General features: G+C 38.8%; 1 protein-coding gene across 5 annotated transcripts; it reads left to right on the forward strand.

The window, feature by feature from the left end:
- The first annotated feature begins 80,789 nt into the window (after positions 1 to 80,789).
- On the forward strand, positions 80,790 to 233,150 carry RAPGEF4 (Rap guanine nucleotide exchange factor 4). Of its 5 annotated transcripts, XM_074145736.1 has the most exons (31): positions 80,790 to 80,975; positions 92,083 to 92,225; positions 93,358 to 93,446; positions 102,664 to 102,810; positions 154,696 to 154,768; positions 155,836 to 155,900; positions 178,795 to 178,848; positions 179,149 to 179,255; positions 181,160 to 181,281; positions 182,735 to 182,918; positions 188,727 to 188,811; positions 191,742 to 191,802; positions 192,597 to 192,673; positions 193,785 to 193,931; positions 195,233 to 195,348; positions 198,646 to 198,734; positions 200,756 to 200,834; positions 204,250 to 204,400; positions 205,735 to 205,823; positions 206,290 to 206,320; positions 206,562 to 206,640; positions 208,501 to 208,647; positions 209,774 to 209,871; positions 212,916 to 213,041; positions 213,498 to 213,676; positions 218,614 to 218,704; positions 220,953 to 221,003; positions 221,641 to 221,728; positions 222,058 to 222,122; positions 230,297 to 230,351; positions 231,890 to 233,150. In XM_074145736.1, the coding sequence occupies exons 1-31, from the start codon at positions 80,911 to 80,913 to the stop codon at positions 232,015 to 232,017; spliced, it is 3,081 nt and encodes a 1,026-aa protein (XP_074001837.1). In that variant the 5' UTR covers positions 80,790 to 80,910; the 3' UTR covers positions 232,018 to 233,150. The 5 variants fall into 5 exon arrangements, with proteins under 5 accessions (XP_074001837.1, XP_074001838.1, XP_074001839.1 ...); XM_074145737.1 differs by lacking the exons at positions 80,790 to 80,975; positions 92,083 to 92,225; positions 93,358 to 93,446; ... (1 more) ...; positions 154,696 to 154,768; positions 155,836 to 155,900 and having other exon boundaries at positions 178,801 to 178,848; positions 209,807 to 209,871; positions 231,890 to 233,144; XM_074145738.1 differs by lacking the exons at positions 80,790 to 80,975; positions 92,083 to 92,225; positions 93,358 to 93,446; ... (2 more) ...; positions 155,836 to 155,900; positions 208,501 to 208,647 and having other exon boundaries at positions 178,801 to 178,848; positions 231,890 to 233,144.
- The last annotated feature ends 9,699 nt before the right edge of the window (positions 233,151 to 242,849 follow it).

Below are 242,849 nucleotides of genomic sequence, written 5' to 3' on the forward strand. Positions count from 1 at the left end.
AAAATAATTAGGAGAGCACTAAAGAGCACTGGGAGTTACCGATTACTTGGTATCTGCTGTTAGTAAATCGTGTAACAATTATTTATGTCTAAATATTTCACTCTGAAAAGAATTGTTTCACGGGCTTATGATTTAAATCAATGGTGGAATTTATGTGTTCCCAACTGGCTTTGGCTTCACTGGGAGTCACCGTGCCCAGAGTATTTCACAGCTTGATTCAAACTCTATGATAAAGTTTCAAATTAGCCTTAATCACAATTTTGCAATAAAAAGGAAATCTTATTATTGATACATATTTCTACGCTTTGTTTTTCTAATACAAAGCAGAGACAAAATTGTTGGGACTTTCTTCTGTGTTTTCAGACACCACAGGGACAATGGCATTTCACCGAGACCTGCCACTAACAGTTTTAGATACACTTGGAAACAACATTTTGAATAACATTTTAATATAGATAGTTTCATTGTAAGTGCAAGAAATGTTTTTTTTTTATATCTTTTGAGAATATGCAGGTCATGTCTAGAATAAGTAGCGGGGATCCTTCTGCATCTTCCCCAGATAGTCCTCTGTATAGCGTTTGTAGATTGGGTTGAAATCACAGGACTTAAACCACCACCTTTCAATAAACAGGCCTGCGAGAGAATACTAAGCCAGTGTTTCTTTCACAAACCAAAGGTAAATACAGGGTTGCTCAGCAGTTTGAACACTGTGGGCAAAGAACGTTCTGCTTGCTGCTCAGGGAGCCTGGCAGTACGTAGGCGACTGTTCAAAGAAGACAAAGGCAGAGCTCAGGAACAACATAATAACAAAGCCCAAAGCAGCTCGAGAGTGTGCCCAGGAAAGCCAGAGGCCTTTGTACTGGCTGCTGGCTAAAAGAGGCTGGAGCGGGAAGATGCTCTTGTGTTTTGAATTCTGCCATGCTTGAGAAAGCAGGAATTATAATTACAGATCTTGAAAACAGATTTAACTGCATCAAAGGACTCTTGTTTCATTATAATTTCCTATCATGAATAGGAAAAGATATAGGTTATTTTGGTTAGCCGTGCTACTTAGGAAGGACAGTATTTGTCAGGGTAGGTTGGTTTCTAGTGAGGAAAGACCCTGAATTATGTTCTAGGTGAATTGATGAAATTATAATAGATTTACTTACAGAAACAATGATTAAAACGGTCAAAAGAATTCAAGATAAATACCTCTGGAATTTGAGCAAGAACTCTGGGAAGGTGACATAGTTTATGATTTCATCATAGTGAATAACTGCAATAAAACCCGGGAAGAGTATCTTACACATTCAGTCTGTGGTGATTTCCTTGAAAGATTGTGAAACAACGGTGATTAAGCAAAAGGTTTGTACTGAGCAAGAAGCATCTACATTTTGTCATCTAAGCTTACTAAAAAAATATGAGTTTCAAAGGGGACCTTGGTAGCCTAAAATCTTCTTGGGGAACAAGGGAAGTAGTGTGGCAGTATATGAACTCATTAATCTAATGAAGACAGACAAAGACGAAAGTGTTTCCAAGAGAAAAATAAAATTGACGGCAATTCTAAAAGCCCAGTTGCTCAAACTACCACCCAGGTACAGTTTATTTCAGTACTCACTCTGATTACGGAGGCACATATGCGCAAAAGCAATCCATTTCAGTGGTCATCAGGGAGTGATTAAGCCTCTTCTGAACAGAACAATGTTCCTGTGACTACTCTTCTCTTGGCTTGAAATGCCTCTTCTGCTGCACAGACATGCCTGTGCTTATGGTTTGGGGGCAATGTTGACAGAGGAACAACAGACGTTCCCTATGAGTACATCAAGAGTGTCTAAACCAGAGCTGAGCAAAGAAAAAGACTCTCAGGAAGTCTGGATGAGAGTGATATTCTGTTATTGGTGTGAAATTTTCCTATAAGAAAGATCCAATAAATATGTAAATAGATGAGCTTAGATAAACTGTCATTTCTTAAATGGTTTATGTTCTTTCAGCTTGTAAGGACAGCCATCCTTTTAGATTTCGGTTGAATATGGCTAAAACGGGGCATGTATTTAATGGTCTGGGTTAATATTTATTGATACTGGTGGATTCAGTTGCTGCTATTCATTCAAGATACACGCAAGAAACCATTAAGTACATGTTCTACCCCAAACAAGCTTGAAACCAGTATCATCACTCCATTCATACGCTTTGATCAACTCACAGAAATTTTGGTCTTTAGTCTTTCTAGAAACAAAAACTTGAGCAAGCAATGCTTTGGCTGGGGCCTGGATGGCAAAGCTCCATCTCTCTGCATTGCTGCTTTACTGATCCCTACAACTGACTGGGCAGAACACGGCCAAGAAGGAGTAAGTGCCTCCCAGGGCAAGGAGAGCTCAGCACCCGGGGTAACAGTACAACGTTGTTAAAGCCGGTCATCAGCTGAGCTGAAGAGGCCGGCGTGAGACAAAACCACGTCTCCAGCATTCATTGCAAAACTTACTGCTCTGAGCTTTTTAAAAGTTATCTGCTTTATCCACGTTTTTAACATGTGATTTGAAATGGAGTCTCACCAAATTTGTATTTAATCTGTTTAACGTGAGTTACATCAGCAGTTTTAAGTAGAACAAGTCAGTGGGTCTTTTTATACTTTTGCAAAAAGCTGGGAATAGAAGGAATAATGAAGCATTCAGAGTTCCACAACAATTTCTGTAGATTTTTAAAGTTGTATTTTAAGAAAAATATTTTTCTGTCATTTAGGAGTAATTAAAATGTTCTGGAAGTATTTCAGTCATACTCAGTATATTTTGAACAGCAATTCTGAACTTGAAATAGAGCACCTTCTATAAGTTTGGTGGGCAATTTTGTGATGCCTATCATTAGAATTAAGAAAGCAATCTGCAATTTTAGAAGACTGTACTTATATCAAATATAAAACCAAAATAATAAAGCAGCATTTTAGACTCATTACTTTGTAGCACTTCTTCACAAAAATAAAACAGAACTAAAGTCCAAAATGGTATTTAATGGTCAATAGCATTTGATCAATGGAGGAGAAGCAAAAAATTTCAGAGCAGATGAGAAAACAAGTCATTTGGTAAAGGCAGAACGGCAATGACTGTGGACAGATATGGAAGAAAAATCTGCAAGAAAAAAAGCTCAGTGTCTAAATACAGTCAAATCCATGAAGGACATTTCCAAGGCTTAAGGGCTGGACCAGCCAGGCTGCCATACAGTACCATGTGAAATAGAGATGTATAGATATCCTAGAGGAAAGTGACAAACAAAAACCAGACCACCACAAGTGCAGGAGTTACAGTATGTAATGGTAAACTAGGGCAGATTTCGGAATGGGATTTCCCTAACAGCTTGCATTTTGTGTAGAACATTACAGTTGCACAGCAGGACCCTAAATACTACAAGTGCTGTGGGTGAAGAAATGCTCTAAAGACAGGACCTAATTAAATTTGACTCAGTTCCATTCAAATTGTGCTGGATAATGTGGCAATTACTCTACTGTATGCCAGCAGCACCACAGAGAAAGCCTGAGACATAATTGTGTCTGTCTTTGCCATTGTATATGGTGATACGTATGTTCAGTATTTATTTTCATTTCTAAAACTGGATCCACAGTGTTCTGGGTAAGTTAGTGCCTGCTCCAGGTTTTGTTTCTGTTTCCTCAAACTGCTCCTCAGCACATTCAAGAAGCAGTTGGTAAAAATACAGTAGTTCTAGCTGTAATGGCTAACAGCAATGCCAGAATCCTGCAGCTTTATTTTTGGTTTCTCCTGCTGTTGTCACCTCTGAGCCTCCCCTATTCTTCCATTCCATTGCCAGCTGAGCCAATTTATAAAGAAAAATCCCTTTGAATAGAGCTGTGCTTACTGGAGGATGATGTATTTTATAGGCCTAATATGAAATATGTATCCTATAACTAGGGCTTTGATCAAGAAAAAATTTACTAGTAGTACAAACCTTAACAAATTTATTTTTAGTGTAAGTAAAAAAAAAACAACCCTATACTGTTGCAAGCAAACTCTAGTTAGAAAATCATCATATTGAGCAGTGCTATTAACAAGGAGCCAAGACTCAAGTCCCCAGTTTGCCTGGTTCTCTCTCATTGCAGTAATAGTTATGCCACAGCAAACTTTGAAGGTGGGATGTGAAGTGGAATCTTAGAAAGAACAGCAGCTCCAGCAAAGGAGGGCTGCCCTCTCTCTTTCCCAAACATGTCTGTCACGCAAAGCTCCAGGGAAGGGCCATGCTGGTGAATAACACATCATTTTCTATCTTGCTGGATTAACTTTCATAAAACAGTATTTTCTTTTCTGCTTGTTTACTAAAAGATAGGTCCTTCAAGGATAGGGCTGTCTGCAGAAGGGTGAATTTGATGAAGTACTAGCTCCACCACTTCCTTCTACAGGCCACCCAGGATGCTGTTCCCCAGAAATGCTGTGAGTTAATACCCTGACCATTATTCTGGCCACAGAACCACAAATGTTAAATGAAGGTTGGTGGAACATCACTGAAACCTACACTGAGTGCAGCTGGCCTGGCAGCACACGTTACTAATGGTCTTTGTGAACTAAGGAGGGGTCTTTACATTACATCTCCAAGACACGTTGAGATAAAATTAAAAGAATCTCTTAAGTCTTGAGTCTTCAGAATCTCCTAAGCCTCAAGGTAAAATATTGGCAGTTGAATTTCAAAGTTGCATTAAAAGAAAGAAGTCTTTATTGCCAGGAAGGCTGAACAGAAGACGCTTGAGACTTTCCTCACCTTACAAGCCCCATTCCTGAAGTGTCCAAACCATCAAAGCCACTTGCCACATTGGCAAATTCATGAAAGAAAAAGAACAGGGGAAGAAAGAAATGACCACATTGTAGAATTGTGTGAAATGGTGGTTCAAGACCAAGCTGGGTTTCTCAAGTGCCATAAGCAGATGTTGGCGTGACAAGGAGGCAGGGGTCTTAATAAGTGCATTCCACCGAAAGCTGTTGGAACAGAAAAGTCCATCGCTGCATTTTTCAGCCTGGTAACCGGAGTACTGTTGGCACAGCTTTATAGAATTTACAGGATTTTAGGAAATAAAGTTTGTGGCTATTGTTGATTTTACTGATTTCTGATGCAAGAAAGCTTATGCTGTTGTGCTCTCTCTGTGTGCCTCTGAGTGTCTCCTACTCTGCAAGGACTTTTGAAAATCGGCCAACTGGTTTGACCAGATTTGGCACAGGCTGAGAGTTTTCAACAGTGGTTATGTTCCTACCAGTTTTGTAAAAACAGGCAGCCAGAGAGAGAGAGAGAGGAGAAAGAAAAACCTTACAAGATCAACCAAGGGAAAGGTTACAGCGAGAGATCACCAGAGTAAGATAAGCCACTAGAGAATCCCGTATAAGCCACACAAAACTGAAACCTGATGAATGTATTAGTCACAAGAAAAGCCTTATTTTGAAGTTGCATCTTTTTTAAAGCCAAAGTTAGTCAACCAAGAGACACACTTTTGTAGGGGAACCGGCCTCGGTTCTGGAGTTCACAGCACAATTTCTTATTCTGATGTGCTAGTTTCTGTCAGACCGAGCAGTTTTATGCAAAACCCAAAATGTTTCTTTACAATAAAAGTGCAATCTCTGATCTGTATTATAATCAGGAACACTATGAAAAATCATGTGAAATCAATCCTGTCCACACACAACCATTATAACTTTTTAAAAAAATTAGATAACAATATACATCTATGTTGTTTCATATCATTAGTTAAAAAACCCTCTGTTAAAATGTCTATATCACAGTTCTACTTATTTATGTATACATAACACACTTATGAATGCATTTTTGAGTTATGAGATAGATAACTTAAATGCCTTGAAATTAAGTCCCTGTAAGGTATTTTAATTTTAATATTCAGATTCCCTAGTCTTTTAAAAAACACTATAGCTGTATTATATATAGCATACAAGCATACAGAGACTGGAGTTTAGATTACAACATAAAGCTAAACCAATGCAGTTTGAAAGCAAACCAGAAGCATTACAACTGCATATCTTTTATGCTGAAGTAGTAGTTATGTTAGAAAAAGCAAAAACGAAAGAGGTCAGCCGTTTCCTTCAGTTATCAATAATTTCAAATAAATAAGGCAGTATTTTGAAATTCTGCCAGTCCAAGAACTGCTTGACATCATCTAGGTTTAGTATACATATATATAAAATCAATGTTACGAAACCAGAAGAAAAATATGAAACAAATTGAACTTCAAAAATTCAGTTAATTTTTGATTAGGTAAGTCTGAATGATAATTGTGTCAAATAAAATAAAAACAAAAGGAGGAGATAAAACAGGACACAGAATTTAGGTATATGGTATAAATTACACAACAAAGAGAAAGGAATTTTAATTTGATACCTATCAGGACAATTTCCACAACGATTCCTTGTAACATATTAGGAAATGTATATTTTGCAAGTCTTATGTAGACAGAAAATAAGAATTAGTCCCCCACTACTAGATGTATCTGCAGTTATGTTAGAAATGTGAGGGAAAGGCATTTTATGCAAATATTAAATTCACATCAACATTTTCAGAGAAATAATAATTATTTTCCAAATCTGTGAATCTGTAAAACAGTTTTAAGGGTAAAAAAAGGTCAAATTTAGAGCTTATTTTGACATTTCCAAATCAAAACATCCAGTTTTTATTTTGAAAATAGAGTTCTCATTTCAAAATATTTTTAGAGGACAAAACAACTATAAAGTGAAACATTTAGTCTAAATAAAATATTTTGCATTAACAGAAACCGATTTTATTTTTTTTAGAAAAATAGAAAAAACTGTATTTCACTTGAACTGCACCTTTTTTCCCCCCTCATTTTTAATTTAGCTTTTGAATCCAATAACACATTGCACAGATGTACCAAGAAATAGCAAACTTATGACTGAAGTCTTTCCTTCCATAACCCCTAAAGCAAGTGGAAAAAAGAAACCTGAATTCCTCAAATCCAAGCAAACAAGTGATCTATCAGAAACAATCACCAAGTTTCATGCTGCTCTAAGACGACTGAACAAATAGTGCCTGGGGAATAGAATTAACTCCATCTGCATCAGAGAAAGACCTGCCATCCGCCTGTTCAAAAATCCCATCTAATTTAAAATTGCTCGCAGACCTTTGCCTTTGAGTGTCACTTTTAGAATAGCTTTAAGAACATCATTAGCAACTGCTGGATTGTCACTATTTCAGCAATCGCTACTAAGGGATTCACTTTGACAGTAAATTGATTCAATTAGACGTATTTAAGATGCATATCAGTACCCTTTGGGAAGATAAACAAAGTGTTCCTTGATTTTATTGGTAGGCTGAAGTTTCTAAATTCACAGGAGTCGAAACCAGACTGGCTGATTCCCCAGGCGTCACAGCTGGAGCTACTTCAGAACTTGGTTCCTAGGTTTTCTGGCTGCAAAGCTGCTAGCTTGTTTTGCACTTCTTATTTTTGGAACAGAAGGATGAGAGGCTGCTCACAGTGACTTTTTAATGTAGGAAATACCATTGAGAGGTAACTCCTCAACTGAGGGGCTCTCAACTAAACGCGCTTTAGAAACAGTTAGAAAGATCACTCCTATATCATTCTTAGCGTTACTCTTACAGCAAAAGTCAATGGGGATGTACCCATATAAGGGATAAAACACTTGTTCCTGTATCTTTGTTTAAGTAGTAATGTACTACTAGTAGTGGCCACAAAGCAAGTTAACTGCCTTCAAAAGATTCTGTTCCTGCATCTAGTACCTCCTTACGCCATGATCCTTAATATTTTCATCAACACTTTAAACAAGAACAATGTCTAGGGGATTAATCTAAAGTACATTGAAATAATTGAAAAAGCGCCTTCCCTCTGAAACTAATGTGCTTTTGATGAGGTTCCTGAGTAGAATCCTTAACAACCACCCCACGTACTCACTTGGTGTATCTTTGCCTCCGAGCCAGCTCCGAGGCAGTGGTTTACCATCGCTGTGATACCATCTCCAGCGCCGAGCTGGCGAGCCCGCAGCCTTCCACCAACGCTGTGAGGGCAGGTCTCAAATGTCACAGCACGGAAAGCATACCCGGGCGGTTGTCAAGGTCGGCTACGCTGAATCATAGGAAATGAAAGAGAGCTTCACTTTCATTATAGACTTTCTCCACACTGAGGTTTAAACCTCTAATAGCAGAGTTACAGGCTGAGCCTGAAAAGTTGTACTTTACTATGGTCATAACAACTGCAGTTTAGGTTACAGAAAAGCTGATTACAGCAGCTTGGATTAAACATGAAAATAAAACCACAGAGTTGCTCACATGGATGTCTTATGGGGCGAGTAGATGAGTACAGCAAAACATCACAAGATGTAACAAGAAGGACAGTAGAATCAACAGAGTATTTGCCTTCAGGCGCAATCTAGATCTGATATATTTATTATTCCTATAGCTCCAGGTGTACATTCACGTACCAAACACCAGAGAGCTGGAGATCATAGCCTGTGGTAAAGTGTGTGGCGAAGTAAACGATGCTGTGTTTGTAATCACATCTTTCCAAAGCCTGGCATCTTAATGAGACTTTGGAAGTCTCTGTCTACACACTTAGACCTTCCAGCAAAAAGCAAATCCTTGTGCGCTGCTAACCTGTCCCATTTCCAGGTCACATAAAACCTGGTGTACCTTTGGAAGGCCTGGTTTGAAACCATGGATGCGCACTGCATGATTTTGGCTGTGAACCTTTCCACCAAGTCATTCCCCAGCTCTTGAGCTGACATTCCAAACCACCGAGCATTTTTAAGCAGTTGCCCATTTCTCAATATCAGAAATGGTCAGAAAATATTTCTTGCTCCCTAGCTCCTAAGTTTCTTCCCAAAATTACCTCTGGCTGAGATGCAGACTAGGCAACATTCAGCTCTGTGGTAATAAAAGTTCAATAACTTGTCTACTTTTGATTTAATTATTTTATAAATAGGAGTTTTTTCTTATTGTTATTTTTCAGCATTTATTTGCTCACCCGAAAGGCTCCCCAGTACAGCCTGAAGTTAGAATTTTAAATGAATAGAACATATGCAGGGTAATTTCTGGATTGTTTTACTCTCATTGATTTGCTCTTTTTTCGCTCTTGTGAGAGCTTTGCACACAAGGGTCTGACTACCCAGATTTTCAGGAAAAGTACAAGAATCAGTTCCATAAACATAGCAAACCCCTTGAAAACTATTCCAAAAATAGTATCTTTCAAGCATGTATGAAATACACAAAAGGCATATGATGTGGAAAAGAAGTTGAATTGAAATAAAGGACAATGTGCCATGCTCTACTAATCAACTAAGTTGATTTACTTAAGATTCAGTTCACATTAGACTTTACAGATGTTCTAAATATGATCAAGTTAACTCTACTACAATTAGGCTCTGCAGATTTAGCCTCACCATGTAGTAGTCCTCCTCTACGTGCCACAAAGTTCACATTCCACAAACTGGGGCAGAAGCTGGTTCTGCTGGTGTGGATCGTTTCCTTCACACCCATCTCAGGTGATGGGAATGAACATGGCTCTGCCGACACCGGGACCACACTCATAGGCGGTAGGGAGAAATTCAAGCTTTCCTCTCTGTGGTATGGGGAAGTTTAGAAAAAGTACAGGATGCGAGTACAAGAGATGTCAAGTATTCTCTTTAAACTTATTTGATTGTTATCATAGTGAGATATGAAGCCTTTATTAGATGTCACTTGGTGGGAGCTACATAGCTTGTTCATTGTCCTCCTTAGCTTGTTCCTAGGCAATAAAGCTTATAGTCATAAAAAGTTGGCGTTGTGCTTCATCGCAAAGTTTTTGTACTGCAATGCAGATGTATGTAGCCTGCCTATACATATATATAAAAAAGAGGAATTATTTAAGTCATCTCCTCTTCAAAATAAGATACTGTGACTCAAAGCTCCTTCCAATCAGTGCAAAAATGCTTAGTCACCCATTTGTCATAGTGATGTTCATGTGAAAAAACTGTAATCAATGACAGGCACAGCCTTTGCTACATTTTCTGCACCTAGTAATCTGCCCACTGACCTCACCTCTCTGTGGGCTGCTTCTCGTGCTTCAAGCCCAGAGCTGGGCACCAGGACAAAAATATTCAGAAAACATTTTTCTTCTTGCTTCAAAATTAATTTAATTAGAGACAAAAAATAAGAAACTTTCAATTCAGAATGAGCTGAATTTTTTTATGATTAACTGTTAAGGAAAACTTTAACCACCAAAAGAAAAAACCCAGAACCATCTTCCCATGGCAGTTATTTTTATCCATGATATTGCTACTTCGGAGAAAAACAGTTTTGGAAAATATCCCTGCAAAGGAAAGCACTTAAATACAGACTAGATTTAAATTCAATAGGTATATCTGGCTTGTCTTTGCTGGGTTTATGGACTACGGAGCAGATTCAGGTTTGTGTAGATAGTAAATCTGAAAACCTGTTCAAACCTCTGTTTTATCCAGCAGGTGCAGCCATCAAAGTAGCCTCATCACATCTCAATGAAAACTATCATTCTATGGAACATACTTAGATTTATTGTGGAAATTTATTACATACCCCATAGCTTCATTGTTTATCTTCAGCAAAGTCTGTATTTTATCCTATTCTGGAGGCTTCCTTCTGTTATGCAGTCATTTTGTTAGCCTGTCTAGACCACAATGTGAGGTCATCATCATACCATCTGTTAAACTTGTTTGGGTTAGTGTGTCTGCAACTCAGTTCAGCTCAAATGCTATTAGAACATCCTCAAAACCGAGGGTAAGTCAGGCCAGGTCATACTTCCCAACCATACTACAGGTAATAGATCTACTGCTATAGGTAATATAGCTAGTATTTTGTCATAGGTTTATTATAGAAGTATTTAGAAGCCATTTCAAGCTAATCTTGAAATATTTGCATCTGAATATCTGGATTCACATGAAAATTAGCATATTTGAGTGGCATGGAATCATTTAATTTATAGCACTAGTACAAATGTGGAAAAAAGTGCCTGTAATCTGAGGACAGATGTCATAAGAATAAGCTAGATTTTGATTTTCTGATTGACATTGAGTAAGACCCTGCATATACCAGCCCATGGTCTCAGTCAGGTGATGGGGAACGCTTAGCGCATGTTGTAATGGTACTAGCGTGGCCCCTCTGTCTGTGGCTCCTGTGTTTCAGGGTGTACAGATTCACCGAAGACAAAGCCTGCAAACTTGTTTAGTTAGAAGCAAAACAAATACTGATAGAGGACTTCTATTTTGACTTACCTTCCAATGAACTGCATCACCATGGCAGTAACTGCTGTTTTGCATATATGTGTTGCAGAAGAAGTTGAACAAATATACTGACTGAGGGTTTCTTTATCACACCTTGGAGTCCAACAAGGTGATCAACACCTTATTCTACAGAGAAATAAAAAAACCATTTGAAGTAGAACATTTCTAAACTGTTCTGTCAATGTAGAACACCCTAATTCAAGAACAACAGTGGTATCTGTGAATATTACTCTTTGTAATTATTTACTCTTGGTAAAAGAACATCACTAAGGAGATACTGAACAATTTTTAAATCAAAAAGAGCAGTGACTTTTTTTTTTCACATTGTTAATTGCATTACATATTTTTAAAAATTAGATTTTTTTAATAAATACTACATGGAGAAATAATGGGTAGCACTAGCTAAAGTATGTGTTGAATTTCTTATGAGTTAATTTTTTTGAAGAAAACATTTTGCAATCCTTGCTGCTAGCTGTACAACTTACTTGTTTCCAAGAAAATCCAGGCTTTATTTAATTCCATATTTTTCCAGCTACACAAGTGTATTTAGTTTGACATCCCTCATATAAACCGTATTATCCTAAATAAATAAAAAAAAAGTAAACCAGAAAAACTTAAGTGAGTTTTTACCTCAATGTTGAATAAGCAGCCTCCAAGCTGAAAGCATTATCTGCTGAAAGCAAAATGCATTTTGGAAGGAAAACTGAAATATTGGTAGATGTTTGCACAGACACAAGTTAGGTCCTCAGTTTTTTTTTAAATCTGTATTTTCTTAAATATTATAATTATGTTGACATTTGTGGAAGTCTGTCTTGTTATGCAACTTCTGTAAAAGAAAAAAAGTATTCTCAAATGTACTTAGTATAATTCACATCTGGCTTTTTAAAGCACAATCTTGTCTAAGCAACCTTTACATGCTTGTTGCAAAACACAGTACTCTCTTAGGAGTTGGAGGGGGAGGTAAGAATGACCACAGTGACATGGTCTTTAATGATAATGGAGCTACCTGGGAATTCCTTGATGTGGCAGGAATGAAGGGCTAGTGCCAGCACAGGTAACCTGGCATGTTGTCTGTGTCTGTCTGAAATACTGTGTCAGGGCAGCACAAAAATACTTTGCTTCTGTGCCCCAGGGAACATGGAATAAGTGCTTGGAGCTGCGAGGGAGCAGGGGTGCATCTGTGCTGCACTGGGTCTCCTTAGTAAGAACAGCCGTGTTGCTCAGCGCTGAACTTCCTCCACAAGGGTGTAAGTAGGCAAATTATTGGGCCAGCTCAATATCTTTCTTATTTTCCCTGCTCTCTGTCTCATCAAACTTAGAAATGATTTGTATGCCTTTTAGAACTGGTGGTGTAAAGAGAAAGTTGCCATTTCAGCCAGAATGTTGCAGGACCAGATTATTTTCAGGTGTTTTCTCAGGAGTGGGATATACATTGACCTCTCCACCCTGTCCCTGAAACATCTTCTTCTTTATGCAAGCTTTGCATTTCAATTGTGTAGAGAGTTGTATGTCAGCAGATATATCCTTATTTAAAGGGCAGAAAATTCCCAGATTGTACTAAGTAATCTGTTCATTCCTTTTCTAACAAATCCCATTAGTTCACTTCAAAATACCTTCATCTTCTTACACTACAGTAATGCCTCTCTGTTCTGAGGGCCAGTATGAACTGATACCATTTTTGGGAGGCTGTGATTTTCAACTGGCAGGAAATGAATGAAATCAAGGGGAAAAAAAAGTTGACACTGTGCCAGTGCTTGGGATACCAGTTCTGCCAATTGACTGTCATTCACTACTAGCAGATGTGCTATAAAAGGAGATGAAATTCATTGTTAGCATGTTGCTTGGCGGCCAAAGTCAATTACAGAATGGAGAATTGAGCCTTTCTAATAAAAGAATTTGCATATGGAAATTACATGTATTTCCATATAGTGGTAAGTATTTTCAAACTGCTTAAAGGAAGGCCTGACTAAACTCATTTTATGTTAGGATGCATTAGCATAGATCCTTATTTCATACACAGTACAGAATTTTTTTACCATTATATTTAAGTCGGATACTTTACTTCTCGCTGTTCATCTTCCTTACTCTTTATAAATGTTTTCCAAGACAAAATACATTTTGATACCTCACATTAAAAGTGTATAATGATTTCCAGGAAGAGAAAAGACTTAGAGTACATGCTATGGAAAGCTTTCCAGCAGATACAGATTGCAGAGCACAAAATAGATTGTATAGGGAGATTGTGGCATCTTTGCTCTTGGAACTTTTTAAGAATTTGTAATACAAGCCTCTCTTTAGAGAACTGATCCTGTTTGTGACAGGGAATGGAATACGTCACTTCTCTGCATCTTTCCATTCTTAATTTCTATGAAATCTTTGAGTAGCCCCAATAATTTCCCACTAAATTAATACTATAAACTGTTTACTGAAAACTTGGCATGCAGTTGCAGCTACGTTACAAGTAGTAATGGGCATTATATTGACATTGTAGTAGCACTACCATTCTAAAAGTACATTATACCAAAATTGCTAGATGCTGTTCGCGTGATATCTACCGAACAAGTCTGGTGCTCTGCTTTATTTCTGTGTCTTGGCCCCATTTTCTTCACTAGAGAATGACAGATGTGTACAAATCTAGTTTTTTAGAGTAGCAAAGAAAATCTTGCGTCTGTCTTGAAGTCTTCTGATCCCTTGTCCAAAACGCTTAGTAGTAATAAGACAGTGGTATCAGTTCCCAGTCTTATTGGTGTCGGTGTCATAAAGATTCAAATTGATACTGCCCACAGCACATTGCAGATCAGGTCCTGTCTTTCACTTCTTCACCAATTGCAGCCAGAGATGTTAGGGAAAACTGAAAACTAGATTTGGAAATTTCTGTTGTGGCTTTATAATTGGATAATTGGAGGAGAATGAGGAGATGGGGAGACTGAGACAGGCGTTGGTTTAATCACATTACATTGAAACTTCTACATCTAAAAATAAGTCCTGATTCATACCATAGCACCCTAAAATATTTTACTTTAAGCCTTGAAATAAATGTTTCAAAACTAATTTATATATTACATATATGCATACCTGTAGACAAACATATCTCCCATTTTAAGTTAGCTGTATCAATGGCAGTATTTAAAAGCATTAAATGCAAGTTTATTAAGGGGAGCAGCTATTAGAGCAATTTTTTTCCTAAATCAAACTTTTAAAACATCCACATATAGATGCAGTATCAAGAAATACCCTCGTTTTCTATCAAATACATATGATAAATAATTCTATACGAATTTAATTTCCTTCATATTTACAAATATATATGGATAACTCTTTTGTATTTCTTCCTTCCCAAATTATGCTACTTGAAACATACTTGATTGCTATGGATAGCAGGACAGAACAATTTGCATCATTTTTACAACTTAACATGGGCTAAATCTTGAAATGTTTTTACCCAAAAAGTCTCACTGACATCCACAGGACATTTGCCAGGGAAAAAAAAAAACCACAACCAAACTGCAAAAAACAACCTTTTTAGTACCGGAACAACCCAAACGTGCAACCTCCCCCTGACAACTACGTACTTAACATCTCTTCAAAGTCCTGCTCTGTTCTTTCTCAAATGTTGGATAAATATTTCCTTTCCGTAATAGATACAACCAAGCTGAAGTGCATTGCAGAAAAATAGAAAGTCTGCTTTGACTGTTTTGTAGCATTCCTGTCATGCAAAACATTCATATGTCTGACTTAACTAGGCAGGTGAGCCCAAGTCAGTGCATCACATAATTAATGATTAATTTTCAAGGAAGCACATTTATACACTCTTATGCTTCTCGACACACTACGTGAGACCTTCCTGTAGGCATCCACCAAAAAATCATCTTGTTTTCTGAAACGGCTTCTTTAAACTTACCTGTAGCTGTAGCACCTACAAAAACCAGATAGTAGCTTGGCTATCAAGGCTGGCTTATTTTCCCTTCTTTCCTTGGTTGTCACCTGTCTTTCTATATTTGTCTACTGGCTCATATTTTATACCGAGGGTGTGCCTATATTATCTCTCATGGAGAGCTATGACCCCACCTGAAAGGTGTATTGAGAAGGCTGCGGGTAGATGGACTAATGCAGGGCTGTTGCTGCAGGAGCATTCGCTGCCGTTCAGCAGGACTCACTGACTTGAGTTAATGATGCTCCTCCCAGCTTGGGGCTGGCTTGGATCTCAAAGGTGCAGAGGAGCTTGTTCACTTCAGCCTGCAAAGTCCTGTGAAGATCACAAACCCTGAAGCAGGGATTATCTCTTTATCCTCTGCGTACTTGTCACGCTGGGGCTTCGAGGTGCTGTAACAGAACGTACAATAAATAAAAACTGAGTGGAATAATGATAGAAGCTAGTACATGGGTTTTGTTTGTTCATTTGTTTGTTTTGTGGGGAACTGAAGTTCACATAAAGATGTAAAGCTCATGATCTGTTTTCAAGTAATAAAAACTATTTATTCAGTATTTGCTCAATGTTTCAAATATTTGCTCAATAAATGAGAACTTCACTGAAAATTGATAGAAGAATGAAATAATAAAAAAGGAAAAGGAAAACATTTATTAGATAGTCTCTACCTTTAGGCAGGTTCTTGTGACAGATTTCTAACAAAGGTTTCTATTTGTTAATAACTCTAAGACTGGCTGTGGAGGGGTAAAAGAGGTGAGGACTACACATGAACAAAAAAGGCCTTTATTTTCACAGAGAAAATTTTGGACTGTTTTCAGTTTTTACTTGAAACCTTCTATGTCCATAAGAGGTTGTTGTGTTTGTTTGTTTGTTTGTTTCTAATAATGAAAAGTTAGTTTTCCAAAGGTAAGAGGTTTAAGAAAAACAAACCAAAGCACTTCTGAGAGTAGTCTGCCACTGAAGAACAGTTCTGACAGCAAATATTTGACCAGCCTGAACAAGGACCCTGCTTTTCAAGGGAAATTTTTTCCATTTTCAACACATGTTGCTACTTCTTTCTCCTTTGCCCACTGGCACAGACAAGAATCACAGATTCCCACTGGTGCCTGGGAGCCCAGCTGTACCACTCCCCAAGGCACTGTGCCCCTGGGGCTCTTTGGGTAACTTGAACATCGCAGCATTTCATTGAAATGGCAGCCATTTAGTTTTTCATTTCTGAGAGAGAAAAATTGTGATTTTGCGCCCTATCCTAAGTATTGTAGCAGTAAAACAATATGTTCCATGAGACTTCAGAAAAATACATTCTGCTAAATAGAGCACCGTGAGATTATTTCCTCTAGGATAACACTGTTCTTTGGAGATTTTGGGAGACCTATGTTTGTCTCTTGAAGAATGTCACTCATCTCTCTCCCCTGCTATCTTTGCAAAGTACCCCCTCCTATGGAAAAATATAATTTTACAACTGCTCATTGATTTAGCCAGACCCATGTCATGGGTTCAAAGTGAATTGCAGGCCAAATGTAACAGTCTGTTTTAGCTGTTCTGTGACATCTTGCATGAAAAGTAACGGGAAGATTAGCCAACGCTGTGAAGCCTGGCTATAGTTGGTAGGCTTGTACGTGTTCACGTCATAAATTTGATATGAAGTGGAAGCAAATGAAAAATAAGGAAAATAAGCAAACATATTAGTCACCTAGGATGATTACAGTCAGTAGCTTATTTTCTGCTTCCTGATTCATTCATGTTGATTTTTAGGGTGTAAATAAGAGCAATATTTGGTGCAATTTGGGAAGGTTGGGCTTAGCTTGTCTCCAGGCTTCCGTATGTGTGGAAACAAAAAGGAGTGTGAATTGCTGCAGCTATTTTTTATTTTGGAAAACAAAACCAAACAATTCTTGGAAACTGGGGGGTGGAGGGGAAGTATTCCATGTATTCCATTAACCAAATTGCCAATAATAGCTTCCTCTGTGAAAAGGGTAGGTTAAAGAACAAGGTGCAAACATTACAACTGAGTTAATTCCATTCTAATTCTACTTTTGTTGCTAACTGACAAGGGAAAATGAACCCTATTCAGAAATCTTATCAAAAAGTCGATTCACTTCTTAAACGACAGACAAGCTTTCAAAGTAAGAGGTGAGTGGACTTAATTGATAGGAAGGCCTGGGGAATGCCTTGGGAAAGAAAGGTTTTAAAGAGCATCAGAATGCCTGGAAGCTGAATTTGTTGACCAAAATGTTGAAGACGTTTCCCACAGTGACTTACACCCTTGGCCACTTGGGTCAAGTTATCCCACTTTTTGGGAGAAAGTAAAATTTATGCTACTAAGCAAGCAATAAGTTGCATGATAGATGTGCTTGCATAAAAGAAAAGTTTTTTAGGAGTTGTTGGAAAAGCAATCCTTTGTGGTTCTTTTTTTCACTGGTAAGTCAAGCATAACATACAGTAAAGGGGAGGGCAGTAAATTCCATGCCCCCCCAAAACCAGAGTAGCTTGTAATAGCATACTGCTTGTGGGGTAGTGGGTTTTAGAATAAATTATTTGTGTTAATAATTAAAAAGGAATTTAAGATGTCTACAATTTAACATAGATTTACCCAAGCTTTTGTGGCTAACAATGTGGGTATTCAAAGCACACAGAACAAAAGTATGCATGTCCAATTATATAAGAAATAACTTTGCTTTGCATACAAGTTTCCAAATACAAAACACATTAGCAAAAATCCGTCATTTTATTACCAATTTCTGACCATGTCACAAAGTTCATAATTAAAAGGAAATGAGGAAGGAAAAAACACAAAACACAACAGAATGGGTCAGAATCTGATCTTGTGCTGGCAAATACCCAGTGTTATAATTGATTTTAGTATAACTGAGATTAGAAACTCTCCCACATAGTGCAATAAATTGGCCCAGGAGATGAGAAACGTAATTCCAACTCATTCCATAATGGCCATGAGGTAACTCTGTTGAGCGGTACAAGAAGCTTGGTAAGCATTACGCAATGCACAACCATACAAAAATAAATCTTTAGTACAGCTGACATTTGATGAGGGAGCTTGAATTCAATTAAATATCTTTACATCCGAGTAGGAGGCAGCAGGTACAATCTCTTTTCTAAACAGCTTCAAGATGCTGAATAACGCTGATGGGATGCAAGGATACCAAGCATGAAAGACAGATTTCTGCATTCTTTTTATGGAACATGAAGAGTAACTTAGTCATTTAATTTTCTATTATCTTAAGTCAATGCGTTAATTTCTTTTGAGACACCCATTGGCACTGAAAAATACACTGTGCATGTCTGAATTGGGTGGTAGGAGGAGTGAGGCTTATTAACATTTAAATAGATTTATCTGAGCACTAAAATGGATATGCTAAGTAAATGGCTGTGCCAGGGAAACTGATTCTACCAAGTGAGCTAAGAAGACAAAGGATCACCTGATGAAGATGATGAGAGTCAGCTTTCAAAACCAATTAGAGATTATGGAAAGAATGTCACTCACCATTTTCGGTAAACGGTGGAGCATCAGTAATTTATATAAGACAGAAGGACAGCAATAATCATAGATGTCAAAAAACCACCCTAATTAGGAGAAAAAGGCACATGCAGGAAGGGGGAATTTAACTTAAACTAAAAAAAAAATACTCAAGGTTGGCAGCATAATGGGAATGTGGAAATTTAGGATATGTTTTCAGTTATCTCACCAAGGTCTGCATACTTCCTGCACCAGCTAAAGTTGCTGGCATCTTCACAAATTTTGCTCTAATCATGTCCCTGAGGAGGGAAACCAAGAGAAGAGCTTGTAAAGAGACAGAGACGTGGAAAATCTGTGCTTGCCAATATCCTGAGGAAGGGAGACTATGTACATCCTATGACCGTGGGTCAGCTACCCTTTGTGGTTCCCTTTCTACAAAGAAGTAGCAGATAGAGCTGTGGGAAGCATGACAAGACATTAAAGTCCTCTGAGACCAAGGGGAGCACACGGAGTTCTGCCCTGCAGAGAGCCAGGTGCAAAAGCCCAGGGTGCCTCTGCCAGCAGGTGCTTCACCATGGTGGGGACAGATGCACCAGTAAATTTGCAGTTGAGTGCCTTCCCATCCTAGAAGAGCCATCTAGAAGTCTAGCATCATCCAGCCTAAAGCAAAGACATGCTAAAGTAAAAGTCTTTTTTTCCAAAGGTGTATCTTTCCTCTTTAAGAAATATACAGCAGAGACGTATGAAGGCAAATAGCATTGACCTATGAATATAAATAGCATAAGCAACAGGGTAAAGAAAGTAAATCTAGGGAGCTTCAGGACCAGGTCTAAACCATGACGAAAGGGAAGGAAGCATGTCCAATGAAGAGAGATGAGCCAGTTATTCCAGTAGATGTGGAAAACTGCCAAGCTGAGATTTGCCACAACAGGCATTGGAAGTCTTCAAATGAAAAGGCCTGGGAAGCACTGCAATTACTGTGCCTTGGTTCATCTCACATGCTGCACATTTTAGAGAGCTAAATGCCTATCACATGTTTCTTGAATAGCATCCCTCGTCACAGAGTTCCAGAACTGTTTCTAACAAGGAAGCTCAGAAATAGGCTAATATGGTTGCTAAATCATCAATTCTGCTTGACTAAAAAAAACAGAAGCAAACAAAAAACCCCTCAAAAAAAATACATTCATAACATCAAATGGGTTTATTTTTAGTTCATAAAAGTACTGCATAAGCTTTTCACAATTCACAAATAAAGCCCTTGGAAGTAAGCCTAATTTCTGGTTTGTGAAGGTCAATATTTTAACAACTATGTTTTTGAGTATATTTGGGGCATTTAATAGTATTAATGTTTTTCCTTGGTGATTTTTAGATTTAATTTTAAATAACATACTGACAGCAATATTACAAGTTTAATGATTAAAGACTCAACCATTAATGTTACTAGTGTAAGGGTACTTAGCAAAAACAATTCCACAGATTATGATCTATATGGTAGATTTTTGATACTCAATTAGAACACCATATAAAGAGAGACTCCTAAGAGCTCTTTCTTTATTAAAAATTGCCCAGAAAATTGCTCGGAAAATAGAAGAGTGATTTTCTTTTCCTTTTTAACTTATCATATAGTACACAATTATAATTTATAGTTAGACACTAGGATTAGGAAAGCTATTCTTTAATCTTCCAAAATTGTCTTTGTTCTTTGGAAGATGTTGTTTTGTCAACAGAAGACTCTTTGAATGCTTCCATAAGGAACAAGAGGAAGGAATAACACATTTTCATCATTTGTACCCTGCAAAGCTCTGATATAATGATTTAAACATTTTCTTTCTTGAACAATGAATATATTAAGCTATTATCTACTCTAGTGATGATTAAGAGAAGACTTCAAAATGTTTCTTACCAAGAGGAAACAGTTTAAGAGGCGATTGTGATGGCGGAGCTGGACTGCCATAGGAGCTGTATCTGTTTCCCTAAGAATCACATCCAAATGGAGGAGTAGCTCTAAGGACATTTTTAAACAGGTCATAGACATTCTGCAGATTGCCACCATTTCAGATAATCCTTTGCTAAATAAACAAACAAATCTCAGAACTAAATTATTGTGCTGTATCATATGCTTACTGATCCTTAGGAAAAGTTGAAATTCCACTAGGTATTGGAATTTCCAATTCCACTAGATATTCCAATGTTAGTCACCTACCACTATTAAATCTTTCTGGTATTCTTTGGTGTCCTTTTGGATCTGGATGTCCTAAATAATGCTGGTTTTCCTCATGTTTCTCTTTGCTGAATCATCAGTACATGAAAAAATATTGGTCATCACACTCAGTTACCTGGAACATCAATATATATTTGCTCTGCTCATTAGGCTATTAAAAAAATTTATAAATGGAGAAAAAAAAAAAAAACAGTTCCTGACAGGTATTTGGTCAACAGATTACTGTTTGTATACAATAACCTATGAACTAATTTCTAGATAACCTTTAGTTTTATAGGCAGATGGAAAAAGAAGAAGCAACAGGATTTGCAGTAGGGAGGAATGCTAACCAGTCATTCATTTTGTTATAGATGTCAAACACTGAGGTGCTTCTAGGTTATTTCCAGTTTAAGACTGCAGTGATTGGTTTAAAATTCTGCTATTCTTACAACTAGGAGCTGTGTGACTATGATCTGCGTCAAAGAAAAATACCATTCTTTGGCTTTCCATTTACAGAAAGATTTAATTATACTTGCAAGGTTCAGACATTTTTAGAAGCAAAAAACATTTCCAGCTATGTTCCTGGATTCCTGGCTGTGCTGCAGCTGTTTACATAACTCCACTGTTGCATACCCAGAAGCCAATGTAGCTGAACGTGGAGGGACTGTCTGTCTGACTAGTACTGGTGTAGGGCTAACTTTCCAAATGGCTTGGCCTTGCTTTTACACCATAGTCCTCCAAATGATTCTGAGATAGGGAGCATATCTGTCCCACTCTAGGGATACTGGATCCTGTAATATCTTGCATAGCTGCTATGAGAAGGCTTTGTGGAAACTGTTTAGAAAGTTCTCGGGACCCATTTTGGGTGGACACAACCATCAAATTCGAGATCCCTCAGGTGCCTGGCTAAATACAGGCTACTGATCTCACCACCGTTCCAAAGCACGGGGACAGATGCACGCTTGTTTGTATCTATCTGTTGCATACAGGTACTGCTGAGTAAGAAGCATAGGCATAAGTTCATGGTATAACTTTTAAGCAAAGAAAACAACATTAGTAGACAACAAACAGTAGTCATCAGGCCCAGCTTTACAGAATCACTTCAGAACTGCCAAGAACACGGAACAATCTTTTCCCCCAATTTGTATTACTCATTGTTTATCTTGTGAAACAGTTGATATATGAAAATAAAACTTGATTATTTAAATACAATGATAACTGTCATTTCCCTTTGTAGCATGACATAAAATATGGTGAGGAGATGTGTTGATTCTTGCAGGAATCACAAGTAATTTTATTCCATCTGGAAGAAGTGGAAAATAGATTTAAGTTTTTACAGTTCATGAGGCACACACAGTACCAGTGCTTGTATGGCTTGCTTCACGTCACACCCAAGCACTGGGACATAAATTTTAAATGTGAATAAGGTTCTGAAAGCAATCTAGGCTAATTCCGGAGAATAAGCTAAACCTTCTTTATTCTTATGGTTTGAGTTCTAGAAACAAAACCAGAAATGTTTTCTGTTGTAACTGGTTGAGTAGACTAGGGAGTGATGTGGTTTTGTGGTTTCCTTAGTTGCACCAGGAACTAACCAAAATACCCACTGGTCTTCTTGCCATGTCATTCTCTTCATTACTTTTCTTGAGTCATTACTACATATTATAATAAGAAAAGGGAACCTCTTAGACACTCTAATTTTTTTTGGTGTTTCTACTTTCATTATATTTAACTTCTCTTTTACAGTGGACTTCAAGCTTGCACTGTATGAGTAGTTCAAAGGCCATTATTGAGTCATAATCTAAAATGCATCATAGAATTATAGGATGTTAATGATTAATCTCAGTGCACAGTGTGACAAGATAAAAGCATTAGTTCTTAAACATGAGTGTTTAACATGAGTGCTCTTACCTTTATACTATCTTAGTTTGAATTTAATGGCGACTATGTCTCATTATGACATCTTCCTTTATGCAAGTAGGACATCTAAAATAGAAGAAAGGGAACTAAATTAAATTTTGCTCCTGAAAATCATTTTAGTAGAACATATATTTCCAGTAGTATGTATCAAAATAAACAAGTAAATAGTAGGCAAATTGGAAATTATTTAATGTTCAAAGTACTCTTGGTTGATGAGAGGTTAGTTGGGGAAAACATCTTGCCCTCTTTTATTCTTCCCCAGGCATTTGCTGCTAGTGATGGGATAATAGGCTAATACAAACTGTTGTTCTGAACTAATGTGGCTTCTGGAGAGGTCAAAGAGAACTTTAATGTTAAGCTGAAAGAAATAAAGACTCACGAAGGTGACTCTAAAGTAAATGCAACTCAAACACTCCTGATTTCAGAAGAAAAATCAGAGATACTTCAAAAAGAAACACAAATCTATGAATCAATCCAATACTAAAAGAACTTGAGAAAGGTATTTTAGATGAAAGGTAAAAAAGGAAGCCAAGACAGAGTATCTATGAAGAGTTCATAGATACAGACAAACATCACGTGGGTAACATTTCTGGCTAGGGTAAGGTTCCTCCTCCTTAAAAATAAGGAGTGTGAGTTAGCCATGTATGTAACCAATTAGAAATGTTAAAAATATCCTGCAAAACCTAAGATGTCCCACTCTTGCAAGATATGTATACTGCCATGTCAGATTATGTTTTCAAGAGTAAAATTTCCTGTAACGCAGGGATGAGAACACAAAAGAACCAATGAAACTTCATGAGGTTCCAAATTGTTCTTGGCCCAAAGCTAATACATCTCTGTTTAAATTAGACAGAAAAGAATCCTTTGTATCAGTGGAGTGCAGCTGACGTATATGAGTAGCTGCACTAGCTGATGAATATTAGTATTACCTTGGGAATCAATATGTTGTCACTGCAGGGTGGACATGATTTAGTATGTTCTTACAATTCCCAAGTGGCCCATTCTTGCACTTCTATTTCAAGCCCACCATTACAGAGTCAGTTATGAGGGATTAATGGAAGGGGCCATACCAATGGCAAATAACTGATATGGGCTCTATGAGATTAAGTGAAAGTATTTGCAGATAACATTGAGTAAATAGTCAGATACACGTCACAAAGTTGTATTAATATCACCTGCTTGGGAATTTTGTGAGATGAAAGACAAAAAGATTAATGGAAAAATTTAACAAGCTCTGTGAGAAAGAAAATTATCCCTGACTTAACTTTAGGTGAAGCAAGCAAAGAAAATGCAACAAGAATGCCAAAAGGCTGACTTCATAGCAAGTGGGAAAGAAAACTTCCCAACAGAAAAAAGCTGGCTGTCTCTAAGGTACAAGATCATACCAAGGCACTTTGTCATACACATTTTTTAGAGCCTTTCCTATAATAGAAAGAAAAACAATTGAAGAAACCCTGAGTGGGCCTTAATTCTCTTGAAGGGAACTTTCTGGTGACAGATGCAGAATGTGCTACGGGGTCATGAAAAACACAGGATGCAACAGGCTCCAGCTCACCAATCCACCTCAGTGACAAAAGAAAGTACCTTTCCCCAAAGAATTCCTCCTGTACACAGCAGACATGAAAGCCCTAGAGAGAATTGATGCTCAGTAAGAGGAAAGCAATTTCTAAGTTCTTGTAGCCATGCTGTTGAAATGCTGCCTTCCACATTTCAGAGCATGGTTCAATAAAGAGGGTAAGGACCTCTGTGCCTCCTCAGACTCAGAGAAACAGCCACTGCTATTCTTGTGGGTGCTCAGCTGAAGTTCAGTGGCAAAGCTGCCTGAGGATTCCCCGACTGTGAGCAAGGGGCCAAGGCCCTTACAGTGCCAGGCCAGAGGCTGTACTCTGCCTTCCAACTGAGGATGCCCAGGCAGTGTAAATGAGAAGTGGAAGGCAACCTGACCTGAACACAAAGGAATGAGGAACAAAGCAGAGTCAGCAGTGGAGGGAGCAGGAAGGGCTTGATGGGACAGGCTGTAGACAGGGGCATCTTACGGGATATGAACAAAGGAATAATACTGCAGGAACCAGGAGCAAAATGTAACCATTAAAGAAGCCTTACTACCCAAACTGCACTGTAGGACCCAGCAGATGAATGCTGGGGTTTACAGACACTCTGCAAACAGCTGTGAAACCCACTGGCAAAGTAAGTGGTCCAAGGTGGAAATAATAGCCTTCTCTAGCTTTCTGTTGCTCTTTGAACTCAACTAGCAAAGGCTTACAAAAGTAGATGTAAAGGTCTGGTATTGCTGATGACCCCTTGAAAGCACGTAAACCATAACCACACTTCCATACAGTTAATATCTGTTTTTATCCAGCTGATTTTCTTTTTGTAAATGCAGGTAGTTTCATATAAACACTATACTTCATGTGCATGTTAAAAAGAAATAAAATTGATTGCAAAGTCAAGCACTTAAAAATTAGAAGCAGTCAAAATTAGAGTTGTCTATGCAGCATTAATGAATTCTATTTTAATATTACCTTGATCGTAATCTAATTTATTATTGCAGGTTCATATATTTTTCCCTTAATTTAATTTACTTCGGATGGATCAAGACATGAAGAAAGATTGCTTGTGAACATTATCATCAACAATACATCAACTAAAATCATGAATAAACTGTGCAAAAAGAGCCTGGATTAGTCATATTAAAAAATTCTAAGATTATTAATTTAGTTTAGGAGGACACTGCCTCTTTCCTTAAGGGTCAGAAGCTAGTCTTAGATATATACAAAACTTCATGTTATCACAAGTTACTCTGGTATAAGGAACTACCAGTCAAACCTCTTGCTGTGCCATCCACAGGGATTTGTTAGGGCTGAAAAAGTGTCTCCTGCCAGTGTGAAAGATCTCAGTTTTTAAGTTCTTGTTTTACTCCTTCTGCTTCCTAATATTACTGCAGCAGGTATTCCTTTCTAGATACCAGCAGTACGATCTAATTTTGGTTCAATTTAAATTTTGTAACAGAAATAGTAGTCTTCTGTCCCAGTACTGTCTCCTAAATCACCAACACGAGCATTTGACCCTTCTCATTGCCCACACAGTCCTGCTGAGTGATTTGACTGTACCACTGCCTCTTAGACCTCTCTGCCACCAAGAGAGGTGGTAGAAAGGTAATTTTGTTTACAAATATGGCTTTCACTAGAAAAGCACCTGGATTGCAGGTGCCTTTACTGGGAGATTACGACGGCTGTAGCCCATCAGCACTGCTCCTGCAATGAAGGAGCAGCTGTGTGGCTGTGGAGAGGCCTCTTCCTGGACAAAGCTGGATCCTGCCATACCATCCCAAAAACAGTAACCTCTTTAAATGATGGAGGTTTGGTGAGTTCGCACCACTTCCCATGGTTAAAACATCACTTCCATGAAAACAATTAACCCCCCTCATATTCCAGTTGGTGCATAATAACACTGGTGTCCTCTTGTGAAGAGCAAATGATTTTCACCTCACCAGCCTGGACCAGAAGCTGCACAAAATGGGTCTGTCTGCACCTCCCGTGGCTGGTGGTGGTGCTGACCGCTGCCCGCCCCAGCTGTGGTGAGCTGCCCTGGCTCTTTTGAAACTGTATACAATACAAACTATGGTTTGGGGTTTTTGTTCCTGAGGAGGTTTCCATCTCTTTTTCAGAGAGGGAAACAATCAGCACCATTTCTGCAGCTAGAATTCTCTTCCAGTAGCATATGAAAAATATTTTTCTTCCTCATGCTGAATTCCTGTTACTGAAACATCATCTCCCTCTGACCTGAGTTAATTTATATTTAAAGTTTTGTTTTGCCTTTTCAGCCTTTTTGAACTTTCATTAAAAGGTCTACCTAGCTCTCCAAATTATGTTAGTAAACCAGGACAGTATATTTGTATTTGTTTGTATAAAAGCTTTAGTAAATGAACAACAAATAAAAATTGTTTCATAAATGAACAGCATCTTTTATGAAGTTAATATGCATTTGTACCTCTCGCTGTCCAATAGCAAAATTTGACTGACTCAAACGGTAAACATTTTTCACTTAGCTTTTTTACCTATATATGTATCCTTGACTTATTATTTAAAACTAGCTGCTTCACAACTTAATCAGATTAATAAACCTGTATTTCTAAAACTAAGTGACTACAGTTTCAGGTTTTAACACTTTCATGTGGCTTTCTCCACCCTGAAAACCTATAAAAACTTGATTTTTTAATGGATGCCCTTTCATCCACTTAAACAATTTCTTAAAAGCTTTTTTTCAGCTCCACCTCTGTTTTCACCTCCTTTCAGTAATGCCTGGGTGCTTGTAATTGCCTGTTTCCATCCCAGGTGCACCTCCACGTGCCGAGCCTGGCTTAGACATGTGTGGTTAATTGGCCATGCAGGTGTACTCACTTGGAGTTACCCAGTGTCCCAAGTCAGCAAGCCTTGCAGAAAGGTCAAACAAATCAGTTCAAAGGGAAAATATATTTTAGAAGCATCCATTATAGAAGTACACCTGGGTTGCAAAGCTCAACTATTCAAACGCTACTTTTGAGTGACTATGCGAAGATTTTGTGATCTGACTCCTGTTCCTTCAGGTGATGAAGCCCTCTGTAGCACTACATACGCTTGAACAAATTTAAACTCAGTCCAGTTGTGAATGTTTCTGTTAACTGAGTGGCAGATGTTTCAGACTGGCCACTATGAAACAAAATAACTGTAACTAAAATTTCCATGTCAATACAACCAGGAATTTGCAAAGAAAAGGTACTGTCTGCTCTGGAGAGTCGGGCCAGGTGAAAACTGGCTACGGTTCTTTCCATCTTATTTACATAGTCCTTTGTTCTGTACTTCATATATTAATTCTTAAAGATAAAAAAATTCTTTTGTTTCAAGCTAAACGAAACCAAAAAGTTATGTACATACAGACCTCTGTTCCTTGTTGCTTTCTCTGGTTATTTTTTTTTCCTTTGCAAAACAAGTAGAAAAGGAGCAGAAACACTATTAAGTCAGGAGGGTAGCAAAGCCAAATCAGAAGAATAATTTATTGTTTTGCTTTGCATGAGTCTAATGCCTGGTACACATGGAGTGGAGCAGAGAATCCTCTTCATCTTCTACATAGGGGTCAGACATGCCAATACATGTTAGGACACTTGTAGAGTACATGCTGCATAAGGGTAAACAGCAAATAAAGAAGTGGGTAGACTCGCTTGTTTGGTATGTGTGAGGAGAGCATAGACACCCTGTTGCTCACACTAGACTTGCTTTAACTCTGCTTATTTGCATTTGTTTTCAACTAGATCACTCTGTGCAGAGGTGGCTGAAAACACTAGAGTTAATAAAACTTAAACAGTATTATTCAAATACCCTCTCTGTATACAAACACCTGAGAAGGTATTTAGCATATAATACATTGCTGTTTCCTAGAATTGGTCCTGTAGCCCAATTTATTTGCAGAAGCTCAAAGACTAGTAAAATGTTAAAATGGTTATGGAATCATGGAATCATTCCTCCACTCCCTCAGCCCCTTTGTGAATCATAAACCTCTGGCTTTAATTTGATTTGAACAATCATGTGGAAATAATTGCATATAACAAGTATGTGTGGAAAGGTTTTGAGCTTGCCCCACTGAACGAAAACCAAATGCTAGAACTTCAGACGTGGTCCTGAGGTGGAAGGGCAGCTCTTCAATCTGCTCTGTGCTGAGCAAGGCCTCTTTCTGCACTCCAGCTGCCACTTGAAGGGGTCACTGTGGCTTGCTAGGGAGGGTGCCCTTGAACATGCATCAGTATAGCCATATGCTAGTGGTGTGTATTTATGTACATATATTTAAAGATGATGATGATTGGCTTAAATTGTAAAATGCATGTGTTCTAGCTCATGCACTTGTATAGCATGCTTTATATAACCAAAAAATATTTATTCAATCTGGTCATTGTCCATTTATATTTCCTGTCTTGATGGACTTTTATCTTAAATATTGTTAAGACGATGCTTACTATGGGCTCTAATTGCCACTGGAACATATTTTATACAGAACAGAAGATGCACCTTTCCCTAGGTTTTCCTCTTCAGTACAAGGCCTATTCCTAATTTAGACTTTTTTTAAATACATATGATCTAAATTTTTAAAAGAAACTGAGCACTTGTCACAACATAATAAAAAGAGGTAGTAGCCAATGTTACTCTAATGATCTAGAATTATTTTGAGGTAAGTCTTGGTTCCAAACTGATTGAAATCAATGGGAATAAGTAGTTTCAGCTGACTTTGGATCAGGTCACAAAGCTTTAATTTACACACACACACAGATCTGATTGGACTTGGAGAATGAGATACCCATAAGTTCCCCATATATGCTGAAGTCTGTTGGTAATTGTTCCATGTCATTGAGTGGCTTTTACCGAAGAAAGTAGGTAACCTTGAGGATTTTTTTTTTCTCCTCATACTAGAAGGAACAAAAAAGTGGCGGATTGTAAACGATCTCCCTTTGACCCTTGTCTGCAACTATATCTCTAACTTTGATGGGTGTTCTATCACTGCATTGCAATAATTGAAGAATGACTAATAGGAATGAATGAATGATGCCCAGCCACCTCATTGTAATTCCATTAGTGTTCTACTCTCGTGTCCTCTGTAGGAGTTGAAAGATTAACCCAACTCCTGCGTCATTAGAGGGGGGAAAGAAAAAAAAAAAAAAAGAGAGAGAGAGACGTATTCTCATTAAATAAACAAGGAAGGAAAAAGTTCAGCCCGTTATCCTGGAAGCTGCATACTATAGGAATTGCATTCAATGCAGTTTTCAATTTCAGTGTTTTATATATATAAATTTTATATATAAAATCTGTATGGGTGAAGTATTCTGCTTTTGCTTGTTTGTTTCTTCTGAAATATTTAACCAGTTCTTGTTTCTTATTTCTGTGTATATTATACAGGTTTAGGTGATGAAATAATTTTTGACAGAATTCAATTTTGCATATGTTATGTTACACAGAGTTTCTTAAGCAGAGTTTCTCAAAATTAACAGAATATTGCAGTTCTAGCTAATATATATCTTCAAAGTGAAAAGTAAATACTATCATAATGTTTCTGTCTAACTCAAATGCTAACACCTGATATTAGAGAAAGGCCATACAAATGCAAAAGTACCTTCAGTTTGGCAAGTGGGTTTCCTTCACCCTGAAGTTCTGCTACCCCTAGAAACACTCAGCCGGGTTTGCTCTGTCTCCAGTAAGAGAAATCTTAATCTAGAGGGTTGGCTGGAACAGTACAGGTGTTGGTCTAGAGCTTCCTCTCAGCTTCCTTATTCTGTGGTCCTGTGTGCTAATGTGTAAATTGGCAACTACAGAATTGTTGTCAGGATTTGGACAATTTTTTCCCATTTTTTGATGGTCTAAGCTGATAAATATATTGTTGAGCCAATTTTTATTGACAGAAAAAGCAAGCAATAATACGAAGAATTACTGTCATCTGTGAGAATCTTGTGATGGGATAAATAGCAGCTTTTAAAAGCTAAGCTCATAAATTGAGACCTGGTATTGCAGATTAATTATTGATAACATTGCCACCTTATTTACATCCATGCATACTCTTTATATTAGTGAATTCGAACAGAAAGGTAGAACACACTGGGTGTGAAGAGAGACCTGGGCAAAGAAAGGCAATTAACAGAGCCAATCAATGTAAGCTTCATTACAGAAAACAGATACCTATTTTAAAAAAACAACCAACTAACCCTTCCCCCATCAGGTTTTATGAAATTACCTTAGTTTTTTTTTTTTGGATGAGGTTACAAAATTCTGTCACAATATCAATATAATAAGTAAAGATTTTTATAAGAATTTTGACTTGTGGCATCTTGATTAATAAAATAGAATACCAAAAGCAAAGCCAACAAGACAAACATCAAATGGACTACAACTGTCCCAATGATAATTTTTAACATGTCATCGTGAGCAGCATTTGGGGAAGGGGAAGGAAGATTAAAGGATAGTAAGGCTTTCCCTCTTACCTCTTCTCTCCTGCTCTGAGCACTGGCAGCAGCAATATGCCTGCTCTTGGCCAAATCAGGCTGTTGCAAATGGTCAGGACATTTCAATACCCTTCTTCCATTCACTTTGCAGTAGGGGAATCAAAAGACCTAGGGAGCTGCTATCTGGAAGTGGTACAAACAAGAGGTAAAAGAACAATTTATGGGCTGAAAAATAACAGCAGAAACTTTAATGAATTTCACTCTATTTAGCTTTTAAAAGATGAGCTGCTTGATGACCATCTATTAAAAAAATATATGGAAGGCACAGAAGTTTTAGAATAAGGATCTTCAACCTACTGCTCAAACATAAAATAGGAAATTGTAGCTAGACCAGAAAGGAAAGATACATTTTTAATGGCTACAGTGGTTAATGAACCGGTAGCCAAAGGCTGTGGCTACCAGTGGTTCCAATGATCCTCCATTACTAGAAATTATTGAATCAAGAATGGATATTTTAGAAAAGGTGAAATCTGATGCAAGCACAGCTATTGAAACTGAAGCAGGAATTAAACCATTCTAGTCTTTTGTTTACTGGCACTGAGACTAGATGAGTACATTCGATCCTACAGCCTTAATGATGCCCAATATCTCAGGTAGAAGAAGCTACAGAGCTTTCTGCAGAGGCATTTGAGGATCATGGGACATGGATTCTCACCATGGGATGAGACATATCTGGAATTTGAAAAGAAAATTCAGACATTCTCTGTCATACGGTGGGTACAAGCCCAGTAACAGGACAGGACAGGACATGCAAGCACTTTTGCTGAATGACCCAGAATGCTTACAAATTCCCCTAACATAACAGACATGCCTTTGTTACTGGGCTGAGGGACTTGATTTTATCATGTGATTGATGCATATCATACTACAGAGGGCTGCGGCTTCCTCAGGAAAATGGGGTAGAAGAGGAAATAAGCAATATGCTCTGAGTCGTCACCTACCTGTGTTTGAGAAGGCCAAGAAGGACACAAGGTGCAAGCTGCATTGATTTCGCTGGTAGTGTGTGCACTGGGAACTCCTGCCTGTATTTCTGAGGATAAGGATTCAGGACTCCCGTCTTAATTCCATCCCTGATTTAGTGCAGAAGAGAGACAACTAGATGTGCTTTGAGGAGGCAATCTGAGGTTAGTCCTATAAATAGTATACCTGAAAAATTTTCTGATATATTACTGTATATCAGGAATATTTATGATCAATTTGTTTGTAAGTGATACAGAATGATACTCTGGTCTAGCTTTTCAGAAAAGTTGCTGCTGGGTAATAGCTGATGCACTTTTTGGAAGCCAAAGAGCAATAATACCTCTATCCTACATAAAGAGTTGGATTGAGATTTTGTAGGTGAAGTATACTTGGCCCAGAAATATGTTGAAGCAGTCTTGTTTATCTTCACCACACACATTTTTCAGTAAAGATCTTCTGTTGGGAGACTCAAAGCAGTCAAAAAGAAGTAAGCATTTTACAAAATGATTAAAAGCAAACTCTATTTTCAACATGCAGTTTATAATTTCCCTGTGATTCATTGTCCTTATTCATCTTACTTGAATCACTTACTAGCTTTTCTGACTCAGTTGTGGTCATTTTTTTTTCCAGTCTTCCTGTTTCCAGCTTAATTCCCAAATTTTTGATGCACTTCCTTGTAGTAGGGTCTAGAGAGAGTAAAAGTAAAATGTGATAGTAGGAGCATAAAATCCAAACTGTTCCGTTGCCCACTGTATATAAGGTAAGACATAAGCAGCGGCTACTGATATAAAAGCTTTTAGAAAAAAGGTAGAGCTCTTTGTTAGTGATCAATGTGTTGCAGGACAGGAATATAAGATTAAGTGATGTAATGGTATGTGATATTTTTGTTGTATGTTATATTTGTCTTGTATGTTACTCAGAAGAGATAGTAATAACAGATGTAGCAGGAAAACACATTTCCTGACATGAGATTAGACCCAGTGAGGCCAGGTAGTCCCAAATGGAAAAGAAAGGGATTTGTTGTCCTGCATGTCCCCTTGAGAGTAAACAATTCTAGTGGCTGTTTACACATGAGCTCTTAAACCATATGCTTTTATGGTATCCATTTTGTTATTAATATAAATATACTGTTCTTAAGTAATATGTAACTAATGTAAAGAAACATGCTATTCTTAGAGAAAAGAGTACACCTGGAGTTATGGATTTATATAGAAGGAAAATAATTGGGGAATACACCTTTTGATTCAGCTGTATTTGAGAAGGGTTTGAAAAACTTGTTCCTGGAAACAATGAGATACAAACCTGTTTGTGTAGTCGATCTCTGGCCAGAAAGGATTGCTGTCAAGTGAAATATTAACCCAAAGGAATGCAGTTTTCTTAGGGCAATGAGCTCTTGGCTTCAAACAAACCTTTAGTGCAGAGCTAAAGTGACCATTTAAAAAACATATATGCATCCAGAGGATTGGATGGCTGTGAGAGCAGAACAGGATTATCCTATCTTTTAGCTATAGCTTACCTGCTTGTAACCGGCCTGGTTCTGTAGGGCTGAAAAGAAATTTCTAGCTGCATAGTGGCCAAAAGTCTATTACTTTAGTTGTGTCATTGCAGCAGGCAGGTGTTTGTATTATGCAAACTATCACAGCAGCTGGGAGCTCTATGAGTAATCCTAATGTTTCAGGATAGAGAGATCTCAAGGAACATTTCCTTTGGTTTCTCTTCTCCTGGGGAGCAGAGGGTCTGCTGGGACTGAGGATCTTCCTAAGCAGGGTCAAATATACACTGGATCCATGACATGAGAGGCATGAAAAATGCAGCATGAAAAGCTCTGAGCCTGCTGAGGGTGGTGGGTGTAAGGTCCCAAGCCCCGTTCCTTTGCAGCATGACATGCTAGATCTGCTAGTGGGCGCCAAGTTCGAGCTGCACCCATTGAACCCACCAGGTAGTTGCTCCTCCAGGAAATGCCTTTTAGGCCCCAGGAGGCATTTGTGCTAAAATGCCAAAATACCAACAGAACAACTCCTCATTCCTCCTGCCAACTGAGAAAGGGCTAAGCCTCTAAAGCACAATCCAGACTATAATGTTCATGCTAAACTGGGTGTTTCCCTCAGAATTTTTTTTTGTTCACAGAGATCCATGTGCGAAGTATAACTTTCTGTCCTTTGGCTGTGATGGACTCTGATGCGCTTTGCAGGTGTTCCTGTGTACAAATGGGGGAGGCTCAAATGTGCTGGAAGTCACAACTGTGGAATTGTTTAAAAAAATACTTTTTTGGTTTGTTCATTTCTCTGCAGAGTGCATTTCTTCCTCTAAGTTCCCTTCACTGCCGGTGTCTTGGTGGCACTTTGGAGATATTAACAGTAGGATGGGTTTGCTTTTTGCGGTGAGTTTCAATTCACCTTGTAGATTCCTTAGGACTAGCACATTCTTGACTAGGAAATCATGGAGAAGGGAGATGGGAGGAGGTAAGCATTACATCCCAGATCCTACCCAGTTGTGACACTGAAATGGGAATTTACTCGTGGAAAGTATATTACCTTAGAAGAAAAACGAAAGGCTTTATTAATAGCCATGTTAAACTTACCATTACTAGGAAGCTGGGTTAATCCACTCAGAAGAATGGGTCAGCTCCCTCTGCTGAGCTTTCATTTCCTATTTTTCACAGGGTCATTCCAACATTCATTTTGCTTTGGATGGCTTCGCAGTCATAGCACAGAGAGTAAGAAAATATTTCCTCTGGAGTTTCTTCTCGGATTAAATGTGTGACTGTAGCCTCAGAGAAGGACTGTTATGGATAGCATCCAGGAAGTGTCTCAGCTCTCATTAAACACAGATCATTAAATGTATTGCATAAAGAATCACTGTGGCTGTCACGTGTAGTTAAGCCATGCTTCTGCTGTTACTATGCAAAAACCAGGATGTTAAATTTTAGGATCATTACAATTTTGCCCACAAAAAGATGGAGAAAATGAATCGAAGGAGCCATTTTGCTTTCCCTACCTCCTCCTCTTATCTTGTACCTGCTAAATGTTGACCCATGGAGGGATTTCACCCCTCAGCAAATAACCTGGCCAGTGGCTTATAGGCAGAGCTGGCTGAAAACTCTGGCTATGTGTATTTGTGGGCCCATAGTTTGTGCTGTTTACAACGATAAGGAAACAAAGACTTATGGGGGACTAATTCTTTGAAACACTGAGGGTTTCTGGCAAGGCCCTTTGAGTAGAAAATGGGAACCTGATCATCTTGCAGAACCAAACTGAGTGAATGTTCCTTTAAATAAAAAAGAGAGAAAATACAGCCTTAAAGGGGATTTGTAAATGCCTTCCCAACAGGAGGGACTACAGAACTCTTCTGACAGCATGTAGCATTTTCATACGGTCATCTTTCTTTTGAAGGTATATGAAAAATATAGGGTCTGAAACTGTACTCTCTGCAGTCAATTGCTACTAAATCCAGAAGTCTTAAACAGGTCACATCTTTCCCCTCATCCCCATCCCAGGAATCCTTGTTGTGCTGGCAACTACAGTATGTTTGTATAATGCATATTGTAGCTGGGATGCAGCCTAGTTCAAGCCTTCTTCCAATGTGCTTCTGGTAATAAAAGAGCAGAGCATTTACTAATCTGTGATCCAAGTACACCTGGTGGCTAAAGTTTTTGCAGCGTGACTAGTAAGAAAATAGCACACTATCTGAGGCAGGGACTATATGTTTGAGTGCCCAATCTCCTTCTTTTTTTAAAAAAAATAATATATATATATATAAATACTCACTGATTCTATGTTCCATTTAGCTAGTTCTGCTTTATGAAAAAAAAAAAAAGAAAAAAAACCCAAAACTCACCCCAAAACAAACAAACAAAATGCCCCCAAGCCTACAATAACGGTGATAAGGTGATAGATAAATTAACTAATTGGATATCAACTCACTTAGATCTATGTGATAACCCAGACCTTGTAACTGGGAGCACTAAATATATGTAAAATACAAATAAGAAAATCTAAATTTCAAAGAGAATCTGTTACCCCCAAATTTATGGAAATGGCATCCTGTTGTTTTGTCTTTATTATGATAGAAGATAAACAGATCGTTTTCTTTGTGATCCAAATAGAAACACATTCTGGCATCTGTTCTATGCCAATAGTTGCTCTTGCTATGAACATGCTTACATTTTATGGCATTGGGCTATTTGCCACTTTATGTAAGCTACACCAGCTGCTCTTGCTCTTGCACAACAGATTACTGTATGCAGCACTCTGGTTTTCCCTAAAGCAGATAACGCTTTGTAAAATCCGGATAACTATGTCTCTAGGAAGCGATTGTAAGTTATATTAAAACTGTGATAACTGAGAACAGAAACAGCCTTGAAGAACCGTACTAAAAAGCTGCTACTCTAAGGGAAGATTCTGGTGATGGGTTGCTGGTTTTTTTTAGTGTGCCTAATGTATGTTCTTACATTCTTTTGCCTGCTACATTTTTTCTAGTACTTACTGCTTTTCTTAAAATTTTACCTATAGCACACCATGACGAGAAATATTAATAATAAACACTGAGCAAATTTCTATTTTTATGGCAATGAAATACACTGAAATCAGTTCAAATCTACGTGAAAATCAAGCCTCTGAATCCTCTTTGTTGTATTTTTATGACAGGTTTCATGCTCTGTTTTCTTGGCAACCTTCTGCATGGGAAAGCAGCATTATGCAAATAAAAATTCAAATGGCAGCCACACTGGCAAAATACAACACAATTTTTCTTGACACCTTGTGTGATATAGGTTAGACCATGCTATCACAGAACCAAAACAAGGTCTTTTCTCAGGTGTAAACTCTGTCTCAGCTACATTTTAAAAGCAGTTTTCCTATGAGTTGGATGCAGCATGCCTGCAAAATCATACTAATTCCAAATTTAGGAATTCCATGCTTAAGTGGTAGTTGAACTTTGCTAGATTTGACTAGGTGTTGGTGATTAAAGTGCCCATGAGTATAAGGTTGTGTACGCACTGCCGCTGCAGGAAAAAGTCAAAATATAATTGGTCTGAGGGTGTGGAGAGAAGCAGCGGGGGATGCTGGTAGGGATAGTAAAAGCTCAACAGGGTTACGGAGACCTGCCAAATCTCCATCCTCACTGCAGGGAGCTCCTGCTGCTGCCAGGGAGTAGGGAAAACAGATGGCTGTTCCTTTTAAAGCCACTAACATTCATTTCTGTGCCTGTTGTGTATTTTTTCTCCTTCCCCTCAAGTTTCCAACTCCTGCAGTAGGTCCTGAAGCAACTAGGCATTGGCAGACACCTTGGAAGGCAGCCATGCGGGTGGGTGAGTTTCAGCTGGAGATGATGGTTGCTTTGTTTTGTTTTTCCTTTTTCCCAACTGCCTCCACAATTTGGCAAAGGCATGTCAGGATTAGACATAGTGGGATTGGGGAATATGCCAGATTCTATTAGAGGGAAACAGGCAGAGCTACAGTAAATGGAGGGATGGAGCGGTGCCAGCAGGAGCGTGGGTGTGAGGGTTTGAATGCAATTAGCACAGCCGGCCAAACATACCCTAACACGGACACTTCACAATTAAGTGCTGAACAGTCCTCTATATTTGTGCTTATTTTCAGTGGGGCATAGGTGATACCTGTAGATGGTGCCTTGTTTTTTCCTCAAAACCAGCGATGATGTGGATCCTGGTAAGTCTGTAGCATGTACCAGCTAGAAGTGGTTTCACAGAATGCTCTAAATGAAATCTCCATATCTAACACAGAAGAGCACGAGATGGAAAAGAAATTAATGTTTATGTTTCCACTGTATATCAGCTATTCTGAAGGATTTTAAGACATTTTTTCCTCAGCTTTCCGGAACTTCTAATGCATTTGTACGCTGTTGTGAAGAGTAACAAAGCATCAGTTTGAAGGAAAACAGAAATGTGTACAATGTTTAATTTTAATTTTAGAATATCACCAAGAGAGCTCAAAGAAAGATGCAGGCTTGGGCTGAGTTAGCAATTCAATGAAATATATGCATAGGTTGACATGCAGAATAATGATGGCATATGACTGATTTGTCACCTATCTGAAAAGAAAAAATCTGCCCTTGTGCAGGTTTCTGACTGTTGATCTCAACCAATGAGTGATTCACACTTTTAACAGATGTTTCTGATTTAGGCCAATGAAAGCTTATGGGAGCTTTTTCTAGTCTCTGAGGAGAGAACGCCAGCCCAATCAAACAAGCAAATTTGGAACTTGGCATCTGAACCGACTAGCAAAGCTGGATAATTTCCTCTTGCACAAGCTGTGTGCCATCATTATTCTATGACACCCTAAAAATTTGATAATTAGTACTGATTTGTTATTTTTGCCATCTCCTGCATTTAATCATTTAGCCACTCTTGCCATCTACCAAGAAAGACACTAAAGCCACTTATTGAAAAGGCCTGTCTGGCTCGTCCAAAACAGCACACAATTCCCAAACCAGCAAAATATGATGGATACAGCTGCCCCAACTATGTGAGTAATTGTACCAAATATTTCTAGATGCACAGTCACAAAACAAACTCAAGATGGCTCTGTGTTAGCTGGTATTTGGCTTTATAAAATTATTGCTCTTGTCATTAACATCATAAAAGCAAAATAATGGGAGACTCTGGTACAGGCCAAACACAGCTGAAAGGGCCTCGGTCAGTAACAAAATGTAAAAATAAAACCAAATTCATTGGGTTCATCATCAGAAACTACACCTTGATTTTTGTCAGCTACATAGTGCAAATTTTTATCAAATTTCGTCTGCATGATGCTCAAGTCCAGTATTTCTTGGATTGTTATTTTGGCAAGGCATAATGTCTGGTTTGTTTCACACCTACCTTGGAAAATAGTCTGAAAACCAGTTACATTTCTGGAAGAGGCAAAGTTTCATAGTATCAAAAAATATATGCAGTGAATCAGCCTTCTCATTAGAATCTTCAGAAGTGAGTTGACAGCAAATTTTTGGCACAGGATTAGCGGGAGTCCCAAGGGACTGTGGTGCCCGTCACCCCATCATGCTGTATGACAGAGTTGCCAGTTCATGGGATGGGAGAGCAGTTTGCTTCATTTCCTTCCTCCACACTGCAGCTGCATCTGCTCCTGAATCTGTCACTTAAAGTGTTCAGAAACCACTTCTAAAAAAATTTGGTGTGAAAATTTGAAAATATTTCATTAATTTAACCGATGTCAGGCACTATGCCCATAACAGCGCTTTGTGTGTGTCAATATTTGGAAGCCAAGCTGAAACTAAGTGTAAGGTCTTTAAGGCAGATCAACAAATGAAGGGAGGGAGACAATGAGGGGATTTTGGAGAACAGTTAAGGATCTCCAACAGGAGCACCTAAATCTTTGACAGGGATGTGTGTCTAATTTATATTCTTTTACATTTACCTGTGATGGCATGGTATATCATCATTCTTTTGTCTGCTCTCTGGTTTATGAGCCTCATGTGGGAAAGCTAAATTTAGCATAAAACAGCCATAGTGCATTAAATCACAAAAAGAAAAAAATCACATTGATAAGTCCTATTGAAATGGGATTTATGACTCAATGCTAAGATACTTTAGAGCTATAGATCAATATTTTCTATTAGTTCTGTAGAACACGCTCCATCAAACTACCAGTAAGCATATACCAATAGACAATTAAAACACCTGTAGACATTGATAAAGTCTACTTAGGACTGAAATTATGATTCTGTAAAATACATAATATTTCTCAAGAAAGGCTATAATGTAAGTATAGATCCTTAATTTATGGTTTCCACTTAGGGACGGTCTGTGATTAAAGCACTATATTATTTCTTTGCTTGTAGCCCTGAGTAACCTTGTCTCTCTTGCAGTCTTTGAACCTGCCAGTTGCTGAAGGATCTGGTGCAGAATGCAGAACATGAATGAATACTTGAAAATGAGTGGCAAGGGTTTTCTTGGCTCATTAATATTAACATCATTGCCTTGTGGAATTAGAAATAAGAGAGGCGTTGCTTTGTTACTCTCGATTCTCAACGGTCTTGGAATTTTATCTTTTATGTGCTGTAGATACAGGCTTTATTCCCCTGAAGAGAGAATCGACATTTTCTCCAGGCCCTTAACAGTGTGGCTTAGTGACATATGGGATAAGAGATACCAGACCTCCTGAAGTGTATTTAGTTCCTTGTCATGATGCTGCTGTTTATCTTATGTCTCCGAGCCTGTGTTTTCAGAGATGTACTCATGAGTTCAGTTCCCATTTTGTGCAAGCCTGTTGATGTGTGCAAATGCGCTCTCTTGTTTTTTGGTAGTGTGAGATGGGAAACCTTGCTCATCACTGTCATGTGGTTGTAGTATTTGGTGCTGTTTCTGTGCAAGAACATCATCATTTGTCTGTGGACTGCTCCTTTAACTGTCTTGTGTGTCTAGGTGTAATTTGTATATGGATTAATGCTTCATAGAGGGTGACAAATTCTGGTGAGAAGTGCTGTGTGATGCCCTGTCCAGGCAAAGCATTATTAGTTGGGTGGACAGCTGGGCATAAGAAATTTGGGAACCCTAAAATGAGGTGAAAAGATGTAGTTATTTCTTTCCTGTAGTCTTCCACTAGTGCCTACAGAGTGTAAAAAGCCCAAGTCATATATCTTTTATCCAGCAGTTGAGGAAGATGCAAAACATCATGGTGGTGGGTTTGGGGGTGTGAGGGGAATTAATGTCACCAATCTAAAAATGTGGAGTAAATTACTTGACTCCAGCCTAAGTAGGGGGCTGGGTGAGCTGTGTGCTTTCTCACTGGTGTGACTCTGGGATGGGAACGTTTTCTCACAGCTGGGGGATTTAATAATCTCCTGGCTGCAGGCCTTGAACTGAAAACACACACTACTATCACAGCTGGATTCCTCAGGCCCTAATGTGAGATTATAGTGATAACTGCATGGTTTAATAAAATGTCATAGCTGGGATTTGAGCAGGAGCTGTTCGGAGCATGCCAGCAGAAGCACTGGCCACGACAGCGAGACGTGCAGCTCTCGGCACTGCTTGGAGCAGAAGGCAACAGGCCAGCAAACAGGCAAAGCTTCTAACAGCTGCTGAGGTTTTAAAACTTGGAGATGTTTAAAACCAGATTTTTATAAAAGCTGACATGGTAAAGTCTTGTGGGTTTGTTTCACAGGCTGCATTGCATGTAGTAGTGAAGCACTTTGTGTAGACACTGAAACCTATTTCGGTTCCTGGAGTGGTGGGAGAGAAAAAAAATGCTTAATCAAGGCACTGTTCAAATTCACAATGTGTGTGAAGGAGGAAAATGTCTTTGAAAAAACTTCTAGAGGAAGTGAGTGAAATCCTGCAATGATCACTTCAGGGCAAGAGAAACCCGAAAGCATCCAGTAAATCTTCCCAAGTTTCTTTCTCTTCATTTCCCATTCAGAGCTAGGAATGGAGGAGGGAAATGCATTTCATGTGGTTTTCCCCTGTTGCTCATGTTGTGGTGTATAAACACTCAGAAATCCCCAAAAGCTTTTATTTGTTTTGGTCACAAAGGAAACCTTCAAACTGTCACATCTTCAGGGAGAAATGTGTCCTTACAATGCAATGGGACTGCCTTCATCGCCTGAACCTCCTTCCTGCATTACAGCCTGCTTCTCGTTTTGACTCAGCTACCCAGGCAGTCCCTACTCATGGGGTCAAACTGGAAAGTTTTCAAGATACGGTGCTAAAATCCAAGAACGTACCGAAAGTTGCCCAGTGACCAAACACCCTTAAACTCATTCCAATTGTTGCTTGGAAAATTTGGTTCTTAACTATTGGAAATGTCTTGTGGCTATAACAGGAAGCTGATAGTGTCCTGCAAACATATCCCTCTTGAGTTTTAGTGAATGTTTATTATTAAAAACAAGCTACTGAGGTTCAGAGTCACACCAGCAAACCTCCCTTCCATGCCACCTTGAAAGGCTTGTTTGTGTACTATAATCAAACCATTAGGAATTGGCTCTTTCTGAGGAAAATATAGAAAAAGGACTAAAGCCATTGTGTGTATACAGGACTCCATAAGAATTTCAACTGGAATATACTGGTTGCTATTCTCTTGGGCTGAATTTCAGCAAGTGACAGAAAGATGAAGGACTCTTTTATGCTTTGATCAACACCCCTTTAGTCTTTCTATGTAACAACACATGTTTAAAGAATGGCTAGAAAATAGCCATTATTAGATTACAAGACACTAGAAATATTTTTTAATAGCATTCAGTAAATAACCCCTTTCTGGTTACTTCTGTACTTCTGCGCCTTTTTTTAGAGATGATCTGGGACAGTGGTGGTGCAGGTTGTTTTCTGTGACTCTCCTATAAATATCAAGAACATTAACATACAATCAATAATGCCATGTAATTCTGTTCATTTTGGTCAAGAATGCAAGAATGTCTTTTTCATGTGCGTAATCTTTTTTTTTTTTTTGTGTGTGTGGGTGACACAACTGGGACCACAGTCTCAGACTCTCTGCTGAGCCCTTCTTGTGCTTCATGTTGGGGTGTATACACATGGGTAACCAGAAATACGATGAAGAAATGAAATTATCTTATCCAGCAATAAATTTGCATTTCTGTTTCTGGCTGGCTTTACAGTTTGGATCTGCAAACTTTTGGAGATCAAAGGCTGAGATTTATGTATCTCTTAATCTAATTTTACATCCCATTCTTGAAATAGCAGAAGTATTCAAATTTTTTGCAGATATCAGGACATCTTTCTTCATTGAGCTTATCCAGGGGCATTCAGGAAACCTTACAAAGTGATGATGACATCTGCTTTTGGGGGTGTTCTTTGTTCTTACAGTATAAATATAACATTTAAACTCCATACTGTTTAAGATGCACTGGCAACTTCTGTTTGAAGAAGATTCATGTTATAATTCCTTTTTGGCACCGACAACTGCTTTTTATTAAAAATGTTTTCATATTGTTTCCTTTTTTGCAGCCTTACTGGACGATAGTGCCTTATGGAGTTTTGTATTGATTTGCACAAACACCCTGAAGCAATGTTTACAGAGACCGTGCTTTGTACTAGCTGAAATTATGTTGGTGAGGGTTTGGTAACACAAAATTAAGTGATACACATCATAGAGGCTTTGTTGTCTGATGAGCTGGTGGAAGGTGAAGTAAGATGAGGAGGAGTGTGTAGGTAAGGATGGCTATTCTGTAGTAGCAAGCCAACTATCAATTTAGAGAGAATACATTTAATGCTGTCTGAGGGGTATCCCAGAATTTTCACCTGGGGTTCCTGTAAAATAAGGATAACTTGAGTCCAAAATGCTGAAAGTTTTAATGGAGTTTCAAGTTTTTCCATACATATTTTGTGAACCGTAGCTTTCCAGAAACCACTATGACAGGCATGGAAATGACAGAAAAGCTGCTAGAAGTGAAGCTTCACGAGTTGCCTGTTTTGTTTTAGCAAGGTACAGAGTTTCGAGAAAACGAAGCATCTGATAGATGGGTCACATCCCTGGATGGCCTTAGGGCCAGTTGCTGCTCTGCACACATGAATGCACACAAGTCATCTCAGTGCCTAGGGGAGGAGGTAGCTCCATGGGTTAGGGTAACATGACAGCTTGTTGGAAATTAGAGCAGACAGAGGAGCCCTGCAGAAGTTTATAAGAAGAACAGGTGGCAGAAAGTAAGGGGTAATCACACATTTTAAATTAAAAAGAAAAAAATAATCTCTGGGGGCTGCACGGCCCCAAAATCTTCTGCTAGGTGCAGGAAGGCTCCTGTGAGATACAAAGCATCAGCCACCTAGCAGCCATACTTTGGCAGGCTTCTCTGGATCCAGAAAGCCCACTCATTTAGTCTTCTGCAGAGGATTTATATGCTTCAGTGAATGTCCACCTGCTGCACGCATATGTCAGCAGCCAGATCCTGAAGAGTCATTGCGGTTGCAATGGGGTTCTGGTGTTGTTTTTTTGTCTTTGGGATAGACTTTTGGGATATATGCTGTGATTTCTTGGCTGCATATGGAGCGTAATGAGAAACAGGTAAGAAATGAGCTGGGCTTCTGATAATACGGGGTTCAAGGATGCAGGTCCTCAACTGCATGATGCACCACTCTTGCATTTGTTTTTCAATACTGACCATTAAACTTTTGTTACTAGAAGACCAAATCGGCCTGGTGAAACAGATTAGCGTCTATGCTGTGAAAGTAGCTGTGTTCCTGAGCAGCATAGGAAGCGTAGAAAGCAACAGCACTTCTATTTCTTATGAACTGATTATTTGTATAAGGAAAAAGGATGGAAATATGTGAATGGAAAAAACTGATTTTCTTGTATTTTAAGAGTCTCTACAGGTCTCATCTACAGGATCTCAGTGTGGAAAGATTCCATAATTTCAGAGAAGGTTGCAGTTGCAACTTGAATGCAATTTATTTAGCTGCTAAATAAGAAGGCAAACAAAGGAATTTGTTGAAAACCTTGATTTCATTTGTAGTACTTTCTCTTCTTTCTTTGTTTCCAGTTTGCCACTGCTTCAGCTCTGGAAAGTGGTGGTCTTTCTACCTGCCTTATCTGAACAGATTTAAGAATCTTCTCTGTACATTTCCATTTTTTTTCATCTTTTCCCCTTTGTTTTCTTTTATCCTTCCTGCTTGCTGTTCATAGTGACTGACCATTCAACTTTTGAAATATTGCTGGCATTCTTATTCTTCTTTTCACTTTCTGCTTCTGAGCATCCAGATACTGAAAGTCGAAAAGCCAAGGCTGGTGTGGCAGGTGGGCAAATGCTTCTTGTGCAAATACATCCATTTGCATGTGAATGTGCTCGTTTGCACACAAATACTTTCATTCATAGGAATAAAGAGACTCTCTCCGTGTGCACCATTTGTGCAAACAAAAACTGGATTCATGAAACTACTCAGAAAAGTCGGGGAGAGGTCAGGTCTCCTGCCATTTTCACTCTTGGTAGCATGTTCACAATCTGATAATATACCTCTGAAAAGAAAACCAAAATTTTATCTTCAACTACTGTTGATTTTTAAACTTTCTACTGCACAAGGTAGAGGTTGTCTTTCCATGGTGTGCATACAGTGCCAGATGGTGTGGATCTAAAGCGGTCTCCTTTCAAACTGGGACTGCGGGGAAGTACCATAGCATAAATGAAACAATAATTATAGACACGAAGAAGGTCAAATACAATTCCTCCTGAGAATGGCTGATATAGAGCAGAAACTCTGAAAGTCTTCTACAGTAAATATGTATTTTTTAGATCAATAGTAGATAAATTTGTACTTAAAGCTGTGGCTTTGTATTATCCTCTCCTCGAGATCATCACTAGCATGTGCGGTCCTGCTTCCTTACCTGACTCACAATTCTGTATACAGGTCACTTTTCTGTCAGGAATTACCAGTCAAATGCAAAGCATGGCAGGAAATCCAAATAGTATTATGTATCTAAATAATTGGGTTGGTGCCATCAGCAAAGAAATGGACATCCTAAGAGATGAGGTCAGCCAATGCTCAATAACAGACTCTTTTTAAAATGGTTTGCATTTCTTTAATTGGATTTTAGGTGGGGTGGGAGGAACTGCTGGAGGAGAGCACTTGTTTCAATTTTGGAAGTTTCCTCTATGTAGTAGGTATTGAGCTGTCAAAAAAAGTCTGCAAAAAAATTCTAATACGACTGCTGCGAATCTTTGTCATGAGAAATCCCAGAGCCTGGAATCTTCCATTGCAGAAGGCCCTCTCTGGACACTGAAATGCTTCCTTTTGGTTTCTGGTTGTCATGGCTCTGGTCAAATCAAAATGATCTGAAGAAGATTTTGAGGTAACAGAAGTGGTTTTGGTGTTTCTTAAAACATTTCATCCTAAGACTTGATTTTGCTTCAGTGTTGGTTTAGGAGACTGAATAGGTTATGGAGGGGATATATAATTCTGTAGTATCAGTTTACTTCTGTCATGCAGCACTTAAGGCATTCAACTACATTCCTAGGTCAGCAGCCAAAGACGAGCACTGAAGATGCAGATACCACAAGGCTTATTAATTGGCTACCTGTATTTTGCAGTGTGTCTGTCTGTAATAACACGTCCTGAAAACTTCTACTGGTTCAATACTTGTGGTGGTGTTTGAGTAGTTAGTACAGTACAGTAAGAGTGACCATAGCTATGTTACACTTGCTTCTTTTACATATGCAGATTGTGATGGGGTTCAGGAAAGCCTGTTTCTGAAACTTAAAAGCAAACTCAAAGATTATCACCCAGAAGTTGACTATCAGGACAGTGATGATAGAGAGGCACTTGGCAGAGGTGATATTGGCTAGCAATCTACTGCTGCTTCTGCTGAAGAAGGAGCTAACAGCCCATCAGGTGGAGAGTGATCTGGTAAGACTGTCCTAAAATCCAGTTAACTTACAAAATTTTCAGAAGTTAAGTATTTGCAATGCTCTAAAGTAGGAGCAGGCATGGAAAAAGTAAGATACTGTCTCGTGCCTTGCACCTTCTCAGAGGCACCTGGTAGCAGCATAGTGGAGCTCTAACACTTTTATAAATCTGGCACATTAACCAGATAATTTATAGTCATTACAGTCAATATGTGTTTCAAAAACCCAAGAAAAGAATAGGATGGGGTTATTCCTGGCCAGTGTTTGGAAAGATGAAAAAGAAATAACAGGAAGATGTTTCACAGCTTTTTCAGAACCACAACTCAAAGGAATCATTATAAAGTGAAGAAGTAAAGGCCAGTGTCGCCGCCTTGCACAGAAGGATCTAAAAAGTTTTTGTATTTTCTATCTCTGATTTCATTACTCCTAATAACTCGTTTCCTGATGGAAGGTAAAGAGGCACCTGAAATATAGATTTGAGTCCTTTTAGTTAAACCTTTATCCCTTTGTCATAGCGGGTTTTTTTCTTCTGTAGTTCCATTCATCTGCTCTACTGGAACTTTCAGTCGCACAGTGTTAAAATATGGCTGTTCTAAGCTAATATGCATTAACTTTTTAAAAACTGTTTTATACATAACCTATTGTATTAATATAAAACGTTAAGGCCATTTTTTCGTTTCCTGGGAATGGCCCATTACATTGTGAGCAATCTACTCTTGCTTTTTTAGAAAAGACTTTGAACTCAATACAAAAGGAAAATATAATCATGTACAACTATAAAGACCGCTTTTTTCCCTTTTGTGCAGTGTAACAGAGGTGGATGAGTAGCATGGTAATGAAGAGATGGACCGTCTTTATTAGCAGGCTCGGTGAAAGGGTTCTTTTCAGAACTTCAACTTTTCTTATCTTCTTAGTTTTCATGACGTCTATTCCGACTCTTTCCTTTTCTTGACTTTCTTTTAAATATGTCTAACAGACTGGCAAAGCCAAGCCAGTTCATCCTTCTTTCCAAAGAAGGCTAGATACAAAGTCTAGTGGTTTAGATGCTTCCATTAAAGTTTTTCTTATATTTACAGAAGTATTGCTGTTTGCATTCCTTATGAACTAGTTACGTGTATCTCTCATAGTCATTCTCTAATTTCTCTAAAAACAAACACAACAAACCCCTTGCTATGATGTTTTTGTACTGTAGTTAAAGGAGGCTAATGATATAGGAAGTTACTTTGAGTAACAAAATAGGACTAGAAATACCACTTAACCCTCTGCCCTAGAAATTGGTTAATATAGTAGATTTGTAGAGGACTATTTGATGATCTCTTGCCCTCTTCTACAATGTGTTCCACAACCCTTTTTGATATTTCTCTGCTCCTCCTCCATGTTCCCTATTTTTCTGGTGTTCCTCCCACTCCTTCTGCTTCAGTATTCTTTGTTATATAGACAGTTCACTTTTAATCTTGCTCAGTTAAGGAATTCCACTACAATAAAAGGAAATGGCCATGCAACTGCAAAAAAAATCATTCCGGCCAGTAGAACAAATGAAAACTACCTTCCCTACTGCCATTCTGGTTCAGGGGAATTATCCCATCATCACTGTGTTGAGCTCTGAGGAAGGAACCTCAAAAATTACAAACAAGAAACAGGAAACATTATTTATGGCTGGAGGCTGGAAAAGTGGAACCGTAGTTTGTTGACTGGTATTTACTTACTATATTTTTATAAAGAATATCACAGATATATTGCATGTATAGTTATATTACAGTCCTCTGTGAAGGACCACTATTGTTGCATTACTCAGAGTGGAGTACATTCAGTTCAGTAGTGTTCCTGTTTAGCATGTGTATCTTCTGTGCACTAACCTATTAATAGAGCCTGGTCTTGAAAGGACATGGCTTTAATACAAAGACTACAAAGCAAAATTAAAGTATAAATAAGAAATTATGAATTGTGTAGACTGAAGAGGCTGAAGGATACAAATAATGTCATAGCAAAGTTGATTCCAGTTAGATTTTATGTCATGAGCATCTCAGAATAATGAATATGATTCGTTTGGTTCAATAGATTATGTGTTCCAAAGAAACCAACTACCCACTTTGTAAAAGATTTCCAAGGCACTACTGTATACAAATGGCATGAAAAGGTGATTTAAGGCCTTTGTTGTAACAAGTGAAAAAAGTAAAAATTCGTAAAGTGTGAATCAGTAAGGGGTATTTTGATATGAGTCATCTGGAAGGTGTTTTGAGAAGCAAGTTGGACTAGATGCTCTCCAGAGGTTCTTCCAACCCCAATGATTCTGTGAACCAGAAGTTTGTTCTGCATATAAACTAAATCAATGGTCATGTAGTCTTTATATTTGATCATTTACAGGAATTTACCCAGAACAAACAACTTAATAGTATGTAGGTATGTATATATTTCATCGATAGCATTACCATCCCAGGGAATTATATCACCAAACTGACATTAATTGCATGCTTATCAAATCAACCAATACAAAGTGATTTACACAGATGTGTAAGAATTTATTTACATGCATGTGGAAATCTGCTGTCATCACTGGCAATGACTCTGTTTTTAGCTTTTTCATCAGAAGATTGTTTAAGAGCTGGTTGTTATTTAAATTAATTGGCTAGCAGCAGATTAAATTAGATAAAAGAAAGACAATGAAAACAATTCTAGTTTTGTTTTTAGTTTTAACCCAGAATGGTTACTGCTCTTTGTAACATGGATTTGTTTTCAGATTGAAAAATATTTCTCCAAAATAAAATCATTGATTATAAATCAGACATTTTTGCCAAGTCTTATGAATTGTTTAAGTGATCTTCATTGTTCCAAATTCTCTTTAGATATAAGCACCATGTGTAGTTAAAAAAGCATTTTTCCTGGAAATACGAAAATTTTTTATTTGAAAATAATTTTTATCGGAAATATACAAAGCATTGAATTGTTAGGCAAATACTGATTTTTTTTTTGACATTTGAAATCAGGGTACATGGCTAGAGGTACTTTGTGTTTCCTTTGGTGTCTTCAGCTATATCTGACTGCTCAGAGTTGTAAAACTGTTCTATACCTAATGATGGTTGAGAAATAACGAGATGTAACTTGTTCACAACTATCATATATGCTTACAATAGCGTAACAAGTCCTGACGTGGCTATTTCAAACTGCTTGTATATGGATAAAATCATGTTTCCTTGGCTGCCAGTTCCCGCTCTATTCTTCTCTCTTAATCATAGTAAGTATATTAAGTAAGTATATTACTGTGTTTTTGTACAAGTACTTGCCTTGTATAAGGCTTTTCAGGTGATTGTGAAAACTCTTGAGATCATTTTATTATACTGATATGATCATATTCATATCATTTGAAAATTGAGATGGGTTTTTTAGTAAATTCCAGATTATTAGTCTGTCACTGAGATGCAGGTGTGTTGATGAGTTTTCTGGAAGGTAAAGCAAAATCTTTTAAATGCTCTGCATAGAATCCTTGTCCTAAAAGGGTTTTTGTTCCTTTGCTGCAGCCCATGCCAAGAAGTGATCAATCTTTTTGTTAATATTTCATTTGGTAGGAGAAAGGCATAAAGACAATTTGCCTCACCTCTCCAAATACTGTAGTATCTTTTCTGAGGGTACAATCGTATGAAAAATTTCTCAGCCTTACTATATTTATTACATCTATTTTGGGTCAAGCGGTATGAATTCCTCTGTACAACAACTGACGTGAAACTTGTAGTTGAGCAAGAAGTGTTGCAACCATCAGAATATTGATATATTGTGGAGTATATGAAAACAGCCTTGGTTTAGTCCGTTGGTCTGGTGAATTGGGCCTGTACTATCTCACCTTGCAATACAAGCCAATACACTGTGTCTTAGATCTATTCACTTACATTTATAAGCATTAACTCTGTCAGTTCAAAGGAACATCAGTAAGAGCTGTTCAGGACTAGGCAGCCCATTGGGTCAACACGGTTTCTGCAGCGTGCAGCCGGCTTCTTGTCCATCTGCCTTTTGCTCCTTAGAGTAAGCTTTGCTGACCCAATAAGAAAGTCCCCACATACTTTGTACTAGTCTAAACAAGACCCGTGGCGGGTATACTGAATATTCAGAAGATAAGCTGCCTGAAAATAAAGCTTATGGGCACGTTCCTTTTGCTCAGAGAAATGTTTGTGCTTCTGGGAATATGCGGGTCACACGCTACAGACTGTGCAGCCTAGCCACACCTGCTGGAACACGGCCATCCCCTTCCAGCAACAGTAGAGGTAAAACAGGATATGATCTTTTGCAAAATTACTTCCGTCATCATACAATTTCTGCAGTGTCTGTCTTTGCAATCTCATGCGCATCCAGCTAACTTAGCAGAAGAAAACTCATCTCTGTAACTTGTATAGATAATAAAATGTAAATTTTTCCTGTGTCTTTAGTGCAATAAAAGCATCAGGTTGGGTTGAAGCACTAGGACGTGGCTGAGTGTAGTAGTAGTTCTTGCCTACAACTGACCACGCCGGTCCTTTCTAGCTAGCCTGAGAGATGGTGACAGTACAGCAACTGGCCCTTTTACAGGAACAGCAATTTAGATTTTGGCTAATCAGACCCAGTGAAGGTTCAGCGATACATTGTGCTTTGCCTACACAGATGATTCACCATCCTCCGAACAGATAAGACCCGGCATTTGGCACCACATCGGTGCTGCCTGGGGGCATCGGCTCCCGGTGCTCAGATTCTGGACCAAGACGGGAAAGGGACTCTGTGACTGTACATTCTCACCAGATGGTGAACGTTCTCCAAGTACTGCTTGTGTGCTGTGCAGCTGATCGGGCTTGCACTGCATTATCTGTTCTACTAAGCTGCTTGTCAGAATACAAACACCTCAAATTTTACTTCCTTCTGAAACCCTACATTTAAGTTTTGAACACTTGTTCCCAAAAAGACGGGTAAAATAAGAAAAGGGATCAAATGCAAAGCTAAATGTGTAGATTTCCAAATGAGAAGGGCTGAAAAGTCTAGGACTGTGTAGCTTTATGAAGATCAGCAAACAGGTAATGTAGAGATATAAAAAATAAGAAGAGAGATTTGCTACTTTCAATTACTACTTCTCCCAATCCAAGATCGGTGCAGAGATGAAGCAGAGATGCGTCACACCTTTAAAACCTAAATTTAGAGCGAGTAAATATATTTTAGATGCAACATATAAACAAATTGAATCATTCACTAGTACAAGATATCTGCAAAACCAATAGATTAGTGGGACTGAACAAAAGAATAATTAATTTCTAAAGGATCATAAGAACAGCCACAGATATTTTGGACAACACAAAAATAAATGATTGGGCCAGAAAGAGAAAACATTTAGAATAAGGTACTTTTTGTTATTGTCCTCTATAGGGTTTCCTTGTATTTTCTCTGAAATACCTAGTACTTGCCACTGTCACAGGCTGAATGCTGGACTGGACAAAGCAAAGATTTGATGCAGAGTGACAAATGTAATATTTTTGTTCCAGAAGAATCACTAAACAGGCTTATTCCTGTGTGCTATTTTAGCATTTTCCTCTGAGACTAATGACAAAGGTTATTCCTTCGGGCAAATTTCTGTTTACTTACTGTTTAGCATTCAAGAACTTAGAAGGAAACGCATTGACTGCGTGTGTTTCTCTTCAGCCACACGTGGGTCATCTCATAGACTACAGATGAAAATGGTGACTACCTAGACTAGTTTTGGCTTTGTGATGGTATGTTCCATTACTTTTAGTACTTCCTGAGGAACACGGTCCATTCTGGAGGGGCTGTTCAGTCCATATGGAGGGCACGGGTTGGGGAAGAGATGAATCGAACTAAATTCAACAGCACAGGCAGCTGAACTGCCCGATTCATGCATAGTAGTACCTCATGGCTTTTTGTGGTTGACAAAAACAGCACGACTTTTCTGATAGTGGTTTGTTTCATTTTCTTTATCTCACAGTGGTAAGTATCCAAATATGGAAATAAGGTTAAATTTGGCTCAGCTTCTGAAAATTTGAGTTTGAATTTATGCTTTAAAGTGCAGCTGCAGCATTGCTGTGAAATATGCTGCTACAACTGTATGTCTACAATGAAGGGAAAAAAAGCATTTTAGAATCTAGTGAGAGATAAAGCTGCTGGCTGAAGGGTGACAGGCTGCTGTAGCAGCATTTTTTTGTGCTAAGCTCTTGCTGTTAAGTAGGCTGGTCACAGCCTTTTAAATAAATTCAGGAATATTTCATTTGAAATATAAGCTTAGGTAATCCATGGATTTAATCACTATAATGATAGGATTTTGCAACTAATTTGGATTTTAATTTTTAGCTGAATGTAATACTATTTTATGAACGTATATTTCACAAAGATTCCCTCAGACTATAGCTTCCCTCAGTATAGCTATAAATTCATTTATAGCCACTTGCTTACACAGAATAAAACCACTTGCTTATTTTTATGGAGAATCTGTACAAACTTTGTATAACGTTGAACAATGGCAAGAGGCTAAAAAAATGGAAAAAATTAATATGATCTGTTATTATGCTTCCCTTTCTTAAACCTTATTCAAGGACTTAAGTTATTTTAGTCCATATAGGGTAATTTCAAAGCCTGGGTTAATGCGCTAGATTTATTGCTTTTTTAATATGAAGTCTACTGCAGTTGCGATTATATTATACATATAATGACACTTTTTTTTTTCTTTTTTTAGCCATGATGCTTGTGCAGTATTCTTTCCCATTCTAACTGTTGGACCAAAAATTAACTCAGCTTGAAGTTTCATTTCAGATCCCAAAAATTCTGGAGGGCCAGAAATCCTGTGCTCATTGCTGATGATTGAGCTAAATGTGCTGCATCACATATGTAAACTGAAACAGGTATGACTATAGCTGGAAGGTAGTAGCACCATTTTTATTTCCTTTTGTGTTGACTCTTAATGCGAGTTCCTGGTTTTAATGAAGAATTTGTGAAATAGTTTGTGTTGAGTGGAATTTTTTTTTTTTTACTGCTGCTTCTTGTAAAGAACAACAGAAAGCACCTGGCTTTCAAAATAGTTCAGTGTGTTACTTGTGTGGGGTATTGTATTGCTGTCATGGTCAGACGGGAATTATCTCGCTGACTTTCTTTCTTTTCCTCTTTCCTGTAGCTTGTATGTGTCATCTGAGCTGCATTATGAAAAATATGTAACACATTTAAAAATGTGATTAGAAATGATAGAAATTGGCTTTCCTTTGGCAAAATAGCTTTGTTGAGCATGAATATAATAAAGGACTCGTGGTCTAGGGGGAGATGTCCCTGCCCATAGCAGGGGGGTTGGAACTAGATGATCTTTAAGGTTCCTTCCAACCCAAACCATTCTATGATTCTATGATTTCTCATGGAGTGTTTGGACAAGGGTTTTCTAGCTGTCTTTGGAGATCACTGATCATCAGAATAGCTATTCACGACAATATTATGTGTACAGAAGAACACTTCATGGTTTGGAATTTTAAGTTATAGAGCACTTTAAGCACATATTTTATTAGTCATTTTCTCAGCCTTAGCATTAGTACATGTGTAATGAAGATCTGAACAGTATGAGTATTTTGATATCTTATCTGCTTGTCTGTAAGTGGTGTTTTGTGAGTGGGAAGAGAAGTTAAAGCTGGCGTAATTAGTATTTAGAGTTCCTGCTTTCTTTTACACACCCACACACTGGAAATATTCCATAACTTTAAAAGCAAATCTGAGGTCAAGTAAAAGTCAGTTTTATTGTTGTCATGCTCTGGTTCCAACAGTTCTATATTATCATTGTTTGCTTTAAAATTGTATTTTTGCAGAGGGGGAGTACTGTTCTTGAATATTTTTCATTGTTGTTCACTTTATCCATCAAGCATATTAAGTCTGGAGGTGCGGGAAAAACCTAATGAATGGATAAAAAAAGGAAGAATAGGGAAAGAAAAGGGAAATAGCTCTGGGCCATGCTGATAGCATGAAACTCCTACTGGCCCTCAGTTTGGACACATACTTTAAATAAGTGAAGTAGTAGCACAATCAGTAGGAAAAAATCTGTATAGGGCAATAACCATAAATGTAATAGCTGATGCAATTTTCAAGCACTGATTTATTTTACTTGCTTTTTATAATATATATAACTACATTATATGAATATAACCTAGGAGGCACTAATTTCAGTAGTGACCTATTACCTCACCAAAGCAAATCCAAAAGATCCATTTGAAAGCCTTGTATTTGAGTAATTAAAGGAAAAAAAAAGAGCGTCAGAGATTGATGATTAACTGTGTAAAGACTTGTGCTAAAAGGAAACTAAAACAAACTGAATGTGAACAGAATCAGAATCTGTCCATTCAGACATGGTACATTCAGGGAATGTCACAGTTTATGAGGGAGGTTCATGTCTTGGCACGCTATCACTCCTCTCAACAAATCATGGGCTTATAGTTCCGGTAGAAACCTCCAGAAGTCACCTAGCCCATCCTTCTGCCTTGTAAGGTATCAGTTAGAGTTCTGTCATTCCTGATAGACATTTACCTTATTTCTTCCAAAAAAACTTTTGTAACAGAAAACCCGCAATCTCTTCAGGCAATCTATTTCAGTCTTTTAAGTACATGCACTGTTAGACACCCCTCCCTCCCCCAATGCCTAATTTTAAACTTTATTCCAGTTTATTACTTCTTGCCCTGTGCAAAGTAGACAGGGAAAACACTTAATATTATTCTCCTTTTTACAATGGCCTTTTATATCCTTGAAGACTGTTACCATGTTGCCTCTAGTCCTATCACTCTGAAACCTTCTTGAAATACAGTGGCCAAAATCGGACATGGTGCTTTAGCTGTGGCCTAAGCGATGCAGAGCAGAGGGATTATTTCTTGTGCCCTGCAGGTTATTCTCCTGTTTATGCATTTCAAGATCATGTGCTGTTTTGTTTGGTTTTGGTTTTGCCTTTTTTTTTTTTTTTTTTCTTGTTGAAAGCTTTCCTTTTCTGTTTTGCTACAGTGTGCTTAGATGTAGAAAGATTTTTTTTCTAATGCATGCTAGATGTTGTACATTCCCAGGACAAATGTCAGTTATTTTTAAAATATGTCAAAAACAAATTCTGACTCTAATTTTAACCTTCTACATGCTGATTGTGTGCAGCACTACACAACTTGCCAAAGATTCCAGCTGCCTTTTTTTGTCATTTTCCAAGCAATGCAAACACACAAAATGTTCTGGTCTGGCAGCCAGAGCCTGAATGCTAATGTGTAGAACAAAGTGTATATATTTATTTATTGTAAAGAATAATTGTGTGCAGGCATGTATTTAGACACTGGCACATAGGCTGCTGCATGGATACACACACACAAAAACACATTTTGTTGTATTCTATCCTATGGCATAAGAAAAGCAGAGTAAATGCAAAAGTGCTGGAACTTGGCTGGTCTGTCTTATACGACACTGCTTAGGCTCCATTTTCCATGTTTTGGTGGAATCTGCTCAGTGCCTTTTACTTTAAGCAGCAGGAAGTCAACAGTACATATTTTGTTCAGCCAGAAATAAATCTGAATTTTAAAGTCTTTGAACTCTAACCCCTCAGTTGGATGGTTCTAAGAAATTTTTGACTGAGTGCCCATTTGCATATGGTTCCATCCACACTGGAACTGTTTTTCAGAATGTTTTTATATCATATTCCCTTTAAAGTTTTCCTTGACATGTGCCTCTAAAGAAAAAGCATTTCTTCCTTTAAAAAACATCATAAACTGTTACTGATTTTAAAGTTATAAAGTGGTGGTTATACAGAACTGGCAAGTTCTGTAAGCATTGTCAATGCCTACATTGTCAATGCTTGCAATGTCAACGCAATTTAAATGTATCATTTTCATCTGAATACCAAGTGGGTGGAGGTGGCTGAAAGGTTGGTTCAGTCTCAAAGAGAACTGCATCACAGGCAGTGGAGTCCTACCCAGCTCTTCCTGAAGTTGATGGGAAAAGTTCTCTGTATCCACACACAAACTTCTAAAATTCTGTCCTACGTACATAGACGTTAATATCTATGTGGGCCTTTTGAAATCAGCTGGACTCCAGAAAGAAAGACCATACTTGTTTGGAATAGATTGGCATAGCAGGGATTTACCTATATTTTATATATATATAAATAGGCTAGCCTTCACTTGGTGCTACAAAGGGAGATGTTATTTCTCTTCCAGGATTTCCTAAAAATCTTTATATGCAAACCTTCTGATAGACCAGAACTCACTTGCGATGAACTAGTCACACAGTACTTTGCAACATCAAACATTTTTAATATTTGATGCATTTTCAAGTATTTCTAGAAGCACAGAATGGAGTATCAGCGTGGTTTTTGCATTTAGTAGTAGTGACCTGGAGTATATGACGGGAGTGCGTTACTTTAAAAGAAATCCGGATAACTGCTTATGAAAAGGTTCTTCCAGGAAGGAACGCAAAGACAACTTCAAGAGGGCTTATAAATCTTTTTGGCTTTTCTGCTGGGAGTCTTGGCTGCTCATCCGTCTCTCTTTTATACTTCTGGTTCTGAGTAATGCATTCACTTCTAGTCATGTTAAAACAACTCCCTTTGTATATTTCCATGTGATCAGTACAGATGCATTCTTATAGTTCAGTGAAGTTTGTTTGGCAGTCTGTTGAAAATATAATTGCTGAATCACCACTGCCTGTCCATTATGAGCAAATCCCTCTTACCTTTTGAACAACATGACTCATTTTGAAGGACACAAAGGCTATTTATTAATGTTATCGCTTCTTGGCCTAAGTGGTTACCCGGAGTTTGAGATCCTGCAGACTCTTTCTGTTGGAAAACAAGCTCGCGGTAAGAGCAGGGGATGTCTGTAGAGAGCTGCATCAAAAAATGTATGAAGATCTAATTTCATGCTTATAGGAGGGTCTGAACAATAAGAAGAAAATTCTTTTGCCTGTAGCAAGTTTCAGCACAAAATATATGAAAGTTTTTCTAGAAGCCATTCTCCTTGTGCAATTTCAAGCTATATTTCACATTTTCTTAGTATTTTTTTCCTATTTCTTGTATTTCTCTTGTTTCTCCCTTATACAAAGGTAGATAGATATTTTCTGAAATCACCTGTTCCCAGTGTGTTTAAAATCTTTGCAGTCTCACATGTACCTCTGGAGTGATTACACATGCTGGCACTGTCATTTGAAGGATGTCTTGTTTAATTTCCCTACAAGACATTTGTTTCAGTAACCTAACCGAATTTAACCCATGCAAATATTACTATTCTGTAGCAGCTTGCATGAGAAGAGCAAGGTGGCGTGAATATCACCTGGACCACCAGCTCAGACATAACATTACAAAAATTCAGTCTCTTTTCCTTCTGTTTTAGATGTTCTGCCTTCTCCCTCTATCCAGACCAGCAACCTTGCTATCATGCCAGGTAGAATGTTTTGTTCTACGTCCAGGTTATGGATTTGTCTGACAAGTCTATGAATTGCCTCTTTTCTGTGCACTGACCACCTCGTCTCTATAATCCCTTACAAAATGTACTTTTGAAAGCATATCAGTTCTGGACTCCAAAAGAACGTAAGTGTGGAAAGGAGGGCAGTTATGCTGCCATGAGACTGCTTCTTCAGACAACATGGATTATACAATGCTTCAACTGAGTTATAGATCTCTGCATTTCTCACTGCTCAAATTACATGAAAGGGAGAGTTCATGTCAGTCCAAAAAATAGATACTAATCCCTGCAATGCCAGTGAGGTTGTGCAGATCTGACTGGTCAGGCTCTCTCCTTTATGTCTATTCTGGCAGAATCCACCTGTGCATTGGCCAAGGTGTTTCACTGTCATACTGCTGGCTGACAAGTGCATGCACAAAATGTTAAAACATGCTAGTTTTGAGCGCTATCCTGAGATAAGAAACCACCTTCTGTACCCTGGGCCCTTTGAGTGAACACCTGAAAGTCTTAAGAGCCAATCTCTAGACAGCTTTCCCCCCTTCCCTGCACTGCCCCTCACAGTTTCTTCCCTGCATTTTTTTTGCTTGCACTGCCCCTTACTTCTTCTCTTTTCCTTTTTCTTCTCTCTTTCCTCTGCTTAGATCTCAGCTGAACAGTAAACAAGTGCCCCAACTCTCTCTGTGGCCTGGCCCTATCTCTTCCCCAAGAGAAGAGCCCCTCCTATGCTTTAATTACTGTCACAATCCATGGCTCTACCATAAATAATCTATAAAGCATCCAAGTCATCCCTTGCTCTTTTCTCCTTACCTTATATCACGCAACTCTCACTAGCATATGTGTGATACACACTCGCTGTTTGTGAGCCTTCTGTCACTTACCAGGAGGCAGAGAGGTGGTCTAAGGGGAGGCCAAGTTTGGATACCCTCACTTTTGTTCCCTGGTGGGCTGGGAGGCTAGGACTTGATTGTGGGAATGATGAGGCAGAGGAATACAGAGTACGCATACTGCAAGATGAGACAGTTTGGCCAGACACTGGCAGTTTCCTCTCCTGTTTCAGGCCATGACTCAGACTAAGCCAGAATTGCAGAATGTGTGATGGAAATTGCAAATTGGCTGGCTACAGGCCAGTTACATCTGTAACTTGGTCAGTGAGAGTGCCCCATCTGCCTAAGGTAGATGATATATTCTTTGCAAGGATTTTCTGTGTTTTGCATGATAATGAGAATCAATCAGAACCAGAAAAAAACCTAACCATATGCTTTTCTAAACAGCCCCTAAACCACAACTTCCTGGGACTGTTGGGGTCCTGCTGGACAGTGGTAGTTACTACTTTTCAGACAGAAAAAATGCTAATATTTTTGAGCAAATGGATGTTGAAACCCATATAAAATGTTGTTGATCACTTTAGTTTTTTCCTTATATTCCCAATCCAGCAGTCTGTAATTCTAGTAGAGGTAAATCCCATTGTCAGTGGAATTTTCACCTGAGGAAGGGTTTCATAATAGTGGTTTTTGCAAGGCACATTTGTAGCAAACAAATGCCGACCATTCCTCTTCTCTACTGCAGCATAATTGTGTTACAGTGAAAGGCTTTTAACTACGAATCTGACTGAATTGCTCAACCCCCCTAGGAGACATTCCTGAAACATGAATTTCAGTCTGGCACGCTGAACGCACTGTTCCTGCAGCTGCTGCTATTGCTGACCAGATCCTCCGTAGGAGGAGAGCACTTTAAGGCAGTAGTGGCAAGGCAATCCTCAGAGAGTGTGGGAGAGAATGGTGCTGCTTCGAAGCCTGAATGACATTGATTGAAAGCTTCAGCATAGATTTTAAAAGTGGTATAAGAAGTAGCGATTTTATACACAAACCACCTATCTATGTAATGAGTTACTGACTGTCATTCTGCTGACCGCAGCCTTCTAACTGCTTCACTGTTCTGTTAATCAGAGTAAGAGAATAAAAAAGGATGCGCTTTTTAAATTTTCAGGTTAATTTCAAACCCCAAATCAATTCAATTCCACCATGTACTATACTACTTAGAGCGATGACCAACTGTGCATCAAAGATTGCCTTTTCTCAGCAGTGTCTGGTTCATATATTTATTTAATGAACATAAGCATGAAAAGGTGCTTATTACAGAGTACCTGTCATAATTTTGATTTATTCTTATGAAAGCATGGTGTTGGCACTAAGGTCTTGGAACCTTTTCCTTTTCATCTTGATGCCCTGCCCAAATGAAAATAAGAGGCCCTGTTGCAGTTCTAATTTTCTTGTGGAAAATAATACAGAAACACACATCAAGCAATATGATTCTCTTACTCTAAATAGCTGAATACATCGAGAATGGATATATTCTATGGATATTGTCTCTTATCAGCTCTTTTATCTGATGTCAATTACTACATTTCCTTTGTGCTTTCCCAAAATGAGTTTACTCCTCAGAAAAAGTTCAAACTAGCATTTTAAATGCTATCAGCGCGCTTTAGGAAGCCCTGTGCTGCTCCGAACCCTCCCCTCCCTGCCCGGGCTGACCACTTTCCGAGCAAGGGAGAGTCTTTCCAAGAACTAGTCCGAGCACACAGCTCTTTGGGTAGCAAAACACAGCAAACTGAGAACAGTGTTTTAATTCCTCATTATAGCATCTGTATAGCAGCGTGTTTGTGTGACTAATCTTTTCTTCTGTTCAGGAAGAGGTAGGTGCAAACCTAAACAAAGCAATGGGAGACAGGATGCTTATAATGAAGTGACTCATCTCTTTTTGGTCAGTGGACTGAGATGACAAACAAAAGGCTTCCGAAGCCACGTGACACACACAGTGTTTCTCCCCAAAGCTCTGACTTTCAGGCACAGAAAACCCTGAGCATGTGGGCCAAAAAGTAGCATTAAGTGGTCCAAACAACTCTCAAATCCAAGTGATGGGGACTCAGATCATGTGAAATGTTGCTGTCTATACCTGCCAGATACACACCAGCTGTAAATGTGCTTTCAGATCCCACATGGTAAGAGCTCCAGAGTTAAAAAAAAAAAGAATCTCCTCAAGGCTTAACACCTAGAAGACATTTGGCTTTAAAAGTTAGATTTTGAAAAGAAGTAGGAACTTCTGAAACTCTTTATTGATTGGTCTAGTAGACAAGAAGAGCTGAAAATGTTTTGCTACATCTCCCTTGATCTCTTTCAAAATGGGCTCAGGATATCAAGTATCCAGGTTGTGGGCTGTATCAGGAAATCTGCCATATCTCACACGTTTCTTATGATTTCAAGGATCAATACCTACTTTTCTCAAGCCTGTTGAATGACACAGATAGAGGTTGCAGGGACACAAAGAACATTCCGTCTGATGGGATTATTTCTAACCTAAATGTGGCTCTTCGTTGAGGTAGGAGAAAGAGAACTTTTATTGGCCTGAAAGCAAGTCTCTGAAAAACTGCTGGACTTCAACCAAGGGGGCGGACGACAGCCTGAGAACACTAGGCTTATGATTCTTTTATTTCTCTTTTGCACTGTTTACAATTCTGAAAGCTCCTTGTCTTGTTGGCAGGTCTCTTTCCCAGCTCAGCCAAGAAGCAGCCTATTTAGTTTGCTTTTGTTGAAGCTCTTTTTTGCTTATAATAACATTTAGGGGCATGTTAGCTTGTAAAGGTATATCTGAACTCTTTAGAAACTGTCATGTTAGGTACCTGTCTTACAGGGGTACAATGGCAAGGGTAAAAAGAGCATAGAAAGGAGTTATCCTCTCCCAAACATAAAAAACCCCTGTAACTGGGAAACCTTATAGTGCTATGGTGTGTATAGCTCATACAAATGTGATTAATATATAACAAGGGAAGGGCCTGTGTGAGGTTAATTACTATGCCTGAGGAACATGCATTATCCAAAAGAGAACAGAATAGCTGGATACCACTGGGGCTCTCAGTGAGCTAATCAAAATACATGTAGGTCAGCACTAATGTTGTGACATTTTTCCCAGGACCCAAGATAGCTCAGGTGTCTCATTCTGTTGTCCAGTCTCTTAAAGAGCTATTTAAAATAGTTACTGCCATTGGTTAAAAAGCTACGGGTTTTTTTAAATAAAAAATGTATTCCCTTTCAGTGAAATTCAAAATGGTACCTTTTTTAATTCTGTGTCAAAATATGAAAACATAAACCAAGTTCTTCAGATGACCAAAAGAGATATTTTTAATTTATGTTTTAAAAAATTAGTTATTTTTTGAAATCTGACACTGTGATAAAAATTGGTATACAAATTCAAACTACATAACTTGTCCAAGAAGTAATTATAACAGCAAATAAAAGATTTACTCAAACATTTTTTGAATGTTCATTCTGTACCCTGACAACTTGTGGAAAGAGATACTGTATTCTTCATACATATTAAAGTGATGAAGGCAGAGATGTTGTCTTTGCTTTCAAAGAGCTCAGCATATTTTAATAAGATGGTGAAATATAGTCAAACGTGCAGGCATATTTCTTTTTCAGTTGAAAATCTTATTTGTTTCCATTTGAAAAAAATGAAAAATGTCTACTAGAGCCCCTCAACAATTAAGCAGTAGCTGTATATTGCACATTTTTATATGTGAATATATGCATTTTCCACACTAGAGCTAATTTGATGTGACATCAGTGAAAAGCAAACCAGACTTCTTTTGTGGTTTGAATGAACTTTTGCTCTTTTTAGATTTAAGGTGTTATTACAGAAAACACCTCACAGATACAGCCCCGCAGAATTCCCATAATATTTGCATTATGATGTTTTCTGACTTGGACTTTGCACATATACCAAGGCAGCAACTCACAGAGTTGGTAATTTAATTTCTGCTTAAAATTCTGGTCTCAGAAGTAAATTTCAGGTGCAGCCCCCATTTTTTGCAGTGGAGTTGTGAACTTATGATATTCCTTATGAACTCACTGGTGACGAGTAGCTTGAAAAGTATGTTTCAATGTACATTGCATTCTTGTCTAGAGACAGAAGCTGAAATACTGGTGCAGACTGTAGAAACATATAATTTCATGTGGAATGACTCATGGGATAATTAGCATGGCATTCTCATGGAATGTGTATTATTGACCGTCTAGATCTCTTTATACTTGAGAGGTGTAGAAAAATTGTGACTTCTCAATAATTTCCTGTACATCTCAGTTGTATAAACCAGTACATATGCCAACCTGCCTTGGAGAAAGTTGGCTTCCTGTATAATGCTAAATGCTCAGGACCAAGTTGAACGGTAGCTCTTCTTCATCCACTGAGACCAGAGAAAGGGGAGAAGTAAAAGGATAAGTAGGGATGGAGAAACGGCAGGACCAACATTTTGCATAACATACTGCCGTAAAGTCACAGTAGAAGTTCACATTGCAAATACTACTATATTGTTGGGAAAAAGTATTTTTGACCTGGTTCAGGTGATGGGTTACTGAGTTAGGCACAGATGTAAGCCTGTATTACTGGGATAGTAGCACCAGCATTGCCTGTGAAGGTGTCCTCCTAAATCTCTAAGTAAAAAGCCACTTTCATTTATATAAAGAAAAAATGTAATTGAAAAGCATTTCTTTAATTTATTCCTCATCTTGTTCTTCATATAATCATGTGAAACTATTTAAGTTTTTGAAAATGTTGTGCCTAGACTCAGCACTATCAAACTGCTCTACTAATTTTTGTGGTGAGAATGATTCAGTTTCATATTGGCTTTTAAAATGTTGATATATAACATATTGCAGATTAGTGAAATAAAGCAGCCAAGTAAATCTAGACATTTTACTTGAGGGGTGAGGGGAAGGCAGACATTGGTTAAATCATATTTCCGAGTAATGAATAACTGAGTGGTGTTTCTGTGTTGCTTAGTTACAGTTTCTGTTTAGTTGGCAATGGAGTTCACTGAAAATATTTTAGCTTCTGCTCTTGACAGCCACAAATGTGCGTTGACATGTAATCTTATAAACTCAAATACTGTTAAATGCATGCCTAATATACCTCCTCAAATGTGAGCAATGGATAGCATTGCCAAGTTGCAGAGTCACCACTGAACAGCACAGTCACACTAAGCTAATTACAAAAAGTTTTCATTCGTTGGCCCATTTCTTCAGCTGTTGATACTCTGCCCTGCCATACGCAGAACAAAGTTCAAGAGCAAACATGAACAATTTGCTAGTCTGGTTGGCAGAAGCCAGGCAGTACTAATGGCCTCAGGAGGCTGATGCTGACTTTATGCCAATTTCAAATCTCTGCTCAGTCTCCCCAGTTTACCAAAAAAGCTACTTTTCCTTCCAGCCACACTGATAAGGGCAACACGCAGAAGCCTGGTATATGACTAATCCTTACCAAGTGTTACAAGGCTTGAACGGAGGGAAATATGAAACCTTGTGACCCTGACTCAGAATAGCCAAACTCCATCTGCTCTGGAACTTCAAATCGTAAGAATGCCTCCATTTTTCACTGTGGATGTTTTTGGAGGTAGGGTAAGGAATGGTGATGATTTCAGTCTTGTTCATTTTTAAGCTGCAAAATTTTCATGAAAAGAATAAAAAAAAATCTATTCTCAACTTTTCTGGGAAGAACTAATCTTAAGAGATCAAGACAACCTTCAGATTTGAAGCTTAAGTGACATGTTGGATTTAAATGCAGTTAGGAATCTTAAAGTAACTGGTAGACTAAAGACTCGGTTGTGTTGTCAGCTGAAGTAACTTCAGAGTTCTGAGTAGCTGCAGGAACACAAAATGTAAATGGAGCAAATAGATCCGTTTACAACATACAGGCCAAAATGTTGTTTTGTCATGAGGGGTTGCGTGACATACCACACATCGCATGTTGTCAGGACTAAAATATCTTGGGAATTTTAAAAGTTCTCGGCGAGCATTTCACAGCTCGAGGAGATGCATTCAACACAGTGAAATTCCGCGAGATCCTATTTTGAAAACTAAAGAAGGACTAATCATAGTGTTTAAAATTAGCAGTAACTTATCTTGAAAGGATCATATGATCACATTTTTATCTGCAAACGGAAACACTGAGAACTACTTAAATATATACAGTTGGTGAACTTGTGGCTGAGACAAACAATTATAACAACATTCTCTGACTTTCTTGGAGTTCTTCTTTCACATAGTTTTACATGGTAAAATTGGATCTTATAAGTCATGATTAATTCAGTATTTTTGAACACATGACTTTACCTAGCAGGGAAAACTCAGAAACTGCAACTACAGAATTTCATAAAACTAGAGAAGAAGGATGAATAGGTACTATAGATTACAGCATATTAATCAGTGGCTGATAGAGTCTTTTACAGCAGAATTTGGTATAACCCTTCAGCTGGTATTAGGTGTGGGGAATCACTATGACAGATATATTAAAAAAACCAATGAAAAATACCACCGATTCCTCCTTACACAAACTGAGTCATCCCAAGTCAGTGTCAGCACTCCTGAAACCATGTGTTTAGGGGGTTTAGAGGAAGCCTGAAATCCCACTGTCATTTTTCCCCTGAAATATTAGTATAATGCTTCTTTCACTATTCTGAATACTTAGGTAGTTTTAAAAAGAAAAATATTAAAGGATCAGTATGACATATAGGAAATATGAGTAACAATTCACTATGATTGTGCAGTTTAAGTTCAGTTCAATTGTTTTGTCATTTGTCAGTCTGATAGTTGTCAATTTTTGCATCTTGTTGGCCTCTTTGAAATTACATCCAGGCAAACCGAATCATTGTGTACCATCTCAACAGAATGGGTGCTTTTGGCCATTGTTAGAGGTCACTGCTTTTTTGGTGAGAAATTATTTATTTATGAAATCAAATAAACTTAATTTCTACAAATATGCTTACAATCACTAACAAAAAGTAGCTCTACTGTCTGTGGTATCTTTCAGGTTCGGCCCTAACAAACTAGATAATAGTTTAAACCATCACCTTTATAGCGATACGACAACAAAAGCCTGAAAAGGAATTACAAAAAGAATAGGAATGACATCCGTGATCCCGTTAAGACTTCAGCATATGCACTCCCTGCTCCACTGTAATTCAGGGAATTCCCAAATTCTCTAACGCTACAAATGTGTAAAAATTTTCAGAAATGAATGTAAAATGTTAATTAGTTTTTGCATGCTTTTAAAAATGATTTGTAGATCCTCTTTGACAACAGCTAGAATGATAAGTAAAGTAATAAAGTGTTTGACTTGGAATAATCTAGGTATATACTTCCATTACCCCATATATTTAAACCAGACAATTATTTCCTAGATCTATATTTTTCCAGATTCTTTTTCCTTATTTCCAAGTTATTTGCAAAAGTGTAGTCTTGTACTGAAAGGCTTTCCAATCCTGCATTTGGAGGTGGGAGAGAAGGTTGGCTTTTTTTTCTGATGATTATGAAGTCAGAACATTTCTGGTGACAGCCAAAGCCTCCCTTTCCTCCAGCAAGCTGTTGTCCAGCAGCTTGTGAGCTGATACTTGTACCTGTCTTCAAATGAGGTCTGATTTAGTTTTCTCTAACTTCTCCAGTCTAAGAAGATTTACTATTTTTATCAGAAATTGGACAAGCCCAGTTTCATAAATGAAGAAAGATCTTTTCCGATACTTTTTTTTGAAGAGGATTTCTGGAATTCTCAACGTAAGCTTTTCAACATATTTCTTAGTCAGATGGTCTTTTCATTCCGGTTTGATACATAGCTACGCAGTTCACTGAAAAGTATTTATTCCTCTGTCTACTGTCTGGAAAGATAAATTTAATTATATTCATAGAGTGAAGAATAAAAGCATGGACCATGCACACTGGTGAATGCAATTCACTTTGCAAATTGTTTTTATGGTAATGTTGGAGAAGGTAGCAGGTATTTACTTTGCAGTGGTAGGAACAGGGAGAACAGTTCTGTTTCTTGCAGTGGAATATTAAACAGCAAAAACATTGAGAATAAAAATAATGATCTTTCTATAATGATCTTTCTACAAAGCACCACTAGGGTCACTTGGCTGATAAGGTCATTTGGCTACACTTCTGAACAAATTCACATTGAGTTCCTTTTTTATTTAATTTGTGAGAAATCTAAAAAGCTGTTGTTAAGATTGCATACAAATCCTACTTTGTGCACCATGAGGAGATAAGTGGTTTCGGTTAAAACAAAATTAGAACAAAACCAAAAGGCAATAGTTAAAATTTCTAAACCTGGGCACAGTAAAAATTCAAAGAAAGCAGAAGGAAAGTATTATCAGAAGAGATAGAAATCTCAGAAGCTTCTTGCACTACAAATGAAGACAAGTGAAGCACAAAAACATTACTTTCAAATCCCTCTTGTATAGTGTATTATAATTGAGGTGTCTGCTATGGCATAAAATATTCTTCTGCCAGAAAATGAGCATCATTTTCATGAACTATGCTTTTGAAATAATTGAAAATGTAGAGTACATTAGTGTACATTAGAGCATAATATTAGTTAATCTGATTTCATGTTGTAGCAGTTGCAAGTGCAAAAGCGTAATGCAACGGTACGATTTGTATCAAGCACATTAATCCTCTCAGAGTGCTTGTTAATAGTACCAAAATGCTGGCAATTTTTGTATCTACACAGTGAATTTGTTTGTTTGTATTTCTTTTACCCAGCAGCCTTATGCTGATGGATTACAGATCCCATTCCACTTTCTACAAAACACCATGCAAGATAGTGATGAGCAATGATGTCCCTGTGTCCTATGCTTAGGGTCTACAGAATCTACAGGGCCACTGCTGCATCACTTCCATGTGCATACCTTTTACACTCCACTCCTACTCTAATCTCACCTGGGTTAATGGCAAAACTTCTGTCTCCCTGAGAGCTCCTTCTTGGGCTCTTGGCATCACGTGGAAGCAGTGCTGCTAGCTTGCTGTGAATCCCCTGTCAAACTGCTGCTGCACACTTGCTTCCCAGAAGTATCTGTATAAAACAAAAGCTTTCAAGGTTTTCTTCCTGTGCCATATACAGCTCTTAGCTTTAAATAATGCCTTATGGATAAACTTATATGGTCAAAGTAAGATATTGGGTACCTTGTGTTAGCTAGGAGCACATAACAGGTTTGTGAACTTACGTAGCTCTGGGAAGGAAGGCTGAGTGCCTGCTGGAGTGCTTTTTAATACCGAGGCTAGTGCATTAGTAAAGTACGTAGTTAATGGAAGTGGATGCCTCTTACTAAATATCTCTGCTAAATATAACTGTACTAAGTCTTCTAGACTCACCAGTGAGCAAACATAAGAGCCCTACCTTATAAGTAATTAAGATTACTACTCTAAGGCCACTACTCCACTGCTGCCTCAGTCTGGAACTCATACGTGCTTGCAGCATTAACGCTAAAACCCAAGCACATCCCCAAAACAAGGCTGTATAATAACATCAGTGTAGGTGCACTTCATCACTGGTAATATTAATGTGACATCAATTGCCTTTGTAAAGAACAATACCAATAAGCTAATGCCTGAAAATATTTTGGTAGGAAGTGAGTGTAGCACTGCAGGATTTTTATATTAGTTTGATCTTGCACCATGCTGTCCTTCCTTTCCTTCCTGCCCAATACTATTTTAGCAACATTCAAGGTTTTTAAAAGACCAGGCCAGAAATCAAGAGCGAGGACTTGATTTCCATACTACTCACAAATGGCAGCTGTAGGGCAAATACAAAATGTCAAGTGATCACAATCAGTGCCTTTTTTCCTACTGAAAAGACTTTCCATATTCACATAGGGTAAACTCAAAGGAAAAGCACATAAAAATTCATTTTCTCTTCATAGTATTCCTTTGGCATGGATAAGAAGTATTTAAAGTACAGCAGATGTGCTTCTGCTGTACAATGGAAATGAAGTCTTTTATAACATCTGTTTAAATATTTTTACTTCAATACATAGATTGCTGTAATTGGACAGTGGCATGTTATCCTCATGGTCGTCTTTCCCAGAGGGAAAGAAGCCCTATGTTAGTCTCAAATATTTAAATGTTTTACAAGATTATAATAAAATAACTTGATATTTCTTGGCTTATTGAAGGCAAGAACAAAAATGCCTTAAAAAATGAAAATTGTATGATTTGCATATTTACCTCGTTTGCCTGCTTGCAAATATTAACTGAAGCATTTTTGGTGGATTTCTGTAGTATGTTCTCAATAGAAGGGTACTGTTATCTCATCTCTTCCAGAGAAGAGAAAGACTAGAATAAATAAGTCCCTCTACCAAAGTGAAATGAGATAGGTTAGTGAGAGGCAATGTATGCTTGTACAGTGTACAACCCTCGACACTCAAAAACCTTAGCTGAAAGCCTAAAATATTCTATGTAGGTAAGCCTGAAAAAGATCAACAATAGCAGTGAATCAGTACTTTCCTTGTTTAAGTCTTCCTGGGATTATGCTGCGACAGGAAGAAATCTGTAGTATCTGTATCCCTACCCACACTGATTTCACCCTAGAAAATTTATTAGGTAAAAGGCACAAACATGACAAAATTCCCCAAACCTTTTAATTATGTTGTTTAGAAACTGTTTTGGCAAAGGTGGGCTAACCAACTACTGCTATTTTGAGGGACTAAATTACTAAGGCAAGCAAACGTAGGTACTTCTATGAACTTCTGAGAGAAATCTTTTGACAACTCTGCCAAGGAGGCCAGGGAAAAACTTCTAAAAAAAATGTCTAGGAGTGACTTAATGTTTTTTGATCAGCACACAGCTCATAAACTGACCAATTTTCCCTGGGGACTAGGGCAACACGAGGGCTGTTAGATATTCTGAATACCCAGTGAGGGCTGGAAGTATGCCAAAGTCAGCTGAAGGCAATATTGCTGGGCTGTACTGAGATCTAGCCCATTCCCATTCTGCTGTGAAGTAAAATGAATCCTGGAATGAACTGTCGCTAGAGATCCTCTTCCATCCTAGCCCTCTGAGGTACCCTGTAGGTTCATTTTTATGGCTTTTGACTAGAAGAAATATTTACACTCAGCAAGGAAAGCTGGCCACTATTGATGGTCACAAATGATGTGTATCTGGACAATATTAAAATTGCAAAGTCAAGCACTCATAATCTAGGAAATGACTGGATTAAAATCATCCATGGCCAACTTGTATTTATTTATTGAAGCTATTTATGGTCAGATTCCCCCTTTTTTTCCCATGAGGAGGCCTCTTCCATGCAGTAAACAAATGGACTATGCTTCCCCGATTAACTTTGTTTTCTGTGTTGCTCATGGCTTGTGTTTAACTTAATACAGTCTGTTCAGACCCTACTGTGACCACAAGGTTAATCATATCTTTACAAGCTTTTCTCTGTGCTCATCACTGTAGAATCAGGGTGCTTTTCAAATATTTTTAACTTTCACAACAGTGCTGAGAAATAGAGAGGTATCACTGTTATTCCCTCTTTTCAGACGACTCAGTAGAATGGATTTAGAGATTTGAGCTCCAGCCTCTGCGAGAAACATCCTGCATGTGTGTACTCTCATGGAAAAAAACAAACACCTGGATAGATTTTCAGAAAGGACATCCTTTCAGGTCTCAGGTCCCTGTTTGAGACCAGGAACACAATAAAGGTGCTCAAAGAAAAGGTATCCAGACTATTCACAATAGCAGAACAATGTATATGTCCTGAGCTGTTTGGGTGACAGAATGGCACTGGCTGAGGCTTTCTGACAGAAGATTGACCCCAAATATGGAAAAATTTAGTTTAAGATCTTAAAATTTGACAAAATTTGAATGCGCCTCAAGTCTCACTTCCTTTTCCACCTCCTGTGGTTGGAATACTCCAACAATCATACAACGAAGTTTAAGCTTTCTAGGAACAGTCATCTAAAGCAAACTCAGGGAATTTTGCTTTTCCACGGGGAGCTGGCTGTGCAGGCCTTCACTTGTGAAGTACAATGCATTTCAAGATCCAGCCTTGGAATAATGAAAGATCTATTTCTTTTATCTGTTTTATCTCATTTTATTTGAACACGAGCCAGCAAAGTGCTCTTGTAGCACAGAAAGGCAGCAGCATTCTGGGCTGCATTAGGGAGAGCGTGGACAACAGGTTAAGAGACATGACTATTCTCCTCTACCCAGCACTGATGGGGCTGCATCTGGAGTGCTGTGTCCAGTTCTGGGGTCCCCAGTACACTTACAGTCTTCCCCTGGACTTACAAGGGAGAGCCCAGGAAAGGTTCCTCTTTCCTGGATGATTAAGGGACTGGAGCATTTGACATATGGGGAGAGGCTGAGAGAGCTCGGACTGGTTAGCCTGGGGAACAGAAGATTCAGGGGGGATCTTATCAGTATTTATAAATACTTGATGGGGGTGTGGAATAAGGAAGACGAAGCCAGACTCCGCTCAGGGATGTCCAGGGACAGAACAAGAGACAGCAGGTATAAACTGAAGTGTAAGAAATTTCACTTGAATGTTAAAAAAAAAAGAAAAATTACTGTAAAAGCGATTGAATAATGGAACAGGTTAGATTGAATAATGGAACAGGTTAGATTGAATAGAAATAGAACAAGAACACAAACATCAAAATGTCAAAAAATGTTAATATGGAATGAATCCCTGCCTTGTCAGGAGCAAGTTGAGGCTATGAGAGGATAATACAAGCTGCCAGCAATTATGCAATATTTTGTCACTTCTCTTTTCCTTTTCAGGAACGCTTCCAAATACCAGATAGTTGATGAGCCATTAGGTCAGCGAGGAGGTGCTTCCTCACTGCATTTCTTGGCTGGTCCTAGAAGCGCAACTTCTTCTGCTTAGTGTCTAAGAGCTCTTTGTCTCCTCTTACTTCCCCAGTGGTAACTTCATTTTTTTCTTTATCTGCATGGAATTTTCTAAATGAGATTCTTCTCCATGGTCCTTGAGAAATTCAGATCCTGTACACATTTGGAGTCAATGAACTTCTGACCCAGCAATCTCTTTTCTTTCCAGTCTGATGCTCACCTTTTACTCTCTTTTTGTGCCAGCCTCTCATTTGCTTTTTTTCCTTGGCTTTTGTTTATCTACCCTTCCCATCTTTCCACTATGAAAGAAGCATTAGAAAAATGGGCATTTCAAGATAATTTAAAAGCTGCTGTCACGCATGAATGTTGCTAATTTCAAATGACAAGAGAGAATCTGAAATGCGGAATCTTTTTTCCATCAGGAAAATCAGAGAACACTGAAAACAAGAGAGCACCTCTGTAAAGATTTGCTGTATGTTGTACAGTCTCTGCTTAGAGCTGTCAGACTTGTGTAACTTTTCTCTAGAACCAATATGACTTATATGTGAAAAAACTCATGCTTCAAAATAGCTATTTATTGGTTTTCATGCTACTGTCATATCATTAACATATTTTTAATCCATCCAGGTGTCCTCGTGTTGTTTTTACACACAAAAGGTAGCACCTCATGATTGCTATTTGACTACAGGGCTACTATAGCTGGGTTTTCTGTTACACAACTCCACAGTCTGGTTTTTAACCAAGAAATGCCACCTGTCTGTACCAGCCAGGATGCAGCCCAAACCACGGCGGTTTCTTTCCCCACGTGCCAATTGGTTCCCCTTTTTTTCTCAGCCAGAATACATTATGAAGGCTGCCTATGCTGTATTCAGCTCACTCTTTAGCCATTCGGTGTGAAATATTTGTGTATAAGCCTGCAAGCAAATTTATTGTATTTTCAAAGCTGTGAAAAGAAGACTATAAAAATTATAGATAATCTGAGGTGTATTGTGTCATTTTTACTGTATAAATAAATGATTGAATTTGTCTTTCTTGTTTCATTCGCCTAATTTCATTATTTTTTATGGGTGTGTGTTGGTGCCCCCAGCAGGCTCTCAGAAAAACTAAATCTGTGATCCTGTGAACCAAACCCTGCAGAAAGAATTAACTTGTTTACTGTATTGTGATGAATAAAATAGCTGCATTGAATGTATATCTAGCTGCCCAATGAATTACTATAAATATGTGTTGTCAAGTACAAATATGAGTCACATATGATCTTTACCTATAACAGACCATACCGCACTGTACAAGTAAAATAAAGCTCTGAATGCTTTCATTAGAGTGCTCCTGTGATGCTAATTACAATCTTGTCCTTAGTCAAGAAAACCTATATAAACAGCACAGTCTCAGACTTACTGAATCTCCTTGACTTTCATTGAATGTGTTTATGAAATTATTACTTGCACTGAAATAATTTGTGGGTTTTATCTGAGTTCACTTTACAGAATTGGACTCATAGTTGTCTATCTTCTTGACTAAAAGAATTTGCCAAAAACTAGAATTTGCAGAAAATAATTAAAAGACTTGTTTCTTATATTCACTGCAAATTACAAGTTGTTATTTCCTTTAAGGTCCAATTAAATTACACGTCCCAGTTATATAGGAATCATTGACAAAGCCTTTTAGAAGTTTTTATTTTATGATATGGATAATATTTTACAGATCTCAATTTTACAAACAATGAATCAATGGGACAGCTAAGGTTGCTCACTTCTATTTAAAAACAACAGGATCTGGGAGCTAAAGAGGGAAGGCTATTGAAATCACCTGTGAACCACAGGACAGGAATTTTATTTGCCAGGACAAGTTTTTTTCCCTTGAAAACCTCTTAATTCAAAAGAGGGGTGCGTTACTCACATAAATAGAAGTCTCTACTACTGAGAGGTTGTTTCATGAATTGTCATAAAGGAGCTCAGGGGGACTGCAGTCAACCGATTTTATGCCACACATCCTATGAATAATACAAAACCAGAGATAAATAGAAGAGTTTTTAAGTACCTAGGCATCAATACAAAAATACAACTGTGAAAATTTCTGGAACTGATTGCTAGGATAAATGTGGAACAGACTTTAAGAAAAATAAATTCCCTACAGTGATCAACTAATGTTGAAAATGTAATCTATTTGAATTTAGTCTGGAAAAATCAATATTATTAACTTATGAATATTCTGAAAATAAAGGACCTAAGGAGGATCACCTTCTACCCAAATTTTCTTGCTGTGCTATCATATCATCTATGAGGACATAGCAACCACAAGGATGTTTAATGTTACCTTGCTCCTAGGAATTCTCAGGCTTTCCCTCAGACTCCATCCAGTAAAACAATGAAAACTAGTTATTTCATAATAACAAATTATGATAGCCTAATGGATTCAATAGCAGCTGTAGCAAATTTAGGGGCAGACCATGAACTAGTGCTCTTCCTGCCCACAAGTATATCCATCTGTATCTAGCAGAGAGAGCTGAAACAAAGCTGTGAAGATAAAACTCAGCCCAAACAGTTTAAAATGTGTTCATCTGGCTCTGCAGCAAAGGAAAACCACCTTTTCTTTCAGCCTTTGATGAAAATTCATGATTGTTGAAATACAGAAAAGCTGTCAAGGAAGGATAAAGGAATAAGGAATTATACATACAGACAGTAAGAAGAACTAAATTTGCTTTTGTACCTTGGGTGAAAGAATGAGTAAATAATTACAATCCAATGATTAATTCCATTAGCCATGGTACATTAAGTATGTCCCAGAGAAAGTGAGACATTTGAGCTGACAGTGCAGTGCGGATAAGGTACAGTGGAGTTTCTAAGTGCATGCTGTTGTGTTACAAAGGAACACTCATAGGGTCAGGCCAGGCCCGGAGGCAGCACAGCTGCATTCAGGCGGCAGGGAGCCGAAACAACGTTCCTGTCAGGCCCTTGTGGGTATGTGGAGAGCCAGCTTAGCGCTCCATGAACCCTATTCCTATGACTGGGCATAAAGCCAGACCCTCTTGACCATGTCTGTGATTCAGCCCCAGCTGATCAGTTTGATTCGGGCCTGTTAAGAAGCACTGATGCCCTGTACTGCCCTGTACTCACAGAGTAAGGAGCATGATGGCAGGCTGTGTGGATCCAGTGTGGCACTACGTTCTACTGCCTCCTGAATGCTGTACTGAAAAGGGACATAGCACAGTCTGAGTCCCAGCCTGACTCACACCTTTGGCAACTGCAAAGAATTTTCCTGATATTTATCATCTTGAAGTTCCTTATGTTGTTCTGAGTTGTGCATACAAAGTTCTGTTTAAAACCAGTATGTTGATGAATCTGTAGATCTAAACACTAATAAATTAAAAGAACATTTATGTAAAGTATGGCATCATCAAAGAACTATACTTTATCAGCTAATTAATCTTTACAATACTCTTGTGACTAAGTTAGAACTTGTTGTTTATTTATTTCAATAGACTTTCTTTTTCCTGTGAAACAAGATTCTGAGATTCTGCCTTCCATTCCCAGCCCAGCTATCTGGGTCTTGACATACCGGGGAACCACTTTCCCAGGTAAACAGAATAGCTCCACTCGTACTTTCCCCTGTTCATCTAGTTTTGTAAGACTGGAAGAATTTGACAAAAATCCTATGGAAAAAAACCCTATTCAAAAGAAAGTAGTTAAGGTAAAAATATGAAACCTATGCATACCCATAATGTTGTCAACATTAACAATTTGAAGCATATTTCTTACTGTGTGGTTCCTCTGAGTCTTTTTGGAATTAATCTCAGGATATGGGCTCAGATTTCAGGTGTGCAAATCAAATGACCATCTGTTCAAAATGAGACTCCACAGAAAGACTTTGATATTGGTCATCAAGCAGAAAAATGTTTATAGCACTTCTGTGTAACATGCTGCTAAACCTGTGCCAAGCAATAATACAAAAAGGTGATTTCTGCATCATGTTTTCTTAATCAGAAATGTTATCACAGACTCATTGCAATTCATACTATGAATTTGAGAGTATTTTATTTCAAGGAGTATAAACTAATACAATCCTCCTTGTGTTGGCCCCTACTATGATACAGACAACGCTTTTATTTTACATTCATTAGGAAGGACAATGTCAAATAAGGATGGGTAAAATGATGCAGAACACAGCACTGTATGTCGTGAATAAACAATCCTTTACTGAAAATCTGCATAACTAGTAAGGCATAAATAAAATTGGACATATGCCCTAAGTCCAGTTCTCTCTTTCGCTTTCAGAAATTTAGGGAAAAAGTCCTGGCCCTGGTGAACACAGCAGCAAACTACCACCTAATTTTAAAGAACCCAGAATCTGAACTTTATTGATCCACGTAAACATCAGCTCAGCTGTGTTTTCTCCAACTTGCACCTGTGCTCATGCTATGCCTTCTATATAGGAAACCATATGTTTTCTTTCCAGTATATGTTTCTTACAGTTTATCTGTATTTCACTTGTATCTGTTCTGTTGTTGGCAACACTGAGACCTTTTCCAGAATATCATGGCAGAGCTATCATGAGAAGTGTGGTGGAAGGGTTTCCCGAATGATGGGGGGAAAGGCTTGTGGTGCCTTGGAATTTCTGAAGAAGGTGCTTTGAAGGGAACTGGGGAGTTGTCCTGAATCAGTGGGGAGCAAAGGAGCAAGAAAGAGATAGAAGAGGGAATGATGCAGGAAGTTAATTTGGGAAAGAAGTCCTTACTCGTTCTAAAAAAGCCTTTGCTATGTCATTATGTGCTGGGTTTAAGGATTAGCACTGGAGAGGAGACTTGATATGCTGTTTGTAGGCTTTACAAGGGAGTTTTATTAATATATGTGTTGGTTTTAAGTTTGTACATCATCACATCTTTTGCAGCCCTCACAGCATAGAAATCCCAAAAGAACTCAAGTGCAGGTTTCTCTATTCCACTATATCCTGATTACTCCTTTGAAGTCAGTAGGTGTTGTGTATGTACAAATGATAATAAATTATGGTTCCTACAACCCTAACCCACTGAATGCGGCACTGCTGGGTTCTAAACATTCATCATAGTTCTGCCAGTCTTGATTTTACTTCCAGGGCTTCTGAGTGATCCATTCGTCTAAACTATTGTTTGAGGTAGAATTTATGTGCTCATTCTGGACTTACGCTAATTAATTTGGCTTCCATATAATAACACAAAACATTCTTAAAATCAGCTTAAATTACAAACTTGAGATTCCTCTAGAGAAAAGAAATCTTAAATGTTTTAGAGCTGCTGGAGCTGGCCTTATCTTAGTATCCATTGTATTTTAGGATTGTAGCCAATGCCTTGTGCTATCAATTATATTCAGTACAGTCAGTCTGAATTAGAAGAGTCCTGAGGCTCAGCAATACTTCTTCAGACATAGGAATCAGGGGCGGACATTGATGGCTGGAAGCCAGCTGTTTCCCCTAGGTACTCTCTTGAACACAGATGGCCAGAACCAAGGACTGAGCTTCAGAGGTTTTGTGTGTTTGCTCCGAAATTAAATTGCCACTGTGATGACAATGGACAGGTTATAGATTCTGTATCCACTAATTCCTCACTATATAATAACTGCAATTTCATTAGTATGGAGTATTATACATAGCATCCAAAACTGCTGTAGAAAATAGGGCAACCCCTACTGTTCTTTGTTTTAACAGTATTATTGCAGTTGCTTGAATCTTCTTAAAGTTCTTGATGTAATTAGTGGTATAAAGAGATTTCCACGGTAGTCCTCTTTTGCACCCTGTTACTCTGTAATGCACACCTTAATAAATACATTTAGTAACTTTTCTTTTTCAAGCTCTAACAACTACCATTTAGTCTTTTAGTTCAAGTTTTTCATAACAAGTTCCTGTTTGAGGGGAATTAATTTTTTTCTGAAATATTTTAGTGAGAACTCTTTGGCCATATTTGAGTAAAAATGTGAAGGAACAAGTATTTGTGTTGGCAAGAAAAAGCAAAGAAGTAGTCAAGGTATGAAGTTCAACATGACCTGCCTTGTGTGCCATAATGCAAACAATAGTTTGGACCCTACACTTTCTGACTCTTAGTCTTACAGGCATAGGATAACTTGAAGTCTGGCTGATTTCTGGTTTTCTGTGGCTTAAGGGCTTCTGCATGTCCAGTCACTCCTTTGTAAACTGTGGAAAGTTAAAAGGCCAGTGGATCTTTCACATACCTTAGCTGGCGAATCTCCATTTCCCAGCAGCAATCTCCTTTGAAAGCAGCTGCCATCCCAAATTTTTGGCCACATAATCAAGTCTCACAAATCAGATTGTAAAAAGGCCCAGTAGCCTTATGTTCAACAGGGAGAAATTAAATCTGAAACATTATTGTGGAGTTCCACAAATGCTGAAAAAGAAGGATTTGTTACTGAGAAAGATATTTTCGCGCCACCAGTCATCTTAATGATACGTAATCCTTCTTGTTTTCTCAGGTGAAATTTCACAAAAGGTGTAGTAGAAGGCATGTGTAGATATAGCTGAGACTGACCATAAGTGCATTTTTGGCCAATAACAATCCTGGGTCTCAAATATCTTTTGGGTCATCTCTTTTTCATACAAGTGTGTAACTTTAAAAAGTAATTAAGAATGGGCACTATGAAGCACCAAGAGGAGATATGGTCCTTATACTAATGAAGTGTGCTTCAGCATTTTCCTTCTAGCATATGCACTTACTCACAGGTGAATGGGCACTTGATCCCATTAACATAAGGCCACTACTCTCAAATGGTATGTTTCCTAGGCTTGTTACGGTTTGAATTCTTAAGAGTCACAGGACAATCTATATTCTGTTTGCCTTGTCATCTGAGATATATACTGCTTATTTGGTATCTTTGGTATCTCAGGAGAACATACAGTGAGCTGGGGTCCAGGATTTCTGATTTCAGTAGTCAGGAGCTCCTGACATTTCTGTGCAGTTTGGAAACCTTTTGGCTGACACAGGCTCATCTCTGAACCAATCAAATATTGATTCCCTGATTCCTAAGTTTCTCTGAGAAGTTCCACTCATGTCTTAATCAGAAAGCAATGTGATTACTCATAACCCAGCTGCCAGAGGTATATTTTGGCTGTCTTGCTCTAATTGTTCTGTAACTGAGATACTTCTGAGTGAAGTATGGATATACCCAGGGTTCCTAGCCCACTCTGGGCCTGTCTAGCTTGCACAATCCACAAAGTGTTAAACTCTTGTTTAATGGTTAGTCCACAAAAAGGTACATCACTGAGCGGTGTCTGCCCACAGCCAGGCATTTGAGCAACATCCCCTTCATGCCTACAGACACTGCATTCCTTGGAATCAAAAGCATTTTGCAAAATGCAAAAGCATTGCTTGGTCAAGGGTAGGTTCATGAGCACCGACAAAGGTTTTCACAAGTTGCATCCCAGGAGAGCATTCCAAAGGTCTGGTCTCTTGAAGCTCAGCCTATTTTCTTCCAGCCATGTGCTTACCAAAGAAATATGCCTGCCTGCTACCTTTTATGGAGGCCTAGCCTGTCCTCTAGTGGTTGGGTCATTAAACATTATATGGATTGGAAAGGACTTGACAGAAGTGGCTTGAGTGAACACTAAACAGTTGCAGCACCATGGTTTCGCTGACTGAGCTATGCTGTTGCTATGTACAAAACTGCTGGTACTGGTATGTGTAATGCTGTTTGTGTCAGTGAGAAAAGATAAAGGCCTTCAGCTAGGAGTCATTTCTGGCCGCCTCCTCAGGCCTGATGCCAGTTAAGAGGAAAGAGCATCTACTGCAGCTTAAACTGGGTTGAGGGGAGAAAGGGCAGCAAGGGCTGCCTTGTGTGATTGCTCTGCAAGGAAAACTGCAATTATGTGGAATAATGTGATGAATGTTTTATAATGGAAGTACAAAATTAGTGAGCTTTATTGATTCATCTGCAATGTACATATTATGTTATAAATCATTAATTTGAGAATTTAGAGTTTCTTACATTTGAAGCTCTTGTTCTGTTGGTTCCCAAATGCTCACATATTGAGGAATGAATAGCATTGATTTTCCTCAAGTAGATTGATTGCTTAGATGCAAGAATTTCTAAATTTTGTCCCCACGGACTATAGCAAAGGAAGAGCTGCAGCTTTGATCTCACTGACTGGCAGCCTCTTCTGTTCCTCTGGCACACACTTTAATTTTAAGGCAAAATGAAAGAACTGGCTTTTGTGGCATTCTCCTCTGCTATGCCAATTTCTTAGCTGTATCCTTTTAGCAAAAGGGATTTTTAGATATATTTCCTTAGATTTTTCATCATACTGTTCAGTATCCTGATGTTAACATTTATTTCTGTTAAAGTCCTGAAGAAGCTGTGGCAGCAATGAGGCTGTTAAAAGATAGGTGTGACATGTGAAGTAGTGCATATATGTAAGAAAATTACAGTTGGTACAGCAAAAGAGATTAGAACAGAGGGCAGAGCAGATAGCCCACGGAGAACTGTAAAAGGCACTGGCAAATTGTCAGCATCTGAATTAATCATTTGTGTCCACACTGTAAAGCAGAGAGGAGTTATAAGCCTGAAGGAAGCCACAATTTGAGTTTTACTTTGCTATCATCTACATGTAACCCCAAACATCCTGCTGAGGTCTGCGTAGCTTCCTACCCTTCTCCCTTGCTACTCAAGGCAGGTTGTGTTGACTGTAAGCTGAAGCTTATGGCTATACACAAATTACTTGGGAAGATATGATCTAGATCCTGAAATATTTTGTAGAAAATATTTCACATAGAACTTTGCAAAACAGGGAGACCTGCTGCTCTGCATTCCTTCCTCTGCTCATCACTTTCTTAATCATATAAGCATTAACATCCTTAAAAAAACTGCATCTTGCAAGCCACGCTATCACAACAGAAGGATGTGGACGGTTTTCATTACATACTAGACTCACCCTTCTCATGGTGTGTGTTGGCTTCCTTCCAATTGTTAAATCCTATTCACAGGCTGTGCTGCCCAGCTCATTTTTCACCTACAATAAACCAGAGCCTTTATGACATAGTTTCACGGGCGATGACAGGATGGACAGCAGGCTGGAGGAAAGCTTCAGAAAAATGCCTGAAATGTGGACTGCACCTGCCTTCCATTCAGCTACTGTGGGTTTACTACTGGGGGGGACAGGCACACAGGGCTCTGGAGAACTGCTAAAATACTCTCAAGCTGCTTATTATATTTAAAAAGCTTGTATTTCCACCCCACCTACCCCCCCCCAAGTCAAGGACATCTCTGGTGAAGCAAGGGCAGGGACCGGTAAGCGGGGTTCAAGTGTGCGTCCTGAGGAGCTCAGGACGAGAACACCTTCCATGACGGGAGTAACTCCTTTACAGACTGGCCTTACACCCCTGCCCCAGCCCAGGGCTCCCCGCCTGGCGGCCGCCCCCTCCCCGAGCCGGTACCTGCCGGCCCCGGGGCGGCAGGGCCGGGCGCTCCTACCGGCGGGTGCCCCGGGCGGCCGAGGCGGCGTCAGGTCCCAGCGGCGGGAGGGCCGCCGCGCCGGGGGGCGGCCAGGCAGACCCGCACCCCCCGCTCACCGCTGCCTGCGGCGGGCAGGGCGGGCCGCCGCGGGGGCCTGGACGAGCCCATCGCGCCGTGCGCGGAGGGAGGGAGGGAAGGAAGGAGGGAGGGAAGGAGCGAGCGAGGGAGGGAGGACGGACCGACGGACCGACCGACCGACCGGCGGGGCGGGCGCGGGGTGGGGAGAGAGAGCCGCTGCCAGCCGGGTGCGCGGCGACCTGATCCCTGTCCAACATGGTCGCCGCTCACACCTCCCATTCCTCATCCTCCGGCGAGTGGATCGCTTGCCTGGATAAAAGGTACCGGCATCTTCACAGGAGCGGCTGCGGGGGGAATGCTGTGTGCGTGTAACCTGCCCCCCCCGCATGCAAGCTTGTATGTATGTGTATATATGTGCGTGTGTGTGCTGACACCCCCCGCGCTCCCCATCAGATCCTGCCTTACATAAGGAGCGTGCAGGTGGGAAGCAAAATGCCCGGAGGAAGCGGAGCCGGGGCGGCGGGGCAGGATGAGAGGCTGGAAGCGCTGCCGGAGGCGGAGGGGACGGGCGGTCCCCGCGGGGAGAGCTGGGCTGCCCGCAGAGCGCTGCACGTGGTGGAGGAGGGGGAACCCAGGGCGGGGAGAGGGCGACGCGGCCCGGGGGCCTGGAGCTGCCCCGGCGGGGGGGATCCGCCGTGCCGGCCGTGGCAGAGCCGCTGCCCGTGCCACGCTGCCCTCCGCCTCGCCTGGCGGCCCCTCACCTCGGCATACCGCCCAGCCGCCTCGCTGGGCGCGCCAGCCCCTGCCGCACCTCGGCACACCGCCCCTCGCCTCGCCTCACCTCGGCGCAGCAGCCCCCGCCTCGCCTCAGTACACCGCCCCCCCACCCCACCCTCACAGCCGCCGGCCCAGCCGCCTCACAGGTCGGGCGGAAAAGGGCAGACCCTCCCCTCGGTGCCCTCCGTGGCGCAAGCAGGTGCAAGACTATTGGCCGGAGGTAGTGGTGGGGAAAATATGTCCGCCTCGAAAGAGGCCGCCGGAGGCTCCCCTCACCGGCGACAGCCTCTTTTCCCTGCTGCGGCATCGTCCTGGGGGCCTGCGGTTGTGCCCCCGGCCTGGGGCAGGCCATCACCACCTGGGTGGGAGTTAACGGCTAGCTAATGTGTGCTCAGAGGTGGTGTGCTCTCTTCTAAAAATACAGGCTATTTATTTATTTATTTTACAAAAAAAAATTCTTTGCAATGCTTTCCCTGGGTGTTGCAGCAGAAAGTGATCCTGGCAGTGGTGAGTTGCGTGGTGGGTGGCTTGAACCTCCCTTTGCTCTATTCCTACCTTCAGCACTTACCAGATTAGCTCAGAAGTGAAGTCAGTTCCATTTCTGAATGCTCACTGCGTCTCCTGTAGTCTAGGAAAATAGTTAACAAAAATTCAGACTGTAAATATGCTATACGGTTCAAATAAACCTGCTGGAGGGATTTCACTTCCAGGACATGTGGCGGGTTACTGAACGCCCTTAGCCAGCTTTTGACAGCTAATGCCATTTGGGGCTGTGCTGTGGAGAGAAGCCTTTGTACATGCAGAAGGAACCTTCCTCTTCTCCTAATTTCTGTCATGTCCAGCTAATCTCCTTGTGGTGGTGTAGGACTGCTCCTCTAATAAGGTTTTCCTTAACAGTCCAGGCAGCAAACTAAGAAGCTGATGAAACTTGGTCTAAACACCTACTACAGATGCTTACCCTCTCTGTATACCACGTGACTTAAAAAAAGACTAACCTCTTAGAGGTTAAACAATGTCTATAAATATTGAAAGTACTCTAAATGTAAATACAAACAGAACTGGTGATGGTAACCTAGCCATATAAAAACTGAAGAGAAGCAGGGACCCTGATTGTCTGCTCTGTAAACTGACGCTGAGTGGGTGTAAAGAAGCAGAGTATGAGCCCCAGTACTTTTAAATAGGTGATCCTGTAATTTCTCAGGTTTCTTAAATGCAATACATTGTAAGATCTAAATTGTAAACTAAAATTCAGGGATTCATGCTTAATGAGGTTCATAGCTTTGGGGAGTGAATGATGTTTCTAGGAAACACATACGAGGCATTTCATTTAGAAATCTCGCTGCTGTTGTATTTATATGAAAATGAATATGCTGACCATTTTTATAATGGAAATTTCATTAGAGCTATTATGATGAAACTTTTTTTTCCCTTTTTGTTAGTAGCACCAATTTGTTGAGTGGAATCAGTTCCAGGTGCCCTGAAGGATTATATATTATTATCCTTCTTTTCCAGAAGGCAATCTCAATGTAGGACAAACCCGGGACTTGAGAGATTGTAGGTTTTTTCCTTGGTCTGTGCCATGCTTTGCTTTGTGATCATAGGAAATACACTTAACATGTTTTGTTCTGGTTTTCCATTTAAAAATTCCAGTTAAAGCTATATTGGAAAAGTACTACAGGAATCTAAGTACTATTAGATAAAGCATTTTCAATTAATTTACACACTTGTATTTCTAGTGTGTATTTCTTTTCTACACATGATCTAGCAGTGTACTCATTTGAATTATTTTGTAATTTCTATGTATTTTAAAACTTTAAAAAAATCTTATAGCATTTTCTAACCTAGATGTGGGTATTGTAACTATAGGATCACTTAATGAGCCAATTCTCTGTAGGATACCATGTGTTTTTATTAAGTAATAAAGATAGTTTTAATATGTTTTAGTTAATGAGTATATTTATATTTTCAGGAGGAAGGTAGTCCTAAAACTGGTATGCTTCAGAATTTTAGGTGAGCCTCAGCAAAGACAATTAAAATGGCATGTAATATGGATTATCCGACTTCTTCTTTGAAAAAAGGAGAATTAAACTGTAAATGGAAATAACAAAGTACACCATGGACAGAAGTGATGTATTTTGTATATGTTCTTCATGTTTTTCCCCAAGTCAGATATCAAACTAGAACTACTAACATCTAAAATGGCAGCAGGTACAAAAATGAAGAACCACCAAGATGTTTCAGGAGAAATGTTATTACTGTGTAAGGTACTGTGGGCCAGGGCCACCAGTGCTTCGACCATGCAGTTTGCATGTGTGGTTACTGACTACAAAAGCCAAAGATCAACACTTAAAAATTGAATGTGCAGGACAGTATTTATATATGAAGTCACAAGTGCAAAGGTAAGGAAAAGCAGGGACAGATAAGTTCAGAACATTGTATTCTATCAAGAATATTTTATTTTTGCAGGAGAGAGAGAGTGCATCAGCAGTGTACAACTGTACACCTTGGTTGCAGCTGGAGATAATTTTTCTGCTAAGGAAACCAGTCCTTTTATCTTTTAAGTAAATAGTTGCCTTATCACTGATTTCCTAGGGAGCAGAAGTGTGCCTGTCATCTTAGCATTTTTCTGTATATCTGATCTGCACGTGATGAAAAGAAGGTTGCTGATTTACACAAGTGTGTATAATTAGCTTAGGAACAATGTCTTCTGTAGCCTCATGGTTTCTTTCACACCAAAGACTATCTAACCAGGAAATTTCCATGTTGACATAATCTTTACTGAATGGTAGACAAAGTACTTTTTACATAACAGTTATCTTTCTAAACCTGATCACAGTTACAAATTCAGGTAAGTGTTTTAATTGGATTCAAATACAAACTTTTTAATGATGTGGAGCTTTCACAACAGTCAGAAATCACAGGATTTCATACCTGCCTTTGGGATCTTGTGTTCTTCTCTGTATTAAATATAACCTTCAGTGCCTTAGCAGACTGGAGGAGCAGATCAGAGAGCAAAGCATGTAACTTTGCTAGCCTGTTGTGTTGAGAATGTTACGGTCTTTGCTCAGCTGTTTATAAATTATTTAAATATGAATGGGTGTTTTGAGGACATATTGTACATACTGAGCTTTTATATCCATGTCATCCTTGTTAGACTTTTGAGTTGCATCATTTACATCTAACCAAACCAAAATAACACATACAGGATAAGATCTTAGATCTGTACCTTAAGCCAAGCTCTACAGATTTGAGTGTAAATTCAGACTGAAGCTATGTAACAGCAATATATTTGAATCAGGATTTGTTTTTTAATTCATTGTAACATAAATATTTGAGGTGTAAGATTTTTGTATATGCTTAGTAGTCAACAGGTCACTTGTGAGTATGCAGGTAGGCTAGAATGAAGAACTGATATTTTCAAAGAATTGTTATAAAAGAAGTATGGAAAATGCTTGTAATCTATAACCTGTAATTACGTCAAAGGTAATGGGATATAAATTTATAATCAGGCAGTATTGTGACTATTTTAGAATTGCTTTATGATGCTATTTTATTTACTTTCAAAAATATTTTTACGTGATTGGTAAGACATACACTGACTTTTATATAGTCTACATTTCTGCCCTTGCTTTTTATTTGTAACAAATCCATAGAAGTAACTCCACCATTTTTCATGTAGTTTGGACCTGAGCAAAGCTATGGGTGTACACTGCAGCTCCTGTTGGCCTGTGTGCTTGGTGTTTTCTCCATGTACGCAGTATGTAGCTAAGCTGGTGTGCTCTGGGCAATCCTGCTTCAGCAGGGGAGTTGGACTAGATGATCATTATGGTCCCTTCCAACTCTAAAAATTCAGTGAAATTCAGTATTTGGATGAAGTCTACGTGGGGATCTAGCAGCAGCAGGCACCGCGGTGGAGGTGGAAACTTGGAGACAGAGCAATATAGACACAGCCTAAGTGCTTTCTAGCACTCAGACAAAGGTGCAATCTTCTGAGAGTGATGAATAATAACAAATTTATCTTTCCGCGTCATGCAACTCATTTTCTAGTCCAGTGCAAAGGTGCAGTCTTTCATGAATAATAAAAAAGCCCTTTTTCTTTCCGTTATCTCCTCGGAGAGACCAAAATAATTGTTAATATAGCTTGCCATAAGCTTGTAAGTCTGTACATTTTATTGAATATGTGAATTCAAAATAACTCATAGTGAGGGCAGGAGTTGTATTTTAAACCAATTCAGACTGCTTTATTCTCTGCTCATGGACTGAGGCATTTCTAGTATCAGCTTTCATTTGTTACATGTGGTTGTAGTAAGTTGCACATTTGTTCTACGTACAGGTATTAAGAGGAAAAAAAGGTGATTGCCTTACCATTCATGTATATAAACATTGTCATGGCCCAGCAGAGCAAACTAGCACGTGCATATGCCTATTAGGACATGACATATTCAAATTTAGTTGGTAGTCTTGTGAAGTGGCCATGTGATTGGTGTGGTACTTGTGCAACTGTAGGTTTTCTCTTTTACTAGATGATACTGGAGACTGTCATTGCCTGAGTTATTTCTGGCAAGTTGTTAGGATTTGATCTTTAACATCCTGTATTCTGAACAGATTAAGTTTCTTTTATATCAAAAACTCCTATTCCAGCAAAGGATCTGGAGCCCTCTGCACGGGAAAGATACCAACCTGTTGGAGTGGGTCCAGAGGAGGACCACAAAAATGATCAGAGAGCTGGAGCACCTCTCCTATGAGGATAGGCTGAGAGAGTTGGGGTGGTTCAGCCTGGAGAAGAGAAGGCTCCAGGGAGACCTTACAGCAGCCTTTCAGTACTTAAAGGGGGCTTATAAGAAAGATGGGGACAAACTTTTTAGCAGATCCTGTTGTGTTAGGACAAGGGGTAACGGTTTTAAAGTAAAAGAGGGTAAATTTAGACTAGGTATAAGGAAGATATTTTTTACAATGAGGGTGGTGAAACACTGGCACAGGTTGGCCAGAGAGGTGGTGGATGCCCCATTCTTGGAAATGTTCAAGGCCAAGTTGGACGGGGCTTTGCACAACCTGATCTAGTTGAAGATGTCCCTGCTCATGGCAGGGGGGTTGTACTAGATGACCTTTAAAGGTCTCCTCCAACCCAAACTTTTCTATAATTCTATGAATAAAAACCCAACAAACCAGCTAATTGAAATCATGCCCTCGAAGTCAGGTGGCCACCAGATGTTTTTCAAGTACAAGTATTTTCCTTATCCAGTGTAATACCTGTTTTCATCTGCATCTTACAATTTGCTGCATTTAACAAGCTTATAATTCTTAGGATACTTCCTTTGTTCTGTTAGTCTTTTCTGCACTATATTTGTCGTGATCACTTACTACTCCTGCTGCTTTCTCAGTATCCTCAATTAATGTTTCCTGAACTGACTTTCCACTTCATTTTTGAATTCAGCAGTTGTCAAAAAGTATGACAATGTAGATCTGTAGAAGTTATTTCCTAGTTGCTGTAAGCTTTAAATTTTCATTAGCTGTAACAATGCAGATCCTAAATGGGTAAAGGTTCATTTAGCTTAGTGTACTGGTTGATGGCAGTGGCCAGAGTTTGAATCAAAGGATATCATCACTTGTGCATATTGTTTAATTATAAATTTCATTTGCAATGTATCTCAGAGTCTGTCTTCATATTAAAGTGCTTTTAATGTCTGTTATGAAGCTACAGTGCTGGTTAATGTAATTTCATCCAGACAGATCTACTTCTGTCAAATGGAATTTTAACGGTCCTGAGTTCCAGTTCACGTTTATGAAAGTTGGAGGGTTTATTCAGTAAGGTTTAGTCACACCTTAGCTGCAAAGCATGCACCATACAAAAAAAATTTAATAAATGAAAGGAGAAAATTTCCTTGCAATTTTATTTTTTCTCTTGAAGTATTTTCTCTTTTTAAAAAGCATATGAAGGTGAAAAAAAATCTTTTAATGTTTTTTTTCCTATTATAGCTGTATTGTTCAGGTAGTGTGTTTTTAACTTGAGATAAATCTTTATGAATATCATTACTTAACAGATGCATCTTTTGACATTCCACTGTTCATACAGGTCTAAAAATTGACCTATTGGAAGGATGCATAATTTGAAGAGCAGGGTATGTAAAAAAATGAAGCACACTTGATTGCTCTGTCTAACCCTCCAATAATTTTTCAGTGTGTTGCCCAAACTGAGTTGAAGGCACAAATATAATTGACTAATATAATAATGAGCGTGTAGGTAAAGGAGAGACCCCCATATTTTCATTCTTTTGGCCCTCACTGAGGAAGACAGAACTCAACTATTAGAAATTTGTCTGACTGCAGCTGCCAGCCAATTGGTCTGCATTTAACTGGCCAGTCAATCAGTACCTGCATAGGTCAGGATTATCTACAGCATTTCTTGTATCTTGCATAGCAGGACATGAGAGGTTATCCTAGGGGTTCTGAGTATAGGTGATAGTAGTAATTTGTTGGAAACTAAGCATCAGCAGTTTTACTTGCATTGCTTTTTTTTTTTAAACTGTGGAATGATTTGTGTATATAAGAATACTAGGGAACAGGGTTTAAATAAAATTTTATTTCCTATGCATCAGAGGAAATGTGAAAAGCAGAACCCCAAAGTCTCATAAAATGGAAATTGAAAGAAAAGAACTGTAGTTTGACAAGGGAAAGAGGAGTTGAAATGTGAATGTTGAAAACATGGGTAGTATATATAGTATATGCAGTATATACCAATGCAGTAGTATTGGTAATACTACTGTAATAAGTGCAAAGTGCCTTTTGGGGAGAGTTGATTGCCTTCTGTCCCCATGGAAGTAAACCTTTATCTGGACATTATGCAGATTAACTGTAACTTAATTTATATCTAGCATGTAAGTCTCTTATCACAGCTCTAATGCGCTTTCATAGGTCACTGGTATCCCTTTCTTAAACTTCCCTTTGTCAAAGAGAAATGGAAAGTCAAAGAGCCTTACAGCATAGCCTGGAGGAGAAAGGTGCTTCGGTGTTGTCCTGCTCTCACTAAGGGAAAATGGTGTCTTGGTACCAGTATTCTTCTGCATCCTACTGCTTCTCTTTCCTGCATTTCAGGACAGAGTAGGAGAAAGTACAAGGAAAACAGAGGAATGATCTGGTTTCAATGGCGTTCCTTTCTGTTCTCTCCTTGCTCATGTTTCAAAGAAGAATATACCGTAAGATACTATTAAAATTCACCAAATGCTCCATGGTAGTGATTACTTGTACCTTCCAGCTCATAGAGTTTGCCTTTACATCTTTGAATCGATGCTTCACTTTTAATCCAGAGATGAACTAGTTTTGTTCACCTATTATGTAGCGTGATACTCTGGAAATACATTATATCTGCTCATCCTTCATGGGGTGTTCATGGCTGTCTGAAATGCAATATTGCACTTTTAAAGAGTTAAAAAGAGCAAGGGAAAGAAATGGACCTCAGTGTTTTCATTCAGTTACAAGCAGGGTTCAGATGTAATAGAAATAAACATTTTAAAATTCTAGACGAATCTTGGCAAAGAAGGTAAAACTACATATCTTCTGTTTTTTCTTTTTCAAGTGTCAAGCCAATTATGAGGAAGAACCTAAAAAAAGGACATATGGTAGAAGAGAAAGTAATAGGCTGTAGTTAGATAAATTTGATCAAAACAAAAACCTCCAACCTTGTTCCTTTCTTCTAGGTTAACAAGGCTTTCACAGCATACATAAACATTCAAATATTTAATCTTAATACTATCAAAATAGTTTCTTTTATAAAGCTATATAGGCTATACTTAATAGAAATGCTTGCCCAAATTGTATATGTGAAGAATTGTAGCAATTATCCTCTGTATTTAAGCTTTGAGGTTGAACAGGTTGCACTTAAAAATATGAAATAGCCTTCTGAAGATACACTTCTGGCAAGTTTTTTTATAATCTCCTTTTACAGATAGTCAAGCAGACATTGTCAGGAAGTTTGTTTTATCTCTATAAAATACATGCCTGAAATCTTCACAACTGAATAAATCAGGGGTAAAATATCCTTTAAGGAAGCCTTATTGACATAATTGACTAGAGATACGTAACTAGCATTGATGCTGTCGCTTTTATATGTGTGCTGTGATGTCGTCTTGAAGAAGCAGAAGAAGATAGATGATGTGTTGTGTGAAAATACTACTGTCAGATAAGACTTACTGTGCTCTGAAGAGGCAAATTAGTAATATAAATAAGGAGCTAGATAAAGCATTCAGTGGACAAACAAAGCAGAAAGGCTTGTAGGGCAGTGAAAATAAATTAAATACTCTTGCTTTTCATAATTTCCTAATCATTTTGTAGCCCTGCTTTGCAACACTGAAAATGCCCACCTCCCTTTGGCCACGGTGGAATGGGATGTCTGTGCAGTACCCTGTTGAGATACAAATTTAGGGACAATCATTAAATTGAAAATTGGAGGAGGGGTGTAGGAGTGTCACCCATGTGTTGTCCTTCATGGGAAGAGATACTAAGTGTGAAGTTTTCATTTCCAGGTCAGTCATTCCTCCTGCATGATTTGGTCCTGGCATTTGCCATGCTCGTGGCATGATACCTACTCAGTTATGGGGCCAGTTACTGAAGAGTGGTTACTACAGCAGCTGCTAAAGCTTTTTCTGGGCTTGTACCCTGCAGACAAGAGAAATGGAGATACAGCAGCAGCTGCCCAAAAAGATGCTGAAAACCTGGGAAAAAGGAGTAAGAAGATGGTGTTTTATGCAAAAAAGATGAAGACAAATGTAACACTTTGAGTTTGTTTTACTTCAAATTTATTTCAGATTGGGTGAGGCAGCCTAGGCAGTGTCTGCTTCACTGGACAGAGGCATAGATTTTCTACAGAAAGGATGGCCTTGCCTTAAAGTGCTTCTACTCTAGCTGAAGTCTCTACCAAACTGTTGAGAACTGAAGAATTGTTTTAAGGGAGTTGTCCACGCTTTTAGATTCATCTGTGGTCCTAATCCATACATTGAGCTAGAGCTTTCAGAAACAGGACTATACTTGGGAAAGGCCAGAAGCTTTAGTAGAAAATCCAGTGGTAGCTGAAGTCTCACTGAAATGCATTTTTTTAACTTCTTATGCTCAGAGATATCAATGTATAACTCTGCAGCATCAGCAGTGAGGGTGAAAATCTTACTTGAAATATTTCAAAAGGGAGCTGTTATAGTTGGTTGTATTGAATTGGTAAGAGGATGTCACTGTGATGTAGATGCAACTGTATACACCAGAGAGTTATTATTCTCATCTGTAGTTAATCATGGTAAGTTGGAGTATAAAAGAGGATATAAATTTAATCCCTCCTAGACTTAATTTAATAAGAAAGATGAGAGACAGAGATTCAATGTGAGTAGGATCTAGGCTTCTTCCCTGAGACAAAGATTTGGATCCCTTAAGTCTTTGATTCCAAAGACAAATCTTTAAAAAAATCCTGTGAAAGGAGTGCTTACACTGTGAGTCTAACAATAAGATGATAAAGACATATATTTGTGAACTTAGTCTTGGTTCATTGTAAGCTACCTGACTTCTGTTCATTTAGAAGCTCATCCACTGGCTAAAAGAACATTTTTGTCAGTAAAATTAACGACCAGCATTTGAGTGAGTGATAGGTGTAATGATCACAGTTGTCTATCTTTCCGGTACCCCTTTATACATAAACGATTTCCGCATCTGATCCAGTACGATCTCCTCGGAATGTTCTATGTTTCTTTCTGTGCATAGTGGTAGGCATTTAGTCTGTTATGAAAGATTCTTTCTAATGCTGTCAGTTAGTGATTGGCTTACCTGCTGATTCATAACGTTTGATAATCACATTTTAAATGTATGTTACGGAGCTAATTCACTTTAGTTTCATAATACATAGTAGTTTTCTGAATGTGCTGAACTACTGGTGCACATGCTACTTTTTTGAGAGAATTATACAAATTAAATTTTCTTGAATTCTTGGGTTTTTTTACTGTCACAGATTTAAATGTTTTAAATATTTGGATTAAAGCTCTTTACCCTTACCAATGAAGAGTTAAGATTCTTGCTTGCATATTTAATTTGTCCAACATTAAGAGAAAGGAACTGTGTGAAAGAGAATGTACTTATTGCAGTTGTCTTGCTTGCTTGCAAGTGAGAAGAGAAAACAGAACACTCAAGTTAGTTTATACCAGATAAAATGCGGAAGAGATATGTGGATGTAGCAGGTACTGCTGATACCTAAAGCTTTTCTTCTAGCCAGATAAGAGAACTCCTATTTTAAGCATCGATTCCACAGACCTCTTGTATGTTTGGACATCTGTTTATTCGTGTTCCTTTACAAACTTAAAACTATGTCATTCTAAGCTCTTTAGAATAAGGATTGTATCATCATATATACTTTTACGGTAATTGCTACAGCATGACTTTGGTGCTAAATGGGGCTTCTGGACACTGCCTGTGTTGAAATGATAATAATCATGCTCAAGTTGATAATGGACAGTTGTTAGAATGTTTTGGAAGGGTTTCATTATGTACCTGTGAAATGCATTTTGATTGGTTTATATTACAGTGTGACGTTTAATGCAAACATTTGTAAATCTGGTGCATGCAGGTAGGAATATTTCTCTGGTAAAGCCGTTGAGAATTTTTTTCTTTGTTTTCTTGCAGACCTTTGGAACGTTCCAGTGAAGATGTCGATATAATATTCACACGACTGAAAGAAGTGAAAGCTTTTGAGAAATTTCATCCAAACCTTCTCCAGCAGATATGTCTGTGTGGATATTATGAAAATCTGGAAAAAGGAATCACATGTAAGAGAGCTTCATAGCTATTTTATGTAGATAAAATGGGGAGTTAGGGTGGGATTGTCTCTAGGAGATTGATGAGAGAGCACAATCAGTGAAACGTTCATAAAAATGTTTACATTAATAGTCATGAGGGAAGGCAGGACTAAAGTGCTGCTTGCTCTACAAATACAGTGTGTAGTGAATCTATGGTAACAAGGCACACATTTTTAGATATAGGACTCTGCCACTGTTTTCTTGAACGATTAGAAGCAAGTCATTGTGCTATAGCCTCATTGTTCCCCTGTAAATGTATTATTGATCTCATTTGTAGGTGCTTTGTGATGTCAGGGGCAAAAGCATATCACCTAGGCATATCACTAACAGCATGTGTTTTGCAGTCATGCTGGGTAACGCAAAACAGATTTGCAGAGCTGCATGCTGTTATGGGGTGCAACAGCTCTATGCCTACTCTGGCAGCCTGTGTGCCAGGTGAAGGTGGGCAGCTGTACTTGGTCTGTGAAGCTGAGATGGAAGTAAGTGGTGGTCCTGTGATGGGAATGTGTGAGTTCCCAGAACTATACCAGAAGAATAGCTGATAGAGACCTGTGGTGTTTGATGGAGTCTCAGGTACCCCTCAGGTAAATCTGGCATGCTTTAGGCACACAGCATTAGGGTTTGCTTAGAGTAATAGGAATTCTGATGCTCTGTAATCACAGTTGGAATGGCTGAACATCAAAGTCCTGCAGTTGATTCTCAGCCAGAACTCTTACTAAAGTCAGTGGGAGCTGTGTCTGTATTCGAAGATTCTGAATTTCAAAGGGACATTGTTCAGAATGTCTTTTTGGGGGATTTTCTGTTTGTTTGTCTGTTTGTTTTGTTTATTAACTAAGACAGCAGTAAAAGAGAAGCAAACTGGGGAGAACAGTGAGGCAATTCTATGTTTTCATTGTTTCTGTAGTGTATTGACCAGTTTACTAAAATATGTGGTTTCCAGTGTCATTGGAAATATTACTGTAATAGTAAGTAAGTAGTCTGATATGGCAAATTCTATAGTGCCAGCAGTGACTACAGTAGTAGAGTAATATGAGGGAAAAGGTTTGTTAATGTTGCTAAACTTAAAGAGATAGCTCTTATTTACAAGATTTCATCTTTCCAGTATTCCGTCAGGGTGATATTGGGACGAACTGGTATGCTGTTCTGACAGGCTCACTGGATGTGAAGGTTTCTGATACAAGCAACCACCAGGTAAAATAGATTTTTCATTAAAACTATTCAGTCAGTAGTACAAAGAAAAGGTGTGACATGCTGAGGTAGATAACAACAACATATATTGTACAGATATTTTGTCTTACCATAAGAATGTTTCTCTGAGTCTCCTTTAGTCTCAGTTGTCCTTTGTCTATGGAGGCAAATCATGCCATTGATTTAAAGAAAACTGAAATGTAATGCTCTGGAAAGGGGGTCTACATTTTAATATGAAACAAGACGACTCTGTCTTTTCTAATAGTGCCATATGAAGTTAAGCTAAAGATCTAATAGTTGTTAATTCATTCCCTGGTAATATTTTAATTCAGTCTTTGTTCAGAAAGTTCAAACCAAACCCACTGACAGTATAGTCTGATAACAGCATACTGCAGACTCCACTGTGAATGGTAAAGTATTATAGAATTGTAGAATATTTTGCGTTGAAAGGGACCGTAAAGATTATCTCGTTCCACCCCCCCTGTCCCATGGGCAGGGACACTTCCCCCTAGACCAGGTTGCTCAAAGCCCCGTCCAGCCTGGCCTTAAACACTTCCAGGGAAGGAGCATCCACAACTTCTCTGGGCAACCTGTTCCAGTGTCTCACAACCCGCATAGTGAAAAATGTCTTCCTGATATTTAACCTAAATCCACCACCTTCCGGTTTGAAGCCATTACCCCTTGTCCTATCACTACATGCCCTTGTAAAAAACTCCCTCTCCAGCTATACTGTCGGCCCCCTTCAGATACTGGAAGGCCACTGTAAGGTCTCCCCAGAGCCTTCTCTTCTGCAGGCTGAACAACCCCAACTTTCTCAGCCTGTTCTCATAGGAGAGGTGCTCCATCCCTCTAATCATCTTCGTGGCCCTCCTCTGGACCTGTTCCAACAGGTCCACATCCTTCTTGTGCTGAGGACTCCAAAACTGGATGCAGTACTCCAGGTGGTGTCTCACCAGAGCGGTGGAGAGGGGTAGAATCACCTCCCTTGACCTGCTGGCCACACTTCTTTTCATGCAGCCCAGGATACAGTTGGCTTTCTGGGCTGCAAGCGCACATTGACAGCTCATGTTGAGCTTCTCATCCACCAACACCCCCAAGTCCTTCTCCTCACGGCTGCTCTCAATCCATTCTCTGCCCAGCCTGTATTTGTGCTTGAGATTGCCTCGATGCAGGTACAGGACCTTGCACTTGGCCTGTTGAACTTCATGAGGCTGGCATAGGCCCACCTCTCAAGCCTGTCCAGGTCCCTCTGGATGGCATCGCTCCCTTCCAGCATGTTGACTGTGCTGCACAGCTTGGCGTCGTCAGCAAACTTGGTGAGGGTTTACTCAATCCCACTGTCCATGTTGCCAACAAAGATGTTGAACAGCACCAGTCCCAGTACCAACCCTTGAGGAACACCACTCGTAATGATGGGAGAGTATTAGAACTGCTGCGTGTTAGCCTGGAGGTAATACCTATTCAGTGTTAAGAAATAGAAAAACAAGTAGAATTCCCCCCAGATTGCAAGTGATTTCTTAGTATCTTGGCACTCCTGGATTTACAAAATAGGAATTTAGAATAAATAAATAAAAACAAAAAGGATGAGATCTCTCTCCTGGAGAGGATCAATGTCACGCTGACAAGTCATGCGCTTCCTGCTGTGAGCTGTCTTCTGAGAAGGCATTATGTCCCATTCCCGGCTCCCATGTTTGAGATCTGGGATTGTCCTGTCATGCAGCTCAGCATGGGGTGGTACCTCTGACGTGTGACTCATCGTGCCTTCACATGAGCGGTACAGGTACCCAGGACATGAAATACAACACTACTCCTTTTTCCAGCCTTGATTGGATATAGCATGCGGGGATGGGAGTGAGAGAGTGGGGGTTTATTCTTTGCCCAAAGTTTGTCTGATTGGAGAAGGTTTCTTGCTCATAGAATATTGGCAGAAATTGGATTTTTCACTTTGTTGAACACCTTATCACCAGTGAAATGGGGTCAGCATGCAGGTCAGGGCAGTGGGTGAGCACTGGGTCTTTCTACTTCTTACAGTAAAATGATAGATGCAAAAGGAACTCCTTTCATATCATTATTTTTAGCAACCTCTTCACTATACAAAGTAGAAACTGATTGAGAGGATAATTAGCTTGTCATTGGTATTGTCACTATTTGGAACAATACTGGGCTCTTATGAGACCGTTTTCTTGGCAGGTCTAAAGCAATCGAATGTTTTCCAGTGGTTGCCGAAAGATGGCACTACACTGTTACGGTCCAGTGCTCTTTACTGAATCAGAAAGAAATGTATCCACAAAAGTGTTCTGGATGTGGAAGTTAAATTAAGAATCTGTTTGGAGTGTTGATTTGTTCCATTAGATGGAGGATGGAACACAAGCTTTTTAAGAAATCTAATATAAATATTTTTTTTCTGCTTATTCAGGTTCACTGCATTTTCCTGCCAATAGGAAACTATAGAACTACAGTATATGCAGCTAGTTCTAGAAATTATATTCTGCTGTAATTTCTTAACCTTGCGTTTCCTCACAGGAACAATGAACTGAATTCTTAACCACTACATAGTTGCCATAGGATACGGCGTCACTGCCAAAAGCACAGCAGCTTATGCATTTACCATTCCAGTGCTGGATATCCAAGTTTGGTGCTTGGGGACTCCTAAATAGTATTTGAGTCGACTATTTTCTCTGGTTTCGCTCCAGCTTGGAGTTTATGCCCTGTCCTTCCTTGGTCTCCTGCTCCTTGTCCTGCCTTTAGCTCCTGGGTGCCCTGTTCCAGTCTTGCCTGTACTTTCTTGTTGGCAAGGTGCTAGTCATTCTTTAGGTTGAAGTACTTGCTAGCACTTCCTGCCTGCTTTGCTCACTGTATCAAACCGGGGTGATGGAGGAAATACAGTGTAGCTGTGTAGGCGGGCAGCCCTGACAGACTCCATTGCTAGCATTATTCCCCCAGCTAGGAATGGATGACCAGGGCTTAAGATGTAGGGATGCTTGTAACCTACCCTGGAGCACATTTTCCAGTAACAGGACCCAGAAGCCAAAACCTCCTGTGCAAAGTCATAGTAATGAGTAATTGCTCTGCTGTTACTGTTATTCCATAAATGGCACTAATGCTAATGAGAAACTTCCAGCAGAACAGAAGAGATACAGAAGTTTACCTGAGTTTACAAGTTAACAGTCTCATGTAAAAGTACAGAAGGACTCTGCCATTTTTTCTATGAAGAGAGAAGCTAACTTTATATTTAGGTTCCTATTGGTTAAAAAGTCTTAAGCCACAACTAATAATCTTTTAATACTTAAGATGAGCAGGAGGTTGTACTAGATGACCTCCTGAGTTTTCTTTCAGCTTGAATGATCCTATGATTATATGACGATGCCTGCAGTGTTAATGTAAATATGGAAAATAATTCTCTCAATTAAAAATATATAGTCCCACTTTTACTAGGTGTTTATCTGTGTGCCTGGGGAATTTAAATTTCAGCAAGCCTGGGAATAAATGCATTGTGTAGCAGCTACCATGTGCTAACTCTTTATGCAAACAGCTTTGGTGTTTGATAGCTTTCTCCCATTCAAAGTGCAGTAAGTTATTGTGTATTTGGTGCTTACTAGGAATGTCTTAAGGGCCTTTGCTCCTACATAGGCATGTCGTTACATGTCTTGCACTAGAAATTACATCTAAATGCACAAATGGATCAAGACTTCAGTGTAGCTAATGAAGTATTAATTCTTACATATTCTTGCTGCACATTAGCTTAGTCATGAAGACACCTGTGATTTCTCACAGAAAATGTTAGTAATACCGATTAGGACCAAGTTGAGAATTTATATAAACAGAAATATTAGCATTGCCTGTTATTTGCTATCATGGCAAGCATTTCCATGAAGCATTCCGTGTACTGATTTAAATGTTTTAATAAAGACGAACACACATATTTAGGATCTCATATGTAAAGCCTCGCTTTCATCTTGGTTTGGAAAAATCTTTTCTGACTGCTTGCAAAACTGCATTATGTCACAAGGGGGCAGTGTTAGAATACATAACAAACCGGGTACAGGTAGTATTTAATGCTAAAATCGCTAGTTTGGAAATCATATTCAACTATTTACAATATACCTGTTTGAATGAGTTTGACCAGAGCAGATTTCTCCGTTGCAGTTAGTTCTGTTCCACTGAGGTGGTAAAATATGTTAGCTGCTGCTGATTGTGATGGTAATTCCATTTGCCATTGAAATGGAACAATACAACTTACAATACAGAGTTCTGACAAGATTACCTATCCAGTACATCCCGAGTGGTGGCTGGTCTGCTTGTCATACAAATTATTTATGCATTTTTGGCTATTCAACGATGAAGAAGAGACTGAAAAGTACTTTTTTAAAGTAAAAATGTCACACTATGAATTGCAGACGTAAGTGTAATGAACTATTTTGGTCTTGCCTCAGCTTGCTTGTAACAAATACCCTGATAAGTATTGTACTTAAAAGTCACACAAAGACTTAGTAAGTCCCCTTCACAATAAACAGAAAATGCATCCTGTTTAGAATCTATCAGAAAGAAGTCTTTACCCTCAGCTATGAATAAATTCTGGATTTAATTTTTGTTTGGCACTGACCTACCAAGGTATATAGTAACAGAAGTTCCTCTTAGAGATATTCCTAGTTTGGTGATGCTGCTGAATGCCTTGTGTATGTTTAAGTTTTGAACTCTGTTTTGAAAACAGTCAGATTCTGAAGAATGTCTGCTGGTAATGTCTCAGAATAAAGCTGGGAATAAATGCATTATGACAAAAGCATCAGTGTAGCATCTTTGCCAGATTCTGCAGCATTGGGTTTTGCTGAATTAGATTCAGAGGCTTTTACCCTAAATGATTAAGATTTTTATTCCTATCTGATGAAACGAGAAGGAATGAAGACAAAGACAAATAGCAATTCGATCTGCAGTTTTGCTGTAGTCTGCCAGCTGAATCATAGTGTACGCTGAGGGCCATTGCTAGTTTATCTTGCCTGTGTTTGGGTGGAGTTTATTTAAGCCCATCAGATTTTAAAACCAGACCAAACTGGGCACAGGGCATTGACTTTACACACAATTAGCCTTTTTTATAAAAGCTTTAAGGTAGGAGCTGTGGGTGCTTGGGTGGTACAGCAGTGTCGGTTGTGGGAAGATGCAGAGCACTGGGGATCAAAAGCCAAGTAAGTTAGTGGGGTTGCTGAGAAGAATGACTGTGGAGTTAGAGATTCACACATCCACATAAGAAAGGGAAGAATTTCCTGGCTGTTTAAAACTAAGGACAAAGGATAAGACGAAGTGGGAACAAGGAAAGAGATTTAACCAGGACAGTCCTTGCGATACTGCTTTCTGCATGTAAATGTTCATTATGTATTTTGGACATAACCAATGTGAAATCGCAACATAGGTTTGTACTGTAGTCTGTAGTGTAGTGTAAATATGCCCAAGCCAGCTTTAGATTGCTTAGTTTGAGCATGAGAACTGCTCTACCCATTGTAAAACAGATTGGCTGGACTAATGTACTCAGTTGAGAAGCAGGGTTTGTTGGCTCATGCTGAGCTCCACAGTGTTGTGGCTATACTAATTTTGGTTTTGAACTTAGGTTATTGAAAGTTAATTACAGAAAAATCATTTCACTTCTGTGTGCCAGGTAACTTAGCAGAAAGTCCATGACATTGCAGGTGGCTTTCAGAGGATCAGATAGAAAGGTATGGAAATAATGAATATGTTATTACAGTACAGTTAATCCGATCTATAAATGTTTTAATTAGGAACTAAAGAGAAGTTGGTCACAGTCTTTCTGGAAGCGTAATGGCTCCTTTAAGCAAATCAACTTGTCTTGTGTAAAGAGGATGGCCTAACATATGTTGGAAAACTGCAGTTCTAGTGTGGAAAGATATTTCTATGTTATCTTTAAAAGTTGTTTGATAAGGATTTCCTATCTGAATGGCTGAAACATACTCCAGTGGAGGTAATGGAACAGGAAAATCACTTCACAGAAAGTTTACTTTCACCTCTATCTGTGGGTTTCTCTGTTATATGAGTAAATTTTTGCTGAGGAGAAACTGAACTGTGTCAAAGTAATAATAAGCAAACTTTTCAAAATGCCAGCTTTTGCAGATCTCCAATTAAACATGGAGATGGTATGGAGTCCTGGGGGGACACAGGTGCAGAGGTGAGATAAAGATACAAGGTGTGGAAAAATGGTGAAATTAAAAACAAACTAGCTACATCGGCTCCCTTATAAACTCAAAATACTGAATAAACTAAAATTTCAAAGAAGAGTGCCCAATCCTTTTCAACCTAGCACTTGTAATTTTTTTTCCTATTTTCTTCATTTCTCTTTCAGACACCATGATTTTGTTTACACACAGTGTAAAAATTCTGTTTGCCAGGTTGGAAAATAGAAAGTGTCACAGGTTGGGGAGGAGCATGCAGGGATGTGCCTTGTGATGGTGGGGGAAGGAATAAGGCAGAGCCTTGTTTCTGTTTCTCGTCCATTCCATAGAATGGTTTTACAAATTCAATAATGTTTTAGATTGATGGGGACGGATGTTTAACAACTCTTTCACTGCATGTGTCTCACCTGCCAGTGAGAGTCAGTGAAACTGAATACACAGTCTCTGATTTGAACCATTTTGTAGCATGTTCAGAGGATAGATAGCAATGGAAACAATCTTACCTTTTTAAGTCTTTAATACTGCCTTTTAAATAGCTGTGTGAATTTTAGCTGGTTACCAGCAGCTGGAACCCCCTGCTGCTTCTGGGATTGCAGAGGGGATCAGCAAACTGAGTTTTGAGCTGCCAGCAATCCTCCTGAAGTCTCCACTGAACAGCAGGAGATTCTTGAGTGTAAGGTTAACAGGCGTAATGGGAAACACACACCTGATTCCCCAGGAGGCTGGAAATATATAAACAAGGAGCAGAGAGAAAATGGGGCTCTGAAGTCTTGAAGAAGACAGATGGGCTTGCTCCCTAGCTGGCTGTGAAACTACATCTCTATGGAGAGCAATGATGGCTGGGGAAAAAACCTGAAAGAGCTTCCACTTGATAGAAGCCTGGACTTTAATGAACATAGGTAGGACCATTCTAGCTCCTCGGCTTAACACACCCCACAATGTTAATTCATTTCTCAGGCTGAACAGCTGCCTTATCAGAAGTTACCTTAGGAAGTGGTTCCTTAACCAACACCTTTTGTTTTCTCTTCTTCTCCATTCTGTGTTTAAAGATATATTCTATAGGCTTGTAAAGAATCAAAAAAGGAATTTCAAAGGAGTTTATTTTTCTGGAGGGAGGGAGGGGAGTGAGAAAGAAGTTGGAAGATGTAAATATTGCTTATGATCCACGTAATGGAAAAGGTTCTTTTTCTGCCAAGCTATTTGGTTATTCTGCCCTAAGCAGAGATCTTTGAGCTTTCTAAATAAAGTTGAGAATAACGTACTGGAGACTTGGAGATCAAATTTTGTGTGAGCAGCAGGCACGTTTTCTCTGTAGCTCCCTTGAGTGCAGTTGTGAGTATGGTAGCATACATACAGCGTTTCTGCTTTGAAAGGTAAGATCGTTAAGGCAGAACTTTAGTGTATAGTCTGTATTATAGGCTGTTTGTAGAGACTTCTGTTTAGGTGCCTAGGTGCTCATTCCCAAATATCCCTCCATTTAAACAATGCCTGTCCATATTTGCCTTCCTTGAAAATTTATTTCTGACAGTTAGTAAATTCTTCCTAGATCTTTTCTAAGACATAATTGATTTTGTTTTCCTGAACACATAATTTTATATGGTAATATCTGTGCAAAAGCAATTTGCTATGTTTCAGGGAACTGGACTATTATGGACATTTGTCTTTGTAATAAAATTATAAAGCTACTAACTTGATCTTAATAACATTTGCCTATTACCACTTATTAGATGCATGAAAGGAAAACAATGCAATTTTAAACACAGAAAATGATGCTGAAATATGTTCATGCATCTCTCCTGGATTATCAGCTGCAAGGATGTAGTGGATAGGATGACAAAATTCTCTGGTTTTATTTTTGTAGACATTTAATGAATCCTACATCTTAGAATTAAACTATATTTCTAATGTTGTATCAAGTAAAATTAGCATGTGTTTTTATATGTTTATGTGTGTTTGTGTGCATGTATGATTGCTTTAATAAAGTGTAGTTTGTATCAGTTTAAATTTTTAATGCTCTTGCTTTTTTTGTTACTCAAAAAACAGTCAGTTAAGGCCCAACTTAGAGACACATGCAAGTGTTCAGCTTCAAGCCTGTGTTCAGGAACAAAGCAACTTGTAAGCCTAAAATAGAACATGTAACTAAAGATCTTGATTCAGCAAGTTATTTAATTTCTAGTAGTCTAATTTTTTGTCTGCAGTAGCTCATAATTTATGTTGGAGCTATTACAGAGGAGTTCCTGGCCAAGGGGGATTGATTTAGACATCTTTCCATCACATGAATGGCATGTGCTCATGTGCTCTTTTGAAGTGGACTTTACTGCATGTTTGGGACCATCTTGAATACTCTATTCCAGGTTGTTTTGGACAATTTTCTTGAAATCCCTGATGTATGTGAAATTAAAGTATTGTTTTTTTAGTCTGGTACTTAATCAGCAGGCATCCATTAACAATTGAGAGATTTACTGGCATTTTCAACAGAAAGGCCAAGAGCTGATTAAACTGTATGACTGCCTTGCGCTCAGAGCTTGTACAACAGAGAAATGCATTATAAATACAAGAGGATATTATAATTGAAAGCTATGTTTACTGAGAAAACATAAAAGTCAAATTTTCTTTCTGATCAGGGTAGCCTATATAGGGTAAAAATTTATATTCCAAGATTGCATTTCTGATGCTAGTTATCTTCTGATCACCTCTGACATTTCTAAAGGATCTCATCATCACAGGAGTCTTTAGATGTAGATGAACAGAGGTCAGAACTTTCTGCCAGTGTTGAAGGTGACTCTTCTGTTCTCTGCTTTGCAGACAGAAATGTCTAATTCAACTGATGGTCATAGAAAACAGCAGTCCTGCTCGCTTCCACATTGAGGCTTCCTGTGTTGTTAATCAGCATATTGATTTTTTTTTTTGTTGGCACTTAATTAATTTTCTTTTAAAGCAAATTGCTGAAGAATCCTAAGGCTGTGCTATTAGCAAATGTGACAGAAAGACTCTTAAAACATCCTGGAATATTTAATATGTGTCTTTTTGTTTTTAATTCAAAGGATGCTGTGACAATATGCACTCTGGGAATAGGAACAGCTTTTGGAGAGTCTATTCTGGATAACACTCCTCGCCATGCTACCATCGTTACCAGAGAATATAGCGAGCTCCTTCGAATTGAGCAGAAGGACTTTAAGGCACTTTGGGAGGTAAATTCAGATTTATTTGCAGTTTATGCATGGAAAAGTGATTTAACCTTTTAAGTGTTTGTAATGAAATACATGCACATTTATACCGTAAGCAAAGTAATAATTCTTTTAAATTAGTGTGGACAAAAAAGAAAGTGTTTTTAGTTTTTTTTTTACTGCTTCATATTCTTCATGATTACATACTCCTGTATTTCTTTCTTGTGGGCTTCTTCTAATGAAATAACTTAGGTGAAATTTATGGTGAAATTTATGCAGGTGTTGCTTTCTTAGCCTTAAACTAGCTTTTATTGCCAGCATTTATGAGGAGAGCCTGTCCTTAATATACTCTGATATTTTAAATTATCCTCCTCTGCTCCTGTCTCATCACCAGCTGTAAGGGGTTTAGAATTTGCAGAGGGATCAAGTTGACTTAAAAATTAAGTTACTGATTACGTATAAATTCCCTTAAAACTTTCCTTTGTGGAGAGCATACTGCTGAGATTCTTCATTTTATAATCTGTGTGCACTTAGGTATCCATGCTGAGAAGACTTCATTAACATGTTACTGTGCTAAGTCACTGAAATTCAATCAAAATGCATTTTTGTAAGCATTACACTTGATTTGAAAAGTGTTCTGAGAATTGGAAGGCATCCTGTTGGCCTGGCCTACACTATTGCCAATTTGTACTGCCAGCTTGTTTTGATTGGTGACTGTACAAATTTAGGTGTTATGTAGAGCTGTTCGATGGTGTGGCAATGTCCTAAAGTTGCAGATCTAGGGACACTAACTATATTGAAGAAATAGATGCTGGTTGTAGCATTTTAGTTCACCTTCTCTGCTAAGGGCAGACAGGTGAGGATTTTTTGGTTTTCTCCTTTCCTGAGAAAGACCAGTATTATACTCCAAATAATTGTCCTAAAGTAAGGTTATTGGAAAGAAAATCAAATCCACATCTAACTACACTGACTGAGGAGATGGGACTAATACCACGTGTCTACAAATATGTTGCCTTGAGCGTAGTTAATGGTGCAGCATGACCAAGGCATGAAAGCTGCGAATGAAACGTGCTTGCCATTGAACGCTCTGACAGTCAGATTTCGTTCTTTGAATTGCAGAGCCATAATTTGTACCCTTTTTTTTGGCAATGTCTACAGCTAAAAGAAAATGCTAGTAAAGTCTCATAGCAAATTTGAAGAAATCCACAGTGCAATGTTTGTCTGCAGTTCATGCTTTTTTCTCTACAAGAGCTGCGTTAGAGTTTTAGACCCTGGCATTGAAAGTTTAAATATGCCAGTGGTCTCATCTGTTTTAACATATGCTACTCTTGCCAGTGGTCAGGAGTTTTTTATGTAGATAGTGCTTTACAAGCTCATGATGGAGGAGAGTAAATCCAATTGTAGGTTTCTCAAGTAACTTTTTCTTTTAATTGACTCTTAATTGGTATAAACAGAGTAATTTCTGCTATGTATATGACTATTGCTAAGCCTTCGGAGATTGTTGATTTCATATTAGAAATGTTGGAGGAGTGGAGGTTAAGTACCCTTCTTAAAAGTTTTGAACCGTAAATCATAAAGTTGTTTTAAAACCAAAATGCCAATGTCATTTGCTTTATAATCAGTAATACAATGTTGTTTCTAACAATTTTTTTGATTTTTATGAGTTTTTTGATGATAGATGTTTTTGGAAAAGGTCATGTCTGTTGAAAGTTTTGGGAGCTATCACAGGGAGCCTTAGCACACATCTTGTATGTTGCAGATTTTATGAAATTGTGCAGTAGGGCATGTCACAGGTGCTGCAGGTGTCAGTCACAGACCACAGTTTAACTTTGTGGTGCTTCTTTGCCTTTTGTGGAGTTTTATAGTGAACTTTTCATGTATTTTGGTGTGCTTTCTTTCAAGGAGGCTATCCCTGTGCTTTTAGTTAGTGGAAAATTATGCCACAAAACATAGCTTTGTTGTTTAGTCTGAGGTAGAATTACATTGTTCATTTTTTTCAAGGCAGTATTAAACAGCAGGTAAGGTATGAGAATGTTCAAAACAGACAAAAAATAATTTAAAAAAATCCTGTAAAATATACTAGCAATAGCAGCAATAGTATATTATTGTTGTTATTGTTATGTGAAGAAAAGTAAATACTTTTCTTCAGGGAAACTTTTTGTTGTGTTATGGATGCTGTGTTGTTCTGTCTGCCTTATCCTAAGATTCATATATCTTTGCTGTGACAAAGCCCATATGGGGAAATGGTTATTGATACAGTGGTGTGTCATTCAGATAATTTTTTTTAATTTGTTTTTAATGAAAACCCACACAAAGTCAAGAATGGATCACAGATATTTATTATCAGTGGTACCATGGGGAAAATGGGTAAAGGCAACAATGTCAGTGTCATTACAATCCAGATTTGGTAAAACCTAAAATCTGGTGCATAAAAATTTCAACTCTCCAGATAATGAGAATTTAATTCCAGAAAGAAGTAGTTTCCCCATTAAAAAAAAAAAAAAAAAAAAAAAGTTGAATAATTCTGAAATAGTGTAGTTAAAGAACAACCTAAATAAACTGTAGGGTTGGAATTCTTAAAAATGTTACAGCTTTTATGAATGTAGGATTTTTATGATTAATAATAGAAGTGCAAAGAATACATTTTATATATGATTACGTTTTTTATTTGTTAATTTTTTTTTCCCAGGAAATTTACTTTTGGGGTAATTTACTTTTTTCCCTCTTTGGAGGGAAAGAACAAATGAAATATCTCTGTTAGCTGCTTAAAGATTTTTGGCATACAGAGCATGGAAATTCCAAGACTACAATTTTTAATATTCTTTTTATTGTTAGGTGACTACAATCTTGGAAAATGAACCAATATAAATTGATGCAGTATCGACTTTAATTTATTGTGCAACTAATCTGAAATGATAGGACTAAGAGCTATGAACTATCTTCCTTTATAGTAAAAATTTGTTAACACTGACACCTACTGATAATGAAGTTCATGTTTGCAACAAATGTTTTTCTACCACCAATCTATGCAGTTCTTTCAAAGACAAAAATCCATTTATACTGCTTATGAAACTTTTCGTATAAACCCTGAAACTAGATTATAAGAGCGAGACAGAAATAACTAAAATAGACAGGTATTATATCTAAGTTTAGAAAGCATTTTTCAGAATCTCTATGTCATAATATGAATTTACAGATTTTTCTGAGTTCTATTTAAATTGAAAAGTAAGTTTTCCTGTATTAGCTGTATTGCTCTAAGAAACAATTGTATTGATAGAATGTTTCATAGACCAAATGTGGCATATTAATGTATTTAATGCACAGCAAAGTATATTAATTTCTTTGAGTACAATCACAATTGGGTCTATACCTAAAAGAAAGAGATTGCTACTTATAAACAGACTTTTTTCTTTTTTTATCACTGTTCTGTCAATTTTATAAATTTAGAATCATAGAATCATTTAGGTTGGAAAAGACCTTTAATATCGTTGAGTCCAACCATAAACCTAACACTGCCAAGTCCCACTAAATCATTAAATACTCTTTAAAGAAAAGAAAGGATATTCTTTATCAGAAATATAATAAGATGCCTTCTGTAATATACAGGACCACATATGAATTCAACCTTTTTTCTATTACTTTCATTTTTAACAGTCAGGGAATACTGGTCAAAACAAATGATTATTGTCCTGATAGCAACAATTACCAATTACAATGGCCTAGTTTTTTCTTTAACGACTATATCTCTTGATGTAGCATCCTGTTTGGGAACATCTGTTGGACTTCTAAGCTTACTCATCCTCAGAGACTTGTTTCTATCAATGGCTGCTGTAGCAGATTGGAGGTGATGAAATCTCTGGTTAGGTTCTCACACAGCTGAGCACTGTTTTCTGATGAAAAAGCTCTAGGAGGTTATGGGAATCACTGGTGATGTGCCTTTGGGCACCCACTGTCCCTGGCTTTCGTCTCTGAGGAGCACTAACAAACATGAAAAAAGTTACAGTGCTGTAGACTTCCAAGTGCTCTTTGGATCTGTGGGAAGAGGTACTCTGCGTGGATAAGAACTTGCTTTCCCTCTTCAGCATCAACGAGTTAGTGTGGCGCTAGCTACCTTGTGCAAAAACCTGTTTCAAAGCACAAAGGAAAACACATCCAAAAATAAACATGAAAGCAGAAGGCTACGCATGAGGAGCTCTGGTCATGCACATCCTGTTGGGTCACTGGCTTGCTCCACCCCTAATAGTTGGATTCTTTTAAACAGAGTAGGAGTGAAATGAATGTATTTGAGCAATGTTATCATTACAGAAGTTCTCTGTAGTTCATTCTCAAGCTTTGTCCTTTCATGCAGTTGCAAACTGATTCAAACCCAGACAGGAAGGGAGTGAATCTGCTGAGAGGTGACTTATTTTTAGAGGTCTTTCCTACCACAGTGAATTACTCAGCCTTCCTTGGATAACATACAAATAACCAATTTCCTTCTGTGTGGAATAAGATTATGTTAGAAGTTACTGAACATGCCTTGAGAAACGTTTGATCTTGAGTAAATGAAGAACAGCTATTACTTCAGTATGCAGTAACTTTGGAGAGAGAGTGTCTTGGCCCCTGTAAGGTCAGAATGAATATTTTTTTTTTAATTCATATTCAACAACACTTACACATCTTGTAGTTTGATAAACAGTAGCATAACTTGCTTCCTGCTTTGCCCATCTGATGGCAATTCAGAAGCCCTCAGCAGACTTCACTGCTCTGAAACGATAGCTTTGGGAGAAGCAGCTTTCTTACTGTCTTTGTTTTCTGAACACTGTGAATGTTGTTTTTTAATGAGGTAGTTTAAAAGCCTATCCTCTGTCAGAACAGAAGATATTTTCTGTACAGTTTTGATGGGATGCTGTGTAGGAAATACATGTATGAAATGGCATGCTGACTTATATATTGTAGCACTGTTCAGTGAGATTTCTGAATACATCTTAAGTTCGTCAGAATTGAGACCACAGCTCTCAGTCCATTTCTGTGTAATATCATTTTGTCTTTTTAATGTATATCTAATCATATCCCTTATATTGGGGTATAATATAATCTTAGGCTTCATTTTATGTGTCAGGATTGTGGCAGTAGGAATTACAAAGGCACTGTAAAAATACATTAATGAATATTGAGATGTAAGGATTTTCATTTGATCTATCCATTTGGCCATGCTGTAAGTATTTTATGTATCAAAATGTGTTACTAAATCTCATGTAGGTGTTTTGCAGTGTAATGTAGTAGGCAATGTTTCAGTGAGACAGCCTTTTCCTTGCCTTTGGCTACTCGAAAAATAGATATTACATTGTTACTTGAGAATGTTCTTGCTTCTTTCTCTAGTAGACTCCTGAATACCTCAGTGTGTTTAAGGAATATTAGGAATCTAATGTAAATGTCAGTACTTTCTAATGCACCTTTTCACTAATGAGTATTCCATACTGGAAATTCTTTCCAGTTCATTTAAGTGAGAGATTAAATTTGATCTGAGAAATGAAATATTGGGAGGGGGGAATCAAACAAAAAATCAGATTCATGCCCAGCCCCTTGATAAATCACCTTGATTTATGGTATACTATTCTGCCATTTTATTGCCCAGTAATCAGTTGCAGAATTCTTTGCTCTGATTTACTGATTTCCCATAGGTGAATGTGCTAGAGGTATAAAACTATAGTTAATAAAATACAGAATATTTAGCTTTGCAGGATGGATGATCATGTGATTTAAAATAGTGAAGTGCTTAGAGACCCACCAAAGTATAAAAAGGTGGTCATGGAACACTCAGCTGTCTTTACCTGCTTCATGTCACATTCTCCATTGACTGCTCAAATTCTACCTTGATGATTTGTCTCTATAATGGGTTTTTATTTGAGAAATGTAAGAGTGATCAAATTGTAGTAGCCTGGATTTGCAAAGTAGCTGGAGTACTGTGTTCACCAACCTCTCAAATAGCTATCTTGTCAGAATAAGGAAGAATTATTCCGTGTTACGAGATACAGAATGCAACACAGAAGGAAGACATGGAAGGACCGAAGTGTGTGGAATATGTTGCCTTATGCTGTCTGCAAATCCTCAGCTGATGACCAATTCAAATTGGTATGCTAAGAAAGAGAGCTGGTGTGAGAGACATTGAGAAATGAAGTGATGATAGGCAAGCAGGAGATTTTTTTCCTAGAGTAACACATGGAAGGAGGAGGAATATAAAAAGTCGTCCTCCCCTCCCCAGCTTTAGAATATGACAGTAAACACAGAACTGGCAAGATGTCAGCAAAGCTTTGGAAGTAACTAACATCCCACCTTCATACTTTCTGTGTTAATACTGATAAAGCATGCAAGTAAGTAGCAGGGAAAGATTCCAAAATTGTTATTTTACCAAGAAGTGCCAGATTGCACTCCTAGTTTTGCTGGTGTGAACTGAGCATATTTCAATTGAATACAATACAATTGCTTTGATGCACATGGAGCTAAGTTGGAGCACAGTCTGGCCTTTAGTGCTGCTGTTAGATTGGGTTTGACCATCTTTGTAATATGCTTTTAGGGTTTTTTCCTCTTGTTTTGCTTTGTCAAACATTTCTAATTTTAATGAGTGGTGCTCTGTCTGGTACAGCAGATTTAAACGAGTGTGGAGCAGCATTCTATCTTCAGTAGCCAGGCTTGCATCAGAACAAGCTGTGTTTGTCAGCATAGCAACACAGTGACTGCTGCTTTCATTTGGGTGTGTTAACCACTTAATGTTTTAAAAAATGAATACAGGTTTTGTGAACACTGTTTATGATGGTGTATCTCCTAAGGTAACCTTCCTGGCCATTGGCAGTGGAGAAACATTTCTAGGAAGTAGATTTTTCACTTCAGTAATGCAGCTTTTCTCTTGGCGTGATACGTGTTGATGGAAGTGTATAAATCTTTTGATAGAGTCTTGCTATGATGTGTTCTTCTCTAAATAATGGCATTAGGACTGAAAAATTTATAATCAATAATTGTCCACTCTGTTTCAGATAATTTGCTGTGCCATTATATGTGATATTTAATATTGTCATTGAGGCAGAAATTCTGCAGAAGATTGAGGGATCCAGTTAGTTCTAACTTTCCCTTTCTTTATTGTTATCCTTGGTTTAAGGTAACAGACACAGGCGCTTCAGTCACCCCTGGAGTGGCTGAAAAGATTGAAAAATAACAAGCTAATTGGAAAAGCCTGATCCTTCCTCATGTCTCTCTGCAGCTAACTTTCCTGGTGCATGTTCTTGTGTGTCCACCCCTACAATCAGTTTGCACCTCAGTCTCCGTGTTTATTCTGTATCTATTTCAATAGCAACATTCTGTGACTGTGTCACTGATCACCATGTGGAGGTGGAATAAGGCTTTGTAGATCTGATTTCGCTTAAACTATACCAGCATGTCATTTCTCTTAGGTGTAATTCTATATCACTGTAAGTAATGCCCATCAGCTTGAAGCCCCTGTTGAATCCTATTATACCAGACACTGTGCAAAAATATATTGTCATTCCTATTTACAGCCCTTGTAAATGTTTATATGTTTATTAGCACTTCAAAGAGCCTTAAATTATATCGCAGAAAGCTTGACTTATTTGAGGTTCCTTCTCGGATAAAAAGAACTCGAAACATCCAGCAAGCATGTCAGTCTCCCTGTTAAGTAATGTCTTTATTGGTTTTCTCATATTTTATTGTGGTTAGAGGTAAAGTTGAAAAATACAAATTCATCCGATTTTCAAGAAAAGAAATTATTTTGATTAATTCCTAAAATATTTAAATTACAGAAGAACATCTGACAAACTGAAATGTGTACACTTAAAAGTCTGCAGATGTTTTTGAGGCTGCTATTTTTCTTTGAAGCTTTACTGCCAAACTTGCACTTTCTATAACCAGCTTTTTTATTAGCAAAGAAAGTGCTTTTCATCCTCAGAAAATTGTATTATTAAATGTGGTATCTCTACACATGATGTGCTAAATGGCAAAAACATATATTGCAAAACACAACTGGGAGCCTGTGAGTCTTATTTCAGGGAGCAAACTTCTGGTCTTTCATTAGTACATTTTTATTAGACATTTAAAAATGTCTTTCAGAAGGATCATAAGATTTGAAGCTTATGAAATAGTTTCTGGCTTTTTTCCCAAACATATATTTAAATTATCAAATATGTGCCTCATTCTCATCTGTCACAGGGGAAAAAAAATGCATAACACAGAATTAACGTCTTTGCAGATATTTGTGTGTATAATCCACTACCCATCTAATATGTATTGTGTGTGTGCATTAAATTAATATTTACCTTGTCAGACTTCTGTGTCAGATAGCTTGGTGCTTTGGTTCTAACTGAATTTGTGGTTGGCAGTGTCCTTTCCTGCCTTAGCATGGATACCAAAGTGATCAGCTGCAGAAGGCTTTACACTTGCTTTGCTTCTAAACTTTTGGATTTGACACAGACTCGCTGTTCCTTAAGTGAACCATGGGGTCATACGTGGATGAGATTAATTTGGAGATTGACCCTTTCTGATGTTCTGGTCAGTGTTACCATCTCAGTCCTTGTTTTCTTTTCAGTTGAGTTGTGCTGTTTCTTCCATACACAAAAGGTTCGTCTATTATTATTGGTTCTTCCAGGTTCTTGAGAAAAATAGTCAGCCCTTAGAAGCTTCCTTTTAGCAATTAGTTTTTGTTGCTTTACAGCAGTGGGTGTGGTTGTGTGTTCCTCCAAGGCATTCCAATAGAATGTGTGCTTGCATGCTGCGTTTGAATGATGCTTTCTGCTTGTACTGTATAATGGGTCAGGCAAATAATGTGATACCATTTATTGGATCAATGGGTATGTTTTAATACTGATGTTTTAAAAATCCATTAGCTTAAACCTGCTGGCATTAAAAAAAATTAGAGATCTTTGACAATAAGATCTGTAGCAGTGGAAGATCTTGTTCAGATTAGCAAAAACCAAAAGCAAGGCTATTGTATTATTTTATATATTGTTATTTTTTATTCTGAGACTCTCTTTATTCTGAGAGTCTTGTTTAGCTTATAAAATATTTTGTAAAAATACTGTAAAAGTCTTCACTTTCATGTAGCAAAAGAAATGAAACCTACAAGTCCTATTTAGTGGAATATAAATTCCTCCTTCTTTAAGCAGGCACTACCCTTGAATGAGTATTCAAAACCTTAAAACTCAAAACAAGCTAAACCCCAGACATTATCAATTACATGTATGGATTAATAAATGGACTCAAAAAGAGAGTGCCCTTTGCTTGCCTTAGCTAGGATAGTACTGATAGATGTCTTTTCCTGGTCATAATCAGAGCTGTAAGGTTCAACACTTGCCCCTTCCCTTAGATTCGTTCCTCCCCTCTTTTCATCCATGGTGAAACCCTACCTCGTTGAAGTCAATGAGCATTGTGGAATTTTAACCCAGGTAATTACTAATTGCTTCTTTCTCTTTGTATGATATGCAGCACAGGCTGTTTGCACTAGGTTTAAATCCTCTTTACCTTCCTCCCTTCTGTAATGGTTTCTATCCGCTGACATAGCTGATGGGAGGCAAGAGCATGAGGCTGGGATCACTCAAATGATTCTGTGGCTTAGCAGTTCCGGGGTGCTTAACAAAATGGTTAACCCAGTACTTGTACTGAGATAAATTGTATCAAAGCCTTACAAACTCCAAGCATCCCAGAAGTATGCTTAAACATGAAGGTATAAAAGTCCAAGACCTGAATATATTTCTTGTGGCAGAGAATAAGAATTACAGGGCTCAGCCTGTTACCTGTGCTAGTTATGGCCAGCCCCAGATATCAAGAAGAGAAAGAGATTTTAAAAAGCCCCAAGTAATCCATGTCCTTGCTCTTGAATCAGTCCTTGTTTCAATCTGAGCAGTGGAGCTCCAGCACCTCGAGTTCTCAGGGTTGTTGGGTATTGCTCTAATTCCGTTAGTTTAGTGAGCTACAAAATTCCTAGAAATCTGTTCACCAGTGATGTGAAGATACCAGGCCTGAAACATGCCCCGGGGGGCCTGCAGGTCCTTTGAAATGTTTCATTCTCAAGGGGCTTTATGGAACAACCTGTTAATGGATAATTTTTTTTCTTTTGGTGAGTGGTTGTTTATGCCACAAATATTCAAGAACAGCACATAGTAAGACGTAGTGGCCTTCTAAGGCATGTCCTCCTTCTATTTTCATACTCTGTAATGAAGTGGATGTTCATAGAATTTGTGTTTTCATCTAGTATTTCTGTTAAAAGCTGTTGAAACCAGTGGTTTATCAGAACTTGTGGATTGATACCATCAGTCTGGTGTGATGCTTAAGGCTCAATTTCTTTATCCTTCATCTCATGCCTGATTAGATACGACCATTAGTGTGTATTTCCTCTGAACTCTGCTTAAAATAGTTTCGCTGTTAAATTGCAAATGAAGAAGTTAAAAGAAAACTGAAACTCACAAAAGTTTCAACACTAAATATCTTCTGACTGAACTTTACTTGTGGTTTTTATTGCTAAAATACTCTTGTCCTTCCAGATGCTGTACTTAGCTCTAAACCAGGCTTGTACACCATTTGTTTGAGGGTGATAAAAATAAGCATTTAAAATTAAACCTTGCCATCCTGCAAGTACTTACTGATATAGTTCAGCTTGCTTACATTTTAACCTCTGACCATTCCCTGAGTAATTTCTATTTAATTTTGCATTGCACCTCTCTCTTGACCTTTGAAAAATATCTTTTCTGACTACCAGTGCAGACTATTTTCTTGGAATATTAACCACTTCATTTTCCAGAATAGACAAACAAACTTTATTCTCTTAATTTCCACAAAACCCTATCCAGACATTCCTGAGTACAGGTTAGTGGAAACAGGTACAATACCATCATTTTGTTTTAGCATAATAAAAATATGCATTACAATACGATTTTTGTATGACCTGGTCTTTGAGAAATTGAGTCCTTCAAAGAAATCCTGCTGTTCTGAAAAGACCGAGTTATAAGGGAACTTGTTTGAGTTACTTAGGCTTTTATGCTTAATTCTCTCTGGGGATAATGCTGGATACTCTCAGTACAATTAAGGAAAGATTAAAAGCTCAGTACAGGCTTATTTTCTCTCTTCTTCCTTTCTGCCAATACCCTTCAAGCCTGTATCCTCTCTAGAAGCATGAAACATTTTTCAAAGGCCTTTTTTCTTTCTGCCATAATTTCTCAGTCAGTTTTCTGGTACGCGTCTCTTTCACAGATTTATGAATATGGTTTCTCTTTCTGCATTTGTCACTTTTGTTCCTGCTAGCACTTGATGCCAATTTTGTTGATCTCTGCTTAAGAGTTCGTTGGTTATTTCTCCTTGGGTTTATCTGACATTTAGATCCTATTAAATAACCAGGGATCACCAAGGAGTTAGGAAACGATTCTTGCACTGTTGAAGTTGGTGAGAGTTATACCATCACTTAGTATTTCTTAGTACATTTGCTCTGCAGAGCTAAAGGAATGAAATGTAAAAGTGTAGACAATTAAGCAGATACGTCTGAATACACTGATGGAGTAGCAGATTTGTTACTGAGAAGGTACCCATTTTACATAATGCTTTGTCGAAGAAGAGCCACACTTCAATCTGAGCATGTAATAGCTGGGGCGTTTACCTGTGCTATTGCTGTGGTCTGGTTGAAAGATAAAATGCTTTGAGATTACAACAGAAGTTCACATCAAAACTCATCTTTGCGGGTTGTTTCTGTCTGATGTATTTACATACATCTGCCATATGGAGTTGCCTTATAGAGGGTGTTACTTCCATCTGATCTCATATATGAAATGTACTTTGTGTCATTTTATTCCGAGACAGACTTTTCCTGTTTTAATAACAGAATGTGGATTTTTCTTCCATTTAACCTTTCTGAAGAATTATTTGATATGACTTCAGAAAATGATGCATGCTACCAGTCAACCTACAAGTAGTGATGCTTGAATGGATTGTTGTCAACTTTGTACTCTAAAATTATGTAGAGGTGTGAGGCACAGGAAATCCTGGAAATGCTTCAAGACTTAGCAATGGTAGGAATACAGATTGTACTACCATAAGAATTCTCTAACGGATTGATTGTACTTGGGCATTGATACTGTTAATCCAGGTATCATTACAGAATGGTAGGCGAATTACCTTTCCTGGTATCCATTAACTGGACAATGTCTTTGGATAAGAATTGAGTTAATCTGTATTGAATAAAATGTAATGAATGGCTGTGATATCCTGAAGCAGACCATGAGTTATATTTTCCCTCCTTATTTAACAAAATAATTCATACTACTAGTATGAATTTTATGCTTTTTAATGTCTGAGAAAACAGTAGACCCACAAAAAACAACCCTTGTGATGTTGTTCTGTTGCAAGTAGCTTTTGCAGAGTGATGGGGACGTACTTTATATCTGCCTACTGCCCTGAGGGAGAACAATGGCAAAGCTTTCCATTATTGGTAGTATGTATAGATAAAATAGTATCAAAGGTCTAGAAGGAAATAGATTCTTCACTGTGATTGATTATCTATGCTTCCTTGTACCTAGCTATGGCAAAGCTGTATCATTTTTCTTCTCTCTTAGCCAACTAACATTTGGTTTTTCCTTTTGAGTATACCTTTACTGCTAAAACTTTCTATCCTTTATTTCAATCAACATATGCATATCTTCATTATCTGATAATGCTGTTGCCACATGTACAAATGAAAATTATTAATTTAATATGCTAAAGAGCTCTATGCAGAAGGAAAAAGTGACTCCTATGTGAAAGCTGTTAAAGTAATAATGAATGCTATCTTTATATTAGATGTGTTCTTTTTAAATGAACATTTTTGAAAGGCTTGCTTTGTGTGAGTAGAATTTGCTATGAGATGCCCATGTGACTGTCCCCAAAATCAGATTGCTCAGCATGATGAAAGTAAATAGAAACATATATGAAAGTTTTGATACTATAGAAAAGAAAATCTCTTAATGTTACTGGTTTAATTTTCAAAGTTTAAGCAGGGCATGTGCTGCATTACCGGTCATGAATGTGCTGCCTTCTGTAGTGGGACCTCTATCTTGCCATTTCTACTGACGCAGCAGTGCTCATCTATTTACACTAGGCATTAATCACAAGCTGCAGCATAAAAGAAGTGGAGGGAAGATACTCTTATTTTGTTAGATACTTTGCATGGTGAGAGCAGCAGTGTGGATTAAATATTCGGAAATAATATTATTATTGTAATCAGAATAATCGTGGATTAAATATTTCAGAATCTTAAAACAAGATGGTGAACTTCCATTGGGTTGTGTTTACTCTTGTTAACAGTATGTAGAAAGACATGATATTCTTAAGCCAAATCTGTCCCTTTACTTTAATTTCATTGCAATAATGGACGATAGAATTTGCTGTGTGGGGAGCAAAAGGCTTGACATACTGTGTCTTCTGTGTCTTGCTGTGACCAATACCTGCTATTTTAGAGAAACTTGTAGAAGAGCCCTCAACGAACTGTTTATATTTTGTAAAAATATAGTGTAACAGCACAGCATACTGCAAAGATAAAAACTTGTCATGCTTCCTCCTCATCATTCTTCAAGAGCAGGACTGGTTCTGTCCCTTCTTTTGGAACTAAAATAATGTCTTTATTTAATGAGGTCTTTATTTGCATTTCTCTCATTCCACTCACTCTCTCCATCTCTCCTTGGGCGAGCTATTGGACTGTATTGTATGCTCTCTAAAGTTTTATCTTTGCACATTTTAAGTATCCACACCAAATGGCTTCTGAATGGGTGCTGCTTTTGGAGAAACATTCCACAGCCGAGTGCATCACATGCTACTAATAAATTTATTCTGATTTCCCCTCCAAAATTTGTTTTCCGAGTTTGTTCTTTGGTTCTTGTCTGTACTGCTTTCATGCCCCTTGGATGATTTCTCTCTGTCTTCAGGATTTATATCCATCACTTTTTGCACACTGTGGTCATATCTATGTTTTGTCATAACTTTAACAACAGTTATGTGATTATTTTTTTTAGTTTTCCTGAAGTGCCATCATGCTGCTTTGTGTGAGCTCTCTGGAACACAAAATTATGATCCTGTCTTTCATGTATATCTGGAACATACTTACTCTGGTGTTTACTATCAGTTTTACGTGCCAGAATTTGATAATTGTTGAGATAACAGCATTTTGCTATTGTATTAAGAAAGACTGTTACTGTAATTAAACTTTCTTCTATACAGAGCTAGAATTGATGGTAGTGGAAGGTATGCTGTATTCAGGACTATTACTTCCCAGACTTTGCTTACTCACTAGCTCTACATAAATGATGTCTCCATTGAATTTTTCTGAATGGATCTTTTCCTTAGCATTACTAATTCCCTAGAGACTTACGTATTATATTTATTTTTTGTCCAGTGTTTTTATCTTCTCCTTCTCTAGTGTTTCCATAATATGTTATCAAGTTGTTTATTCTCCCTTTGAGATTATGAACAAATAGAAAAAACAGAACCTAGTGCCTCAGTACTTCTTTAGACATCTCCTTTTTATGTGTTGCCGTGTTTCATTATCTTTTGTTTGCAGTCATTTAGCCAGTTGTTAATTTGCACAACAGTGCTTCTACCCAAGGCAGTTTCAGTTTGGTGGTTTTGTTGTTTTTTTTTTAAGATGAGCTTAATATATTTGATTTAAATATTTTACTGATATCCAAATATGTGACAGCTACTGCATTCCTTTCTTCCACTTCTTGAGTAATTAAAAGGAAAAGACAAACAGCAACCCACATGTAAAGCCTCCAACTTTTGTTAAATCAGTTTTGCTACTTTACGAATTTGTTTCTGTTAACTGTGAGTGAGGGGTCTCTGAACTATCTGTAGTAATGTTTACTGCTTCACTCTTGGATTCAAAAGTAATTTCCAAGTATTTTTAGTTTTATTAATTGTAAGGTACCTTAGTACATGGTACTAGATACAGCCTGGTCTGAACTTAAGTGGTTAGTGGTGGTGTAAATTATGCCATCCATGTGCATTGGATGGCAAATAGTGGAAGATTACTGCAGTTCTGGTATTGCAATTTACAGAATCAATTGTGAAAATTCACTCTCAAATGAAAGAAGGGAAAGAATATTAGAAATATTAGAAAACAAGATATTGACAGGAATATATAAGTCCAATTATTTTTTCCCTCTTACTCATCTGTTTTCATTCCTCTCCTTAGTTATTCCTAGCTGCCCCAGGACAAATTTCACCGCAGCATAAACTGGTGCAACCTGCATTCCCTTATTCTTTGTCACATCTGCTAACATTTAATTTAAAGCAAATTAAGATTTTTATTGGTACTGCCTCACAATCCCCTCTTACAATGATTATTGTTCTGCTACATTTGCCCATCTATCAATATTTACATCATTAAATAAATAAACATACATTCTGAAAGATCTTTTATCTCAGTGAATACTGTTGGTTACTCTGTAATACAATAACGTATTTATTTCCACATGTTGCAGGTGTGCACTCATGTTTTTGGAGTATCCCTTTGTGTGCATTTTGCAAGAAAGCATGAGGAGAAAGGAGTGACCCCAAACTCACCTCCAGCTTTTTGCTTCATGTCACATTTTGTTCTCCAGTCAAAAATTATCTGGCTGACTGCTTTGTAGCAGCTAATCAAGGTCAGGAAGATAAAGCAGAAATATCATAATTATACACTAAATTTGGAGAAGCTGCAAAATTGAAACTATGCACAGTTGATTTCAGTGACTAGTAGAAAATATTTCCAATCCCCTTCGATGCAGGATTTCTGTAAATAATCAAGTGAAAGTATGCTAAACAGCTTCATTCTGTTTTCAGAAAGAAATTGCTCATAAGAAGTTTTATTAATGTTGTGCTCATCCCTTTGACATGGCTGAAACAAGTAGCTCTTGTTTCTGTGCCCACTCAACAAACCTGATGCCTGTTGACCTCCTGACGATTACTCATGTTTTCACGGTGGCTTTGATTTCCAAAATGCAGTGATGTTAAACAACCATAGCTCATTTTTCAATAACATTTTTGGTACCAAGTCCATCTCCTCTTTTGACTTTTGGATTTTTTCTAGTGCGTTGCCTTTACCTTTTGCTATACACTTCTTTGAGAAAACTGCCTTATACAACTCTTACTGATTGAAATTAGAGGGTGGTGCCTGGAACCAGAAACTTATGAAAGCTTTTTTGCACAGAAAAGTGAAAAAAAAAAAAATGCACTAAGTATCATGAGTTTTCATAATCAAATCCAGGCTTCTTAAAAACAAAGAAAAATGTGAGAAGGATCCACTACTGAAAAGCAGCAGTGTACTCAGCATGTCTAGATTTACTTATTACAAACTTAGTTGCAGGTGGAGAAAGTTGTAATGTCTAATAAACAGCTCATGGCATTGATCTCCGGATAAGAAACCTGTCCCACATTTACTGTATGTAATGTTATCTCTTTACCTAGTGTTCCTGTCTACATTTGCCAAAACAATTTTTCCCAGTTCTCTTCACCGAAGTTGGGTTTTGACCTTTTCTAATGTTTTTTTCTAAGTGTGATCTGAAATGTGTCTTACAATGGCCTTTACACATGGGCTTTCTGAAGTTTAACAATTTTTCGTGAGGCCATATCCGTCCATTGGGCAGATGCACTGTTCTCAGTTGAGGAAGCTATTTCATCCGGCTGGGTTTGAAGGCTTTAAAGCTAAGTTTAGCTCTCTTGGTTATTAAATATACACTTAATGATAGATTCAGCATGCTAAAGTTTCTTTAAGGGAAAGCAGGGGATGAAACGCTTAAATTATTTGCCATACAGTAAGACAGTTTATAACCGTCATCTTTTATTTTGTCTTTAGCCCGTAGTCTGTTCTGATGTGGGAAGTGGAAAGGACATTTCACAACACTGCCGCTGAAATGCAAGCAGACATATAGGGCCATTTTGAGAAGTGAGAAATTCAACTTCATTGTAACACTGTTGTTCTAAGGAAGAACATGAAGCTGATTGTTAACTATTTAGAAGGGTAAAAAGTAGGCCTGTGCTTTCTGTCTATTCAGCTTTTTCCAGTGATCTCAGTACAGTGCTGTCCGGCAAGTGGGTTCTGTAGACCATGGCACAGCATATATATAATCTCTTCTGTTTTGTTTTTAGTTGATCCTTGCTGCTTATGTAGCCCCACGTTGTGGGCTGTGGAGTTTGCAGGGAGTAGACTTCCCTGATTTTTAGGGATCTCTGTATTTCAAATCCCATCTCAACTTTTATTTTGAAAGAAAGGTCCCTGTTTTTCTTGCAGAGAGGTTTTCTTGTTTTCCCCTGCTGTTTGTCTTGCAGAGAGAGCCTTGAAATGTAAACCGGATACCTGGGGTTAAAGTGTTCCTACTGATTTATTTTCCCTAAACGTTATTGATTATTTGGTCTTCTATTCACTAAAGCCAGGTCTATACTAAAATTTTGCTGGCAGGGTTGCGGGGAAAATGTCATAGTGTTAGGTTGGGAAAACAGGTTTTTTGTGTGGTATAGTTAGCCTAATGAAGGACTGGTATAAGGGATAGTTGTTAAAGAGCTTTTGCTGGCACAAATTGTATTATCCCTAGGATAATTTGCTGTCCAAGGTTAAAATGTAGGGCAAGCTCTGAGTTGGCCTTTTGAAACTGGTAATATGTTCCCTTAATTTTCCCATGTCATGGCAGTGCTCCATGGGAGGAATGGGCTGTCTCTGATAGACAGACTACCAGTAAATTCCTGTGTTCTTCCCCATGGAAAGCCTAAGATGTTCCAGCTCTTCTATGCAGCTGTTGTGATTTCTAGCTGTAAAAAAAAACAGGTCATATAAACCTGTCTCATAAAGACCATAAGTCTTTTTGCAATTTTCTTCAAGGCGTTTAGTTTTACCCTCTTGTTTTCTCCGTATGCAAAGTGAGAAGATAGTATATGTTTGTTCCTGAAAGCTTTTTGATGATTGTTGAATGGTTGCACAAGCTATAAACATCCAGTCGTATCATATGCAACATTTATGTGAACTCAGACTCTACTTCTATGAAGAGTTACCTTTTACTATATGCTTTCTTGGAGCATCAGCTCAAGCAGCTAGGTGCCCTTTCTGTGATGGGACTGACTGGCTTAAAAATTCTGGGGTTTCAGGGTTTTTTTTTAATGTAGTTTTTGGTAGGTTTTAGATGTCCCCCAAACAATAATCTTATTGATCACTTCACCTCCAAAGTTCTTCCTGCCTGTCTCAATCTAATATTTAACATTTTAAACAAATCAGTTACTTGCATAAGTAAGCACCCTGGTGTCTTATCTGTGGGTTTGAGAACCTGTATTTTTCTTCACCTGCATGTATTTATTTGCTTGACATTGAAGTGAGCTTGAAACCAAGAATAAATTAGAAATACATTTAAAAGTCTGCTTTTTAATATTCTTTTTCCTGAGCAACACCCTCTTTACAAAACATGTTTTGTTCATTTCTTTTTTCCCCAAATTAACTATCTTCCCTTTTAGTAAGGTTTTAATGTGGTTTTTTTTCAGTAGAGAAGTCATGTTTAATTAAGTCACTTGCATGTTTTCAGTTATAGATGATAATTTGTTTGACTTTACACACTCAATTGCCTTGAGTTGTTCCTGTAGAAATACATATAATCCATTTGCATGTTTGAAGTGTTAGTGTGTCATTTGCATAGCTTGTGTGTAATACTTAAGCAAGCCACTGGGATTTAGGAAGGACAGATGTTACTTTTTAGTGGCAGTGATACAATGGCTATTCTTCTTCCTGCTGAATACATATGGAACTGACTTTGTTGAGAGAACTGGAAATTATGTTATCAAACCAACATGTTGTTTCAGTACATAACTGGGAGTTAAGCAAGTGGGCCAGCAGTAATGTTATATTCATATTTTCACTTGACATAAGTCAATGCAGAGTGATGTTGATTCTTACTTCATGGCCTCATGTAGTGTAGCAGAGAAAGTATGTATGAACACATCCCAGTTGGTGTATGTCAGAATGCCATCACAGACCAAGCTGTTGTAGTTTTTAGGTGCTGGAGATGAGACGGTGGGAGGTTTAAATTTTATTGCGGCCATGTGTTAAACCACAGTTTGTTTGGTCTACTAAAATAAATTCTGTGGTAAGTCCCTGAGTGGAACATGATATATATGGTTCTGCTCACCTGCGTTTAGAAGAGATGAACTCAAACTGGGATAGGTGCAGAGAAGGACTGCCATGGTACGGGAGATGGAGTGTCTATTATATATAAGACTAAAAGAGCATGTCTTGGTTAGTCTGTTGTTGTGAAAGCTGATGGGAATATGATTGTGCTCTATAAATACGTATGATTGCTATTCAGGGGAAATAAACTGTTAAAGGACAGTGCTGCTCAGGAGCAGGTGGGTACTAATGCCGCCTGAGTGTACATTAGAAGCTTCTTTCTACCCATCAGAGCAATGAGGTTCCAAAACAACTTCTAATGGTAGTCTGGGGGCAAAAAAAAATGGCATGTTTAAAATGGAGTTGAGTTATTGTTTTCAGAGTAATTTTCTGTGTGTACCTGCAATAGCAGCTCCAATGCTGTTTCTACACTAGGTTTCATTATTTTGGCTAACATACCTTTTTCCCCGTGCAGCAAAGGCCCAAATGAAACCATGAGGTCGACATTTTGTTTCAGTTCTTAGCGAAAAAGCGTCCTTACAACTGCCTTTAGAATTGATAGCACTTTTCACTTTTGTTTGCAATGTCTGCGTCATGCTCCTTTTTGCTGGTGGAAGTCTGTTGGGAAGGTCAGCACCATTCTGTCCCCTCTCTGATGTAGTGAATCTTGAATTCTTTCCTCGTATTGTAGCACCTTTCTCTGCAGAAGGGGTGTGGGTTGGAGCACTGCTAGCAGGGTAGAGTTATTTCTTTAGGACACCGTCCTGAGGCATGAGAGTTGGGAATTTGAATCTCATTACCCAGAGAAGGCAACTAAAGGTAGAATTGGTGCGCTTTGAGTGAGTCCGGTCTTGAGGAGATTTCAAAGCCAGATGGAGATGCAGCACCCTGGCTCCATCTTTCTTGAAATACAGACCTTCAGTTCTTTGAATGTGTGGTGGTGGGCACATATCATCCAGAGAGACTTCTCAAATTCAAAATCGTAAGATGCTTACTCAGGATTTGCAAGGAGCTGTATGAAGGCTGGGAGGGCATGAGGTTGAAGGTACATCAGCTCCTCAGTGTTTCTGTTTAGCCAGCTGCTGGCAGCTCAGCATTGGGGATGCTTTGAAACTCTCTTTTTCAGGTACCTTTCCTCAGGAGATTCTCACTCTGGCTTCTGGATGCCCTTCCACATCCACCCGTTTCATTCCTTATCAACACACACAAAGAGGAGGGAAGCTGGGGAAGTTTGACGAAGTCGTGTGTGCAGTCCTGCACCTAGATCTAAAACTGCCTTTTAACAATTCTGTGCTAATGAGCATGCTTAGGTCTTTGTTACATTCTGTCCTTGAGGTTACTGTGCTCCTGTAGCAGGTGCAAAAATAAGTATATGTAAAATCCAGAAAGCACTTTGAAATGGATGTTACCACATTTTGCCACAGTAGACTTTCTTATTAGAGCAAAAATAGCCCCTCTTTGTTTTAGGGTTTATTATAAAGTAATGAGTTAATTCTATTTCCTTCTTTCTTTCCTGGTTTCCTGTTTAAGGTAAGACACTCCGTGTAATGTTTATCTAAAATGAATGCTGATAAAAAACAGAGAATAGGTCTTTATGATGAGCTGAATTTTTTCTGCTATTCAAATATTCCTAAAGTTTAAGCGGCACATATTTCTTGTTTAATATTCAGGTATGGCATTTGTTTCTTAAAAAGAGAGGAATACTTATCTTCTGTGATCAGAAGGAGTAGCAGCTAGGAAAAACAGTGGTGCGAGCCATTTTGACAGTGAGCAAACTTGTCAGAATGTTCACGTTTTCAAGACTAGATGGTCTAAGACATCCATTTTTCCCTAAATATTTTTCAAAGTCCTAATGAAAATTTAAACAGCTGTGTCTCATAGTGTCTTGAATGGAAAAGATCATAAATTAAGAATTGCAATTTACTGCTAAAATACTACTTGTTTACTGGAAAGTCAAAATAGTAACAACAAGGTTCAGTCAGGTTCTTTGTAATACTTTTACTAGCTGAATCCGACAATCCCATAGTGTAAAATATGTCAGTCCTAAGGAGAAAAGAGAGAATTCGTAATGAACACATACACTGTAAGGCACTGATATAATTTTTAACCAAATGAGTTTATATGTTAAGTACCTTTAACATATAAGGTACTTGCTTTTTTTTCATAAGCCCTGTTTGCATTAATTAATTTCACATTGTCCATTTGTTTGGGATAAACTAGAATTTTGCTGTGTACTTATAATACCTTTGTGTTACAAAGTGAAAATCCCATGGTTTTGGCTGAAATGTTGGTGTATTACAGCTGTCTCTTGCCTAGGGCCATCTGCATAGGAGAATATTCCTTTAACAGAATAAATCACAAAAAGACTATAGCAGACTTATTGGAACCATTCTTCTGTATCTCTGACTACTGTTCTTGCCAAAGATTAAAAAAAGAGGCTCAGTGGATAAAAACATGGTATTTGTGTGAGACTACCTGCTTTGCAATGGTTTCAGAAAGAAAAAAAAAAATAAAAAAAAATTGTGCTACATTCACTGGCTCTTTAATTCGGATTGCCAATGATAATGCAGAGTCTACCGCGAAAGAAAGGTAGGATGCAGAAGCAGAAACATTAGTGCTAATCTGCTGCAGAAGGACTAGATAAATCAGCACAGCTCTCATACATCACTAAGAGAGAAGCTGATTGCAACTTGACCATGTGCCTAAGTGGTCACATCAGCAACAAGAACGGAGCATGGATAAAAAAACTAAAATGTACCCTTAGGGCTACTTGCTGTGCAGGACCTATAATAACACATCAATGTAAGTTTAAGATTTCTTTATTATTTTGTTCCCTCTGTTGTAATTATTGTTGTTTACAAGATTGTATTTTTATTTTGCATAGATTTAGGGGAAATATAATGGAGCGAAGTATAATACTAAGCAGATAATAGTTTGATACTGTTTATGTCTGTGAATAATAGTGGGCTTTATTACTCTGTGTCTCAACATAGTTCTTTCTTTGAAGATGTTTTAATATTTAATCCTAAGAGTTATACCTCAGAAACTGAGTAAGGTTTTGGGCGAGATGATAGTGAGATCTCTCTTCATTTCTGTCATCTTACATTTCAAAATGATTTGAAAGACAGAATGCCACAAATATATATATATCTATTCTACTGTGAGAATTTTTGCATTTTTTTTATTCTTTCTGTTAAGAAAAATACTTATAGAGTGATTTCTGTGGACCTTTTTATTCCTGAATTAAGTACAAATGGTTATTTTCCTACAATTTTAAAAATTTGTGCAATGCTTTAATTTAATGTCACTTAAGCATCTACAAAAAGGGAAGGCAGGGATAAGATGGAAACTGAATAAGCATTGATTGCTAGTCTGAAAATTAAATTTTAAAAGTTTTTGCAGTAAATCTGATTTTAGTTCATTTTTACTAAATTAGATTATCATATTTAAATTGAGGCTACTATACAGAGAACAAACGTGTGAAACTATCCTGGATAGCCCACATTTCCTGCTGTATCAGACTATAAAGATGCTGTTGATTGTAGCTACCCAGGAATACCCTAATTGTAGAATTCAGAACAGCATGTTTAAATAATGCATGGGAAAATAAAAAGGAAAGGTGGAATTTTACTGTTCAGATCTTAAGGTGATGCTTTGTTCAAAGAGAAGAAATGTATAGTAAAAGCTATTGATGTGGAATCTCAGGCTCTCTGTCATGGCTTTAGGGAAAGAGGCAGGGAAACCCGAGACAGGTCTTGCTGTGCAGTCTGAAATTTGGAAGCAGTTCTAAAAAAAGAAATCAATAATGCTTTATTTATCAACTTGTTTTTAGGGAAAGACAGGGGCATTAAGCGAACAAATTTATGAAATATGAAAAAGGAGGAGTGAAGGATGGTTCAGTGACAGGAACTTGATAAAGTATGTGTAAAGATACAGAATGACATCCATTTGTTTTATATTGTTGTAGCTATGGCCAGCTACAATAACAGGAGGCTTAGAAACAGAAGTATCTTGCATGTGTTTAGTCTACAAATGGTTTATTTTTGTGGCAGTTGAAAAATGTAGGGCCATTTTCAGGTCTTGAGACACAGATATTTTGTGTAGGTCTGAACTGAAACAAAAGTTATTAGTAGTTGCAACTTCACTATAAGAATAATAGATGGGAATGGAAAAAGGGGAAGGTGAGGCTTTATGGCAAAAAGGATGCTCATTCTTCCCAGCAGAGTAGATAACCAACCTGGCCAACTGGCAGATAAACGTGGACCAAGTGCAGAGTTTATTTTTGTACAGAATACACATATGCATGATCACACAGGCTCTCAGTTGTACTGAGCCCCTGAAGCTGAGGTCCCGTTGGGAAACCACAGCTTTAAGAGTCTGACTTACAAAATAATAAACACAAAAAGAGAGAGAGAAAAGCTGTATGGCAATAGGAAGCAAAGAGGATTGGTGATTTCTTTGATCTTGTTACTTCTGTTCTAATGCACCCAATGTGGTATTAAGTTGTAAACTCCATGGCAAAGATTCCTTTTTTTTTTTTTGTGAAATATTCTCCTTTCACGTGTGACACAACAATATAATCAATCTGGCTCCTCTTAATGGAGTTGGGCTTCTGTTGGTAAAATAAAGGCATTGTTTTTTCCTGTGATCTGTGTTTATTGGAACAGCAGGAGGTTATTCTGGTTTACAAAGATAATGGGACAAGTAAGTAGTTTTCCTTTTCTTGTAACTGGACACAATTTATAAAGATTCCTACCAAAGTTATTTTGAACAGTTATATGTGCTGTGACTACTAAGATAGTCTGCAGTTTTGTTCATATTGTGATCTTAAACATTTGTTTCTGTGAAGTTCCACAATGCAGTCACACTTAAATTAGATGCTAAATTAATTGCATTGCATATGGCAAAACTGGACTTAAGTTACTGCTTCTTTTAAGTTTCCTTTTTAGTTCAAGAGACAAAAGTCTATTGAGTACCTTTTGTAGGCTGAATTTGGTTTTGGATGAAGTTTTCATTGGTCAAAACAAGGCACATCCTCTTCCACTAGCATGAAATTCTGAGTTTATCTGTTTATGATGATGGGTGTTTCACTGTAAGCTCTTTCATTAGGCTCCAACCTGGTCTTCATTTCCCCCTTCTGTTTTAGTCAAGAAATTTATGCTAATTAGTTTCTTGTACTTTAGAGAAAAGTGTGCTAATGGACACTAATCCTGCACTTTCAGAGCTGTGGGGGGCTCACTGATGCCAATTTCAGTATATTGAACTTGCTTATACGTACAATATTCAGACAAACAACATACAAAATATTCTTGCTCCCATTGAGTTTAATGGAAAAGCGTGAGCCCTGTGGTGGTATCTCACAAAAACGAAAGAAAGGCTGTACTGAGAAAAATACTTGAGTATAATGATAGGGGTTCAAACTGGTTTGATTGAATAGCCTTTCTTCTAGCTTTCTGTCCACAAAACTGTACAATTTCCACTTGAAGTTTAAAGTCTGGCCTCTACTATCTCTGTGTTGGTCGCAAAAGCAAACTGTATTGCCCACAGAAGATGCCCTTCAAGTTCTGTGAACACCAAAGGAGAGAGTGTACTGCTGTATTGCTGCACTGAATCTGTTGCGCTCCCATCCTGAAGCTGGCTGGTTCTGCTGGCCGGGACAACGAGAGACATGGCTTTCCTTCTTCCTGCTCCTCCCTGCCCTTTCTGGGCTCTCGTCACTTTGGATGAAAGGAGACACCATTTTGCAACTATCCCAAGAGACCTAAGAACTGTAGATCTTTGAAGTATGCGAGGAAAGCTCCCATCTTGCTTTATGCACGCAGGCCTAAGAGCTCATTGATTTTTTTCCACAAGTCCAATAATCACTAATCCATCCACTGAAGTGTGTCTGGAATACTCCATAGCACAACCAACTTCCGGAATAAAATGTTTACTCATGAGCTACAGTGTATAAAGTAGCCACAGATCAACTCACTCACTTTCAAAGCAGCAGTTACCACCTGAAGTACGCTTAGAAAATTGTGATAAACGGCTTTGCCCTCAGACAGCGTTGCACATGCTGTGAAGAGAATACACGTGGTAACTGTCTCAACAAAGTGAACTCTCATCCAAGTATCATTTTCTTCTAGGGAAATGGTGAATCTCTAGAAGAGGCAAGAGGATTTTACTTGTTAAGTTGACTGTAAAAGAAATAGTGCCAGTTACAGCTTAGAAGAAAAACAAACAATTTATACCTTGATTGGGTCCTCTAACCAAATCCTGGAACCTGTGTTGAAAACCATGTAACAATTATGATCTTCCTCCATAATAGCTTATATCTGGAAAAGGAATTTCCTTGGTATCTCTCCTTCTAGCTTTCAGATAGTCTTTCCAGCCTTGCTAAATGCTGTCTCTGAAGTGGATTTCTTCCAGAACATGGTGAACTGCATGGTATCAGGCTCTGCCGGGGTGTAACAGTGACCTCAGATAGCTCTTAAGGACAACCACTCATCTGATCTTTCAGCCTTGTCTAAGGGAGACTTATGAAAATATGTTCAAAAAGGGGATCATGCAGACTGATGTCTACACTTCTTCTGTCCAGTGAAAATTATAGACCCCTAATTAGGGGGGGTAATGTCTTGTGAAGTTTTGTGAAGCTTCTAACAGTTTTTGTTACGTCTCTGTTATTATCCTGGAAAGTAAATAGTTACATATTGGATAACCATATGGATGATGTGTTAGTGTATTTTAAGAAGATTGCTCAGATGGCTCAGAGCCCATAATGGCAATGCCAGGATTTTTATGTACTGAAAATCTAAGCAAATAACTAAAAGATGGAGGGAGCAATCACTGAAAGAAGAGTAAACAATAAAATGTAGAATTCACTGTTAGCATCAGTGACAGAGATCAAGGCCATGGGAGAAGTATAGTATGACTTGTCGTACTACGCCTGGACCATGTCCCAGTTAGCTTTCCAGTTTGACCTGGGGAAGCAGTGTGGGTGGTTGTTTCTTGTTTCCAGTCACAATACTGGGCTGCTGGTGCTCTTTTTAAAACTCCATGTTCCTGCCTCTGTTTTGTGTTTCCTCTGACTCCAGCTGGACTTCCCTGCAGGAGGAGTGCATTTTCACTGCAAGTCCATACAAATCCCATTTCTCAACTTTCCAACTTACCGTAACAACTTCTTGTGATATCAAGGCCACTGAATAATCTGGCATTGTTTTCCTTGGACAGATGATGAGTGGTGGGAGGAAGGAAGCAGAAAGAAAAGTGATGGGAATAATGCAAGGAAAATTCTTGAGGGACTCCTCCTTCAGGGAGGTGTCTCTCATCATTTTTGTACAGTGCTTGAACACTGCTTATGCAATATATACATAAATTTTCAGTCTGAATGATAAGATCCTGTAATCCAAGTCCACTCATTGCACTGTAATTGTAACCTCACTGAAGGAAAGGAACTGTTTGAAACACTGACACTTTCATATTTTAGTCAGGATTTATCATGATCTGTAAAGCACATAATTCTCATAACAGGAAAGCTTCAGATGTTTTAAACTCTGGCAATTTTTCATCCAGCAAAGAGATTTGAGAAATACCCAGGCAGCAAGCCTTCTCTCAGACGAGACAGAGTGGGCTGTTTTATATCAGGAGCTGCACTTCCTACTTTGCTTCCTCTGCCAGAAATTCTCTTGCCAGAAACTCTATCATTTCAGCTTTTATCTGTTTTTGAGGAGAAAGAAGTTAACCATCCCAGTAACATCACCATCACTACAGCAAAAAAATCTGCAGACAGTGAAAGGCTATGCAAAACTGATAATTGCACACAAATGCATAATTTCCCCAGGCCACAATAAGCAGTGATAAAATTGCTGGCTCCATTTTACAGTGGGGAGATACTTCAGTACAGATCTGTGCCTTTAATATTAATCTGTGGACAATTCTGAAACAACAGGGTGGTAAATATGTTCGGTTTTTGTCTGATACTACTTTTGCTATATTGCCACATATACAATTAACTATTACAGCCTGTACCATGTTCTGATACTGGATCTGTGTCTTTGAAGGAACACATAAGCATAGGTTAGATTTTCCAGGAGCTTAAAAAAATTAAATGTAATCATGAAAATTTTCAATGTTTGGCTACAGGGATCAAAACTTTGTTGCCTTTAATCTAGATATGTATGCACAGACCGCATAGGCTGCAGTGGGAAAAAGTGTCGCATGTGTTTGACAGAGAATTTAACTGAGGGGTTGATAACTGAGCACACAAGCTGGAAACTTAAACACATATGAGAGAGAGACCCTATTTTTTTTATACCATGTGATAACAATGTTTCTGATGATTGTTGAGTTCTTTATGGGTACACTCTACATTAGTAGAGTGTATTTGAATGTAAGTGTGTAGCTCAGCTTGCTGAGAGTTAGTACATAGTGCTCTGCAGTCAGAGAGACCTCTCAATTTCATTTGTTGCTAGTCATGTCATTGCTGTGGTGAATGGCAACATTCCAGATTGCATCTCAGTCAAATGGGTTATTCTTCAGGGCAGTGCTTTTCTGGGGAAGAGAGCATCCAGGGTCCAAATTTTGTAGGGTCGTTTGCAGTTTTGGTGACCTCATCTGAGAAGAACAGGTCAATACTTTATGCAAGTGTGACTGCTGGAAGTCTGTAATGTATTTACTGTCTATGCCAAAAGGCAGTCAGTGAATGCTTACAAAGGGAGTTTTTTGCATGAGGAATAAAAAAGCATAACTGAGGAGAGACTGTACCAGGGATTAGAGCAACATATGATCTATCACCTTTTTTTTTTTTTTTTTAAATTAAGATCTGTAGCGTGCTAATAACTTGATTACAGTGATGACTAAAATGGTTATTACCTTTGTTTTACATGTGTTATAGTCAATTTTGAAAGTGCCTACCTAGCACCTATCCAAAATATTCAGTGACATTTATACAGTGGTGGTAGTGGTGTAGGGTGCTGCAAAACAAAGTTGAGCAGGGGTGAAGCACCAACTTTCTGAGCGAGCTGGAGCACTGGGAGACTAACAGAAAGCTTTTAATACAATATAGCTCTTATGTCAAATGTACAGAGAGCAAGTGGTCAAATGTACAAGCCCAGTTGTGTTCTTTGTTATCTGAGAACATTTGTTCCCATTGAGCATAGTCTTGAAGGCACAGATACTGCTTTTCACCCCAATATGCTCTCCCTGTATTTTTACTCACATACATATATAAAGTCCTCCAAATAATCTTAAACACAAAAATCCTGGGCAGAAAGGATTTTATGAAAATCTGGATGTTAATGCTCCAAAGGGAGACTAGAGTATCTCCTGGGATTAGTGAGTAGGTAGGAGGAGTTGATTGCCTCGGGCATAGCCCGGGGCCATTAATTCCAGCTAGTCATTAATCCCCTTGTAATGCCCTATGCTGATGCCACAGTTCCTGTTACAACACAGAAATAGAAAGCTGACTGACCTATGGACTTTGGTGGGTTATGTTATTCTTACAATGATTTCTTATATTTCTAAGTGGTCATTGCTATGGTGTTGGACAATGTTTTAGTTTGTAAGCTTCATGTCTTTCCAGAGAGTGAATGTTTTCTTTGTTACTCACAGGAAGCTTGTAACGATTTTATTAGTATTCCATTCTGTGCTAGCCTTTAAATAAATCTTGAAAGCATTGTAGCCTATATGTATACTCTGTTGAGTCCTGGGAAAGCAAAATTGATATAAATACTCTCTAAAGGTAATTAGCATACGTATTTTCCTCCTTAGAGAGAATGAAAATTTAATATGTGGTTCCTTTACTCTGTGGTTGCCATGTAAGGCAAAGTGCAGCCTAAGTTGCATTTATTTTAGGTTTTGGGTTGATTGTTTTTTAAAGAAAAATTCCTGAAATTTTAATGAATTTGTTTCAGTACCCAAAGAAATGGTTATAAAGGACAACCTAGTTATAAACCATTTAGAAGCAACTGCCATCACATGCCCTTTACATGCATGCTCATGTACTCAGCAGTACACAATAAAAGCATTGCTGAGCAGATCTTAAAGTGCAGGAGGAAAAAGTTCAAGAGCAAGAGGCAGCCCCCAGCTCCCAGCTTAGCAGATCATGTGGACACACGTGACTCTAAGAGTTTAGGTAGCAAACAGCAGCTGTGAGAATTTTCAAAATGCTAGGCTTGCCTGTCTAAGTTCTCCTAAAATACTTTTACTCAAGAAGAAAGTTATTAATCTGACCTTTACATAGAGTCCTCCTTTGTCAGGGATCCCAAAGTGTTTTACAGATGCAGAGATTTAGTACTGACATGCTCGTGTCAGAGGGAAAATTAACAGACTGAATGCACCACGGTTGCACAGAACTTTGACAGTGCAGAAGTATGACTACAGATGGGCTTCACTACTACATTCCCTGAAAGACCAATACAGCAATACTGCGTAGCAGCTCAGGTCGGGAAGTGTGGGATACTTTACTCAGCTGAAAACATAGGTGAGTTAACAATGCTGGACTCTATGAGAATGATGGTAAACTGCTTTAACAAGAGAAGAAGCAGCAGCTGAGCTCTCTATAATTAGCACTTGTGATGAAGACATAGATTGTATTGCTGAAAAGTGAAATTCCAGCACTACTTTGATTCCAAGAAAGAGGGTATGAAGTTGTTTGAGGGTTGATTTTGGATAAATAAACACTTCCTAAAGTGCTGTGTTCATTATTTACCCAGCTGTGCCTTGTTTAGTTTATGAATTAAAAATCGATCACAGCAGAGTGTTGGGGCATGTTAGAGCAAAAGAGGAGGCTTAGGATAGACTGTCTTTTGGTATACTAAAAATGTCTGAAATTTATAGACTATATTCATAGGACAAGTTGTACTTAAAGTTTAGCGATGGCAGTATAGAAGAAGATTGGTATACGGATTTTTTTCGCCCTCCTTATATGTGAATCTCATTGACCCTTGTGCCCATCTCATACACACAGAGGGAAAAGAACCTCGAGCCAATGTTATTTCATTTTAGAAGGACTAGTAGGAATTCTTTCCATTCATTTATGTTTGCTAATTCTAACATTTCAGCACCTTTCCTTGAAAATGGGCATTTTCAGAATGGGTGTTTTTCAAATGCTTTATGTTGTTTCTTTTCCTTCTTCTGACTTTACTATTGCAGTTTGGCTTGCTGCTGTGGAGGAGAGATGAGGGAAGGAGGAGGTGGTAGCCCTCTTTGCCCTGCTTACTGCCCATTCTCCCCCTTTCCACTGGTTCAAAATAAATTCTGTATGGTTTACAGAGCTGTCAGAGAAAAAGAGGGGTGGGAGAGAGGAAGAAGAGAGGGGAACAAAGTGAGAATGGGAGGAAACCTTTGCCCTCTGGGGTCATTGTGCAGCAAACATGCATCCATTCATCCATCTGAGAATCACTGTAATGTAAATTAGACCATTTTAGTGCATAATGAGGATTTACTATCCTATAACTGGGAGCTAGCTAATAGTCTTAATTTAATTTCTCTGTAACCCAAGAATTTTTAAAAAATCAACAGGTTAAATGATGAATTGACTCAGTAATCTAGTCTCCTAGAGACTGTAGTTACCAGGTGAATCAGGAGAACTGACTGAGGTGATCCTGATATTCCAGGAAGGTGAGACTTTATCAAGTACTCGCTATTGGTCTAAGCAGTCCTACAGGAACCCAGGGGGGATTGTGCTCTCTGGCAGTGTATGCATGGTACTGAAAGATTCATGTGGAACTAGGGGGTTCTGTGTCTTTATCCCAGAAATCTGAAAGTAGTTTCTTCTGTTATGATTCTTGGTTTTAGCAGATTTCCTGTCTGTTAGCTTTGATAATCTGTGGGGTCTGGAATCTTCCAGACTTCTGTTTCAAAAGTTGCCCTATAGATATGAGTGTCTGAAAGTGAAGGGAGGGTGTATGGAGCTCTGTGCAGACCTAACTCGGCAGAGTTTAATGTGCATTGGACACAAATGGAGGTCTGCAGTAGTAGTACGTAAAAGGGACAAATGGAAACTACTGGGCTAAACCCATCCAAAGATAGTAGTGACTTCCTGCTCCCTGTCTAAAATGTTCAAGAGAGGGACGAGCAATCCTTCTGTGCTGTTTCCAAAGAGATGTGTCACAGCAGTTTGATGCTGACTTATTGCTATTTGAATTTATCTGGTTTGAGTTTCCTTTTTCTTTGAAAGGACTTTTTTCCAAATATTTTTAAACTTCCTTCCTGATGTTTGTCTTTTTTCCAGATTCCAAAATTAGATCAAGTCACATTTCCTCATGGAACTTCTGCTGCAAGGAGGCATTGAGCTTTTGCAGCCCCTAGTCTGAAGGTGCCTGCTCCGGCGGATGACCTGCACTGTCATGCACTCTATCCAAAAACAATTGGACAATGGCAAACTTTAAAAGTTAATGCATGTCCTGATTACTGTCCCATCCCCCTCAGCTTGTGCTTTCTGACTCTTGCTTGGTGTCGCTGAGTCCTGTTTGTTCAAGGTACTATTTAATCCATGACTTGCCTGCTGCATTCTCGCCTGACCTGTTAACTGTTACAGCAAAAAAATTATTTATGAATGGGCTTGTCAAAGAGAGCATATCTTCTCCCTTCAAAGACATCTAAGGATTAATATTTGATTAAAATGTGACTGCAGCATTAACATGGGTGCCCTGTGTCTTTTTGTAAATGAAAGACTGGCAAACTTGTGGACTGTCTAGTTTTTAATTGGCAAATTATTCAGTGAATGCTTCAGGGGGAATTGCAGGGGAGGGTGAGGAGTTAGTTGATTTTTAGATAAATTCATTACTACTATTATTCCTAGAGATAGTCCGAAGATGACTAAATCCCCAGATGCATCCACAGATTCAGTTTAAATTTCCTTTCTGGAAACAAGGAAGAGGACATAGGATAAAAGCCCAGGTCCTTACTTGGGCAGCACCACATCAAAACCAGGAGCATCTTAGTGGTGGCTGTACGTATGACCCATGCAGCTGCTGCACTAGTCTTTTTGCCTGCTTCTGTTTGTCTGATGCTTTCTTTATGAACTCCAGTGAATGGCTGCTGATAAAATCTGCTCTCAAAAGGACACAGAGACCAAATGCCTGTCCATTTAAATACTCTGATGGATCAGAAGGACAGCCAAATCTTTAGATATGATTATATGCTCTACAGAAGACTGTAGAACAGTCAATATAGAGAGGGAAAATAATGGGTATACTTATTGTACAGTTACCTAAATACCCTGCTGGAACTCCTAGCACTATATTAGTCTACTGGAAAATACTATGGAATGGGGTATCAAGACAAGGGAAAAAACACAGCTTGAATTGGTTTACTTTTAATTTTGAGTTTGAAAGTCTTGATAGCACTTTGTAAAGAAAGGAGACTGTCCCATTTGATGTGTATGAGTTTGTTGTTATCTTTGCTTCTGTAAGTAATGTAATCCAATGTAACAGCTCATAAGAACTAAGATAAGACAAAAATTATGTCTTTTACTCTGTCAGTGTGGGGGCTCCTGCAAAGATCTTTAATTTTCTTTTCTTGATAGTTGGCTGCTGACTTCTTGGTACAAACAGAATAACAGAAAGTACTTTTAAGAGGGCTACTGCTACTTCCGAAGTACTCTTTCAAACCAGAAAGCGTGGTAGAAGTGAGATACACAGGCAACTTCTAGTACCTAGATTCTCCCTACCCTGTAGATAGGCCAAGGAGTAGTGGCGTGAGCTGCGGGCAGAGATTTTTTTTTTTTTTTTTTTTTATGTGCTCCATGATCTGGAAGACAGACCATTGGAAATGATTGGCTTATCTGGGTATTCATCTTTGTACAGTTGGAGACAACGAGACATGGCATGCAAATTCAGGGTGGATGGGAGTCAACTGTTATTTTAGGTTTTCTTTCAGTGAAAAAAGGGGTCATTATTTTTAATGAGAAGAAAGATTAGACAAATAGAAATTGGATGACCTTCATGTTACATTTTTATTCTATGATGTTAATTAAATTGCTTCAGTGAGATACTCTGAAATGCACTATGGAGTGGAATATATGCAGTATGTATGCATCTTCGTTTCCCTTGAAAGAATGCTAAAATGTTATAGTTAAGATGTAAAAACAACTTATTGTAACATTGGAGAGTAAAACCAAGTGCTCTGTTGCTTTTTTAGCGTAAAACTAGTGTGCTCTAGTGTGCTTTGGTTACTTTTGTAAATGTCTATGTGGTCTTGTGCAGAAAAATATGGCTATTTTCTCATGTTACAAAGAGGTAGATATTGTCTCAAGATTTGCCTTGCCCCTTTCTGGCTATTCTTTCTTGGCTGTGCAACAATTTCTTAAAGACCCAACTCTGTTCACTGATCCTGTTTCACAGTAGGGCCCACTCTCCAGTCTTTGCAGACCTGGCCAAGAAGATGACATGTTGGGCACAGGAGTAGGAGCCAGTGGCTGGCAGGACATAGGACATTGTTGCCTTAAATGCAACCATGGTCATTGTAGAACCACGGCCGACAACCATGGGCTGCATGGGAGTGTGTGAAGGGGTTGGATGTAATCTGCATTTGCACTGGTTCTTCAGAAAGGGAATTCGAGAAAAAGAGGTTTATAGACAGAGTAACATCATGCATTGTCACTCAATATTGTCAGCGTCTGCTAAAAAGTTTTAAAGATGAGAATATAGGTAGTTAGATGCTGATAATAAACAGACCGCAGGAGGGAGGGAAGAGGGTGCAAGAGAGTGGTATTAAATAGCTGCATCCATTATTGACTTGAACTCCTTGAAGAGTACTTTAGAGAGAGTTGTACCTGAATGAAAGCTTAGCATTTGAGATCTTTGTTGAAGTAGGCCTTACTATGTTAGGGGAAAAAGAACATTTCCAATAATGTTTTGTTACAAATTTTATTTATAATTTCAAGGTTAAAAAAAGGTGAAGCTGACATGACTTCTATGGCTAACGTAAAAGCCTCAGTGGGTTCACTTCAGGTGTACTCTTCTCTTAGCACTCCCTGATTTTAGCCAGTAGCTATGGTTTTACTAATATTGTTGATTTCTGTCACCTCTTAAGAGGGCACTGAAGAGCCGGGAATGGGCTTTTCAGCAATCTGCAAGATATATTTTGAAACATCACAGGGAGGTTTTGAATCTGGGCTGACCTTACTGTTGGGTAGCAATGTCGCAAACACAACGGACTGGCTGTCATCATCTTTGTAGGGCTGCTCCTCCTGGAAATTTCTAGGGTTGGTGATGTGGCCTGGTAATGAGACATATGCAATAGCACCTCATTCTCTTTAACATTAATAATTTGAGCTCAGTATCAGCTGTATGTGTCACATACCCTTGTAATTTAAATTGTAATGGTGTGCAACAACAGCAATAGCTCAGTAAAAAAGTATTTAGAAAAAAATGCACAGGGTAGATTAAATTATTGATCTAACCAACATGTTTAGACTCCAGGTATGTTGTGTTGAATTTGGACAGACGAATGTGTAGTCCCTGTAATGCTGCTGGACATAATTTTTTTTTTGGTCATAATGGGATTATAATTAAAATTCCTTCTGGTCTTTCACTGATGGGCCTCGCCATCCTTTGTGCAGAATGCTTTTGAAATGTAGTTCATCATACCAGAGTTTCTCCAATTTTTCCCCCAACTTACTTACAGTGGGAAAAAGTTTTCCAGTTAACCAGGAGAGCCTTGTCAATCTCTAGTTACCCTTACGCCCAACCTCCTGTTTTTTTTGCCAGCTCGCTTGCTGACCCTTAGCCATATTCATCTCTCTGGGAGACAGCGCTGGCTTGCCAGACTGGAGTTGCACTGAACAGCCAGCATAATGGTTCAAATTAGGGCTGCTGTTTCAGAAGCTGCCTCTGACATTAAAGGAAACAGAATTGGCCCAGTGCTTACCACTTTGGAAAAGCCATCCTCTTTGGAAAAAGCATTTTAATTCTGAATAAAACATTGGGTTGGCTTTTAGCTCATGAATAGCACTTTATTCCACTTCAATAAATATCAGTACCGACAAGTAACCACATCATGTCATGACCTTACGTAAGTGCATGGCAACCTTCCAAGTTAATTTTGGCTGTTATTTCCACAAATGCGTAGGACAGGTTTTTGTAAGTATTTGACTGCTAGTTAGGCAGTGCTTTTGCAGACAGGGGCTGTAGAACAACCTGACAATTATCTGGGCTCCATGGAGTAGTCCTGGCTTCAGTCACTGACAGTATCTCAGGTACTTCCTTTCAAGACTCCTACTGAAGAGCTTGCTTCTTCAAGGAGCACGTGACAGTTGCTGAGTGTTGACAGACAATGGAAGAGCTAGAATTTTATGGAAAGGTTTGGAGAGCAATTTTGCTTTATTAACAAGGGAAAGTTCAAGTAATTAAAAGTCACTGGAAGACAAACGCCCATTACTTGTGCTCTCCAGAGTCCATCAAGAAGGGATGTCAACCAGCATGCAACCAGGGAAACAAGTTTTTTTCTGCTTCACTGGGTTCCTGATTCAGGCAGTCTGCTTTCTGCTTGAACAACTGAATGAAAAACCAAATGCCTTATCTTTCTGCAGCTTTAGAAGCTTCTAATGGTACTGTAAGATCACTCCCTGCACAGTCCCAACCGGCAGTTACATGCCCTTGTCATGTGCTGTCATTGCAGAGAAGTGAACATCTCCATCATGGTTCCCTTTTTAAGATTGTATTTGAATAGAGGGTTGTCTTCATTTAATAACCCTCTTATTGGAGTTGGAGGCTTGATAAAGATAGGAGTTCATAGCCTCACATGGAAGTCCCAAGTTGTCATATGCTTCTTGTGGGATTGTTAAGAGGGCCAGCACTCTGAATGCTTAAATACCTTTAAATTCTGCCCCTGGGGTCACAGTGCTGTGTAGTCTCTGAAATAAGTCATGTCTATAAATGGAGTGTGGTTGCTTAAGTCATTCTGATGCTTTGGGAAATTTTCTACCCTCAGCTTGTTTGCCAATTAAGTAACGAAGGTTATTTTGTTGCAGGTGCTTTGTGTAGGCTGTCACTCAAAATATTAACATTAGGAAGTGTAGACTTCTGGCGGATTTCTCTTGATATTTTTTATTTAGTGCAGAGAAAGCAGATTGAGGTTCTTCATTTAGTGTTTGATGGAAGATTCTCTCTCTCTCTCAGTGCTCTGTTTCTATACAGCAATCAAATTCCACATACTGTACTATATTCTGACAGGAAATCTGCTAACCTTTCGTATAACATGTAATAGGTTTTATAGCCAGTGCTACAGAGCTGTTTTCCATACAGGAGGATTTTCAGCTATTTTTTTCTGCTGCCTTGGTAAGATTTGCAATGGTTCTTTCTACAGTGCCAGATGTTGTACATAAAGCAGGAAATTATATACTGTTCTCTTGCTTATTGAGCGGAGAGTAGAATCTACTTTTAAAACCTAGCTGGGAGAGGTTGCTAGAAATGCCAAGTTTAAAGAGGCAGATCAAGTGTGGGAGATGAGAAGGCAAGACAAAACTTCCCTGAATGTGACGATGAATGCTAAATCTCAACTGAAACACAGTTGATGTACTGACATTAAAGGGAATGTACTGAATATATAATCATTGTGGATATATGCATGGGGTTTTGTATTGTAAGATAATCAAATGAGTAGTTCTTTGTATGTACGTTTACTGACACTGATGGGAATCTCGGGAGAGCTCTAATGATCTATATTTAAAGAGATACCAGGCCAATTACACAGTGTAAGTGTTTGTGCGTCTATTCCTGAAGGAATGCAATGTCAGAATAATATTATTTGGGTTAGCTCTTCTATGGGATCCTTAATATACATATCTTGAAGTGTTTTACAGGTATTAAGCGCTTAATTCAGTAGCACTTAATTCCACTGGGCTGTGTTCAGATGGATGGTGATACACTCATAAAGTTCAAGTTAAAGAGTCCCTCGTGAACAGGCATGTCCCTACCCATGGCAGGGGAATTGGAACTAAATGATCTTTAAGATCCCTTCCCACCTAAACCATTCAATGACAATTCTATGAATAACCCTGGTGCCTAACTGCTCACGCCTGGCCAGGTTCTTGCTACTTGGCCTATGGCTTTTTCCTCTCAGGTACTGGGGAGCAGCTGTTTGGTCACTGTGCTGCCTAATAGCCAAGTGCCTCCTGCTGCTCCTCAGGCTGTTTCAGTGTCTGCAAAGTGAGCTCTGCCACCTGTCTGCCCAGGAAGAGAGTCTGGCTGGGGCTGCATGACAAGGGGCCACCACGGAACTGCCTTCTGGATGCTGTAGCTGCAGAGGTTTGACCATTCTGCTGCAAGGCATGGAAAGAGAACCACAAAGGAACACATCAAACATAGTATTAATTCTCATTAGCAAGCAATGCCAAACATGTGACACTGAGAATTACAGTTCTAAGGGGATGCATCTTTTATCTTTCAGAAACTTCTAAAACATAAATTCAGAGATGATTTGGGTCAGGCTCTTTGTAGCATTTTCTACTAGATGGAGCCACTTTAGGAGTTGTTGATATGTATGTGTGTTACTGTTCTTTGTACTGTTTAGGGGGATGGTGAGAGATGCAGATAAAATGTAGTTCTGTGCAAGTTAGAGAAAAGACAATCATCTTCTCTACTGGGACTGCTGCTCCAACAAAGAAAGTGTGAGTTGAGTCCAAAGTCTTGTCATTTTTACCTTTCATCTTCTGGTACCTCGAACCAGCTTTTCTGGCCACCATCATCTCCTTCTTCTACCAGTTATACTCTGGAAACCTCGCCTGAATTACACCTCTGTTGCCTGGTGTATGAGCAATACTTGAGTTTTACGTCTCTTGGAAAAAGTCACACTGGCATGAAATCAGAGTAGCACATTGGTGCATCAGACCCTTAGTTTCTGTCTTGAGGCAGAGCAAATCAGTAGGCCTGGGCTGCCAGTGTTGATCTTGCTTGGCATCTTAGTTAATTTTACATCTGCTCTTTTTTTGATCATTTTTTTATTAAAATGACACCTTTGGACAGTTGTAGCAAATTTCCTTTTTAAGATGTGAGATTTGATCCGTGCTATCATTGACAAATTATTCCCTATGAAGTGTTAGGGCACTAGAACTTTTGTCTGGATTTTCCCCCTTGTTTCTGTTTGCAGGAAGGATTAGCTCTGTCTGAAGCTGGCGCTACTGGCAGTCGCTGGGCCGTGCAGTCATTCAGTAGGTCTGCAGGCCTGTTTACGCTGCTCTTTCTAATTGTGTCAGATTTATAATACCTGTCAAGTTCGCTAAACTTAGGTGATACCAGTGATGTGAAAACTGAGATTTCTGCCATGAGAAAACACCACCAGGTGTTTTTCAAGACAGTGGCAAAAGTATGTTGTGCCTATTTCATAGAGCTTTTCTTTACTGCTTTTGAAACCTATTGTGATTTCATAGAGTTTGGAGGTGAAAACAATTTCTGAAATTGTTATATGATTCTTCTGTAGCCTCAAGGCTGTTTTGGGGGCCTGATAAATACTGCACTCATCCATGTTACCTGTTGGTAAGGCAATGCAACAGAGCCTGGGAATAGACGAGGGCCAGGACCCAGCTGGAACGTAGGCTGTCTGAGTGTGGCCCTTCCCAAGGACGAAATTTTCCTCTGCAGAAAGAACAGCAAATCTCCTTAAGGCTACAGGGAAGTCAGACTTTACATTTCGCAGTTTCAACCTGTTTTGGTTCAAGTATCAGTTATGGTGAGTGAGTGGGATACTTGGGAATATGGCAGAGATCTCCTGAGATCCATTCTTCAGGACTAGCTAGTGGAAAATATGCCTTCCTATCAGAAGATGGATGATTTCCAATGTCTTTGATTTTTATTACAATATGGTTTACAAAACTTGTCTCTAATAGGGTTTTAGAGTTGTAAGTTAACAGAAGAATTATGTGAAGTGGATTTAGATGGCAAAGGCAGCTTTTTCTCTGTTAATGAAACCTTTCTTAAAGGCTGTTCTATAATTACACTTGTGGCTTGGTGGATAATGCCTTGTTCTCATATGCAAGTCATTTGATTCCTCTGGTGCCTCCTAACACTCAAGAAGCGTGGACTCTTGCAGTGTGACTCATGCTCTTGCTTATTTTACTGCATATTCTATATAAAGACTTCCTTTGAACGGTGAGTGGATGGATACACAGTATCAAAGTGACAATAACAAGCTTTGTCTGTCTTGCTTCACAACAGAGAAAGAGCCCTACAAAAATAGACTGAAGTGTAGGTTGTTGCAAATTAGGTAGCCCTTCAATTAAGAAGTGTTCTAACTCTAGTATTACCTGTGACCTCGTCTTGTCTTCTAGAGGGACTGAAAGTCTTGTCCCAATATAGCTTCAAGAAATGCTTCAAGAATTAATCTTTATTCTTGCTGTCAGAAAAAGGGCGAAGTATAGCAGATTAGTTCTCAATAAAACCTGCCTCTCTGCTATCAGGAGTGCGTAAGAGTGCCCGTGTGTGTTTTTCATCACTGAACAACAGGCGATAGCAATGCTTTCCAAGCCAGAGCTGCCTGTTTCAGATGCTCGGCACCTTCAATAATGGTGTCCACAAAAACCTGAAAAATCACAAGTTTAGGACATATGTGCAAGGTCATAATGAAAACACTTAAAAGAATTGCTAATAATAAGAATTGAAGTTGCAAAGTAAGCTTGGGATATAATAATCACAGCCAATGAAAGTGATTGAAAAGTTTTTCTCTGAGTGGAAGGACTGAAAAAGCTTATTTCCTTCCCATTTTTGCTCTTTCCTGCCACCAATACTTACAGTAGCTTCCATGATGCATCTACTTGATGGTAGACAATGTATATGATGTTATACTTGCGAGGACTGGTGTCTATGTGCAGACCGGTCAGCTGGCTGTGACCCAGTGAAGTGGGTGACAAAGAGTGCTGCCCGCTTTTCCCTTAGTAGTGACACTGTATTTGGGACCTCCCTCCTATCACTAATTTTTATTTAGCTTCTAGGGCCTTATTTGAGCCCTATCTCAAATTTGGTTAAAATTTTTCCCCTGGAATCAAAAAGTTACTGGGAAGAAGGGAGAAAAGGGAGGAATTTCCTGCCAGGCAAAGCGGTTATGTTTTGTTAGGAAAGCAGAACAGAGCCTTGGTACCCACAGTTGAGTACAGGAAGCCTGGCACATTGTGGCCACAATTACAACACAAACAACAGTTAAAGTTTGTTTGGGTATGCTTTTAATGAGAAAGTTGGGAAAATTATCAGGGACTGTTCAGTGTAAGAGAAATGGACAGAAAGATGAGTGGACAAGATACTCTCTCTTCGCGGCTGCCACTGCACAGTCAGACCCAGGGTTATTTACTGCATCCTCCTAGCAAGGCCTTTTTAAAAGGAATTTTGTAATGTCCTTGTTGAGTCTCTTTGAATTTTCAAAATGTACTTGTGCAGTATGAGTCTTAAACAACCAATTCATCTTCATTTGATAATCTACAGCAATGATTTAAAATCATAGTGCAGTAATATTGTGCACTGTTATTTTTCCTCCTCTACTGAAAACCAATTTAGTTTGCTCTCCATGTAAAAACAGCACATTTATCTAGTACTTCTGTTTGCTTTGTGTAAATATTATCCCTTGTAATATGTTGTTTCCAATAGGTTTGGAACAAGAACAGCTAGGGTTCATGAGAAGTGGGTGGTGGGGCCTCCCCAGCACAGCCTGATGTATTTATTTTAATACCTTTTTGTCATCCTTTAAACAAACAAATAAAACACGATTCCATAAAGAAGGAACAGGAAATACAAAGATACCCAAGAAGTGAACAATTGAAAGCAATGGACTAGAAAGATGTTTTACTTTCAAAATTAATGATCTACTGAATGTCCTGGCTGTATTAAACCTATCCATCTATTGGGGTAGGTTGAGATTTCAATATGCTAATGAAATTATTTTTAGCCATGTGTGAGAGGGTTCCCAGAAGAAATGGCTGTTTGCCCAAGGGGAATGGAAAACGTCAAAGTCCAGAAAATTGATGCAGTTCTAAGAGCTTGCTGTCAAATAGATAACTTTTAAAACCAAGTATAAGTTTTAGAATATACTTTTAAAAGCCATGTCTTTCAGCATGGCAAACTAAGTGCCACAAATGTTTCACTGAGAGCATCTTTTAGCTATTTTGACAGAAGTTGTCTCTCCCCTGAGAGGCCAGTACTTGGGCATTTGTGCTGACAGCTTTTGGATGCTCGGGCTTGGCAAATTATTGCTGGAGGAGTCTTAGTGCAGGAATCAGCTTTTCTCATTGCCCCTCAGATGTAGAATTTCCTTGCCAAATTGCCTCACAGAACTGCTGTGTTTTTACATATGCTGTTTATGGCCAAGTTTAATGGTCTGTTAGTCTTCAGCAGCCCCCTTTCTCTTACAGTTGATTGTTTAGAGTCTTTCATCATCATCATCTGTATAATCCTTCCACTTAAACTTAATAGTAATAACTGTGTTTCTTTGAATCTGGTTATATCTAGTTAAACATCTGTTTGGGATAGTGTTGGCTCAGTTTCTTTATTAGATGCATCCCTTACAGCTTTAATGCAAGAATGTATATACAGCTTTAATGCAAGAATGTATCATTCTTTCAGATGGGAGGGTCTTTCCTAAGGCATTTTTGTTTCAGCCTTTGGAAGTCTGTCCTCGGATAGATGCCAAAGCTCTGAACTTCTTGTTCTCAGTTGCCTCATCCTCCAATTTAATCTTGCTTGCTTTATGGGAACAAAAATCCCTGGTAAAACATCATCTTCTTGTATTTAGTTACTTTGTGCCATTCTGCACCTTTTGTGCTGTGCCACATGCCTGCTTGCATCCTGCCTCTAAGTGCACTGTGAGCCTTTCCGGGCGGGAGGAGGGGGAGGCAGGATCTGACCTTTCATTTTATGGGTAGAAATTAGCAAAGCTGGGCCCCAGTCAAGCTGATTTCAGGCCTCTGTTGGACAGAAGAGGAGACTGGCACGATGTTATACTCTTCTCCTTCCACCCTTTTTTCTTTTTCTGGAAAGATTATTTTTCAGATTACTTCAATATTTTATGCTTCATTATCTTGTGAGTTGCCTCCATTTTTTTGATGTTCCTCTTGTTTCATTTTTCTCTTTTGGTCATGTGTAGGTTCAGCCTTAAGAGCTCTTTATTATTTTTTCTACTAAAGAAAAACTACAGTGCATTTTCATTATTGTGCTCAGCTTCATATCTCAAATGATGTTTTAATCTTGATGATAAATAACATGGCAAATCATAGTGAGAATGAAGGCTGATAATGAGGAATAAAAATCAAGGTGAGCATTTTTTGTGATTATATATTCTACTGTGAAAGAAACTCCCATTCAAAAAATGAAATAAATAGAAAACAAAGACTTTTTAATACAAAATTCCTGCACACACTGAAGTTTTAGCCTAGTCAAACTAGGCTACATGCTTGAGGCTCAGTTCAATTGGGAAAAAACCCACGATTTGAGTAATTTTTGAATGGTAACTGAAAGGATTTGGATTATTTTTACCAATCTGAATTAATATGGGAGTATGTTCTGTAATTTCTTTAAACAACTCACTTCTCAGAGTCTCAGTAGTTTTGCCTCTGTTTGGCTTATACTGCTTTAATCCTTTAAAACTCACATTTTCTATCCTATTTTCTTCTAATTTTGCTCATAATTGACATCCTGGTGCCACAAGATAAAAAATAACAAGTGTAAACAATGCTTCACTATGGAAAATAGAGATTGAGCTTGGAAAACTGGTAGAGGCATGTTGTCATATTGTGTGCTGTTCATCTTGATCTGCAGAATCAGATCCTAAACTGTCTCAATGACAGCCAGATTTAAGGAGCCTCACTTCTGCCTATTGTGAAATTGCTTATCTATTTTTAAGACACCGACAGGTAGAACTGCTTCTTCAGTGGAACAAGAGAGAGGAGGGAGTTCATTTATTCAGCATATCCGTCAGACACTTCTCTTTTTTTTTTCTTTTTTTTTCTTTTTATTTTCTTATAGTGTGCTCTCTTCACTGAAGTCTGTCCACTCCTTGTGATACCTCATCTGTTCAGTGAACTGAAGGAGTCTGTTTAGTCTGTGTATTGCACTCACATCAAGACTCTGGGTTAGAATCACAGAACAACATTTGGTGTGTGGGCTTTTTCAGTCTTGGTGAGGGACGGGCAGCTAAATAAAATGTCTTTGGTTTGAGGAAGTCACTTGTGATGACTCCAGTCAGAGGAAAAAACCTTGAAAACCGCCCCATCCAAATAAGGCTGTTGCAGATTGTTAATGCAGTTTACCTAATCCCTGTGTTACGGCACAGCTGAATCGCCGCTATTGATGTTGTTTGCGTTTTAGTTTGATAAAAGTCAGTCATTCCCATCCAATACATTTTGCTGTCTTCAGATAAGGTGCTGTTGTACAAGTCTATCAGAAGAGATTGTTTCACAGGCCTTATTGGGAGCTTCAAACATGAGGGCTGTGAGATGCTGGACTGTGCATGTGGGTGTAAGGCTGTATAACTAAACATTGTGCTACAAAATAGCTGAAACGTTATTGTGAACTCCCCGGCAAGTACCACAGGCAGCATTTAGTATACTACGCTGTGCGTGAAAGGGACTCCGGATTTGAGCAGCTTGACCCATTAGAGATTTATGCTGGCAAAGTAATTCCAGTAGTGCCATTGCAGTGATGGCTGGCTGAGTTGGAGACCCAGGTACTTTGGGGTCCTGTTAAGTGATTTATCTTCTGTGTCAGAATACACTCTTTCCCATGCACTAGAAGAAGTAGACTATGTTCAATCATACTTCCTGAATTATAATTATTTAATTTGTCTTTAGGTTTTCCCCTTTTACTTTGTATTGTACTTGTTTTGATTTTGCAACAGTGTTACTGAGTGAGCTGCACAAGCTGCTTTTAAAGCAGCTCACACTGTAATCAAAATAATATTTTAAAAGCATTGAAGAAAGCCTAAAGTTATAAGGGAAATTCCCTTGTATGTTTATTTATTTACACTTATGAAATATCCTCATTCTTGTTAGGCACAATTGAGTAGAAACAATCACTTAGAGGAATTATCCATGAAAAGAAAGCCTTTAATATTAGAAGAATATTGGAAGTTCTGTGCTTGTTTCTGTGAGAAGCAAAAGCACAGCATTAGACTGACCCCCTGAACTCATTAAGAGGTTTATATTGTGTAGAGGAATTAATATTTAACTCAGTTTCCTTCTAGATTAAAACAAGTTTCTAGACCAACATAATTCTGTGCTTAGAGGTTGTAAATATGAAAAGCAGAGTTACAGATCAGCTCATCATTTTTCTTTTTCTTTATTTGTTTCAACTAAGCCTTGTAAGAAATATAAGGAGAAGGAAGAAAAGAAGCTGTTTATGAACAATGGATAAAGCCACTGCTGCACACAGTGTCAACATAAGGCCAATGTGTCATTTAAGTTGCACTTAAAACCTATTTTTAGGACTTAAGTACTGCACAGACCTTGTAGTGACCTTACAGAATTTCTCTATGGAGGAGCATGACTTCAACCACTGTCAGAGCACAGCCTGCGGTGGGAGGTTTGCAGCTTTTCTCTATCTTGATGGTACATACCTAGTTCCACATACATTTCTTCAGATTAAGGTTTTTTTTATAACATTCATGCAAAGATATGCTCATCATGTGTATCAGGCCTTATGTATTTGCAAGATTGCAGTCTCAGGGTGGAACAATATCTTGGTTTAGAGGCTCTGCTGGGTTCTGACTTCTCTACTACACACAATCCTTGCCTTTTTCTTGCTCTGCAGGTTAATATATGTGGTCAGAAACAAGACATGTATGTGGCTGCATTTACAGAATTTACCATTCTGTCAAAGCATAAATTTTTTTTGTTTACGATTTTATGTTTACAAACATGAATGTCTTTCTTGTGTGACCTTTTGTCTCAGCTGAAGCTCTGCTCCAGAAAAATGCTAAAGAGCATTTCAGGGAGGCACACCATATGGAAGAAATAGTGTAGGAAGCAGCCCCATGGCTGCCCAGGCAAGGAGCTGAACAAAGCCAGCCTCATCCTGTATCCTGTCTCTTATTACCTGTCTCTGATCTTCCTTGTACACTTTCTTCTTCCATAGCACACCCAGACTGAGCTCACCTTTGCTTCTGCCCTCATTAAAATAGTGTATCTAAAAATAGGAGGTGTGACTGCCTGATGGTAAAAGGAAGTATTTTGTGCCCAGAACTTTAGGAAATTGTTCTTGGAACAGGTTTCCCTTGTGCATGACCCATGAGATGCCAGATTTAGCTTGATCTAAGTGCTGTCAATGTAGGTTTAAAGGTTGGCTGTAGTGGTAGGAAAAACTATGCTAAAATGGTACCTTTTTCTTAGTAGTTCTGCTCTTTGTTTTCGAGACATATCTCATGGCTTTGCTAATAAAGATGCAGGTTTACAGTTGTTAGCATTGCAGAACAGTTTGAAAAGGAGTGAGGTTCTGTTCTACCACTTGCATCATTCAGAAAAATCCAGCTAAGGTGTGGTTTGCTGCCTCTGTCCTACAAGTGATAATGAAAGGGGAAGAAAGGAGAGCACAGCTTGGTTATCTGATCTTGTATTGAGTTTGAAGCACTGCTGCTGACAGTCATCATCAGCTGATTTTAAAGTGAACAAATACAACACAGATATCACTGTGAAAAAGTAAATATGGAATTGTATAATGCTCTTTTTCAGCCACCTTTGAAAACTTGAACTACATGTTAAAGGCAGTTAAATTGAAATACTTTATTTCCTATAAATACGTTTCCTATTCTATGGTTACACAAATGTAATAAAAGAAAACACAAATAAATGGACTGTTTGTTCTTCTTTATATATTTTCTTTGTCCTCTTTAAGTATATGCAGTCTTTCCCACCCCTCCCAACCAAGTCCTGTCTCCACCTAACTGCATTTCCTGAGTGGATTCCTCTAGGAGACAGAATTGGAGGACTGCATGATGTCATTTCTATATTTAAATTAGATGGAGCAGAATAGGCTGTGTAATTTGTTTGATCACTGCTCGGGCTCTAATTTCCTTGGATTTGATTTTTTGCAGTGCAGTCTTATCTTTGGGTTTCTATCTGGTAGCCAAGTCTGGCATGATTTCAGGGAGCTGGGTGCATTTTTCTTTTTGACTAAAACTCAAGGGGATTCTGTGATCAAGCAAATTCTGCACACAGAGCTTTTCAAGCCCAATAAATTGATTTAAGTGGGAATGTGACAGAAAAATATATGCCTCCAAAACAAAGAGATCAAATAAAATCTAAAGCATAGTTGATTAGAGCCATGCAGAAACATTGAGAAGATGGTAAATAGGTAAACAAATGGAAAAGATGCAGATTCATCTGCTATTATATAAACTGTACTAATTCTGGGACCAGGATTCAGCAATTTCTGCACAGGCATTTCCTGTATTTGTTTTATCTAAATATGACTAAATGGTACTTCACTTCTGCTATTTCAGGCCTTGTCTATCTCATTAAAATGACTTGATAGACTGATGTATACAAAACAGTTTCTGTTCAGTAAGTCATGGTGAGATCTTCACATGGTTTGTTTTCTAGTTTTCCACAATACATAAAGATATGTTTTCAGTATTGTAGCATTACTTTTTCCTAATTTGTCTTTATCCTTTCCTTTAGAAATACCTCAGTTCTGTTCTTTTACCTATACTGTGAGTGGCAGTGAATATATGTATTCTGTGAATGACAAAGACAAGTATTTAGTAATATGCAGGATACTTGGTGTTCTGGAGTGAAGCACCAGCTTCAAGCTATGATTTGCTATCCAGTGTTAAACAGCCATGGGTCAGGTCCTTTTTGTAATATCCTGTTAAGTGGCATTGACCTGAAATGTATGGAAATTTTCTGATTGAGCTTGCTTAGAAGAAATACTCTTACTAATTTGTAAATGTACTAAGAAGGCAGTATCTGAAATCAGAATTGTGCCAGAGTCTTCTGTGGGTCTCAGCACAGACTATCGGGCAAAAGCAAGTGTGTTGGTTTTTTTCCCCTTTGTAACAGGATTTGGTTAAAAAACAACTATGAATATGATTTTCAGGGTTGGGTTTTTTTGTGGAATTTCTGAGAACATTAGGCACTTCTTATTTGAAAACACTAATGGATAGCAGGCTCATGACCTGAGATATTACATGTCAGTTCACTGAAGAGCAATCTTTGGAGCATCAGAACTAAAGGCAAAGATCTAGACTTTGAGACAGCAGTCTCTGCTTGGTTTGGTGGGTGAAAAGAGGGTCCAAAGATCTTCAGGAGCTCTTTCACATCTCTCCTGATTGTTCTTGAGAAAAGAGAGGAAGCAGCAATGCACCATGGGAATGACGCACCCTTGTGAGTAATGCTCTCAAGGGAGGTGGTTCATTGCCAAAATGGTATGACTGGTGCAGTCAACTTAAACGAAGAACAGAGTTGTACTGAGAGCATCAGTGATCAATTATTTATTGTCCAAAGAAAATAGAGGAGCTGGCCCACATTGTCAAGTTACAGTCTATATTCCCCAAGAGAAACGATTACAGGAGTATGAACAGCTAGTACAGGAGGATTGCAGAACTCTGGTAATAGTCAAAATAACAATATCTAATAAAGTAGTTACACAAAGTTTTGAAAAGCATGTGTGGAAAGGACACCTTGATGTTTGGCCAAGGATTTCTACAATGAGTTATTTCGTGTTACTCCCAAATCTGCAGGTAATGCAGGCTCTGCCTTGTCACCTTGTCTGCTGCCGGTGGTAGGCAGAACGGGAGGCAGCAGAAGTGCATCTGGTCAAAAGAGACACTGTGGGTTGGGATTGTGAGTTGGGGAGAAAGAGAAGGAGAAAGACCAAGGTCGTGTATTCAACCAAGACCTGTTGTGGTCTACAAACCTTCTCCAATGTTAGAAGACACACACTTCCTACTGTCTGGCCACATGTAGGTTTACCTTAGGAAGGGGAAGCATCAGAAACCCAACTTGACTTCCTAGTGCTACAGACCATCACTACCTGGGTCCTTATTCCACCTCCCATCAGATGCTCTTTGCTGTTTGGGGAGCTGCTGCACTTGGGGGAGTATCTGATGTGGAACCTGTGTTCAAAGCTTTGTACCCAGGAGGTCTTCCTTTCATCAGTCCTGAGGCTTACCTGTTAGAGTGCTGTGGTTTTGCTACACAAGGCATATGGAAGACAACAAAGGCTCATCTATTTCCTTCACGTCTACCTGGCTTGTTTTGGAGTTTGTATTGTAGAGATCTTTTTCACTCCTTTTTCCCTTTTAAATAGGTATTAGTTTCTCGGTACTTGGAACAGAAGAGAAGGAACTAACTACGAAGACATATTTTTATATACTTTATGTACGCTAGAAAAATTTGTAAGTAATTTAGAGGTAGCTTGCATCAGAATTATAGTAATTGCCTTTCTAAACATTAGCATATAAAAATATACCAAATTACGTTCATGGAGTGGAAGAAAATCTATTGTAGTCATGAAGAACTTTGAGCCTAACTGCAGCTTACTGCAAATAAAGTCTAAATAAAACCATGCAAAGGAACACGCTGAAAAGCCTGACAATGAGTGGCCTTAAAAACTGTTGGTATGAAAATTCACCCACAGCACCTCCCCATTAAGGCAAGCGTGTGATTCTCTTTCCTCCTTTTCTCCCGTCCCCAACTGTTCCTTGTCAGCACTCTGGTGTGCTTTAGGCTATAGCAGTGGCTGAAAAGGTTGTGTTAATTTTCACCACTGCATGGATATGAGGTCGTCAGTAACTGGAAGAAAAAATACTGTCTTTGTTACTGGTGCTGTCAGATTAGATGTGGGAAGCATCTGATCTTTAAGCTGTTGCGTGATAGAGTTTATAAATTGGTAGAAATCTGGAGACGGAGTGAATAGGTCACTGAGTGTAGTTTTAAAACCTGCTGTCATGTTGGATTTACAGAACTTGAAGACTCCTGGTAATAAACAAGGTTATGATGATTTGATAGCTGCTGTTGTCTTTTCATAAGGAAAGCCTTTCCAGAGTTCATACCACCAGTGGAATACATTTTTCAAAAGCCTTTTTTAAATATTTAGTCTGTTAATCTTCAGAATGATTTTAAATGCCACCTACTAGTACAATTTAACTTACTGCATTTTCTTTTCATTTACAGACATTATGGTAACAAGATAGGTCTCACAGTCAGTATTGTGTTTTCCTCATTATCTCAGCTTTGAGAGATCTCATGCCTGGACTTCATTACTCCATCTGATACTGTGTATCTTTATGCAGTTACTTACCTCTTTCTTTGTATACTTAGGTTTCCCAGCAAACACTATTTCCTTGACTTCTTGACAAATAAGTGTCCCTTGACGTTTAATTTGGCTGATGAAGTGACACAATTTTAGGTGTAAATTATACCTCCTATGTCAGCCCACACCCCACCGAGGTGTCTTCATGGGAGACCATATGGCAATCACATCAGCCTTCCCTCCAGATACCCAGGTATAGAAGGTAGTTTAATTTATGCAGAGGTCCCCTGGAGGAGTTTGAACAACTGAGCTTTCTGAGGGCTTGTCTTGAATCAGTCCCTCTTCTGGTAATGCTGCCTGAACTCCTTACAGGCAACGCTGCTCTCTGGACTTGTGGTATCAGACTCATAAGTAGACTTGTCCCATGGCGGGGTGGGACCTTCACGTGGAAGACGACAGAGTTGAAGTCCTTGGTAGCCCATGCTTTTGTTCCTCCTGGGCTTTGGCATCCTGAGCATGAAGTGGGGCAGAACGGGGTTAGGTGCATCCTTTAAAGTCTTATATGCAATTCTGGCTTATTCTACCTGTAGTTTTTTTGTTAAGATAGGCCCCAAAATCTTTTTGGAAATGGTATGTTGTGTTCTATGTTTTGTTTAATTGGAAGAATAACCAGGAAAAGTATTAGAGAATTAATCAGAAGGGAAACTGCTATGCAGTGTATGATGACTGTGAATGCGGTATAGGAAATAAAAGAGAAAATTACTGTCTTCCTACAATTCAAGTTCCTTATCAAGGTGGATTAAATGTGGACTAATAGCATATTTCTGGGAAAATGCTATTTTGGGAAAAAGAGAACAAAGAAACAAATATCATCTGAATGGTGAGGAAGAACAAAAGATAAAAACCCTATACAATTTGATTTTATCATATTCCAAGTGAAACATTTCAATTTTCCATTTCTAAGTCACATTTCAAGACCAAATTCAGTAGAAGGTAGAACAAAATTTTTATGTACTGTTTGAATAAAATGTTATTTCAACCTCTTGTGACACTTTTCTTCTCTATGTTTCGTCAACCAAAATGAGTTTTTCCTTGTTTTATGTGTGTAATTTACTAGTTGGACTGAGAAAATAATTATTTCTCACGTTCTTTCTCTCATTGAGTTCCAGGCATAGGACTGGATGCAGAGTATGGGAAAGTGAATGGTTTGGGAAAGAAAATAGGAGAGTTTTATCCTGAAATGAAGTAGCATTTATTTTGTGTGGCTCACCAGGGATATAACATCATTTTTTCTCCTACGAGTTTTCAGCTGGATTATGGGTGAGATTTAAATAATATGTTACTAAGCTTTAGGATGTAATAGCTTGTCTAAAAATAGGATTGGATTATTAAGATTAATGTAATCTTTGTAGCTTTTATTATTATTTAGAATGCAAGACACTCAGTCTTTAGTGCTAGAATTGATGATATTTTCATACCCATTTCAAAGAAAAAGAAATACTAAATGGATAATTCAAGCATCTGTTAAAATCCAGCAGACAACATTTTTAAAAAAGTATACATCCAAACAGCTCCATAGAGCAAAGGATAAAACTTTTAAATTAAAATTGTACTATGAGGGAAATTTTCTGTCTCAATTATTATGTGTGCTCAGTGGAAACGTACATGAACTTCAGCTGGTCGGTTGTTCACGTTCAGCTGATTGCACACCCTAAGGACTGCATGACACATTTTATTTACCCTGATCATCAGCATCCCTGTTGCACAGGCTTGTTTTCTGACAGTTCCAAAAGGGAATTACAATTGTTTAGCCTTAAGCATGATAGTAATATAGTATGACTGAAAACAAAAATGTCTCACTTATTCATTGAATTGTTTGTATTTGGTAAAAGGACATTTTTTTCCCTTCTTGTTATTTTTTGGCTTCTGTGAATTTCTTAAGCTCTAGACAGAGCATTGAACCTTATTGATCATGTCACCAACATTCACTGAAGAAAAATACCAGTTACTGACATGAGTTACAATTATGTAGTTTACAGTGGTACAAGGAACATTATTTTTTCAGTTACAAAGTTTCATGTGATAATACAGTTTGTGTGTGTGTATACATAACATGAGGTGCTGGGTTTGTGTGTTTCATAACCTTGTAGTTTCTGAGAACCAAACATAGTGTGTTGGAATTAAATGTTTAGAGTTTTTGCACTAAATCCTGTATATTTCAAATCTGACACCAAAATTGTAGTGGTACATGATTCTCATGAATCCTTAGTTAACAGCCTTGTCTCCTTGTATACCTATAATAAAGTAACTTTCTAGCTTGAATTCAGCTGAACTTTAAAACAGCTGTTATGGAAAATCACATATCTAGGTACAATACTGATTTTTTTGAACCCTCAAAGTCATGTGTTGGGGAAGATGAAGAAAGGAACTATTTTACCACAGCTTTTGATAAAGGCAGTGCCCTGCAGTCAAGAAGGCAGGCCTTGTAGCATTAAGAGTAAAGACATATCTGACTGCCTTAGATTGTGGGTACGTGTGAAGCACAAGGCAGCAGACACACAAATGTAAATACCACATCGTCCATTGAATGGCTTCATACATCTGTACCTGACTGAATGTGCCATCGCTGTCTTTCAGAAATACCGACAGTATATGTCTGGACTTCTTACTCCTCCTTATGGTGTTATGGAAACTGGCTCCAACAATGACAGTAAGTATGAGAAAATAGACATCAGATGTTAGAAAAAAGATAAAAGAGAAGACAAGTGAAGATGAAAGTTCTCTGGTTTTGGGTGTTGGAATTTAAATGTTAAATTCAATTTGGTATTACGACTGAATTAATGTTGCATATGGTAGAAAATACTTTGGAACTTGCCTAACTGCATTCCCAACTGTATAAAAGCATACACAGAGCTGTACACAAATCTGCACTGTGAGCCAGGCCTGTTGACTAAAACATACTGTATGGTGTCTCATAGCATTTAACTGGCTGTAGGCATTACATGAATTCTATGAAACATGGCCATGAGTCCTGCTAGTAAAATAAATATGACAAACTGGCTTATTTTTTTAGTTAGGATGGGCTACACAACATGATTGGGAACCTATGTCAGTGCTTGGGCAGGCAGCCTGCAGTGAACATGCTGCTGTCTGACTTTGGTTACATGGTGGAGTAAATTTGGGTAGGTCTCTGCCTCGTGACCACCTTTTCAGACTGTGGGAAAGTGCTGTAGACGTGAATTCAAGGGCAGTCTTTGGAACTCATCACTTCTGTGAATTCAGGTACTTTCTTTTAGTTGCCAGAGGATTATTTAGAGGCCAACCAGGACAATATCTATCTGATGGCTAGCACTTTCATCTGTACATTTTGTCCCATAAGTTATGTGTTCAATATGTTCCATTTGTGAAGCAATAGCATAGCAGTGCTAGTTAGTGTAAACTCAGTGCCACATTTGACTTCCAGGTACTAAACCACAGATAATGTTAAGTGAAAACAATATAAATAATTCCTGTATACAGACTTCAGATATTGTTGTGAGAAAGTACTATATTTAGCAAACTGTTTATAGTATTTACACAAGTTAGCTTTTTCTCTATTTTTGTGTTTACAAGAGAAAATTTTGTCTGAATAAATGTGTTTTTCTTGTAAAAAATCATAGATTAATGTGTGTGTTATCAAAGTATTCAACCCTCCAATTCCCCATTGTATTGATAGATACCTCCACTGTTACTTAAAGAATGTACAGTATGTATTTATTTTCTGTATTATTTTTTTAGGAATGCCAGATAAGGATGGTATGTCAAGCGGTGCTCTTTGCCAAGTTTCTAAAAATTGTAATAAGGTAAATCACACCTAGTTTTGCCTTTGTTTTTTGAAGGGGGTGGGGGATTTGGTAATGGAAGATACAAAAGTACAGCATTAAATTGAAAAGAATCAGGTGCAAATCAAAGCATGTGGCTGGTGCATGTGAGTACAGTATACAAATTATGAGGATGCTTTAGACATTGTATCATATAACTGGAGAAAGCAACTGGTTCATGATCAGCATTGTTAGGAAGTGTACTGCTGCCCAACTTCGTGTTGCAATCTGGTTGTCCTGTCTTTGTCAGAAAGGTGTTGAGGGTAAGGAAGCAGCACTGTGACAAGACCAGTGCATAGCCAATGGATCATAAAATTCATGACTAAATTCTGTTTTAAGGCTTAACTGAATCTGATGCACAGGCATTATTCTGGCCCTTTGCTCAGGGTGAATTTTCTCCTGTGTTCAGAAAGCAGCTTTACATCTCAGTTCCCCCTTGTAAAATAGTTCTGTGCCTTTGGTGTCACCAGATAAGGATCCACCCGAAAGAATTCATGAATATTTCTGTGCTGTATTTAAATTAATTATAAGAGTTGGAAGAAATAGTATCAGGCATTTCTATAAAGTTTAATAGCTTTCAAAGTAGAGTAGGAGTGGCAGGAGTAAAAAAGTTACAGTAATAAACAGATGCTTGGATGCTTTCTTTCTGGACATAGGAGTTTAATTGTATCTGTTTGTGTGATCTCTTTAAAAGGTTAATGATATTTTTGTTACAAAAAAAACATCTTTTGACAGCAGATAAAGACAATGAATATTTTAGTGTGTTTCCTTAATGCGCAAATAACTACTTCCACCTCTCCCTGTCTGTCTGTCCTGCTTCCTCAAGGGTACTGACCTTTCTTAATTGTCACATTCAGCCTTTATTAAATGTATAAATGTAGCAGTATGCAGTTCCTTTTTCTAGAGTCTTATGCACTAATGCTATACTACTTCCTGACACAGTCTTATCCTGTATGAAAATAAACATTTTTCTATGCACTGAGTAATAATTCCTAGATACTTCAGTAGCACCTTTCATTCTGTAAGCATTTTGCGAACAGTTATGAGTTAAGTCTCAGTGCTTCTGCAAGATATTGGCATTTCAATGCTACGCTTGGAGTTAAGTCAGATTAGGGGCCTTGCTTGCCCTCTCAATGCAAGCATCAGGCGTAGAATCCAAACTAAAAGATGTTGTTATGTTTTCTGAAGCAGATAGAAGTAACAAGGTGAAAACATCTGTCTTCCCTAGAAGATGATATTCCCCCAAGTAATGGGCAGTGATGCTCAGCTAAGGACGGTATAAACTTTCAGGTACAAAGTATTTTAGAAACTGAGCAAAGTTTAGTGATTAATACTGCTGCCAGTAGCTGGGCTTTTCTAGCACAACGGGACTCTTCCTGGGTAGGAGGCAGAACTTGGCTGGGGCAGGCTCAAACTGTTCAATGACTTTTACAGGAATAAGGTCCTTTGCAAATCATATTAACTTCCCTTCCAAGATACATACATAAAGCAGTCATCCTTCTCCCTCCCACACTGTACACATTTCTGTGGAGAGAAGCCAAGCGAGTATGTGACAGATGCTTATCACCTTGTTTTATCCTGGAGGAGCTCAGACAGTCCCATGATAAATGTGGCAGAAGAACCTAGACAGCATAGAAATGGTTCATGAATCCTAGTTCTATGGCTTGCCATATGGCCACAGTTCTCTTTAATTATGTTAAGTGAAAGGTAAGTGCAGCAGAGATAAATACTAAAGTATTTTGTTTACTGTGTGCAAGCTTCATTCCCGCAATTTTAAACTGTACAACTGTTGCAGTGCTCACACAATGCGTTGATCTTCACGCCCTGCAGTCAGTTTTGAATGATTGGGGAGATACTGGGATTGCAGGGCCAAATTCCCAGAATTGTTGCCAGCTATTCAAAATACAAAATAACAGTGTAGCAGAAAACAGCCCTGTGTTTGTAGTGCTTATGTATTTTGCTTATTTTAGGGTGATACGTGACTATTAAAGTGACTACTGCATCAGGGAGGGACATTCATCCAGGGAAAGGGAACTAAGTGTTTGCAGGACATCTTTAGACTACTTTATATCTTTAGATTGCAGAATGATGTGTTTGGGACTGGCAGCAAATATAGCTCAGAGAAGCCTGCAGGCTACTCTGTCATGTCCAGAGAAAGACTGAGTGAGGAACTTTCTGAGATTCAGAGGAAGTTCCTGAAAATCTTTCATATGGTAAGAAAACATTGCACTCTTAGACAGAAGGAGATAACATGTCTTCAATAGCTCTGATCGTAATGATGCATTTATGTTGGGGCGTGTGTGTGTTGTTTTGATTTTCCAGGGATGTTTGTAACTATAAATAATTTGCTTCAAATGAAATATAATATATTCCACTCTTGAAATTTGAAATGCGTGTTTTTCTCTTTTGGTCTGTGCTGAGTCTTTTACAAGCACTGTAATAGATGATTTTCCGTATTTTCTAATTATTTGAATTTCATCTTCATGGCTTAATTTTTTTCTCCCATCACATCTATTAGTTTTTGGTGAGTAACATAAGATTTTTCTTTTAATACATGCCTTGAAATTTTCTCGCCATATGGGCATGTTTAGTTTTCCTTGTTCATTAATATCTATAAAAAGAAATCTATTTGTAGAAGACAGCACAGAGATTTTCTTTTACCAAACATGAATTCATTTGCATTTGGGGTTACATTATTGCACATCATTTAATGAAATATAGCAGTTAAATTGAGCATAAAATACTGAGACAGAGTATGCTACTGTCCTCAGTTATATTTTGAGGAATGGAAACAAAGTCAGTTTCAAGCTATCTTACATAAGGGAGAATAACACGGCTTCGATCTGTTTAACTACTCAATCTAATATCTGTACACCAGTCTGTCTAGCTCTAGTTTTCGAAAATTCTTATGGGGGAGAGTTGGATATAGCTGGATCTGTGAGATGAATATAACCCTAAAGCCAAAATGACAAAATCAATAATAATTTCAAATACATTTTTGGAAAAGATAACAGAAGAGTTAGACTTAGAACACAGGGGAGGGCGGGTTCCAGCGTGCAGGCAGAATAGGTAGTGGTTCTGTTTCCATATATTACCAGCAGAGCTGGCAGCAGGGTTCCACGGTGCTTCCCATGACAAGATCCTGTTCTTACAATTTGGCCACTCTTTCACTGTTTACACTGAATTTGCCATGCTGAGAGTATGCTTCTGGCTGATTTTTAAATTGAAATGAATCAAACTTCTCTGACATTGAGGTTGGGGGAGAATACAGAGCACATACCAAGTAGCTTTACCAGTGATACACTAGCAATCCTGACCTTTGGACTAGGAGCTCCGCATCTGGGGCTTGTTCTGGCAGTAAAGAGTGCCATTTGCGACCCCCTACAAAATAACCGTATTGTTAAGCCTTGAAAAATCTCAGTTGAAACCGACTCACTAGAGGCTCATTGCAGTTGTTCTGCATGCTTGTGCGCACAGGCTGTGTATGTTATGTGTGCAGAATTCCCACACTGTTCATCTTTGGTCCTGGGTTACTTGGGCATTCCTGTGCTGCTGCTTAACGGCATGGGTTTTCTTGCAATCACTCGTTCTAGTTACTAGAGCAGTGTTTTGATTGTTATAAAGCCAGACACTAACTGAAAACCACAGTTGTCTCCCCTGTGCTTTTCCACCCTCTACTGGTGCCTGAGTAGGAGATGAGTAAAGAAATAGCCCATTCTTCTCTGGAGACATGAGATATATGATACTATGTTTTAAAGAAGAGGGCATTGCAGAAATGAACTGTAGAGACACAGGAATGAATGTGGGTGAGAACTGAGGACAGATTGCAAACTGTGGATGCTGTACATAAGAAAGCATAGGAATGATCCACAGCAAGAATGGAAATCTGTGATTAATAACAATTATTTTATTTATTCAAGTAGTTGATAGTTAAAAAGACCTAACCCTGCTAATGATCCAAGCTGAAGTTTTGTATTGTTTTCCATGATGGAATCTCCATATTGCAGTTTGCTAAAAGAACCACCACATCCTCAAGATCCCCCAAAAAAATCTGATTGAAAGGAAAGCTGAAAAATTAAGTGCTCAAAAGCAGAGAATTTCAAGAATGGAGACTGACTGAGCAGTGTTAATGAAGTCCTCTTATCCGTGTTTGTTATGGTACAGACTTCAGTTGTTTGTGTTTATTATGGTACAGACTTTGATTACCTGCTTACATACATTTTTTCTGTGACACAGGCAATTAAAACAACATCGCACCTCAAAAACCATGCTCGCTTTCTTTTTGTACAAGTTAATCTCTATGACTGTTGGAAAACTACATAAATTTGTGCCTTCATTGAAAGCATACATTCTGAAAGGGGGAAAGTGCTTTTTCATCTCCTTTGTACTGAGGAAACCACACTGAACACAGAAGATACAAGCAGATTAAGTTGTGCAAATTCATACAGTCATTCTTGCTATTGAGTGTAGAATGTATCTTTTGTCCTGAAATCTCTCTCCTGCTTTATTTCTGTTATGTTCGTATATTGTCTTTAGGTTTCTATTGTGATAAAGAGTTGCAGGAGCTCCCCCTAGTGCACGAAGTAATATTGAATATAGCAAAGCTGCTATAGGATGTGCTGAAATATTCCTCTGAAAGTCACCTTTTTATCCGTGTTCTTCCCTGGATAATTTGATGTAATAAAATGTATTCCTTTTCTTTACTGAAATTTCAGTAAGTCCTAGGTGCCGTGCTGATTTTTATGCATTTAAATAATTTGAGTGATTGTGAAAACGATTTGCTATTTTTTCAATTCTAAATGCATTTAATAAAACTATATTGAAAAGATCTTTTAGTTGACAGAGAAGGACATAATCTAAGTGTTAATCCTCAAAATATTGCCATTTTCAGTATTTCCACGCAAATGAATATTCACTTATTTCAATTTTCAAGCACTTAAATATAGCTCTGGGCATTTGAAAGTATACTGTTTGTAAAGACAACAGTACAATTCACTAGATGCAGCCTTGAGGAGCCCACACAAGACATCAGTAATAATCATGTTCATTCACCGTATTAGGTACTCTAGCAATAAACATAATAATTTTACTTCTGTTTTCCCTATATTTCAATTTACTTTTCCCAGGTGACTGAGAAGAAAGCTTATCTTTTAACATATTCAGTAGATTGTCAAATGTGGAGTTTTTAGAGCATTAGCAGAACACTAAGGGAAATTTTCACATGCTCATGAAATTGTAAGACTACAAGAAAGAATAAAAAGAGAGAACAGGAAAGCAGGCAGTGTTCTAGCAAGATTATAGCTGCAACGACAAGGTGTTGGGAAGTGGTAACCTTTCCAACATGAAAACTGTGCTATAACAGAACTGATTTTCTGTGTGGATGATTTATTTAACTGCCCAGTGATATGTGTGCATTAATTCCTGTTCTCTCTTGGGCTCTGTGCTATAGTCAGTTCTCTTATACAGTGTTAGCATAGGGTTAAAAAAATAATTCTCTTTTATTTTCTGCTTTTAAAGTGGTTGCATTAAAGCACTATGTGCAAATATTTCTAAATAACGTCTTTGTGCAGTCCTGACTGTACCAATTACTTTTAGGGGCTGCTCTGGTATTTTGGCATCAATTTCATATATAGGAAAGTATTTTGCTTAGAAGTCTGTTCAAGTTCTTAATTTTGCTCTAAGTGGAAGTGCTCAGGGTTCAGTCGTTGTCACAGCCTGTAACAATTTGGCTAGTGCAGAGGCTGTGCATATAGTCCCTAGCAATGAGTCACACAGTGACAGCATATGGCAAGAGAGATAACAAAGACAGGAGTGTGAGATGAGTAGGAGTCTGTGAAAAATACATTTTTCATATGTTAGTAATGAACTTCATCATGAAAAATGCAAAGGTCTTTATATGTCATCAGAGCTCTTTAATGTAAACAAAATTGTTAGTAGGTCTGCTGGCTTACATAAGTGGGCTTTGCATAAACTAAATTGTTGCAGAAACACCAGGGAAGGTTTTGGTACATCACTATCTCCAGTTTCAGCATGTGGAGATGATACACAGCTGTGAGGCTTCCCTTCCAAATGCCAGTGTGAATAGCGATGCCTGTTTTGTTATCCAGTTCAACTACCTGATAATCTATGAAATATCTACAACCCATGGTTTCATTGTGACCCTGAATTCTGGAGACCCTAATGGGATTTTCTGTTGGAAACAGTTTCTTCTGCTGTATCTAATCATATAATTGAGCTCCAGTCTGACCAATACAGAACTAGCCAGAGTAGTCCAAACATGAAACCTGCAGATGCTATTAGTGATTCTCATTTGATCTGTTACTATACAGGAATGAGTAGCATTGTGGAGAAAAAGAGCAGAATCCTTGGTCCAGGTTGCTGTGTATTTATCAGTGTATGTGTCAAAATAACTTAATTTCTCTTCATTGCGTACTTGATCCAGCTCAAGGATCCCTGGTCCTTGAAGCCCATCCATGAATTTGAAAGAAAAAATATGGTCTCTTCTTTCTATAATGAGGAGTTTTCATTGTGGTGGTTCTAAGGACAGCTCTAAGGATAAATAGAGATGTCTACAATGACAGTGAGATTGGTAAAAGGTGGAGGCAAGATTTCTCTTGGTAAATGAATTAAACTTTTTGCAGAAAAGGGCAGAATTTTGCAACCTAGAGATGCTAAAGGAACATTCTTATTTTAAATTTTACCCTCATTTTCTAAGAGCAATAACAACAGAGGATTAAATATATGTAGGTGTATTTCACTTTTACAATAGAAGCAAATTGCCACATTTGTCTTGGGAGAAGATGAATAATGGGAAAAGTAGTGAATAGTGTCCAATAGCGCAGCCCAGCTGAATTGTCAGCACCTGAAGACAGAGCCTCCCTTTCCTGGCACAGCTGCAAAACATTCCAGAAGCAAACACTGCCCTTTGCTCGGGAACGGAAACCTGAGCTTTGAAAAGTGTCTGCAACTGTATCCTTCTTTAAGTGCTGCAATGACTTTTTGAGTCCCTGTGACACTACCTGCAAGGTCCAAATCAGGGTAGTGTGGGTTTTATCATGGCCGAGGAGCAAAAGGGTGAAGAATGAGAGGTACGGGGGGGAGGGAGAGACCTCCTCTGTTACTAGCAGAACAAGCCATATACTCGAGTCAATGTTAGAGCTAAACTATGTGAGTTTTTAGTTCATGACTTACATCTGAGTATTAATACGCAAGATCTCCACAGTATTTGTCTGAATGAAGAGCCCCACCAAGCAGTTATTGTTGTTATTTTGGTGCTCTCCACTTCTCTTCATATTTATTTATTTTTTTAATTTTTATGTCAGCCTTTGTTGCGATTTATGTGTATCGTAAAGCCTTGTAATTCTTGTTTGTGCTGTGAACTGTGATGCAAAGGAGGGAGGAGGCCTTTTCTACAAAGAGCTTGCAGTCTCAGAAAAGATGGACTGACTGTCAGGCAGAAAGATGCTGGTTTACTTATAAAGTTGTAAGGCATGGGATTCACATGTGTTCATACATTTAAAATTAGTTTTCTTACAGGAGTTTATTGTGTTGTGATCAGTCCTTGGTGTGATAATCCCACTGGGAGTGGGAGGAAGAAGTTCAGAAATCAATAGACAAATGAAAAACTAAGCGATATATATTTCTTTGTTAATCTTGTCATTTGGAGGGGATCTAACTCGTACTGTCGGCCTTCTTAAGAGTAGCAGAGCAGGAAAGTTCTCACCTCCTCTCTGAGTATCCTTCTCCCCACAAAAGGGTTACAGAGCTGTGTGGGGTAGCACGGGAAAGGCAGTTTGGCTGAAGAGGAGTTTTCCTGCTCTGACTCCTTTTGCCTGGCTGAATGAGTGTTGCTATCATAGTTTAGAGAATGAGTATTTTCTAAATTATGAGAATAAAATAAATAATGGAAAAATAACAGAAATTCCTAGAAAGTGCTAGAGCTTGTAAAATACTCAATATTGTGAAGTGTGGGACCTTCCTTCAATTGGAACATCACACTCAGTTCCCGTTGTCTGGGGAAACGGCATTATTGCCTTACCTGCCAGTGCTGGCAAGGGCAGTCTGATAATATATACCGTGAAGTCACATTTGATGACTCTTGCTCCTTGGCTGTGTCTTCTGTGTGATTCTGTCCCAACCCATAAAAAACATGCACATATGCTCCATTTATCTCTTGCAGTTGAAAGGCAGAAAGAGTGGGTAATTATGCTGAGAAAAAAAGATAGTCCTTTTCAAGGTTCATGTCTTCAGACAAATCAAGCGTATACAAGTAACACATTTGGCACTTATATTTGAAACAGCAAAATGAATTTTTTCCAATCTTGTAATTATTTTCTCAAGTTTGGCAGAAAAATTGGATCAGGGATCTTAAAAGCAGATTCCTTCTAGTCACTCATATCATCTCTTGCAGAGCATTTTGACTGCCTGTCCTACAATGCATGCTGGAAATCCGTATTCCACAAAGTCAATTATAGTTCTGAGTCAGTAAGAAGTAATCAATTTGTCTGATCTGATCATTTAGCAGCATCTTTTTTTTTTTTTGTCTGTGTACAGATGACAAAAATTTGAGAGGTTAATAAATAGTGGAGAGAGCTATCCAGTGACTTTGTTCTTCTTTTTGTGTTAGCTAGTCAAGAACCAGGAGCCCATTGTGCTGGCTCCAGGCAAAAGCAGCACCGCCAAAACAAGTGTTCAGTTTATGGTGCTTATTTAGAGCCCTTCCGAGTTAGAGTTGCTGAGGCAAAAATGTCAGATATCTACAAGAGAGCCGGAAGTGTAATTGGACTATTATCTCCAGTGATGGTTCAGGAGCAAGTGCTGTTCAGGTGTTTAAAGATTTATGATTTATGACTTTTCATTATTTATTCTTTTTGTAAGTTTTCTTCTGGAAGAAAGCTTGGCACAAGATAGTGAACGTTTGATCTTTGTGTGCTTTAGCATCACTGATGCAGCTGTCTTAAAATTACAGATAGCAGTTAGTGAGGAAGTACAAATACACATAGCTGAGTTGACTAGTAGAGAAATGAAAAGAATACATAATTTAGGTTCCAAAATAAAAATAAATAAATAAATCTTGCTTCCAATACCAGTTATTACACTGCTTCTAATTAGGATTACTCAGCCACACTTGTTTTCATCTTAGGAAATGAAATTATATAGGCATTTTTTATAATAACCTTAAAAATGAACGGGATGGAGAAAGAGCCAGTAGCTTAACAGGGGAGAATTATGATTAAGTCTTTGTGAAGTTCACAGTCCTGCTTTGTCCATCCTCACTCTTTAAAGCAGCTGACTTCAAATGTGTGAATCTGAGGGGGCTAAAGAAACGTCTTCTGTGTCATGCCACTCTTGCCTTGTAGCCTTTTTCACAATGTCTCGGATGGTTACTCTTCATACAAACCCATTTTCTAACCCAGCCCATCCTAGAGCCACATGAGGGCCAGCAGTGACACCAGGAGCAGTGGGAGGAGAGGGTGGCTATGCAAGAGGAAGATGGTGGGAGCATTGGCTCCCAGAGCAGAGCACATTTGGGCCCAGGGAGAACCACAGGGCTGTGGCCGCCCTTCCACAGCAGCTTCCAGTGACCTGCACTGGGACTGCAGGGCACCTCTTCTGCCCTGTGCCCCTCCTCCAACATCCCTTTTTTCTACAACCAGCTATGTGTGCCCTCTCCTCCATCACACTGACACTCCTGCTCGCCTGGTGGTAAGAATTGTCAGAAACGCATAAACCTTTTATCTGAGCTTAATTTTCTGCTGATTTGGATTTGGATGAAAGTTAGCTTTCTGGCCAGGGCTAGAACAAGCAACAGGGCAGAGCCTGGCTGTGGGGTTCAAGGAGGGGATGGACCACAGCGGTCCTGTTTGAGGCTGCTGTGGACTGTCTGCAGCCTTAAATATTTAACCTCCACACAAAGCAATGCCAGCTCTGTCAGCTATGTACTGAGACTCTTTCCTGCCCCAAACCTGGCATTTCTGCCAGCCCAGGTCAGCTGCAGGGGAAGCAGTGGGACAACTGGCGGGGGATTGTTTTTTCAGGCCAGCACACAGCTCCATTGCAACTGACTGCTAAATCACAAATGAATCTGTGTGATTTCAGTCTCCTGTGTTTAAATACAGATTTGTATAATGTATTCCTGTTACTGCTGTAATACACATACAGATCCCGGCAAATATTTGTTCCCCTCTCCCTCCCTCCTCTTGAATTGTCTTAATTGTGTTCAGAGCCAGTCTAGATTAGGGATTTTCAGCTTGTTGTCTGCAAACCGCTGGGTTCTGGCAGCTATTCCAAATGAGTCTGGGAAATGAACTTAAGCCTATTGTCACTACCTGCATAAGGTTCCTCATCTTTACTGGCAAAACTATAGGGGTCCACAAGATAAAGGAGCATAATATGCCCCCCCGACCCCTTTTATTTCCCCCAATTCAGTTCATGCTCTGCTGTCAGTGTTAGCTGCTGCAGATCTCAGGGCAATGTTGGAAAAACCTGTGTCAACAAAACTGTAGCAGTAAGGTTTCTGGCATTCCTTGTACTCTAAATGTATAGCCACTGCTCCACAGCAGTCCTGGGCCTGCGTAGAGCAACAGAATGGCACACTCGTCTTCCTGGTATACTGGTCCAAACTTGGGGAAGGAGGAGGGAGAAGAAAACCAGGAGATTGCCTTGCTAGAGCTCCTGAATGCTACTTAGTCGATTCAGTTTCTTCAGTGGTACAGTCAGTGTTCTTAAAATGCTGTCTTTTGTGTTCTGTGTGGCTTTCCTGCTATGAGGTTTGGGGTAGAGAACCTGCATTGCTGCCTGGAAAGCGCTGTGTGACCTTGTGGCCATACAGGCACAGGATGATCTGCAATAATACTGCACTCCACGTACAAGAAATTCCTCTGGGGAGGGTGTATTTTCCTTTCCCCAAGACAGTCTCCTATACCAACTGTCATGGGGAAGATTCCTACATTATTGCAGAAATGATGGTTTTTTAACACAAGTTAGCTGGGAATACTCTGTGTACATTCAGCATTTCCAGGCAAACTGGTTTGGATTGCAGTAATTAAACTTCTCTGGAACAGCAAACATTTTCACACTGTGCTTTGCTTAACGTAGTGCAACAGTCCTTACCCTTTATACAGCCCACAAAGAGTCACTAAAGAGTCAATTAAGCCAAAGAAGATTTTCAGATTATGTTTAAAAAGGAGGTGAGCGGTTGACAGATGGCAGGGACATAATTTCAACTGGACGAAGCAATATTTTTAGTGATGATGTGAAAATTAATGCCAACATTAAAAGAGAGAGACGAGAATGGGGATAAATTACAAAATACAGACAATAGGTCCCTTTCCATTTCACAAGGACAGGGCTGGTTCTGTGATATCCCTAAAAGCCAGACATCACAGAATTTACACAGCTTGGGCTACATACTGAGAGAGGTAAAAAGAGGTCATGTCTTTCAGAAACATACTATGGTGAACTGGGGTGTAAAGAGAGGTGGTTAGCTAGGAAAAATGTCAGGTAGAGTAATTTCACCTCTTCGTATCAGTCTTGGGTTAATTATTGCAGTGTTCTGTGTGCATTTGTGGAGCCAATTTTTTTCTCAAGTTGCAATAAAGATTAATTTAGCAACAGAAGTAGCTCAGAGTATATTTAGAAATGTCTGTCCCTCAGTAGTTATCAGGGAAGATGAGCTGAAATTCAAAACAATAAGAACAAATGTGAACAGGCCTGGTTTAAATGGTAGCAAGTTAGGCACTGCAAGCTCTATAAGAAGTTAGGAGGAGGGAAGAAGCAAATTTAAAATATGAAGTATTTACTATTTTCCAATGCTAATTTTTGTTCAGATTGGCAGGAATTAATAATATTATTCTTTTACTATTTTCTTGGGGAGTACCTACTGTTCATGTAGATGAATGTTAACTCAGTGTTTGTATTTTGTTTACTGATTGTTCCCATTGCACTGTGGAATTAATGTGAAAAATGGGGCGTATTAATCTGTGTTGTTCAGATCTAATAATTTGATTCCAAATGCCTTTGTATGTTTTTAATCAATACAATTACTGCCACTGAAATATCTGAAGCACACTGAATAAACTGATTAACTAATACAGCAATGAGTTTCATTTCATGCTGGTTAAATGTGTGAGACCACAATTGGATTTTACTGTAAAAGAAAAAGAAAAGCTCTTGCCCTTCGTAGCCAGTATTTCCCCTCTGCATGTATGCTGTTGGGCTTTGCCCCTTACTGAATCAGATGATGATGTGCCTTCATAGCAGGAGGAGGTAATGATGTTGATGGGTTGTCCTCAGAAGATGCATGTTGTCCCTCGTGGCCAGGTCCCTTCTGTGTTGGTTAGATGTGTCTGGTCATGAAGGTTCATTGTGGTGCTGCAAACACGTCCCAGTGAGGGACAGGAGCTGTGTCTTGCATCAGAAGCACTAGGAAGAAGGGCACTACCCTAACGAGCCACCCAATAGATAAACTGCACAGTCTGAGAGACTTGGATGAGACAGGATAGGCAGCAGGTTCAGCACATCAGCACCCTCCATTTTGACAAGCTTTTTGTAGACATCATGGAAAATAGAAGTTTTAAGGAAGATAAGGTTGCTTTGTGGATATTTGCCAGGAGCAGAATGCTTGTCTTTTCCACTGACGCACAAATATGTAAATTTAACAGAAGTGCTTGAATGGTTTTTATGTTTACGACAGAAGACAAAGCTCTTGAAGTAAAGAAATACTTGGCTGAAAGAATAATGTTTGTGCTTTTTTAAATATGTGTTCTGCTATAGCTGTCAGTGTGGGACTTCTTTCCTCTGGTTACTTTCATATACTACAGAAACAACCATTTACCTTTTTTAGGAAATATGTTCTATGTAGTTGGAAAACATCGATATAGATCATTAAAAATCTCCTGTGAAGTAAGATAACAGAAGGTGTTGCACTGGATATTGTTAGATTATTCCTTCTCAGTTTCATTTTTAGCAAAAATTTGTTTCTGAAAAAGGATGACAGGAAGAAGAATAAGGAGTAGACGGGGCAGCTGAAACCAGAGGCAGATGTGCTGCACTCCTTCAATGTTTCTTTGTTTCATGTACATTCACACAATGCACTGTCCTGAACTCGCAGCAGAAGGAACGTGGAATCACCAGAAGAAACACAAAATGGGTTTAAATTAACTTCTCTTCCCTGTTTGCCAGAGGCTTTACCTTGTTGCTAACCTTCCCAGGGAATTCAGGAGGTAACCTTCAATGCCCTCTAGCCCTGTCTTACTTTGATGACTTTTCCTTTATGTGTTAAAAAAATCACTAGAAAATGCTCAGGACGGATTTGTAGACACTAGACTTCCAGGATTTCAGTTGCAGCATTCAGCAGTATTTTCATTTTCTCATTCTCGTCACTGGTCAGAGATGTAACTAGATACTGTTATCCCTATTTTATGGATGGAGAAGTTGAAACTCTCAGAAGTGGAATGACTACCTGGGGTCACACAGTACATAAATCACTATCACCCAGGAGACAGTGGTGATCTTGCCTCACTTGGGTGACATTTTGACTACACTGAACTCAAGAGTTTTGCCATTGATTTTAATAGGTTCACAGTTTCACCCCCTAATTCACACTCCATCCAGTTTTTGGCATGAAACCACTTCATGTAAAATTTGACCACCTAGTCCATAGAAGGCAGTTCTGGCATCTGGGTGTGATCAAAGCATAGGAGAACCCATCCAGTCCTGCTTGTCTAGAGGCATGCCTCCCGGGAGACTTGTGCAGAAGTTACAAAAGTACCTGGAAACAAGTGAAATAAATCCTTCAGAAGCTCATTAATCTTTAACTTCCCTTCAGTTTGCCTTTTGAATAGTTGCTATGTACCTATAACATGGGTGAGAGGCAGGTCTTAAAAACTGGTAACCTCGATGCCTAATATTCATCATACTTTTTCATCTTAATCATTATAGCTTCTTTCTCAAGAAGTAAATAATTTCAGGTAAACATACTATTAAAGCCATGGATACAAAGAAACCAGTAATTCTTATGAGAGGCAGTGAAAAAAATGCTTTATTCTTTTGTAGGTTAAAAAAAATGCAGCGGCAGAGAAAGCCGTGACAATGCTGGCTTGAGATTCCTTATGACAACTGTAGTCACACCTCTATCAGAATATCGGGAATGCTCATGGCAGAGTTAGCATCTTCTGACATTTTATTCAATGCGTGCAGTGTAGTTATAGCAGCTGTTTCATTGTAGCAGGGAAGTAGAAAAATGACAGGAAAATAAGACATCATTAGCCATGTTCTGGGGGGTTTTGTGCGCTGGTCATAGTCTGTTTCAATATTCTTTTTCCCTTTGACATTCACAGTGAAGTATCGTTTTTAGTAATGGCTGAATCATTTTGTGTTAAAAGGATGGACATTTACAGTTTGTCAAAGAAACATTGTAGAAGTGTTAATAGTCCAATTTCAATTTTACTTGCTAAAATAAATTTGTTACACTGATTGTGTTTGAGAATTTAAAGGGACACATTTTCCTGTTTATGCTATTAATACATGTAGATTACTAAAGAAAAGCAATTTTAGAATGTATTTTAAACTACAGCTTAGACTTCACATTGTATTACATTCAAAGAGTATAGATTTTAAAACAGTCATCATTACTCTGAATATTTCAATAGTAGCCCATTTCCTGACAGTATTCAAAGCATTTTACAAAGGTAGAAATTATTAGTATTCCTCTCTCCAAAAAGGAGAAAATGAAACTCAGTGTTATTACATGATTTTGCAAGATCATACAGTCAGAAAAAAGTCTTAATCACTGGTCCTCACAATTTCTACTAGTTTATTTTGCTCAGTTTAGTTAGTTTGTAGTTAGTTAAATCTATGGGTATTTAGATTACATATGCTGTAGTTTTATGAAACTCAGATTTTTAAAATGTGATTAATTCCTGTTTCTGTGGAAATTCCCTAATTTTGTAAACATCCTTGTGACTGTGTGTTCCTTTGTCCATACTTTGCCCTGCTTCCTACTTTTGCTGTTTTAGGTGTTTCTTAAGGAACTATATGGTTATCTCTTGTGAGCATGGGAGATTTGAAGATGCTTTGCTGATACAATTTTAGACTATCAATCATCTAGACTGGCTACAGGTTCTTTTAATACTTGCATTGTTTAGTAAACATAGATGAAGAGCAGAAACGAGTGCTTTTTCCGGGTAATTTGTCCTTTGATAATTGCAAAGTGTTACTAAGTCACCTACAGACCTGGCATGATGTTAGTCATTGTCAGTTTTTGACTTTTCCAGTTAGGAGACACGAGCAGGCACTTTTCTCTTTGGCTGCCAGTACAGTCTTGTGGAGAGTGCGAGGGAGCACAGGTTGGTTCTCCCAGCTGCTACTTACATTGGTGGGGAGACAGTGAAGAGGTGACGGAAATGTTTCCAGCAAGGCAGTGATGACTGTATTTCTATTTCCACTTTTCTTGTCTTCTGGAGGGACGTGGTGAGGTCTCTGCAGGTGTGACTGTGGTCTGGGTTGGACAGAGCTCAGCCCTGGTAACTGTCCCAACCATCAGAAGTCCCTGTGGCAGGGAGTGTGTCCCAAGGTTTCTTATGGACTGTGGCCCTTGAGGGCTGGTTAGAGGTCAGGACAAAGGTTGTTTTCTGATGACAAGTGTTGGTCAGTGTGTCAGCATGTTCTACATAGGGCTACTCCAGAGGTGCAGCGTATGCTAACTGAGCACAGAAATTCCTACAATATTGGTTACATTTTCCTTCAAATTTTGACAAAAAATGCTTTTCAAAGGACATTTTTATGGCAGGATCTTTAGCCTGCTGCTTCTCAGATGTTTTTCAGCAAGCTGCATTCAAAAGTATATTGTTTCACTTGCAGCATCCTTAGCAGAGGTTGGTGCAGTCTGCGTAGACGCACTCTGTCTCTGCAGGTGGGAATAGGACCAATGGAGTTGACTTTAGTACTCTGTCCAAGACTGCTTTCCACCTGGAAAGGCACTCCCACAGCTATGATATTGTATGCTCAGCTTTATCTCTGCTGTATGGTTAGTCTGTAGAACTGGAAATAATGGTTTGTATTGGAAAAAAAGTCATTTCTACAAAGGCTCCCCATCTTTGGAATTCTTATCTATGCCTTTGGTCTGAAGCAGCTCAGATAGATGACATATTACAAAAAAAGGCAACTTTTTGGAAGTGGGTTTATATATTTGAGAAAGAACGATAAGAATAGAAGGGAGAGGTATTTTGTGGAAGGGCTGTGGGGACTTCTGCTAATTGTCAGCTATCTTACTGACTGGCTATGCTTTCAACAATATTGTGTGAAATTTTTTTGTATGTTTTATTTCCTCCCCTGTGAAGCAGGTAGGGCACTGATAGCCTTTCAGGAGATGTGTACAAGGATATTCAAGCATGTCAGTCATAAATGGCAGTCACCAGAAGTCATTTGGAACCAGTAAGAGCTAAAGATCCTCTGCTTCCTGAAAAACACTTAGGAGAATCAAATGTTACAGGCCTGACTCAAACCCCATTGAATCAGTTAGGGACTTCTCAGTTATTTCAGTGGAATTTGGATTAAGCCCTACATCACCAGTAGCAGTAAATACTGAGGATGTAAAACAAACAGACTTCTTAGTGATGTGCCTGTTACTGCTGCCACCTTTCGACTTGTGTGGCTTTTGTCCTTTGTTTCTTCTGGATCTCTTGCCAGCCAGCAGGAAAACAGATGTCACTTGCAATTCTTTTCAGTAGCCCTGTTGGAAATAAAGGGATCAACAGTAGTGCACAGGTTTATCTAATCACCCTGGTAACCTCACATGCCATGCTTAACTCCAGTAAATACAGAAACTTGTTCTCTGTTCAGAGATGAGCTACACTGAGGTCATGGGAAAAACATGATTCATTGGCTTTTGTTTTATTTGATCTTAGTTCTTTGCAATACACATTTCCTACGTTAGCATTTGAGAGTAGTGAGTTAGGTCCCCTCCATCATTTGATTCTGTAACTTCAAATTGCTGTAGATCTAAAGCATTCATTCATGTGTAAAGGCTCAGAAGAAACATCCCTTTACAGCTTTTTAACAGGGGAAATAGAAAAATGTATTTTTATGAGAGATGTTCTTGGGTTTTATTTAGCAGATTCAAATAACTTGACGAATACAGATCTCAGGTCTCTATAATCGTTGTTCATTATATTATTTATTTGTTTGCATATGGCTTGCTTAGTGATGTAAGAAGCATAGAAATAAAGGCAGCCCCTGCCCTATAGTTTTTAATCTAAGGCCTATTTCTCCAGAGATTAAATGTGTGCATATAATTTTACACATGAATAGTCCTATTTAAATTTATGGTATTGCTCTCATGCATAAATATTTGAATCTTCAAAGGAATGGTGGCTAAAATTAATACTTTCTCTGCTTCACCGGAATGTAAAGAAGGAATTTTGTGATTGGCTTCATGAAGGGTTTGTTTGAATGGCCCAAGTGTGAATCCGTAAATGTACAGATATGGACTTTGTCAGTGTCCCATTTTGTCACAATTTCTCGTGATCATTTTCTGCTTTCCCCTACCAACACCTGCAGCTTTCCCCTCTCTACCCTCCAGACACATATGTGCCTTCTCCCCTACAGGGAAGGTCAGCAGATCTTATTAAACTGTCTGACGGTGCACTAGTTGGAAAAGAGCATGAGGTAGCTAAAGCTCAAAAGGGTATTGCTGTGTTGCTTTATCTCATGCTGAAGGAAGGAAAGCTAAGAGCAGGTACTCTTGTCACTACTGTGGCCAGAAGATGGGTAATAATTTGTAAACTGTTCTAATTGGCTTGCATATTTGAGCTCTTCACCTGATAACTTTCCCCTTGTTCAGAAGTCCTGAAAAATGTGATCAAGTAGCTGCAGTCATGCAGCTCCATGCAACATGTATGTACTCCAGTCACATTAGTTCTTCAAAGATGCCATAATGTGTTAAGAAGGTAATTAAACACTCTGCTCTCTCTCAGCTGTTTTACAGGGAGAGCTACTTCTTTCTTTCCAAGTGCTTTCTAAGCATCCCTTACTGAGAGATCCGAGATGGTAAAGACTTACAAAACATTTCTTGGACTTCAGCCAAGTTGTGACTATTATCCTAAGATACAATCCCTTACAGAATCCATTTATTTCTGATGGGAAGTAGTTGCAGGAACACCATATCTCCTCTTAACAAATCGATGTGACATTTCTCTGACTTTGAAGCATGACTTGCCCTTCTATTGGAAACTCAGTCCAAGCCCTGTGGTTCCATTTGTGGCATTTCATCTCATCGCCAGTGCAGCCAGAGTTCACTGCAGTAGCTTTGAAAGGCTGTAACTTTGGGGGGACTCTTTGCTGGGTATGTCTTTTGGATGGCAACTAAGTTGTTCCTCAGCAGGAGTGACTGCCTTGCTTTTTTGAGTCTGGGCTTGCTGTTCTGGGGGTTTTATTACTGATCATCTCTTCAAGCACCACCTTGTGGTTGAACTAATTTTAGACATGTAAAGGTGTCCTCGAAAATTGCACAGTGCCACATAGTGAGGCTAAAAGGTACTTCAGGAAAGCATCTAGTCCGTCTCTGAGCCACATGCACACTTCACTAGAGCTGTGTCACTTCTGACAGAAACCTTACGTATCCTCCCAAGCCCCCGAAAATGGAGGAATCACACCTCCCTGGCAATCTGTGCCAGTGTTCACTGTTCATGCTATTAGAAAAGCTTCATCGATGTTTAACCTGAATCTTTCTTACAGCAACTTAAACTCTTTATTTCCTGATCTCTGCATGATGGACTAGATCACTTCTTTCTTCTTTTCGAAGGCCTTGTAATCTGAAAACTTTGTTATCACACTTGAGCTAGGACTTGCCGTTTCCTTAGCTGAACAGCTTTGCTTATTTATGTTTTGCTTTCTGATTATTCTTGTTGCTTTCCTCTAAATTCTGTCCAGTTGGTTTAGATGCTTTTCGAGTAAAGTGGGCAAATGAGATACTGTGCTTTAGCTTAGGTCTTATCTAGGCTGCCTAAAGCAGAACTGCGTTATGTGTGTAATCTGTCACTACATCCCAGTACAGTATTTGTTGTTTTCACACAAGTGTGTCATTGCTTACTCAGTTCTGTTTCATATCTGTTATAAACCTTATTTCTTTTTCTGTGGAACTGTGCTAGGACACTGGTTCCCTACCATGTCTGAAAATAGCTGATTCTGCCTGCCTCAGAAGGGTGGTCGGCACTCTCTGTGTTGTGTAACACCATCTTACTTTTTTCAGACCAATGTCAAAACTGTATCTAATTGTAAACTTATTCTCCAATGTATGTGCAGTCCTTCCCATCCTGAAGTCTCGTGCAGAATCAGTCTGTACATTTGTACTTCATCCCATGTTAATAATTGATAGTTATCAGATGTGATGTATTTTTGAGAACGCTGCTCAGAAGAGACCTCTGGTATGACTGCCAGCTTGACTTTGCTTCACTGGTAATTGCTTTCCAAATACACTTTTCCAACTGGCTTTGCCCCTGTTTTGCGAGAATTTAATCTGCCCTTTGCAGAAGAGAATATCTTATAAGACAATGTCAAAGTCTTACTAAAAGGGCTGAAAACCTACTATTTCTTCCCTAATCTATCAGTGTTGCTGCCTGGTCATGGAAAGAAATTAGATCAGTGTGGCATGATTTATTCTTGATTAATATACGTCACATGTGACTCATCTCCCGGTTCTTTTCTAGGTGCTTACAAACGGGCATTTTCTAAGAAGACGAGTTAAGCCGATGTCTATAATTTTTCAGCTCCCTCTTTTCCCATATTTCTGTCTTCTGCTGCCTTCCTTAGTCCCCAAGAGTCGTCATCAGAGGTGGCTGCTGATGGTTCCGAGATGGCTGCAGCTCTCTTTAAGTTTCTTCAAGCTCTTTGAGTTTCCTGCATGAAATTCTACAAACCCAGCCAATCTCAAAATAGCTAATTTACGGAATATATTCTCATCCATTCGCTTGGGTTTTTTTCAGGCTTAGATTTTACTCCTGTCACTCCAATAAGGATATTAGCCATCTCTCTGCCACTGATCTTTCTAATGAACACTGATACAAAAAATAAATCAACTGCTTCTGGCCTTCTTGAGTTGAACAGTAGATCAGCACTTTTATTTTCTGTTTTACTAGTAAGGTACTTGTGGAATATTTTTTGTACCTCTTGACATTTCTTGGTAGATCTGTCTCATTTTATACCTTTGCTTTTGTAATTCTGTCCTTTGTTACTCGATTTATTTTTTATACTTGCCTTTTGTGAATCCCCTACTTTCTCCTTTCTGTGCATTTCTTCCTTGTATTTTAGTGAAGAGCTCTTTCTTTAGCTAAGTTGAGTCTTTACTCCATCTTCTAGCTCTGTGCTAGTATATATTCTATGTGTGATCAGTATTGTTTCTTTAAGTAACTACCATCTCTCTTTAACACCTTTTACCTTACACTTGCTCCCCCATAACCTGCTCCAGGAATTTAGCTATCAATATTCTGGTTTTATGGAAATTTTTCTTCCTAGTCCATTGTTTCTACTTTGACGTTCTTACTTCCTTCTGTAAAGTTCTGATACCGGATCATTTCATGATCACCTTCACCCAAGTTACCTTCTGCTTTTGCAGCTGATCCTTCCGTATTGGTCAGGATCAAATGTAGGTGAAAAGCAGCCTTCCTGCTGCTTTCTGCAGATTCTTGTGCTGTGCCTTATCTTTCACCTTGGTTTTTTCCTGTACTTTTGGGTTGAATCAAATTTCTTCTAAATGCTCTCTTTATTTTGCTTTTATTTGTATGGGAGATTTATTGACAAGTCTTCATCCTTATTCAGTTTTTTCACCTATTAGTTTTGTGCATTTTTTTTGGAGCTTAATGGAAACTCTAAAGAACAAAAACGTGCATTTATTTCCACTAGTCTATTGCTGTAAAAGTCTCTTATATTTTTTGTCTTACACATTTTATCTCTCCTTTGAAGTGTATTCATAACTAGAATTAGGAACTGGAAGCTAGCTTGAGTATATTGTGCTTTATTGATTTAAAAAATAAAATTCTTTTAAGAGTGTAGAATGTAAAAATAATTCATAATGACTTCAATGCCAACTTAGCCAACCATTTAAGTATATATTTACCTTCAGTTTCATTGAACTTGATGAGGACTTGAAAACCTTTTAAAAGCGAATGGAAACAAAAATTATTAACACTCAGAGTGATATCTCTGACTTCATTGTTTATTTATATACCTGTTTGAAACTGTTAATCAATGGTTTTGTTTGCATTGGAGGCATCTTTCAAAAGATTCTTGCTGTTCTTGGCATGCTTTACCTGCAAAGGTAGACTGTCTAAAGCATGCTCCACACAGTTCCAGAAACCAAGAAATATCGGGAAATGTTCTGCCACCCTTCTGGTGGGACATAAATGTTTATGATTTAAATGACTCTTTGAAAAATTGTTGACTTATTAATGAGAAGTATCAGGAATCCCAATTTAATTATATTGATTTGCCTTTTCAGAGACTTCTTGTAAGGTATGAGTAGAAATGAAAAACCATTTGCACTGTTTTCTCTATAAAAGCCTCTCCATTAAGATTATCTTATCTTTATTGGTTTCTGTTGTGTGCTTCCCTCATTTTCCCCTTCCCGGCTGACCTATAGACTCCTGGTGCATTTGTAGCTCTGAGAACTATTTGATTACTACAAGGACTTTGTCACATCATTAAAATCCTGTGGGACCTAATGAACACATGCACAGCTTAAGAAAACCGATACCCAGCAATCCAGCAGTACACGGCATGTGTTTCACCCTGCTTCTGACCTGTCTGTCCTGCCTTTGCAGGCAGGTGTAGGGGACCCGTGGCTGCCCTGGGCCAGGGTGCAAGGTCTTGCCCTTGTGGGAGACCTCTGTGTTCAGTGTCGGCAAGCCCAGAATGCCAGCCAAATTCAGCCCGCCTGTCGTGACTCCCGATGTTTCACACTAGAAGTAAATTTGGTCCATGCTGTTACATGCCAGTCCCAACAAAGCCAAACGTCTTCCCATCATTCTGAGGTGGCTGCTGAAGTTTGGTTTTGTTCTCCTTTGTCTCCATTTCTGCTATCCTTTAACTCCCTGCTTTCCTTTTTCCTGTGTTGTGCCATGTGCTTCCTGTCTCCCCTCTCCTTTCCCCTATTTGTTACGTACCTGATTTCCCATTTCTCTCATCCCCTTCTCTGCTTCTGTCTTGTAGAGCCCTGATAGTCTTCTCTTTCACTCTTCCCTTTGCACAACCAAGCCACCTGCTTTACTCTTTTCTTTTTCCTTCACCAGCCCCTTTGTGAAAGTCCTTATCCAGGGCCCTGCGAGTGGCCTGTGTGCTCTTGAATTTCAAAGAGTGGCTATAAAAGGGTTGCCAGCTAGGCCCAATGATAGTTTAGAAAAGACAGATGGTGGGAGTAGAGCTTTTTCTTCATTCCTTTTTCTTGTCCTGTGCTGTAACGGGAAGAGAGCTGAATAGGAAAAGGAGCTGAGGGAGGAGAGAGTTTCCGTGGTGGGGGACTGAGTGGTGGAGGCAGCCGGGTGCAGAGGAACGCTGTTGTGCCCACTGCAGGTCGAAGAGCTAGCTATGCCCACGTAGCCTCAGATCTGGTGTGATGTTTGGCCAGTTAGAAAGTTTAACATGCATTTGTTATTCATCTCCACGTGTCATGTCACTGTTTTAATTTGCTGAGCATGAAGAGCAAAGTTTGTCTTAAGGATGTCTTCAGAGAGCTTTTTGTACTCACATTCCCTGGGCAGACTGGGACTTACACATCTTCCTTTGTTTTTACAGCTTTTTTGTTCAGTTTTTTTTTTATTTTAGCCATTATTTTGTTTTACTGCTCAACGTTTAAAAATGTATTTCATTTCATTTTATTTTTCAGACACCTCTTATTGAACCTCACATCCCACATCGTCCTACTAAAACCATTACGCAGGTAATGGGACATAGGTGTGCTGTAGAGCCAGACCACTAGACAAATGAAAGTAACTCCTATTTCCAACAGTGTGATGCATATAAACTGAAGTGATGCTTTCTGTTAGACGGGATAAGTATGTGAGACTTAAAATCCCAAATATATACTAAATTACTCTGCAAAAGCAAGCGTCTGTATAGGGACTTTTTTAATTTAGGGAAAAGAGAACTTGTGTTTTGTTTTGCAGAAGGCAGTGCAGAGACTGCGCAAAGTTTAAAATCTGTGTATCTTGGTCCCTTTTTTTTCTCCATGATCACCAAGGTTCCTTCAGAAAAGATCCTCAGAGCTGGAAAGATTTTGCGGAATACAGTTCTGTCCCGAGCCCCTCACATGATAAGAGATCGCAAATACCATCTGAAGACTTACAGGTGTGTGAGCTGATTGTATAGAGGTCTCTGAATTTTTATGCCTGCCATCCTCTGATTTGTGATTTATGCCTTACCACACTTGCAGGTCTCAAAAGGTCTGAAATTATTCTGTGATCCTATGAGTCTGGATGTTATGCAGTCTTTAATGGGCCTGGTAAATATTTTCTGAAGTAATTTGACTGGAAATTGAGTCCATGATTGTGAACAGAGCATTCACATACAAAAACTCTTCCAAAGTTAATAGCATAGTTAGCTGGAATATTCTGTGCAATATCAAGTTAAAATGTAGATTCTGTTCCCTTTGTATATCAGTAAGAGATAGTAGGAAAGTTCACTAACACATATGTTACTGTACCAATTGCTACAACAGTGTTGCTCAGTGTGGAGCTCTGAAAATTCACCTGTTAAGAAACATTCCTTATGTAGATTTTCTGCTCTATTTAAAATTACTTTTTTCAGTGTATTGCCAGACTTTCTTATCTTCCTGCTGGTGGCAGCACTGTCTTGCTGAAGTGGGATAACAATGGCATTTGTAGAATAGGAATCTGACTTCAAGGGGTCAGGATCTATCTACTGTTGGCTTAAGAAACAATTGATTTTTAGTGTCTAAAGTTTAAATCAAATACCTAATGCATTATTCAGAGTGTATTTAAATAAACATTGGTTTAAAATTTCCGAGTATGTCTTTTTCTAAACAGTAAATCAACATGTTGCTGATCTGCTTTTGAGATAAGTGCATTGATTTTCCAAATTTCAGACCAAAATGTATTTAATATGATGCAGGGTATTTGAATCTTGTGGGCTGATCTGAGAATATATCATGGTGTGACATCGCTCATTGTTCTAGAAGAACAAAAGAGCATGTATGATAAATGAAGACCAATGCTGATCCAAACAACTGCGCAGTTTTTTCTTACACATAACTGGGAAAAACTCTTACTGTTCTGTCCTTGCCTTTTTAAAATATGGAATGCCAAATTTTAGATTGTATCGAGGTGAGGCGAAGTTTTACCATCAAAATGGGATTGTAATTGGAAGAGCATTATTTAAACTAAGTTTCGGCAATTTCAGTATTACCTATTTCCTTGGTCTCTGAAAGTGATGCATGAAGTGGGGAGCCATGAGAGCCTGTCTAGGACTACCCAGATTCCTCTCTGTTCTGCACGTGATCAGTTACAGATTTGGAAGTTTTTGATCACATTGCTTATTTGCTTCTGTTCTGCTGAGCTAGGGAGTGTTATGACGAAGAATTTTACTTAGTGACCATGTGGCTTTTTGGTTTTTTCCCTGCTCTTTGGGCATTCACCAGAACTTGAGGCCTGCTGTTGTCTGCCTCTGGGTCAGTCAGGATCTGCAAGGTGGCCAACACCTACATGAGAGAGCCTCAGAAACACTGTAGACCTACAAACCAATGTCCCCAAATACAATGTGGCTGGAGTTTGGTTAAAAATGGAGGAACACTCTGGTAACACTCACTTTTCCTGTGGAGGCTGTTCTCATTGGCAAAACACTGGCAATCCCAGTGTTAGATGATTGTTTTCATGTAGGATTCTGAAAAGCATGAGGCTTTTGCTGTCCCGTGGTATACAGGGAAGGTTTCCTTTGAAATCTGGGTTGAAGGTTGTTGCACTGGTGGAATAGGTTTTGTAGCAAGTGGCACAGGCTCACTCAGATCCTCTGAACATTGCATTTCCCAAAACACTTGTTTTGCTGACGTGATCCTCTCAAAACTGAACACCTTCACTGGTATTTCAAGCATATACATGTAGATGGTGACATGGTGTTTTCTGTAGGGAGAATGGAGTAAGGTTATACAGAGTTTAGGATATCACTGTTCTTGGCAGACACTGTGTGATCTCCCTCTTGGCTAACTCCCTTTTCATTTTTATCTATTTGTCCTTAAGGCAATGCTGTGTGGGGACAGAACTAGTTGACTGGATGATGCAGCAAAGTCCTTGTGTCCATTCACGAACGCAGGCTGTTGGCATGTGGCAAGTATTACTGGAAGAAGGTGTTCTTAACCATGGTAAGATAAAGAAAATCAGTATCTTGACTAAAATATGGGCAGTGTGTGACATCAATGCCTCTGTAGATCTCTTTCATGGGAAAGAAAGGGATCATGAGCCCAAAAGAAATGGTGCGGAGCAGCCTGTTCATTCATAAGTGCAACACACAGACAGTATTACATGAATCTTGCTACCAATATACTTTTTTAACTTGTGAGAATATTGAAAAGTAAATTAAAAATTTATAATGATAGCTCTAACTATACTTAGGAGTACGCTGGCTAGTGCTTATGCCGAATAGCTGGATAGCCCTCAAAAACCAGGCCAAAACCAAGAGATGTATTACTGTAGACAAAACTGATCTTCATCAAAGATTTGCAGCATTTGGAAGTGAATGTGAACATTTGTATTTGCTCAGATCCATAATTTTTGAATGATTTTCAGTGGTTTTGGAATGGTTCCCAAATTCAGCACTCCAAATATTTCAGTGCAGAAGTCTGGGATTTTATGTTGGTTTTCTGACTGTATTTTACATTGGCTTTCAGTTTCCATTTGGCAGGATTTACTTGCTAACAAGGATGTTATAGCCCTCAAAAGGGTATCTTTCTAAAGCAATATTCATATTTGAAACTTTGCATGTACAGTTTCATTAAGTTCAGCAGAGCAGCTCTATTACAGTACACTTCCATTTATTCTCTGTTGTGCTTCCCCGTATCCCAGGGAAAAATTTCCACACTAAGAAGATAGATTGTTTCCACTGCTTCCTTACCATAAGGGCTCTAGCTTTAATTCCTGCCTAATAATGCGTTGAACTCCCAGGGGCAAGCTGTTGCAAGCTGTGTCACGGTAAACAACTCAACACAGCACTCTGACTTGCTTGGAAGACCAAGGGTTTGTCCTTCACTATATCATAGCCTGTCTTTAGAAGTCTTCTCTTGGTAGTCTTTCAATTAAGTTCCCCTGGGATTATATCTTGATGTACATTTCTGGTACATCAGAAAAAGTTCAGATGCTTTTGTTACCTTTTAGCCCTGTCTGAAACATGTAGGGCAAGGTGTCCATGCTAGAGAACACCTCTTAGAAATTCATGATGTAACTGTTTCCCCAGGGTGAATTGTTTGCTTAAATGAAATGGTTTGAAACAATAAAAGCAAAACCAGATCTAATAAGAAAAAGATGACACATGCACGCAGGACGCACACACGTATGTCTACACACCCACAGCACATATATATATATAAGCCTCTTGGAAAGTATGTGTAGTACACAATTTAAAAGTGTACCCTTCAAGCTACATAATTTGGACATATGTGAGAAATAAAGGTGTTTCATACTGTTGCTACTCTTGCTACTCTGTAGCTTTATTTTGCTTCCTGACTAATATGTCTGTGACATATATGATGCTAATCTGATTTCTTAAGGGTTAAGTGTAATAAGGAGAACTTTGTGTTTGATATGTTATGTTGTTTTCAGTGGATCAGGAACACTACTTTCAAGACAAATACTTATTTTATCGATTTTTGGACGATGAGCGTGAAGATGCCCCTTTGCCAACTGAGGAAGAGAAAAAAGAATGTGATGAGGAGCTACAGGACACTATGCTGCTTCTGTCTCAGATTGGGCCAGATGCTCATATGAGGATGATTCTCAGAAAACCGTAAGCAGATTAATGAGTTAATATTATACCTGGGCTTTTCTTGTGACATGGAAACAAGAGAAATCTACATCTATTATCAGGTAGTTATTATTGGCCAGTTATTTCACTTCAGTGCCAGTTTGTTCAACCTCTAAAGTTTTTAAGTCCATATTAAGTCATTTCCAGTTGTTATTAATGCTTAAAAGTTGAACTGTGTTGAGAATAACCATCAAAGGCCATGAATGTCATCATACTCACCTTGAGGAAAATGCTGCATTATGAGTTTTTATTTCATTTCTGAGTCTCTCCAAAAGCAAGGTGCAGGGCATAGAAGAGCCCTGCTCCATTAACACTTTCTGTGTAGATGTATGATTCAATTAACTACTCTGCTTTCAGTTATTGTGAGTGAGTAGAGTGGTAGGATGGCAGCACGGCAGGTACCTTTCAATTACAGTTGTCAGTGGCAGCCATTAATTAGATTAATCCTTGGTAGAACTTTATTGAATTAAGATAGGCTGGACTTGGCCTGTTGTAGTTTGCTAGCAAGGAGTCCTGCAAGTTTGCTAGCAAGGAGACTGCAAGTTTGCTTGCAGTCCTGAGTAGCATTCTCTAAGCAATCCTGCTTCAGCAGGGGAGTTGGACTAGATGATCTATATGGTCCCTTCCAGCTCTAAAAAAAAATTCAGTGAAATTCAGTGAAGGAGTGAAATGTGGTTCTGTGGGTTTATTTTTCCATTCTTATTGCTATAAAATCAGTACATTGAAAAAAAACTGCTTTCTCTACCTAAGGCACAGAGGATGTCTGCCGAACCTTTTCATAGCTATCAGATCATGCCCTCTCACTCATCAGTTGGCTAACCATCCTTTCAGCAATACATTCTGGTTACAGTGAAAACTGTGCTAAAGGCCTTTTTTACAGGCAACTTTATTGTGACTTCAAAGCAACCAGTATAAACTCTGTTTGACCCTTGAAGGCAACCTCTTCATTATGCAGGTACTGTTTAGGAGCCACTGAAGACATGTTTTACTGCTAATTAAGTGCACTGAGAATAATTAATTACTTAAGGTCATCTTCACTAAAGATTTACTTATAAAAGCATCAGTTCAAGAAAGAGATGTAAACAAAACTGGATCCTGCTCCTTTGAGGCCATTGGCAAAGTTTGTCTTTGCTATGGGATAGGATTGGGCCTTGCCTACAGTGTGAGAACATTTTTTATACTAAAAATGTTTTGAATCCACTTAGCACAAGTGCTTGCTCCTGTTCTGTTTCCATCTATATCCTTTCCCCGATCCATTCTTAGCCTTCTGTTGTCTGTTTAGATTGTAAGCTTATTTTGATGGCACTTCTCCAAAAATGCTAAAAGCATTGAATTTCAAAGAGCACCATCAGATACTTGTGTTTATAAAATAGGTAGCACTGCCATACAGCAATAGTTTTAAAAGTATAAATTCTCTTTCCTCTGTTTATTAGAGGCCTAGTCAAACACAACCAAAGGACCACTCACTCCCTGTCACACAAAATACATAGACTTGGGAGCATGGTACTTCCATAAACCCTTATGCTGTCAGGTAAGTGAGGTGTTTTCTCCTCACAGTGATGTCCTGTAAATTCTCCACTGAGGAGCTAAAGGGGGCTTCTTGCACCTATGAGCAGATGCCAGTCATTAGGAGATGGTGAGCAGTTCTGTGTGTGCTGTGACCCCACACCTCTGCACTGCCCCCTTTCCCTCAGGGTGGCTTGAGCAGCTTGGTTCTCAGAGAATTGCCCCCGTAGGCTTTTGGTTTTTGGCTTCCTGCTACATTTGCTTTCCATCATGACTTTCAGAGCAGCTCGTGTAAGTTTACCCTGGCAGGATCAACGTTGATTATCATCCACACTCCTTGCAGAGAGCTGAAGGGCTGGATTGATGCTGTAGAAAGTACTGCCTTCCCCTCTGTGTCGTCACTTGAACAGCATCATCTGAAAGAATATTCATAGGAGATTTTTCATGCATTATAGTGAGGGAAAAGAGGTTTTCTCAAGACTGACAGCCATCTGACATCTTTCCCTATCCCTGTCCCTGAAGGTGCTTATTTTTGCTGCCCTTTGCTCATGGAAGCAAGCTTGTACTGCCAGGCATCATATTAACTACTGTTCTACTATTCAGTTTACATACGTTATGATTTTGTTAGTTGAAAGTCCACCCTGGGCTGAGCTGTATCAAAGCTGTTAAAATCTCCATGAGTCCTCAGAGTCCTGCTAGTTTTGACTAGACACCATTACAGCTGCCAAAAGTTCAAGGAATTGTCAGGGCATCGGAGACTCTGCCTCTAGCTGACCTGAGCAGGACCTACAATTTTCAAACCAACACAGCTGCATTTTATAATAGTCACCATTTCCGGAGAGGTTGCAGAACTCAGATAATTACCCTGAAAGAAATAAGACAATATTCTGTGATGAGAAGATTACTTTGAGAATTTGATTGTATAATGAAGCTGTTGCTTTGAAAGGTACTTTCTATTGTTCAAAATCTGAAAATCTCTAGCAAAAAGTGTCACTTGTTTTGACAGTTGACTTAAAAAATTCTCTGTTTATTACATTAACTGCAGCATTTTAACTGTCAAACTGTGAAAGAATGTTCTATAGTTTAAAAAACAGAATAGAGCTCAGGGAAATTTTTGGCAGGCTCTTGTTGCTATTGGGTGGGTTTTTTTTCTTTGGAAACACATACACTGAATGTGAAAATAGCTTTTTGTGAAGTAGCAAACACAGCTCTCTGCTCCTTATAGTGCCTGGAGCACAGGTGCAGACCTTGAGTAAGTCCCTGGAAAAAATACTGTAGAATTAATACAGCTCTTCTGTACAAGAGTTTCAAACCTTCAGTATGAAAATACATCCTGAAAATGTTTTTCTGGTTATTTTTATTTTATTTTAATGGTGTTCAGATATAGCTAACTTGATGGTAAACCCTATTTAAATAGGATGCTATAATGCAAAGCTAAGCACAATAATAATAGCAGTCTTTAAAGGGAGAATGATATTAATCAGACAACAGCTTTTAACTTGGATGATGTAATGGATTATGTTCTTTTTCAATACTCCATGGTACAGTAAGTTAGCAGTATGACTAAAACAAAAAATCTGTGTTACATATTCTTGGTGACTTCACTCAGGAAATTTTTTTCCAGTACAAAGAGTGCTTGATTCCACATGTGATCAGTAATCAAATTTTAGTGTCACTTGCATACGTAAGCTTGACAGGATGCTAGAGAAAGGAAGTGAAAACAAATTTAAACATGGTAAAGAGCACAAAAATATATATTGTAAAATGTTAAAAAGAAAATATAAAAGTATATATAATAAAATATACAATTAATTATTGCTAAGAATCTATAGCTTCTTGCAGGTTTTGTAAAGATTAAGCAAGATATATTTATTCTATTGTTCTTAAAAATTTTTATTTAGAAATTTCACCCAGCTGCTAATAATAAGAACCATACTGGATTTCTCCATAAAGACTGTATGTATTAAGGTCCATAGTCCTTGGTGGAGTTCCCTGCCAATGACATTTAATAAACCAAGTGTTATTTCTGGGACAGGAAATACAGATTATCTTTCCACATATCAGTTCACTGACATTTATGGGTGTTATATGTGGTAAATGGTATGTATGGAGTTAATCAAGGAGCACTGATTCAAGTACAAAGATTATGTAATTAGCTTCCGTGCTAGAGTAAGTGAACATGCATTCACTTTCACACTCAGACACAAGTAGTGGGTAAAATCGTTCATGTCTCCTATGTATTCTTTATGGTACTTGAAAACAAAATTTGTACTCTGGAAATATATGCTTATTTGATGTACAATCACAATGCTATGGTGTCTCTGATCTTCTCCCTTGTTCTTATTATCTGAGAATTTTCTGGTTAGCTGTTTATCAGCGTTCTCACGGTTTATCAGTGGCAAAGTACTATGTTACTGTCAACATCTTAGTCACAGAGAAGCTCAATGTCTCTGACCTTGATAAATTGTCCAAACACTGAACAGCTTTTATTGATCACTTAATATCACCTGACTTCTCCTGTCCATTAATGTGTAGCCTTGTTCTCTACCTATTCCATTTATTATCCTGTCTATAACCAGCTATTGCTGTTAGAATGTGTCCCCTGCAGAAACTAGGTCTTTACACAGCAGGATCCTACGAATCAACATCAGTGGGTCACCATACAGGTTTTACAGAAGCAGTGATGCCTAATATCTCTCTATGTGACACCTGCAGGAGCAGAAGTAAAGACTGGGTACATCCACTATAGATTGTCAGTCCTCCCAATGTGCTAGCGCGGGAGGCAAATGGACATATTGAAAGAAGAGTGTACCCTTTTGTCTTGATAGAGATCTGAGGTAGTAAAACATCATCCTTTTATGTTTTAATTTCATGTAGAAATTTGTTAACATGTTATGCTATGTTTTCTGTTTTCCAAGACATGCTGGTTTTGCAAGCGTGTAATAAAATTAAAGTTGTTACTTCCTATGGGAAGTATTATTTCTTAAAATTCTTACCCTGTGTTTCTTAAATCTCCAGTGAAAGGTAGCTAGTACTGGCCTTGCTTTATTCTGTACTAAATTAAGCTGCTACTGCCCCACATAAATCACTAGGAGTGGCAGCCTTATAATTTAAAGCCAGATTCAGAAATAGTAAAGAGTATTTTGAGTCACTAGAGGGCATAGCAGTACCAAACCAGTTTCTGTTTCTCCCTTGTCAGTTTATTCCATTCTGTATGAGAAAAGAGTAATTTAATCCAAAATGGTTTTTGTCTAAATTGGTCTTTAATCTGGGTAATAATAAATGCGTGTCATTGGTAAGTGAAGAACAGATGAAAAATACAGCTTGCTTAGCAGAGATGTCAGTTTTCCTTACGGTTTCTATGATTTCTTCAGTATTTCTTTCATCCAAAAGAAGTCTCCATCAAACTTCTTTTGCAAAAAGATGCAATATAACTCCAGAGTGACACAATTGCTGGGTGCTCCCTCTACCTCACACATGATTTAGACAGACTGTTGAACCAAGAGGTGATTAGGCAGAAAACCTGTAGAGCACTATATTTCTTTATATGACTTTCCTGATTGTCTAGATGCTAGAATCTCCTGTAATACTGACATTTTAGGAGGAAAACTTCTATCAGGAAGGTTCATTGTGACATTTCTTTTAGGGCTGTTCAAAGATTCAGCCGTGTTGTTAATTCTTTAGACACCACACATTGCAGAAGCTTCTTCTATTTTTCAGTGAGAGAAGTTGAAACTACTGAGTGGTTCTTATTTACCTTTCTGGCTAAACAACAGCACGCAGCATTAACTCTATAGCAGTCATTTGCTGTCCTCCAGGATGCACTGCTGCCTCTTCCAGTTTGTTCAGCAGAAGTTCACGCACTCCTTTACAAACCACTACTACTGTCTGTTTGCTACAGCTAATTAGTGCCACACGTGAAAAACAGTGCAGGTCCGACACTCAGGAGTCCTTTTGAAAGGAACAAATCTTTATGCACCATTTATGATTTATCTGACCATTTTACGTATAGAACACTTATGTTCATCAGGAAAGCTGCCTGATCAGGATCTTTCTAAGGTGGCTGCCATGGCTGCTCCTTGCTGTCATTCAGGTGGTTTCATAGCGCTTCCACACTTTGTGTGTTTCAGTCCTCCATCTAGAACCATCATTCAGTCCCTGTTTAGTGAGGATGTACCCTTCAGTAGAGAGTACAACAGCATTTTGTGTTGTTTTGTACTTCTCTGATGCTTTTATTTTGGGCATTTATTGCATTCTGCTGTCCCTTTTATCTTCTCTCTGTAGGCCTGGTCAGAGAACTGTAGATGACTTGGAAATTATATATGAAGAACTTCTTCACATTAAGGCCTTATCTCATCTTTCTACCACAGTAAGTATTTTAAAAAATATAACTCATCAACGAAAGCGAGATTGAATTTTGACTTCTGGTACTTTACTAGAATTGGAGCGCCTACAGCCCTTTCTATTTATACTTCCTGTGCAAAGAAGTTATTCCCATTTGTGTGGACGACCCAAGCACTATGCAGATGTAGGTTGTCTTTTGGATATTAGATATAATTTTCTTCATGCGTTTCTGCACAGCCCCTACCTCCCTCAGTTGGCACAGGTGCTTCCGCCTGGGTCCATATCTGACTTTAAATTAAGATGCATGCAATCTGACCTTACACCTGGGACTGTGGCCCTAAAAAATTTTGCAGAATAGATGTCTGATTTCTGAACTATAAGAGGTCTTGGCTTGAACCAGGAGAAGGAATTACACAGTGCAGAAAGGTGTACTGGGCAGTGCTGGCTGGTTGGAGTTTCATCCTAGAGTGAAGGAAAACTCATCAGGCACCTTCTCTCTGAGTAGGCAAGAACAGTGCAGAGAACCAAGAATAAATGAAATGGAGAAAATGCCTGGAGGAGAGAATGCAACTGTTTAAAGTCTCACCATGGTTTACACACTGTGTAGGCTACTGAAACAAGCTTTACATGGTAGCAGGAAGATGTGGATACTTTCAGAAAAACTAAGCCAGTCAGAAAGTAATTTATGTTTGACGATAGCTTCTTTGGAAGCTCTTGATCTTTTCAATAATTCTCAACTAACTTGACCAGATGCAGCTAATTATGAAGCTGCATTATGAAAAGTTAGTATTCTGTACAAACACATAACACCTAAGCAATGTTTTTCAAAAACCATTGAGTTGGTAACAGAACTAGGAGGGAACAGCCAGCCAAAATCATTAAAGCATCTCTGGCATGTAGGAAAAAAATACTTACAGAAAGACTTCTGTAAGATCCAGAAATGACCCTTTTCAAATCAAACAAAAGAAACAATGCAAGATAGATACTGAGAGGGAGTGGAGAACGCACTTGATACTATAGACATAACCCAGAACAAAAAAATCCGAACCAGAAAGTATTTCCAGCTCAGAAGAAATTCAGACTTGAGGTCAAAATGATACAAACCGCAAGAAATACTTGGCATTTTGAAGAAGTGCAGTTGATTCCATGTTTTTAGTAATGATTTGGAAATGCCAATGTATTATGTGCAGCATGAACTAAAGCAGAGGACAGAAACTAGACAGCATTACTCCTATGAACCAGAAGATTAATGGTCAATCGACTTGAAAGCAAAGGCATAATTCCTAAAGTAATAAGTTTTCTAGATATGCCATGAGCAGCGGGAAGTAAAATGGAAAAAACTCAAGTAGCATGGTGGTGAATTAATCCCTGCTAGTGAAGCCTGTGACGTTAACGTATGAATGAAAAACAGTTATATAATAGAGTGTTAAAAACAAATCAAATTCTTGGCTTCATTGAGAAGATTCATTCACTGCAGAGGCAAGTGACTGAAACAACTGAGAAGACACCTGAGGATGTACATGGATAGGAACGCTTTCTACAGCATGCAGAACAGTGCTAATGGGGTTGTATTTCCTGTCCTTATGAAAGTGTCATTGCCTTCAGGCAGAGGTTATAAAAGAGTTCAGTGAGCTAATTGTTACAGAAATCACTGGCCTGCAGGTGCTTTCAATGGTCACTGTACTAAAAAACCCTGTCCAAACACCTCTATTTATCCCACTTCTTCTCCAGACTGCAAACAAGGGAGTGCTTTGCCCTGGCTGTCGGGAAAGAGTTCTGGGAGGGTGGCTGGTGTAGTATGTTTATGCTTGGTACCTGAGCAGAGGTTTGGTAGGTGCCTTTAGGACATCAGAGCCTGAATTTGTCCACCTATTTTAGGACGTGCAGCCACCAGATTCTCATCTGGATTGTGTCCAGAATTTGAGAAGAAGTTTTTCTTCATGGCCTAAAAATCTTTTCAATTTGAACAATTGGGAGAATGGTGTGAAAATACTGCTAATAAATAAATGTTGGAGCCAGCGTTTGATCTGTATTTGGCACAGTTCAGTTATATGGTAATACCTCTGAAACATGGAGTGTCACCAGCTGACATTCTCTGAGAACAATAATCCCACTGCTTGGAAATTGGCCTCCAGGTACTTGGAGACTTGCAGTTGTATGAAGAGAGACCTAAAGCTCAGCGTGACGTGAAAAACTCAGGGTAATGTGAGGTTTCCAGTGCTCCTACTATTTTGTGAAAGTAGCACCAACAGTGTTTACAGTGAGAGAAAGAGGTTTTAAACAGTGTCTCACTAGAGGCAATTGCCCAATCAGATGTAAGAGCTAATCACATCAGAGCAATACAGACCCTGTGGGGAGCAGGCTGACACCAAGGGCAGTGTCACAATCTTCAGTTCTGGAAGAGGCAGGGAGCTGGATGTCTTGCCTGGGAAGCTGTCAGGCATAGAGGGGCCTCAGCAGGTCCAGATGGCTGTGCCTCACAGCTCGACACAGCAGAAGTGGCCAGGCTTATGTCAGTAAGGGGAAGGGTACTGATTTCTCTGGGAAGGGCAGGAGTAGGACAGAGCCCCATGGAGTACTTGGCAATTGCTAGCTATCTTCTGTAATAGATTAGCTATTGCCATTTGAAATTTTCCATCATGTTAATGTTAACTGCTAATGGTGGTTTCATATATGTGTGTGTATGAAGGAAGATGTGGAGACTTGTATCTTAAAGATGGCCTTGTCTGAGCCATTTGGAGCCTGGAAATGTAGGGGCTCACGCTCTGCAAAGCCAATCAGTAGGAAATAAGACATCAAGTGGAAGTAGAGCATTGTCTGGCTCTGTGACTCTGAATGACTGCTGAACGATGCAGAGGGAAGGAAAGCAGTGACTGGGGTATATTATGTGACTTCCTCTCACTAGGAAGAATAAGATACATATAAAAACTATAATTTCTCTCTCTTTATTTTAAGGTAAAGCGAGAATTAGCAGGTGTCCTTATTTTCGAGTCACATCCCAAAGCAGGAACAGTCTGTAAGTAAATGGAATCCGGGTCTTCTTTCTAATCTGTGATATGAACATTTAAATTCTTAATGTTTAAATGACAAGAGCAAAAACTAGGATGCACTCTTCAAACTTGACTGGCACTCAGTGTTTAAAACCTGAGGTGATAGGTGTTGGCTTAGTCTGTTGCTGATTGCAGGGACAGTATCAAAATTAGTTCTATATCCTTGGTTGGATGTATGTATCACTTACAATTTGGGTGTATTTTATTTAGAATTTTGGGTTGGACCAATCTCTATTTAAAATGTATTTTAATATTATCCTTGTATTAAAAAAAAAAATCTGGCTGCACGTATTTTAATATTACCTTTGTATTGAAAAAGAAAATCTGGCTGCACAAAGTAAAGGTTTTAAAATATTAGATTACTCAGACTTGTTTATACTTATAAGTTTTAGCAAATGAATGTCAGAGTCACAGCCACTAGAGAATTGGGTTAGAACAGGGTGCTACTGGTGGGTTCCAAACCTATGTGCTGATTAGTAATTGATAACCTGACATATATTGATAAAGTAGTTGTTGCAATTGTCATGGAAAGTAAAAGCAATTTTCACATTAGTGTAATAAAATAACTACTATATGAGTGTGGTGGGTTTTTTTCTAAAATCTGAAGGCATTTGCTTTTAAAATTATAGCATGCCCTTTTTTAAGGTAGACATTAATATGACTGCAGTAGAGTTACCTTGAATTTCATTGAGTGCAGAATCTGGCCCATTTATATTTTGAATAACTATTCTCATCATAAAATCTTTTCTCTCTCTTGTAGTATTTAATCAGGGAGAAGAAGGTACTTCTTGGTACATTATCCTAAAGGGATCAGTAAACGTAGTCATTTATGGCAAGGTATTTTTTCAGAAGCCTTTTTATATGATTCTCATTATTAAAATTGTAAAAGTAAACTTTGAAGGAGTACAGTTTAATTTAGAGCAAAATTGCTTTGTCTGAGGAAACAAATTGAATGTAATTTTATTAAGAAATGATCCAGTCGTTTGTCTGATTATACTTCCAGTTGATTGCTATATAATTTCAGGATATATTACACACTTTCTGAATATAATTCAGCAGAGTTACATCATTATCTTTAGGACAAAGTAATTTTCTGGAATTTGGTGAATTGCTAGACTTCTGTCTCATGGGTGTTTTCACCCTGTCCCTTTACCACCATATGCTCTTGCATTTGTATGACTAACTTTTCTCACGTGTGTCAGGCGTGTCTGACAGAAGTGCTGCTTTGTGACTAGTGGTTCTCAGTTTGGATGAGCCTCTCCCACATTTATGCCAGCTCTTCATTTTAGTTCAGCTATAGCCTGAAAAGCATCTCTATTAAATTTCCTGTTTATGAAAGAGATTTTTCAAGGCAAAAAGTAGGACTTTGGTACACAGCAATACCTTGAGCCTTTAAAAATCCCTACTTCCCTATTGATTTCTCATCCAGTGACTGAGAATCCTCCATTCTGAACACCAAGCATTTCACCAAAATCTAGCATAGAGGCCCTGGTGCCAAGTCCTAAGTAACCTGTATTTAGCTACAGTTTTACATTATTGGTGGGCCAGATCCTCTGTTACTATAAATTGGAGTAAATGGAGTACTGCTGATTTACTCCAGCTGAGGATGTGGTGTTCTATGTTATTTCTGCTGACTTGATCTCATTTTTAGGGCCTCTATAAATAAAAAACAAACAACAACTTTCTGTCTTCAGCAGAGCTAGAAGAGTCCTTCAAGCTGAATGTAATTTCAGAGAACAAGCCAATTCTTTTCTGTTCTTGCCTTTCTTTAGTAATAGTAATAACCAGCTATCAAGTATTGTTTCCTAGTCATTATTTTGGCTGTTGATTTCCTGCCAAATAGATTTGTTTTGGTACTTGATTGTGAGGTCCGGTGTTTGTACAAGGACTTTCAATAGAATCCAGAGTAATGATGGGTTTCTGCATGTAAATGTTTTGCTCTGTGCAGGGTGTGGTATGTACTCTACACGAAGGAGATGATTTTGGCAAGTTAGCGCTTGTGAATGATGCTCCCAGAGCAGCATCCATTGTTTTGCGTGAAGACAACTGCCACTTCTTGAGAGTAGACAAGGAGGACTTCAACAGGATCCTTAGGGTAAGAGTGGGAAGGGCCGACCTGACAGCGCAATATCAGAACTTGCAAATTTTTCTAGAGTCTGTCTTATTTCTGTGGATATATTGATATTGATAACCTTGTTTGAAGTGTCCCTAGTTGCAGAAAAGAGATCTGACAGTCTATAGAAGATCAAGTAAAGAATGTATTATATGTTTCCTCTTGTTCTATTCCTAGCTCAGCCACAAAAATGGGACCAAATGGAATCTTTTGTCTCTCACATTTCTGTGGTCTAGAGTTTGCCAAGTGCTCGGTTTTTCCTTATGTTGTCCAGGCTTTGTGGGTGATCTCCCATCCAAATATTGAATAAAACAAGATCACCCATTCTCCCAGATAGGTCAGTGTCAGGTACCTTAAACTCAATAGGTTCAACTGGCAAATTAAATAAGCTACAGGTAAATACACAGATGTCTTTATCAGAAAGCTGTAGAAAGATATTCCCAGACTAATTTTACATTTATTCATGTTAGGGCAAATGTGTTCCAAAGTCCAGCTGTAATTCTGTAAATACAGGCTGTTTTGCAATCATTCATAGTATGGGAAGTCAAAACCAGCATCATCCTGTGTTTGAATGTATACATGCCTGGTATTGCAGCAATAAAACCAGTCCAGACAGAGTACTCTGCTAGAAAAATGGCATAAGATTGTGTTTACTGTACAAAGGGAACAAGGATTCCATTAGCAGTAAGGTTGGGTTGGTCACAGAGACTCCCAACTGATTTAGCTTTGGTCAATACTTCAAAGAAGATGAAGGTCCATGGTCTCACCGATTTTCATTTATGTTATTTGAGTACGCATTATATTAAATTCTTATTTTTTTCTTTTTTTACTATGATCTGGCAGTAGAAAATGAAAAGTTTACTGGCGGTTTGCTGAGCTAAGACTTACCATTTTTTAAGCGCCATTTTCTTTTTGTTAAAAAAAGCAAGAAGTCATATTATAGATAATAATGATCATATATAAGTGGGGATAGAGATTAGTTTACATATGGAAAGTTGGGGGGAGGGCCTCTTTTTTTTGGCAAACTTTTTTTCCTTTGCCATAGCCAGAGTTTTTTCACGTTGTTCTTGCTCTAGTACCTCCCGCAATTCTCTGCCTCTTCCCCCAGTGCCCATGCTTCCCTCTTGATTCTGCCTGTGAGAAAAGCAGAATAAAGATAGATAAATACAGTGGAAAAGAACCAACCCCAGAGTCTTTGGTGTTTGAAAGTCATGCACTTTTCCAGGGTAACTAATCAGCCAAATTGGGTGCAATTACTTTATTAAAAGTAACTTGTGTTGCAGGATGTGGAAGCAAATACAGTAAGACTCAAAGAACATGACCAAGATGTCTTGGTGTTGGAGAAGATCCCAGCAGGAAACAGAGTTTCTAATCAAGGAAATTCACAGCCTCAGCACAAGTATGTTTTCATTCAATAGCGCAAATGTCAGACAAAGATTAACCTTTTCATATGATATTGTTATCCAAACAATAGCATATTCCCCCTTTCTATGGAAGAATGCAGTGTATATAAAGTTTTCTTTTTTTTAATCATCAGCTGATCATGTGCCCCATACTGGATATTATATCCATTTTTAGCAGCACACCAGTTCTGTGTCTTTACACAATAATTCTCTAAAGATCTCACTGTAAATACTTACCTCATGTAATAGCTTTTAAATAGACTGCACATGGAGAATGCTGAAACCCTATTAAGCTGAGCTACTGTGTAAAAGATGTGAGAAAAATACATTGGTTTATTGTTAAGTACAGATATTTTCATTTTAGATTTTGAGCTCTGGATTCTAATAAGAGTTTGCTAGGTACGATTTATATACAAAACGAAGATGTCACGCAAAGAAAGTCAAACAGCTTATCTTACAGAATAGGTTTGCACTGTAATAACAATATTCATTATATTTTCTTTATTTTCTTACTGAGAGGGAAGAAGCGCAGTTCTGTTTGGATACTACTGTGATAAGAGTAGAGAGTGAGGCTATTATCATTCCAAATGTTGGTAAAACCCCTAAAGGCTTTGTAAATGTGTTATTTGTAAATGGATGCACCATTTTCTTCAGAAACACTCAAACAACTCCAACAAAATAAGCATCAAGAAGTTTTGAATCCTTTACCCTGGATTTTACTTTTTCTTAAAGAAAGAGCTAATTTACTGTGAGATGTTTTGGGTACAATCTGATCTGGGATTTCATATATATATTTTATCTGCATAACTGAATAGAAAGATTTGTAAAGATCTGTGAAAGATTGAATAAACCATTCCTTGTATTTTATATACATATTTCACATATTTCAAAAACTGCTGTTTCATCTTTCACTTGATCTGTCAGAAAAGCAAACTATGCTACCAGGAAAACATGTACTCTTACAGCAAATTTTCCTTTGTATAAATGAGGGGAACTTGACTGCATCCGGTGGATTTGCATCAGCAGCTGCAATGCATAGCAACTTGGTCATGGATATAAATCTGTTTTCTTGGGTCTGTTATATTTTCCATGCTTCAAAAGTGAAAGCTTCATTTAAACATATTCCAAACACTCCCTTCCTTGCAAACCCTTCGCTTCATCATTATTTGGATTATTTAACATTTTCTTGTTCAGAATTTGATAAAAGTAGCTAGAGACATTTATGGTTCCTGGTTAGGCTGTATTTTAGAGCTTACATTCCAGGAATATTTTCAGGTAAAGATCAGAATTTCATTTCTGTAAGTATTTTAAGCATTTGGTCAGCTTTTGAGTACTATGAGTGTGCCAGCAAGGGAGCTTTTGCTGATAATAATGACAAATAGACATAAGCTACACAAAAAAGGAAGCTACCTTGAAAGTTCACTGTCTGCTTTTTAGCAGTCAGATTACTTTGTTAATAGTGTGTTGGCAGTGTCTTTTTGTTTAAAATCCTTCAAAGTGAGTTCACTTTGATGTCATCAGATGATCATCACTGATGTCATCAGAAGATGACATTTCTTTTGTTTCTTTTGTTAGTAAATAGAATAAGTGGCTACATTTATGCTTGAGAGTCCAAATCAAAGTTACTGATGTATTCTGATTTCCAGATTGTGTTACTGGAATGTGTTAGTTGAGTGTTAAGTACTTCTGAAAATCACTGGGCCCAAAAGATAAGCTTAACAGAGACCTCTTCTTAAAGGCTTGCTGCTTTGCCCTTAATTGAGTAGCTTACATCTCTGATATCTCTTCAGATGAGCTGCCCTTTGGGCTTTGCTCCTAAGCAGGTATGTAGCAGTTGCACCAGAGAAATGTTCTGCGTCCCAGAGCTGTTCCCTGAGATATGAAGTCAACCAACAAATTAATTTTGTCCATATTAGTCTGGGGGAAAACTTCACTTTGGGAGCAGGTCCTCTCAGTTGCAGTTTGGATTCTACTGCCTCCTCTACTAAGGAGGCACAGCTCCTGCACAGGTCCCCAAGCCATGCTTTCAAACACTGACAGTTTCATTTCGAAGGACTAGCTCTGAAGTTCTCGCTCCCAAGATCTAACTCTTTATGGGTGATCACTCTCATGCAGGATGAATTCAGCAGCCCTGCAAGTCACTTCACTGTTCATTTTCACTTTCATATTCAGAGTACAGCAACCTGTGATTTCTCTGCTTCACTCACTTAGATACTTGGTTAGTATCTCTGCGAGAATGTGCACTGGCTTAACAAGTGTTTGTGTTCTTGGGACATCAATACAGTTCTTCCAAAGAGGTTGGCAGGTAAAAGAACTGTGACGGTCAGCGCTCAAAGTGAGGAGGAGCTCCCAGGAGCTCAGCTCCACCACTTATTTCTCAGCAGGAGCAGAGTATCTTCACTTCTCGGGGTTTTTTCTTTCTTTCCTTTTTTTTTTTTTTTTAAAGTTTCATACTTTATCAGTTGGATTGCAAAAAAAAAAGAAAAAAAGATGCAAAGATTGAAAGAATGGAGGGAAAGGTGAAAAAAATCCTATCTGCAAGGAAAGAAAAAAGAAGATGACAGGACAAGTTTAGCAATATCCTATGATATTTGGCTGGTACTTAGAATCTTGGCAGTGTTTTTGCATGAAACAGAAAAAACTGACTATTGCACTAGTTCTCTCACCTCCCTAAATTTACTCCAGGAAATGGTACAATACTAAGTTAATCCACTTGAAAAAGTTACTTACTTCAGCTATCTAAGGCATTGCACAAATTTGAAGATACAGTATGTTGTTTCATTATCTGCCCCCATCTTCTCAGACCAACCCCTGTCAGTGATGCTGAAGGAAATTGTTTCCTTGCTGTGACACTGATACGCACCAGTTCTCTTTTCATGCTCGTAGTAAGTCTGTTAAGACCCTCTAATGACTGTGAATTGCTGTGATTACTGAGATATTTATTCTCAGTGGAGGAGCATTTCAGATTGCACTTCGAGAGGTTTGCACCAGTGCATCTCTGCTGATTGCAGTGTAACTGTGGTGGTGTTATACTGGCATACTCGTGTGGGGAGGGGGCCGACTGCCATCTCACACTCCATAGGTAGGGTGGAGAGTGTTAGTGCTCCCATTTTACAGGGGGGAAGCCAACAAAGAATGTGAGTGGGTTTGTCCTAAACCGCACAGAGATTCTGGGCAGAGCAGGTATTTGTTACTCTGGCACTCATCAGTCCTGGTCTTCTCACTGGTACACAACTGTTTCTTGATTAGCTGTTTTGTCTGTGAGACACTAACTGCTTCTTTCCCTCCCTCAGGTATATTGTGATGTCAGGAACCCCAGAGAAAATTTTAGAGCACTTTCTAGAAACTATGCGCCTTGAAGCAACTTTAAATGAAGCAACAGGTATCTACATGACAAAAGCTGTGTTATTATTACTTCCTAAGATGGTCTTGCAGGTGGAACACTGCAATGTGACGCTTTGAAAAGCAGCTAGCGGTAGTTTTTCCCAGAATAAAAACTAATACACTACTCTGAAACAGCCCCGAGAAAAACTAGGAAACCCAGAATTAAAGATAACAATTCACTCCTCCTTGCCCTCTCTATTGTATTTGCACTTTTAGTTCAGAGTAGAAGAGCAAAATCTTGAGATTTTGTGCCAGTCATGACTTTAATTAGGCACAACTATAAGGCCGGGACAGAGCACGCGTTACCACCTGAGAATTACCACCAACAGAGAATTTACATGTAGGGGTATAGATATTTGCTGACTTACTATTTTTAAGTATTTTAATTTTTAAAGAGAGTCAGGCACAAAAAATTCCTCCTAATTATGACAAAGTAATACAGAAGCTTTTATGTTAAGCTACATAATACCACTTTAGCAAGTTCTTCTTACATTGCAGATGTCTTAGAAGTGTATATTCAAAGGTGTTCTTAAATCCAGTTAATCTGTTACTGACCTCATAGTTTTGGAGAAACCTGTTTAGTGTTCCATAAATGGTAGAAGATTACAGAAATCCTTTTATAGTGTGTGTTTTAACCACTTTTAAGAATAAAAATGATCCTTTTCATAGATACCTGTTTATTAGGATTACAAGCAGAATGTTGTTCTTTAAGCCTGCAAGTATATAATCACAAGATTACTATTCATATTATGCATGTATTATACATTTTTCTAAAACAAGTTATTTTTTAAATCTTTTAAAATTTTTCCCCAAAACATCTAATGACAAGATTATACTTATATCGTAATGGGATACAAAATGTCACAATTCACAAACAAAGCTGTTTTTAGGATAGAGAAGCTCAGAGTGCTGGAAAATTGAATATTTAGTTTATGCATTTATTTAATTTAAGAACAGTTAAAATCCACTTTGCTCTGGATATTACATGAAGAAAAAGTCCCACCCTTCCAGAGGTTTTATCAACCAAGCGATATTTTCATACATGAATTACAGTGGAAGCAATGATGTAATTTTACATTACACAGTTATCTCACCATATTTTTTCTGACATCCCTTACTTTAGGGCATTTTAAAATGTTTCTCTTATCTCAAAAGTTGCACTGTAGAAATGATGTGCCAGGATACTGTGTTTATTGTTTCTCAGTGATTCCATATAAGACTTGCATAGTTTAAAAGTAAAATAAAGTTTATTCTCACTGCCGAACTTATTCTGGCCTCTGTAGCCAGGCTTTATAAATCCTTTTTGTCACAAATACAAAGATAAGGCAAACTGGGATTTACACCAGCGCTACCACAGGTCATTTTAACAGAAAAAATAGCTTGCTATTTTTTTGCCAGAGAAAATGTCAGTCATATTGTTCATATACATTTTAATGCAAAAGTAGCAGCTGTGATACTTTTGAATCAAAATAAAACCAGAAATTTGACTGTCCATTTACCTCTTTTAAGCCTTCTGCTTATTGCGAGAAAATCAGCAAAGAATTAAATTATTTACCTTCTCATATGTTACTAAATATATACACTCCTGGCTATACTAAAAGTGCTCTCTGGTATTGCAGTTCCCTAAAGCCAAATGCAGCAGCAGTTCCTAGGTACTCGGGTGTGGTAGGTCTGATTCTTCTTATGCTAAAATCACTTGTAGAGAATTATATCCAAATATTTCACTTTAGCACAGATGGTGGGTTTTTTGCTGTGCCAAATTTCCCTTTGACACAGGCAAATGCCTGTTAACATAAGTGCAATAAAATTCATGCAGACAAGAATAAAAGCTTAATATTTCAGCTCATATTTGTTCGTTCTCCGTTTTCATACTTAATGCCTGCAAACAAAATGCAAAAGACCCCTTTATTATCTGCAGAGGGCTAATAAGATATGTTAGCTGAAAGAAAGCTCATCCTTGTGATCCCCATGCTGTTTGCAGGGGCTTAATTGACTGTTCCTTTTCTTCTCTTTTCACAGATTCTGTTTTAAATGATTTTATTATGATGCACTGTGTTTTTATGCCAAATAGTCAGCTCTGCCCAGCCTTGATGGCACAATATCCTTTTGTAAGGGAGACGTTACATCCCTTTAACAGCTATCCCTATCAGTGATGAGACTGAAGCTTCTCTCTCTCAAGAAGTACGTCACGTTTCATGGAGGCTGTGCCTTGTAGGTAGGTCCTCAGTGTCTGTCTAACAGCTGTCCATAGCTCAACAACTCCGCAGAGGATAGAGTATACCTGTGATGAGATACAGTCCCCAAGCAAGAAAACTGTGTCTTTCCTGTGTTGATTACTATTTCAAGGGTAAGAAATGTACTGTCCCTCCACTAGATAAGTGAATATGTAAAAGTTTGGATTACCCTTCTTGTATTCTTTCTGTCTGTCTTGTTTTTTGCTGAACTGCAGCACCTAGATCTTAACTAAGATCATTATGTTTTGGTGATTTCAGTGGTCCTCTTTATAGATTACAAGCTGCAAACTGCCTCAAGCAAAAGGGTGCCTAAACTAGTAGAATGATGAGTAAGTAGTCCCTAGGTGCTGTCATAATCGTTATGAATAAAAATAATAATGTATAATAATAGTCCATAGCAAATGTTAACAAACTGCAAGAAACTTCAATTGCATGCGAATACCTAGGAGATGAAAGCTTAGAGTGGACAGCATCGAGACTGGAGGTGATTCTCCTGCTGTCTGTGTGTTTTACAGAAGGAGTCTGTGAAATGTCCATCAGTCAGTTACTGGCAGGTCATTTAGTTTGGGGAGCTGTTGGGCACTGAGTTTTCCTTGTGCACAGTGACTTGAAGCTATCAACTGACTGGGAGCATTAAATAAACATATAATGTTTTCTGTTTTATAGAATTCTGACAGGGGTATAATAACTTCAATTCCCTATTTATTTTTTAGAATCAGATTGGTGTGAAAGTGTGCTTTCCTTGAAGCTCAGTGGGGCGAGTGACATCTGGGAAAGCTAACACCCTGAAACCACAAAATAGAGCATCGTGTCCTTGTCTGGCAAGCTTGAGATTCCATTTGTGTTACTCCTAGCAAGGACAGTAATTGTTTTGAAAACCTTTGGACCCATAAAACTGGTCTGCAGAAAATTGTTTGTACACCTGAAACAAACACATTTTCCAAAACCACATAGTTTTGGATATCAAAAGTATTATGAAATGCTGTTGCTGACAGCTTTGAGAGGGGGAGAAAAGGACAGCACTTTTAATGTTTGGTTTGGGTGGGTTTTTTTCCTGATTTATCTTGCTCATAATATTAAATCAGTCCATCTGAGACTCAGGCTTGTCTATCCTCAGTTACAATAGTATACCTCTGATATCTAATAACTGGGAAAATCAGACGCATAAGCAAAATGTACCTCATTATTTATAGAGGAAAAACTTTTCTGAAGATCAAAGTTACAGTGTCACTTACATACCCGTATGTATTCACTTACGATGAAATCTGTTCTGGAGAGGAGGCTAAGACCATGGTCTTCAGTGGGTCATGGCAGGCATCTTTTCAGAGAGGAGGAGGAGGGCTGCAAGTAACTGGTATCCCACTGCTTTAGTCTCAGCTTTTCCTAGAGCTGAATTATTGTTTATTTGGTCCATTCTAAATACGGAAAATCAAACTGTGCTCTGTTGATTGTGCCATTGAAATTTGTTAAGAGTTGAAAGGTTGCTAACAAAGCTCATCTTTTTCGAGCAAAATCACTCTACAAAAATGTTTGCTGGTTCTGTGAGACTAAGGAGAGATTAGTTATGCTCCGTGAGGAAACTAAAACAGAAAAAGAAAAAGAAGAAAGGTGGTACAGTCAGAGACACTGGTTTTGCTCCAGCCCCCAAATTTTAAATCAATACGAGTCTATTTTCCTGCACCCACTTAGGATAATATTTTAGCTAGCAGCATGTGAGTATGAGTAGAGTTAGACCACTGTAGTGCTTTCAGGCATAGTACAGGGTATAAATTATTTGGGTTTTCACTTTTACAGTGGCATTTTGTCATCTCTAAGTTCTTTAATCCTGAAAGGAACAGACAGGTGTGCCATTCGGGCTTAGTAACACTATTGCTAGCTGCGGGTTCAGTGCTTATATTGTGTTGTCCCTGCGCACACCACTCTTTTTTAGTCATTAAAGTATATGGATCCTACAATACTAAAAAAAAAATCGCATACTTCTTTTTTATCGGGGAGCAAAGGACATGCTCCCCTGTCCTGGATCAGGACAGCAGCCCTGTGTGTTGGACCAAGGGCCCTGTTTCCCTCTCTTCTTCACAGAGACGGAAATGGACAAGTTCTCAGATAATTTTGATTTCTAATAAATATTTTAAAATCCTTTGTTAGAGCAACTGCAAGTGCACCTTTAAAGGATGCTGGACTTCACTGTGAGTGAAAGAATGTCAGTATTTTAGCATTAATCGTTGCTATATTATAGGGAATAGTATTATTCATGACAATCCAGAATCAGAGTTTTGCTACCTGGGAAGAAAAGTTGGAGATGTAATTGCACTCATTCTATGCTTACTTCACATTCAGCCATCAGTTATTGGGAAACAGTTTAAATATATATTGTTAACCTCTGATCAGTGAGAAGCAGGCACACAAATTGTCATATCCTGTTTCTGCTGAGGATTCTTCTTTACACATAGGTTAAAGGATGAAATTATCTCAGTTTGTTGCCCACTGTGCCTTTCCTTTTTCTTGGTTTCTTCCTTTTGATATATGTTACTTTTGGTCTTTTTGTTATTTGCATATTTTTGTAATGTTGACACTTCATTTTGAAAGAAATCAATGAAGTGTTTCACATTTTTTCTTATTGTTTATCACAAAAAAAATTAGCACAAAGTATTGTGTCCCAAATACACTTTATTTGATAGAGTGGAAATTTCTCGTTTCCTCATATGTAAAATAAGGCTACCATAGAATTTATTATTTTACCCTAAGTCTCTATAGTCAGTCTAGGCTGTAAACTTCCCGGTCCCCCTACCATAATGGGACTGGGGTTTTCACCTTGGGTTACAGTAACTTCTAAAAATAAAAGGAGTAACACTGGTGCTTCATTCCAGTAGTCTTCCTCACAAGTGGAAGACTGAAATTGTTAATAAACACAAAGTGACATTTTTCTTTCTCTTCAACTGTCTCCAAAGAAGAACAAGGAGAAATACCCTTCTTCACTCTCCATGGTTAATCCTCTTCTCTATTGTTCCAGGTGTCATTTCTGTTCTGCTCCCCTACAGCAGCTGTCTCTGTGGTGGGACTGTGATCATTCCTGTGCACTTTAGAGAACTTGCTGTCTTTTTACTTTTTAGTATGAACATGAAAGATTCGCAAGTCTTTATTCTAGCAGCATTCAGAAGTATATATTGGGAAGTTACGTTTGAACACCCTGAAAATGGTTTGTTGGAAGTCTGTTGTTTGTGAATTCATACTGGTTTTGATATTTTCAATCACTGAGCATTTTCCTTGACACCGTGGCACCTATCATGCCCAGCCTTCCCAGGGTACAGAGCAGGAGAAAATGGATTATGCCCTCAACAATAAAAGGCGAGTCATTCGACTGGTTCTGCAGTGGGCTGCTTTATATGGAGATTTACTGCAAGAAGATGAAGCGGCAATGGCCTTTTTGGAGGTATAAAGGAATTGTTGTATCATTGTACGGAAAAGTACCTACCAGGCAAGATAAGGTGAAAGCCTGTTCCCAGCCTGTAGAATTCTGTTATGAACTAAAGAGAAGTGGGTCATTTCAAAGTGCAAACTCGTAACTCTGTTTTCTCGGTTTTAGCTGCACACACTATATGCACTACACCAGTGCTTGAACTACTGTCAGCCTCTGGACCGCTGAAAATACCTGCTGGAGTTGCAGACTCCTTTCAAAGCACTGCATGGGTAGATTGCTTTACAGCAATAGATGAATTTGCTTTTTTTAGTATTTTCTTGTGAACATTTCAGAGCCTCTACAGGTTGAACTGGGGGGCTGTTTATGCCTGCCTGTGGTGTGCCAGGAAGGTGCTGGAGTGCTCTCACTCTACAAAACCAAAAATCCTTTCCGTTTGAATGAAAGCTGTACTGCAGCTGTTGGCACTTAAGAACTTTTTCTTCAGAACCCTTCTGATCCCTTAAAGTAATTTAATTCCTCAGACACTGGTTGTAAGGTCTTTGTGGTTGGTGCCATAACCTTGTATTTCTAAGAGAAGATGCGCTACCAATGTCATTTAAAGTCATTTTGATTGCCATTATTATTACATATTGTGTTTATGGAACATAATCCCATACGTTACTGGCTGAATGGAAGTTCTTGCCCCAAAGAACTGAAAACTGAAACTAAGATAAGAGTTAGTAGAGGGGAACAGAGAGGGGCCTTAAGTATGACAGACGTATAGCAAGCCCCCGTGGGAAATCTTTTCATAATAGACAAGCTCTGTAGACAGACATAATGTCTTTCATTACTCCAGAAGTTAAAGTTAAAGAATAATTACTAGTTGCAAGCCCATAGAACTGTCTTTGGGTCTGTTTTATGTAGGTGTGGCAGGAAGAGGTTGGAGTAGAGTTTAAGGAAGGGTAATACTGTAGTGGACTGGAGTAGCTGAGAGTCAACAGCCAAGTAGCAAATGAATCACTAAGGACTAACAACAGCAGTAGGTAAAAAAAAAAAAAAAAAAATCATGCCAGATTATTTGTGAATTTTATAGTCTTTATCCTTGTTAATCTGAAAATGCAGTTTTTGCACACAGTAAGTTAAGGAGCCTCATCAGGCTTCCCTTCTGCATGTATAACTCTTGCTTTAAATCAGCTGGAGATAAACAAGTAGAAGTAATAGAGGGTTGGGCCCAGCATGTGCTCTTCTATACAGATTATCATTCTTTATAATCATTAAGATATTGGATGTCATCTTATAATCCTCTGTCCTGAGTACTGCTCATTTACCCCTATAGTTATTTAAAGACTATTCTGTATCATTTACAGGAATTTTATGTGTCTGTATCAGATGATACTAGAATGATTGCAGCACTAAAGGAGCAACTTCCAGAGCTAGAGAAAATTGTAAAGCAAATGTAAGCACAGTTTTTGCTTCTTTCCTGCCCTTGCCCTTTTTCTCAGTAAATAGATAAAGAAAATTTATTGCTTGTATCTATTAAAAATCTGTTCTATAAATGGCACTCTGTCATACAAGACTGAATGTTTGCATGATAGCTTGTTCAGATGAATGTCTATGGCCCTCTCTTTCCACATCATTCTTGCAAACCAAACTCTCATTAAAAGGTTGACAGAAGGAATAGAAATTATGTACGCACCATTGAAACTAAACTGGATGCTTATTTCATGCCTACATGGACTTTGTATAGTATTTTCCCTGCCATGGTCGTAGATTAACTATGGTATTATCTAGCCTTCATATATGCAAACATGAATACGTCGGTAATGTAGTTTGACAAATGGCCATGTTCTGTAGGTGATTTTCGTACATAAAATCTTCCAGGAAATATTTAACTATATATTCTATGCTTTACCTTTGTATAGTTCTGAAGAACCTAAAGCAGCGCAAAAGAAGGTAAGATAATTTATTTGTCCATTTTCTAAAATAAAAGCTTTAGCACAGCAAATCCATAAGCATCTTCTCTTTGGTAATCATGGGTATATTAAAAAAACACATTCAGAAATAGCTTTTAATATTAAGCGTCAAATTTTGCATTGCTACTCTTTTTCCTACCATTGATGAGATTATTGTAGTTCATGTCTACCCCATAATGTTGCATTTTGCATTAATGTGAATCCTGATGATTCATTTTCAGCACAAAGTTCTCCTGCAGCTGTTCAACACTAGTGATGATAGAGCACAGAAACGCCAGCCTATCAGGGGCAGTGATGAAGGTGGGTTCCTTCTCTGCAAAGTTTTCTTGAGCCACTGAGATTTGCGGTAATTTTGCCTCTCAAAAAAAAAATGGTCTAAGAATAAACAAAAGTGCCTGCCTACAGTTTTGAAGCTTGGCCTAAAGCAAACTATTTGCTTTTGCTATCCCAACATTCTCCATCGTTGATTTGAAGTGCTCCTGGTCTTTTCCTTTAGTTACTTGTGCTATCAAACACTGTGCTTCCTCAGAGGAAGATGTGAAAACCTTTAAATAAGGAATGAACAAAACAGGTAAGAAACAGTACAGACAGTGTCCATGCAGGTAATGGCAGTGCAATAAATAGTAGGTGGGTGCTGAAGGTCATATTAAGTGTCATGTTAAGTGTCAGTGTTTGAGCCTCTGTCACCCCTGTGTAGTTTGAGCTAACATACAGCTGTTCCTTTGCAAGATAGGAGTTGAGCAGATAATCATCCTGTGGATCTCTGCCCTGTGGCGCACAGCCTAGAAAACAAAATCTGCTGGTTTGCCCTATTGCTATTGTTTGATTCTCTGAAGAGATCAAGGTAAAATTTAGAGCAGTGTATCAGAATGTGATTTTCAGTTATACTGGCTTTTCATATTGTCCTTTACTTCAGGCAGGTTGAAGCTATGTGAAAAAAATGCTGAGCATTGCTGATGAGATCTGTTCATTGTAAACACTGATACGTGCCCCTTAAAACTCATAAATCTGAGGATTTCTTTGCAACTGCTAGGGCCAGCCTCTCAACGGTTGTTTTGCTGCATCTTCATCACAGAAAATAGCTTCTGCTTCAAGGTGTTTTATATTAAAGAATAGTTCTGGCTAGTGAACAACGGTAAAAATAAGGGAACAAAATGCAAGGTCGTATAGCTGAGAAAGCTGGTGGCGTAAATCAAACCAACGGAAGAGCCGTTTCAAAAGCTGGAAGTAACTGTATGAACAGCAGACATCCTGCCAGGCATGCAGCTTCTGTTGTCCATATCCGTGGTTTTTCTGGGTCTACAAAGGGTGAAACTGTTGCTGCTGTTCTACTTCTTGTGTCTGTGTGGACAGGCAGTAACTGCCCCTTTCGTATGGCTGCACCTTTCTCATTCACAGGGCAGGCAGCACACTGAACATTGAAAATCCATGGGCAGCTGTAACCCCAGGGGCCGCTTGGCTTGGCTTGACAGCTGAGCTGAAGGAGTATTTTGCTAACTTCTTCTGTCTTAAATCCACGTCACTTTGTGCTGCCTTGCTTTTTGCAGGCTAATGTACTATCCTATTGATTTCTAGGCTGCCAGAGGCCTGAGTTCATGTGTTACTCTGTAAGCCAATTTGTCCTTTACACTCAATTGTATTCTTGTTAGGGTATTTTTCTTCATCATCCACAACATTCTTGATTCAGCAATTACATACTTGCTTGTAAAAAATGGTTGCAACACAGTTTGATTTCAATTCTGATTGTAACCAAAACTATTTTCAAATCTATTTTGTAAATATGAAAAGTATTTTCCTGTGATTAAGAGAGTTTGCAGCCAGTTTTCCTGACTCTTGAAAAGCAGTGTTGATTTAAAGTATTATAATGTCTGGAACATAACAAAGTGCCAGATTAAATTGGCATCCATATATTATGTGGCAATACTGAAACAATAGTACTTCGTGGTTTACTAAAAGCTCTGGGAAATCAGAGATTTCTACAGTAGAAATTGTAGAATATCGAAGAAATGGGGAGCTATCAAAACTATAGTGACTTGTTGCTTTACTTGTTTCATTTGTGAAGAGTGGTTACTGAAGTGAAAGTAATTTATACAGTAAAGTCTCTGTGGTTGTTACACTTGTCATACACAGTGCAATCTTTTTTTTTTTTTTTTTTTTTAGTTTTATTTAAGGTGTACTGCATAGACCAAACCTATACCACTATCCGGGTCCCAGTGTCATCCTCTGTGAAGGAAGTGATCAGCGCAGTAGCAGATAAGCTGGGTTCTGGAGAAGGCCTCATCATAGTAAAGATGAGTTCAGGAGGAGGTACTGTATTTGCATCATCTTAAACACTTCCCATAGTGAAGCAGTCAGGAGGGATTGAAAGGCTAATTCAGTCAAGCCTTGTGCATGTTCAGCTGGTACACAGGTTCTGTCTTAGACCCAAGTCCTCTCCCTACTGCAGGCACAGACTGGAGCTCAAATGGGAGACAGGAAAAATGGAGAAGCTTGTGTATCTGCACGTTGCAGAGCAGAGCTGCCCCCTTTCCTTCACTGTAAGACTTGTAAGAGTTTTTTAACAACCGATATAGGAGGTAAGCATGGATAATGTCAGGTTAGACGAATTAGCAACAGCAGAAAACGCTGCAGTGCAGACGTTCCAATAGCGGTCACTGCCATGCTGGCCACTCTGTCCAAGCTACTGAGCAGCTTAGTGCCAAGCCCACTGACCTGGTGTTGGCAAAGGGTCAGGAGTCAGCCCCCTACTATAGGCTGTGGAAATGGGAGAGTAACTGCAATGTGAATTCGGCTGAAGTGCTCTGGTTGAGTATGACTCTGTGGACACACACAGAGCTAATGAGAGCTGTGTTGGAAGGCATTTTTGCAAACAGTGATGCCTGCCAAAACCAGCTCGCTTCCTGAGAACTGACTTCAGGCAGGTCTACTTTTTGCAGTTGCAGCAATTTTTTATTGTCAAATTTGCTGACAGCCAGCACACGCTGGAAGAGACTGTTTTGTAAGTTGCTTTGTTATCTTTTCTTTACCTGTGATGTGATGCTCTTTTAGAACTGCTGTAATGAGATTTGAATACAGTTGCATTTCATCACCTCCTTATGCAGTTACTGTCTTCCAAGGAAATTTCTATTAAGAACAGCTCTCGAAATGCTTGCAGTGCAGAGAAAAATGAACGGTCGGGCTTCTTGACCTGTCTATACAGTTTGAGGCTGGGATTCCAGTTCTGTATGCCAGATCTGTAGGAGACTGGTCTGGACTGATCTGCTTGTCACATTTCTCCAATAAAGAGGGCCTTGTTGTCATCTATTCTGTACCCTGGACATTGGCTTGCTGTGCAAAATTTGTTCCCAGGAGGGTGATCTGTGCAGCTGTTGGATCAGTCCTGCTGTAAATTCTATGTATATATAATAAACAATCCTCTGTTTCATGTTTACAGAAAAGGTTGTGCTCAAACCTCATGATGTTTCAGTGTTTACAACTCTCAGTGTCAATGGACGGCTGTTTGCTTGCCCACGTGATCAGTTCGATTCATTGGTATGTATGTATGTATGCAGTTCTCAGGAAGTTCAATTCTTCAGTGTATTTGAACACTTGGCCCTTTTTGTGTTATCAATGCGTTAGGTAAAAACTAGTGGAAACATTCACAACAAAGGGCTTGTCACAGTGCTATGGGATGAGCTCTGAAATTAAGGTAATGTTATAGTTTCCTAAACTAGAGCAGAAATCCATCTGATCCACATGACATCACTTCATCCCAGTATTCTGTGTGTCACACTGAGCATGTCGCAAGAGCTTAATATTGTCACCAAGACACGCAGTAATTCCTGATTACAGAATTATGTCCTCAAGGCTACAGGGATATATTGTTGAAGATAGATGTTACCAATTAAAGCATTCTGGAGGCTTTATTCCACAGTAAATTCCTTAAAATCTTGTCTTTCCTAATCCTACAAAATACAGTGTCAAAATCTCAGATGATTCTAACTAGAATCACAGAAAATATTCCTGATAGAAAGTCTGTTTTTTCTTAAGTAGAATTGTTCGTAAGTACTTACAGTTTATACAGTAATTCTAACTATCTCCATGGGGTCTGCTTTTATAGAGTTTGATTTGACTGTACTTTTTGTTCCTTTTATTTCGTTAAAACCAAATGTCATTGCCAAGTCATGTCAGCATGAACTCTATTACTCCTAGCTTTGTTTCAGCCTCCTGTATGCTTTTAACAAGCCACTTAGTATGTATGCCTGATTTCTTTTATAGGTATGGTAAAATCTATGCTTTGCTGCTGCTTTCAATTTAGTAACCAAGGAATGCACATCCAGCGTCCTGTAGTTCCATGCAGAGATATCCCTTGTTAAGTTTATTAAACTCTGGTGTTCCCTTAAGGTTAGTTAATCCTGCCAAGTAGATACCCTCATGGGGCATGCTGCTCTAAAGCAGGGGTGTTGCGTCAGTACAACTACGCTGGGTACTTTTATATGGCTCTGCATCGTCTGCGTAGACATACCTTTGGCAGCAAATTGTCATGAATTTCTGTGCCTTTTCCCCTCTGCTCTTCACCGTGGATCAAGTACTCAAATGCTACAGGGAACTCTAAGATACACGATACAGGGCTGCAATGTGCTAGTTTTCATCAAGTGGGCTAATTTCAATGGAAACTAGGAAGGAACACTCAGCACCTTTAAATAGGTTGTCAGGACTGCATAACAGAATACATCCCTTTTATCAGCTGCATTTTTTCAAAGAGGTATAAACAAATTGATAAATGTTACACTGTTACCTCCTTCCCAGTTTAATCCTTTCAGGTTCCAATTTCTGGCTGCTGCCCGTGCATGTACAATTATTCGCATTACACTTTGCAATTCCCGTGTGAAAATTGTTCTGGGTTAGATGAATTTTCAAATATGCAATGAGTTTACATCTAAGTGCTTCTTTCCCAGCCTTGGAAAATATGTGTTTGTTATGGTAACAGCTATGTTGTGTTTGTCTCCATATAGGGGAAAAAAACCCCCTCTTTCAGTCTGTGGGCAATTCTCTTTCCACAAATTTCTACAAATTAGCATTTTCTACAAATCAGCATTTTCTATACAAAACTGCCGTACTTTTAATTCATACTCAGTCTTAAACTAAAGAAATTTTGTGTTTGTGCAAATTCCAATTCAGAGCAATCTGCAGGCTGTTATAAGATTGATAGGTCTCCTGATTTTTTTAGATACACTATTTTTTAAAATCATAGATGGAGCTTTTAAGGTAATAATGCCTGTGGTTTAGTTTCATTATTTTTAATTAGTTTGTATTATAATGATATTTGAAAGACAAGTTTTCCCTAGAGTACAAAGCAAGCACTCATACAGAAATAAAGCTCCTACATACTGTGTGTTATTGAGAAAGTGACTTGACGTATTAATCCAGTCAGTCCTTTTCCTATTGGTAATAAAATGTTCTTACATAAAAGGGGATTCATTTAGTAAGTTCATTTTTGATATTGCAGTGTGTAAATATGGTCTGGTAATCTTGCAGACTGTGCTGAGTTTCTACTCAGAAAGGAGCCTGTTGACAATTCCCTGCTCTGTAATTATCTAACCAAGACCCTCTGAGAAATTGAGAAAGAAACTTGTAAGTGAACTCTACTGCCCTCTCCTGGAAACAAAACAATTAAAATGTGGGTTCACAGGAAGCTCTACTGATGTAACGCATTTGAATTTGCAAGAGGGTTGGTTGTTAATATTTTAGCAGTGCTGGTTCAAACACTTTGACCGTAATATATACCACAGAATACTTCAAATGTAACTTGATCTCAAGCCATGTTTTAAATCTCTCTTTAACATAAGATTTACTTGTGTGCAAAACTGTGGATCACGTCACATTTATTGGGTGGTGTGGGAGTATCTTTCAAAAATGTTTTACAATTGAAGATTTAAAGGATTCTTTCTCATAAGACTCTGTCCATATAATTTTAATTAGCATACCCAGGAGTTTTGCAGTCACAAGTAGTGCATCCCTGTACTGTCAAAGAGAAGGTATGAGGCTTATTTTATAAATGATCGAAAGATCTTGCAATCACTGCAGATTTCTGAAGCATGGCAGATGTAATAATTCTCATCATTACAATCATTAATTTGCAAAAGTATTTGGCTTGTGCTTTGAGGCCTAGTTATTTGTGTAAGTGAAAAAGGAAACTGGTAACAAAAGCTTTGTGGAAAGACCTATGCTCCTAAACAAACAGACATGCTTTAGTTAGCACAACGTGTATTGAAGTATTTATTTCTGGCTTCAAATTTTAGAACAATGCTAAAAATAACACGCTGAGAACAGTCTGTTTTATTTCCTTACAGTGCCTCTGAAGAGCTTTCAGAATTTTCCTGACTATCCAGTGCATAGTGGATACTGATTTTGCACAGGGCTTCTCATTCCCTAATGCCAGCCTGTGGTTAAAAGCATATTTCAGTTTTACTATTAGAAACATGCTTAGGAAAATGGTCACACTGAAAAAAAAATCAGAAATATTATGGAAGAAAAGCACCAATCATGCAATTTAGTATTTCTAAGATATTTTTATATCATTTTCCCATTTTTAGGCACCATTACCAGAACAAGAAGGACCATCTACTGGTACAGTGGGAACATTCGAACTGATGAGCTCCAAAGACTTAGCACATCAGATGACAATTTATGACTGGGAGCTCTTCAACTGTGTGCATGAGGTATGAGGATCCATCTACTCAGCAGATTAGAATCTGTTAGAAAATGCTTACTTGTACATTTTAGGTTTGTGCATTATTTGCAAAACTTTCTCTAAGCTTGATTTTCAAAAATACTACAATAAAGCCACCTACAAGTTTTGAAAGTATAAAGCATTCTTAATTTTATAGGCAAAATGCAAAAATAAAGTTAAATGAACATGTTGTGCTTATTGAATTACTTTTGTATGTTTTAAGGTATTAACCAATTTATACATTGTCTGTAGTTATGCTTTTAGTATGCCTCAGCTATTGTCTACTGGATTTGCAACCTGAATCCTTGTTGTCTGTACAGCAATAAACAGAAATTGCAGAGCAAGTGTCAGGCTAAATACTTACATAGTTATTCTTAGCCTCTTTCTTCTGTCCAAAAGACGAGATTTCTAAAAAAAAAATTCCCAACTGTTTTCTTTTTCCTAGCTGGAATTGATCTATCACACTTTTGGAAGGCACAATTTTAAAAAAACCACAGCAAATCTGGACTTGTTTTTAAGAAGATTTAATGAAATTCAGTTCTGGGTGGTCACTGAGATTTGTCTTTGCTCTCAACTTAGCAAGCGTGTTCAGCTGTTAAAGAAGTATATTAAGATAGCAGCCCAGTAAGTATACAATCATCTGTGTGCTGGAAATGAGCTTCAATATAGTCAATTTATTGTTATTTTTCTTTTTTATATTCAGACAGCCACACCCAGTAGAGGTTAAAGTGTTCCCTATTTGGTAATTCCGTCCATTTTCTTATAGGGCTGTATAGAACCTTGTTGATACATATTATTCTTTCATGTCCTATTCGTCATTGCTTCTTGATCTGTGATCTCTTAGGGACATGTTTTCACATCAAATTTGTGAGTAAAGGTATTTCAATTCATTGGGAGAATCCTTCATTTACCCTTACATGCATTAGCAAATGTTCATCTGCAAATTAGTAAATATTAACAAAAGTGAGCTGTAATTTTCCTGAGAACAGAAGTATTTCTGGTGCTCTTCAGGAAAACTATTCTCAGAATTGCCCCGAGTGGGAAAACTGAAAGGGGAGAGCAAAGAGATATAGTATGGAGATGATTCTGTCTACTTAGGATATTTTTCTAATACTTTTGTTTAAAATTGCAATGGTATGAATGTCCTTTTTTGTTATTCACTGCTGGGTCTGAGGTTGGATAGCAGGCAATTCTTGCTGTCTTCTATTCTTTTATTCGTATTCAAACTCTGTGGAGCCTTCAAGCCAAAGATGTTGGCCTTGACTCCTTATCACTGAAGTCAAGGGCAAGGGTGTGACTGACTTCAGGGGGAGCAGGGGCATGCTACAGGTTTTTATCATTGTTACCCTATTCCTTCCTTTACAGTTCGTGGTGTGTTTATTACAGAATCACATAATGATCATCTAGTCCAACCCCCCTCTCAGAGCAGGTCCACCTAGAGCAGGTTGCACAGGAACTTGTCCGGGCGGGTTTTGAATGTCTCCAGAGACAGAGACTCCACCACCCCCCTGGGCAGCCTGTTCCAGTGCTCTGCCACCCTCAAAGTAAAGAAGTTCCTCCTCATGTTTAGATGGAACTTCTTATGTTGAAGTTTGTGCCCGTTTCCTCTTGTCCTGTCACTGGGCAGCACTGAAAAAAGACTGGCCCCATCATCTTGACACCCACCCTTTTAAGTACCCTTTACGTTCATTGCTGTCTGAACAAACAGTTTGTAGAGGTGTGCAGTGAGGAGCTGCCTGTTTAAGTGTGTGTCTGTGACTTTGGGCATTGTGACTGGAGGCCTTTAGGCAGCCGTCCTGAACAAAAAAGTTATTACTTGCAGTTAAACCATGGGCTTTAAGTTTTTTTGCATCGTTAAGTGTAGTTGTGTGAAGGAAAAGATTAATGTTACAGCCGTGATGCCACCCTCCGCCCAATTAATAATTCCACATAGCTGAAATCAGCGATCACATTGACTCCCTGCATCAGCCTGAGTCCTTCCTCCGGGAAAGGCCTCGCTCCACAAGTACTGACTTCCTTCTGGGAACTGCTTTGGGCCCTCTGGTCAGATTACAGTTGGTCGAAGCTGAAGATTTATAAAAACTAGTGGTAGGCATACAGGATCAGGTTTATATTCAGAACAGAGGACAGAATTTACCTCTTTAGTTTCTAAAAATATATATACCGCGGATTCCATTATCTCATTCCACAGAGCAAAACTAGGAAGCGAGCTGCCAGCCTGGCGGGCTGTGTCCAGGAGAGGGCAGTGGCACCCACACACAGAGGCCTCCGAGCCTTTTCTAAACTCAGAGGCATGAAAGGGGAAAATGTTGAAATGTGGTAAATTAAGATACAATAGTAATTTCCATAAACACTTGAAATCAAGTATCCTAAAAATTACAGTTAAATATCTCCTTAATAAACTGCCCCAGCGCGTGGGTTCCTCAGTGTCATGGGTTTAATCCTATGCTATTTGCAACAGCTTGACAACCTCCTGTTTACTTCCATGTTTCTGGTATCACTACAACGCTAAAAATAAATAGCTAAAAGTGGTCGGCTCTGCTGAGTCCTCTTTGTCTCCTAAAAGCAGAGAAACCCGAAGTACAAGACTTTCCTCCATCCAAACGGAGGGGGCAGGTTTAATTGCGGGCGCTGGGAAGTTTTGCCAGGCTGCTGCCCTCTGCACAGCGCTGCCATGGCAACGGGTGCTACGGCAGGCGGTAAAACAAACACAAAGTGCACCCAAGTTAGAGGGGAGAAAAAGCCAAGAAATGGGATCAAAACACGCGGGCCCAGGCCTTGAAGCAGTATCTTTGAGGAAGTTTTGCTTGTGAAGATCCTTGAGGCCTAATGAGAACTTTACCCTACCTAGAAGTACTAGACTCATTAGAAGAGTGTTCGGGGAGAAGAGCTCAGTGCTGCACTATTAATCTTAGGCATGACTGGTGGTAACGAGATGCCTTGCATGTACCGATTTTCAAAGATAACTGTTATTGAGAACCCTGTTTCCATTCTGTGACGGGGGGTTCAGATGGCGTCGCAGAGGCGCATCATTTCGTGTCTGCCACCCCACGCACCCTGTGATGTGTGCTCCCTGCCTGTGCGGGCAAGCGCAAGGCCAAGTGCTGGCTCCGAGCGCTGTACACGTGTGCTTTCAGTTCCAGGAGCCGTTGTTGCCTTTGCATCGGCTGGGAAAGGATGTAGAGGTTACCAGGTTCATCTCTTTTCTCCAGCCATTGTAGGATTAAACTTTCGAACAAAGGAGAGAAGCAAACTGTATTCCTACAGTGAGTTCTTCCCACATTAATTGTATTAGAAAGGCCTTCTAGGATGTACTCGCACATACTCATGGATATCCACAAACTCAGTTTGTATATATTTCCTCTTTGCAGAAACACCCACAGGCTATTTAGAAGCCTTCTTGTGTATCACTGTAATCAGACAGTTTCATTCAGTTTTTGAAAATCATTCTTTCCATACACATGCATATATTACAAGCCCAAGAAGCCCGTAAGAAATTTTTGAAGGGTGTGTGTTTACAGGGAAAATTCCAAGATGAATATGCTTGTGTAAGCACTGAGAAATTTTAACCACGTGTGTGCTTGTGTTGAAGACTAGAGTGTGTGCCTGTATGTGTGTTCATAATTCAGACTAACGGGAAGATTTTTCCAATACAGTCTGTTTTGGGAGGCAGAGGGACCTCTGCTTTGAGCACAATGTGGTGCTTCAGAGGATCCACTTTCTGACATTTTACAGGCAGCATATGTGTAGTGGAGCCATGCAGCACTGTTTCTCCTTCCCTAGAGAGATCCTCTACCTGGAACTGAGCTATTTAGTGTAGAGCCTGTAGAATTTACAGAATATTTTGTGTAGAATGTCATACATCTAAATGTATTTTAACAGGGACTCTGTCAAATTACATTGCTTAACAGGGTATTTGACAAAATGTTTCCTTTTTAAAATGAAAGATAGATTCAAATTACATATTGCAGATACATTTGCAGCTGTCTACTATGTTTGAACACTACTGCTGTGTGGTACTAATTATTTTTAACATGCCACAATTTATTCTCAATGTCACAGGCTGTGGACAGATATCCCTTTCTGGATTTAGTCGTGCCTGGGGAAGACGTTATCACTGACAGCCTATCCTTGCTGCTTTTCATCCTTATCTCCCCTCAGATCCACTAACAAGGCACTCCCTGACCTGCTATAGTCAGAATAAGTTGGGGTGGCTTTAACATTTCAGCTTATCTTTGCTAACCTTGCTCACTGTCCCTAATCTGATGTGGGAGAATTCGTATGAGCAGCTCTGCTGGAAGATCTGAGGGGGCAGCAGTCTCCAACAGACAGACCATCAGATGGGAGAAATCATTTTTTCACATGCTCAGTGTTCACACAGTGCAGATGCAAGTGAGACCCAGATCTAAAGGACTTACCCACTCAATACATCGAGTCTGGTAAAATGGAGGGACAGAGAGAACAGAATAACAGTAGGGTGATATGGCAGTTGCGGAGCCGGACAGTAGGATGCGATGATTGTACTAATTTCATTTGGAGGATGCCTCAGAGGAGCTAAGAGCTTCAGCAATGAATAAAAAAAATCTATCTGAGAATCATAGCTTAAATCTTGAGAAAATTTTCTTGGTAAACAGCAAAAGAATCAGAGACAGCTTCTGAAATAAGATGTTGGCAAATCAGTTGTGAAAAATAGCAAATTATTTGCAGGAACATAGTGAGACAGATTTATCAAATCAAGGCTTTGTTCTCTCTCTTCCCTTCCCATTGAGTCATTGAGCAACCTGATGCAGTTGTGTGGGCTGCTTTGTCAGATTGTGTCTACTGCTGCATATGGTGTATTGGGTCTTCCATAATACTCAGTTACACGTTTGAGTTTTTCCTGGTTGGTAACAAAAGTTCTCCTTTGCATTAGTGATGAAGTGTGACCTAGAGCTCCTAGTGCCCAGGGCCTCTCTTTAATGATGCTTGTAACAAACAGCAGTTCTTTGCTTGAAACATCCTAAATAGTTCCAGAATCTACAAGTTCTAGTTAGAAATCATATACAGCGAGAGAGGTCACTGGCACACGGGCATCTCTAGCCAGCTGGTCTTCTCCCTTTAAAAATACTCAGTGCCCCTGTAAACTGCGATGAAGATTGTCTAGGGACAGCTTCCAGCGTTCAGTAGCTATTCAGAACCTGTCAGCAAGTTCTGCAGCAAATGAGGTTGTAAACCAGTTGCTTCCACTGTTTCTGGTATTCCCTGGGACTGGATTGAACACAGTTTCAGGACTGTTTCTGGGTGGGGAGGAACTTCAAAGACTCCTTTAATGTCCTGAAGAAGCTGGCACTCAGTGAAGTGGAAGCAGGAGATCAATTTAGGAGGGAGGGGAGAGGAGCCTCCGTAGTGCGGTGAATTACTCACACATTGGTGAAGTGGAGTGCCACAGGCATGCTGGCCAGGGCTGCCCAAGTTCAGTCACACCAGTGCCAGATGCCTGGGTTCAGCTCTCTTCAGGTTGTCATGTGTACTTCTGCCCTGACCCATATGTACAACTCAAAACCTGGCCCTTTGTGTTTCAGCTGTAAAGAATACAAAAATCTGAATTCCTTTTTCGCTATTATTATGGGACTGAGTAATGTTGCTGTGAGCCGTCTCTCGTTAACATGGGAGGTAAGTCTTAGCTAAAATCCAATTCCAAGAAGTTTGACTGGGATTTGTGCTTTTAGTTAGCAAAAATATGACTTGGGCCTTTATTACTGATAAAATTAGATCCACTAATTCAGCTCCTGAGCAGAAGCCTTTAGCTAAGGCTGGCAATTATTATTAGTAAGGCAGTATACCCATAGATGTGTTGAATACTCAAAAGCAGTTAACAAGAGTGACAACAGCAGCTTCTATTGATGAGCTAAACTGCCCAAGAGGATGAGCGAGTTAGCCAGTTAACTTCTTACATCAGCCCCTCCTCTGAGTTTACTGATCATTTAGTGAGACCACTCCACAGGTACTTCTCTAAAATCCATCCTCTGTTTAAACATATTATTTTCTGATCTCCATATGGACTCTGTTGCCCTGTTAAAATGTGGGTTTGTCCTAACCAATTCTGGTTTTCTCTCTGACATGCATTCCCCTGCTTGCTCAGTTTGGTTCTCATTCTCAGAGCTTCCACCTTTTTCTGTGGCTTTGCCCTTTAATCTGTGAGTATATAAAAAGGGCGCAGTGTTCAGCAGGGTGAGGTAGTAAGCACATGTAATCAGTAAGAACATACTGGTTGTGAAAAGCAGTGCAGATTTGAATGTGCATGTATTTTGTTCGTTAGAAATTCAAAATAGTTAGCATGACTGAGGTCATCGATGCAACTGAGACCAAAATTTGAACACCTTTTAAAAAGTGTTCTGAAATGGGAGATCAGACTAACACATCTGAGAAGACATCAGTCCAGTTTTCAAAAGTACATGTTGCAAGTGGTATGTACAATTGGTGCTAAAGGCAAAGGTTTGCAGATCAGTTTCTCAAAATAATGACTCTTCATTTGTGGCTACTGGGAGGAATAGTGGGGAGATCTGAGACAGTACAGGAGTAATATGAAGAGAGAAGAGGGAATTGAATGTATCTACTACATACAGTAATCTGAAATGGGCACAGGGTCTGTGCTGGAGGGGCACAGATCATTTGTAGGTTTGAGATGTGAACTTGAGATCAGGGAAGTGTTAATCACACTGGTTCTGTAGAGCAGTCAGTTTATAAAGAGAATCTGCAGCTTGATTTTTAGCCAGATATATATACAGAATATGCTTTAAAAAAACATATCAAGACTTGATTTTTGCTATATTATCATGCATTTACATTAGTTGCATGCACAAATTAGATATTTGCAGGTGCAAATGTCCAATTATCCCACTTATTTCACAAACACCTAATCTGCATGCATATGCAAACTAGGCACAGAGTTGTTCACACACATCATTAAAAATTAGGCCCTTGCTGTGGCACAGTGTAAATATCTTGCCAGGGTACACACTCCAAATGTAGAAAGTATTGCAAAAAATCATTTCTGCACTATAAAGTCTCTATTAATTTTTAATGTTACCCGCTGCCAGTAGTAGTCTGATTTAATCAGCAAATATAGAGAAATTTCTTATTAGAACTAGAAAGCTGACATATTCTGAGTGTGCATAAAACATTACTGTGATCTCTGAAGCTAATTTGTAACATATCTTACAGTGTTTATAGTAAAGTTATTTAATATAACGTAACACAAGGAGGAAAGAAAATATTTAGTAAAGCCCATCTCATCACAATCACTGCATGGTTAACTGACCGTGATTTATTTGTGTAGATATTGTGGACTAAAAAACTATTCATTAATTTATATCCCAGAAAGTGGTAGAGGCCCTTGGCTGCTGGGCACGTCAGGAATTTGAGCAATAGTTGGTGATACATCAGCATGTACAAAAAAACCTCCTGGAAATGCCCAGGCATGGATTTGAATGTTGCAAGGGCAGTTCATCATAGGTATGAATAATTAAGCTGAGCTACCCCTACGCAAGCTGTGTGTAAATTATATTTTCAGATAGGCTGTAATCGGGAATGTCCTGAAATCATTGACTGAACTTTCACTTACATTCTGAATTCAGTGATTGCAGTGTGAGCCAAACAAAAATCTGAATCTAAACATCCTAAAGGAGTAAATTTAAGTTGGGGTTTAAATCAGGATCCAGGTTTCATGGCTGGCCCGTCTCTATTTATAATCTGGTTGCTAGGAGACATGTTGTATTTTAGATTAGCACATTGTTAGAAATATCTGGCAAAAAGAGCACTTTCCCGACTTAGGGCGTTGTAGAAGGAACTAGCATTTACAGTAAAATTACCACACAAATTGGATTTAATTAAGGTTTTCTATTTTTGTTTTTATTAACAGAAACTTCCAAGCAAGTTCAAGAAGATCTATGCAGAGTTTGAAAGCTTAATGGTGAATAGCAATAGATCCCTTATTCTATGCACAATCTGAGCTAATTCAGTTTCTGAGTAACTGATTTGAATTCCTTGATTCAGAACATTTTATATGTCCTTGTTTGACTTTAAGAAGTTTATGATCCCATTTTAGAGCTGCTAAAACAAGTATGTATGACTAATAAATTATACTCTTAGGAACCTACTCTGAGAGAACTTATGTACCACTCAAAATTAATCTGGGAACTCAGAAAAGCTTTATCACATGTTTTCCGATAGTACATATGGGAAATACATTTTCCAACCTGGATTTTTCCAGGCAATACATTTTAGTGTTACAATATATGCAAAACTGGATCTGCAGCTGCAGGGAGGGAGGAAAAATGTGTGGTTCCTTTTATGAACAATTTTTTTGTAATCATATCTTACCTTGCTATTTGGCATGAAAAATATTTGTGTTTAGCAGCTGCATTCTCATCATGTAAGCTATATGGGAGAAAGATAAAAGGTGCCTTAGTCTGCAGATGCATTTTTAAAGCCACAGGAGAAAATAATGAATTTAATAAATGGCATGACATCTAAATGAATGCATACAGTGTCTCAATACATATAATAATACATATCAGTAATTATTTGATTTCTCTTTTTTTCTTGAGGATCCATCAAGAAACCATCGGGCCTACAGACTAACTGTAGCTAAATTGGACCCTCCATTAATTCCTTTCATGCCACTACTTATAAAAGGTAAGCTTGGATGTTACCAGAATTATTAACTTGAAAGCTATTTGTCAAATATTTGAAGAATAAGACTAGCTGCAAGAAAAAGCAAAAAATCAATCTCAGTGTGAGGTATGATCTTTTTCCATTTTAAAAAGCCTGATACAGACAAGAAAAACTGCTTTAGTACATCTGAATGTCATACCTGTATTTTACTAGTCTCAGAAATGCTGCAAATTAAAAATTAAATGTTTAATAGCTGCTTTGATTTTTGTAAGGAATAGATAAAAAGTTCTGCTGTTTTGTGTGGCAATGATTCAGTAATGGCCTTTCATGTGTTTTTTATTTCTATGCAGACATGACGTTTACTCATGAGGGAAACAAGACATTCACTGACAATCTAGTAAACTTCGAAAAGATGGTATGTATGATATACTTGAAATGAAAATTTAAAAAGACCTCCTTACTTATCTCTTCAAGAGCGAACTTCTCAACAATGACTTGTAGGGCTAGAGAAAGTGAAGGCAGGAGCAAGAGCTGGCAAAAGTAGTCTGCATTATGCACAGTGACTGGGGACCTCTGGGTTTCTGGAAAACCTCACAGAGGTGGAGAAGCAACTGCCCACTGAGCCATGCACAGCCAAAATGTTTCCTAGGAGAGGCAGCAGCAGTGACAGGAAGCAGAGCTGTTAGAGACAATTTTTAACAGCCAGTCTGGGATCAGGCTGTGATCTTAACTGCTCTTCCTTCAAACAGGACTGAACTGCCTCAGGCTGGGATAGTTCTGCATTGCTCCTCAGAGAATGAAAAGAGCTTTAATACACAATGTGCACAACATCTTATTTTCTTCTTTACTTTAACAAGTGAAAAGACTTCTGTGACTTGATTGCTTTCATATTGGAAAGGGGGATCAATCATAGAAGGTTAGATTACCCTCAAATCTGATTTATTTTAAATCCTGCACCTAAGTTCTCATAATTTCAAACACCATTGTCAAAAACTGTAGGCAGGCAACTTCCCATGGCAGAAATGTCAACTGAAACTCTACTCAACTTCAAGTAAGAAACAGTTTTCTTGGTTGCTAAGGCCATGGTCTTAATTAATGTGGTTAATGACACCCACATCTGAGAAACAGGGTTAGCCAAGCCCAGCTATGTGCAGCTGCATTGCAAAATCAGACTTGACTTACCATTTCTGCAGCAAAGCTCCATTCAGCAGCCATGCTAGAACAGATCTACTGTGGCACCTATATCTGTTTGTTCTTAGTACTACAGTAACCAGAACTACTCCGTGGTTATTTCCCCTGCGCTGCGGAGGAGCTTGTCTTACCTGCTGAGCACAGATGCCACAGAGGGGAAGAGAAGAGGACTTTCAGCTCTTTAGAAAACTTCACAGTGATCATCATTCTGGGTTCATTCTTCTCTTAGATTTTAGTCTGTGACTCCAGGACAGCCTCTGTCCTAGGATGAAAATACCTCTTTACTAAGCTGAGACTTTTTTGTGGGTAAATGGTAGTGCTAATGTCTGAGTAAGAGCCTGACCTCACGTTGCAGTAATGACATTCTTTAATTGCACATGCAGACTGTGTTTCCATCTCCTTCCAAAGGTCTTGAGCCTTCTATCTGCAGAAAAGGACTTTTTCCTGGACTACTTGTTATAATTAGATAGATAAATATATATATTTTAGTGTAGATAGTAAATATTTTGGGGAACACAAAGAGATCTCAGACTTGACTGGAGCACCTCTGAACCAGGGGGGATGGCAGCTGCATTGCTATGGCCATGGCTGTGTGGCTGGCTCAATGTTCTCCACCTCACTTGGCCTACTTAAACCTCCTGAGCCAGCAGAGCCGGTATATCCACAGGCCTCAGAGCTGTGTGCCTCAGGCTCTTCTTTATGCCTGGTTATGTGCAAAAGCCATTACAGGAGGCAGGAGCTCTCCTGTGAGCACTTGCCCATAGACAGAATTTCAACCCAGGCTTGTCATTTAGAAATGGTTCTGCACCACTCTGTACCGCAGTTTGGCACTCCCAAGGCCAAGACTGAATTTTGCACCACCTTAAACTGATCTGTGTCTAGGCTGCTGCATGTCTGCCCTTTTCACCCTAGTCTGCACATTGCTTTACCTTCAGAAGTACGTTATCTCCAGAACACGGATTTACTAGTAGTACCCAAAGGTTTTTAATAAAATTTTATACTACATGAATGTAGTATCACCCATTTTGATCAGTAATCTGATCTTTGAGCATTTCTTTTAGGAAGGGAAACTGAATATCAGTTAATGTATTTTTGATGCTATATATTTTTCAAAGAATCAATATAATGTCTCATGTTCCTCCATGCAACAGAAAGGGAAACATTCTCCTTTCTCTGTATTCTAAACATCTCTTCAGTTAGTGCTCGACCTAAAAGCACACTCTACTTTTTCTCCCTGCCTTACTACAGGTATATCTTTTGTGTTTTTAATGTTCTTCACTGGCTATTCTGCATGCTTCTATGGAGTTTTTACTGCTTCTCTCAACCCATAGCTCTTCAAAGAAACATGTATTCAGATTCCACCCACATAATGCATTCAAATCCTAATGTGGACCTGGCAGTTTTTAGCTTTTTGCATGTGTCATCAGGTCAAGCAGAGAAGAAAAGCCTACTGTTAAACTTCAGTCGCTACCGCCTACTTGTGTTAAGCTTACAACTGTCATATCCACACATAATTGCGAGATATTAACTAGTGAAGACAAGACCACTCAGCCAGATAACGCACAGATAAATTCAGCTCTCTTTTACATCAGTATAAACTCAAGGTAAATCTGTGATGTTATTCTGCCATTTTCAGGAGAAAAGCAGAAACCAGATTTCCTCACAGGAATCCTGTCCTGCCATTTGTTGTTTCTGCCTGTTTGTTCTGCTGCATAATGTTCTGTCATAATGTCAGATGGAGATACATCTGAATATTGCTGGGAGCCACTCTATTACTCATCTCTGTAAAACATCTTCCTTCTTTGGAAAATTATTTCCCTTGATCCATCCTAACTTTGATGCTTGCTGAAGTTTATGAATAAAAATATCTGGGCAGTTGCCACGTGTGGTGCCATTTGCCACCGGAGGAGGTGGGTCCCTCTGTCTCTCGTGTAAGCACAGTGATGAAACTGAGAACAGCCTCTGGCATCGTGTCTGCATTCTCACCACAGAGCTCTGATCCCGACAGCTGATGTGCTGCTGACAACTTTATTCCTGTAACTGGCAGCCAAAAGTAGAAGTTTGATCTAGTGGCATCTCTTTAGCTGAAACAGCTTCCTTTAAATATTTTATATTTTCTGACGTTTTTGTTATTATTTATATTAAACAATGCATCTTAAAACAAGCAGGAGCTGTCAGTGTGTCTGAGCCAGGAGTTCCCCAAGTGCCAGAAACAGCGAGACCTGGTTTTCTAAACGTTTGTGTTTCATGGCTGCCCAAGCTCTGCTCAGAGCTTTCCTCGTGGCTGGAGCATGTGTGGTTTCTTCATGGCTGGGGAATTCTGTGTGAATAGGCTTTTGTCATAACATAGGAACTTGCACTACAGCCTTTTCCCTGAAGGAGATGGGAGAAGAGGGCACTTACACGATCTTTCTCTTGTCCACAGCCATCTATTTTCACAGAAAATTGGTAGGAGCTTTCTTATGTTTGAAAACTCTGGGTTCTTTTTTCAAATTTGACAAAATTATCTAGAGAAGAAGGGAAAAACAGACAGATGATGTTAAAGCACATTAGCCTGGGTTTTTTTCTTTAGCAAGTCAAGCTAAAACAGAAAGGGACTGAGTCAATTTTTTCCTACTATGCTTTCCCACAAATCGGTGTTTTCAGAAGTGTAGTGGCACAACTGTGGCATTGGCAGTAGCGGGGGAACATAACTGCAGAGCATTGCTGAGCTTTACCTGCTGCTGCCTTTGTAACTGCTCGCTCCTTCTTCCCCTTCCCCATCTCCTGATCCCCATGGATGCCTTTTATTTGGAGGAGGCTGTGGGGAGTGGGAGGGCAGGGACAGCTAGCCAGGGAAGAGAATACCGTGTGTGGTAGAGCCATAGCTATGTGTAAAGAGGGACGTTTGTAAGCGGACCCATTTGGTTTGTACAAGATGTGGCCAAACAATATTGAATGTGTCAGAAATAGGTATGCTCTTTATGTTTGCACTGTACTTGTGCTCTTTACTATGCAATTCATTGAATGAAGGAAGGGAGGGGGTGGAGGAAACAAGCATTTGGCCTTAAAATCCAGCCTGGAGCATGTTATTTATACTTTTATCAGTAAGTAGGGAGAATAACTAAATTACTGGTATTAGTAGTATAACCATTTACTAAAAGGCTTTGTCTTCAATACCAAACAAGACATAGTTTTAGAGAAGTATTGAAGGTCTTCTACTTATCTCACTGTGAGAAGCTGATGGAGACAAGGTACAAGCTGTTTCCACCATGGTGTTGCTCAGATGTACCTTCTAGCTTGGCATATACTCCATGAACTTGTGTGGTAAAAACTACCTGCATCTTTTCTCCTCTAGTGAGTTGACAGTAGATGTTAGTTGTAAATGTTGCTTTAGAAGACCCATCTATGTGAAAACTGAAGGTGTATTTGTCATAGAGGAACAAGGAATGAATAGGCTTGTAAAGTTTTTTAAATGATGTAGTTGTAGTTTGGCAAGTTGAGGACGTTTTGAGAGCTGCAAGTAGGTGAAAGATAAAAAGATGGCAATAGACAGCAAACACAATTAGTTTGTGATCTAGAATGCACATTTGTCTTTTAGGTCCATTAATGACCCTCTTTTCAGGCGAAGGAGAGCCCCCAAAGCTGTCAGTAGTATTAGTTCCTATACACTCTGTATGATTTAGCAGATACAGGACAACCCACAACCTGCAGCACAGTGCGTGGCAATATATAACATTCAAGTGACACTGCTTTTATAGCTATATATTTAGGAAAAATTTAAAGGCCCTTTCCTAGAGTTATGTCTTGCCAGGGAAAGAAGAGAGAAGAAAGTGAGGAAAGTACTGAGCATGACTCTCCTTAAGGACAGACAATATTTCTTACTCTTGACCACTTACTGATTTGTGCTTTTTTTAAACCTCAGCTGCATAATTTTGACTGCCAGTACAGAATTTTGTATTCATAGGGAGAGGGAAGATGCAATTATTTGGGAACTTTATCAGTGCCATTTCTCAAATCATCAGACAGCCTGAACAAAGATCACTTAGTGTGGCGCCATCTCCATGTCGTGCTACCCAGCATGTCTCAGAAATGGCACCTGTAGAGGGAGCAGAAGTCACGAGAGAGCTCTGAAAGTGCTGACCTGCCATAGCAGCACAAGGCGGTGCCATGATGCTGGCCACTGATGCTTCTTTTTGTCAAGCCTCTTCACCCTTCAGGTGTGAAATGAGGATTAGAGAATCTGCGCATATTGGTTTTCGGGTTTTGTGGCGATGAACAAAAGGGAATTCACACTCTGATCCTTATGCAAAAAAAAGGCAAACATTCTTTCATTTTTGGAACATAAAGATTATGCAAAAAGTGTGTGACTAAAGCCCTTAGTAGTTTTCTATGGCATATATGAATATTTATAACATTTAGAAACCTGGCTTTGGAATGGATTAGAAGATAATGTGCTGGCCTGCTGCCACTATTCCAGACTGCGTAAAACTTGAAAGGGTATTGTTTTGTGTATATATAGCATGCTGGTGGTAGTGGTTGCTTGTTATATTATGCAGTTCATTCTATTTCAGAAAGATCCAAATTTAGGTTTGTATGGCTTTTTGATAATGGTCTGTCTTAGCACAGTGAGTAAACAGAGGTTAATTTTTGCAGGCATTAACTAGAGGTAATCCTCTACTTAAAGAAAAATTGTGAGGAGCTGGCAATTAAACTTCCATCTGAACATTTTCTCTGTACATGTTTCTAGTTTTCTGGAATCAAAAGAAGACAATCCAACTTATCTACAAGTTTCAGGAAGGGAAATTCACTTTTGCTTCATATGCTGTTTTCCTGTTCAATTTTCACCTTCCAAAGAGGAGCTGTTTTGAGTTTATTTTAGCAAGTACAACAGCATTTGGAAGAAAAGCAATGTGAAAGGAGCTCTTCAAGGATACCTAATGCTCCAGAATCTCCCCATTGGGTTCTGATGCTGTTTTCTGGCCACGGTTTCTCCATTTATGCTCCTTAACACCCACTTCCTCATTCCTTTGTGTTTCATCATTGCCAGGATACTTCTGAATGAAGATAGTGAATGAGATTATCCTCAGGAATAGGCAAAGTAACTTCTTAAAATGAAGCCTTTCAGCCAACTGAAAGAAGCCAGGCAGTTCAGCCTTTAACTAGAAGTTTCACAAGATCATTGCCACTTTGGTTTTCCTTGCCTGGAATAGCCTATACAATTCAGAAATAGTGATAACTTTTTTAAAACCCTTGCTACACACATTTGTCTTACATTACAATACAGCATTACAGCACTTATTCTGAATGTTATGCTTTTTTTCAGAACAAATTCCCCACATAAAGGAAAAAAAAAGAGTAAAATGATTCATAAGAACACACTTTTTTTTGATAAAACTAAGTTTTCACCTAAGAAGCTTAGTACTAAACTAATCAAACACTGAGCCTACAGACTAGCTCCAAAGATCATTATGATATGGTTTAGTGATGGTTTTTGTCAGTGTGAGGTTGATGGTTGGACTAGATGATCTGAAAAGTCCCTTCCAACCTAGGCAATTCTATGATTCTATGATATGAGACTTCAAAACCTAAACATTTACAGGTATGAAAAATTATGGCATGTATTAACAGTCCGTGTAGAAAGCGCATCAAACAACACTACCCATCTTCATAAAAATGAAGTGTCCTTAGCAAAGCTTCCCTTGAAGTTAGATGCTCCTGAAACTTCATCAAGTTGGCTGGTCCAGTTCAACTTTACAGTCTGTCCTTGAAACAGATATTTTAGGGGAGTACTTTTTGAAATGGTATAAATCAAAATAGCAACATCATGTAACAGAGCCAAATATGAATCCATAGTGTTATGAAGCATTCATGTCTACGTGTTCATGTTGTTCTGATTTTCATTTGATTGGGTTAGACTTGAAGAACCAACACTGTAATATGCAGTGCATTCTGTCTCAATCCAGTATTATAATGGGTGCTTTGAGTATTGAAGAGGTTGCATTGAAGTCAATGGCGCTTATTCACATGCTTAATGCTAAGCACGCAAATGTTTGCAAGATAAGTGCCTTAGAAAACCTGCCTAGTAGTAATGGCTTGAAGAGGTATGAAAATTAACATAGTCTAAAAATTATTCGTACTTGAAATCTACTTATTTTCACATGTAAATACATATGACTTTAGGAACAATATAAGCAGACACATATCCAAATTCTCTAGATCTCTGGGAACTTGTGTTTCAGTATTAAAATATTTTAGATTAGTTTCAGAATAGATACATTTCATTTGATTATACAATGTGTAATCCACAAAAATGTACTACATGGTATATCAATAGTGTTTCTAATAGTTTCTAATGCTGACCACCAGCCATACCTGGTTTTGTATGCTTGACAGTGCGTTAAAATGTCTTAAGATTATTCAGTGTGAGTGTAAGGAACATTTTACACTGGTGCATTCACACATCTAGAATAACAGATTTCACAAAGGTATTTTATTTGTAATATAATTTTCACATAAGATTATAATTGTACGTTGAGTTTTACTGTTCACCGGGAAGAAATATATCATTCCATTGTGTGAGGGCTTATGACTACCTTGTTAATCTCACACAAAATTTCAGGAAGGTATGAAGCAGCCTGGTGGGAGTGTGCTGTAAAATATCATGTAATAGCATCTGATTTATCAAAGCAAAACATATTGATTAATGTTTTCTTACGTAAGTGAGTGAAATGATGGCTTATTTACTGAAGAGCAAGCACAACCAAGGAGGTCTGAAGAGACTTCAGGCTGGGTTAGATACACTTGTGCAAGCTAACACTGTCTACTGATGAAACTTGCCTACAGGGCCACAGTTCTAACAGTGGCCTTCTCAGCCTGTGAATCAAGCACGCTTCCACAGGGAATCAGGGAACATACACCCTCACATGCTCATTTTACACTGTAATTTTCCAAGAGGGCTGCATTTTAAACTCAAACTCATATGAAAGGTGAAAGCTCTTTAATTGCTGAGTATGTTCTAGAAATGGCCTCGCTATTAGGTCTAAAAATTAACATGTGTACATACTCAAAGGTGTTCTTACATGATATTCCTTTTTACTTTTTAACGCAAGAAGATGGTATCAAAGAAATGCACAAGGAAGGGGCTGATTTTCATTCTTAGTTAAGGCCTTTTACAGCATCGAAGCAAGGGAAAGGGTTCTCTGAGCGCATGTAAATTATACTCATGCTCATTTAAAGCCTGTGTAAATGCAAATCACACCCTACATATGAGGGTATCAGCATTAAAATTATATTTTCATTCATATGACTGCTTTTATTGGCATATGTCTTCACACTCAGGCACAGTTAGGTGCTTCGTTTAAATGATGATGAAATACAGTGCTTGTTCTCTGATTGCATACCATCTTTTCTTTCCAGCGCATGATTGCCAACACTGTCAGGACGGTGAAATTCTGCCGAAGCCAATCTTTCAGTAAGTGTATTACAACATCTGCACAGTCAGCATTATCATCAGTAGCTAAAGTAATTACAACTAATTCTGTGTGTACCAGAATTCAAAAGCTTGGTTTCCAGTGATTCTTCTATGTTTGGATCCTCTGTTGTTTCACAGGGTGAAATATCTTTCAGGAAGCTCTAATAAGCCCCATCTCCTCTATCTCTTTTCCAACCATGTAAAAGCGCTAAATATCTGTGAGGTCTCCATACATCTGTCAAATTAGAGTTGGTTGGAATTAGCCAGTGGGCTCAGAAATGATTGAAATAAGGCTAGCAGACCGCAGCAGACAGATACATGCAAGATACTCGGATAAATCCTAGTTTTATAGGAAACCAGGCCAGAAACATGATGTTTATAAATGACATAACTGCATATGGTGATGAACTTAAAACCTGTTTGTCAGTATAATTACCAGAACTTACTTGAGGCCATGTAAGGCGACAGAGCTGTATGATCAAACAAACTTGCTCTGTGGGTCTCATCCCACCTAGGTGCACTGTCAGTCCCAGTCACACCGGCACTTCTTCAGCACTTCATTCATTTTGCCTCACAGCAGCCTTCCTCTTTAGCAAAGAACAGAATAAATAATATAAACCAATATGTTTTTATTAAAATAGTTTCTTTTCATCTGGGTCAAAGCTTAACTCTAGAAGATCAAGTTAAGTGAGCTTTTTTTTTTTCCTTCCACCATTAAGGTTTTTCTGGCTATGTATCTTTTAATTTTAATGTATTAAGCACTAGTAAGACCTACGCATATTTAGAAATGGAAGGGAATTTTCAGTATACATGATATAACAAAATGTCAGTATATAGATGTACTGTATCTAAGTCCCATGCTTTTTGTGTGTGTGTGCATATTTATATATAGTAGATGCTTCAGTATCTTTCTTTTAGGGAAGTGTAAGTTACCTAACACATATTTAATTAAAATGTAAGCTGTTCACTGTGAGGCTGAAGATACCCAGATTTTAACTCAGTGGTATTTCATAATTGTTGTTGAAGTAGGTATAATGTGGTTATGTTAAGTAATGTAAACAGGTGGTAAATTTTGAGGCTTGACTAGGGCAGCCACTAATCACTAGCGTTACAAATATTTAATACTGAGCTATAAATGGGAATATTTCATGAAAGGAGGCTTAAATCAATCACATAGTTTTGAATCTGTGTGAAAGCTGCTGGTTCGAAAGCTGATGGGCAGCTTTAAATCACACTAGTTAGCTATATCATTTACAGCTATTGACTGGTAAGGTGATGTATAAAACCGTAACCAAGGGCCATCAATTTGAGCAAATGTAGCCAAGGATGTCTGAGAGAAAAAGTTAATTTGCGAGGCTAGTAACCAGAAAGACTGTCAGACATGGAGGAAAGGTTTCAGAGAGAGCAAATTCTAAATATTTTCTTTTTAACTCACCAGGATCTGGTGTTTCCTGTGACAGCTTGTAAAGAGTTATGCATTCTGTTCAGGCATTTGTTCGTTTAAGTGTATCAATCCTACATCGTTTCTCTTTCACCAGATCCCGACGCAGCCCTAACTAATAAGAACCATCAGGATGTTCGGAGCTATGTGCGGCAATTAAATGTGATTGACAACCAGAGAACTTTATCACAGATGTCTCACCGACTAGAACCGCGTCGAGCATAAACATTTGAAGCAATGATGAGAAATGATCTTTTATCCTGTCAAGGTCACTTGTTAAGAACTTCACTGTCTCTGCTACCGCACTGCCACTACAAAAATAAGCAAAAACATATTCTAAGGTCTTAGGCAACGCACAATGTACCAGCCTGTCAGAGAACTTTGGCTGAGGAAGAATTTATGCGCTGTAGCTGTACGGGTGGCCGTGTTGTGAACTGTTAATTCTTAAAGTGTAGTAAATGATTTTCTCATATGGATAAAAAAAGGCAAAAGATAAAATAGAATAGTAGGTGAAAAATGCACACAAAGCTTCTAACAATTCTAAGGGAGGTAGTATTTTTCTCTCTAATTAAAAATCTGTATTTTACGATTTATTCTCTGGGTCAGGACCAAAACTGATCATCAGTTTAGCTTGCCCAGCTACTGTTGACCTCAGTAGAAGACGTATGTAAGCATCTGATGAAAAACTGTAGGTTCAGGAGAGGTCCAAGGTATAGTTCCATTCAGAGAAGACTTACAAATGTTTCCATTATGAAATACAAGATACTAAGAAAAATTTCCAGTCTTAATAGTACTGCCTACTACTGCAAGCAGTGTGGCCATTTCGGAAAACTGACAGGACTGAAAATATTTTCAATGACAAATATATTAACCTGTGTTTACATTTTACTTCTTTTTTTAAAATACCAATCAGGTTTTTACAGAACTCCATTACAATAGTACGGTTGTCGAAATCAATAGCATAAAGGTAGCAAAGGACTGGTTCAAAAAGAGCACAATATGCACAAATGGATTTCAAGAGAATAATTTCCTGGACATTAAAACCTTAAACTTCAGCTATAATTAATTGTGGCTGGTTAACATGTATTTTCTGGTCTTAAGCATTTACAAATATCTTCATTTTCAGCCAATTGTTTTGCACTTTCAGTAGACTGTAAATAAATGTTAATTCATTACATTTGAGAATATTTATTTATATAGCTATTGTGCCAAAATAATTCAGTTTTATTTATTTTGTTTAGCATGTTATGGGAGTGCAGCTTTTGTCTTTATACTTTGTGTGCATTTTATGTGTAGGAATTGTGTGATGTATGTTTTCTGTAAATAACACGCAGTACCTTATTAAATGTAATTGCCGGAAGGGTTTGGTCGCTGGCCTTATTTGCACTTTCAGCTTCATTCCTGCATAAATACCGATGCTATTAATTGGCTGATACAGCAAACTTTGCTTGTCATTCCCTGAGCCTCAAAACCGCAGTTAGCTTGCATCCAGCGCGATACGGATGAGCAGTGTAAAGCCAGTCAGATCCAGGGATGTAACACTAGGGTTTTATTAGCTGGTTTAATTAGAGTTTCTAAGGAGGCTCCCTACACACCTATGTAAAGACAGAAAGCATTGAAATTGGAAAGGTTTAAACGGAGAAGGGGTGTATGCTTCATTTTAGCTATCATCTGGCTAATCTGTCCTGCTCGGTCTCTAATGTGAACGCTACAAGTTACCTTCTCTCAGCCAGGATTTTACCTCAGGTTGGCTAACTCCAATTGAGAGCTTGGCTAATGTGGCACTCGAGAGGCCTCTGGCTTCGGTCACCTCAGGGAGGTCTATCAGGTCCTGCAGCCATGAGGGAGGAGGTGATCTGGTGTGTTCCCGTTCCCCCGCGAGATAACTTGTGCTGGCCTGGATACTCCATGGGGTGGCTGTAGCACAGCCGGGCAACCACCAGTGGTGGCCAATGATGATGTTGAAATGGCAGAAGGCTTTCCTATTGCATTCACACCGGCTCTGCTCTGTGAACCGGGATGTCATAAAACTGATTGAGCCTGAAATTACAAGTTGCAACTATTATCTTTTAATTAAGCTTCAGAGATGACCTCATTGATATAGTCTGCATTTTGCCTCAGATACAGAGTATACTTTTCTTGGCATTGAGCAGGACTGTGTGGAGTCAGTATACACATAAAGATTTTATTTTTTTTATCTATAAAAATAATTGCGTCCTTTTAATCAAAACATAAATTCTGCAAAAGCTGAGAGTCACCAGGGAAATGCTGACACATAGAACCACTATTTGCTCAGTACCTGCATTCTGCAAAGGAAAGAATTACACAGTTAAGAAATATTCTGCAGCATGATGAAATAATTTATTTTAACTTTGCTGTCTGACTAGAAGTTCAAGATGATTCAGAGGAAAACCAGCTAATAACATAGAGACAAATTTGTGTCTTATTATTTCAAGTGAGAAATATTTCTTATTTCCATTTGTACTGCTTTATGAATATACTTCATATGGCTTTTTCAGATACAGAATCTTCCCAGAAGCAAAGTATGCAGTAGAATAAACTGCATGGACACAATTAATTCAAAAGAGTTTTTATCTTTACAATAAATTTATAACATTTGTAAGTTCATGATTTTATTTGTTCCAGATTTGTTCCTATTGTTTGGACTTTCATTTATTTCTGTGTTAACTGGTTTATAAAGCTGCCAAGTTTCAGCTTGGCTCTGCACATAGACCGATTCTTCATCCTTTTAGTATGTTTTTATCCCCTTGGTTTACTCTTTTATTCCTTAGAACCTCTAACTGTTTTACTTATTTGTTGCCAAACAACCTCTGTCGTGTAGATATATCCCAGTGATACAAATAGAGGTTTTATGGCACTTCCATATCAACAGACGAATGCAGTTTACCTACTCAATGAAACTGGTATCTGGCATTTTTTAATTTTCCAATAAAGGGTGCTGTATAAATAACAAGTGTTGCTATCTGTATCTAACTCATTCAAGTGGCTCAGATAGTTGCTATGGTGCTGATCACAGCCTACATACCTAGAGATTACATGAATAAAACTACCTTCTGGCTCTGCGATCCATACTGGGCTTCTCTCCCTCCCTGTGTTGACTTTACAACAGGAAGGCGACTGTCGATATATTTCTCGTGCTGTCTGAAGTCTAAGTGACTGTTGTGATAGTGTGAAGAACGAAGAGGAACTCGGGAAACACTGAAATGTCAAAAGGCCCCTACTGCCTTCACCCTGTGCTTGCAGCTTCGGCTCACAACTTGATCCTGATTCAGTGGAGAGACACCCCTTCTCCGCTGACTCTCGGGGCCGGTCCGTAAGCCCGGGCTCAGATCCTGTGCCAACGCCACCGAGCAAAAGGTGGTGGGGCAATCCCCATCCCTGCACCGCCCCTGGTCCGAACTGCTCTAGTTGTAGCACTTGGCCCGATTTTGGCCCACGCCAACTAGCACCACATGAGAGTGTCCAGCCATTATTTGTGGGGGAGCATGCCCCAGGGACCATTTCCAGTGGGAAACATGGACCAGCCTGTCTGGCCAGTCTCCGTGCCCTCCCTGCAGTCCTCCAGCAGGTCCTGGAGGCTTCGCACCTCCATCACACCCACTTGCGTGAACAGCATGAACGCTGCAGCACAGCCCCCTCCTTATTTCTGCACTGCAGATTGGAAAAATACAAAATACTGGTTATGCCTGAGGGTCACAGGTCGTACAATGCTGATGCAGCCAGTCCGTGCTACTCAGCCCCACGCCCCAGAGCCCCTGTCCCCCTTTTACTTACTGGCAGAGTCATAGCTGTAGTTTTCAGATGACAGGTGACTGGGAGGCAGTGTCCACAATAAATATCCACTGCCGGGGACCACAGAGCTGGGACGGCGACACCTTGAGCATCTTGGAACATGTTCTGCGTTACAGGGTTCCTCTCCTGGCTTGTTTTTTTGCTCAAGCAGCCGTTGAGTGCACAAACACCTCTGCTGAGGGCTACTGAGCTAAAGAGTGACAGGGTCCAGCTCTCCCCTCCCCTGGTGCATTTTGCTATTGTTGCTTTGCCAGAATTTGCTGGTTTTCTCACTGAGCAGACCCGGTGCTGGCCACTGGTGCTGGCCACTGGTGCTGGCCATTGGTGCTGGCCGTGGCCAGGCAGAGCCAGGGAACAACGGTTAAATCCAGGGAGGCTGAATCCAACATGCCAGGAGGCTACTACTGGTTGGTAAAGGCAGGATCCAAAATGTTTTCCCCGGACACCTCGTTCAAACCTGATCGGCCACAAAGACATGGTAGTGCCAGATAAAAAGAGTTCAAGTGTATTTGCAGGACTCTGCAGATGGAGGGTTTGGGCTTTTTCCTCCGAAGGAAAATGCTGTGGAGGCGCACAGCCTCTGCAGAGCAGGGACAAAGAGAGAGATGGAGACAAAAAAAGAAATCCCTCTTTTCAAAGAGACACTGGCAAAACAACCTTTTAAGTGCAAGAAGTTTAAATATAATTTAGAAATCTTGCAAAATAAGTTAGAGAGAAATCAAAAGGTTTAACCTGCAGGGGTACCAAAAGAGATAATGAATTTTTCTTAAAAAAAAAAAAAAAAAGTATTTTAACAAAATGTAACGGGAGAAAATTATAAGTCTAAATTGTTAACATAGCTTCTTAGTAAGGTCAACTGCATAATATACAGCACCTTAACCTCTTACAGCAATTTTTAAACACCACGCAGCTTAAATAGACTACTTCTGAATTCAGCGGTATTTCTTCTGGGAGCTCTGAATGCAAATCAAGAGGTAATAGTGGAAGAAAATTAAAAGATGTGCTATTCTCATTTCATTTTTTGTACTGATAATAAGGAAAGCAGCACAGAGAGTGATACGGCAAAGTGAACCTCTAACTTGAATAGCTTTTCTTTCACTGTTAATCTGAAATGCATTACACCCTGCCTTTTCAAATAATCATAATGTTCTTTACTATAGCCTGCATTAAAGTTTAGCAGGCACAAGCAGCAGCTGTCACCAGAGGTCAAGGTATTAGCAATCAAAGAAAATAATGACCAGATTAAAAAGTTATCATTAAAATTACTAAACCAGAAACTTTTACAGCAGCTTATCTTCACCTGGAGCACAAACAGAGAGCAGAGCCCTGCCTCCAGGGCTGTAGCTGCGCCCAGGGAACTCCTGCCACCCCTGGACACCTCCCAGCTGGCGGGCCCTTGGCCGGGGTGACAGCAGGGCCAGCCTCAGTGGCCAGAGGGGACCCTCACCCCGTCGTCTCTCTCAGGAATGGGCACTGCTGCCCAAACCAACTCCTGCAGGACAGGGAGCTCCCTGGCACAGCTGGTGGCTAAAACCTGACCTCCAGCTTCTGGCCATGGTGAAAGGCTGTGGTCAGCGTCCTACAGGAGCACCCGGGGTACATCCTCCACCCATTTCCCTCCATCAATAACCATCAATAGTAGGGATGGCTCTTACTCCACCTGTCCTGTGCAATGCTTTAGCAATAAAATACAGCTCTCAGACAGCACCTAACTAAGGAATTAACTTGTAAATTCATAAAATAATGTAATCCAACCACAGCCTTGGCCGTTTATGACTCAAGTGATGTGGGGACTATTGTAAAAAGGGCAAAAAAAGAGCATGTACAGCTACAAAATCTACCATTTACATCTAACCGCTGACGGATATTTCAAAGTGTTCATTTTTAATAGGTTTGGCACTCAAAGGTAATTTCTGAATACAAAATAAACTCAGAAAACTACATGAAAATGCATAAAGGATGCATAATTACTGACGCAAATTGGAATATTTTTCTTGGAAACTCCATGTAACAAAAATGTGACACACAGGGGTACTGGTAAGAGACTGACCTTTATTTCCTGGCCCTAATCCATTTAGGTCAGAGTGACAAAACGCAAAGCCTTTGTCACATGGCAGGGGTCAGCCAGTCGTGTTTAATTTTTTTCCTCTTTTTGCTTTCAAATGCAAATAAAGCACATTACCAATGAAAATAATGATTGTAAATGAATACCTCAATTAAAGGAAATTTACATAAAGCTAGGTAGGATGGAGGTGACAGTAGATACTCAGACATCCTAACAGACAATAATCCATTTCTTAATCAACTTCTGTCAATAATCATAAGCCTTCTGCTCTCCATGGTTTCCTCATTATAACACCACCTCTTGTGTTTTTAAATAGTTCTTTCTTCAGATGCTGTCCGAGCCAGCAAGTGAATCCGCTAGCTGTATTTGCCGACTCTTTGTGGTTTTTTGCAGGTGTACATTATTTCTGCGCAGGAGTACCCTCGGCAGCATTGTGGATGTTCTCAGATAACAGAGAGCCAGTGTTGCCTTGGGTTTTCTTTAGATGTCCTCATTCTCTGTAGGACTGACCCTTGAGGGCTGCGGTACTGGCAGGTTGCTGCCTAGTGTCTGTTTGAAATCTAACATTTCCTTCCATTTGTAATTCCTGCCCTAATGTTTCTCTTGTTCCAGTTGTCTGGCATGTAACTCCTTTGTGATGCTCCTGATCAGTTAGCGCTGTTACCAGAAACTAGTTGAAGGTTTGCAAAGATTATTTTTTTTTTCCCTTCCTGTCACAACTATGTTAATAGCGTACTTGTCTTTGGGGAGGGGTTGACCACCTTTTTTTGGAAACACAGGTAAAGGGGCTGAGATGGTATCGCTAAACAGATTTATCTAGAATAAGGGCTTTTCTGAGGCAGTCTAATATTACAGGCATTTTCTAGTCTTAATTCATCTCTAAATCCAAAGCGAAAAAGATGTGATCTTCAACAGACAGATTTGCTACTAATTTGTGTGCTCTGGATTAAACAAGCAGCAAAAAATGTAAGCTACTAATACTACAGTACATCATTAAAAGGAGCTAATATTTTCTTTTTATTTCAATAGACTCCCTGTCAATGGTGGCCAAAGTTTTCAGGATTCCAGTCATCACCTTTGCTTTCCAAGAAAGGTAAATTTACTAAATAGTTACATACTAATTAGTTTTAATAAAGAAAACAGCAGAGGATGCTTTAAAACAGCTGCTGAATGTTCTGTGTTGTCATCTTCCTTTGGTGGTCCTCAGAGGTGGAATTGTGCCTGCCTCTCCCCAGGCTCCCTATGACCGAGCAACCTACTGGAAAAAAAATTACGAAGGAAATGAAGGGACTGTTGCTTCAGTGGAGCTCGCGGTGGCGCAGATTAGAAAACACAAGCAGGCACAGCAACAAAGAATTGAGTACAGCTTTAAAACAAAGAAAACAGTGTTAAGCCATATTACATTTCAGGGAAAAAATGTGCCAAAATTGGAACAACAAATTAAGTCTATTGGACCACAAAATTTAATATAAGAAGGAGTATGAGCTATATATATATAATTAAAAGTATGTAATGGAACGGTAACCGAGCAGAGTACTAGCGAGTGGATTACAGCTCAGTATAATGATCGGCTAAAAACTGTGGTGCCAGTAAAAGATAAGAAAACCATTCTTGTAAAACAATCAGGAAATGTAGCTCTCGTTAATATTTTGCCATCTCATTGCTATCTCATTGTTAACTATATTGACATTTTTGTAGAAGTTATATGTGCTTTTATACTGCACACATGCCAGATCAAAAGACAAATAGTGTACAAGCTGTAGCCTGCCAGTTCTGAAAACCATTTTGCACAAAGAAGGTATTTGATCGACATGTAAAATACCCAGTGCACACAAGCCTTCTCTGCCGCACGAATGCCTATATTTTATCATTCTATTCTGTACTTAATAATTGTGTTGAATAATTTTATAATTATTTCATAATTAATATTTTTAGTAATATATTTATAATTTTGTGTTAAATATACAATATAGGCCCTTTCACAAAGTCCTTATTTTTCTCTCTCATACAAAAAAACAGATGAGAAGATAACAGCAGAAAAAAATAGCAGTTGTGTGGGTCTAAGAGAGGTACAATGGTTAGTACAGGCTCTGTCTTTCTTCAGTTCCCAGGAAAGTCGAGAGTTAGCCATTACCCACAGCACAGCAAGGACCGGGCTGCGGAAGGAAGCAGGAATCAGCCCTGGCTGTGTGGGCACTGGGGGCAGCACCAGGTCGGTGTTTGTGGGTACACACTCACTGTGTCGTTCGCAGCAGCAAAGGCAGGATTGCCATTGCCTCTGCCCCAAATCCAAAGGCAATTCCTTACATATTCTACTCGCTAGAGCTCGCCGACTCCATCTCTCAGAAAGACCAAATGCAGCTGATGTTGGTTAGCAGTACCATGCCAGGTCTCTTTTAGTCATGAAACAAGCCCTGCTAGTTGTGTTTTGGGGTGTAACTGCAGAGGTGTGTGGTTGCAGCATATCCGGACATACCTGCATGAACTTCAGCCTGAACAGCATAAGCAAAAATAATGATGCAGAGTGGGTTTGCAGGCGAGCTACTCATTAACCTCTTCCAGGTCACACACCTGATGGTACAAATGGCATAAAATCAATGCTACCATATTGTTACTGCTACGATTGCTCAAACTAGCTAGGTTAATACTAGTGTTTGCTAGTGCTATGTCTTCTACAGGAATGTGCGTACAACCTTCCTAGTATATCCCAGGCATGATCCCCGCCATGTAACAGACGACAGGACAAGAGAAAATAGCCTCAAGTTGCGCCAGGGGAGGTTTAGACCGGGTATTAGGCGAAAGGGTTATTAAGCACTGGAACAGGCTGCCCAGGGAAGTGGCTGAGTCACCATCCCCGGCGGTATTTAAAAGACGGGTAGACGTCGTGCTTAGAGATATGGTTTAGTGATGGTTTTTGCCAGTGTTAGGCTGATGGTTGGACTAGATGATCTGAAAAGTCCCTTCCAACCTAGGCAATTCTACGATTCTATGTTTTCTGGCCAATTTTTTAAGCTAGAAATGGAGGCAAGCCCTATCAGCCAGAGAAGTAGAAGTGCTTCAAAGAAACCTCAGTACTAAGCCTGAGCTGAACTCTGAGCCAGTCTTGAAGGAGAACTGAAAAATACGGAGCAGGTGTCCACCTCCAAATTATCTGTGTTTAGAGTTTCACGTACAGTTTAAGCTGGCATAAACCTTTGCTACTGCTAAAAAAGCACTGCCACGCTCGGTCCCCTCTCAGCCGCTCGTATCAGCCCTTGCTCCTCTCCTGCCTTTGAGCTGGCACGAGCCTTTGCGCAACTGCCTGATGACCTGCGTCCAGATCTGGGGGAAAACCGATTGCTTCTCCCTGTGGTAGCTTGGCCTGCCCAGCCCGGTTCACCAGGCAGCCGTGCCGAAAGTGTGCTGGCAGAAGGCGAGGTGGGCAGCGCAGCCACAGGAACGGGGCTTGCCGGGCAGGGGAGGGGTGTGACTGCTGCTTTTGGCAGGCAGGATGGCTTCAACCGCCTGGACGTAGGCATGAAACTATGTTTTCCATGTTGAAAGGCGGTGAGACGTCATTGCACACCCAGAGTGGCAATGAGATGTAAAGAGACAATTCGTATGAATCCTTTCAAGTCCAAAATGAGTTAAGAGTTGCTAGAGCTGCCTTTATCCTTTGCCAATTGTTGTGGCTTTACAATAACTTTTGTTAGCTTGTAAGTATTTTATTTTTCTGCCTGTCCCACATTAACTGAGGAAGCCTGGGATTAGGATTGAGCTCTCCAGAACTAACTTAGAGTTTCTCAGTTTGAATTTGCTGCCTCAAGAAGGGGGAGAAACCATACCAGCATGGGTTGGCTCATTGGTTTATACAGTGTTATGACCATCCAAGAAACTCTGATGACTCTGGTTTCTGATCTTTTGTACATAATTTTTTAGTTCTCATGATAATGGAAAAAAAACTTGACAATATCTGAAGACTCACTAGCCAGAGGGCAGAAAGAATACAGCTCCCCAAATGAACACCTAAAACCTTGTTGTAATAATTCTAGCTTCACGACAACCACTGGGGTTGGACCATCCTCACACAGGCTCCTTTGCTTCTGCTCTCTTGTCCTCTAATAGAGCAAGTGCAATTACATGTTTTAAACAGTGGCATGTTAACACAGCGCCTGATGCAGACTCTGCATTCCCACTCTTGGAGTAGGAAACATTAACCACCCCCTCGTTTCTCATGCGCTACTGGAATAGTTTCTTTCTTTCTGCAACCAGGGCCTAAAGTCAGACATGGTAATTCCCAGCCCTGGAGAAAACCCCTGGACAAAGTACCCTAGGCAAGAGACCTCTGAATGCAAGTACTCTGCTCTCTGAAGCAAATGCCTATGAATTGAGTGATTTAACATTTAAATAGATTTTAAAATCATTTGACTAATTGGCAATTGCCTCAGACAGGAAGGATAAACACGTTAGTCACAGCATTTAAGAGACTCAGTATGTGGCACCTCTCCTCCTCCAGAGCATGAGATTCATGTGATTTGCATTTGGTATTTCTGCTTTCTTTTAAAACGTGGCACCTTTGATTAACTTTGTCTGTGGAATTCTCCAGGCTGAGCGGCAGATCAGTTCATAACAAAGCACAAGGACTCAGACCAGACAGAAAGTGCCTCGTCCGGGGGAAGCCAGAGCCTGCCCACCTCCTCCACTGCCTCTCTGGGCCACGCTGAACCTGCCAGTGGGCGGAAGGGGGTCACCAGCGCCTGCTTTTTGGCTATTTTAGTATCTTCATGTACTTATTGTGCTGAGTGCTTAAGATCTTGCTGAACTTTACTCCAATTAGTTATTATGGCTCAGTGAAATAATGCCTTATTTTATGACCAGAAATATATACTTGTGCTCCACTGTTTTAAGTGTTTTTTTACTCTCCCTCATGCCAAAATAACACACCTTAGGGAAAAGCCTCCGATGTTAGTGAAACAACTGTATTTGATTCATCAGTAATGTGTTCTTCCATGATTCACCTTGATACCATACATCTTTGTGATGTACAATTAATGTGTATGATTCAGTGTGATGCTGCTCACCTCTTTGTGATTCATTGTGCTATACAGCTGATTTCTATACGGCAGATCTACACATACCTACAATAGTCAACAGGAGAGGTAACAAGGAGCCGAGGCTCTCCAGTGAACGCTCAACCACA

Source organism: Numenius arquata, chromosome 3 (genome assembly GCF_964106895.1).
Source record: "Numenius arquata chromosome 3, bNumArq3.hap1.1, whole genome shotgun sequence".
Taxonomy (NCBI): Eukaryota; Metazoa; Chordata; class Aves; order Charadriiformes; family Scolopacidae; genus Numenius; species Numenius arquata.

Coding starts and splice junctions, on each gene's coding strand:
- RAPGEF4 (XM_074145736.1), top strand. CDS start 80,911: ATGGTCGCCGCTCACACCTCCCATTCCTCATCCTCCGGCGAGTGGATC. Junction 206,641..208,500: donor TATCAGGGGCAGTGATGAAG/GTGGGTTCCTTC, acceptor TTTTTTTTTTAG/TTTTATTTAAGGTGTACTGC. Junction 213,042..213,497: donor TCTTCAACTGTGTGCATGAG/GTATGAGGATCC, acceptor TCTTTTTCCTAG/CTGGAATTGATCTATCACAC.